Source organism: Vipera ursinii, assembly GCF_947247035.1.
Source record: "Vipera ursinii genome assembly, chromosome: 3".
Taxonomy (NCBI): Eukaryota; Metazoa; Chordata; class Lepidosauria; order Squamata; family Viperidae; genus Vipera; species Vipera ursinii.
The window spans coordinates 57,237,105-57,525,462 of NC_139516.1; the positions used below are offsets into that span (position 1 = coordinate 57,237,105).

General features: G+C 38.9%; 2 protein-coding genes across 4 annotated transcripts; one reads left to right on the top strand and one right to left on the bottom strand.

Annotated features, from left to right (window-relative positions):
* The first annotated feature begins 228 nt into the window (after positions 1-228).
* Positions 229-150,046, top strand: MAST2 (microtubule associated serine/threonine kinase 2). Of its 3 annotated transcripts, XM_083358447.1 has the most exons (31): positions 229-641; positions 14,439-14,586; positions 15,037-15,179; positions 71,283-71,314; positions 95,419-95,510; positions 100,405-100,483; positions 102,300-102,320; positions 103,827-103,905; positions 104,794-104,948; positions 106,857-106,932; positions 107,636-107,845; positions 113,073-113,174; positions 116,883-117,015; positions 118,495-118,562; positions 119,980-120,065; positions 123,592-123,800; positions 124,513-124,651; positions 126,072-126,204; positions 126,573-126,738; positions 129,572-129,673; positions 130,871-130,993; positions 132,579-132,688; positions 136,998-137,152; positions 138,657-138,958; positions 139,304-139,522; positions 141,267-141,493; positions 142,817-142,939; positions 145,971-146,107; positions 146,409-146,596; positions 147,679-148,704; positions 148,993-150,046. In XM_083358447.1, the coding sequence occupies exons 1-31, from the start codon at positions 453-455 to the stop codon at positions 149,778-149,780; spliced, it is 5,760 nt and encodes a 1,919-aa protein (XP_083214573.1). In that variant the 5' UTR covers positions 229-452; the 3' UTR covers positions 149,781-150,046. The 3 variants fall into 3 exon arrangements, with proteins under 3 accessions (XP_083214573.1, XP_083214571.1, XP_083214572.1); XM_083358445.1 differs by having other exon boundaries at positions 147,679-150,046; XM_083358446.1 differs by having other exon boundaries at positions 100,408-100,483; positions 147,679-150,046.
* Positions 150,047-241,743: 91,697 nt separating this feature from the next.
* Positions 241,744-282,841, bottom strand: LOC310637180 (phosphatidylinositol 3-kinase regulatory subunit gamma). The gene is made up of 10 exons (XM_083357508.1): positions 281,939-282,841; positions 252,521-252,632; positions 251,327-251,425; positions 248,518-248,698; positions 247,626-247,751; positions 246,472-246,614; positions 244,966-245,142; positions 244,115-244,189; positions 243,433-243,603; positions 241,744-242,568 (listed from the first exon to the last, which is right to left on the bottom strand). Exons 1-10 carry the CDS (start codon positions 282,042-282,044, stop codon positions 242,370-242,372), a joined length of 1,389 nt encoding a protein of 462 aa, XP_083213634.1. The 5' UTR covers positions 282,045-282,841; the 3' UTR covers positions 241,744-242,369.
* Between the last annotated feature and the right edge of the window lie 5,517 nt (positions 282,842-288,358).

Genomic DNA, 288,358 nt, shown 5'->3' on the forward strand with positions numbered 1-288,358 from the left:
GCGGACCCACTTAACGGCGCAATTCTCCCGCGCGCTCCCGCTCCCCGCTCCCCCCCACCCCAATCTCCCCTCTTCCCTCGGCCCCGCCTTCTCATTCCATAAGCCCCGCCTCCCTGGAGTTGGCCCCCCTCTCTCTTTCTCTCTCTCTCCCCGCCCCTCGAGTTTCCTCGCGCGTCGGCAGCCCCTCCTCTCGCGATACGTGGCCGAGGCGGCGAAGTGTGGGGGGGCTGTTTGTTGGTGGTGGTGGTCTTGTCGCAGTGTCCAGCGTGCTCGCCGCTGACCAGAGAGCGGAGAGAGAGAGAGAGAGAGAGAGAGAGAGAGAGATGCCTGCCTGGGAGGTAAACGGGGAGAGAGACGCTCCCCAAGATCGTCTCCTCTCCTCCCCGCGGCCATGGCGGGCTGTTTAGCGCGCGAGCCCCCGCGCTGAAAAGTTGCCGCTGCCACCCGCCGTCATGAGGAAGGGTCGCCCTCGGGGAGAAAAAGCCGGGCCCTCGGGGCTCTCGATCCCCCGGAACCCGGAGCAGCCCGCCCGGCTCCCCTTAGATGCTTCAAAGAGAAGAGCCTATGCGGCGGCAGGGAGCGCGAAGGAAGCGGAAGAAGCGGGTCCGGGCAGCGCCGCCTGTAGGGAGCCGCCCGAAAAGGTACTGCGGCGGCTTGGAGGGTCTTCGGGGGGTTGGCGGGTCTGCTTCCTCGGGGGACGTCGGTACGGCGCGGGATCAAGATGGTGGGGCTGGATTGTGGAGGCTTTTGAACATTCGTTTTGCGGGCGAGGTGGGGGGGGGGAGAAAGATTTCTAGGGCAGCGTTTCCCAACCTTAGGAACTTGAAGATGCGTGGACTTCAACTCCCAGAATTCCCCAGCCAGCTATGCTGGCTGGGGAATTCTGGGAGTTGAAGTCCACGCATCTTCAAGTTCCTAAGGTTGGGAAACGCTGTTCTAGGGGTACCGTGATCCTTCCGGAGCGATCTCAAAACCTTCTTTTTCGAACAAGCTGGCCTGGTCTGACGGGATGGGGTTGGGTTTTTATAAATAGTTTTAATTTTAATATGTTTTAATTTTATGGGCATAATGGTTTAATGGCTTTTTAATTTTTGTATTCTGTTTTTTATTATGTATTGCCCTGTTCACCGCCCTGAGTCCTTCGGGAGAAGGGCGGTATACAAATTAAATTATTAAATTAAATTAAATTAAATCCTGCTTGGGGTCATCCAGTGTGGACAGCCGGAGGCTCCTCCGTCACTGCAAGAGGAGAGGCTGGCTGGCTGGGTGGGTGGAAGAAGGGCCATTGTGGTGGAGATGCTGTTCCAAGGATGCCAGAGAGAAAAGGGCATTCTCTGCTGAGGGGTGTCAGAAAATTCATGGAAACTTCTGCTTGCCTCTGGTGAAGCCCAATGAGGACTAATAAGCAGGCATATACATAGAATGAAGGCTACTGCTAAGCTTGTAAGCCGCCCTGAGTCTTCGGAGAAGGGCGGGATATAAATGGAATTAAAATAAATAAGAAGAACAACCCACTCTTTTCTTTATGCTCATTGCTGTGGAGGATGTTCACGTTGGATCTCTTAGAGGTGCACATGCCTTGCAAGATGATTTCTGTAAACCTGCAAATATAGCTCTGTAGTGGTCGATCTTGTGGGTTGAGATATTTGGTCCGGATCCAAGGACATCTCAGTTAAGGGACAGGTAGGCACACATTTATGTATAGATCAGTAGTTCTTACTGTTTGGTACTCTTTATTAATAGTATAATTTGCTCCAGTAAAAATACTTACAAAGCAACCATGTGGATGATTTATCTTCTCTAAAAGCTAAAGATTAATTATACAATCGATAAATTTACACGTATTATCTAAACCTTCCTGAGGATGTTCCAGAGGATTATTTATAATTACATTATGCTTGACTGGGTGAGGGAGCTCAAGGTTGTATACTACAATAGCAACCTTCTCAGGTAGCTTGGACTGAGAAATAATGATTGGGCCAAAATTTCCTGGTGAGTTTAGTAGTTAATTAAGGACTTGAACCTAAATGGTAATTATGCTTGCAGGATAAGTACTGTAGTCTATCTGAACATGGCCTCAAGTGGGCAATAATAAACGATGTGGACTTGTGGAAGGAGCCAAAGAACCTCTCTTATAGTAGAGGATTCATTAAGAATCTTTTGAATGTATATTTTACAACATAGGTTATATTTGTACAGTATTAGCCTTGGTCCTATGCATGATACTACAGCAAGTACCATTAAATACTTAGCTGCAGCTGATGCATGAAAAATTGATTTGACAATTGGTGTTCCTAATCAGTGAGCTGCCCAGTTTATTACACATTGGCTCTGACTCAATATGAAGAAGATGGAAGTGGGATAGTCTTATCTTTCTGTGGAAGATTGCATTAGCTGAGAACTAGTCATTTTTAAGCCAGTGAACACTACTTCACATACAGGTAGACCTCGATTTACAAACATTCATTTATTGACCATTCAAAGTTACAACTGCACTAAAACCAGTGACTTATGACAGTTTTTCACACTTATGATGCAGCATTCCCATAGTCCCATGAACAAAATTCAGAGGCTTGGCTACTGGCTCTTATTTATAATGGCTGCAATGTCTGCAGTCATGTGATCCCCATTTGGGATCTTCTGACAAGCTGTGTTAACGGCTAAGTCCTATTCACTTAACTGTGTTACCAATTTAACTACAGTGATTTCTTAACTCTGGCAAGAAAAGTTGTAAAATGGAGCAAAACCTACTTAATGACTGTCTTGCTTAGCAACAAAAATTTTGGACTTGATTGTGGTTATAAGTTAGGACTATCTGTATTACAGGAGAAGATTCGTGTCCTGCATTTTAATGCCACAACCCTTATGATAACCTGCAATGTTTGAAGAAATGAATCTGTTAAAAAATGTATGCAGTTTTAGAGGAATATACTTTCAGATGGACATCCTTTGTATTTGAAACAAAAACACTCTACAAGAAATGATTACTTATTCCATTTTTTTATGTTGGGGTCATAAACATTGTCTGTTCTATACTTATTTTGAGACGATTGCTTGTAGATAATAGCCAATATAAATTGGTTAGCAAGGAATCAGATTTCCAGATAGGTCCAGATGGATTTTATAACTAAGTAGCTTGGCTACTGCTATTATTATTATTACATATCTTGCGTTGTGTGAGGATAATCTAAAAACCTATGTAAGAGCCTTGGTGGAGCAGTGGGCTAATGCCTCCTTAAGTAACACCAGCTGCCTGCAATTACTGCAGGTTTGAGTCCCACCAGGCTCAAGGTTGACTCAGCCTTCCATCCTTCCGAGGTAGGTAAAATGAGGACCCAGATTGTTGGGGGCAATTAAGCTGACTTTGTAATAATGCCGCTTGGGGTGTGTGTGAAAGCCCTAATAAGCAGGCATATACATAGAATGAAGGCTACTGCTAAGCTTGTAAGCCGCCCTGAGTCTTCGGAGAAGGGTGGGATATAAATGGAATAAAAATAAAAAAATAAATAAAAAATAATACCTGTCACACATAAATACTCAGATGGACTTAGTGCCGGTGATGACTCTTCCATCATAACAAATATTTTCTCTCTGCACAAATTTGAATCAACTTTCAAAAGTTATCTGTGAACTTTTTTTTAATATTCAGATCATGATATTTCCCCTTTAATTACAGTTTAATTAAACTGTTTAATTACATTAAACATTTGCTTAGTTTCCTAAAAAATAACAGGATTTTGCAGAAATTAATTCTTTCTTTTAACAATCTTTGAAGGATTGTGTTCAGAATGCTTGCAAAATGCTTGCTTATTTTTTGGAGAATGGGGGAAAATGGTAAAATTTTACTTTTATTCGGAAGATGATGATACATTTATGTGTATATTTACTGGAGTGTATAGGTTCATCCAGTGGTAACTCTGAGAGGAGATAATGGCTTGTGGATGAAGCTGATTACACAAATATGACCTGTGAATGAGAGTTGTATGCAGAGATGATCCTTATGGAAAGAGTTCCATCTAAAAAAAATCTTGCTGGAAAGAATTTTTATTTAGTGGGGATTTAAAACTAAATGTGGTACAAGTAATTAAGCTTAGGTAATTAAAAGGATTGGGTTTAAGCTTACCAGCAGTTTTCATTTCCAATCAGGTAATCATTTTGAATATTGCATTCTTCCTTTGAAACATTTGCTAAATAGAATTCCATTCCCCAATGTGAAGGATTTTTTTGTTGTTGTTAGAGGATGAAGATGGAACAGAAGCTAACTCAATATTTCATTGGCGATAGCCTTATGCATATCTTGATATAAATTGCAAAATTTGAAAAGGTACTTTTATAAATAGTTCAGCTTGTTTCAGCTTGTTGGTCTGCTATTGTCTCAATATGATGGCACAAATAAAATCTATACATGTAAATGTTCAAAAACATGTTATATTTATGAAATTGGGGAAGAAAATACATCAGGAAAATTTCTCAAGTTTGATAACTTTCCTAAATAAGTCAGAGTTTTAGTAAAAAAAAAGGTGTAATAAAGTATTCAGATTATCTTTTAAACAATTTGAGGTAATTCAGCATAATATAGAAAACTGACATTGTAAACTTGTTGAATTTTCATCAGCTAAGTTTGACAGTATGTGGTTAGTACACCAAACCATAAATGTCATGGATTTTTAATGAAGATTTTAGTATATAGTGCTAGTACTGAGCTATTGTTCAAAAATATGTATATATGTATCTCTCTGTGTGTATTGCAGTTTATGAATATTTTATGCAACTTTGGTTGTCTATTTGGGACATAATGTAGATCTGGCTTTGGCAGGATGGAAGGAATTTGAAACATTACCACCTGCTCGGGAGACAAACAACTTTTTCTAGTCTGCCTGTTTGGCATAGGAAATTAATCAGTCGTGATTTTTTATCTCAATTTACATCCAAGTTTTGGAAAGTCTTTTTAAAAAAATTTCCTGGATAGTCATATTCATTCCACATCTTCTCATTATCTGCAATTCAATAGATAGATGGAAAAGGTTAACACATTATTTGGACAGTATTTGCTGTAGGATGTTTTATATCAACAGGACACTTAGACTGATTTATTGCTTCTTGCAAAATTTGTTACAACTTCACATTCCTCCATAGACTTGTCTCCCACCCCATTGTCTGTTCTCCACAGCATCTGTCTCCACTATTCCCTATGATAATGTCATTTCACAATAGACATAAATCATTGCAATGGCTTATTTTCATATTAAACAGATGTTTGGGAATAACAAATAACCTTTTTCCGCATTCAGTCCATTAAAATGAGATTTCACTGATTTCAGATGGTAAGAATTTTTCTTTGACTTGCTTTAAAATGGAATGCATCAGTCCTGCTTTATTTGGGCCCACCATTGCTGGTTTCCATAAACTTCTGAGTCCCTCCCTCCCTCCCTCCCTCCCTCCCTCCCTCCCTCCCTCCCTCCCCATCTCTCTCTCTTTCTCTCTTGATAAGTTCTTCAACAAAGTACAGTGATGCTTATATAACATTAACAGAAAATTATTGACAATATTTTATTTAGATAACTCGGAGGGTTGAAAATAGAGAAGAGAAAAATATTGCATCCATATTAATTACAATGTAGGATGATAATTGGAAAAACCTTTAATTTTCTTAGAGAGAGACAGGCTGCACAGTTTCTCTTAAAAGAATTGTTTGATTTGGCCCAGGTTGCATGCAATGTGTGGCGTACATGCGTAGACAATCGGGCAATAAGATTGTGGTGATGGATTTGGTGGGGGGTTTCACTAGGTGTCTGCTTTTTTTTTGTCTGTCCAAGACCACGGATTCAAAAGTTATTGGCCCCTTATTATTATACATTATACTTATTATACATTAGCCCAATAGCCTATAGTTTATACTTGCCTGATTACATGAATATTAATATATTATACTAGTCAGTGCTTGTTTGAGAAGTTTTACCCTGTCCCTTGAATTCTGCAGCAGTTGTCCCCCCCAACCCCTCCTGCTCCTAAGTCAGGTAGATGGGGAAGACGAATCAGAGGTGGAATGTAGTCCAGATTTTAGGCGCAGGAAAGGACTATTAGAATATTGTATTTGATTCAATGGAAGGGCTATATTGTGCTAGGGAGAGAAGATTGTACCTCTATCTGCAGTTTTAACACATGAACTGCTTTCCGAACCAGCATAACAGTGAACTCCAGGATAAAGGAGACATTTTGCTTCTTGCCAATTGAAACCTCAGTTGCTATCCTTGGAAGAAGCACTTTCTAGCTCCTTCTAACATCTGACATCTCGCTCCTTCTAACATCTAAGTCAGTCATGTGTTGATATTTACAACAGGGCTTTTCAACTTTTTTACCCACTGTACCCCTTTTAGGATATGGCAACATCCGAGTACCACCAGTCGCCTAGCAAGGTGTCAAAAACTTGATGACCAAAAAAAAAAAAAGGAAAAAAATGATGAAGTACAGGTAGTCCTTGACTTACAACGGTTTGCTTGGTGACTATTTGAAGTTACAATGGCACTGAAAAAGGTGTCCCCCAAGCCACAGCCGAGCAAGACATCTGCCTGCCCGCCTGGTGGCGCTCTTCCACCTGTCCAAGGTTTTCATTGTTTAGAGCATTTCTGTTGAGGATTGGCAGTGGGGGTGGGATGGGAGGGTGTTTGCTTTTTATTTCCCCCCCCTCCGGTCTGCTGGGTGGTTGCAGCAGGTTTTGGTCACTTCACATGACCCTGGGACACTGACCGTCATAAATATGAATCAGTTGCCCAGCATCTGTAAATCACAAGACCCTGGAGATGCTGCAACATTCCAGCTGATTGGCGCTTCTTTTGGGCTCAGCAGAAGCGCCAGGATCAGCGCCGAGCTCCAGCTGGAGCCTGGCACTGATCCTGGTGCTTCCGCTGAGCCCTGACAGCCCCGAAGAAGCACCAGTCAGCTGGAAAGTGGTGCTGATCCTGGTGCTGATCCTGGTGCTTCCACTGAGCCCTGACAACCCTACAGCTCCAGCTGTCTCTCGCTCAGGTTTGTGTGGTGTTGCCACTGGTTCAGCTCATTCCCCTCCCCTCTACCACTTTTCTAGGATGGTCGTGTACCATCTGCCAGGTGCCAATGTACCACAGGTGGTACCCGTACCACTGGTTGAAAAGCCCTGCTTTACAAGCTGCTGAGCCTATCTTCAAGAGAAGAAGGAGTTGTTGTTGATAAGTTGACGCCCACTTGCAGATGTGGGAAGGCAAAATGAAAGACTGTAGAGCTGGCCTTGGGAATGGGTAAGGAATGATCAAACTGTTAAGGGAGGAGTTTGAGTAAAGATTGTCCTTCAGAAAAATGAAAATGTGAAAAGCAACAGAAAATATCCTGTCTTAATTTTGTTTGGAATAAGCTGAATTAGAGAGATGTTCTGAGAAAGTTTTGGGTTATTCTTCCCTGCAGCAATAAAGAACATTCCTGGAATCCCTTTGTCTACCTTGAAGGGTTGACATCATACACACTGAATATGTATTTATGTGTGTGTGTCTTTAAAATACATTATTTAAATGTTCAAATGATCCCTAAGATCATATCTAGGAAGCAATGGGAATTCTAAAATTTAAAAGTTTGAGGAAACAGATACATTTTTCTTGAGTTCTTAGGAAATCTAGAAAAATTTAGTTAGTGGGTGGTTTAAAGTATTTTCGAAATAAAGCTTTTTTACAGATTATATATGATGTATTTAATCATAAGCAGAAGTTCAGTGGCTCTAGAAAAAAGCATTATTGCAGACCTACCTGTATGTTTTTTTTCTGGAATAAAAGAGTCTAATATATAGGTCCCAGGTAAGGAGTGTGGGGGTCCCTCAACGTGTCCATGGGCCACTGAATCATTGGATTTTATAACAGATCTACCAAAGTAAAAAAGGGAACACGATAATCTTGGTAGTGATGGAAGCTTTAATTAAGATGGCTCACTTCATAGCCTCCTGGTTCTGCCCACAGCCAAAAACTCTGCTCAGCTAGTTTTAAATCTACCATTTACATGGTTTAGCTTGGCTTGGTTTCATATTGTGACCCACAATTCACTGCTAGGTTTTGGCAAGAGCTTTCCCAAAGTCTAGGGAATCCAGATCCACTTATCGTCCATTCATCTCCTGGAGTCAGTTATTAGATGGAACCAGAAAATGGGATTCTGGAACAATATCTTGGATGTTTTATTAACTCCTAACAAGCAGCTGTGTGGACCTCCTAGGACAAGCTGAGTTTGTTTATAATCACAGCATACCTCCAGCCAAATGATGCTATTCATGGCTAACTATGACTTCCACCCCCAATTTTTTCCACTGACCTCATCAGCTTCTTCTGTTCCAACCTCAGATCAGCTCTTGTAGGAACAACAAACAATTCATTGAGTTCTTCAAGATCACTTACAGAAGACCAAGGATGATTATAAATACCTTGCTGATCATCATTGCCCGGCAGACCCACTGATAGCCCTGGAGAACTTTGCACCTTGCTATCCGTTAAAGAAATTGGATCATGGAAGCTGTTATCAACACAGTTCCTTTATGAGTCAAGTTACCTTCTAATTTCTGTGTTCATCCTGTATTTTACCATTCCTTGCTGGTTCCTGCTGTACTTTTTAACCCTCATCACTCCTCCATACTGACCACCACCCATTGTAGTTGAAGGGAACCTACATGAAGTAGCCTACGTTCTGGACTCCTCGCTCCATTGGGGACTCCAGTATCTGATGGACTGGAAGTTTTATGGATCAAATGAGCATTCCTGGGAAGATGTCAATGATGTTCATGATCTCTGCCTCAGCTACCTGTTCCATTGATGGTACCCAGAGAAGCCAAGGCCTCAATCTGTAAAAGAGGAAGGCTCTAAGGAGGATGATAGTGTCATGGCCAGCTCAGACTTGGAGGATGAAGAGAATCATCAGCTTAAGGGGATTCAGCTGGAAAGAGTTGTATAACAATCAGAAAAGGCAGCTATCGCTGGCCTCAGAAGACAAAAGAAGTAGAGCTAACACTCCAATGCAAGGGTTCTCAGCCAGGAGAGGAGGGCTAAACAAAGGCACTCAGCAAGATTTGGCCAAAAAGGAATTACCCCATCAAAGGAATAAATTGGAGCCCACACCATCCCTATATTAAGGGAAGCCATGTGCCTCACAGATCTTTTGGTGACTCTCCATTTACCTCACCCTCATGTTCTGCAACTCCTTAGTTGTCTTATCATATGTTCAAATTTTTGCCATTAGAGTTCTGTTGTAAAATCTTAGTAAAGATAAAAGACATCTAAAGGATAAAAGATAAAAGCCTGCATTTGTGATTTCTGTAGACCAGGATAGGACTGCTCCAGTCCCAGTAACCTTCACCACCCTGCACTCTGTGGCCCCTGCCACCCTGAGCTCCCCCACTCCAGCTCATTTTTTGCCATCTTCTTATTCCCACTATTGACAAGGTGTGTCCAGCTTGGCCAGTCGTGAGGCAGTTGCTGGCTACATGAGGCTATCTTCCCCAGGTTTTGTGAGGAAACTGCTGTGCCCAACCTAGAGAAGAATGTCTTTGTGTGGCCACAGCTGCCTTACAAATGGCAGGTCAGGTATGCCTCATCAGCAGGAGCAGGAAGAATGTGAAGGTCAGCTAGAGTGGCAGCATAAATGAACGATCATATGTTAAGGATTACCTATAACGGGAATATAAAGAGTATATCCTGGTGATGTGAGCAACATAGCTTTTAAAGTACTATATACCGCATACCTTTGGCATTGTTGCCCTATCCTTGTGTAGCTCAGTTTGCCTCTTTGCTACATAACCTCTTCCTATTGTGTTTCTTCTTGTGCTCTGCTGCATGTTAGTATATGTATATTGGTGTAAATGTCTTTGTCTCTGTATGTGTATATCAGAGTGCATCTGTGGATCTATGAATATATTTAACATTCTGTGTTATATGATTTGTTTCATTTGAAAAGCCTCACCTATTTTTACCCCACCCACGTAACATACGGCTTCAGTCACTTTGTTAATGTGCCATCTATGTACTTATTAAAAGTATGTATGTCATTTAGATCGCATTGTCTAGAAGTTACAGATGCATACCATAAGGATTAACACTAGAAGAAGTATTGTGTATGAACTTCAAGAAGCAGAATTATCAGAACAATATAAGAATTATATCAGGACATTTCAGCTTAGTTTAAATTAAATAATATGGCCAATGCAACTACTCCCATGTCTTTAATATTGTTATTCTTCTATCATATTAAAGATTACAATATGAGTTACACATGCAAGATTTTTTAGAGAATACCTTATATCTAAGGTTTTAGAGTGTTCTTTTCTGGTATATAGGAGCCAGGAATAACATATAAAAAGATTGGGAGTTAATGCATTGGCACAGAAAATGAAAGCTGTGTAGCAAATGGAAACAAAAGGTATTTCAGATGAGGAAATGACTTCTCCACACCTTTGTCATTCAATTTACTTCCTATGAATAGAGCAATTGTTTTAAAATTATTTTAAATTAATTTGCTATTATCTTGAGGAATATAGGCATTTTTATTTTTTCATCAGAGATGATATTTGAAATACATAGGACACAGGCTTGGTGAGTTGACCTTGTAAATGGATTGTTAAATTCTAGGAGTTATAAAAAATTGGTATTAGGTATTATTTGCCAACTCTATGTATTACATTTGAACTGAAAGCTAAACCTGCTGTGTAAAATTGATTTCCATAGAAAATGGCAGAGACAAACAGCTGGTGGTTTCAGATAGCTTGTCTGAATAGAGTGGATTTAAACAATTCCATGGGACTTATCAGTGTTTGTAGGTGTCTGCAAACGGTGGTATCATAAAGGCTATTTTCTATTGTATAGCATACTTTCCGTGTAATGGCTTCTGAATTTTTCCTAAAATCAGGACAGTTTTTTATATTGTACAATGACAATGGTTGCCTTTATTGTCATTCTTTTGGCTGTTTTTTTCTGACTACACTGTTTTAAACATCCTTTAGTTATGTTTGTTTACAATTAATTTGAATTAATATATGCTACCTTCTTTGAATGATACCATGTCAGGAAAGGCATGAGTTAGGGCTTTCAAGAAATGCTGAAAAGAACATGTAAGTTTTGTTTAGGTACAGAAACAAAAGGAAGTGCAAAGATTACAGTTCTATTGAGGTGAATTGGTAAAGGTGATGGCAAAAAGGCCATTTACATTCATCTTCTCTCAGAAGAAAAAGCCCCAACTGGCCAGCGTTACACTTATTTCAGTATAGATAAAGAGAAGGGATGGGAATATTTATTAAAGTTAAATAAATTAAAGCCTCCAGAGCCACCCCACCTGAAGAATCCCACTTTGGATCCAGAGATAAGCATTGTTAAATCTCCAGTGTTCTCTGGAGAAGTGGATTATCTATGGCTTGTCACCTAGTTATCTACAGGGTGTTATTCTGTGCTTTTATTACTGTGTATATCTTTTATTTATATAACTTTGTTTATTGTATATCAAGGACCAAGAGTCCTTGGGAATTATGAACAAAGATGATGATGATGGCGGCAAAGCCATTGCAGGGCAAGAATGGTTAGTAATTTAATATCAGTTACCTTTTGTGTCCCAGTCACCTTAATTCTAGATCTTGGTGGCTGGGTTGACTGAAGTTTCAGTCTCTGGTTTCTGGTAAGTGCCTGTCCTTTCCATAATAAACTACATTTGTCCAAAGCTTTGTTCTGGAAAATACTTGGATCTGAATTGTTTTACCAAAATCAGATTGGGAGAGAGGTAACTTGAAGGTAATAGGCTTTGAGTGAGCATATGTGGCAGTTACAAGGACTAATTAAGGATTTTGCTCATGTTTTTCTGCCTTGCTGCATGATAGATTCTCTTGATAGGTTCCTGGATTTATTTATTTAATTTCATTTCATTTCATTTCAATTCAATTTATTTATTTATTTATTTATTTATTCATTCATTCATTCATTCATTCATTCATTCATTCAGTTTATATACCGCCCTACTCCCGAAGGACTCAGGGCGGTTTACAAGGCAAAATTTAAAAACGGTACAATATAAAATTAAAATAAAATTAAATTAAGTCTAACCCCCCAAAATTAAAATCACAATTTAAAAACATTAAAACCTCTCAGTCCAGACCAGATAGCTCAAAGAGCCAAGTTTTTAGGTCTCGGCGAAATGAACAAAGGTCGGGGGCAGTCTGGAGTTATTGCAGATCTGGATTGAAAAAACCTGGTGTCCCTGGCTTTATGCTGGAGTACTTTTATTTTCAAGTTTTTGAGGGGGAAGGAGCCTGAGAATTCATGACCTCCATTGCAACTATGGGTTTTCTGAGGGAGTTTCAGCTTTGACTCATGCAGGTGATTTTATGCATTTGGCTGGTCTTTGTCTCAGAACAGCTGGTCCATGATCTGAAGAAGGACTATGTTGTATGAGGTCTTTGACTATGGTTGAATCACTTCCTGGTTTGCTTGAATTTAGTCATGTTTCAAAACATTTGAGTATTGAGTCGGTTCATTAAGTGCTCTGCCTCATGTTACGAATCCCACCACTTGGGAATATTCTCAATTTATTGAGTGCCTGGTGAGTTTCTGCAATTCACAAGTTGCCAAAGTACTGAGAAAATCACTCCTTTTCCTTTCTTCAGATTCATGGGCTTCCATGGTTTAGTGAAGATCTATGGGAGATAACACGGTAGAAGAGGCATTTAGAGCATTGGTAAGGGAAGAATGGATAAGAACTAGACAGAACATGTGAACCAGCTCATGTTCAAACCTATGCAGTGGTGTTCATACTCCTCCACCCTTACTGTATCAGTGGCTCTGTTTAGAGCGAAGTGCTCTCTCTCCATTAGCGAATGAGTTAGAACAAGAGCTGTCCACATGAGTTGTCTTGGCAATATTTGCTTTAGATTTGCTGCTGTCAGGACTGCATAAGTGGAATCTGAACAGTTATTAGAAATAATTTTTTTTCAGTATTATATGAAATTATTTTAATCTTGTGAATTCTGAAGATTTGCATAGTGTACTGGACAGAGTATCAATATAATATTGGGAGAGGGAGGTGATGATAGCCACCTGAAAGAGACAGTGGTTTATCTTTAGTTGAAGAGATAGTCCCTAGATCTGGCTTTACATGTAGTTCTCGCTTAAAGATGATAATTGGGACTGGTAAATCTGTTGCTAAGCAACATAGTTGTAAAGTGCAACATCACATGACCATACCAATTTGTGGTGGAAGCTGCAGCAGTCCCAGTTGCTGTCATTAGGTGAGTCCCACTGTGCAGTCACAGTGTCCCATGGTTGTGATCACCATTTGTGACCTTGTGGTGGCTTCCCCATTGACTTTGAATAATTACCCTTATGCTATATATTAGATAAAATAAAACTCTTACAAAACTATATTCATATAAGTTTCTTTCTTTTTAAATGGATTGAAGGGACCTCATCCAGTGAAAGTCAAACTTGCGGATTTGAAGATTTTTCAATCTTAGTAAATAGTAAGAAAAAAAATAAGTGAGTAAATAAATGAGATTTGACTGAAGTTTGAGTTCCCCAAAAAGGCTACATTAATGGTTCAGAGCATGATGGAATGCTGTGACTCCCAGTTGATCGTAAACAACTGTATATTTCTGCCATTGGCTCAGCTGAAGCAACTGTCTGGAGTACCTATGGGTAATCTCAAAATCTCATCTACATCTGAAGAGAATTTTCAGCAGTCTGAATCCTATATCCAGCTGCCTTTCAACTGTAATGTCTCCCATGGTCCATAGAACATCAGTTGCCAATTCCCACCAGAATTGAATCCAGAAAGGGGATTTTCCTAACCCTCTTCACTCAGGATTCAAATCAGGGTAAGGCACAGAAACTGTGCTGTTACAGGACCTAACATAGGAACCTGGGATGAAGCACATTACTGTTTGGGACTTTCCAGTGGCCTTTGATACTTTGACCATAATATCCATCTGGACTTCCTGCAGTGTGGGATAACACAAGTCTAACTTATAATCAGCTAAAATCTAATAAAAACAATTAAAATGCCAAGCAATTTAAGGGTAAAAAGCAACATATGTGAAGTGCCTAGAAAAAAAAATTGAGAACCAGTGTAAGATTATTCACCTTGAGTGTAATGAGATCCCAATATTGTGCACTAGTTAATGGCCTAATTGGCATATTTCACACCATTTGAAATTTCCAATACTTTTCATGGATGCTTATGTGCGGTATAATTCTCTTTTGCATGACAGTAAAACAGAACTTAAGAATGGCAACATTTTTCATTAGCATTGCTTGATACAATAGCTGCACTTAAAATTACTAAAATAGTTTTTTGTTAATACATTTCTTGTGTATTTCTATGAGGGAGTCCAGAGAGTGCAAGTCCTCATGAACTTTTGGAGAGTAAGCTTATTCTATTTCTCTTTGAACATTTTTTTCTAGGATGTTGTAACAGAATCCATTTCTTTGCGCTGCCGAAAATTCAGCAATCCTGACATATTTTCATCTACTGGAAAAAGTAAACTCCAGCGACAACTGAGTCAGGATGACTGCAAGCTGCGAAGAGGTAGTTTAGCCAGCTCTTTGTCAGGTAATTTAGTGCAATTATATAATAGCTTGATTTTAAACTTTGACCAGTGTAAAGTAAAGATGTAGAAACTATGAAATTAAGAACTATGACTTAAAAATTATATGCCTAAAATCTGTAAGAACAATGATAAAATTAAATTAGTTTTATTCAGCATATATCAGCTTACAAATGTAATAGTCATGCAATATTGCATGATTAAATCATTTGCAGATATACTCAATCTAGTTTCATATCTCAAATAAAGATTTGTTGATGCCTTGGCTGCATCTTTTAAAAAATATGTGATCAAGAGCTCTTTTTTGTAAAAATTCTTATCTAGGAGTCTAGGACCAATGTGATTTAAAACATTCATGTTAAAACTGTTCCTTTAAACTCATTCATTATATTCTATAATTGAACTGTGTTACAAATTAACAAATTAAGAACTAAAATTATTTTTTTTCCTTAAAGGAAAGCAGCTGCTTCCATTATCCACAAGTATGCATAGTGGAGTGGCACACACATTAGGACAGCCATCTGGAGAATCATCAAATCTGGTCCGCATGAGAAATCAATCATTAGGACAATCTGCTCCATCACTTACAGCTGGTTTGGTATGTTTCAATGCATTTTTTTACAATTTTATTAAAGTAGGTTGTGGAAAAAAAGGCCATAGCTTTTCTATTGATTTTTCTAATTATTCTGATGACTTACGCTGTTTTGATTTTGACGTTATTCTTCATATTCTTAGTATATATTTGTAAAAAAAGGGCACAAGAATAATTTGGCAGGAATAACTGTATGTTATTAGTCATGATGAGCAAGCACCCTGCCTACTTTTTCCTTAAGTATTTTTAAAAAAATACTTCTAACTTGGATGAAACTGTTTGGCAACTGAGAGTTCTAGTAGTTGATCTTTCTTATAAGGTAAAAAGATCAGGGTCTGTACTTTGGCCTTTATATGTGAATTACACCCCTTCCTGATATGTGTACACGTATGCTTATTTACCTAAGGCTTTGGAGAACTGAGTTTATCATTCATATAAGTAGCTCTCAACGTACGAGCGGTTGTTTAACCATTTGAAATTATGACAGCTTGGAAAGGGTTGCTTTATGATCAGTAAAGTGCTTCTGCTTGTTGTAGAACGTGGCAATGCCTCTGGGTCATGTGATCATGATCTGGTGTTTGGCAACTTGTTCGCCAGCACCCCATGCTCATCGATTGCTATTTGTAATTTTCTGTGCTGGCTTTCTCAGAAAGCCAGTAGGTAAGCCAGCATGGAAGATTGCAAGCTGCTGTCATCTGCCAAAGGATTTCCCCTCCCTTCCATGTCGCTGCAATGGTGAAATCCTTCACGGGCTGCAGATCTGAAGATCCGAGCTTGGTTTTGGAGTTCCCTTCCATGTGTAGGGAAGCTGCCTGCTTTCCTGCAGGTTGTCAAGTGCCCTGCAAGTTGTTAAATGTCATGCAAGTTGTTAGTGACTGTGCAGGTTGTTAAGCAGATGAAGTGAAAGAGCTGGTTTCTGAAGGAGTATAGGTAGTTTTTCTTTCTCTTCGTCAACTTAATAACCGTCACCGTCACAATAACCAGAATTGGGAGAGTTGGGGTATTAAAATTATTGTGTGATTGTCCCAATTTTAATGTATTCTGTGGGGTAGTATAATGTATTCTCTCTGGTTCAGAAAAATAAGAATTCTTCAGTTTACTGAAGAATTTCCTTATTAGTGTACTGAAAGTGTCCATCCAATTTAATAATGCACATCTCAGTGAATGCTGACGTTTTTCATGATTTTTAGTTGAATTCTTTAAGATGATGCAATTCATTTGACTAAAGCAAGATATTGAATTGCAGAATTGAAAACAGAACATGAATTTGCTTTAAGTTGGTCTGTTAATCGTAGAATCCAACTGATTTTAAAAATCCAAAATCATATTTAAATGTTTATGAATAATTGCAGCTGCGTAAAGAGCAATCCTCATTTTTTCCTGGGACTTAATGGGAGTTTCCTTATGATATGTTAAGCTAAGAGAGAGTGACTAATTTAAGTTTTCAAATTGAAGTGAAGCCCTGGACCACCAATCCAAATTTAAAACCTAAACACTGCATTTCATTGTTTTTGTGACATCTTAAACTTGTCAAATTTGTACTAGAAGAAGCCTGTATTCTGCTACTCACATACTGGATTTAAACTCTCCTAAAACAAATGGCACATCTAAGCGAATGCAGTGGAAAATTGTAAAGTGTCACGCTCATTTTGTTTTCAAAATGGCAAACGTGACGCGTATCTATTAGTTTTGTGCATGTATGCATTGCAAAATTTTAAGGTACATCTTTGAAGTATGGAGATGGCAATTCTTTTTACACATGGTATGAACTTCATGCTAGTGGTGCCATCTACTGGACAACATATACCGTTCAAAAAACCAGAAGAATTCTTACTGTAACAGAATTTTAAAAATAGGGTGATCTTATTAAGTAAGGGCTTCTTGTTATAGCTGATGTTGGAGGAAAATCACATTAGTCAATACAGGCAGTCCTTGACTTATGACAGCAATTGATCCCAACATTTCTGTTGCTAAGTGAGACATTTGTTAAGTGAGTTTTGCCCCACTATATGACCTTTCTTGCCACAGTTAAGTGAATCACTGTAGTTGTTAGCAATCAATCAATCAGAATAGAGCTGGAAGAGACTTTGGGGGTCTTCTAGTCCAGCCCACTGCTCAAGCAGGAGACCCTATACCATTTCAGACAAGTGGATGTCCAGTCTCTTCTTAAAAACCTCGAGTGATGAAGCACCTACAACATCTGAAGGCCAAGTTGTTCCACTGGTTAATTGTCCTCACTGTTAGGAAGTTTCTCCTTAATTCCAGGTTGCTTCTCTCCTTGATTAGTTTCCATTCATTGTTTCTTGTCTTGCCTTCTGGTGCTTTGGAAAATAAATTGATCCCCCCTTCCTCCTTGTGGTAGCTTTTCAAATAGTGGAATACTGCTATCATGTCCCCACTGGAACTTCTTTTCTTTAGACTGGCCATTCCCAAATCCTGCAACTGTTCTTCATATGTTTTAGGCCTTTAATCATCTTAGTTGCTCTTCTTTGCACTTTTTCCGAAGTCTCAACATCTTTTTTGTAATGTGACCAAAACTAGATGGAGTATTCCAGATGTGGCCTTACTAAGGCTTTATAAAGCGGTACTAACACTTCATGTGGTTTTGAGTCTATGCCTCTCTTTATGCAACCAAGGATTGCATTAGCTTTTTTGGCTACTGCCACACACTGCTGACTCATGTTTAGGTGATTGTCTACTACGACTCCAAGGTCCCTCTCACAGTTCTATTTTTGAGCCAGGTTTCACCTAACCTGTACTTAGAACATTTGGTTTTTCCTGCCAGGTATAAAACTTTGCTTTTCTCCACATTAAATATCATTTTGTTGAATAGGACCTATTGTTCAAGTCTGTCAAGATCTTTTTGGATTCGGAGCTTGTCTTCTGAGGTATTGGCTATTCCTGCCAGCTTAGTATCATCTGTAAATTTGATGAGATCCCCTTCTATTCCCTCATCTAAGTCATTTATAAAAATATTGAAGAGTACTGGGCCTAAGACAGAAACTTGTGGTACCCCACTGCTTATTTCTCTCCATGTAGATGTAGTACTACTCGTTGAGTACGGTTTGTCAGCCAGTTACAAACCCATCTGGTGGTGATGTTGTCTATCCCACATTTTTCTAGCTTACTAAGAAGTATGTTGCCATTGCCTTTTAGTGAATGAATGGGCCAGGTAAGTCTGATTATTGCTTTATATCAGGGGTCTTCAAACTTGGCCCTTTTATGACTTGTGGACTTCAAATCCCAGAATTCCTCAGCCAGGCACACTGGCTGAGGAATTCTGGGAGTTGAAGTCCACAAGTCATAAAAGAGCCCAGTTTGAAGACCCCTGCTTTATATGCTTACCTCTGGCAGAGCTGGCTGATCTGAAGCCATCAATTACTACCAGAGTGGAAGAATTCTGCATTGTTTGCAGAGTTAGGCATATGTTGATTCAGGGGTTTAATTATTGTTACACATTTAGGTAATTATGTCAGCTGTTTCAGGCAACTGGATGGTTTTCATTTTGATACTCATGCCAGTTGGTCCAGTTCAGTGTTATTATGTATTATGAGGTACAGCACTGTATTTGCCTTCAAAATATGTCAGAATATTAAGATAATGGTATTCTTCAACTTAATGATTCATTATTTAGTGACTGTTTGAAATTAGACCCCCACCCGAAGCTAGTTGTCATCCAATTTTGAAGTTCCAGTATCACCCCCTCCATGTCGCTTGCTAACTGGCCTGCATTTATGGCTGGTTGCAGTGCCTTATAATTACATGACCATGATTTATGATGGTTTTTCTGAAAATATTTTTCTTAACATGCCTAATTCTCTCATGTACCACAAGGGGCAGAAACATGTTTTTGTAATTAGTGATTTTTATTCTTTTGACAAACATTTCTTGTAAGACCACATATTAGCCACTATCTTTCTATCTGGCTTTGCATATTTTAACAGTTTCCTTTTATTAAAGATGCTTGTCGTTCTATCAGAGTAACAACTTTCCTTCATTTATGACTAACCTAGCAATGATTACATCTGTTTTTCTTGTTAGCCAGAACTATTATGTTCCTCAATATATTTGTTTCCATCCTGTTTCCTTATGCTATATCAGTTAGCTAACATTTGCTATAAAGTATTCCAATTCCGATCTCCTGCTTACGTATACATGCAATAATATCCTTTACGCACGCATGCCTAATATCATCACAAGCATATACGTTTATCTATAAGTGCATTAATTAGCCAAAGAAACATTGCACAAAATTATTTCTTGGTCAGTGCTGACCTATCTACTAAGGATTCTATGTATTCTCACATATGCTTTACTTTTATGTTTTATACTATATATACTTTATATTTTAAAATATATACTTTATATTTTATACTATTTTATACTAAAGCATTCATGCAAAAACATTCATGCAAAACATAACTCAGGCCCATTTATTTTATTACTTTTTTATTAACTAACATACAATAAAATTACTTTTTTACGTTCATATATTTCTCTGTGATCTGCCAAGGACCAAAAATCTGTTCTGTAGACTTTCTGCTTAACATGAGGTAACATCTTTTGTCCCGTCTCAATCAGAACGCAATCAAAAACATTCCTCCCCATGGTAAACAAACTCATTCCCCTGTAGTTTCTATTTTCACTCTTCTTTTTTTTCTTTTTGTCTAATAGAACAAAAACGACATTCTTCCTACTCCGGTAGAAGAGAATATATGTAGCTCAGGGTTGAACTGTGGAGTCCTTGGTGCTCTCTGAACTTGGTTGTTCACTTGCAGACATTTCATTGGGGGAGTGTGGAATTTGCTTCCTGTTTACATTCAGTAGCTTGCAGTTGATGGTGGTATGGTTGGTTTTGAAAGAAAAAGACCAGGACGCATCATCTCCACCAGGCAAGATCCAGATTAGTAGGGATTAACAACAGGCAACCATGCAGAGAAAAATACTTTAATCAAGGAACTACAAAGGAAAAAAAAACCCTGTACTGAGGATGTCAGCATCCTCATTTATGACTAATTTTTCATCAATATTTTTCTTGGAAATTGTCATTGATGGTATTCATTTCTAATTCACTCTTTGATGTATCACTAAATTACATTTTGACTCTCCATTTTCCCTCCTTTTAAGCTTAATGTTCATTTTCTTTTTTATTGTTATTTGCAAATATTTTCTCTGTATGTATTATATAATGTTTCCTCATTTTTTTTGTAGAAATGATTTTTAATGTATTCGTCATCCACAGTCTCTTTCGAACAAGCATCCTTTTCCCTACTTCCCATTGCTGTAGCTCCACCTATTTCTGTGTAATACAATTATTTTCAGTCTGCTCAAGTATCCTCTTATGCCCAATTCATTCTCTTGTGAGATTAATATATCTTCTAATTTTTTCAGACAGGTTTTGTATTTTCTCTTGCAATAGCTCTTCTTTCACTGTGGATTCTTTCACTTCTTCCCTTTTCTTCCATGCTCATTCATTCCCACTTTTGAACTACCCTCAAAATAGCTTATTCCACCTCTCACTGCCATACCATCTTTCACTAATCTTCCCTATGAATAATTATATCAGTCAGGTTCATATTTAAATTCTTTCCTTTGCTATATCTACATATATGTAGATTTATGTTTTAAGTCATTTTGTATTCAAAACAGAAAGATACTGGACTTCTTGGGAAGTAATGTCAGACTTTCCAGATGGTTGCCTGAGAGCAGAGCGATGGCTGTGGTAGAAAGACAGGCCAGTGAAAGGAATGGCTCCTTGGAACTTTTCTCTAGATCAAGGACAAGACTAGGATCACCTATAGGCTTGCTCCATAGAGAAGAGAGAATAAAATAATGATTTCCAGCAAGATTTGAGAGCTCTGGGAGCCAGGGGAAAATCATTCTGCCTAAGCCAGGGTTTGGTGCCTTTGGATGCTGTGTTTGCCAGCCTCCTTTTAAACTACTTTAGGAAGTTGCTTGTTATTAATTTTCTAGATCACTGCTTTTCAACCAGTGGTACGGGTACCATGTGCGGTACATTGGCACCTGGCAGGTGGTACACAACCATCCTAGAAAATTGGTAGCGGGGGAGGGGAATGAGCTGGACTGGTGGCAGCACCACACAAGCCTGAGCGAGGGATGGCTGGAGCTGCAGGGCTGAGTGGAAGCGCCAGGATCAGCACTTCTTTGGGGCTGTCAGCGCTCAGTGGAAGCACCAGGATCAGCGCCAGGCTCCAGCTGGAGCTTGACACTGATCCTGGCACTTCTGAACCCAGAAGAAGCGCCGATCAGCTGGAATGTTGCATCATCTCCAGGGTCTTGTGATTTACATTCAGATGCTTGGCAACTGATTCATATTTATGACTGTCACAGTGTCCCAGGGTCATGTAAAGTGACCAAAACCTGCTGCAACCACCCAGCAGATGGGGGAGGGAATAAAAACCAAACACCACCCCACCCCACCCCCGCTGCCAATCCTCAATAGAAATGCTCAAAACAATGAAAACTTTGGACAGGAGGAAGAGTGCCGCCGGGCGGGCAGACAGGTGTCTTGCTTGGCTGTGGCTTGTGGGGCACTTTTTTCAGTGCCATTGTAACTTCAAACGTCACTAGGCGAACTGTTGTAAGTCGAGGACTACCTGTACTTCATCACTTTTTTCCTTTTTGGGGGGGGGTCAGAAAGTTTTTGACACCTTGCTAGGTGACTGGTGGTACTTGGATGTTGCCATATCCTAAAAGTGGTGCAATGGGTGAAAAGGTTGAAAAGCCTTGTTCTAGATGTTAAGAACCTTCTGAAAGGCCAATTTCATCATGCTGGGAAAGTTTCCTTCCACATTGGAAGAAAGAAACTTCATTTATAATTAAGGATTAAAAAGAAAAACTTTATTTTTTAGGAAAAAAGTATAAGGGGAATAAAAATGTTTATTTTGGAAAGTTAAGGGGTGAACATGAAAGGGTATTTCCAGTAGACTGTTTAAAATTTTCTAAAAGAATATATGAAGATTGTGAAACTAGCTATAAGAAATCCTCCCATGGGACAGTTTTGTTGGTTGGAAAATAAACATGATAAGAGGGGACTTTGAAAGTTGATTACAGGGGACTAAAGAGATTACAGTTGAAGGAGAAGAGTCTTATTAATACAGTGGAGCAATATTATTTGTTCATAAAAGAAATTAAGGCTGTTTGGGAACAGTGTACTTAGAAATTATTTTCAAGGTTATCTGACACTATAAAATGGATTTCACAGACGATACAGAAGAAGAACAAATTTTACTGAATAAAATAGAGCTTGAGACTGATTCGAATGTGGTTTTGAAAAGGTTTTTTTTTTTAAATGTCAGACTACAACAATGATAATGAAAAAAGATGCTGTGGATCTGAAAATGGATTTAAAAATGCCAAACTGCAAGAGCAATGTGGAAAAAGATGCCACAATAGATTTACATATGAAACCAGTTGATGTCTTAGTAAGTGATGATGATAACTTTATTGTCACTTTGTCACAATCGGCATACATCAAAATGAAATTTCGTTGCATACAGCTCTCAAAGGGTCACCACCTCCGATATATACTTCTTGTTCGTGGCCCGCTCAAATTTCACATTGTCCATTTTAGTCTCTAGGGAGTGAACGATGGCAAACAGGACAGATGGAAATGGGGCTCCATGTGGATTAGCCCTCAAATTCGCTTGTATTCCGACAACCTCGCCTTCTTTCCTTTTTCTGATCCTGACTCTTCCACCTTTTCCTTAAAGAGGCCTTGCTTCTTTTCGCCCCTGGAGCACGCTGCTGCCGCCGCCACCAACTCCTCCAAAAGCCTCTCTCTCTTCCTCTGGGCCTGCCGACAGCCTCATCCAGTTCCTTCGCTCCATAAGCTCCAGGTCCTCTCCTCCTCTGCCTCCTCTGGAAACAGCCCTGATTTGCAATACAATCCATCACTAGGCCAGCAGTCAGATCTTGCTGCTGGCAGAACAAATTCAAACAGCGCCAACGACTTTTAACGGTCTCACCAACAGTTCCAAAACCACTAGAAACTCGCCAGGCCAGCAAAGATTGTCGATCGTATGTCGTATGTTACCTTAGTTCCACCATGTTGCTCAAACACATTAAAATCTTCCTGATCATGTGGCCTATAGCCCTTACTATCCCTCCCAAAACTATTCACCTTCAAGAGCCAATGCAGCCACAGCCATTCCAGGCGCCGCCATCTTAGAGTAAAGGGGGTCATACAAATAATCAGAAGAGTGATTTGGAAAGCCTTATCTTGGATTTACAGACGGGACACCTTAAACTACTGAAGCTTTTTCTGAAAGAAGGCAGAGAAAAGAGGAAATAATAAGAAATAAACTTGTGGAACATTTTTCAACAGGATTAAAGATCAAGCTTTTTAAAAGTAAACAGAAGGAATATAATTTTTTTTTATTTCACTAGGATTAAAATATTGTGCTGTCTAGTAGCCATTAATGCATTTTTTAAAAAACCAGGACTGACTGATGAGTATTTTGCTTTATTTCTTAGAGAAGGTGATGTTGGAATACAAAATGGAATTGTTTGACTAGATTATATATTTTACTATTGCTGGTAGCTTTTAATAGACTTGCTGATTAGGACTGAATGACAAGGCTTTATAATTTGCTTATTGATAAGGGATGTGATATATGAAGAAGAGAGATTTTTAAAATGGAACTACTAGAGAAGATATAAGTTATTGAAATTATATTTGACTGAAGGGAGAGGGAAGTAATTTTTTATATACTCTTCACTTTTTTCTCTTTATTTGCATTTTTTCTTTTTAAATTTTTGTAAGTTTGTATTAGACTTTATTGTTGCATTTGTAAAATTTAATAAAATTATTATTAAAAATGCCAGTAAGATACTTGCCAGTCTCCATTCTTCTTCATTCCCTCTCTTTTGGATCTTTCTTCTTTCATTCCCACCCATTCATAATTTTTCTAAATATTCTGTCTTGCATAATTCTGATTTTTTTGTTGTTTGCTTTTGTTATTTCTATTTACTATTGCAAAAGAAAAACAATTAAACCTGCAGATTTAAGAGAAACTTATTGATACAAGTTCATATATTATGGATCAAAGGAATAATACTGTTAAATAATTTTCTGTGACCAGTGTGCGTACTATGTACAATGTTCTTGTCTTAAGTATTCCAATAGCAAGATAAGTTTTGGATTCAATTTTTTCTTGAAATAAATGTATTTTCTTATCAAAATAAATGTGCATGGATTTTATATAGAGATGTACCCACCCATTCATCCATCCCCTACAAGGCAACATCCTCCCCTCTTTTTATGTGTGTGTGTTTGAGTCATTATTGACCCCTGGCAACTTCTTGGACTATTCCCTACAGTTTTCATGCAAGGTTTTTCAGAAGTGGGGTGCCATTGCCTCTTTCCTAGGTCTGAGAGGGAGTGACTGGCCCAAAGTCACCCAGCTGCCTTTGTGCCTATAAGGGGCACTAGAACTCAAAGTCTCCCAGTTTCTTTTCTGGTTCCTTAATCACTACACCAAGCATTCTCTGTGGTTTAATTAAAATAAATATTACTGATATTGGTAAGAATTAAAGGAACTGCTACCCTACAGCTGTTGTTCACTGCTGAATCTCTTTGCTGTCTTCCACACTGCAGTTTCTCTTGAAAAAGTGTCACATAGTAGTAATAAGAAATGTCGTCATCAGTTCCATAAGAGCTGCTTTATGACCTCAATAAAGAATTCCATTTGACAGTTTTGAATGGAGATAGGTTTTCAGAGAATCAGACAGAAAAACCACTGGGTCAAATTACTTATATTCACTGATGAGAATATCACTATTACGTTGTGCATTGAGATATAAGTAATTTTGTTAATCATGCTTCGTTTCATGTTCTGCCAAGAACTGCTTTTCTTTGACCTTCTAGTGCCATCTAGGATTGCATTGATATAAGGATGAACAAAATTAACATGACTTGCAGTTGAAAAAGTTGAATATTTTCCTTTTCCTAAATTAATGGATTCCGTTTACTCTGGAACCTGTCATAAGAACGGAAAATGCCCGACTTAGAGGCTTTTAAGGTAAGCTGCTTAAAAGCTTCAGTGGTTTGGCTTATACAGTACAGTAGTTGTCACAGATTGTTGAACCTAAGCTTATCTTTTTAAAAGCCTGTCTCTTCATTAATATATATAATTACTATTATTTCTCTCAAATAAGCATTTACTCTTTCTAAAGTCCAAATTTTATATCTTAGCATGCAGATGCTGAAAACCTAAAAGGATAAAGATTGTAATGTAACTTCAGTCCTCAAACACATTTCTCCGTTTTGGATTGCTAAGCTAAAAACATCCATCATAGCCATAAAATCAAATGTTGTCTTGCCTATACTCTGTCAAATACTGTAGCACAGCAAGATTCAAGAAGTTTTATTTGCAAAATAGATGGGTATAGGACTAGATTATTTGAGGGACTGCCTCTCCTTGATTTACTGCCCCACCAGTACTAGCAGAGAGGGCATGTATGTTAGAGATTCCTTTGGCTAAAGGTAAAGGTAAAGGTTCCCCCCCCACATGCGTGCTAGTCGTTTCCAACTCTAGGGGCCGGTGCTCATCTCCGTTTCAAAGCCGAAGGGCCAGCGCTTGTCCGAAAACGTCTCTGTGGTCATGTGGCCAGCATGACTAGACGCCAAAGGCACACGGAAAGCTGTTACCTTCCCACTGTAGTGGTCCCTATTTTTCTACTTGCATTTTTACGTGCTTTCGAACTGCTAGGTTGGCAGAAGCTGGGACGAGTAACAGGTGCTCACTCTGTTATGCGGCACTCAGGATTTATTTTATTTATTTTATTTATTTTTATTTTATTACATTTCTATACCGCCCTTTCCCGAAGGACTCAGGGCGGTTTACAGGGTAATTAAAAAACGGAAATACAAAAGTTAAAACAGATTTAAAAGAAAAAATTGTATGTGCCCCTGTCAAATAAAACCCCAGTTAAAATCAGATTGATCCTCAGCCTGGGCCAGAGAGCTCGAAGAGCCAGGTCTTCAGGCCCCGGCAGAATGAACGGATGTCGGGGGCAGTCCTCAGCTCCACTGGCAGCTGGTTCCAAAGGGCAGGCGCCCCCACTGAGAAGGCTCTATCCCTGGGTGTTACCCGCCGGCAATCTCTTACCGGTGGGACCCTGAGAAGACCCTGTGGGAGCGCACTGGACGAAGGGAACTTGATGCCGGCAGCAGGTGTTCCCTCAGATATCCCGGACCCAAGCCATTTAGGGCTTTATAGGTCATCACCAGCACCTTGAATCTCACCCGGAGGGCAACTGGAAGCCAATGCAGCTCGCACAGTAGAGGTGTTGACCCGCCAAACTGCCGATCTTCTGATCGACAAGCTCAGCGTCCTAACCCACTGAGCCAGTGGGCTAGTGTGGCTAGGCATCCACATTTGGCAGACTCTGTGTGGGAGGCCTTTTCTACTGCAATGGAGCACTGTGGAATAATCGTCTCCCTGAGGTGAGATTGGCTTCATCTCTTCTGAAATTCCGAAAGTCCCTTAAGACCTGCTTATGCCAGCAGGTCTGGGGCACATAGGGGGCAGGCAAACTAGTGAGGTAACTTTGTTACTATTAACATCTCTTCATTTGTGATTGCTCTGTTTTTGTTCTGTTTTTATAGTCTTTTCAATGACGTCTTAAATGTTTTTTGAATAATTAATAGTGGTAATGGTTTTTATGTATTTACTGACTGCTTAGCTTTGTTATATGCTGCCAATTGCTTATTGGCAAGATGGTTGAGTATATAAATTAACAAACAAAATATAATGTACCGTATTTTCTGGCGTATAAGATGACTTTTTAACCCATGAAAATCTTCTCAAAAGTCAGGGGTCGTCTTATACCCCGGGTGCTGAAACTTTAGGGACAGGGCTGGCTGGAAAACCTGGAGTGGATCTCCCATTTGGTCTGCGCAGGGAAAGTGGGACCAATTGGAGAAGAAGCTGCAGTCTGTGATTTTTTACAGGCTGGGGTCTGGGCGTCTTTCCTTCTAAAGTTGAAGAGCAGCTGCAGTCTATCCCAACTTGAAAGGCAGGTGGGGAATGCAGCAGCCAGAGCAGCTGCTTAGCTCTAAGGACACATTTGACTCAGGAACTGGACGGGCTGGCTGGAAAACCTGGAGCGGATCTCCCATTTGGTCTGCGCAGGGAAAGCTTTAGAGTGAATTAGGAAAAGTTTAATCCACTTGCACTGTTTTATGTTTACATGTTTGATGACAAACAGCCTTATGTTTATAAGTGACAGTTTTCCTACTAAGTACCTGCATGTCATAAGCATTTGAATTAAAATTACCATATTAAAATCAAATCTGATGTTTTTTAATTTTTATTTGGTGTGTGTTGGAAGAGGGGTAGTATTATACGGCGAGTATAGCCCAAACCCTATAATTTAACAGGAAATGTAGGGGGTTGTCTTATACGCCCAGTCGTCTTATACGCCGGAAATACGGTAAATTCCCACTAAGCCTTTAAGGGTCCTGAGATCTTTTATTAAATACACTTTTGAACATGGAGCTGTAGATTCACACAGTTATAGAGGTTGAAGGACCGTCAAGATCTCAGTGCAGGAATCCATGTTAAATCAGTTGCACAGACAAATGGTTATCTAGCTTTTTTGAACAAAGTAAAGCAGACCCCATAACTTCCTGTGGTAATTTTCCCATCATTAAGTTGCTCTTACAGCTAGGGCTCCCCCATCGCTGCAGTGTTCAAGTGATTTTTCTTCCTATAAATTAAGATCATGATTTTGTATCCTGTGCTCAGGCTTGGTAGAGAACCAGCCATGGTTGTCTTCTGTATGATTCCCAAAATTCTATACTCAAGACCCAACCTTCTGGCATCCTATGTAATAGTTGTGTGGAAGCTTCTAGTTACATTTAAGTGAATATGAATAGAAATATTCTTAGACATTCCTAATTAGCATAAGTCTTAGCATTTTAGAAGCTTGGATTGAAGTTCATGGGACAATGAAGATTGTCCTCCACTTTATCTCTGTCAGTTTTGTTCCATATAGCATCAACTTTGTGAACTCAAGTTTCCTCTTTCCCTGTGTATTCAAAATGGACAGTGATTAATATATATATATATATATATATATATATATATATATATATATATATATATATATATATATATATATGTGTGTGTGTGTGTGTGTGTGTGTGTGTGTGTGTGTGTGTGTGTGTGATATGTTAGCTCTTAGATTATCTTGCTAGGCCCCAAACATTGGGCAAATCTTTATTTCCTGTTTTCAGCCTTATCTCAAAGGCCATCGAACAGGCTGTAGTCACACCGGACAGTTCATATATTTGTGTAAATTACTAACAAAGAATTTAGGGAGGCTGATATGCATTTCGGACTAATTAGTCTTCATCAGTCAGTCATACCCTTCTGAGATTCGAACCTATATTCGAATATATATGTATATGTATATGTATATGTATATTTATTAAATTATCCAACCTACTCCGAGACTCCACATACAAACTCCTCAAGACAGATCCCACCACCTACCTGGAAAAAACCACAAAATCTAAAATAAAAGCCACCCCCATCAGTGAAGAGATCCAGAAAACAATCATTCCCAGAGAAAAATCATCCAGATGTCCTAAGCTCTATGGTCTACCCAAGATACACAAAGAAGGAACCCCACTCAGACCCATAGTCAGCTCCATAGGCTCACCTCTACAAAATCTAGCCAAATTTCTTGCCAAACAACTACAGCCTTATGCAAATTCCATCACCTCACACGTACAAAACTCATTCCAATTCATAGAGATCATAAGTAAACTAAACTTACAGCCCTGTGACCTACTTGTGAGCTTCGATGTTGTATCCCTCTTCACCCAAGTGCCAATCAAAGAAGCCTTGACAGCTATCCTAAATAAATACAACCCCCCAAAACACATCCTAGATCTGACCAACCACTGCCTATCTAACACATACTTCATTTACAATGGACAAAGATACAAACAAATGGAAGGAGCACCCATGGGATCACCCCTCTCACCTGTCATCGCAAACCTCTACATGGAACACTTTGAAACCCTCGCTCTAGAAAAATCCAACCACAAACCCAAACTCTGGCTCAGATACGTAGATGACACCTTCGTAATCTGGCCACACGGCAAAGAAAAACTGGATGACTTCCTCATACACCTCAATAGCCTACACCCCAAAATACAATTCACCATGGAAACAGAAGCTAACAATCAACTTCCCTTCCTTGATGTCTTAGTCTACAAGAAATCCAACGGCTCCCTAGGACACACTATCTACCATAAAAAAACACACACAAACCGCTATCTGAACGCACTCTCACACCACCACCCAGCACAGATCAACTCCGTAGCCAAGACACTCATCTCCAGAACAAAACACCTAGCTGACGAACATCACCTAAAAACCGAACTACACACTCTCACTAATATACTAACAGCCAATGGATTCCAAAGAAACACGATCACCAACTTAATCCGAAGAGAGACACCCACAAAAACCCAAGACAGAGAACAAGAAAATGGCAAAGCCCTCCTCCCATACTTAAAAGGGACCACAGACAGAATCAGCAAGGTCCTCCAAAAACACAACATCAAAACAGCATTCTACACAGACAGAAAAATATCCACCATCCTAAGAAACCCCAAGGACATAATTGGGTTAGAAAACCAAGGAGTATACGAAATCCCATGCACCACCTGCCCCACCACATACATCGGACAGACCAACAGAAGAATAAGTGCACGCGTTGAAGAGCACAAAAACTCACTCAGAAAGGGAGAACAAACTTCATCCCTGGTCCAACACTTTGAAGCCACGGGACATGAAATTGATTTTAAAAAAACCAAAACTATCGCCAAAATTGAACATTTTAACAACAGAATAATCAGAGAAGCCATTGAGATAGAAAAACGCCCCCACAGCATGAATAAACGAGATGATGCCTCTCGTCTACCAGCCATTTGGAAACCCGCCTTGATTGACAGACGAGGCCCAGCCACCAAGAATGATACCAGACCCAAACTCATGATAACATCACATGACATCACCACCACACAACCATTCAAAAAGCAAATCCGAACCCATAACGATAAAGACACACAACCACAAAACAGAAACCTAACTACAGCTGCAACATCAGCCACTTTAAACCCCTCCAAACCACACAATAAGCAAACTGACACCCACTATAGAAACATGGCACCACCACAAACACGAAGCCGAACAAAAGCAGCACAACTCACCAGCTCAGGTCTGGAGCTGGCAGCTGAGACCAGCCCATCCACTCAGAACACCCCCCCCCACCCAATCAGAACACACCCACCATTCAAAACACACTCCCACCCAATCAGAACACACTTGGTCCCCTACCCAATCAGAGCACACCTCCACAGAACACACCCCCTCTGGCAGTTTAAAAAAGAGGAACAAACAGCCACATGCTTCTCCCAGAAGAAGGAAGCTAAAGCCTGATGATGACGGATGGGATTCCGTCGAAACGTTGCGCCTACACCTTTAGTTCTACGCGGGGAAAAACCCGAAAAACCAAGGATCCACATACAGGCACCCGCGAAAACCTCAGAAAACAAATATGTGTGTGTATATATATATATATATATATATATATATATATATATATATATATATATATATATATATATATGTATGTATGTATGTATGTGTGTGTATGTCATATATGTGTTATGTATGTGTGTGGGTAGATATATTTTTTTCATTGATAACAGGCAACCATTTCATTTTTAATGTGGACCAGTGTGCTCATAGTAAAAAATGACAATAATATATCTTATCATCCTGAGTAAGGATAGTAAGTTATTCTGAGAATAAATAAGTGATAATACTTTGCTGGCAAATAAGTGATATTCATATTAAATACAATTATTAGTAGAAGTAATTCACTTGATTATTCTCTCTAATAGGAAATAATCCACTTAGATTATTGTACTACCTGTATCAGGCATGTCAAACATGTGGCCCACGGGCCAGATGCGGCCCGTGCAGGTCACGCCCACCCCGGTCCCCCAAAGGCAAAATAAGTCCCGATATGTCATGATATGGCCTGTGATGTGATTGGGTTTGACACCCCTGATCTAGATAGATAGGGTAGGCAGGAATGAAATTGCAAGGGACCCTGGATACTTTGGGGTAAAATTCTTAATTCCTTTGTATTCATTTAGGAATGATTACTCATTTGTGATAGAAATATTTCTGAACCAAACTTGCTAATAACAAATCTAGTATATCTAGTTCTTTGTAAAAGAAGTAGTAGTTATGAGAGAATAATTATCTTAAATATATAAAATATATAAATATATAAAAATCATTTAGTGCCTTTTAGTAGGAATATTCAAAATGAATATGCCTTCAGATATGATTCTACACAGTTATTGTGTGTTAAGTGAAGTATAGGGGAAATAATTATGTATAGTGACAGATATTGCCTAGATTGTAGCAGTAGTTAATAGTTTATTATTCTGTGTTAGCTAACAAATGGTTCTGAAAAGAACTGTAATTTACAATAAATATTCTCCTGTAAACAGATGTACTATTATGTGGACTGATGATTAAATGGTTATATTTGTAAAATTTAGGGTGACCTGCAGGACATTTAGCACAGAATTCAGATACTGTTCTATCTTGTAGAAATAATTAACTTTGTCAAATAAATTTTCTTTTAAAAAAAAACAAACTAAATTATACTGTCACTTCTATGCCACTTCAATCAAATTAGAATTTTGGCATATACAATACATATATTTATTCTGTATGTATATAGGTGCCCCCTTTATACCAGGGAGAATGCTAAGTTTAATGTCTTACAAAATGAAGTAGTGATCAATTAGCAATATAATATTTGGCTTAAGTTTAACCCAAAAATTAAGGTACAGCAAATACTCATTTAACTTTACTTAAAGTTAGATGACTATGGAGATACAAAATCTCTGAAAGACTCAAAGGACACAACAATTGTCTTTATTTACCTTAGAACGTAAAGCACTGTGCCCCAGCAAGGAAGAAAACCATTTTAAACAGAGAAGAAAAGAGAGCTACATCTGTGTTAAAATTATGATTTTACTGACAGCATATTTTATACAGGATAGTATCAGTGGGTTAGGATGCTGAGCTTATCGATCAGAAGGTCGGCAGTTTGGCGGGTCGAATTCCGAGTGCCACGTAACAGAGTGAGCACCTGTTGCTCGTCCCAGCTTCTGCCAACCTAGCAGTTCGAAAGCATGTAAAAATGCAAGTAGAAAATAGGGACCACTACGGTGGGAAGGTAACAGCGTTCCATGCGCCTTTGGCGTCTAGTCATGCCGGCCACATGACCACGGAGACGTCCTCGGACAAGCGCTGGCTCTTCGGCTTTGAAATGGAGATGAGCACCGGCCCCTAGAGTTGGAAACGACTAGCACGCATGTGCGGGGGAACCTTTACCTTTACCTATCAAGAGAACTTGCAAACCACATGTAGTGATGACTTGAAGAATAAAGTTTCCTGTAATGTAAACTATTCCGTTAGAACAAATTCGTCTTTTATTTCATTTTTCACTTAACATTTTAAAAATGTTTGTTTTCCAAGAAAAGCATACCGAGTGATTCTTTAAGAGAGCCTGCCTATCTGTCTAGTCCTGAAGAGGATTTCTGAAAGGGCTATCTGAACAATGTGTAACTTAAATGCTAGGGTGTGAGCAGTGCTTTTTTTTGTAAAAGAAAAAGGTGCCAGAACTCACACATGTCATGCGAGCCGCCTTGCCTACCCTACAAGGTTCCATCCAAAAAAGGTGCTGGAAGTCCATTCTGAGCGTTCTATGACACAAAAAAAAGCCCTGGGTGTGAGTATCCCTAGTTAACATTTGTTTGGTTCATTTCTCTGCGGTAGTGGCCCTTATCCTCTACAGTAAGAACCCAGAGAATGGTCTTGGGTAGGTGTGGGGGCAATGGGAATTGGCCCATTTTCCCCTTACTCTCCTATCCCTTCATGGTTTGATCTGGTTGGAAGAACCCCAAATTGATTTTTTAAAATGCTTTTTTGATGAGAAGACTTTGGAAAACTGTTGCCCCTTAATAGAAGAGAGCGCTGTTCAAACAGAGGAAGCTGATTAAGTCCATGTGTGGCACAAGGGAGCTACATTTGTCTTATTTATCTTCTTTTCTTACACAGAGCAATCTTTTTATTCTGTATCGGAGAACAACTTGGAACACGTTACTAATTTTCATCTGTTTGCCAGGATCATGGTAGCAGTTCCTTTTTTTTTCTTTCTTTCTTTCTTTCTAAAAAATGATATTTGATAAATTCCAGAACTTGTGATCACAATCTTATTGTTGGAATACATTTCATGGAAAGCTGCCATATAATTAGTGTTTCTGATCCAATAGAATGAATTGTGTTATGTTTTAATACTAGAGATAATTATAAAAATGAAAATGATAAAATATAAAAATATTTAGAAGATGTTTACATTCAATTTTAAAAACACAACATTTTTTTAATTCTTGCAGAATTCGGAATTTGATTAATTAATACAAAACATAGTCTGATGTGTGGAGGACATCTTGATATCTTGTAATGAGCTGTAGGCCATATTTCATTTGCATAAATTATTAACATAATTTTAGAAATTTACGCCATGCTGGGATTTGTCACAAATTTTCTCTTGCTAGTGAAATACTTAAGACAGCTGAAGTGATAAAGTTCTTGTACTACTGATTGCACATAGTTTTGTCAACTCAGTATTTATAAATCAAAATACAAACTTATATAGTTCAAGTTTTTAAAGGTATTTTAAAGTGGATGGCAGTATTTCATTTTTGCTGATAATCCTTTGCAATCTTCATCTCCCTGCTATATTTGAAAAACTCTCGATCTCCAAAGCAGCCTTTGGGGGTTATTGACAGATATAAGAGAAAGAGGAAAAATTATCACCTTCCCTTTTTCTTCAACATCTGCAGAAGCAGTTGAGCTTTGATCTGTGTTCAGACTTCAGAAGATTTGGATGCAACACATGCAGCACATGCATAGGTGCATGTGCTGCATGCACATGTGCATGCAGCACATGCACCTATGATTTACTGCTTGCTTTTTAGTAATAATTACATTATTATTTTACATGTTGAAAAGAAACAATTCTTTTATGTATTTTATGTATTTTTTGCTAGAGAGATGCTGCTTTCTAGGTCAAGAAAAAAATGAGCATTTAAATTAGAGAGGAAGAGATGTTCCACAGCATCTTTCTACAGTGCTTTGATTTAAGAATAAATAATATGTCGTGTCTTAAATTAATAATAGCCTTGATGAGTGAGCAACAAATACAAAACACACACACACACGGATACATATATACACAGACATGCATATTAAGGAGAAAGTGCTCTGTTGGGATACAAGAATACCCATTCAGACGTTGATTTGATTTTTTCCAGATCATTTGATTCAGAAAGATCAGAATGTTATGAAGCAGGATATTTGAAAGCAAGAATCTCTTCTTTTTGAGAGACCTTTGAGGTAACTAAAAAGCAGAGTGACATTACAGTAATGATAAAACAGATATGAGTCAGCTTCTTTTAGACCTATACATTGGAAAGCTTACATTGAGATTTTAGATTTTGATTACAACAACATAGCTTTGTTGATTATTCAAGTTGTATAATTTCAGGAACAAGATAATAACAATTTTTTAAAAACTAACAAAAGCAAACTAATTAAATATCTTGATTATCTCCCAGACAGGTTTGACATTTTAAAATCCACTTATTTATCCAGCATACATGCATGCAAAGGTCTTGTTTCAATAAAGTATATTTAATTTGCAATTTAATAAATCCTCCGGGTAATCTGTAATAATCTGAAAAGGTAGCAGTGTATCTATATGGCTTTTAGTAATAATGTACAGTTGCAAGAAAAAGTATGTGAACCCTTTGGGATTACGTGGAGTTTTGCATGAATTGGCCATAAAATGCGCTCTAAACGTCATGTAAGTCACAACAATAGAAAAACACAGTCTGCTTAAAATAATACTACACAAACATTAGCTGTTGTCATGTTTTAATTGAACATAAGATGGAAACATTCACAGTGCAGGGTGGAAAAAGTATGTGAACCCCTAGCCCACAGGTCTGCAACCTGCGGCTCCGGAGCCGCATGCTGCTCTTTCAGCCGTCTCCTGCAGCTCCTGGTCCTCTGCCATGTGCAGTCCCCCCCCCCAAAAAAAAAGTGGGACTAAAAAAGTTCAACCAATCAATTCAAATATACAGGGTACGTGCATTTCTCGCCTTAGCTCTACTCTTCAGTCAAATTGTTCTGCGCATGTATGCGGATGCGCACATATTTTTTGCGGCTTCCAGTTTTTCCTTTTGTGAGGGAACCGGTTCCGAGTGGCTTTTTCACTGTTTCAGGTTGCTGACCCCTGCCCTAGCCTAATGACCTCTCCTGGCTAATTGGAGCCAGGAGTGAGCCAACCTTGACTCCAACCAGTGTGATAATATTGGATGTGTTGCTGACAGCTGTCCTGCCCTTTAAAAACACACACCTGTTTTGGGTTTACTGGTCTCAAGAAGCACTGTCTGATGTGAACCATGCCTTGCAGAAAAGAGCTCTCAGAAGACCTACGATCAAGAATTGTTGACTTGCATGAAGCTGGAAAGGGTTACAAAAGTATCTCCAAAAGCCTTGATGTTCATGTGTCCACGGTAAGACAGACTGTCTACAAATGGAGAAAGTTTAGCACTGTTGCTACTCTCCCTAGGCGTGGTCGTCCTGTAAAAATGACTGCAAGAGCACAGCGCATAATGCTTAATGAGGTAAAGAAGAATCCTAGAGTGTCAGCTAAAGACCTACAGAAATCTCTGGCACATGCTAACATTTTTGTTGACACATCTACAATAAGGAAAACATTAAACAAGAATGGAGTACATGGGAGGACACCACGGAGGAAGCCATTGCTGTCCCCAGAAAATATTGCAGCACGTTTGAAGTTTGCAAAAGAGCACCTGGATGTTCCACAGCACTACTGGCAAAATATACTGTGGACAGATGAAACCAAAATTGAGTTGTCTGGGAAAAACACACAACACTATGTGTGGAGAAAAATAGGCACAGCACACCAACATCAAAACCTCATCCCCACTGTAAAACATGGCAGAGGGAGCATCATGGTTTGGGGCTACTTTGCTGCCTCAGGGCCTGGACGGATTGTTGTCATTGATGGGAAAATGAATTCCAGAGTTTATCAGGACATTTTGCAGGAAAACGTACGGCCATCTGTCCACCAACTGAAGCTCCGCAGAGGATGGGTGATGCAACAGGACAATGACCCAAAGCATACAAGTAATTCAACAAAACAATGGCTTCAACAGAACAGAATACGCCTTCTGGAGTGGCCCAGTCAGAGTCCTGACCTCAACCCGATTGAAATGCTGTGGCATGACCTTAAGAGAGCGATTCACACCAGACATCCCAAGAATATTGCTACACTGAAACAGTTTTGTGAAGAGGAGTGGTCCAAAATTACTCCAGATCGTTGTGCAGGTCTGATCTGCAACTACAGGAAACGTTTGGTTGAGGTTATTGCTGCCAAAGGAGGGTCAACCAGTTATTAAGTCCAGAGGTTCACATACTTTTTCGAGCCTGCACTGTGAATGTTTCCATCTTAAGTTCAATTAAAACATGACAACAGCTAATGTTTGTGTAGTATTATTTTAAGCAGACTGTGTTTTTCTATTGTTGTGACTTACATGATGTTTAGAGCGCATTTTCTGGCCAATTCATGCAAAACTCCACGTAATCCCAAAGGGTTCACATACTTTTTCTTGCAACTGTATGTGTGTCTATCTTACAGACTAATTACTTATACAACCAGAAACGGTCTGCAAATTTATTTATTTGAAAACTAAGGTTTAATCTGGTCACATAGGAAATTCTTCAGTTATGATGGCAATTGGAACTGGAGTTTATGTCGCTAAGTGATACGGTTGTACAGCTTGATGTCATGTGATTACATTGGTTAACCAAAGCAATGCCGGCACTCCCTGTTGCTGTTGTTAAACCAAATTCTACCAGTCCTTAGCTGAGGACCTGATCCTAGGCATTCCTAGTTTGATCTTGTCCCAGCTCCAAGCCTCTGTTTTCCCAAAGTAAGGGACTGCCTCCGCTTCATGTCCCCATCCATCTCTTCCCTTTTGGCTGCCCTGCGTCTTGCCTTATGTGTAACTCTGGAGCTCTTGCCCTGCAGCTCAGGGGCTTCACGGCATGTTGCAGCTCTGAAGTTGCATGAAGCCCCTGAGCTGCAGCTACTCCAAGAATCGGCAGCTGTCCCAGCCTGATAGTGTGGCAGGAAGTTGAAGCTGCCCCAGGAAGCTGCAAGCCACCTGGCCCAGCCCTACAACACAGTGTGGCATGAAGCCAGAACCCCGGCTAACCCAACCCAACCCAGCCCACTTTTGTTTGCCTTGCACCTTGAGGCCCTTGCTACCTTGCACTCTGCTGGCCCAGCTTATCTTTGCTGTCTTCTAGTTCCTGCTGCTGACCAAGTATGCCCAGCCTGACCCTTCTTTGGGAAGAAAGCCTCATACAGTCAGCAGCTGCAGGGCCAGGCTGGCTGTGCTTGGCCAGCAATGGAAGCAAGAAGACGGCAAAGGCAGGCTGGGGGTGGTGGAATGTAGGGGGCCATAAAGCACAGAAGGGAGTGTGGGGAGAAAGGTTGGTGGGTGGAGTTAAAGCACCCCTGCAGTTGTTAGTGTGGATGGACTGTCAAGCTCCTGAATATTGATCATATGATTTACTGGGATGTTGCAGTGGTCCTAACATCACAGGAATCCATGTACACTAAATAACTACTACAGAGCTTGATTCAAGAGCTTTTGGTTAATGATGTGTGATGATTAGTTGCAACGTTAAATCTGGTGAAACAGAACGGTAAACAATGCTTTCTCCCTCCCTCCGTACAGCTCAGTAGAATATCTTGATGGTGTTGTTTTCTTTTATTATCACATTTTTCCCCCCCTCACTCTTCCCCCCAAAATTTAAAAGATATCTGGGTAAAATATTTGCTCCCTTAATATAAGGCTGTTGTCTTCTGTTGGGGCTGCTGGCAGTATAAGACTCTACTATAAAGATTTGATTATATCTTTACAAATACACATTCCTGGATAAGGTGTCATAGAGGGCATAACCCTGGAGTATAAAATGGAACCATTCATTTCGTTCACCTGTTTGACTTCATTGAGTTCAGCTAGTGAGGCTGAATTTTTTTAAAAAACAGGTATGAATTTTAGTTTTTATATCTTGGGTCACACTTTTTTATTATGTTTTATTGGTTTTTCATTATTTCATTAACTACAAGTATCTGTCTAGTTTTAGATAGGATAGTACTCCTTTGATAATTCCCTTCCTCTGCAATAAAAATAAATTAGTCAAATAGAAATAATTCAAAAATTGGGCAATAAGATGAGTTTTCTCATAATATCTGAGACCCTATGTATTAATTTGTACCGTATTAAGAACCTTTGAGTAACAAAACAATTGTATTGGTCATATTTATGGAAGTACGGAATTATGGAATTTATTCAACTTGCCCTGATTAAAAATAAATATATTCTTCTTGCTAAATAGTCAAGGTAAGTTTCTGAAAATTTCAAAACATGGTTAAGAAAAGCCGTCACTTTTGAGGAAGATAGATTAACAATTACCTTTGGCTTGTTAGTAAGGTATTATAGTCTTATTAGATTATGTTGGTTTAGATAGCTAGGCTATTTAGATTCATTATCTCTGTACCTTACACAAACAATAGGATCTTGTCTGATCATGAAGAAGAGAAGAATTGGACTTAGGATATTACTGGGGAATCAGAATAATACAATAGAACAGTCTGAATAGTACAATAGAACAGAGGTCCCAACCTTTTGGGCACCAGGGACTGGTTCTGTGGAGAAAAGTTCTTCCACGCACCGGAGAATGTGCTGTCTGCATCCCACGGATCAGGCTTTGCTTGTTTGTGCAGACCGGTTGCTGGCATGCCATGGACCGGTACCGGTCTACGGACTAGGGGTTGGGGACCCCTGCAATAGAAGTTTAAAAAAATTGAGAAAGTGCAGAAACAATTTTCAAAACCATTTTCCTACCTTGCCAAGAAAATGATTGGGCGTATCCACGTATTCACTAGTATTTGAGCTGGCTCAAGGGAATCTTTACTTACCTCTGTTAACCGTTATAAAATGCATGCAGAAAAAAGGGGTAATTGAAGAAAGTTGCAGTTAAAGTTCTGCATAACTTGTTTGCTTGTATTATTTCATCAAAAGAGAGCTGAATAAAAGTACTAAATTCTCTATACTGTTTTTAAAAGTTTTAGACTGTGGATGTTTAAAATTGGAAATGGCCTAGCTGGGATAATACCTTAGTAACAGTATGCTCCAGCCAGAGGTTTGGCAGGATCTTTATGCCACATAAATAATTTTGTGAGATAGCATTGGAATAGAAATGTGATTTCAGCAGTATTTTTTCCATATTCTAAAAAGCTTTCTGTACCACTCAGGCCACATTCAGCAATTTCAGAACCTTGAATCCAATTTATATTAATATATGGTCAAATATTAAATTAGTTCCCTGCAGAACTTTGCTATTGTCTTTCTCTGAGGTGAATTTTTTATTTAGCATAATAAGAAAGGTGTTCTTATGGGGTAGGATAGAGAATTTAAGAGTTTACATATTTTCTATTGAGTTATTAAACTGTAATTAGTAAGAATCCTAAATTTATAGTAAATGCCTTGATACTTGACATTAATCTGTAGAAAGCATGGGATATATTCTAGTATAACCAGATTCATCTATATCTTGTAATTTTCATTAAAATAAATGAAGGGCAAAATATTGTTTGTTTAAAAAGGATGCATCATTTTATGTACATAAAACCTGAATAAAATGCATAGCAGATTATTTCTTTACTCTTTTTTGTGCTGCATTGTTTACCATCCTCCAAAATAGCCCTGAGGTGGATAAACTTTTGAGTTGGAGTAAGATGGGCAAGAGATTTCACCAGATTGATGGCAATTGAGCAGGACTCCTTAAATGAATGAACATTCCTTATGTTTGCTTATGGATTTTTTCACTCTTTACATTGATTGATTGATTGATATACTTGCAAATTTACAAACACATAAAACACACGTGCTTCTATGTATGTGTGTAGGTGGATACCCAGTCACAATATACATCCACATAAACTATTGTTCAATAATTTTAAGTTATAATGATAACCTGTTTTATGATTAGGTTCTTGTCACCAAAAGTTCAGTTTTCTTTTTGGGATTTAATGTACAAGATGCAAGGAGGTCATTTTGGGGAGGTATAAAAGAAGTTATGTTGGTTTTTATATTGGTTGCCTACTATTTATGTCTAGTATCTCTGCACAGTTTCTGATTTCTGCAGATTTCCTAGGATACAAAAATTTATACAGCAGTGGAAAATATTAAAAATTGACATTTGTGTTTTAAACAAATATAATTTTGGAAAATATTTATTTTATTTATTAATGGGACTTATATCCCGCCCTATCTCCCGAAGGACTCAGGGCGGCTAACAACAATAACATATAACAGAAATTAAGATAAAATTAAAATTAAAGTCATCTGTGCAATAAATTAAAATTTAAAATTAAAAATAAATTAAAAAATGTAAACATAATTAAAATGCCTGTCAGTCCAGGTCAGCCAGGTGGAAAAGGAGTGTTTTGAGGCCGCGGCGAAAGGACCGGAGATCTTGGGTCATCCGAAGCTCAGGGGGGAGCTGATTCCATAGGACTGGCGCTCCCACAGAGAAGGCCCTTCCCCTGGGGTTCGCCAGCCGACAAATATGATTGTGCCATTTTTGAATGAATAAAACAGTATACTGGAATGATACAATTAACGATTGACTTATTCTTCTAAAAGTATGAAATTTTATGGTTCATTCTATAGTTGCATTTTTTAAAGAAAATGGATATTTTATTGCAAGAAAAAAGATTAATAAGTGTGTTAAGCAATGGAAAGATTACGCTAACAAAGGATCTGGATCTTATGTTGCATCTTGTAAAAGTAACCATGTTGTGAGGTAGCAACGATTTAAAATAGCATTGGGTTCTGCTTCTTACACATGTCTAATGTGCTGTTACAGCATGCTGTGCACTAAATAAAAGAGTAATATATATGTGACAAAACTTACTTCACATTGCTGCTGTTGCTTTCTTTGGGAAATAAAAAGGCTGTTGCTGTTTTCGAATCGACCTGGTTGTTTTCCAGAGAGCGCACTAGTTCATCATGGTATAGTGCAATATGCAAATAAGCTGCTTCAGCTTAGATGTTCTGCTGAGTGGCTCACAAAGAATCAGTAGAGCTAATTCAGCGTTCAGTTGTTTAAAGCGGCAGATGGAAGGCTATGCTGGCGAGCTACGTGTTCATTAGATCTTTACTAAAAAGACTATAGAGTGTTTCTGTGGAAGATCAGAATACCTACCGCTAGTGAATGGAGCTAAGCTTTATTTGCTTTTGGGTCAATATAGCTGAGGCAGCTCTAAGACGCAGTGACATTGGCTTAAATATGTAAATATGTAAATATCTATTCTTTTTAAGCAGCAGCAAACTGCATCTGACAGATACTCTGATAGCAGCTGTCCTTAAAGGAAAAGGCTTTTTGTGGACATGCTAGCAATAAGACGGAAGTCTGAGATCTGGTTCCCATTATACCTTTTAAGAGGTGAAATCATGTAATGAAATCAAAGTAATGCCTTTTTTTTTTTACTATTGAAGGTGTTAGATAATCTTCTTGAATCAATCAGAAATAAGTATTTGGTTTTTTTGGTGTTGTATGATTTGATCAGAAAATAGGCTTTTGTTTTCTGGAGATCTTATTACTGTGCTGGTTTTTTAATAGGCTGTTTCATAATGTATCCTATGTGTGCACGTTTATTATTTAAGGCTATTCTGCAGAACGTAGATGGGTTAAGATCTGTATTAGTTTCTATTTTGGATATTAAGTTTTATTTTTTAAAACTTCTCTCTTCTAGTTGCTTTGTACCACCTTTTTAAAATATAATTTTCATGGGTTTGAAAATGAGAAGATATATTTGGACTATGGGTTGATGAAATATATTTTGAAAATAATGGATGTAGGGAAGGAGATCATAATTCAGGGTGAAAAAGCATCTATAGAACTATGAATACCACTCAACACTGGGGATGGGCTTCTTTAGAGTAGCTCTCTCAGCGATAAACAGCTCTGCCAATGAATGAATTCTTACGTATTCAGAAGCACAACACGTGTTGCAAGTAATTTAGAACATAAAAGGAATATTTAGCTCTCGATATAGAGCTAAGACAAAAATAATCATGCTTATTACCATCGGGGGGAAAAGAAGATGCCCGGCATATCTCAAAAAAGAGAAACAAAAGAATGCTACTGTATCTGAAGACTCCGACATCTGCTTTGTCTATACAGAGGATAAAGGAATTTTGCATGCTGAGCTAATAAAACCCCTTTATAAATGTTGGACTTTTACATTTGTTTGATTCATAAAGGGTTTTTTTTAACGTGAATTGTTCTTTTTCAGTGAAATATGTTTTGGATGTTTATCGTACATGGAAGATAAATGAAGCTGTTGTAGTTCACTGAGGCTATGTGGGAGAGCTGTGACTGAAGTAAGGAGAAAATAATGATTGCTTTTGGCAGCTTTTCACTCTTGGATTCCTAGGTGTTTAAGCTGCACACAAATGTGTGTATGAACAAAAACATTTCCGTGCTGAAATCTAGATTCTAGTTATCACAGTTATTAGCGTACAGTGACAGTGTCAATAAGAAAACAAATTACCTATAAATGTTGAGAGATACCAACTTTGATTTTTCATGTGGCGAGAAGCTATTTTTTATTTTTGTTGAAAAGAAGAAAAATCAATGAATCAAACAGTACAAATAGTAAACAAGGGAGAGTATTGGAACATTTTGATAAACTAAAGTAGGCAAGAGTTGAAAATATGGATGATTCAAGCATTCTTCGAAGGAGGGGGCTACAGGTAAGGAACAATTCTGACTAGTACTCTTTGGATGGCTTGTTTGGAATATTGTGAAAATATGCTGTTTGTTTTAACTAGAAAACCACAGTGGTGTTATGTGTAGATTTTGAGCTTATTTATTTTAAATACTGTGGATGCTCTAACTGGGGATGAATTGAAATTTCTAGTAAAATATTCAATAAATTATGTTACAGGATTTGAAAAGGGGTTCTGCTGGGTTTTTTAGTCAGCTCAATTGTGTCTAATCGAAAGATAATTAAGTTGCAAAAATGATATGAAAATGTTTGAAGTCACATTTGTATTGAGGAATATATTAATAATGTTAATAAGAAAAATAATGTAGATAATATGCCTATAATTTTTTAAAAAATTAAATGACTTTTCTAGTTTTCTAAAAAATATAATGGCCCAGAACTTCTCCATCATGTCAGTTTGAGATTTATAGAAGCAGAATTTTTTTTGAATCTTAATGAGAGAGATGGCTTACTTAATATCTGTCCAATTACAAATTCCAATTACAAAATTGCCCCCTTATTTGGTATAAAATTATGCTTTGTTTTTTTGGTGCGTAATGGGGGGGGAGTATTATTTCAGTCATATGAATTGATGTATTCCCAGTTAAAATTTCTAGATAGATTCCTATAAATAAATATATGTAGGGAAAAGTTTAGTAAATGACAGTGTAGACCACAGGTCGGCAACCTGCGGCTCCGGAGCCGCATGCGGCTCTTTGAGCTGTCTCTTGCGGCTCTTTGAGCTGTCTCTTGCGGCTCCCAGCCGCCCGGTGCGCGTGCACCTCTTCCAACGGGCAGTGGTGCGCGCGCACCTCTCCAAATGGAGAGTGGCACCGCCCGTTTGGAGAGGTGCACGCGCACCTCCCCGAATGGGCGGAGGTGCGCGCGCACCTCCCCAAACCTTTGGAGAGGTGCGCGCGTACCTCCGCGCGAATGGGCAGCGGTGCCGCTCTTTCAGGAAGCCCGCCTCGGCCCGTCTGTGAAGCTGCCGAAAGCGGCAGCTTAGCAGACGGGCCGCGGCAGCTTCCGCAAAGAGCGGCGCCCCTGCCCATTCCGAGAGGTGCGCGCGCACCTCTCCGAACGACCGGAGGTGCGCGCGCACCTCCCCAAACCTTTGGGGAGGTGCGCGCGTACCTCCGCGCGAACGGGCAGCGGTGCCGCTCTTTCAGGAAGCTGCCGCTTTCGGCAGCTTCCTGAAAGAGCGGCGCCGCTGCCCCTTCGCTTTCGGCAGCTTCCTGAAAGAGCGGCGCCGCTGCCCCTTCGCTTTCGGCAGCTTCCTGAAAGAGCGGCGCCGCTGCCCCTTCGCTTTCGGCAGCTTCCTGAAAGAGCGGCGCCGCTGCCCCTTCGCTTTCGGCAGCTTCCTGAAAGAGCGGCGCTGCTGCCCCTTCGCACGGAGGTACGCGCGCACCTCCCCAAAGGTTTGGGGAGGTGCGCGCGCAACTCCGGTCGTTCGGAGAGGTGCGCGCGCACCTCTCGGAATGGGCAGGGGCGCCGCTCTTTGCGGAAGCTGCCGCGGCCCGTTTGCTAAGCTGCCGCTTTCGGCAGCTTCACAGACGGGCCGCGGCGGGCTTCCTGAAAGAGCGGCACCGCTGCCCATTCGCGCGGAGGTACGCGCGCACCTCCGGTCGTTCGGAGAGGTGCGCGCGCACCTCTCGGAATGGGCAGGGGCGCCGCTCTTTGCGGAAGCTGCCACGGCCCGTCTGCAAAGCTGCCGAAAGCGGCAGCTTTGCAGACGGGCCGTCGCCATCGGGCAACCGGGAACCGGTTCCATCTCATTTTTTTAAAAATGGCAGCCGCGTGCGTCCGCGCATGCGCAAAAACCTTTTTGCGCATGCGCGTGCATGGACACACGCACGCGGCTCCCTCTTTTTTTAATTTGTGATGGAACCGGTTCCCAGTGGCTCTTTTTCTTTTTTAGGTTGCCGACCCCTGGTGTAGACCAACAGAATTTACTGGAAGCATCTATCAAGTATATGTATTTTTAATGTAAAACTTTTTATAAGAGGACAAGCTCATTGGAGCATAATTTGGTGTGAAATTATTCTATTCTCAGAGACTTGGGAACAAATATATTCAACTGGTTGTTTAAAATTCCCCTGGATATTATTTGTTTCTATTAATGCAATATGTCTTTGTGGTTGTTGTACAGAAAAACTCAGCAATGAAAAATTAATGTTGAATGTTCCCTCTTTTATTAGAATCATTGTTATCTTGGAATTTTGATTAATTTTAACATAACCTGAGGTATATTAACATAGTATTAAATCCAAATTTAACTGAAGAGGCCTAGGAGAACTATATAGTAATATTTTTTTGCAGGTATAGCAGAGATTTGCCATGAAGTTGAAGCTAGACCAAAAAGTGCTCTTTTAAAATGTGGAATTCATTGCTATGATATATTTGAAATAATTTGGGCCATGAGTCTGTCCTTAAGGGAGGCATAGTACAGGACAGAAACATTATGTGTAAAAACTACAGGCGTGGTCTATATAGCATGGTAATCAGTAATGTCAAAGATCTTTAATACTTGACGTGCTGCAACAATTTTTTTCTAGTGGCATTATAAAAGTTTACAGTGGATGTCAAAAATGGCATTTAATTTAGCCAACTTGGCCACTTATCAGTGGTAAGAGAGGATATGTTTGTTTTTCAGAGCAGTGCTTGAAATCACTGAAACAACTAACACGCACATTCTGTAAAACGTTTCTGTTTTCAGATAAGGAAGAAGGAAGGGAACCGATCTGGTTTATTCATTTGTATAATCTTCATAAATGTATAATTCTAGGACAAGCAGGTTAACTTTTTAAAAAAGTGACTTCCTATGGCCACTATACCCTATATCTGCTCTTACTCTGCCTTTTTTGCATGAGATAACTATGTATTATAAGGTAGACCATACTAAGAAATCAATGCTGTATAGGGCTACTTTTATTGTAACAACTATCTGTCTCTCTCCCTGCCCCCCCCCAACTTTGAGTGAACTAGAGAGGGTCCTGTTTGAGACATTTTGTGAAGATAGTTTCTTGGAATGAGCTCAAATCCTACTTGACTGACAGTTGTTGTATTGTTGCGTTGGTAGTCGCTCTTCCGCCTAGCCTTCAAAAACCCACTCGCTATGTCCTCTACATTACGTATTGGAACTGCTCATTAAATTTTAGTTGCATGGATCCCCAGAGTTCCAACAAATCACAGGACTTGATTTCTTAACTTATTATAGCTTGGTAATCATAAAGATTTAGTCAGATCATTTATTCAAATTGCACATCTGTGAGTTGCTTTACTCATCAAATTAGGGCTTATCTTTTCCTACTTTTAAATATACAGTTGCATATGCTCACAATTCTGCCTATGTTGCTCAGACTTTTAGTATGCCTGTTACCAAGCTCAACTCAGAAGCTTTTCCAGATTTGGATAATGCAGGAAACAACAGGTTGTGCATTTTCTTCTCTTACAGTTTTTCAGTTGCCTGTTTAGCCTCTGTGTGTGTGTGTGTGTGTGTGTGTGTGTGTGTGTGTGTGTGTGTGTGTCTGTGTCTGTGTCTGTGTCTGTGTGTGTGATGTAGGCAGGCAGACTTTAATGTAGCTCATGCTTTTTGAATGAGAAACCATGACTTGCAGGTGACTTTTGAGGTGAAAATAAAATATAAAAAGCTACCAGTCTGCTTTGGATTGATTTTTTTTTAAAAAAGAGAAACCATTCAAAAAGCCAGATGTATGTACTCTGTTCAGTATCAATATAATACCTAACAAATGAAATATTTTTACATTGATGTACAAGGATGAGTTATATGAATCTGAAATATTATTCATTTTAGTTACTGGGTTTTTGGAATCTACTAATTGTGTAATACAAGGTCACACACATTCTTATTAAAACCATAAATTCTAAATCTCACCAGATTATGGTTTCAGTGTATTATGGTTTCAGCTAATCATGGCGTTGAGTGTTCGATTTCTCACATTTATGTGTCAATGCAACACTTGAAAAGACAGGCAAGTTTCATGTGATAGGTACCCCTGCATTAAGAGTCCCAGGTACATGGAAGATTACATATAGAAATTTGTACATACCGGTACTTGGGATTTCCTTTGCAGATCTCACATAGATGTAGGGGGTACCAGTAATGTATGTAGTATCAGAAATAGTGATGGCAAATTTACAGTTGCAATTCTTCCTTTCTGTGTTAGTATATGCACGTGTATGATAGTCCAAATGCATAATGTGTGTCTTCCATTTATTTTTAAGTAGTTTTATATAATTCAGGCTTCCTGCATTTAGATCTTTTATTTGTTTACATCTAATCATTTAGTAATTTTCTGTTGGCAAATTAGTACAAGATTAATTTGAATAGAAAACATTTGCTTTGGGGTTTATATTTTAAATGAAATGCAATATTCTCTTTGCCGTTGATTTGTATATAATGTTTTTTTAAAAAAAACAAAAGTGTTAGTATTTTGCTGATTATGAAGAACTGATTAAATAATGTTCTTTCTTACTCTTCTGCCATTCTTAAATCTGTACTATACTGTGTCAATATGATGAGCTTTAGTAATTTTATTCACAGTGTGATGAGGATAAATAGTCAGCAGTGCCTTCTGTAGAATTTGTTCTTCCAGTCTGAGAATAATGACTTGTATTCTTCATATGATCACTCAAGACACAGGATATATCACTTCTGTTAGTATCACCCCAGATGCATCTGTATCTGTTCCAGAAACCCTCAGTTTATAGTAGAAATCAATTTTCCCTCATGGCAACATAATATAATGCCAGCATACTGCAGAGCAGACTTTTTCTAATGTGCTCTGGTATCCATCTCCAGTACATAAGAAATCTCACTTGTCACTTTAATGAGAAGGAGCGTCTCACAGCAAGGCAACATGTATTTTGCTTACTAAATCTAATGCCCAGAGGCAGGAATTGGTTATCGAATTTGATGTCATTCTTGCTTTTTTTGTAATTTTAAAAGGTCTGAAGGGATGAGGGCTGCCTTAAATTTGCTTTAAAAACGACTTTGAGTTTAATAGACATTATACAGAACCTCTACATTAAGGCATGATTTACATTTAAGACTTCTTCCTTGCGTATGAATATGTCCCAATATTGTTTTCAGAAGTGCCAATTCCTGTTGTTTTAATCTTCAGAAAGTGTAGTTTGTAAGTTGAGGTGAACCAGCGTAACAGGATCAGGGTGGCAAATCAGTTTACATTGTCCTCTGTTATCAACCATTTGTTCAGTTACTTTTGAAGTTACAACAGTGCTGAATAAATGGTACTTATGACTGGTCCTTAAATTTCTGGCCATCCCAGCACTTCCACAGTCACATGATTGCGATCTGGGCAAATGGCAGCTTTCCCACACTTATGACAGGTGCAGCATCCTATGGTCATATGATTGTGATTTGCAAGCTTCCCTGCCAACTTCCCAAGCAAGGTCAATAGGAAAGCTGGCAGGGAGGGTTGCAAGTTGCTCAGGTAATTCCCCTTTCCACGCATCCTCTCCGAGCCTGGCTACGCTCAAGCTGCACCTCCCCACCATTTGCACACCTTCACATACTCTTTCACATTCAGCAGCCACCCCAAGAACACTTCCTCCCCAATTGTCTTGACTATGAGAAAGTTGATAACTCTGGCTTCTGTAGCATCTTTTCTTGTTTTTAATTTAATTTACAAAGGTGAGGTGGGTTTTTATGCCTCAAATCAATAGTTGACATATCAGTGAAAACCATGTCTTGACAATCTTATACCACATCCTGTTATACCACGTCCTGTTCAACAGCGTGTGCAACCTGAAAACAGCAATGGCATTTTTTATTGTTCCTGGGAAAGGTAACTCCCATTCAACAATTTGAACACCCCAAGTTTAATTAGAGATAGACAAAACCTCTTTCAGGGTCTCGTTATAGTTCTAGTAACTTGACGATTGTTTTTTACTTTGATTATTTGACCAAGTATATCACTCTTCTGTGAGACCGACAGTCTTAGGAAGAGAGCTTTGAGGTAAGAGTGACTGCAGAACAGTGCTTCTATTTGTGCTATTTTGATGGGGTAGAGCAGACATGTCAAACACAAGGCCCGGGGGCCAGATCCGGCCCACAAAGTGGTTTCATGTGGCCCGCGAAGCCATCCTGGAAAGAGTGAGGGAACGGCCCCCACTGCCTTGGCCCTGGCCCAGAGACCCTCCTTCTGCCAGACCCTCTCAGATCTGTCCCACTCCTGCCCAGGCCCCCATAGGCACCCTTGATGCGAACGATGTAGAGCTGGCCATGCCCACCCAGTAGGCCATACGCACTCTAGCCACACCCACCCAGTAGGCCACACCCACCCAGTAGGCCATGCCCACCCTGGCCATACCCACCCGGCCCCTTGAGGGCAACCTCAATGCTGATGCGGCCCTCAATGAAATTGAGTTTGACACCCCTGGGGTAGAGTGATAATGGTATTTACAGGACCAGGAAACTTACTGGTCCTGTTGGTCATGAAATTATTCTTTTTTACTAACAAATTTAATTTTTAGTTTAAATTTAAATCTTAATATTGCCCTATTTATCTGTGATGAAAAGTGTCTATGAAGGGGGAGGTGATGTGATGCGATGCAGTGGGTTCCCAGGATGGAGAGGGCATATCCCAAGGAGGGAGAGCAAGACAAGTTCAGCCCAGTTGGGGCCTAGATCATGGGATGAGAAAAAGATTTAGAATAGCCATTCGCTAGAATCTCTAAGGATATATCCTTTGGGTTAGAGTAGTACAAGTTTAATCTGGCAAGGTTCTGTCTATTTGTTACAAGCCAGGGGTAGGCAACCTGGGCTCTTTTATGACTGGTGGACTTCAACTCCCAGAATTCCTGAGCCAGCATGGGAGTGGGAGTTGAAGTCCACCAGTCATAAAAGAGCCCAGGTTGCCTACCCCTGGTATAAGCAAATAAAGGATTGAATTTGGGCTGGATAGGCTAGGCCTGGCATTATTATCTTCTGACAGATCATCATATATGGCAAGTTTGATATTCCTATGAAAAGCTGAAATAAAAGATGAAAATAATCCTTGAGGAGATAGGTCTGAAGGTGGAAATATTGAAGGGTGTAGGATGAAGTTGAAAGTTACAATTTCCTAGTCCCTCCCTGTCATATCAGTGGAGAAAGATTGCTAGCACTGGGTAGGAAAAGAAGGGAAGATAAAGGATCCATCCACTGCTGCATTTTCTAATATTGTAGTGAGAGAGGAGCACTTGACTGTTGCTTATTGTATTGTAGCTTGTTTAGGGAGGCAGCACAGTTCAAAGTGTTTTTTTTTGGCCAGCTCAGGGAGAGACAACATGCACATAAATGTTATATGGTTTCTCACAGTTACCAGAATGTCATTTATTTTGATGCAAATGTAGCATTGTTTAAGCTATTTCAATTTGCCTGAATGGACTTCTAAGTGAGATTAGATAAGGATTAAGATATTGCTAATCCTAATTAGGATTTACTGTTATAAGTCCTTCTCTTTTACCTACAAGCTAATTTATTGAATAGATAGTCCCCACTTAACTATGATAATGGGGACCAGAATTTCCATTGCTAAGCATGGTGACTGTGCTGCTTAGTGCTGGAAATTCTGGCACTTATGGTTGCTATTGCTAAGTAAATCCCACAATGTTGTTAAATGCAACATCACCTGGTTTGCCATTTGTGGCCTTCTGCCAGCTTCCTCATTCATTTTGCTTGTAGGATACCAGCAAAGGACTGACCACATAATGCTGCGACTTTATAATTGCAAGCTGGGTGCTGAGAGCCCAGATCACAATTACGTGCTCACAGGAAGTCTGTGACAGTTGTAAGTAGAAGAATTGGTTGTAAGTACTATTTGTTCAGTACCATCATAATTCCAACAGTTGCTGAATGAGTGGTTGTTGTTAAGGAAGGATCACTTGTACTTACCTTCTTAGTAGCATCACATTGCTGATTCATATTTTGTGGTTTATCTTAGTAAAAGAAAAGCTTTTATCTTTTCCTTGTAACTGAATATTAAAATTTCAGAGCATTCTGCAAATGCTTGTAACAGAATTTGTGGTGTTAAATATCCTAAATTTGCAAAACTAAAATAATCATACCTAAGAACCTGTGAAGCTATATTTATTCCTGTAACTTGTTCCATTAATTTTCAAGTAATTGAAGTATAATTATCTAAATTCAGATCTAATATTCTGAAAAAAAGTGATACAAATTAATTTTTTGCTATCTGAGCTGCATTTCTTCTTTTGTTTAGTCAGTAAATTTATTTTTAAATGATTAGAGAATGTGTGTGTGTGTGTGTGTGTGTGAGTGAGAGAGAGAGAGAGAGAAATATTAGATTAGATTAGATGTGTGTAAAAGGTAACTGCTTAATTTATCTAATTTTCATCAAGCTACTCAGTGACTCATTTTACTGATTTTTTTTTTGCAATCAGATTATTGCAGTACGCCAGATGTTGCTTTTGCAGATAGACTCTTCAACATTATTTGATTTTTCAATAAGATAAAGGCTGTCTGACATATTGTTTCAGCAAAATGGAGGTGATGTAAGATAACTTGCAAATTTGCTCCAGTTTTGTTCTTGGAAAAGAAAATACATACTAAGAAGTATCCCATGAAAGCAGTATGTGAAATATTTTTAGACTAGATTTAAAAATAAACTTTTTGGATAGTATCAATATGAAAAGAAAATAAATAGCCTTGTTTCAAGACTGCATTTTCTGATAGAACTGGACATAATATCTGTAAAATTACTATGAGGAATCCTTAGTGCTGTCTGAGCTTGGTTGTTTTCTTGCAGATGTTTCATTACCTAAAGTAGATAACATCATCAGTGCTAGTAGAGAGTGGGGTTTACTCTCAGTTTGTATTCTAGTGCAGAGATCTCCAATCTTTCTCGTTTGGCGGACTGGAGGAAAAGAGGGAGGAAGCATTTTACAAGCATGTGCGTGCACCCCCCCCACAAATGGGGCCACGAGCACATGCGATACAAAGGGGGCGGTGCTAGCGCCTGTGTAACACCCATTTTCATGCTGTGCAGCGCCCGGTTTTTGCGCACTGCCTGGTTTTTGCACTGCACGCTGCCCGGTTTCCCCCCATTTTCATGCTGTATACTATCTGTTCTTCGCGCTGTGTGCCGCCAAGTTTTTCCCCTTTTTTTTACCATGTGCCACCTGGTTTTCGCACCATGCACTGCCTGTTTGCATAGTGGCGGCAGCCCATTTTTGCCTCACCGCCCCGTTTACATAGCGACAGCAGCACTAGCACAAATGGGGGGGTGAGTTCACACACACATGTGCACACTGGCTAGCCTGTTCCGTGGCCTGGTGGCTAGTAGGCTGAGCCATGGACTGCAGGTTGGGGACCCCTTTTCTAGTGCTTGCCCTGTCAGTATTGGTGGAGTGGTCTTGGAAGTTCTTTGGTTGGGTTGTTTACCATTAGCTTTTTTGGCAGTTCCTTGATAGCTCAGGGCGTGGTCTCCCTGTGCCTCCTCCCGAGGAGTCCCATAGCCTTTCTTTGTTTGTTCCTGCTCGACTGCCTCCTGCGTCGGGCGTCCTTGAACAGGGCCAGCTGTGGGTCATCATCCTCCGCACTCTCGGGCTCACGCAGCTGAGAAGAGGTCCCCGGCTGAGGACTCTGCAAAGCCTCCAAACCATCATCAGCCGGTTCGTCTCCCTCCTCCCCCTCATCTGAGTCCTCCGATACGTCGGAGCCGGCTGTCGGACCCACAGGCTGGCCCTGAGTCACAACACTATCCCGCACCGCAGGGCCCTTCCCCCGGGTCTGCCGATCCGGATGCGGTCGGGATGGGAACTGTTCGTGAAAAGCAGTCACCAACGCAGGGGCATGAACGGCGGTCACGTCTTCCCATGTGAAGTCCTCCAGCCCGTACCCTTTCCACTCGATCAGGTACTGGAAGCGACCTTTCAGCCAGCGGGAATCCCTGATGCTGGCGACCTCGTACTCGGGGGTGCTGCCTCCATCACGAGTTCCTGATGGGGGAGGTTCTGCTTGGCGAAGTGGACAGGCCGGTTGTTCGGGGACCAACAAGGACCGATGGAAGACGGGGTGCACGCGCAGGGAACGTGGCAGAGTTAAACGATAGGCGACCGGATTGATGACGGCCTCGACTGGGAACGGTCCAAGGTAACGGTGGTCCAGCTTCCTCGCCGGCCGAGTGGATGGTAGGTTCCTGGTGGACAGCCAGACCCGATCCCCCACCGATAGTGGAGGCGTATCCCTTCTCGACCGATCGGCGAACCTCTTGTAGTCGGCCTTGGCCTTCTCCAGCTGCCGTCGCACCAACCGATGGATCGCCTGTAACTCCGCCATAAATTCGTTCGCTGCCGGCTCCGATGAGTCCACGGGAGAAAGGGGGAAAAACCGGGGGTGATAACCCACGTTGGCCAAGAACGGTGTCATCTGCGTGGAGGTGTGCTGCGAGTTGTTAAAGGCAAACTCGGCTATGGCCAAATAGTCCACCCAATTGTCCTGCTGCAGGTTAACGTAGCAGCGCAGATACTGCTCTAAGATGCCGATGACCTTCTCGGTACCCCCGTCGGTTTGTGGATGATGCGCGGACGAGAGGCAAACCTTAATGTCCAACGCCCGCATCAACTCCTGCCAGAAGCGGGCTGTAAACTGGGCCCCCCTATCGGAGACGACTCTATCGGGAAGGCCGTGCAGCCGGAACACCTGTTGGATGAACATGCGACTAGTGGCGCGAGCTGACGGTAAGCCGCGACAAGGGATGAAGTGTGCCATCTTGGTCAGCATGTCCACCACCACAAACACTGTCGTGAAGCCGGAGGATGGGGGTAGATCCGTCAGAAAGTCCATGGACACAGCCCCCCAGGGTCTCTTGGGTGTTGGCAAGGGCTGCAGTAAACCAGGCGGGGCCCCTGTCGCTGACTTGGCCTGCCTGCAAGGAATGCAGGAGGTGACATAAGACTGGACATCGTGTCGGACTCGGGGCCACCAGAAAGTACGGGAGACCAAGTTCAGAGTCTTGAACAGGCCAAAATGCCCCGCAGCCGGGTTATCATGACACTGGCTGAGGACGAGTCCCCTGAGTGGCCCTCCTGGAACATAGAGCCGGTCACGATAATACAGGAGTCCATCTGCGACCGACCAAGGCGAATCTGGCCCCACCTCTTCCTTCCGCTGAGCCACCCACGCCTCCTGCTGCTGCGCCTCCCGGATCCGAGCCCGTATATCCACCGGCTCCCGCACCGCAGCAAAAGACTCGACGGGGATCACTGTCCTGGGCGGAAGCTTGTCTTCCGCTCGGGTGTATTCGGGCTTTCTGGACAGAGCATCCGCTCTCTGGTTGTGCCCGCTTGGTATGTACCGCACCCGGAAGTCAAACCTCGCAAAGAAGAGGGACCACCGAATCTGGCGTTGATTCAAATTCCGAGCGGTCTGCAGGCTTTCCAGATTCTTGTGGTCCGTCCGGACCTCGATCTGATGCCGCGCCCCCTCCAGATGATGCCTCCAAGCCTCGAACGCCGCCTTGATGGCCAGCAGCTCCTTCTCCCAGATGGTATAGTTGCGCTCCGAGGGGTTCAATTTCCGAGAGTGATACGCGCAAGGGAAAAGGGTACCGCTGGGCGTCGTCGCCTGGAGTAACACGGCCCCAATGGCAATGTCGGAGGCGTCCGCCTCCACGACAAACGGCCGTTGCGGGTCGGGATGTTTCAAGATGGGCTCCTTCATGAAGGCGTCCTTCAAAGCCTGGAACGCCTGTTGTTCGGGGGCGTTCCACTGGAACCGAGTCTTCTTCTGCAGGAGCCGGGTGAGGGGGGCTGTCAAGGCAGCAAAGCCAGGGATGAATGTCCGATAGTAGTTGGCAAATCCAAGGAGTCGCTGAACGTCCTTCATGCGACGCGGGGGTTGCCAATTCTGCAACGACTCGACTTTACTCGGCTCCATGGCGATGCCCTCAGGAGAAATGCGGTGACCCAGGAAATCGATGGTCACCTGGTAGAACTGGCACTTCTCCAACTTGGCAAACAGCCGATGTTCCCGGAGGTGCTGCAGGACCTGACGGAGATGCTGATGATGCGCTTCACGCGACGGGGAGTAAATCAGGATGTCGTCCAGGTAAATCACGACAAACTGGTCCAACAGATCCCGAAAGATATCGTTCATAAAATGCTGAAACACAGCGGGGGCGTTGGTCAAGCCAAACGGCATCACCGTGTACTCGAAATGTCCATAGCGAGTACCAAACGCCGTCTTCCACTCATCACCCGGCCGAACCCTGACGAGGTTGTAAGCTCCACGCAGGTCCAGTTTCGTGAAGATCTTAGCCTCCCGGAGTCGGTCCAAGAGCTCGGGGATGAGGGGCAGCGGGTAGCGGTTACGCACCGTGATGGCGTTGAGTTTCCGGTAGTCACAGCAAAGCCGTAACTCGCCCGACTTCTTTTTGACGAAGAGCACGGGCGCAGACACTGGCGAGGACGAGGGCCGGATGAAACCACGAGCCAAATTCTTTGTCAGAAAGTCCCGCAATGCAGCCAACTCGGGCTCCGACATGGAGTACAAACGCCCCACTGGGAGAGGCGCATCAGGGACTAGGTCAATGGAGCAGTCGTAGGGCCTGTGCGGGGGTAATTGGTCCGCCTCTGACTTGCTGAACACGTCAGCAAAGTCGGACAGTTCGGAAGGCAAGGAAACCCCTGGGGAACCCTCCACCTGGCCGGCACAGATATGGCGGGTGTGGTCCACGCACTGCAAACTTGGGAAGGTGACCAAGTTCTGAGACCAATAGATCTGTGGATCATGCGCCCGGAGCCACGCCAGTCCCAAGACCACGGGGAAGTGCAGATCCGAAGTGACGTAGAACTGAATGGCCTCCACATGGGAACTGATGGCCATACATACTGGTTGCGTGGCGGCCATAATAGGCCCGGACAGGAGCACTCGACCATCGATGGTCTCCACAAGCATGGGCGGATCCACTGGACACTGGGGAACAGCCCATTTGGCCACAAAGGCCGAATCCATAAAGTTAGTGGTAGCCCCAGAGTCAATTAAGGCATGGACCGGAATCCCCTCTGGCTTGCCAGGAAGGATCAGACGTGCCTCCAGAATCAAATGCCGTGGAGGTTCACAGGCACCGTCGGAACGGCGTAGCTCGGCGTGGTCGTTGTGGGTCGCCCGATCTTTCACACCGTCTAGATCGGGCTCGGGCCGTTTCCCGACAGCAAAGCAGGGGACTTTCTCGGGGCAGGCTTGGTCACTGACGCCCGCTGACGCTTCTTCGGGCAAGAAGCAGCCAAATGTCCAGGGTCCCCACAGTAAAAACACAACCCCCCCGATCGTCGTCTGTCCATTTCCGTCTCCGATAGACGGGACCTGGCGGCACCCAGCTCCATTGGCTCCTCCCTCTGGACTGGGGGCTCACGCACAACAGGAGCGGCAGGGGTCTGTGGGGTGGCACGGCGACTCTTTCGCTGCTGCAGCCGGGCATCGATCCGCAGACAAAGATGGATCAGCCCATTCAGGTCTGAGGGAATGTCCACGCGGGCCAGCTTATCCAACATCTCCTCCGACAAGCCATCCTGGAAGGCATCCACGAGCGCAGCCTCATTCCAGGCGGAATCCTGGCTAAGCAGCCGGAAATCGCTGATGTAGGCCTGTAGGGGGCGCTGACCCTGCCTCAAAGCTTTCAGGCGTCGGGTGGCCGTCTGCGCCTTAATTGGGTCCTCATACATGAGGCGCATATGGTCACAAAACCCCCCAAAGTTATCCAACAAAGGGCTAGGCTGTGCCAACAGAGGCGTGCCCCAACGAGCTGCATCTCCCGACAGAAGGCTCAACACGAAACCCACCTTATCTCGGTCAGTGGGGAAATCAGCTGCTCTCACGCTGATAAAAAGCTGGCATTGTCCCAGGAAGGCAGGAAACAGTTCTGGATTGCCAGCAAATTTATCCGGCATAGCTATCTGACATTTCCTCCTGGGTGGGGGTGCAGCATGTACCTGGGCTTGTAGTTGCCCCACTTGAGCTGCCAGCAAAGTGAGTTGCTGGGTGAGCTGAGCATTCTCGGCAAGAAGCTGCTCCATCGTAGTTGTAAGGGGTGGGAGGCTGAAAGCAAACTGTTCTGAACCAGCCCTTCTGGCCTTGTAGTAAGGCAAACCCCTTATCAGAAAGAAGAGACTGGAGAGCGTCCAAGGCTAAAAGGCATCTGCCAAGATTTAATTACGCAGTTAACAAAAACACTAGAGCTTGTCTTCTCAAGCGGAAAAGTTGCTTTCAGCAACCAGCCCCTCCCCAAACACTCCTTTTATAGAGAGCTCAGGGCGTGGTCTCCCTGTGCCTCCTCCCGAGGAGTCCCATAGCCTTTCTTTGTTTGTTCCTGCTCGACTGCCTCCTGCGTCGAGGCTGGCCCTGAGTCACAACAATAGTCAAGGCTATGGTCTTCCCAGTTGCAATGTATGCCTGTGAAAGCTGGACCATAAGAAAGGCTGAGCGCCAAAGAATTGAAGCCTTTGAACTATGGTGCTGGAGAAGACTCCTGTGAGTCCCTTGGACTGCAAGGCGATCAAACCGGTCAGTCCTAGAGGAGATCAACCCTGACTGCTCTTTAGAAGGGCAGATCCTTAAGCTAAAACTCAAATACTTTGGCCACCTAATAAGAAGGAAGGACTCACTGGAGAAGAACCTAATGCTGGGAAAGATTGAGGGCAAGAGAAGAAAGGGTCGACAGAGCATGAGGTGGCTGGATGGAGTCACTGAAGCAGTAGGCGTGAGCTTAAATGGACTCCAGAAGATGGTAGAGGACAGGAAGGCCTGGAGGAACATTGTCCATAGGGTCGCGATGGGTCGGACACGGCGTCGCAGCTAACAACAACAAAAATGTGTCTATTGATGGCTAATTTGTCAGAATGCCAGGCTTCTAGAAATTCTATACCTCCCCTCCCCAGGTTATCATTATTTTTTATTTAACTTATGTTAAATAAGTTAAATAAGTTGTCTAGTATTGTTCTTATTTAAAGATAGCAAACTTATTGTTTGTTTATAAGATAACATACATTCCCAAGTGCTATATAAATAAGGCAGTGTTGTGGTTTTTTGTATCTACATGTTTCAGTCTTGCACTATCTTAAAAGTATATCTTGCAGTTTTACTTTTCTGCTTACTTTGTGGCCAACCCATGTACTGATTATGAAAACTTTTATACAAATGATTTCGTGTCCTGATATAAAATGCTGTGAATTCAATCAAAAACATCATGTCCTAATTATGTAATAATTATCATATCAAAGGGTCAGAGTTTATTTAGAGCTTATTATTTGAGTAGAAGAGGCATAGGCAATTGTTAAAAGTTGAGATTTGTGTATCTGGGTATCTTTCACACCTTTTGCTGCTTATAGTATGGATCAAAGGGAAAGTAGCGCTGACTAAAAGGAATACACTTGAAAGAAGGAGAGACTTGTTTGAGTATTGAAGTGCTAGTGATAAGAAATAGCAAAGTGTTCATTATATACACAGACACTCCTGTCAATGTCCTTTCATAACCCCTAAGATTTTCTAAAAAGCCTCTTTGAAAAAAAACACACCCACATATACATAGCTGTAATTTTATGGACACAGATATACATTCTTGGTAGTTTAGTTACATTTTTAAAACTCCTCTGCTTTATATGTTTCTTAAACATAATCCAACTCTATTCCAGAAAGATTGTGACATTTTTCTTTGGGTGTACACATTGCATGTCCAGAAGCTACTTCCAAGTTTAGTTTTCTTTAAAAAAAACCCCAAACATTTATTATCTCCCTTCCTTTTTAGAATATAATGGGATTTGCATATTGTTAAATAAATAATGCTTATTCTTAGACACAGGATACCGCAACTTCCCAGGAGACGTAAACATTAAACCAATTTATCAAAATATGGTGTGTAGACCCATATAGCAAATTCATTTTATGTTTTTTTAAAATCAGTAGTACCACAGTCACATATAGGTAGTCCTCGACTTATAGCCACAGTTGAGCCCAAGGTTTTTGTTGCTAAGTGAGACAGTTAAGTGAGTTTTGTCCCATTTTATGACCACCTTCTTTGCCACAGTGAATCACTGCAGTTTTCTAAGTTAGGAAAACGGTTGTTAAGTGAATCTGGCTTCCTCATTGACTTTGCTGGTCAGAAAGTCACAAAAGGGAATCACATAACCCCGGGACACTGCAACCATCATAAGTATGAGTCAGTTGCCGAGCTTCTGAACTCTGATCACATGACCCTGGGGATGCTGCAATGGTCAAAAGTTTGAAAAATTGTCATAAGTCACTTTTTTCAGTGCCATTGTAAGTTCGAATGGTTATTAAATGATCAGTTGTAAGTTGAGGATTACTTGTACTGTGATCAGAAACCAGCCTTTACAAGATGTAGATTTTAATACATTAGGCACACTAAGCTGCTATATTTCTTTTAATTTGAGTATGCATAATTTCTCTTGTCAGCTCCAACTGACTTTTACCATCTTCTTCCTCCCATTGCTGATGAACCATGCCCAGCCTGGCTCATTGTGATGCTGCAGGTACCCCAGTCTAGCACCTAGGCCTCAGCTGCCCCAGCCTGGTCCAGCAACACACAGCCATGGTTGATCCAGTTATAGCTGCCCTGACACCCTGCACTCCACTGCCTTCATCTGCCCTTCATCAACTTTTTTCTTCCTGCTGCTGCTGCTGAGGCATACCTGGCCTGTTAATAAAGTGTACCTTGTGGTCATAAATGCAGGTGGACTTCAAAATGCCTGAATTCTGATCAGGTGATCACAAAGGCGCTCCAGCAGCTCTAACTTTAAGAACCAGGCATCAGTGCCATTTGTTCACTGCTCTCAGAACTTCAAACAGCAACTAAATGAATGGTCTGTAAACAAAGACTTATCTTTATGGGGTTTTTAGATGTATATTTCCAAAACCTCTCAGTCCTTCGACAAATCAATATTTTTTTTAAAAGAAATCTATTTTTGTTCTTTGCCACTCTTGAAGAAAAATTAGGTGATTCAAAATATGTGTTCTGTACTAGCCTGCTACCGGCCCTGCAGAAAAGGCAGGGACAACCCCTTTTACAAGAAGGCAAGAGGCTGGAATTACGCCTGCCAAATTTATTGCTACAAAAACAAATAGAACAAGACACAAACCAAGAAACAGGAGCTTTTCAAGCGGTTGCCTTCAGCAAACCAGCCCTCCCACGCATTCCCCCTTAAATACAGTTCATGGCGTGGCTTCTCTCTGCCTCCTTCTGAGGAGCCCCATTGCCTTCCTCTGTTTACTCCTGATTGACTGCCTCCTGCGTTGGGCGTCCTTGAACAGGGCCAGCTGTGGGTCATCTTCATCCACGCTGTCAGGCTCACACAGCTGGGTCTGCGTCGTGACCAGGTGGGAGGGGCCTGGCTGAGGGCTCTCATCAAGCTGTCCAACCCCCTCAGCAAGCTCTTCAACACCCCCCTCCTCCTCCTCCTCCTCTGAGTCGTCCGACCCAACTGCCGAACCCACAGGCTGACCCTGAATCACAACACTATGCTGGGCCGTAATCATTGACAATTCCCATTTCTATTGAAATGTTATTTTTGTTATGTCCTGCTTCTGAAAATAAGCAGCTGGTAGTAATTGTTCTGCCAAAAAATCATGTACTAATTATGTGTGTACAAGAGCATTCTTGGATTTACTTTGACTCTACTTAAAAACCAATAATGACTAGGATTAGTGGTACTTGAAAAGCAGGAGGGAGTGCATTTATAACAGGTTTCTGAATTTTTGATTTAAGAAATTGCTAGTATTAAATCTGCACTTGGCTATTTAATGTATTATTATACTGTAATGCTAAAGAAAGGATAAAGAATTTATGAGTTGCTTCTGATTTTCTAGCACTGTGAAATCAGGCGTAGAAATTATACAAAATGGCAGGATTTGAATAGTACAGCCTTGCCCATATTCAGTTTCTCGGTTCTGAGAATGGAAACTTTAGGAAGGTTTCTTGTTCCCACTTCTGTGGTTGCAACCATCCCACTAAAAGGACCCAAAATTTGGTCACACTCCTTCCTGTAATAGGATATAATCCTCCAAATGTTATTCAGCATTGCTAAACTGGGTCTGAATTGCCCTTTAAAATTTTGTATTTTTGTTTGTACTCTAAAGCTTTTAGTAATTTTTTAATACAAAAATAAAATCAATTGTAAACATTGCTTTTAGTGAACACATTATATTGATTTTTTAAATATATAGGTTGAAAGGAAGAGAAAACTTTATACCCATCTTCTAGGTACAAAGAAATAATACAAAGAGCAGTTGCCAACTTTGCTGAATTGATTCTCATTAAGTCATAAGTAGAGAGCATTGTGACAGATGATCAATAAGAATTCTTCAGTAATTGGATATTAGATTTATAATATTTACTGAACTTTTTAATGCTTTGAGCTTTGTTCAAATTGAATATCTTGCATTTTTCCTTTAATTTGTATTGATCATAATGCATGATTCTTACGAATGCTGACTTTTATTTTTTTGATTTTGGAATGTTGTAGCAAGTTGTAGTTAATTCTTAATACATTTTCCTTTAAGCAGCTTGTTTTAGGTGAAACATTTAATGTTAGAAATGGAAATTTAAAAACTACAGAGTTGAATTGTGCTATCAACTGTCTTTTCCAAAAAATTCTCAGATAAAAGATCTGCAGTACTTTAGAATTCCTAGATATTAACCATCCCACAGAATAACTAATGCTGTGAAAATTCCATCAACTGATGAATTAAACTTATTATTTATTTACATATGATGACCAATAGGATAAATTTAAGGGTTAACTTGGTAATTTAAGGGTAACTTTTCACTATTTAAATCAGTTCTTTTAATTGATTTATTTGCTTATAGCATTCTAAGAGGAAATGCAGCTGCAAATTAGAATCAATTTCAGGTAATTTCATGGTTGCAAAATCTGAAGCAAAATCCAGAAAAACATTCAAGCTGAAAACTCCCATCGTACTGCAGTTAATTAGTCAATAACACAAACAGTTAAATTGTATAGTAGTCTTGATTATTGTGTTAGAAAAGCTGTTTTGGATAGGTAGCCTTTTTGAAGAGAAAAGAAAAATAATTTGCACTAAAGAACAGACAAATGGCTGTTACAGAACTAATGAAAGCCAAAGATGATAGTAATAAAATAAAAAAGAATTAATTCTCCCCAGTGAATTTAACTGAATACACAAATAAAATGAAAACAAAATAAGCTCAGGAGGGAAGTGCTGTAGCAGCAACCATTGCAATCTTGCCATTACACATATCCATATGTTTCAGCTGATTAAGAAGCACTTCTCAAACGAAGCTCTCAGAGCTATTTATACCATGTGTCATCTGTCTCCTGAAAATATCAATATAGCAGCCTCAGATTTCAATCAAATTGTGTCTTTTGCAGAACATTATTTTCTGAAGTGAGTTATTTATGACAATACAATTTAGGAATGGTATTTTGGTTTCAAAATATTTTCTTCCTAAGGTTCATTCATCTAAATGACAGGTATTAATCTGTTTCGTGGCGAGAAGGGTTTTAAAGAAATCTGCATAAAGCTAGATTATATTGCTGCCTGATAATGAGATTATGTTAACGGAAGGGTTTATTCTAATGAAAATCTTCCACGAGATAGGGATACTGCTTTTCATTGAGCTGCTCCTGCCAGTCACATCCATTTTTACAATTTCTCATACTGTACTTCAAAAATGGCAACAGTAGGAAAGAAAAATAAGAAAAATAAGAGTTATATGCCCATAGGTTTAATAGATCTGAGCTGCAAATATCTGTATGATCACTAGATAGCAAAAAAAAAGTTGGTTTCTTTGGTTCTTTTGCTAACAGCTTCTATGCATTCTCCTCCTCCTCCTCTTCCTCCTCCTCCTCCTCCTCCTCCTCCTCCTCCTCCTCCTCCTCCTCCTCCTCCTCCTCCTCCTCCTCCTCCTTTACCTTCCTGTATATCGAGAGAGATACAAAGTTCTGGCTCTTGTTCTTCTGGCAGCCACAACCATTGTTAATTGATGTTGTTGTATTGTGTCTTTGATGTCTCTCCATCTTCTTCTGGGGCTGCCTTGTGTTCTTAACTGATTATATGCATTAGATTTGCTAAATAAATCTGCTCACTAATGTGTTACCTGGCTTTGTTTGAAGATCATTTAATAGTTTCATTTTCTGTGTGAAGGGGAAAATGACTTTAAAATACAGCACAACATAATGAATGAAATAAAGTGGGGATGAAAGAAGAGTTGAGATCTATCAAATATCTGGGTGATCTTTCCAAGCTTTGATATTGTTGTTGGACAGGAGAGGAGAAGCTACTGGTCAAAGGACCATTTGGCACTTGATTTGAATTGGATTTTATACTTGACTTCAACTTTTGCAGATGGAGTCAGCTGCAGATGCTTTCTAGTAAAAATGAAAGCTCTTCATAGTCCGGGAAAGTTTGAGCACGCACTGTGTGGGATTTGAATACAAATGCGATAACTGCCAGCTGCAGCTACTTTTTTCCTGGCTTCTTCTGGTTGTTTATCCACTTTTCCTAAATCAAAGAATTTTCTTTCTGGGAGAACAGAGTGGGGGAATGGAGGAAGAAGTGCATATTAATTCACTCAAGAATTCAAATTGGTTATGTAAAAGTGGATCAAAATCTAGTCAAGATATTTCAGTGATTCATGAAGAGATCTTAAGCAGGTTGAATTCTGTTGGACTGAGCAAGCATATATTCATCTATGCATATTAGAACATATTTAATAATACTGGAAACTTATCAAGAATGATGAACAGTGTTAAGGAAGAAAAAAAAAGATATTAGGCATTTAAATCGAATCCAGAATTAATAAAGGTACTTTTTACACATGTCTGCTCCACAGATAAAATAAGATGTGTGGAGGTAATAGTATGGATTGATACCAGAGAGAATATTGACAAAAGAGGCACTGTCTCTCCTTATCTCTGCATCTTAACCAAATTCATCTGTTTCCTTTAGCTAGTTGAAAGAACTAGTGAACAAAAAAGAGACCTGAATGATGAGGACATCATATCTAATTTTCCCTAAGAAAAACAAAACTGAAAAAATCAGATTTGGCAGTTGTCATTCAACTGCTACATAGTACTGTAAGATCTTCAAATAATATCTATTGAAGAGAATTTCAGAGGTTGCAATGGGTACACAATATATAACCTCCTGAACCCATTGTACTCTATTGGCTTCATGTGCTTATTAAAGCCAGAAATAAAGCAGAATAATGTTATTGTGATATTGTAATGCCTACCAAATATGGAGCTAAAATATCCTTAAAGTGATATATTTTTAATGAAATTGTAATGGGCTATAGATATTTGTAATAACTGAAATATGTAGAATCGCTCAAACTTTCATATGGACTATCTCATAATTTTAACCTTATAAAACCTCAGGTTTTCAGAGTCATTAAACTGTTTGTTTGGAAGAATACTGTACTGTAGTATTTTTAAAATGAGAAACCAGTATTGTTAGTTATATGGCGATAAGAGAGACTAAATTATAGGTAGTCCTTGACCTATGACCATAGTGGAGCCTTTACCAGTAGGCCATATCACCACTCCTGGAGACCTTATGTCCGCGGGAAACCACCGTCCCTCAGATAGTCGGGTGTGAGTCTCTCTTTTTGAGGTTTGGTTCGGGGGCGCAGTTGGGCTTGCTGCTGGTGTACGTTTCGCCTAGTCACACAGCGGCAGCCCTGCCTGAGCTACTCGATGTCCTCTCCGGTTTGGTGATTGAGTTCCCCAAACTTTTAGTTTTGGGTGACTTCAATCTACCATCCCTGGGAGGGTCATCTGAGTTGGCTCGGGAGTTCATGGCTTCCATGACGGCCATGGACCTGACGCAGGTAATTTCTGAACCAACTCATGAGGGAGGCCACACCCTGGACCTAGTTTTTTTATCTGGATGATGGTTGGATGATCTTGGTGGGGGCTCTCCATTTATCATGCCCCTGTCATGGACGGATCATCACCTCCTGCGGCTGGTCTTCCGTTTTACCACCCCCCGCCGTGGGGATACGGAACCAATTGGTACCGCCCCAGGCGCTTAATGGACCCCGATGGGTTCCAGGCAGCGCTGGGATCCCCACCTGCTTCCGTCGCTCACAACTCGGCGGACGCCTTAGTGGAAGCCTGGGAAAGGGCAGCCACTGAGGCACTGGACCGAGTTGTACCCTTGCGGCCCCTGACCCGGTGCAGATCCCAACGAGCTCCATGGTTCTCCGCGGAGCTCCGGGAGATGAAGCGTCGGAAACGGGGCCTAGAGAGCTGCTGGAGGTCCAGCCGATCCGAATCCGACCGATTGCGGTTAAGAACCTATATTAGGTCTTATCTCGCTGCGATGAGGGTGGCGAGGTGTAATTACTTCTCCACCCTCATCGCGTCCGCAGATAATCGCCCGGCTGCCCTGTTTAGGGTGACTCGCTCACTTCTTAATCAGGAGGTGAGGGGGGATCCCTTACAGGGTCGTGCCGAGGAGTTTGGTCAGCATCTGTCGGACAAAATCGCTCGGATTCGGACCAGTTTGGACTCCAGCTGGGCAGAGTCTGACGATCAGGACACGGGCGGTCTTGTCAATGTTATCTGGGAGGAGTTTGATTCTGTGACCCCTGATGAAGTGGACAGGATTATGGGGAGGCTGAGCTCCACCACATGTTTATTGGACCCGTGCCCTTCCTGGCTGGTTTATGCAGCTAGGGAGAGGACACGAGGCTGGTTCCAGGCGGTGATATCTGCTTCTTTGAGTGAGGGTAATTTCCCCACCGTCTTGAAGGAGGCGGTGGTGAGACCCCTCCTCAAGAAGCCTGCCTTGGACCCAGCTGTGTTGAACAACTTTCGTCCAGTCTCCAACCTTCGCTTTCTTGCGAAGGTTGTTGAGAGTGTGGTGGCGCATCAGCTCCCTCTGGTCCTGGATGAAGCGGATTATCTGGACCCGTACCAATCGGGTTTCAGGCCCGGGTACAGCACGGAGACGGCATTGGTCGCTCTGGTGAATGATCTCTGGAGGGCTCGGGATAGGGGATGTTCCTCTGTCCTAGTCCTATTAGACCTCTCAGCGGCTTTCGATACCATCGACCATGGTATCCTGCTGCGGCGTCTCAGGGGATTGGGAGTGGGAGGCACAGTTCTTCGGTGGTTCTCCTCCTATCTCCTGGGACGTTCGCAGTCGGTGTTGGCAGGAGGGCAGAGATCGGCCCCTAGGTCTCTCGTTTGTGGAGTTCCTCAGGGGTCGGTTCTCTCGCCTCTCCTGTTCAACATCTACATGAAACCGCTGGGTGAGATCATTCGTGGTTTTGGAGTTGGGTATCATCAATATGCTGATGATACCCAACTTTTTATTTCTACCCCAAACCACCCCAGTGATGCCCTCGCTGTGATGTCCCGTTGCCTGGAGGCGGTTCGGGTCTGGATGGGGAGGAACAGACTTCAACTCAACCCGGACAAGACTGAGTGGCTGTACATTCCGGCATCCCGGGACATTCAAAATGTTCCATCCCTTTCTATGGGGGGTGAGCTGTTACCCCCCGTGGATAGGGCTCGCAACTTGGGAGTCCTCCTAGATTCACGACTTACCTTGGAAGATCATGTAGCAGCTGTGACTAGGGGGGCTTTCGCCCAGGTTCGCCTGGTGCGCCAGTTGCGGCCCTATCTGGACCGGGATGCCCTGTGTACGGTCACTCATGCGCTCGTGACCTTTCGCCTTGACTACTGTAATGCTCTCTACATGGGGCTTCCCTTGAAGACCACTCGGAGGCTCCAACTGGTACAGAATGCGGCCGCGAGAGTTGTCTTGGGAGTTTCCCGGTACTCCCATGTTACACCTTTGCTCCGCGAGCTACATTGGTTACCAGTTGTCTTCCGGGTGAGGTTCAAGGTCTTAGTGACGGTTTTTAAGTCCCTACATGGCATGGGTCCGGAATACCTCGGGGACCACCTGCTGCCGGCGTCAACTCCCCTCCGCCCTGTGCGTTCCCACAGAGAGGGCCTCCTCAGGGTGCCTCCAGTCAGAGAATGCCGGCTGGTGGCCCCCAGGGGGAGGGCCTTCTCTGTGGGTGCCCCGGCTTTGTGGAATCAACTGCCGGTGGAGCTCCGGATGGCACCGGATCTCCGCTCCTTCCGGCGCGGGTTAAAGACCCACCTGTTTGAACAAGCTGGCCTGGCCTGATGGGGAGTTAATTTGGGTTTTAAATATTTGTATATTTTATTTTTTTATCTTGGGCATTAATTTAATTCTATTTTAACTTTTGTAGTTTTGTACTTTTATCATATGCCCTGTTCACCGCCCTGAGTCCCTTGGGAGAAGGGCGGTATAAAAATTTAATAAAACTAAACTAAACTAAAACTCCTCCATAGAATACCTTATATCCAGTTTAAATGTTCCAGGGCAATTGCAGATTTGAAGTACTGACTGATTTTGAAGGGCTGATAGGAGTATATGGCAAACAGGGAAATTGATGTGGGCAGGTTGACAAGGAATATGACTGACACGTAACAGGAAGGAAAATAGTTTTGTGTGATCCTTGAGAGGAAGAAGTTTGTTGGAATAAGTGCAGATTAGACCATAACATAGTTACATACTTGCAGACATATAGACTTAAATAATGAAGGTAGTATTCTTTCTGTTAACAGGTGAAGTGCTAAAAAAATAGATTGTACACTTGTCTCTATTGTGCCTTGATATTTGTCCCTAATTTGTGTGCCAGATTTAGGAGAGGGTACTTATTAAGCATAATTAATACATTTAATTAAAGATCTATTTTTCCTACTGAATAAAATTACTACACCAGTAAATTCTAGTTAAACAGAGTAGCCAGAATTTGACAGTGAATTTTATTAGCTTGCAAAAATCTCTAGTTCTTTTATGTATACTATGTAGCAGTCAAGAGTGAGGTTATGAATAAATTTGGACAGCAATTAATATATGCCTTTCAGGTTTCCAATAGTATGCTTCATTAGCCTGGCTGACATGTTAATTTTCCTGCTGATTCCTATTCATACATATAGTATATTTAAGAAATGTGAGAAATTAATTCTATTTTTCTTAGTCATACCACATGCTGCATTAGCATGAATAATAGTTCCTGAAGCTTTGCCTTTCCTTTTCTAAATATGCTGAGACTTCTGAATATCATTGTGCTATGGGGAAAAATTATTGGAGGTATGAGATCTTTTCAGCATTTTTTATTTTGCTGTTGCTATTTAAAGGCTAATCATCTGTAGAGACTTAGCAGCAAATATCAGCAAAAATTTCAAGACAAAAACTCTCTCACCTGCCAAATCTGAAAAGCTCTGAGCTTACGATATTATTCCAGATTCTGAATAAGAAATAAATCAATGTTCATTTAGTTCTCAAACTGAACTTAAGGGTTTATCATATTTATAGGATATAGTCAAAATATGGTGTTAAAAAGCCCTACTTCGGTTATTATTGCATTGTATTCAGCTTCTTGTTCAGCTTCTGGTCTCTTGATTAGGTTGAGCTTATTTGAAATAGTTGAAAACCACTTTCACCAAGTGTAGGAACTACATTATAGAGCAGTGCTCCTCAAACTCACAATTTTAAGACGGATGGACTTCAGCTTCCAAAATTCCCCAGTCATAATTGGGGGAATTAAAGTTGCTGAGGCTGAGAAATCACTGACACTAGTGATGATGAGTTTTTAGGGTTTCCAGAAAACTAGAAAAGTGCTTGAGCCTCTAAGTCTTTCTTCATTTATTAATGGAAATGATGATGGTTCTTAACACCACTGTTGAGTTTACGCTGTTAAACATTACGGTATTTTGCTTTATTATAATAAATATTTTAGTATACTGGTACTATTTGGTTCAGAATATTTTTTTTCTTGTTTTCCTGCTCTAAAAACTGGGTGCGTCTTATGGTCTGAAAAATACGGTACTTTATTATAACCAAAGGGCAAGAAAACCAAAATATAAAACCAAAAAAGTAAATTAATTTAAATATACATATCAAGTGACATGTTTGTAAAGATATAAATTATATAACAGGAAATAAGAATGAAATGTATAATATAAAAGTACCGTCAAAAATAATTCAGATGGATCAATCCTACATGGTTCTGAAAGTCTTTTTTTAAAATCTTACAACTGTCTTTACTGGCAGGCTGCAGCGTAGCCAAACAACATGTTTTTAATACCCTTATGCACACACAGAAAAAAATCACTTTAGATTGTTTTTCTTTCTTAAGCAGTTTTCCTTCCAAATGCAGTCTTTTGATGTTTCTTACTTATTCTGTAGAGAACAAGTTTGTTAGTCTTTTCTCTTCCTTCTAGTATGGAAAAGGAGAATATGGGAAGGCAGCCAGTTAATAGTGGGACTGGTACTAACTAGAGCAAGACTGAAGATACTGTATACAGCAAGCCCCTAGGTTAAAAATGCCCTGGTTTAAGGATAACACATAATTTAGAATCCTATTGTAGCAAAATACTAGTTAATTACACAATGGTTCAAGTTCAATATTGTTTATACAGAACTATACTGTAATACTGTTCCAGTTTACATAGAAATACATTTTTAATCTCCCTCTTGCATTACAGACAGACTTTGGGAACAAAACTCGCTCTTAAACTGGGAACTACCGTATTTTTCAGACCATAAGACGCACCCTCGTTTCCCCCCCCACTTTTGGGAAAAAAAAGTGCGTCTCATGGTCCGAAAAATACGGTACCTGCTGCACAAAGAAGATTCAAAACCGGTTTTTTTCCTTGCTTGTCTGCTCAGCTAAAGAGCTTATTGGGTGGAAATTGGTTTTGGAAGAAATATATTCTCGATGTTGTGGGTAGAAGTTGAAACTTCTTGGGTTCTGTAACAGAGTTCCTATGAAAAACACTTCTGGGCAGAGAGCACAGTATTATGGAAGGCGCAGCTTTATATACGCAGAGGAAGAGAAGCAAATTGAGTAATGCAAGAGGGAGATTGAAAATGTATGTAATGGAGCTATCATTCCACACTCAGATTTACACCATTCCCAGAAAGGAAAGAGAAAGAAATTCTTGGAAAACCCATTTAATACAGGGTCTTTCCTGGCAATCTAGGTTAGTCTTAATCCCAAAGGTTTTTTTCAAAGAAAAAAAAAAAACAAAGTCCAGTTGCCTCCTGAAAAAGCACCTTTGGGACAACCATGACAAGGATGACTGAGAATCTCCATAGACAAGTTGGTCTTAATCATTCTTGCTAGCCCAAATCCAGATTTTTAGTCATGATGGCAAAAGGGGTTCCTTGGACTTCAAAGTATAAATTATACTACAATAATCTGAGGAAAATGTTGAAGTTAACCGAAGAGAGAAAGAATCCTCAGGGATTAGGTATTAAAATGATTTTAATATATTTTTCAAAGATTAAAAAACAGTGAAATATTTCTTTCCATAGTAAACTTTTAAAACTTGAATAGATTTAGTTTTTGAACACTTGTTAATCTTTGTTTTTTTATACAGTTGCTAAAAAGAATAATCATACCATCTAGTGGTGAATTATTATATTTACATGTAAATGTAACAAAAAAATCCCTAAAACTGAATTCCCTATTCCATATTAGGGCTGTACTTGCTGTGAAAATGACTGGTAAAAACTGTGTCGGATCTTATGCAAAAATAAATGCTTCTATTTACCAAAGCAAGCATGAACCTGAAAAATGATTCAGTTGCTTTGAGAAATAAACTCATTCAAATTAGTGCCGCTTAAAAGCCTTAAGATTCATTATTATGATTTGTTTCTACCTTGCTGTACAGTTTTAAATTGTAAATCACTTTAAAAATTATACAGTTGAGAAAGAGTATATAAATACTGATAATAAAAATGAATATTTACAAGAGTTACATTTAGAGTTTGAGTAATGTAGTCACATGCTTTGAAAAAAATTAACATTTTTACAATGCTGTTAGACATATTTTCTGTTTATTATTTCAGTCACTGTAAATAGCTATGCACTCATCAAGCAACTCCAATAATCTGCTCTAAATCATCTTACTGATTTTCTGTTTTTTCTCCCACAGAAAGAACTTAGTCTCCCCAGAAGAGGAAGCTTGTGAGTATAACTTTTTCAAAATGTTTAATTTGTAATGTGGCTTTGTATTATTTTTTAGGATTAACCAAGTCTTGATCATTCCCCACCACTGTTTATAATGTTGTGGAATTGAATATGGATAAATTGGAAAAGGAAAAAAAATGCAAACTTTTGAAATTACAGTATATGATTCACAATTAAACTATTTTATAATTTATATGCACTAAAGAACATAAAGTGTACAAGACTTTCATGCAGATTTATGATTTAAGGATTATCACTGACTGTGGTTGCTTAACAGTGAAATAAAATTCTGTTTCTAATTGGGTTATATGACAGTCCTGGAATAAGCCTTAATCCTGGAATAAGAATGGCAATTGAGGATCATGATGTGAATACTGATTTTATCTTTTCTATGGGAATTTAATGGATTTCTAACAGGAAAGGATACTGGTTAAGAGCAATATTGATGCTTATAAGTATGTCAAGGCAGTTGGGTCCTAGAGTTGAGGAACAGGCTTTCCGCACTGCAGTCTCTTTATTCCTGTACATTTTTTTCCTGCGCCATTCTCTTCACATAGTATTATATTTGTTTAACTCCTGCATGTTCTCACCTACTCAGTCTTTCCTAACCATTCTATAGAATTTTGTACTTGTTAATAATTTTAATAGCATCACCTTCAATAACTTTAATAGTATTAGCTTGTTTTCTTTTTTAGGACAATTGAGTATCAAATAGATACTTAGAGATGTGGGCTGGGCTGGTAATGGATATATTATATGGTTTGGGTACAAAGATTGGAACATAATACAAACCCAGAGGTCTGAACATACTGTAAATTCTGGTAAGAAACCTTGCTAGCCGAAGAGTTAGACAAATATACAGTATGTCAGGTTACCTCTTGCATTGATATGTACTATTTCCCACCCACAGAATTACATAGTGCACACTGGCTGTTAGGTGTATCTTAAATAAACAGAGGTGATTCAGAAGTGAGTGTACATGGATAATTGTAGTGACTGCCAGTTTTTCCCTAATGGATATTGTAGTTCATTACCCATTTGCCTGTTGTTGCTTTAGTCTGAAAAGAAAAGATGTCAGATTCATATAGAACAAAATGGCAGAAATATTCACTGTGTTAGTAAAGGGCAAACATTTGCAACTCAGAGGAGAAAGGAATAGTTCCTTACCATAGAAACTCATAGTCATATTTCCGTCTATTTTCCTATCTGGAAGTTTTGCCTAAATGTTTCAGTAATTGAAGTTTAAACTCATGAGGCTTCATCATGCTTAGGGATATAATTTTAACTACTCATTTATGTTCAGATGTGAAAATGTTTCAACACTTTGTTTTCCCCCCAAAAGTCCCATTGGAATTGTGACAAAAATAAATATTTAACAGAAAAAGAACCATTCATAAACTATTCTCCAGCATGACAAATGGAGAATCCACAGATGGGTTGATCTTGCCTTTCTGCCCTAGAGACTAAGTCAATCAACCTTTGCCACACCTCTCTTCCTCTGGCTTGGAATCCCCAGTCACGACTTAGTCTTAGCCCAAGACAGACGTGGTGAAGATTGGCTCTTGTTTCTAGCAGACAAAACTGTTGGATTTTTACAGGTTGTACCTTTCTCTTCCTTTCCCTTCTCTGCACCGATATCAGAGCTTCATTTCAAACCACTGAGAGTAAGAGCAGTTTTGCAGGTTTTGGATGAAGCCTCGAACTATTTATAGCTTCCAGGCAGGGCAGAAGTGCAGTGGTTGCCATTTTGAGCGCCACTTTTACTGTTCCTAGGTGTGTGGAGGGGACTCTCCCTTCCAGCAAGGGCTGTTTAGACTCAGATAGAGTCACTTTTGGCCAAAATTCTGTCAGCACTCTTATTAGCCCGGCCTCAGAAGCAACTGTCACATTTCTTAATTCAGACATATAGACGGAGCAGGAGGTCGCTTACTAGCGGCCGTCATTTTGAAAGCCTTACAAACACTCTCAGGCTATTCCAGAAGGCCAGAATTAAGGAGAGGCATTTTGAGGGTGCTGCTTCTTCAATTCCAGGCTCCTTGGCAGCTCCTATTACTATTAGAGGAAACAACAATAACAACCTCCAGCCTTCCAGCCATTACGGAGGTCCTCAATCGGTCCAGGCAATTTCCAAAGACTTCAGGGTATGGCTGAGTGCCCGCTTTAACTGCCGCCATTTTCAGCGCCTCTAAATACCACCGATTTCGTTGCTTATAAGTGTGCTGACGTACCCCATTAAGTTGGTCTTGCCGCCACTAACTGGATCATAAGTGTGCTGGCTACCCCATTAAGTTGGTTTTGCCGCCACTACCAGGATTGTGAGTGTGCTGGCTATCCCATTAAGTTGGTTTTGCCGCCACTACCAGGATTGTGAGTGTGCTGGCTATCCCATTAAGTTGGTTGTGCCACCACTACCAGGATTGTGAGTGTGCTGGCTATCCCATTAAGTTGGTTGTGCTACCACTACCAGGATTGCGAGTGTGCTGGCTATCCCATTAAGTTGGCTGTGCCGCCACCACTTCTAGCCACAACTTGGCTCCTCGCTACTGGGATCACCTCTCTGTTGCAAACACATTGAGATTGCCATTACTGTGATATCTCTGATTTCGCAACGGCAGATAAAACTACAGAAGTTCAGTTATCTCAGGGTGCCTCCAGCAGTCCTTCCAGGCACAAGAAATCTAGATCAGCCAAGCAGGAGGCTGTTGGGAAACTCAGATCTAAAGCTATCTCTGGCCAAAGGTCTTCCAAAGCTGCTGAGAAAAAAGCAAGTAGGAGGCACCAGGCATTGGAAAAACAATTCTCCAAAGCTGCAAAGCAAAAGAAAGATGCAAAGGTAGGTCAGATTACTTCTGTTCCCATGGAGGCATGGGTTTTTGGCCCTCAACAAGCTCCTTCAACCTCTGCTGCTCCAAGTGCCTGGTCTCCAGAAGGGGAAACAGGTCAGTTCATTTTTCCCATGGCAGAACAGGTGGAGATGGTTCCCCTTTCCAGTGAGGGGCTTGGCCTTCAGATCCCTGCTCCTCTGAGTACAGCTAGACCTCTGGGCCCAGAGGGCACATTCACTCCTACAGCGGCAGGGCTTCGCCCTCCAGAGGCTCAGGAGACAGATCTATCAGAACGAATGCACTTTTTGATTTCTCAGCTATTGCCCACGGCGTAGCTTCGACCCTACACTAGAGAGGTCAACCTGAGTTGATAGCATCAGGGATCCCATCTCAAGGCAATGTATCATATCTCTCCCAGGCAGAAGCAGCTGCATACCAAAGGTCAGTTCCCCCCTCTCATTCCTCCAGGAGTAGAATGTCGTTCATAGGGGACGAGCAGAGGGAGCTGGGAATGTCAGAAGATGAGGACTTATCTCCTGATTCCCCTCCTTTCATAGGCCTGTTTAATCCGGCCCTCTTTAAATCCTTACTTCCCAAGGCCAGGAGCACTGCTGAACTTGGTCCTAAAGGTATCCCTCAGGCGGAACCTCCCACCAGCCAGGGACCTACCAGTAAGGTCTTTTCAGAACCAACGTTTACCCAACAGGACATTCCCTGTTGTCCTCTTTTCCTCAATGTAGTCCAAAGACAATGGGGAACGCCAGGTACTTTTCCATCCCGGGGGGGGGGGGGGCTGATAAAAAAGTTATTTAATATGGCTCCAGCACTGTCAGGGGTGCTAGCAGTCCCCACTGTAGATGAGCCTTTAGCACCATTGCTTTCTTCCTTCACTGTGTCTGGGGATATAGCAGAGGTTCTGAAGTCAGAGGATAAGAAAGCGGAGCTTAATTTCCACAGGACCCATCAAGCCTCAGCATGGGCGGTAAAGGCAGCTACATAAACTCCTTTTTCGCCAGAATTTCACTCCCATGGCTTCGCGAGTTACAGGCTAGGGTCCCACCAGAAGAGGTACGGATGCACCAAGATTTAAACAAATTAGTGGCTGCATCAGAATACATGGCTGACTCATCGTTGCACATGACCAGATTTTCCTCCCGGGCATTAGCATCTAACGTTACCTCCCATAGACTTCTGTGGCTCAGCCAGTGATGAGCAGATGCTAGGTCCAAGTGGCGGTTGGCCTCAGCCCCTTAAATGGGAGGCCAATTATTTGGAGAGGCACTAAACCCTTATCTGATTGAGAACAAGGATAAGCGTAAGATCATATCCCATCTTATTAGGAGAGCAGACAGGAGAGCTACCCTTTACGCCCGCAAGCAGTCCTTTCGCTCAACCGACACAGGGTCGGAATTCAATCATTACTCCCGCCCTTATCCTCCCAGAGCAGAACACCAATTTGACAGATCCGGTAACAGGGACAGACCCAGACAGCAATTTCAGGCCAAATGGGCCTTTCGAGATGCGTGAGGCCGTCCTTTCAGAAGGTTCAAGTGACAGCAAAGGTGCCTCTCCCATAGGGGGCAGGTTGGCTCTCTTTGTACACAAATGGGAGAATACCACTACAGATCTCTGGGTCCTCAACCCCCCTGAGGCATTTTGTCTCTTGCCCATCATCCAAAAATCCGGTCAAAAGAAGCCTCATGAAAGAGGCCATTCGACATCTCCTGGAGATCCAGGCATCTGAGGACCATTTCGGTACATGTCCAGTGTTATTTGGACGATATCCACATTCAATCCTCCTCAGTGCAGTTGGCTTAGTCAGATCTGGCATTTGGTTCTAAGGATGTGTCTGGTTTTATATGGATCAGCACTTCTCTGTTGATTGCTCTGGCTGTCCATGGTATATGCAGTAATTTACACCAGCACCACAGCTCAAAGGTGTCAATTCTTTGATCAGCCATTCTTAGTGTCCAACTTTCACACCCATAATAATTATAGGGAAGACTTGCTCTAGATAACCTGCTTTTTGAATTTTTATCGATATCTCTGCTTTTCCAGATCTTATTCATGTTTTAACAAAATAATAGAGTTGGAGGAGACCTTGTAGGTTATCTAGTCCAGGGGTCCCCAACCCCCGATCCATGGACTGGCACTGGGCCACAACATGCCAGAAACTGGTCTGTGCAAACAAGCAAAGACCCATGCAAACAGTACATGAAACCATGCCCCCTCCGGTCTGTGGAAAAACCTTTCTCCATGGAACCGGTTCCTGGTGCCCAAAAGGTTGGGGACCTCTGATCTAGTCCCAATCCCCTGTTCAAGCAGGAGATTCTATACCATTTTCAAACATTTGCAATGTTAATCATTGGAATGTGACCTCAGGTTATCCTGTGTTTGATTTCAGGAGTAGAACTGCCATAGTGAACAATTTTTGATCCAAGGAAGATAAATTCTCATAGTAATTCACAACATCTCATTTAAAACGTCCCATGTCCATTTGCAATTGTTGTCATTATATTTGTTTTCCTGATGCTAAGACACAGTCCTACTTTTTCACTTTCGTCCTTGATTTTCCAGATCATTTTATCCAGGCCTTCCTTATTTTCAACCAATAGCATTGTATCATCTGCATACCTCAAATTATTTATGGTTCTTCCCCCAATCTTCACTCCAACATCAGGCAGTTCCAAATCTAAGTTCTGCACAATCACTTGAGCATATGGATTAAACAAAAACAATGCCAAAATATATCCGTCTCTAACTCTCATACTGATCCTGAACCAATCCGTGTCGTTATATAGTGTTCTCACTGTTGCGTCCTGTGTACAGTGATCTGATAAGTCTGATCAGGTGGGTTGGGACTCAAGATCACCCAAAGATGCCTATAGCTTATTGTGTTCTATATAGTCAAAAGCTTTCCAGTAATCGATGAAACCCATGTATAGATCCTTTTGATATTCACATGCCATAATTGTATTTGTTTTATTGGTGGTGGTGCTGGTGGTTCTGTTGACCTAGAAAAATCTGAACCATGGGAAAGATTTATGTCCATGGGATACAAAACTGTTTATATGTATGCAAACAAATATTAACAAACAAGTAGTCATACTTTGAAAGAATGAATAGAATTGATACATCATGGATAGCAAGTCAATTTCCTATTCAGTTAAGCCTTTAAAAAAATTGTGTCCTATCTTTAGGACAATTCTTTCCCATACTTCTGGGGAAACAGTTTTTGATTCATTTTACAGAACTTGTAAGATGTAGTTTTACTGTCATATAGTCATGAAAAATTCTTTTTTAAACTTAGTTTTGGTATGATTGGGGTAGATATTTTCTAAGTAAACCTCTTTTTTTTTGCACCTAAGACGAGATGTGACTTTGAAGAGGGAACCGGAAGGAACAAAAGATTACAATTAAAGAAGAACATTTAAATTTGACTTACTAATACAGAATGTAGTAAAATATTTTAATATTGGACATATTGAAGGATATTTTTGAACACTGCATTTATAACTTAATTTTAGGATGGTCAGCATCTGTAGATTTGAAAAAAATTATAAACTAAGGACAGGTTTTTCCTGACAAGATTGGAGACCAATTTAAAGTGGATTTAAAAATGAGAACTTACAAGAACAATATGGAAAAAGGTGTTATACTGGACATATATACGAAACTGCCTGTGATTTGCAACAGACATACTGTCAGAACTGCTATCTCATGCTTGCACTCTGCAATCGCCAGTCTGCCATGAACTCTGGGCGGGGGGGGGGAACTAAATGGGAGGAGGGAATGCAGCTCCATACCAGCTCAAGCTGAAACTTGGAATGAACAGCCATTTTGAAAACATTGCCTGATTGGGTGATGGGGGCCAGTAATGGGAAGTACCTGTGAGGAGGGGATTTTGATGTACGAACTTCAGTTCTGGCTTTGCTTTACTGCAGTTCACTTGACTTCTACAAAAACTGTACCTTTTGCAACAAACGGAGCCAAGGATCATTTTTACTTAGGAGTCCAAGCTGATGCAGGTCTGACATATATAATAAACAAATAAGAAACCAAGAGAATGACCTAGATAATTTTGCTATATTGGATTTACAAAACTTGTAAAAACTTTAAAGAAATTTGTGAGAAGGGACAAAGAAAAATGAAAAGAAATCAAGTTCTAAGACATTATTTGAAGGGACTAACGATCAGAATAAAGATTGTTAAAAGTAAAACAAGGGAATATAAAGTTGGTTTATTTTAATTAAGGTCACAATAGATATGTTGTTATCCAGGGCTTTTTTTCACATAGAATGCTCAGAATGGCGTTCCGGCACCTTTTTTTGCACCCCTCCCAAAAAAGCTTTTGCACAAACTATGCTACTCCCTCCAAACTCGCGCGTCCTACTTTCCTCGCTCGCCTTCCCAAACTCCAAAGTAGGACGCACGAGTTTGGAGTTGGAGAAGGTGAGCGAGGAAAGTAGGACGCGTGAATTTGGAGTTTGGGAAAGCAGACATCTGATGGCAACTGCTACTTCGGCACTGTCAGCGAGAGAGTTTGCACGGGAGCGGGTTGGCGAGGAGCACATGGCAAGGCTATCGCTCCCTCTGCCATCAGCCAGCCCTTAGCAGGCGGTGAGCAGAGACCAGACTTGCAGCATGACAAACCCCCACTGTCTCGACAAGGCGCTGAAGATGTCTCTGCAGAGGAAGACCAAGGTTCATTTGGCAGCTGGTGTGTGTGCTGGTGTGTGTGTGTGTGATGCGCGAGTTTGGAGTTGGAGAAGGCAAGCGAGGGAAGTAGGACGCGCAAGTTTGGAGTTTGGGAAGTTTGGAGCTTGAAGGTGAGGAGATTTGGAATTTCTCTCAGGCTAGTTTACCTGTTGGAATTGATTGGAAGCTCTGCGTTTGTGTGTGTGTTTCCTTTCTGTGTTTCACAGCCTCATGGGTTTAATGAGATTTATTCCTAGATACAGACGTGCAGGACTGGCGTCTTAAAAATAGCTATCCTCTTAGTGCACACATATTTCAAATGTTGGGTAGCGTTGGATAAATTGGATTTTTCCTTGTTGCAAAGGATGGCTTCAAGTGGGAATGATGCAAGGAGCCCAATAATCTTCCCTCCTTTCTCTATTTTTGAAAGCAGAACCAGCCTTTTATATTAAGGCCCTGCTCACTTTCCCAAACTCCAAACTTGCGCGTTCTAGGGCTGCAGAGCGATTTCGCTCCCCCCCCCCTGGCCGATCTGGGCAGCAGAAGCATTTTCGAAGCTTCTGGAGCTCGCATCCATGGCCGTGGGGAAATTTTATGATGCTCCAGCCGCCCGATCCGGGTGTCGGAGGCCTACAAAATGCCTCTGCTGGCCAGATCTAGGGCTGCAGAGCGATTTTGCTCCCCCTCCACACGGCCGCTTTGGGCAGCAGAAGCATTTTGCAGGCCTCCAAAGCCTGGATCAGGCCACTGGAGCATCGTAAAGTCGCCCCACGGCCATGGATGCGAGCTCCAGAGGCTTCATAAATGCTTCTGCTGCCCAGATCGGCCATGGGGGGGGAGCGAAATTGCTCTGCAGCCATAGATCTGGGCAGCAGAAGTGGCAGAGAGAAAGGGAAATTGAGCTAGCAGGGAAGCAAAAGTGTGGGGAAAGGAAAGCATTGCAAAGTAAGCAAACTTACAAATTGGGGATGTCTCTGTCTCTCTCTCTGTCTCTCTCACACACACATTTCCCCACCCCCTTTAATATGTCTTCCCCACCCCCTTTAACATCTCTCCCCCCCTTTAATATCATGTCTTCCCCCACCCCCTTTAATATGTCTTCTGTAGAGATGGAGGTCAAGGATATGAAGGGACCGTGCGCAGAAAATTGCCTGCCTTAGTATCCTGTTATCCGCATGTCTATGAGCTCATTCCAATTAGCACTGCCAAGGACTGCCAGGAACCAGCTAGATATGAGAGATTCTGCCCTGGCTGGGATGTTCGGATGTTCTTTAAGATTGACTAGGGAGTACACCAATAAACAATGCTTTTGCTGTGCGTTATTTCCTGCTTGTTAAAATTGTATAAATACAATAAACTCTGCGTAGGCAGACAGACATTTTGGGACACCCTGCGATGACTGGTCTCTGAATCCCACAGTCTTCCCCCATCCCCTTTTAATATGTCTTCCACCCCGTTTAATATCATGTCTTCCCCCACCCCCTTTAATATCTCTCTCCCCACCCCCTTTAATATCATGTCTTCCCCCACCCCCTTTAATATCAGTGAGGCTCCTCCAGTGGACCATGACCCGGCGCTCACCCCGGTTCCATCCCCCCTCCCCTCCCCTCTCCGCCAGAGACCCTCAGATTTGCCCCAGTCCTGCCCAGCTCCACACAAGTGCCCCTGATGCAAGTGACGTTGAGCTGGCCACGCCCACACAGGCCACGCCCATGCTAGATTAACAAGATGAGACTTCCGGCACTTTTTTTTTAAAAGAAAAAAAAGCACTGTTGTTATCTTAGACTTAGGTAATCCTTAATGAATTTTTACTGATGAGGACTGAAAGATAAAGCTTTAAGGATTTGTTTGTTGATAAAAAATGGGGTACAGCCGGAATGAACACACATCCAGCTGATGTAAAATGCCACAATTTCTCCTTCCATATTCACATGACCACATTTCAGGTGCTTGGCAACTGACTTACATTTACAATTAATTGCAATATCCCACAGTCACATGACTGCAATTTGTGATATTTTTTGCCAGTTTCCAGCAAAAAGTGCCGTTCAGGAGAATGGATTTGCTTAACTGGCTCTAACCATTTGCTTAACCACCACCATAAAAACAGTTGTACAATGAGTTCTGGTCATGACTGTTACAACTTACAATTAAAATTCCATCCACCATTGCAATGGTAAGTCGAGGACTACCTTTACATTGATTTGAGTCAGCAGCCAGGACTGTTACTTAACAGCTAGGAAGAATGACTGACAAAAGAGGAAATAGATTCTTCTTTAAAAGGATTCTGTGATCTCCTCCTCCTCAAAAAATCATTAACATTTGAAGCCTTGTTTTTTTACCAGTTCATTCCTAGATTCATTTTAGGAATCATAACCGTCACTTTTTCCATCTCCTGGAAGTGTAATAAAATAGTTTAATATTTTAACTTTTGAATTGTATATTAATAAAAGAAAACAATCCAGAATAAGGAAGGAGGCATGACATTGTTCCCCGATTTAACATCCAAAAAGAGGTATCAAAAATTATCTCCAGACACGAAGAGCAGCTGCTCATAGCTTTGTTGGAAATCTGGCTCAGAGCAGTGCCCGAGTACTACTTTTACAGTGTGAGTTTTCATGTTGGCATGCAAACTTCTGCCAAATGTTTTTTTGCTCATGTGCCATTTCTCCCTCTTGGTTTCTGTTTTCCTTCTGGCTTGCTGAAGTGAACAAACATTTGTCAGTGATTTGTTGAGCTGCAATGTGATTGGTGGTAGAAGTACGCTATAGGATGGCTGTGCGGTTAAAAAAAATCCAGTCCTTATTTCAGGCTTCACGGTCTTAGTACTTCATACTGGTTGTCTGTGATTTAGCTGTTTCTAGAGGTTATAAATTAAGTTTCAGAAAATTTGTTTGAAAGCTTTTGGACAGCATCTGATAGTTATGAACACTGCATAGAATCTGTGATGATATTGGGCCTTTGCTGAAAGCTAAGTATTGGATTTAACTGGCTCTAAGATCTCTGGTTGTTGAACAAAATCTAGTGTTTCAACGCAGTGAAATGATGAAACGAAGAAGAGAGCGATTTGGAGCTCCGTCTCTACGCCTTCAGTAAGACTCGTTTTGGGAAATAGATTTCCATATCTTAACTAATCTTATTGGAATATTTGTTCCTGAAACAGTGTTTTAAATCATGTTCTCATGTTCTTTAGTAGAAAAAAAGTAGTTTATATGCTATTAGTAATGCAAGCTGTTTCCCCTAAGCGAATGCTTTCACTTTTTAAAATAAACATTCCTAATTATTGTTAATCTTTATAATTAATGGAGGGGTAATATAGAAGTAGTAAAAAAAATAACCAGTGCTTAACCTAATATTTTATAAAGAAAGACGGTGTATTTGGATTTTTGTATTCATTTGCATAAATTAAATAAACATGTTGACCCTTAGGTTTTATATGTTTTAACTCTTACAATCAATCATATGGCTAATGATTCAAATTAAATATTTTGTATAGTAAAAGAAATGGATACATCAGTATCAAGACTAAATAAACTTTATCTGCATTTTCCCCCAATTCAGATCCTTCAGATAAAGTATGTCTCTCTCTCTATCACCTTTTAGAAATAAGTGAAAGTCAACAATTTTACCCACAACTTGGCCAAATGTTAAGAAAGGTCCTGTTGCAAATGTTGTTTTTGCCCTCTGCAAGAAAATTGCTTTTGGTTTATTAACTATTTATTTGCTTAGAAAAAAGGAAATGGCATCCATTCCTTTGACAGTTCTAGGCAATTTATATGGTACAATAAAAGTGTAACTCAAATTCTATCATGATCATCATGATCAGCAACATTTTTTAACAAAATGATCACACGTAATTGTAGTAAAACTGAGATTTGATTCATTTCTACTGGCAATTTGTTGCAAACTATGGGCCCAGTTATGGAGAAAACTGAATTGGTCATAGGACCAACAAAATATATTCCATTGAAGACTCTATGGCAGGGGTGTCAAACTCGCAACGTCACGTGACGTGTCACAACGTATCGTGACTTTTTTTCCAATGGGGTGGGTGCGGTTTTGCTGTGACGCATCTGGCCCCTGGGCCGGCAGTTTGACACCTCTGCTCTATGGAGACAGGCACTTTAAAATGTCGTTGAATGCAAGTAGATTTATCATTAAATGTTAGGACAATACAGAGGACTCTTGCAGCAGTCCGTAAATTCCAATTCAGTATTGAAACCAATTTTAATAGCTCATGCTTTCATGTGATCAAGCTTTAAGACACATATGGATTAACTGACAAGCAATGGTCTTTATATATAGCTTCAGTACTTCTTGTGTATAGTCTCTAATAAGATCTCAAACCTTAAGGGATTTTGAAGATGGAGGTAGATCTGGTTAGGAGTGGATACATTATTGTCAGGAACATGATTTTGTTTTCTGAAAAGACAACAGGTGTAAGATGATTTAGAAATTGACTCTTTCTGTTGTGGTACTTTATCAGAATCTCCTCTCCTTTCCTCTCCCACTGCCGAGGAAGTGATGTCCATCAACATGTGTTCTCCCCTACATCTGCTCCAGGTCTGCAACATCTTAAAATTCCACTTAGTGCTGATTGTGCCCTTGCAACCTCTCCTCTAGTATTTTACCTCAATCCACAACCTCAGAGCAACCCTGGTAGTCCCTGCTACAGCAGTCCACTTCAGTGGAGGTAAGGAGGAACTTACACCGAGAGAGTTTGTGATTTGGGCAACCTTTTATGTGGAATATTTAAAACTTACATATTTTAGGGCACTTTTTAGCATTCAAGATAGTATTGTTTTCATACAGCTAATGATAAAGTAATGTCTAATTCATTTATACAGTTGACCCTCTTATTTGACATTTTATTTTATTTTATTTTATCATTTTATTTTATTTATTTTAAGGCACCTTGGGCCACACATATATACTAAAGGTTTTGTCGATTCACATAGTTTCGCATGTTACTTTAAAGGTATAACATTAAAGAGGTGTTTGCAGATCTGAATAACAAAAGATTAATGTAGGTATACATTGGCTTGGTCCCCTTCTTCCCAAATAGAGGTTGTTATCTTTGCTATATATGTAAAGTTTTTGAGGTTAATTCTTCTAAATGAGACAGCAGAAGTTTGTGAAAATTAATCCTAGTCTTCAGGTTTGATTCCTTCAGCTGATATGGTTTCTACCATGTGAAATGGCCAAGCAGTTTGAGACTTACTGATCTTGTACATATAGCTTATCAAATCTTTTATACAATTTTAATGAAGGCTTCCAGTATAAATGAAGTGATTTCTGAAGTTTATTAGATGCAGTTGTATTTAACAGGGATGTTTGCAGGAGCAGTCAACAAACTCAAAATAGTGGGTGTGACTGGATAATGAAGCCCCTTCATTTTTAATGTGTGTGTTGTATGTGACACATTTAAAAGGGGGTAGGCTTTCATTGCCTGGTCACACTGCCATTTTGATGATATTTACCTCTTCTGTAGATGACTTGGTATATAAGAATCGGCTCAGTTGAAAGAGAGGTGGAAATCAGAACAATTATTTCAGGAAGTTTAATGAAGAAAATAGAACTGTACAATAATTGAACCAATAATTCATTTACTTTTTTTAGGAGAGTGGTGACAAATATTAAAATTAGAAGACAAACTGTATGTGATTGACCAATAATAAAAACATGGAATTTGCTGCTGCATTTTCTTGAATGAGAAAGGCTACTTTACTCAATTACAATATTTTGGATAAGTCTTTAGATCACAAACTTTGGTATAATTTGTCATTGGAATCTTAATTTAATCTCATAGATAATGCCTAATTTGCTGGCTAGGCCCATGCCGTCATAGATGGAGCTGTACTATGATTGGGCAATGCCACTTTCCCAAAGAGGTTGGTTTTTACTTATGTCCCATATTTTTTTTATAACTGGGGATAAGTATTCAGAAAAAGGAGGAGGAACAAAGAAGGCTTGCCTATGAATATCCAAAAATCAGGTCCAGACTCTAGCTCTCTTGTGTGAAACTTGTGTTGATAGATAGTACTACATAGTTTACTTAAGTTATTTGGTCTGGACTTAATTGTTACCTTGTCTGGATATAGTTGTTACCTTCTTTGTTTTCTTTTATTCCTTTTTTCCAACGAACTGTTTTATAGGTAGAGAAGGCAACTTTCCTCTAAAGCGTTCCCCTGTGCAACATTTTTTAATCTATTTTTATTTTATTCCAAAAAAAGTTTTAAATACAAATATTTTTTAAAGAAAGAAAGAAAAAACAAAAAACAAACAAACAAGGCATTAAAAATGCATTAAAAAAGCTAACACATATACACATATTGTCCCCCCAGTTGAATATATTAATATATTATGACAATATTAGTTCCCACTCCTTGCGAAACAGGCTCAAAGAATTTTAAATACTAAACTACTAATTCTGTTTGCAAGTTATTAACCTTTCATCTATATACTATATTAATAACAAAATAGTTAACAGGAAGAACAATTATAATAAAAAAGACAAGATTAAAATTTCAAAACCCTCTGTTAACAAACTGTTATTGTAAACAAATCATAGAAAATTTATCACAGCTTCTTAACTATCCCAGATCAACTACACTGATTTCTTGAGAGTTAACAGGGTTGATACAAAGCTATTGCAGAATCTAGTTGTCCTGCTTTGGATACCACGAAGCCTCCTCCCAGAAGGTAACAAAGAAAAGCAATCATGGAGAGGATGTGTAGCATCCCAGACAATACTGTGGACCCTGATCAAGCAGTGTTTATATACTATGTCCTGGATAGAAGGAAGTGAACTTCCAATAATCCTTTCTGCCATCCTCACCACTCTTAAGAGCCTTCTTGTCCGAAACAGTAATACCTCCAAACCAAACAGCAATACAATACGACAGGATGCTTTCAATCGTACCTCTACAGAAACTGATAAGAATAGGAGAAGGAAGATGTGCTTTTCTCATAAGACTTAGAAAATGTAGGCATTGCTGTGTCTGCTTCACCAGTGTCTCACTGCTGAGCGATCGAGCTAACCTGCTTGTCAGCTGCACACCCGGAAACTTAATACTCCTAACCACCTCCACAGCTGAATTGTTAATACATGGTTGTGCCATCGTTTTCTGAAATTGACAATGATCTCTTTTGTTTTTCCTGTTTTTATTACACCAGTTCATCAAACCCTCTACCCCCTCCTAGTAATACAGGGGCCTTTGATAAAATTAAAATGACTTCCTCTGATTTAATTTAATTTAATTTAATTTATTAATATTTCTATACCGCCCTTCTCCCGAAGGACTCAGGGCGGTGTACAGGGCAAGAATAAAACACAGAGATTTACAAAAGATAAAAGATAATTAAATACATGCCCAATTAAAAATACAGTTAATACATACTAAAAACCCCCAATAAAAATAGTAAAAAACCCCACCAATCCCCCCTCAGGCCAGGCCGGCTTGCTCGAACAAGTATGTTTTCAGATTGCGGCGAAAGGAGCGAAGATCGGGCGAGAAGATTGTCTCCTTTGAATTTTAAAATGATAGTAAAATGAGATTTCATTAGAGAGTGTTAAATTTATGTGTAAGATCTTCGTCAGACTGAGCTTTGTTAAGAGAGATTTCTTAAATATAGCAGCTATAGCTGAGTTCTTGCCATCCATTTCAATTGATTCTGAACTATCTTAATTTTCCAAAGTGGAGGAATATCCCTAATAACCCCTAACTATAAGAAACTTTGTGTTTCTTAGCCTGGTTAGAAGAGTGATGCGTATGATAGTGTATCTCTTATTCCTATATTGGAAGATAGGATTATATCCAAGTAATTTGGTGTCCTAATCTTGTATTTCAGAAGAGCATGAATATATATTGGTATTATAAGTTGTGATAAAAAAGCTCGGAGAAAACATTGCAAATATGTCAACTATTCTAGCAATGTTCACACATAATCGTATTTAATAAATGGAATGTAACATTTTAAAATTGTATGTTTTATTAAATGATTTTATCTATTATCAGATTATTTGTTGGGCCATTTTCTTTGCACCACCAGCTGCCTGTTTTTATTTCTCTTGCTCTACTATAGTGATAAAAGGAAATTCATTTTTCTTTTGAATAATAGGCTGCTTGGAACAGTTGGTTGTTTCTGTCTTATATACAATATAAATTTGATAGTTGTTTTTAGACCTGCAACTGATTATATTTAAAGCAAGATTGTAATTTGGGGAATGAGCAGAATGAGCAGAGTGCACCAAACATGCTTTTCCTGTTTAAAGCATTTAAAATTATCTGTTGTGTTTTATTAGGTATACCTTTTCATTTAACAAAGTATTACTTGCCTATCTTTTATAAAATATCTTCAAAAAGTATTTAATTTCTAGAAGTGGACATTTTCACTTCCTGTTATTTACATATGTGTAAATTTATATTTATACATGTATAAATAATCTAAATTTATACAAATGACAAGATTTTCTTTAATATGTTAAAATGAAAGTTAATATATGAATAGTTCATAAATGTATTTATGTTAGGTTTCCAGAGAATCCTGTTTAAGAAACCCTAATGTAGACCCTTAGTTCATTTATAACTTTAAGGAAAACCAGTGGAACAACTTGCCTCCAGAAGTTGTGAATGCTCCAACACTGGAACATTTTAAGAAGAGATTGGACAATCATTTGTCTGCAATGGTATAGGGCAGGGGTAGGCAACCTCAGCTCTTTTATGACTCATGGACTTCAACTCCCAGAATTCTTGAGTCAGCATAGTTGACTCAGGAATTCTGGGAGTTGAAGTCCATGAGTCATAAAAGAACCAAGGTTGCCTACCCCTGGTATAGGGTTTCCTGCCTGAGCAGGGAGTTGGATTAGAAGACCTCCAAGGTCCCTTCCAACTCTGTTATTGTCTTGTCTTGTATTGTATAATACTTTAAGCACATTTTTGCTGTTTATTCCCAAATATTTCCCAAAAATGTTCTTAATATTGCACTTAAAATTTCTGTCATCAAATGTCGAAAGAAACTCACCCTGTGAATGCCATCAACCATACCATTCTGAAGATCTTTAATATTTGAATGCAGTAAAAAACTAATTCCAAAATTGATTAAAAATGAGGTTCAACTGAGCTTTGCATTCATTTAGGCTACATTATATTTGTGATCATAGATGGAATCCCTTGACTTCCAGCAATTCCATTCACTAGCTGATCACAAAAACCTTGGCTTCTGCCATCTACATTTAAGGATCAGATGTCTTGAATATATGGGGGCAATCCCATTCTCTCTTCTTGCTCAGGAAACATTTTGACAACCAGGATCCATCCTTGGCCACCGATCCTTGCTGTAATGCTGTCCCTGTTCCTTCAGGGATATCTAGCTTGCCATATCCTTACCAGAAATCTTCACTGATACTGATTTAGATTCTCTAAATCTTCTGAGTTATATCAAAAAAATCCATAGATTGTGGGGCTGGCCCTTTTAAAATGATATTTTGAGAAATGTGGAATGTTTCCACTTTTACAGAATGAGAAATGGGAATGTGCTTCTTCATACAAACAAATACACACACACACAAACACACAAAAATGGAATTCCGAAAACTGACAGAAAAAAATATTTTTGGATTTTTTTGCAGTCAAAAATGATGTCATTTTGTATCAGTGCTCTACCAGAACAGGCCAGATGAACTGTTGAAAAGAACAATTCCATAGTTAAACTACCAAAATCAAAAAGATTCTTTCTTGAATTGTCACTTTAGTAGCCTCTCTTAGATTTTTTTAGGTTGAGGTATAGTGAAGTGATCCTTCTATATTCTTGTTCCAAGCTCTGAATGACTTTAAAGGTCACTGCATCACATTTAACTGAACTTGGAAAGAAAACTAGGAGCCAGGGCAATTGGCAAAGCACATGTAACTTGATCATAATGACAATCCCATTTGACCCAGAAGTAGAATATAAATGTTTTAACAAATGTGGAGACAAACATCTTTTGACTAATAATCTCATATTATATGGTGACCTACTTTTAGAGGGATGGTAAATTATGAATACTTGCCAAAGGGATGCTACAATACATATTTTTCAGAGACCATTCATAAAGAGGGCAAAGTTTTCAAAAAGAGAATCATTTGGAAAGAAAGATGATGGATAATTTATAATTCTCACAGAAAGTTTATATATGAAACAGGCCATTACTTGAATCATGATTCTTCTCAAATTCATGGTACATTAATTCTTGCCACTAGCAAGATGATTTGCTTCTTTCAGGAGCATAAGTACTCACTAGGTCAATGTGGGGATGACAGTTCTATTTTTCTTTCCGTGACATTTTTAAAAACAAATCATTGCCATTTCTTCTTGTACACCTCAGGCAAAATGTTGGATACATTCTGGTTGCCTTCACCAGCACAAGCAAAACTAACTTCCTTCCTTCCTTCCTTCCTTCCTTCCTTCCTTCCTTCCTTCCTTCCTTCCTTCCTTCCTTCCTTCCTTCCTTCCTTCCCTCCCTCCCTCCCTCCCTCCCTCCCTCCCTCCCTCCCTCCTCATTTAAATTAATTTTAAATAAAAATATAATGGTGTCATTGAATTTCCTTAGAAAAGTAGATGTCACTACACGAACACTTCTTTAGGTAAATATAAAGGCAGACAAACCTGGATGAAATCAGTACAAAGCAAAGACATTGAAAACAAGAGCCTTCCTGCCAGCATATTTGATTCACTGACCTTAGTAGAACAGCTCATAATGATGCTTTGCTTTGGCTTTGTCATTTGATGTGTGTGTGTGTGTGTGTGTGTGTGTGTGTGTGTGTGTTTGAACTCGGCCCCCTTTATTTACTGTTTGTGATTTGATTGTACAGTGTTTCTGTTGATTATGAAGCCTCCAAAGATCATGTATGGTTACAGTTGGGCATGCTATCTAATTTGTCATTGTCAAAAATAAAAAATAAAACAAATAGAATGTTAAGGCAAGCCAAAACGTAATGATGATGATATGATGAAAAATGCTTTCTTAATCTACTATTTTCACATAATTGAGAATGCTGTGGGGATGATGAATGAGAAGTGTAATTAAATGCAGATACGTTTTAATGAAGTTTATTTAAAGTATCCAAAGCTGCTTAAGATGTTTGTCTGAAAGGGATTGAAAACATAGCTTCTTGACTTCTCTTCTATAAGAGAGTATAGCGAAGATGTACATTTGTATCAATACTTAGATTTTTTTAAAAAAAAAAAATCAGAATTGAAGTTCTTAAAAGCTGGAAAATCTTTGTTTTAAAATGATTTTTACAATAGGCCATATTGGATTTTGAATGGTTACCCTTCAGGCTACTAAAATACATAGTAGTATTTTGTAATAATAAAATCTTAAATATATCATTTCAGGGAGTGAGGTGGCTTGCTAATCAGGAGGTCCTCATAGTTTAAAAGTTTAAAAGTACAGCATAAAGAGAAAGATGAGATGTTGTATAGATATGTAGTTAGGTTGCTCGCAGTTCATGAATAAGTCAGAGTGCATACACAGTGAATAATAAACTACTGTGGGAACTAATTTAAGTTGTGCTATAATAATTTATCAAGATGTTTATACACATTAAAAATTGGTTTCTTTTTTCTTACTTTAAATAAGTCACTCCTAACATTTGATAATACTTAACATTAATGTTATTTGCCTCAATGTAAACTAGTTGGTTTATTGGTCTGTTTTCTGTTCTTTTATGAAGTGCTGCAAAACACTAAAAAAAAAATTAAGCAAAAGGAATACCACATTCAGAGCTGCTATAAAGAACACAGCCCCATTCATTTTTTAATGTTGCCAAGTCAGCATAGTGAGTAGGCAAATAGACCTTATGTTGGCATTGTCACATAATATGAGATCAGAAGTACCAAAACAGTTTCTTGTACCCTGCTTGTCTACCTCAAGTCTGTTCAGATCTACCACATGATTGTTGCAAAGTTATAAATAGTCCGAATGACCTTTTCAGGAAGTTGTAGGAAGAAAAAAGTCTTTACTAGAAGTCTTAAAACCACAATTACTCTTAAACAAAGTTATTCTTCGTTATTCTTAGCAATAGATCAAGTATTTTAATTATTTGTCTTCATGATGCAACAGAAGATACAAGTCTAAAACTGACATATTGCTGAAAAGCAACAGCTGCGCAGCCATATTAAACAGAGATATGGAAGCTATAGCTTTAATTATAGTAATTTTGAGATGGAAGCAATTTTTGCAAGCAGTGGTTCAGCTAGCAACAGGAATAATTATGTGCTTGAAAATAGATAAGAACAAGCAAGCCTTTGGTATAAATGGTTTCTATATTCAGTAACAGTTTTAAAAGTTATTTGTTTTAAAACAGATGAAATTTGTTAGTGTTCCCTGTAGTACATATGTGTTATTGTTTCAAACAAAATTGTGTCACATTCATCAGATTGATTCCACCCCACTACACACACACACACACACACACACACACACACACACACACACACACACACAGAGTTGGATGAGGTATAAAATTACTAGGAAAGTAACAAAAACCTTAATTCTATGATACCATGGAATTGTAGTTCTGCTGAATTTGGGCTTTGTTTGATCCAAGTCCATTTATTTAATGTATTGTACAATTATTTTTGAAATGTGCTCTTCTCTGTTAATTCCAATAAATAAACTGTGAATGACCCCTGCTAATCAGTCTACACTCTTATTTTCAAGAGCAAAATATATTTAGCAAAGCCACAAAGAGGACATGAAAGAATTAAATAATCAATTGCAGAATTGATATCAGAAGCACATTGCTCTTAAGATAGATAAAGATACTTAATTTAGTTAGCATACCTAAAACTGGTTGATAGGAAACTCGTTCCACAAAGCTACCGCTTCTTTAAGATAATTCAGTGGCTGTAACTTTTGATGAAATATAATATTAAGATTCTGTGCTGTCTATCTTGAAATTGTGCCAAGTTCTAATATGAAGAGAAGAATTCCTTGCTATGAATAGTTTAATTGGCATTTTGTATGCATTTTGCCTCCAAATACTATTGCAGATTGTGCAGTTTTTAATGTGGATCCGACATTTTCTCCAAAATAGAGATAATGAAAGCTCACAAGATAATACAGTGGGGACTAAGTTGTCTTGTACAAGTGTGCAAGATATTATGAGATCTTTTGTTTTTATGTAAGATGTCATGAAATTTCAACCACTGTTTTTACTGGGCATCAGGACATCTCTCATTAATTTGTGAATGCTCTGGTGCCTACAGAGCTTTATTTATCTTTCTTTTAGTTTTTTTTCCTTAAAAGTAAGGTGTTCTGGATTGGTAGCTTGATTCTGTCTTTTTCCCTCCACACCTCGTTTCCTTTGTTATTCTTAAAAATTAGATGTCCCAAACTCTGTTGAAAAAAACAACAACAATCTTTAGGGTATGTGGGGAATTGCTGGTTGAAAAGGGAAGGAACTAAAATAAAAGTCACATTGCATGGGATGCCCTTCATGGTGCTTGTGATTTTATTTGTATTTCTGAGTTTCTTGTTTGAAAGAGTGCATACACTGATCAGCATGCACTGTGTTGCATTAATCATTTCTGTTCCTGGAATCTAACCATTATTTGAAAAAAAAAAAAACACGAAACAAATTTGTAAAGCAGCTTCATGTATACTCACCAATATTATTCACTGAGAGAGACTGCTCAGTGAAGGAAAGGAAAACTGAGACTATAAGTTAAATAAATAGAAACAGTATATTCTATCTTTATAATGCCTGCCAAATAATGTAGTTGAGATACCATGCATTTCATTGAAACTGTGCAGAATGAGAATAGGAGTTGTGAAGTGTGGACATTGCATTTCTGCAAGCAGGCATTAAAGAAAAGTACTGGAATAACAAGTTTCACATATGGACAAACCCCCAGATATAGATAGATAGATAGATAGATAGATAGATAGATAGATAGATAGATAGATAGATAGATCGATCTATGCAGATACTGTAGGACTAATATGAGCCAGTAGTGTGCTGCAGCCACCAAAAAAGCCAACACAGGCTGTATTAATAGAGGGATAGAATCAAAACTGCATGAGGTGTTAGTACCGATTTATCATGCCGGTTATAAAACCACCCTTGGAATACTGCATCCAGTTTTGGTTGCTACGACATTAAAAAGATAATAGAGACTACAAAGAGTTCAGAGAAGAGCAGCAAAAATGAGTAGAGAGCTGGAGGCTAAAACATATGAAGAACAGTTGCAGGAATTGGATATGTCTAGCTTAATGAAAAGAAGGACTAGGGGTGAAATGATAGCAGTGTTCAAATATTTAAGGGGCTGCCACAAAGAAGAGGGGGTCAAGCTATTCTCCAGAGCATCAGAAGGCAGGACAAGAAGCAATGGATGGAAACTAATCAAGGAGAGAACCAACCTAGAAATAAGGAGTAATTTCCTGAGAGAATAATTAATCAGTGGAAGGACTTGCCTCCAGAAGTTGTGGGTGCTCCATCACTGGAGGTATTTAAGAAGAGATTGGACAGCCATTTGCCTGAAATGATATATGGTCTTCTACTTAAGCAGGGGGTTGGACTAGAAGACCTCCAAGGTCCCTTCCATTTGACACCTTTGACAACTCTCTTTGCCATCTGCATTGCCTCTGCACCTCACCACTCCAGCCACAGAACAGCTGATTGCTGAGCTAGGTGTCAAAGTTCACCTCTGTTGTCAACCGTTTTGTAAATTTAAAAGCAAGAACAAGAATCCATTTCTTTACTGTGTGCACAATGCATCTCCTTTACTATCTGTGATCTGATTGTGCTTATATTTGGATATACCAGTAGGTCTATTTCATCCTGATTTAGTAACAGGATTGTCTGATATGGATTGGTTACCACAGATACAAAGAAAACTGGAAGTCCTTCTTTTGCTTTTGGAGGAAATTGGTTCATTTGCAGGCAGTTAATCTATATTAAAAATGAATTTTACCGTGAAATTTTATATCTTGAATTGCTAGTTCAAGGTTAGTCATAAATCAGGCGCTGCTGATCAGGTGTTTTTTTTGAGTTAGCAGTACATATGGGCTCAGTTTTATTAAAGCTTTGTTGAGAAGACAGATAATTTTCTCATGTTAAAATTTGTTTTGAATAGCCTTTTTAAAATCACTAGCATCCACATACCTGAATAGCTATGTAGAAAATCTCTACCAACTCTATACTAGCTGCTAGCTATACTACTACCAACTCTTTATAGCTGCTAGCTAGCTTGCTACTACCGTGTTTCCCTGGAAATAAGACCCATCCCAAAAATAAGCTATAGCTTCATTTTTATGTGTGCGCCTAATATAAACCCTTACCCAAAATAAGCCCTAGTTAAGACCCCACCCACTCTGTCCTACTGTCTGGTTGTACAAGGTGGGCCAAGGCACACATGTAAAAATCAAGATAAGGCAGGGGTGGGGGGTGGAGCTACCCCATGATGCCCGCACCCGCTTACCTCAGGACCGCCACAGTCAGTCCTCCCATGCCCTGACACCTGTCACACCACCACCTGACTTCTGTGGCCGCTCGCGGCCCCTTGTGGCAGACACCATACGGTGTCCTGCTGTAAGTGGCAGCACCAGCACCAAGCCCCACGCTGGTGTTGCCACTTGTGGCAGGATACCATGTGGCGCATTGTGTCAGTGCTGCTGCTTGCGCGCGTCATGGCACAATGTGCCTCATGGCGTCCTGCAAGCGGCGACACCAGTGCAACACCTCACATGGCCTTCTGCCCCTAGTGGCTGTAGAAGAAATTGGGCAGTGACGTAACAGGTGTCGGGGCGTGGGAGGCCTGGCTGCGGTGGTCCTGAGGTAAGCGGGTAAGACCTAGTGTCTCTTTTGGAGGCAAAAAGAAAAAAAAAAGACTGGGTGTTATTTTGGGGGAAATACGGTAGCTAGGTTTGTTCAAAAGCTCTGTTTAAGTAGGGACATCCACTTTATTTCTGGTGAGTCTCAGCTTGCAGTCTGTCTGGGGAAAATAGGGGTGGGAGAGGAAATGCTTGGGGTGGGAAGGTTGGATGCCTGCAAAGGAATTTCCTCCTGTTGTTGAGCTTCCCTATTCTCTTTGAACTTTTACAGAAACTTATTCTTGTCTGCAGTGGTCTCATTTCATTTGAAAAGAAAATTTGTTTCTTAATCACTTCACATACTAATGACGTCTATGATGAATAATATCTTTTGTAGGGTTTTTTTTCCATTTTCTTTCAATTTAGTGAAAATGTATTGACTCAAAGAGGCATCCGATCCTTTTTGTAAATGTTACAATTTCATTGTCTATTCCAATTCAGACATGGTGGGTTATTTATGACAAAAAGTCTCATGTATAACTTGTATAGTCATTATATAATAGCATTATTCAAGTATTACTACAATCTGTAATTAAAGAGAGCTTAACACATTTAGAAAGTCATATTAATGTCCATCTTTATCTGACTAAAACTATTTTATTCAACTTTTGTATTCAATTTAGCATATAGGTTTTGGGAATCCTAAATCAGTACAACCATGCTTTGGATGCCATAGGGCAGCTCTGTCTTTTACTTAAAGATGTATGTTTTTATTTCAGTTGTCGAACTAGTAATAGAAAAAGCTTGATTGTAACCTCTAGCACATCTCCAACTCTTCCACGGCCACATTCTCCACTTCATGGACATGCAGGTAATATAAAATAAGTATATTATTTGTAAATAATTTAATTTGTTAAATTAATTTCTCTTCTTTTGGAATTTAATATAATAAATAGACATGATCCCTGACTCTCAGGGATTCATTTAAATAAAGATAGATGAGCAAGATTTCTTTGTTGTCTATAAATTGGGTATCATTCAATTAAGTACCAGTTTGGAAGCAGATCTTGTTAACTGTGCAAAATGTTATGAAGTAAAGGTTAAACATTTTTATCTGATAATATTTCTTGTAATTTTCAGTTCTCTGTGTTATATTCACATAGAAATATCTTACTTTTTAAATATGCTTATATTGTTTACCAGTACATTTCTATAAAACATATTATGCCTACAATATATGATGATGATTATGATGGTGGTGGTTGGTCATGCAGCCTGATGTTTAGACTGAATTTGACATTTTTGTTTACCTTCGAGTCCTTCGCAAGGACCTACGATATGTAAATTTTGTTGTATATTAAAGGTATGATCCCGGGATGTAAGCTGTTCCAAGTAACTTCCCCTTGAGCTCCGGATGGCCCCTTGATCTCTGGTCCTTTCGCCGCGGCCTTAAAACACTTCTTTTCCATCAGGCTGACCTGGACTGACGACAGGGATTTTAAAATGTTTTTTAATTTTTAAGTCCAATTTTAATTTATTCTATTGGGGCTGTTAATTTAATTCTTTTTAACTTTTGTATTGTTGTATTTTATTGTTGTTAGCCACCCTGAGTCCTTCGGGAGATAGGGCGGCATGTAAGTCCCAATAATAAATAAATAAATAAAATAAGTAAACCTTCTTTTGTAATTTCCCGATGGAGATTTTATCAAAGCTGACAGTCTTCATGTGGTCCTCCAGATGATTTCGAATTGCATCCAGAGTGGCTATTGGTACTCATCTAGACTCTTGATGTTATTTCCATAGGCTATCTTGATTCCTTCAGTTTTCACTATTTTCCCCCTGTTGATGGTAAGGGTGGTACTTTTGTCCTCTCTAAATTCCATTGCAATATCTTAGTTGTATATTCAAACAGTATTCAACAGCGATTCCATTTCAGATGGTCTTTCAGATTGTCTGTGTGAAGCTGGTGGTGTATAGCCTGGCAGATGGTCCCCACTGCAACACTGAATCAGAAGTACTGTCAGTTCAAGAGATTAAATGCATATAATGTACAGACTAGTTATGTATATGGTTATTCCTTTTGAAAACAACTGCCTTCTATCTGAAAATTTGGATCAAATTCAGATTTACATACAGTTTATAGTTGAAGCAGACCGGAAATTACAGTGTTTGTATGCAGTAGAAAACAATATTTTGCTGCGAAACACTGATAAAAGAGTGATGGAAACTGATGGAGATAGGAAGACCATAATCTTTCTCCTAAATATTTTAAACTGGCATCCTGAGTGTATGTCAGTAAAGTTTTCATAAAATAAACTGAGATAAAACCGGCTTTCAGTTACTTTTGTGACATGTTGGCAAAAAAGTGCTGCCTGCAGTATGAATATGATTGAAACTGCTAGCCACGTCTACACTTTATCTTCCTAAAATATATTATGTGAATGTCTTAGTTGATGAAAGTCAGGATGGCTGATGGTGATCAAGATTTGTGACAAGTGTGGTATATGGGGGAATTTGTAGCTTGTACTGTAAGAAGAGCAAATGATAAGGAGCATGAATAAATCAATGAGAAAAAAAATAAAAAGAGCAAGCAAGCAAGCAAGGATATAATAGATTTGAATGAAAGTGACCTACTTTTGTGGAGTAGGGTTTAGAATTCAGGGAAGTAAAATGCAGAGATAAAAATGTATGTCAGGAAGTATTAATTGTTAGCATGTGAGTCAGAATCATATCAGGACATGAAACCAAGCTTTTCTCAACCTCCCAGATACTGGAAACTTGTCCAGTGTTTGGCTGAAAAATCTGAAACTTGAAAAACTAGAATGGAACCTTTGCTGTAGAAAAAAATTGATCCCTGTATACAATATGTTATTTGCCCTGGCAAACAAGTCCAAGCCTTTATGCTTTAATATTTGCTTTGATATTTAAGACCTATCCTTTTTCTTCGCATTTTACTGAATAAACAAATATGTGGCATTTTTAATGGTCTTTGGAAGCAGCTGAATTATGTTTATGTAATGGTTCTTTCTACTCTGAGAATCATTAATTAATAGCTGATCAGAATTGTCCCTTACAGTGATATTTGAATGGTGATAATGGAAGAATCAGATATGGGGAAAATGTACAATGTTATGAATGAAGGTGATGGAGGTGGAAAAAAAATGTAGCATAAGTAAGTTTGGGGAGGGTAGAATGGAAGAAGAGACTACAGAAAAAGTGCTTTTGCCAGAGACCCAAGTAGAAATGAGAAAGGTGACTTAACAGCAAACAGAGAAGAGGTCTGTTTAAATCTGTAATACAGGTAGTTCTTGCTTAATGCCCATTGTTCAACAACCATTGGGAAGTGTTGGTGGCCCTGGAAAAAATGGACTTGTGATCCATCCTTGAACTAATGCCACTTGGGGTGTGTGTGAAAGCCCTAACAAGCAGGCATATACATAGAATGAAGGCTACTGCTAAGCTTGTAAGCTGCCCTGAGTCTTCGGAGAAGGGCGGGATATAAATGTAATTAAAAAAAACTTATGACTGTTCCAACGTTGAACTTATGACTGTTTGTGACTTTTCAGCTTATACTGAGAAATATTTTGCATGAGATACAATTAAAAGTTTGAAGTCATTAAAAAGATACTTCTCACCTGTCACAGCGTAGCACCTGTCTACCAATTTGTGTGATACATATGTTAGAGCTAGATTTATTAGAAAATGAATACTGCTTAAAATACAATTCTTCTATTACAGGTTATTGCATAAACAAATATTGTATGTACCGTATATTTACATAAGGAATTTGGAGCAAGAATGATATGGGGAAAGGATCTAGGTTCTGTGAATACAGGACTCAGCCATGGATACCCAGAGATAGAATAAAGCTATGATATTAGGGCAAGGCTAAACTCAAGAAACAATGGTCGAAAACCAAAGAGAGAAGCAACCTGGAATTAAGGAGAAACTTCCTAACAGTGAGAACAATTTACCAGTGGAACAGCTTGCCTTCAGAAATCGTGGGTGCTCCATCACTGGAGATTTTTAAGAAGAGTGCTAGACAGTCACTTGTCTGAAATGGTATAGGTTCTCCTGCTCAAGCGGGGAGCCGCCAAACTCCTGTTCTGTTCTATTCTATTCTATTCTATTCTATTCTATTCTATTCTATTCTATTCTATTCTATTCTATTCTATTCTATTCCATTCCAGTCCAGTCCAGTCCAGTCCAGTCCAGTCCATTCCATTCCATTCCATTCCATTCCATTCCATTCCATTCCATTCCATTCCATTCCATTCCATTCCATTCCATTCCATTCTATTCTATTCTATTCTATTCTATTCTATTCTATTCTATTCTATTCTATTCTATTCTATTCTATTCTATTCTTCCATTCCATTCCATTCCATTCCATTCCATTCCATTCCATTCCATTCCATTCCATTCCATTCCATTCCACAAGATGGCACAGGTAATATAGAACATTCTTGCTGTCTAGTTGCCATCTGGATTTTTTCAGGCCATATGTGATAGCCCTAGGATAGAGAGTGGGGATTAAAAGCATACACACATAGAAATTGTTAGAAGGCAAGGAGCAAAATACATGAGGGATTCAATTAGAAGCACAGGCCCACAGAAGGGAAATAAGGCACACTCACCATTCTATTTCTATGAAATAGCCTTTTGTTCTCTTGGCTTCCGGTTTAAACTTTTTGGTGAGGAAGATGTATTCCATCCTGGATGTCTTATCTTCTGCTGAGTTTCTGTCAAGAAGCAGAAAAGAAGTGTGGGACATTATTGTTTACTTGTTAATATTTTTTTCTGGACTAGATTACTAGGGAAATCTCAGTAAGGAAAGATACATAGAATTGAGAGACATATTTGGTGGGGATCTATAGGAGCAAGAAGGTTAGGCTGATTAGAATTTTGCTCTGTTCCAGTGTGGTTTACATTTTTACATTATGCAGATGTTTAATTTAAAGCTGATTTATTACAAAGCTGCATAGTAATGTTCACATTTCAAATAATATTGTGCAGGTATAGAAGGAATTAATGTTCTGTTCCTTTTAGATTAATACAAATTAATGCATATGAAACATTATTTGTAACTTCATAGGGCATAGGCAATACCATATACTCATACAATAGAGTATTTCCAGATTGGCCTAGCAATCTAGGTCACATAGATTAGATTCTGATTAATTCATGTAATTCATAAGGTAAAGGTTCCCCCGCACGTGCATGCTAGTCGTTTCCGACTCTAGGGGCTGGTGCTCATCTCCGTTTCAAAGCCAAAGAGCCAGTGCTTGTCCGAGAACGTCTCCGTAGTCATGTGGCCGGCATGACTAGACGCCAAAGGCGCACGGAACACTGTTACCTTCCCACCGTAGTGGTCCCTATTTTTCTACTTGCATTTTTACGTGCTTTCGAACTAGGTTGGCAGAAGCTGGGACGAATAACAGGCGCTCACTCTGTTACGCGGCACTCGGGATTCGACCCGCCAAACTGCCGACCTTCTGATCAACAAGCTCAGCATCCTAACCCACTGAGCCACCGCGTCCCTTCTTAAACCATGACATTTTCCATTTGTGTTCCTCATTATTTTGTTTTTAATCATTTATTCTGCCTTATTTTTCACCAGAAAAAGTTAGAGGAAATAGGATGGAAGACCGTGATTAATAACAATAAAAACCATAATTCTGAAAACTGTATGTTAGGTTTATATTAACTATAATATAGAAATAGTTGTAAGCATGGTTCAAATACCATTTTTGTATGTTTTTAAGCAGGTGGAAGTCCATTGGATAGCCCCCGAAATTTTTCTCCAAATGCACCATCTCACTTTTCCTTTGTTCCTGCCCGTAGGTATGTATGAGTCATTTTATTCCATTTGTGTGTGTGTGTGTGTGTGTGTGTGTGTGTGTGTATGAGAGAGAGAGAGAGAGAGGGAGAGGGAGGGAGAGGGAGAGAGAGAGAGATCAGTAATTCATTAACTTTCTACCATTGTTTTAAAAATAGTTTTTTTTAATGTATATGTCGGATATAGGATTCCAGCGCTTGTACAGATATCAGAACATTTTAGATTCAGAATTCATATTGGACCTGAATTTTGGTAGAATTAGAATATTACACACGATGTATTTACCATTATTTATCTCAGTCCTTTTGAATTGCCATTAAATCAGTATCGAAGAATTTTGTTCAAGATAGTTGTGCTGGTTGAGTTTGGCTAACCTTTTCTAATCTTGAAATTTGTTCATTCTCATTCTCCAATTTATTGAGGATTTTTTTTTAAAAAAAAATCAGTTTGCCTTTAATCAGATATTCACAATTTGGGCCATGATGGCTCCTTTTAAAAGGAAGTCAAGTGTTTCAGTAAGTTTTCCCCCTCAGATAAACTCTGCTTCTATGTTCTTTATTGAGGTAGTAGCAAGTTTGTGGACTTTTGTTATTTTGCAATATAATCAGAAACAAATACATTGCAATATTTATTTATTCATTAAATTTCTATGGCTGCCCATCTCTAAAAGTGACTCGGGGTAGCAAACAATCTCCAGTCAAAAATGCAAAGTTAAAACACATAGCAGTTCAGCGGCCATTTGAAGTTATGATGGCACTGGATGAATGAATGGTGGGTACGATTTGACCTTGGTGTCTGGGTACAAATCAGCTGGCTCGCACTTATGACCAATTACAGTGCCCCACAATTGTGTGATAGACAACTGTGCAAATTTTCTTGCCAGCTTCCCCAGAAAGTCACTTGGAAGCCAGGAGGTAAAAACACGAGTCATAAGTCACTGGGATAAGTCTCACGCTGGCTCCCTTGCCAGCCACTCGCACACCCCTGCACACCTCCAAAACTTCACCGTGCCTCCCTTGCACACTCCCCAAACCTGGCTGCACTCCCTTTGCACCCTCTCCGGACCTTCGCTGTACTGTCAGTGAAAACACTGTTCTGCACTATTCCCCATCTTTTTTTCCCCAAAGAAGTTTTGGGGGATCATTTTCAGCCTAGCTATATCCTTGAAAATAAAGACAATACTTTTAGTTGCACCATACCAGCTTTCTATTTTCGTTTTGATTAAAATAATATTTTAAAAAATCAGATAGAGCAGGGAGCCAGATGCAAACAAAGGGTAGTGTCTATGGACCTATAGGTTTTGGGGATGAAATATTGGGGGTCTTCAAATATAATGATTTTTTTCACAGTTACCACTATTAACTTATGATGGGATGTTATAGCCATTTTATACCTTTTTTAAAAAAAATCTCCCTAGCAGTTTTAAAAATCCCATCAATATTGTTAGGATGTCAGGCTACTACCATTTGTTTTGCTAAGAAAATATTACTTAACAATAAATCTCAAGTTTAGTATTTTGTGAGCATACCTGAATTTGGTAATAATGTGAAAGCTGGGCTTCTACTTATATACGCAAGGTAAAGATGAATAATTGTCAAAGCTAAGTGGTGGAATTATTTCAGTGTCAGTATAAATCTGATGGTGTACAAATAGGATTATAAATCTGTCATTAAATAATATGTTTCTTTTTCTTACACTGCAAGTTCATCCATAGAATTGTTTAGGATGTTTAAAGGGATAAAAATAACTATTTGATAAATGTTTGCAAATGCTCTGTATTTTGTTCCTATTTTTATTGTTGCTACTGTTTCTTTTACATAGCCATGGACACAGGGCAGACAGGTAAATGGTACAGCTGATGTAAGTTGTATGCAGTATGAATGGAAAGCTTTTGCATGCTGCAGTCTCAGCGAGCTCATGCTTTCATAACCCATTTAGGCATGTCAGCAAGACTTCTTTTGGTACCAATTAGAATGAGTGACATCTGTTATTTTTTTAAATATGACTTCTATTGAAAACAAAATATTGCTGTTCCTCTAAATGTTATGCATCTCTAGATATACCCACTTAAAAGAGAAATAAACTTTATCAATTTAGAAGTAAACCCAGAATTAAAATACTTTGGAATAATTCTGGGAGCTGTATTATATCAATTTAAATTTAAGTCAACTGTAAAATGAAACAAATCAGTATCATGAAAATGGTCATATTGGAGCAGCGGGTTGCTATTCTGTTTTACCGCAAGTGAAAGGATTACTTTCAGTAAAAAAAAATTAGGAGAAGTTAGTGACTAAGGATTTTCGCACTTGAAAGTAAAAGTTACAAATCTAATAATTATTGTTAATAGGTGTTCTGTTTCTGCAATTGCTAAGTGAACACTGTTTGAAAATTTTCTGCCTTGGAACTGCTCCATTCAAAGAAACAGTACTCCTTACGGTTATGTATATTGGCTAGGTGATAAGTTGATCCACTAAACAAGTAGTTTTTCCATATGAAAACTACGGGTGAAACATATTCCTTTTTATTTGCTTTATATATTTCTCTGGATGATGTTTGTTTTGAAAGGGCCCTGAATGTTTGAATTGTGATTTTTAACCATAATCATGCCAAGTAATAGTTAATGTTTTGCACCATGTTTGTATATTTATAAATATAATTATTTATAGAAAATGGACCTCCCTGCAGTATCTCTTCAACATTTTTTAAAATATATACCTTGTAGACCATAAGAACACAAGAAGATTTCTGCTTGATCAGACCATAGATGTTTTATTCAGGAATCTGGATTTTTGCATATAAAATGTAACACACAGTGCCTATTTGGGGTTGCTAACTGTAGCATGCATTTTTGTAACAACATCTTAAATATTTGTGATCTTGTGCATGAAGCATGAAGACATGTTAAATGTTACGTCCCCCCCCCAAATTTAAAAGAAAAATGGACTTGAACTGTAAGTTGTGTTTCTGTATATAGAAGATTGAATGGAAAGTTTGCTCCTGACTCAGTTAATTGGGCTTTCTTTTGAAATACCTAAGAGAAAAAAGATTAACACAGCAAAAAGCTTAGAAAATATTTGTTTAGAAGACACGCGGTTGTTGACACCCTTAGTATATTTTGTGTAGATATCTGCCACGTTGTTCTGCTGTGTTTATTCTCTGGGTCAGCAACAATTTGCAAGTGGCAAATTGGATTTTTAACTACACTCTGTTGGCATTTGAAACTTAAGTAGTATAAATTACATTATCCCCTAACTCCTGCATATGAATTATTTAAATAGGTAATACCTATTATTTAAACATGTGTTTTTAATAACATTTTAAAATAATACTGTTGGTATCTTTTTCTAGGACAGATGGGCGCCGTTGGTCCTTGGCCTCCCTCCCTTCATCTGGATATGGAACTAACACTCCAAGTTCAACAGTTTCAGTAAGTACATGCTCACTGTGTTGATTGGTGAATGATTCCAGGTTCTTTTCCTCCTGATAGCTAATGGAATTTGAGATGTTTTGGATCAATATTTCTTTTTTTTTTCATATTCTGTCAGAAATGTATTAAACTTCTCAAAACACTTTTGAAGGGAATTTCACAACTGATTCAGATTCAGATTCCAGTATTCTGTATTTCCTTCATAATGAAGTCTCACTCATTCTGTTATGTTATTCATTTAAAATATATTAACAAAAAGCACTTGACCTTTTGATCACTTCATTAATCCTAGTTCAATATTAAATTGAATTGAATTTAATGTTATATAAGATACAGAGAATGAAAGTACAAGCTACACTGGCTCTCATGGCAAGTCAAGAAATCCTAAAACGTGTCTCATGTTTATAATTTCATTTAATAATTCCTAACTTTTTTATTATAAGGAATTTTCTTTGATTCCAGATTACCATAATGTACAGTACCCTTAACCTTGGCTTTTATGGAATTTATTGCAAGGGTAGCAATAATAGAGAGTTTCTGAATAAATTATTTCTACAGTAGCTGAGGCAGACAAATGATTTTCTGCTTTTCACGGATAATTTGTGTGTTTTTATGAAAAGTTTCAAAATTTTGAATCAAAGTTGCTGATTTCTGGTCGTAGATCTGTTGTGGCATACAAAAAAAAACCCCACCAAATACTTTTCAGAAATGGCTTTGAATTTTGTTCTTACGCATCAAGTCCTTTTTCCTTTACTAGAGTGATTACTCAAGAACAGATATAAGATACATGAACATTTGTATTTTTTTCTCCTAGAAACAAATCATTATGTACTTTTGTAAAATACTTGCCTGTCCTTAAGTATTCTCTTGCATACATTTTGTTCTTAGTCATCTTGCTCATCTCAGGAGAAGCTACACCAGTTGCCCTATCAACCAACAGCTGATGAACTTCACTTTCTGACAAAGCACTTCAGCACTGAGAGTATCACTGACGAGGAAGGAAGGCATTCTCCAGCAATGCGGCCTCGGTCTCGTAGCCTGAGGTAATCCTTAAACCCTTCATTCTTTTACTTAATTTTCTGCAGTATCCTTGCAAGAAAAATTACTTTTGTTTCACCCATTAATTGCTGCAGTATCATCATTCACATGATGGACTGTAAACTCTTGCTTAAAATTTTGAAGAACAGCTGCCAGACTGAGTGGGCTAGATGGACCAACATAGATCTTGCATCTACAGTATATCTAGCTATATTAGTCTCTTGGAATGTCTGGAAAGCCATTATTCATTACATTCATTATTTTTAGTAGTATAAATTTGATAAAGTTGAAATCAGTGCACAGATCACTTTTAATCCCGGAATGGGACAGCCTGCTACAGCCAGCTTCTTGTGGCCACCTCATCATGGCCAACTCTCCACAGCCAACTCACTCCGGGCCAGTTCGCCACAGCAATTCGCTGCGGGACAGCTCACTGCAGGACAATTTAACAATTCAAATCAATTATTTAAAATAAATAAAAAAAATATTTTAATTTTTGTCATTCATATTTCATTTTGTCCCTCCTTTTGCATCTGTTTTTTAATTATTCTATTCCACCATTTCTTTGATATTAGTGTAACTCTTGTCCTGCAGAGAATTATCCTGTGGCGAGGTGGCCATGTCGAGTTGTCCTATAGAGAGTTGGCTGTGGGGAGTTGGCCATGGCGAATTTTCATAGACCCCTTTAATCCACATTATTTTAAATTGACGTGACCATTGGGTAGGGAAAGGTTAAAGATTAGAAATATTTATTTTACCAAATTTATTATGGCCACCCACTCTAGTAGGTTGAGTGGCTTACAAAATCAAATAAGCAATTAAATACAGTTTGAAAAAGACATGAAACAAATGTGGCAGCCTGGAGTAAAAACAATCATACCAGTAAAAACACAATAAAATATACAATTGGGGCTCTACAAACATACTATCCCCAGGCCTAGGAAATATTAAAAAATGTCCAATGGAAACATCTTTATATTAGATCCTAAATCACTTTTTTTTGTTCTAAGGCAGACATGTCAAACACAAGGCCCGGGGGCCAGATCCGGCCCGTGAAGTGGTTTCATGTGGCCCACGAAGCCATCCTGGAAACAGTGAGGGAACGGCCCCCACTGTCTTGGCCCTGGCCCAGAGACCCTCCTTCTGCCAGAGACCCTCAGATCTGTCCCACTCCTGCCCAGGCTCCCATAGGCACCCTTGATGCGAACGATGTAGAGCTGGCCATGCTCACCCAGTAGGCCATACTCACTTTAGCCACGCCCACCCAGTAGACCACGCCCACCCTGGCCATTCCCACCCGGCCCCCTGAGGGCAACCGCAATGCTGATGCGGCCCTCAATGAAATTGAGTTTGACACCCCTGTTCTAAGGGAAAATAACCAAATATTTAAATAATGCTGAATTATTGCTGAATTCTCCATATTGACTACAATGCCTAGGAATGAAATTCAGCAACAATGGATTTTATACATTAACTGCTTTTGCCAAAATTGTATTAACTTACTATCTACTTGTGAGAGCCAATTTCCTAGGAGCAGAAAGCTCCAGATTTTGGTCTTCTTTACGCATGCAAGCTGGCTAGGTGTTTCTTGACCCCTTGGCTGGGAAGTAAAAAAATAATTGACTAATCACATTAGTACACTGTAACTTTCAATGAAGAAACTTCAACAGCAACAACTGTATGATCCAAAAAAAAAAAAAGATGTGGCTGTTTTCATGAGCCTGAGAAGAGTGCTGCATGTATTTCAAAACATGTCTTCTGAATTAAAGACAAAGTATTACGTAGTAATTATGGATACAAAATTTATGTAGCTAATTGGTTTATGAAATATCACATTAAAGTGGATGGTATGCTCAAACAGTCATACTGCCTTATAATACAATGCTTTACCCTTCAAACTTTTTGGTTTTTAGCCCTGGTCGTTCTCCAGTGTCCTTTGATAGTGAAATAGTGATGATGAACCATGTATACAAAGAAAGATTTCCAAAGGTAAGAAGGTACTCTGAGCAGTCTGAGGCTTTTTCTATATCCATTTAGTAGGAATAATAAAAATATATGCGATTAAAAATATATGATATAAAGGACCTATTCTTTATACAAAGTTAAGGCACTGCTAAAAGTTAAGAAAGCATTTTCATCAAAGAAGATGACTGGAGCTATCTAGCTTTTAAAATGTATCTGCAAAAGGTTGCCAGTTAAGAATCAATGTGTGCCAAAATATAAATTGGATTTTATCTGGTATATAAGTGGTATTAGGTGGTTCAAAAGTCTCTCTTAAAAGTCTGTTTGAAAGATAAAATATAATTCTAGATCCCATACTTTTAAAAATTCTTAAGCTTAAAATTTGAAGTCAAACTTTTTCATCCTTAGCAAGATAGGATGCTAAAATAAATGAAAGATCCACTATGAAGCTTGTAAAAATAAAAATTATATGCACTCCCATTATAGCTCTCTCACATTGGTGTTTAAACTTTTTTGAAATGGTTTTTTATCTGTAAGTTATAATTATGGAATATAATAATTTAATAGGAATGTTTACAATGATAATGGAGAACAAAGTTCATTTATTTTCTATTGGCAAAATTCTTAAATAGTCTAATAAGGCCCATTAATTAGGTTTAATATATTTAATTAAGCTCATATGTTGATTTATTTATAGCAAAATGTCACTAATCATTTGACCCATCTTTAGGCCACAGCCCAAATGGAGGAACGGTTGGCTGAATTTATTGCATCGAGTGCACCTGAAAATGTGTTGCAATTAGCAGATGGGGTCCTAAGCTTTATTCAGCATCAAATTCTTGAGTTGGCCAGAGACTGCCTGGATAAATCACGTGAAGGACTCATTACTTCTCGGTACTTTTATGAACTGCAGGAAAATCTTGAAAAATTGCTTCAGGATGTAAGTATGTCGTCAAATGATTTAACCCTTTCAGAAATGTTGGAACTTGTTAATTTAGAATTACAGAAATTAAAGTCCAGTACTTTTGGACAAGTACTTTTGGCGAGTACAGATGAACCTGTGGAAAGGGCTGTGGCTGCTACCTGCTCTTTAAGCAGGACTTCTGAATCTAGGAAGACCCCCAAATCGCACACCAACTCTGACTGAGGAAGTGTGTCTCCCTGCGCAGAGTTAAAGATGGAAAAATCTTGGTCTTGCCAAAGTGGAACCAAAGCCTGTTCTTCCGCATCCAAACTTCTAGATCCTCCAGGCGCCAGGAAAGGGGAAAAAATTGACAGCATCACCTCGTTGGGCCAGGACTGAGTGGCACAACTGGATGTCATCAGCATAGAACAATACAATAATTTCTGTGCTGATGAATGACCTCACCCAGTGGCTTCATGTAGTGTTACATAGGAGTAGTGAGAGAGTACCTCATAAAGCAGGGATCTCAGGCTCAGTCTCTTCTTTCCCCTGTGAACACTGTTTGGAACTGCCCTGGAGAAAGGAGGAGAAACACCGTAACACTGCCTATCAGACCCCTAAGTTGCTCCAAAAGGATATCATGTTTTATGATATCAAAAGCTGATGAGAGATCAAGGCGGGTCAGGATGGCTCTACTACTGTATGCTGACCTTGCCCAAAGTTACCAAGCAGCGTGATCAATGCTATCTCAATCGGACTTGAATCCTAAATGAAAGGAGTCCAGAGCATCTGCTTCTCCCAACACTTTCTGGAACAATAGACCAGGGGTCAGCAACCTGAAACAGTGAAAGAGCCACTCGGAACCGCTTCCCTCACAAAAGGAAAAACTGGGAGCCACAAAAAATGTGTGCACATGCGCGTACATACGCACATGCGCAGAACAGGATTTGACTGAAGAGTGGAGCCAAGGCAAGATATGCACCTACTCTGCATTTTTGAATTGATTGGTTGAACTTTTTTAGTCCCACTTTTTTAGTTTTTTTGGACTGCACATGGCAGAGGACTGGGAGCCGCAGGAGACGGCTGAAAGAGCCGCATGCAGCTCCGGAGCCGCGGGTTGCAAACCTGTGCAATAGACTAATAACTTGCCTTAAAAAGTGAAGTTTGAAGACTGATGAAAATTGTTCAATTTTGTTGGTGATGGCCAGTGATAGCCTCTTAAAGAAAGAGCAGACAATTGCCTCTTGTCATAGCAGGTGCAGCTATTTCCTCCTGTAGAGAAGCGTTCACCATTGAATGGACCTAGTCACCTGTCACCTGTCAGGAGACTGAATTAACCAGAAGGAAGAAGGAGCTAAAACACCAGTGGCTAAACTCAGCTCTAAGAAACCATTCCACTTCATCAGGGTGGACAAAACTCTGATTTTGCTGCTGAAATGAGACTTACCTGCCCTGGAATCTGAGCCTGAGGGTAGAAGATCTTTAAGAGTGGCATGAGATGTGTTGTCCGAGAGCTCTCCCCATTGACTTTGCTTGGTGGAAGCTAGCTGGGAAGGTTATAAATGGGGATCACGTGACCCTGTCGTAAATGCATGCCAGTTGTCAAATGGCTGGATTTTGATCTTGGGGATGCTGCAACAGTTGTAAGTGTGAAAACCGGTCATAAGTCACTTTTTTCAGTGCTCCTGTATCTTTGAATGGTCAGTTAGAATTGTTATAAGTCAAGGACTACCTGTAAATTGTTTTCTGAATTGGCATTCGCTAAGGAAAAGGAGAATAATGTATAAGTCGAAGATTACCTGCATTCCTGTTGTAATACAGATATAACATTTCCAAATCTTTGGAGGATGGGCAAGAAAAAGCAAGTATTTTGGAAACAATGAAATGTATTCAGTAATTATTTCTTTATTGATTTAAGTTTACTTTGCTGTTTCAATGCAAGTCATGCATTGAAACAAGTGATTATACCTTGATTTACACACAATTATAATGTTGGATACATATTTCTCAAGGAAATAAGGCATATTAGTTTAATTTACTTTTAAAAAGTTTTTGGCTCAATGGGTTAGGACGCTGAGCTTGTCGATCAGAAGGTCGGCAGTTTGGCGGGTCGAATCCCGAGTGCCGCGTAACAGAGTGAGCGCCTGTTACTCGTCCCAGCTTCTGCCCACCTAGCAGTTCGAAAGCACGTAAAAATGCAAGTAGAAAAATAGGGACCGCTACGGTGAGAAGGTAACAGCGTTCCGTGCGCCTTTGGCGTCTAGTCATGCCAGCCACATGAACACGGAGACGTCCTTGGATGAGCGCTGGCTCTTCGGCTTTGAAACGGAGATGAGCACCGGCCCCTAGAGTTGGAAACGACTAGCACGCATGTGCGGGGGAACCTTTACCTTTACTAAGTATTTTATACTTAAGAAATGAAGCCCTTTATTATTTTTCTTATGAAATTAGAGGACTCTGGGGAGAACTGCATCTTATTACACCCGAAAGTTGTACTGCACTATCTCTATACAGGAATTGTAGCACCATAATGTTCTAAATAAAAAGTCTTTATGTTGGTAGACAGCATGTCTGAGCACTTTAACTTATTCCATTAATTTTTAAAGAAAATATTTGACTGGAGGGTTTTTAAAACATCTTCCCAAAATGTTTCCTTAAAAAAAAGGACTTGGGAGGAAAAAATGTCTTCAGTTTCTTTGGCTTTTTTCCTCTTAGCCTTCATATGCCTAGTTTCTACTTAACTACAAATCCTAAATAGAACTGGGATTCTTAGAAAGGTTTTAACCTGGAAATATGGGTTCTTGTTTCCAGAACTCAGCTGCATTAGACTGTATCAGTGTATTAGCTCAATGAGAAAGTTGTGACTGGAATAGGGAGAAGAGCGATTGTAATTTCATGCCCCAGTGAGTACTGTTAGTGACAGATGAGTCTTTCACATAAGGGAATAACTTTATAATTTATCCATTTCTGCCTCCAGAATGTCATTGAAATTGGCAGCAGCCAGAGTCAATAATTCTTTCTCTCTCCCCCCCCCCCACTTCCAAAGTAAGTTGGGTGGGATCTGTAATATGACTTACAACCTTCAGGCAAATATATAATATTGGGAAGTACTAATTAGGTAGCACTCATCATGTTGAGAAAGCAAATGGTAGACACCTCTTTGGCATATAACCAGTAACTTCAAAATGCAGGAAAAGTAGGATATATTTTTAGTAAAATATTTGAAGAGATATCCAGACTGATTTGTGAGAAATTAAAACAAATCATAGTGATATTATTAAGTGTCCTGAAAGTGCAGCCGAGTTATTTTGGATGAATGGCAGGTTCAAGTGTGCTTCATTACTGTGTTTTTGTAGTATTCTATTATTTTTCATCCAGCTAGATATTAATGTTTTGAATAAATGGCATGGTTTTTCTTGATATTTTTTCTCAATATAAAATAGAATAATAATTTAAAAACCTTTTTAAAAATAATAATAATAAAAAAAACTGTTGATATTACTGTTTTATTACAGTGTTTAAAGTTACTTTGTTTAATAACCAGATTTTGGAGAAAAAAGGTTTACTTCTTAGAACAATCAGCCATAGAATTGACAATGAAGATATTGAAATGGCGGATAGCTTCTGCTTTGTAGGATCAGCCATCAACAGTAAGGAAACAATCTGTCAACCAAGTGGGACAAGCACTTGGTAGAGTAGCTATGAAGGCCATGAAAAAGATATTCAAATGTCATGATATGTCTATACCTACAAAGATCAGAATTGTGCTAGCCACAGGTATTCCCTGTGATGCTCTATGGAAATGAAAGTTGGATTTTAAAGAAGTAGGATAGGAAGAATATTGATGCCTCTAAACCTTGGTGCCAAAGAAGATCCCTGAGAATACAGTAGCAAACAAACAAACAAAAAATAAACCAATGGATTATTGATCAAATCAATTCAGAGTTCTCTCTTGACCAGGCTCAGATTATTATTCTTTTGACACGTTATGCAAAGACCAGAACACCAAAAAAAAATTATATTGCTGGGAAAAGTGGAAGAAAAGAGACGAAGATGAGTACCACCAAAATGGACAGGCTCAGTTATAGTGGCAACAAGTACACCATTAAGAGATTTGAAAGAACAAATTAGGGATACATCATCATAGAGAATATGTGGTCACTAGGAAATGGCACGTAATTTAACCATTGCTCTGAACAGCTTTTTCTCAGTGGTAATGTTTTTTAATGTCTACAACAATGTTTCTTTCAAATATTAATATGTTTGCTAATTGGAAAGAAAATTTAGTTATTTAAATTTCAGTTCATTTTTATGTTCCAAATGAAGATAATTCAAGTAGAATATTATTTATATCTATATCTATATATATCTATATATATCTATATATATCTATATCTATATCTATATCTATATCTATATCTATATCTATATCTATATCTATATCTATATCTATATCTATATATCTATATCTATCTATATCTATATCTATATCTATATATATCTATATATCTATATATCTATATATCTATATATATCTATATCTATATCTATCTATCTATCTATCTATCTATCTATCTATCTATCTATCTATCTATCTATCTATCTATCTATCTATCTATATTGTCTCAGATTGAAAAAACTGTATATTACACCAGCTAGGAACTCTATAAAGCTTTCCTGTGTCATATGTAAATTTTAAGAAAATTGTCTCTAGATATAAAACCAAAACCTAATAAAGCAATAAACCAAATTATGTGGTTAATGTTCTGTTAAACTGTTCTTTATTATTTTACCATTTTTCTTAGTACTATCGATTTTTATTACTGTTCTTCATTACTTTTAAATAACAAAACAATTGAGCAAGTAAACACCTTACCAAAAATATTGGTGTTTGAATCCAATTTCTTATTATTATTTAACATGACAAAGTTGTCTTTAATGTTTTAATGAAAATTGGAGTCATTTTTATGTCCTTCAGGAAGCTTTTTTAGAGTAATGACAAGGCACTGAAAAGAGTTTTATATATAATGAATTGCAAGACAAGAAACCTTTTGATGTCCAGTGAATGTTATAAAAAAAGGTTCTACAATATTGCATATGAGTTGATGTTATCTTTAAGATTCTCCCAATACACAACATGAATAATGTTAATTGTGCTTGTGTCGTGCTTTAGCTATAATTAAGCTACTGATGTTCACTTCAGAGGTAAAATATGCAGGATCCATTCTTTGTACATGTTGTAATGTGACATTCTTTTGCCTAGGCTCACGAACGGTCAGAAAGTTCTGATGTATCATTTGTTACCCAACTGGTAAAAAAGTTGATGATCATCATTGCACGTCCAGCGAGGTTGCTTGAATGTCTGGTAAGCACACAGCGTTTTTAGGGGCTTTGTAAGATAGTAAAATATCCAAAGGACCTGACATGTGCGTCCAATAGTTTAAAATTTATGTCCAGTATTGAGTGTAACAAAATATATTTCCAAAAATATTACATAAATCAGAGAACTAGTGACTGTTCTACTAAAAGACTTTACAGTTGTATGAATGATGGCCTGCTTCTTTTACATTTGGTTTTTAGTGAATAGATCTTGCCACCTCTTAATTGTCCTTTCACACAGATTATAACAGTCATTATAAATCAAGGAACACAATTATGTATTGTTTACTGCTTGATAAATAAATTTTGTACACTGGTCTCAGAGTTTATACTATGATACTGCAGCTGTCGTTCAGCTTGAAAAATAGTGTCATGTAAATTTTGGGGTTAGAGTTAGGGTCAGGGTCAATCTATGTTGATTGTGACTAATAAGGTATCTATAGAAGTAGGCAGTTGATTATAGATTTATGTGTTTTATGACATTTTGTATTATTTCATAGAATGCTTCATTATAATTTTATGTCATAAAATGTTTTATAAACTTAGTCAAATTTCGATTCCATGACAGTCATTGGTCCTGGATTCTGGACTCATTTTGTAAATTAGTCCATTTAAAGAACCTTACTTGAAAAAAAAATGGTACTATGATATACCTTTTCGCCCAGTTAAAGGTTATAGACGTGAGAGTTTAGTATTATATAAATGCAGCATCCGATAAGTTACATGGTCCAATTATGTGGCTGTCTATTTGTTCATCCATCCATCCATCCATCCATTCATCCATCCATCCATCCATCCATCTCCCAGCTTCCTTCGGAAGCTCAAGTTGCCACATACAATTCTCTCACATTTTCTACTTTGTTGTCTTGGTAACTCCATAAAGTAGGTTCAGCAGTGAAATCATGACTAGCTCAAAGTCACCCTCTGAATTTCATGGCTGAATGAGGATTTGAACCTGGGTCTTATTATTCTCAGTCCAGTCCAGTCCATCCAACTGATAAATTATTTCAATGCTATATATTCATATAGTATATTCTATGCATAAGAAGCTATAGCATTACATATCCACTTCTTCAAAAACCTTTCGGCCTTAAATTCCCTAGATAACTTCGTAATATTTGAAGTGAAAGTTATTTTATCTATTTGAAACTAATGGGACTTAGTTACCCTTCTGATGTAGATTTTTTTCCTCTCTTTGAACAGTTGATCACTAATGTATATTTCAAATCATTTTTGAAAAATCAGTTGCTGAACTATCTGTAAGATAATTTTTTTTAAAAAATCAAAAGCCTAATTACTTCATTTAATTATGTGCTGTGTTTTTACAGTATTTAAATAATAAAATAAGAATTTATCATAATTAATCTGTTTCACCTTTAACGAACTGACTTTTGATTTTACTGGAGCTTTTAAAAAAAGATATATGGTAAAGTACACATCGATGAAAGCTTCAAGAATTCTACAAAGTGTGTCTGAACATGTGTGCATATTACATGGACTCCTTCAAAAATTCTTCTTAGATGAAAGCATAATTTTGAGAGCATATTTAAATTAAAAGTAGGTCAGTGTGATATTCGGCTTATAATTATGCTTATTAAAAGCAATGTTTACTTATATCGCTCTCTTTGCATGTCTGTATAGAGTTATTCATAAAAATTGTGCTGAAACAGCTACTTTTAGTTACATGTATTTATCATTAACTGGGATGTTGAAAGATATTAATTAGCCTCAAAATTGTTTTAAAATGAAAAATGGAAACAATATGGGTTAAAATTTGAAAAGTGATAATGTGAAGCTGGTTGTGACAGTTGTCAAATGATGTGTCAGGACCGCAGAATTATAGTTAGCTATGTCAATAATGTTTGGTTTTTTTGTAGTTCATTTTCTTGTATCATGCCAAATTTATTCATTTAATCAATCATTGGCTTGCTCCTGTTATTACTGTTGATTTCGTATAATAAAAAAGAGCGTCTGGTTTCAATCATCTTATTTTTGTGTACTGCGGAAGGAGAGATGAAAATTTTAATACCCTTAACTGATTTTATAAAGGAGATCCTTCTTACAGTGTACAATGAAAAATTCAAAATGTAATTACAATTGCATATGCTTTTTTAAAAAATAAAAAAGGATTATCCTTTCCCTCTGATCATGCTTTATGTGCCAAGTGGCTGAATTAGTACTGTAGCATACTTAAGATTATTCATGTGACTTCAGGAAATGTTCTAGCTCTAGTGATATTTAATCCACTCTATGTATTCTATATAAATAATACAATACTTTTTTTTTTATTTTCTTTGTTGAATTTATTTGCCACCCATCTCAACCACAAGGTGACCCTTAAGATTTTAAAAAGAATAAAGCAATGCAATGGTATGAATATAATAAGAGTAAAACACTATAAAAATAAAAAAAATACCAACTGTAAAGCTAACAGATAGTGGGAGGGAGTAAACTGAACGGGGAAGGGGAGGTGGGATCTGTTATTAATCTATCAGCCACCTCCCATCTTTTTATATTTAAGGTGCTGGTATTTACCTTTAAAGCCCTACATGGCTTAGGCCCGGGATACTTGCAGGACCGTCTGCTACCGGGGACAACTTCCCATCGCCCAGTGCGCTCACACAGAGAGGGCCTCCTCAGGGTGCCGTCGGCCAGACAATGTCGGCTGGCGACCCCCAGGGGGAGGGCCTTCTCTGTGGGAGCACCAGCCCTTTGGAACCAACTTCCCCTTGAGCTTCGGATGGCCCCGGACCTCCGGTCCTTTCGCCACGACCTCAAAACTTTTCTCTTCCATCAGGCTGACCTGGATTGATGATGGGTTTTTAAATATGTTTTAATTTTTAACTGTAGTTAATTTATTTTGGGGCTGTTATTTAATTCTTTTTTTAATTTTTGTATTGTTGTTTTTTATTGTTGTAAGCCGCCCTGAGTCCTTCGGGAGATAGGGTGGCATATAAGTCCCAAAAATAAATAAATAAATAAAATATGCAGTTAATGGTTAGAATGCAGTTAATGGTTAGATCGGGGATTTTTTCTGATTTTCTGTAGTTTAATATTTCTTCTACTTCCCCCAAATTCTATCGAAGAAGTACTTTACAACACAAAATGGAGTATTTATTACACTGGATGTTATGTGCTGTCTTGCTTTTTATATGGCTGTTTTTTTCAATTCCCATAATGCTTTTAAATTAATCGTTGAGATTGGTTTCAGTTGTGTGCCTTTCTCGCTCAACCAAATGACTCTCCTTGACCTCTGTGAACCAGCTATTTTAGTAGGCAGCGTATGATGCTTTGGCCTATCTGTTCCATAGTTATGCAGTACAAAATCTCTCTCTGCGAAGTTGTAAGGCTAACTAAAATAAGAAAAATATTTTTCATTAAGAAATAAGAACAACGTTTTCCACAGTTCTGTTGTCCAATCTTTCATTACTCTTACAGTGCCTCAGTGAGAAGTTTCAACTAATACCATTCTGAATTATTTTTCTAAAACACGGCCATGTGCCGAGAACAATACTGAGTTGTGTCGTAAACCTTAAATCAGGTTTCAATCTGGGTTTAAAAACCTCATAGAAATTTTAAGTCAAACTGCATTTTATTTTCATCTTTCTTCAAATAAATTACACCTAGAGTGATAAGCATTTGTTTTTGAAATCAGATTAAATATTCTCTTTCTGTATGTATCCTTTTGCTTTAGGAGTTTGATCCTGAAGAGTTCTACCATCTGCTAGAGGCTGCTGAAGGCCATGCCAAAGAAGGGGGAGGAATTAAATGTGACATCCCTCGTTATATTATTTGCCAGCTGGGCCTTACCAGGGATCCCTTGGAGGGTGAGAGCATTGTATTCTTAGAACTATAATGAAGCAGAAAAGAGTAGGAGATCACAAAGCATCTTAAGTCATTCTCCTAAACATTAACTAGCACAGAAAATCTAATGAGTGCGTCAACTGTGAAGAATGTCTGTAAGTATTAGAGTGTCCCATTAAATTTATACAGTGTGCATATGCATTTTAATTATTATTTTAATGATATAGTATATAATAGTATGTATTGCACACTGTAAATTGCACATAGCAGAACTAAACAAAAAGGTGGTCCTGTGGGCTGGAAAAGATGAGTCTTCTGTTTGCAATGAATCCCTCCCAAACTGAAGGTGAAATGACAAGAAAAAGAATTAAGATCCCTATAATTTTCCTCCTAGGGGGATGGCTCCGTTGGACTTCAATTTCCTTTTCTAGGGGAATACTGTATTCCAACTTTTCTCATTCTCAATGACTTTAAGGTGAATGGCTTTGAGTTCCCAGAATTCCGGGAGTTGACATCCTTAAAGCCACTGAGATTGAGAAACACTGCTATTTTATTCTTGACTGCTGAATTCTAGAATTAGCCCACTAATTTTATGTATGAAGTGACCGTGCATATCCAATCTTTCATTGATATATACCTTCTGCATTAGACAGAAATTTATATGTTGTGGACTAATTTTTCTAAATACTGCACACAAAAACAGAGAAGAATTTAGTTTTTTATAGAAGAAACTGCTATTTACAGCAAAAAAGGAGTGAGTACAATAATTTTATATTGAAGATGACAAATAGTGTTTGGTATTTTTCATTTTTGGAATTTTGCTGAGGCTATTAATTAATTAATTAATTAATTAATTAATTAATTAGTTTTCTATACTGCCCTATTCCCGAAGGACTCAGGGCGGTTTACAGGGCAATATTTAAAAGACAATATAAATTAAGATAAAAATAGAATTAAAAAGAATTAAATTAATAATAGCCCAACAATAAAACAATGTTAAAACTTAAAAAACCCTGGAGTTGAAGTCCACAAGTCAAAAAGAGCTAGGTTTGAAGACCCCTGCTATACATTATTCAGAATAACCTTACCAACACTAAGGAGATGTATTTGCATAGTTACAAAGTAAAGTGATATGAGTTAAGTACAGTGATCATCTATGACATTTTGGTTTGGCTGAACAGTATAAAATATCTTGTGTGCTACTGTCTTCTACCCATCAGACCTCGTACAGAAAGTCACACACTCTTTATACTAGTTTCTCAGGCCAAGGAAGAAGGCAGTGGCAAACTTATTTTTGAAAATGCTGTCAAGAAAACTGTAGGGAATTGTTCAGCAATTGCCAGGTGTCAAGGCTGACTCAAAGGCACGCAGAAACACACACAGACACAAAAGCTGTGCAGGAAGGACTGGCAAATGAGCTAAGGGAGTAGGTTTATTATTCTTTGAATACCAATGATTGTATACTGTTACATCTTAAAGGCATGTTTTTCCTTTCTTTCCAGAAATGGCCCAGCTGAATAGTTGTGATAGTCCAGATACCCCAGAGACAGATGATTCTGCAGAAGGAAAGGTAGTGATTTAAAAAGCTCCATTCCATAATCTAAAAACATTTCTGTACTGATATTAGCAAAGTATAAGTTGTGCACATTTCTTCGAATGATAATTACAGTGGATATAGAACAGATATGTCAAACTCGCAACGTCACGTGACGTCGCGCAACATATCGGACCTTTTTCTCCATAGCCGACAATGGGGTGGGGGCGGTTTTGGGATGACGCATCCGGCCCGTGGGCCGGCACTTTGACACCCCGATATAGAACCTCTAAACACCCCTGTTACAATGCCAGGTTTTTGAGTGTAAAAAAATCAGGCCAAGATAGAATTTTTTCCACCTTTAATATAACATATAAGCTGTTATAACATACAAGCTAGTATAACATACACACTAGTATAACATACACAGCCACATCCCTATTTATAAGAGGGTGTGAACACTTATACAGTGACATTATTCTACCTTTCTTCTTCTTCCTCTCTAAAGATTCCACTTTGCTTTTCAATTGAATTGGACAAGGATGGAATTTTGGTGATTTTTCTTGGTCTGATTTTTTTTTTTTTTTTGCATCAAAAAAACCTGGCACATTAACGGGTATACAGACTTTCTATATCCACTGTACCTATCTGTTGAATAATATTAAGTATTATAATAGACAATATTTAGAAAATGAATAGAAAATTAAATTTGCTAGCAGCCATATTTCTGTTTCATAAATAGCAAGAGCATTTAGACATATACAACTTCATGGTGCTTTACAGCCCTCTCTAAGTGGTTTACAGAGTCAGTGTATTGCCCCCAATAATCTGGGTCCTTATTTTACCGACCTCGGAAGGATGGAAGGCTGAGTCAACCTAGAGCCGGTGAGGATCGAACTGCTGGCAATCGGCAGCATTAGCCTGCAATACTGCATTCTAACCACTGCACCACCATGGCTCATAAAAAATCATGTTAGATTGGAAACTTGAGAAATTATTCTTATTGCCATGCGCGCACACCAGCATATCTTTCTGTAGCGAGTATGACCTTATTTAACCCTAAAGTTATTACTGTTCTGGACTCTGTTGACTTCTGAATCAACAGTCATTTAATTTTGCTTAGGTTGAGTCTCAGCCTATTTCTTTTAGGAAGAGGGTTATCCGTGTCTTTTTGAAGAATGGCTGTATCAGCTCCTCCTACCAGGGATCCAGCCCACAGTAAACCAAGCACTCTGTTCGTTTACTCAGCTCCTCTGGTTCAGACTCCTTCTAAATTTTATTATGGAAATTGTCAGGTTAGCAAAAAAAGCACGTAGCTTTAGAAGCACAATGAAATCATAATATTTCTATTCATCTATACTTCCAGAGAAGAATTGGGTTGGTGGTTAATATCAGTTATGCATTTAATAGATTAAAAGTGGAACGAAAGCTACTGTATTTTTGCTGTTTTCAGAATCGGGGAGCTACTGTGCAATCCAAGAAAACACCATCAGAAGAGGAGTTTGAAACTATTAAATTGATCAGTAATGGGGCATACGGGTAAGACTAATAAGTTACACTAGCATTTGTTTTTTAAAACGGGTTTTAATTTTTTAAAAAAATAGCTTAATGATGTGCGAATGCAAATATTAGCTTGTTAATATTTTTAAATGGCTGCAGAAGAGATTGTATATGCCATTTGTTTTGTAAATTGTAGGAATAAAACTGTAGGCTTTTTTCCAACTTTAAAATGCTTCCATCCCTTGAAATTTGTGATACCTCTGCAGTAGAATAAGGCTGGTTCCTGTAGTGGTTCTGCTGAAACCTTGGAGCAGGATAACAGGATGAGAAAATTAGTGTGCCCACCCTCCTCCACACTGCTGCTTTAGAGAGAAACAAACCATTATTGGGAAGTGCCACATTAATTTTGCTCAATTATTACAAAAAAGGGTGGAAATGAGCCCTATCCTTCTAAGGCAGGGGTCAGCAACCTGAAACAGTGAAAGAGCCACTCAGAACTGATTCCCTCACAAAAGGAAAAACTGGGAGCCGCAAAAAATGTGTGCGCATGTGCGTACTTGCGCGCATGCGCAGAACAGGGTTTGACTGAAGAGTGGAGCCAAGGCGAGAAATGCACCTACCCTGCATATTTGAATTGATTGGTTGAACTTTTTTAGTACCACCTCTTTTTTTTTTGGACTACACGTAGCAGAAGACTGGGAGCCACAGGAGACGGCTGAAAGAGCCGCATGCAGCTCCAGAGCCGCGCGTTGCAGACCTGTGTTCTAGGGTCACACTTTCCTGTGTGAGCTTCTTGTATTCAGCAACAGTACTTTTAGTAATAAAACCATTATCATAAATGCAAGTTTCAACACCAATTTAATCCTCACAGTGCAGGATGGAGAGTTTATCCCTCTATTATTTCTCCCATATTTTGTAATGATTGAGCAGGGCTAAAGATTTAGATTCCTCTCTCTCCTTTACACCCAAGTGGAAGTTACAATGTTGCATATACTGTACCTGTAACAGCATTCAACTTGGTGCCAGCTGAGATGACCTGGTGCTGACCCCCTCCAAGCAGAAATCATTTTACACAGTTAACATGAGAACTGACAGAACTATAGCAGCAAAGACCTTTTCATTCCCATGTACACATACCAGTGTTCACTGAGTGTGATGTAAGAAGTGCCTATTCCAGGTCTCGGGTCCCAAATATCCAAGAGGAAGCGGAGATAAATGTTGAGGTTGCTGCTGGCCACAGTCCCAACTGCAGGGAAGGTATAATTTGCCTGCTGAAGGTGGCATATTAGGAATCAGAGCAAACAGAATTCGGCATCCTGCACCAGATTGAATTGCTTGTCACTCAAACACATTATCTGTATGATAGCATACGTCAGGGGTTCCCAACCCCTGGTCCATGAACCAGTACCGGGCCGCAGCATGCCAGCAACTGGGCCGCACAAACAAGCAAAGCCCCATCCGTGAGATGCAGGCAGCACACAAAACCACGCACCCTCCGGTCTGCGGAAAAACCTCTCTCCATAGAACCAGTCTCTGGTGCCCAAAAGGTTGGGTATTTCTGGCATATGTCATGCCTGACGCTTTTGGACCATTCTATCCTCCTGGCTAGTCCTCATCACTAGTCAACATCTTACTAGAAGCAGGCTGATTCTAATCAACTATTATGTTTTCTCCCAAAGGGCGCCACAGGGAGGAGGGGGATTTAAATATGTTACAGTATTATCATGTAGATCCCACCCTTTTGGGTAGCTGTGTCATGACAAAATGTCAACTTGTGGCAACTGCCACTTCCTCTGCAGATAAGTCCCTTGAATATCATGGCTGTAGGGTGTCCTCTTTGGTCATAGTTGGAGGTCTGCTGTCGGTTCTGGGCAGTGGTGGGATTCAAATATGTGAACAACCAAAGTCCATTCTGGGCCTGGGCAACAAAAAATTAGCCAGCGGCTCTGCCGAAGTGGTGCGAACCAGCTGAATCCCACCACTGGATCTGGGTCACCAGAGCCACCATGCAGTGTGCATTCAGAGCGCTCAAATTCAGGAGGCAACAGTAGCTCTTCCTTCTTCTGACCTTTATTTGTATTCCTATGTTCCCGACAAGAGAAATGGCTGGCTGCCAGAAATGCCAACACCAACTTCACTTCTGCTGGGGAAATGCTGCTGAGTCACCATGAGGCCATTTGTGCTAAAATCAGCCTTGCCTTGCCTTTCACAACCTTGGTTTAGTTAGTGAAGTTTTTATAAGTAAGCAATATGGTTTGGATAGTGTAAGGAGTGGACCCTAAACTGGAGATGGGTGGGAAGAGAAGCCCTGTGGGCAAACCTCTTATTAAAGTATAAAAAGAAAGGGCCTTCTTGATTGTACCATGCTCACATTCTTTGCAGGTTGCAAGGCACTCAGTACCAATCCATGGTCACAGACCTCACTGGAGGAATTCCCTCAATAAACCAACTCTCTTGATTTGGGGGAAGGGGTGTATTTAAACTCAAAAACTGGTTGAATTTCTCTTTTTCTTTTTTTACATCTGCTTAAAGCTCTTATCAGTACAATATCTTAGGACAAAATAAAACTACAAATGAAAAAATAGAAATGGAATTGGGAATCTGGAGGCTGCCTCTGAGGCAGCAGGCAACTAAATACTCGCACAACGGTTATCCCCCGATCAAGCAGATGCACCAATCCATCAATGAGTCCAATTGTCAAGCTGCGTTTTTTTTCTTCGTAACTCACTTGCCAATCTCTAATTAGTTAGCTTCAAAATGACTCTCTCCAGTTGCTGCTTCAATTCCTGCTATTTCTCCACAAAGTTTCCACCACATGTTGAGCCTAAGTCAGCAGCAGCAGGACCATATCTAGAAAATGTTTTGACTCAGGCTGACATCATCCCAAATTAAATGTTCTGTCCACAGAATTGTTTATATGCAGAGTGTTTTGCAAATCCCTAATAAAAATGGATGGGCTTCAGATTTGAAGCAGAAAAGATTATTTGGAAGGGATCTGACTTAACACATTTGATGCACCTGCCAGTTAAAGGAGGCACTGATAGGTGCTGTAGATGCACAGAACCTTTTCTCTTTTGGATTAAATGGCTGCACATCTCTACCTGAAAATCTCTTTCAAAGAAAGGAAAGCAGCCACTTTTTCCCCAGAGGAATGCTTAGTCAAACAAAAGGATATATAAAAATCTTGATACACGGGGAATTGATAAAAATAAAAAAGAACATTTGACTATAGAAGTTATATTTGAAGTAAAAGTTATCTATGAATGAAACAGATTCAGTATTTCAAATTTTGTAATGCTAACCTGGTAAATAGTTTTATTTCTAAGAGTCTTTTATTCTTTCTTGGTTTCTATTTTCACTCATGATTACTTGAATCGCACATAAAATTCTATCTTTTACAATTAAAATTGAAGAGCCTGGAGAACAAAAGCAAATTACTTGGTGCTAGTTAATCCTGTCCATTTTGTGAGTTCTTACTTAGCTTTATGAATTGATCAGTCAGGTGAAACTTCAGATGTATTCTTTCTAATCCCTTATAAAGCATATTGTTCATGTGTTATCATAGTGCAGTGTTCTTGGTGCGCCACAGGAATACACGTCAACGTTTTGCAGTGAAGAAGATTAATAAGCAGAACCTTATTTTAAGGAACCAAATTCAGCAAGCTTTTGTGGAGAGGGATATCCTAACTTTTGCAGAAAATCCTTTTGTGGTCAGCATGTTTTGCTCCTTTGAAACCAAGCGGCATCTTTGCATGGTCATGGAGTATGTGGAAGGTATCCAGAATTTATCCAGACATTATAGTAAATGTATTAATCAAAATGGTTTTCATTAGGAAGAGAGATTAAATATGACAGTTCATTTAGGTGCTAGGATACTTTCATTATTTTCTCAATCTAGGGTTTGTTTCATATCTTTCAAAATAGAATGACTATATTGTGCAATAAAACTTGCTCTGTTCTACCATATTTCAGCAATATATATCTGTATATTTGTCCATCACTTTATTCTGAATGAAAGAGATATTGCCAACAGAGAATTTACCAACAGCAGCCAAAGCAGTACAGCTGGATCTAGAAGGAAACAGGCAGCAAATACTTCCCACTGATTTTTCCTAATTCATCACCACCAAATTATATTCCTATCTGCCTCACATTTCCCTGCTCTTCCTCCATATCAATATCTGTTTAGCGTTGTTTGGAAGAGTAGACAGAAATATCCTATTTTTTGCTCCTTTTTATATTAATGTAACATTCCTCAGTTATGAGCGCCCTTTGAGAATGAATTTATTATTCCAAAGATAATGCATTGGACTAAAATTTTGGACAAACTTTTGGTCCAATAAAATAACATTTAAAATTCCTGGTCTAGTTTTAGTTTTTCTTTTGATTGGACACAGATAAGGATATACTGTACATAACATCTTATACTGTCAGCTTTGTATAATCTGATAATGAACATAGAAATTACGTTTTTATTGTGATATAGGAGGGGATTGTGCAACTCTTTTGAAGAACATTGGAGCATTGCCTGTAGAAATGGCAAGAATGTATTTTGCAGAAACGGTACTGGCACTAGAATACCTTCACAATTATGGAATTGTCCACCGTGATCTAAAACCTGACAAGTATGCTTTTAACTTCTTGTGTTTGTACTTACAGTTGCACCTGTTCATTCTAAAAATATCTATAGCAACAACTTGTACTATTTTTTCTCCTCTGGAAGGGCAACTTTTCATTTTAATATTTATTCTTGAATTGCTTCTTGACAAATATCAGATTGTGATTATTTGTCATCTCAATAAAATTTATAGGATAACTATTCTTTCATCAATCATGTCCTAAATTTAAAGGGAGGCATTTCAACAATAGGAAGGATTTGATTGTCCTTCTACAAGGACACTGCATTTAATACCCAGTAAAATTGCAAGGTGAACAAGCCTATAATTTTTATCATTTTATACACACGTACTTGGTTCAAACTTTTAATGTGTGAGACTGTAAAGCAAAGGATAAAGATAGAATTTAAATTAGATACATCTAGTAAGAATTCAAACTTTCTGGAAGAAAGCAATGAAAAATCGTTCTGTAACACTGGCAAGAAATTTACCTACATGCAATCATCAGAAATCAATTCAAGGGCATTTTACAACAAAAGCTCATTGATTTATTTTTTAAAAAGCATTACTAAGTTTGGGTCCAATTCAGTGTCTTTATGTAAAATTACTCAATTTTTTAAAATTAGACCCTGATTTTTTTCCCCTTTAAAGTGTTATATGGTTGGAGGTGTAGCTGAATGGGAATATTTTGTGCTTTGTAGTCACTCTTACCTAAATTGTTGCCATTGTCCAATGAGAGCTTTCTAAGCTTAATTCCCATAGGAGGCAGGTAGCATAGATGACTTCATAATAACTAGCATGCAAAATGCATAGAGATCTACATTTCAAATCTTACTGAATGTTTACTGCATTGAAATAATCATTTAAGGTTTTCGGTATATTCTTATGTAAGACATTTTCTACAGTAATGAGATATTAAAGTTACAGGTAGTTCTCGACTTATAACCATTCATTTAGTGGTTTTCAACAGCAACCCCCCCCCAAAAGACCTTATGACTGGTTTTCACGCTTATGATCATTGCAGCATCCCCATGGTCATGTGATTGAAATTCAGGCACTTGGGGACTGGCATGTATTTGTGATAGTTGCACTGTCATATGATCACCATTTATAACCTTCCCAGCAGGCTTCCGACAAGCAGAGTCAGTGGGGGAAGCCAGATTCACTTAACAACTGCATGATTCACTTGACAGTTTCACTGATTCCCTTCCCAGCTCTAGCAAAAAGGTTGTAAAATGGGGCAAACCTCACCTAAAAACTGCTTTGTTTAGCAACAGAAATTTTGGGCTCAGTTGTGGTCATACGCTGAGGACTGCCTCTGTAATATTCGTTAGAATGTGTTGATACAGTAAATAATAGCAGGGTACCGTGGCATGATTAAATGTTCATAAATGGCATTATAATACTAATCTGTATTTCCCTTTTTCAGTCTGCTCATAACCTCAATGGGTCACGTCAAATTGACTGATTTTGGCCTCTCCAAAATTGGCTTAATGAGTTTGACAACTAATCTGTATGAAGGTCATATTGAGAAAGATGCCAGAGAATTCTTGGATAAGCAAGTAAGCCAAAATTACAGTTTTGAAATTACTGTGCGTATCTGCATATATTAATTTTTAAAAACTGCCTGAAGCAAATATGTTCAACATAGGTTTTATACCTTGACCCAGAAACACAGCACAGTAAAATCGAAATTTTAACTCCTTTAAGAATAGCAATGAAAAATTCTGTTCAGTTTGGACAGATTTAAATTAAATCAAATCTCAAATGTTTTTGTGCAGGTATTTAATTAAAAATATTTACTTTTTTTGTAATGAATAATGAATCTGTTTCACATTGTTTAAACATGGTTTACATATAATTTTATTCTTTGAGTTTCTTCATTAGGGATTTTCTACATCCTGTGAACATTTTTTTATTTTCTTTTCAGGTATGTGGGACTCCAGAATACATTGCGCCTGAAGTAATATTGCGACAAGGTTATGGGAAGCCTGTGGACTGGTGGGCCATGGGAATAATCTTGTATGAATTTCTAGTTGGTTGTGTTCCTTTTTTTGGAGACACCACAGAAGAGTTATTTGGGCAAGTTATCAGTGGTAGGTATCCAACTTTTATAAGTACTAAAGGTCTTCTTGAAATTGATAAATGGCTTAAAAATCATTTAATTAAACAAGAACAATATTAGCAATTTAGTATCATTATTTAGTTAGCTTATCTGATTTTGGAAAAAGGCTATAGCCTCCTTCAGGCCAAGGTACGGTAATTTCTCCTGCAATACATAAAATAAACATTAGGAAGCAAATGCCATACATCAATTCAATTGTTACAAGAAAAGCAAGAGATGCATAAATTTCATTTGGAAATTATACGTTTTGCTTCTGTTCTTCATTTGTCAACTATCTAACTTGAAATTTGCAGAGTCATCCATGAAATTAAAGAAGTAGAGCCAAATACACTCGGAACTTAGCCAACAATATGATTTGACTAATTCACCCATGTTGACAGTAATAAAACAGAATATGGGTACTTTGGGAATGTAGCAAAGACCTGCCTCATTGATGTAGCCAACCAAATATATAAGTATTGTATGTTTTTAAATGGCACAAATAACAGTTTCACTGTATTCCCAACTTTTTACTAGTTTCTGCTATTGACTTATAGATTATATTTTATGGTTTTTGAATTCTTCCCAAGTTTAGCAACATTTGGAAGGGAGAAGCAGGAAACCCCTGTACTGTGAGTGGAACTACATTCAGAGAGAGTAGGATTCAAGATGCTAAATGTTATAGAAGAAATTAGAATAATTTTAATATATACGCAGTGTGGCTGGTAAACATTTAAATTCATTTACTTCCATATATATTGGCATATAATTTAATATTTAAATGTGTTTGATACTACAGCCTTAAATATGTTATTTTGGATGATAGAACCTCCATAGATAGAGATTATATTCATATCTATCTATGGAGATTCTCAGTCATCCAGGTCATGGTTGTCCCAAAGATACTTTTTCAAGAGACAACTGGACTTTCTTGTTTTTCTTTGAAGACATTTCACTTCTCATCCAAGAAGCTTCTTCAGCTTTGATTGGATGGTGGGGAATGGAAGGATTTATATTCTTTGCAGACAGCTGGTCATTGTATTCTTTTAGAGAGTCGTTGAGGCCACTTGGAGGTTTATCTGTGTGCTCAAGATCATCTGAGTGGTGCAAATGGGTGTGGAGCCTTCTTGGAACTGCTGAAAGGACTGTGTTGTAGACTGGAGATAAATGATGTTGTATCCTTCCTCCTCTATTGATAAGAGGGCTGTTCAGTTTTGACACAGATAGGCCCCTCTTTCAAACCCCTCTTTCAAACCAGCAGTCCTCTCTGTCAAAATCTGGATTTGCTGTCTTCAAAAGAGTGGCCTTTGTCTTTTAAATGCAGATAGACTGCCGAATCTTGTCCTGATGGTTTGTTCTACATTGTGCCATGCGTTTATGAAGTGGTTGTTTTGTTTCCTCAATGTGCAGATCTGCACATGCCTCACTGCATTGTACCGCATATACCACGTTGCTTAGTTTGTGTCTGAGTGTTTCATCTTTGGGGTAGAGAAGCTTCTGACTTACTGTATTCTTCGGTTTAATGTGTGCACATATGTGGGGCTTATGTGTTGGCTGAAGATCCTCCTGAGCTATATACCATTAAGATATATACAATCATATTACAAAAAATTAGTAACCCAGTTGATAGCTAAATATCCATATCACCTGCAGTATATTCAGTAGCACTGTGCCTACTGTACTTCAGAAATGATTCAGAAGTGCTTCAGACCTCCTCCGAGGGCAGTGTATTTAGCTATTGATTAAAGCACTCGAATATCTTTTTTCGGATTTCCATATGAGCCTGAAAAATGCTACTACTGCTTTATGGAATTTCAGATTTAAACTTAACACAATTCTTAAAAGTAGTAATGAAAAGCAGTTTGGTGTAGTGATCACATCACCAGTCTAGAAACTTGGAAACCATGAGTCTTAGGCACAAAGACAGCTGAATGATCTTGCATTAGTTCCTCCCTTCCCCTCCACCTGCCCTCTCCCTCCCTCTCCCTCTTTTTCCCCTCTCCCCCCCTCCCGCACCAAAGGGGGGAGGTTCCCCTTATGTCCAGGCAGTCACCAAGTCAACATTGACTTGAAGGCACAAAATAAAATAAAGCCGCAGTGCTTTTTCCCCCTTTTTTGTCCCAGGGAGAGGATCTAAACCAGCGGTGTCAAACTGCCGCCCTGTGGGCCGGATGCGTCAAGCCAAAACCACGCCCACCACATTGCTGGCAATGGAAAAAAAGTTGCAATACGTTGCGACACTTCACATGACGTTGCGAGTTTGACACCCCTGATCTAAACTGTTTTTTTCAGGCATGCCCTTTCCAAGTATTGACTGTCTTTGAACCAACTATTTAAACTATATGTCTATATATGCAATATATTTAATATTATAGAATGCATTTAATCCAGCAGTGGTTGAAAGAATAGACAATTATATTATCTGTACCTGGAGAATGCCTTTCATAATATGAGTTTAATTTGCTTCTGCATATCATCTGGTACACCTCTCATCAAGAGATTCTCCTGACATTGAAGGCAGAGTTGTCAGTAGGACAGGAGATGAGAGCAGTAATGGGCTGTTGCAGTATAAGCTCTGCTCTTTTTTTATACGTGTCATGACATTTTGCAAACATATGAAAGGGATGAAAGGACAACCTGGCTTTCATCATTTTGACCCAATGATCAGATCCCTCGGACACTTTTAAATGAAGATTGCTGCTGCTGCTGGTGGTGGTGGGGCTTATATCTGAGGGAGGAGAAGTTGAGAGGCATGAGACATGAAAATACTATTCTATGCATAGAATCCTGTGCAGAGTGTAATTCTGTCAATCTGATTTCTGCAGATGAAATTGTCTGGCCAGAAGGAGATGAAGCTTTACCACTAGATGCCCAGGACTTGATTGGTAAACTCCTACGACAAAACCCTTTGGAAAGACTGGGAACAGGTGCTTCACATTTATAAAAATGATTTTAGAATGACATGTACATTTTTATTTTTTCATCCTTACTAATATTAGGTTAGATGCTATTTTGGATATCCATATATGGCACTTCTATGCCATTTTGTCCATTTAGAGCAGGAGTGTCAAACTGCTGGCCTGCAGGCCGGATACATCATAGCGAAACTGCGCCCTCCCCATTGCCGGCAATGGCAAAAAAAGTTGTGATACTTTGCTACACGTCATGTGATATTCTGAGTTTAACACCCCTGATTTAGAGTAAAATAGCCAAAAAAGTGTAAATTAGTTCCATAATACAAAAATATAATTGTATATGTAATCTTAGTGCTTGTTGCTTGCAGTTTTCTAACTTAGTACAGTTATTGTATTGGTGGGTCTTGTAATAAAGTTTATTTTGTTTTAGTAGAGATTAATATTGGCCAATATTTAAACATTCCTTTAAAAAATGCATCTGCTGACAAATAACTAGACAGGGTCCAGTATTTCTATCCAGTGTTCCACTTACTTCCATCAGCAACAGTATTAAAATATTTTGCATTCTGCTTTGATAGTTGGTCAGAATTTATGAGATTGAACATAGATTCTTATTCCTCATAATAAAAAAGTATAAAAAACTAACTTACAATTTAAAAATGCATATAAAGGTAAAGGTTTCTCCGCACATGTGTGCTAGTCGTTTCCAACTCTAGGGGCTGGTGCTCATCTCCGTTTCAGAGCTGAAGAGCCAGCGCTTGTCCAAGGACGTCTCCGTGGTCATTTGGCCGGCATGACTAGATGCCAAAGGCACACGGAACGCTGTTACCTTCCCACCGTAGTGGTCCCTATTTTTCTACTTGCATTTTTACGTGCTTTCGAACTGCTAGGTTGGCAGAAGCTGGGATGAGTAAAAGGCGCTCACTCTGTTACACGGCACTCGGGATTCGACCCGCCAAACTGCCAACCATCTGATGGACAAGCTCAGTGTCCTAACCCACTGAGCCACCGCGTCCCTTGTGTGCAATCCCCTTATTCAGACGTATTTGAATTTATGTTATTACAACATCACCAATTTATCTCTTGTCATTATTTTGGAGAAGAAAGTGAGTGTAACATGTCTCTACTGAGTTCTGATTTTTGTTCAGATTTTAGATGAACTATACTTGCTACTATATTAAGAACTCCTCATAATTGTTGTCATTACAGGTAGTGCTTTTGAAGTAAAACAACACAGTTTCTTCAAAGACTTAGATTGGAATGGATTACTACGGCAAAAAGCAGAATTTATTCCACAATTAGAGTCAGAAGATGATACTAGTTATTTTGACAGTAAGGAAAAATGATCAGAGATTATAATTATTTTAGCATTGTGCTTATGTTTTCATACATATAAGAAAGCCTATTTTTGAAAATGGACCTAAAACAGATTTGAATTTCACAGTGTCCATTTAGCCATATATAATTCTAATTGTTCCTTTAGATATCCCATGTTAAAAGATTAATTGTGTCTTGGAACTAAATGTCAATATGGGGCTAATTTTTTTAAGTAGAGAACTTGCTCTGTGCAGATAGATTTTCTACATATGCTTGAATCCTGTGCAAAGAAGATGATATATTCTCTTTTTCTTTCTCTTTCCCTCTTTCTCGTTCTCTCTCCCACTCCCACCCTTCAATATTGTTTTCTATAAGAGATGGGCGGCTAGGTTTAAGTCAAGCATGGACAACTTACAGTCCAGATTTTGCTAAAGAACATTTCCTACTGGCTGTAGTCAATATCGATAGTGTTGAAGGATGATAAAACTTGCAGTCCAGTATACAGCCTCCATTTAGAGGGCTCTATACATTGTTCTCCTTTTCCTTAGCTAATGCAAATTTAGAAAACAATTTACAGGTAGTCCTTGATATGCAACAGTTAGTGACCGTTCAAAGTTACAATGGCACTGAAAAAAGTGACTTATGATCATTTTTCATACTTAACAACCATTGCAGAATCCTCGTGATCATGTGATCAAAATTCAGTTGCTTGGCAATTGGTTCATATTTAGGACTGTTGCAATGTCCCAGGGTCATGTGATCAACTTTTTTTGACCTGACAAGCAAAGTCAATGGGGAAGCCAGAATCACTTAAGAACCGGGACACTAACTTAAAAACAACTGCAGTGATTGACTTATCAACTGTGACAAGAAAAGTATAAAAGGGGCAAAATTCACATAACAAATGTCTCATTTAGCAACATAAATTTTGGGCTCAATTGTGCTCGTAAATTGAGGACTGTCTATATTCTGTTTGGCTTGATTTGCTTTATTCAGCAGATCATACTGAGTTAAACAATCCCATGAAGCTTTTATAGCTAATCAGGTAGTCTTTGGTTAATAATGACTTGTTCAGCAACTGTTAAAAAGTTACGACAGCACTGAACGAGTGGTACTTACAACTAGTCCTTGAAGTTCTGGCATTACGTGATCTGAAGTTATGTGATCACGATCGGGGTGCTTTGTAATTGGCTTGCACTTAACAAGGTTTGCAGCATCCTGTGGTTGCACGATCACCATTTGAAACCTTCCCTGTCAGCTTCCCACAAGCACGTTAAGGGGGAAGCTGGCAGGGAAAGTTTCAAGTAATTCCTGTAACTTGCTCCCACACCTGCTGCTTTTTCTCCTGAGGATCTTGTACTTCTCCCCAGGATCTTGTACTCTGTAGTGTGTGCCTGCTTGCACCCACTGCTCATGCCTGTGTGCCTGTGCATCCTCCCACTCTCCATAGCAGCCACACCCTGGCATGATCATGCCATACTACGGCAGCCACCTATGCACCTTCCTGCACTACATTTGCTTCTAAGTACCGAAAATACTAATACGGTAGTCTTTCTCCTTGTGCAAATACTTGAGCTCAAATCTGTTTTCTTGTTTGCAGCTCGTACTGAGCGATATCAACACTTAGATTCTGAGGAGGAGGAAGACACAAATGATGATGATCATATGAAAATTAGACAGTTTTCCTCATGTTCACCTAGATTTAGCAAGGTATGAGGTGTTCCTGAATAAATGGTTTTTTGAAAATTCTGATGAAAACAGTTTGAAAAACTCTCTATAGCACGCTGGAAGGTCAACTTTTCAAAAGTAGGTCACCAATATGTACAGTAGTGGGCTCTTTATGGAAAGGACTTGTGTCAAAAGCTAGTTTGATATATACCACAGTTCTCAAACTGTTCCCAAACAATTGTGTTCTGGAGCACTACATCAAATTCAGAGCGAGTGGGAGGACTCACTGTGGCCAGGTGGGTGTGACCGAGTAGGCGTGGCCATCTGACTGCCACCAGGTGGGCGTGGGTGAGTGGGCATGACTGGATCGACCCGAAGGATTAGATGCAGCCCATTTGAGGCGGATGACTGGGTGGATGACTTGGGGAGGGTAAGTGGGTGAGGCCAAGTGGAGGAAATCACATTGCTGTGGCTGGCTAGGGGGTGCTGGGTAGGCATGGCCAAGTAGGCGCAGAACAAGTCATCACGGGCAACTGGAGGTGGAGCCAACATGGCACCCCACCAAAACAAAAATCACCCGGGGATGTGCTGGGGATGTGCTGGCAAACAGGAAGCAGGGAAGCAGAAAAATTTGACAGGCAAATTTCCCTTTAGAGAAATGCTCCTTTTTTCTTGCTGCTTCCTGAGCAGAGATTGAATCTATCTCTGGCAGGGAAGGGAGGGGCTGTTTCCCCCCTCAATTTTGGTGAAACGGAGCATTTTTGCTCTGCTATCCCTAGCAGGGAATGGAGGGGCTGAATTCCCCCCCACATACACAATTTGGTGAAACGGAGCATTTTTTTCTTGCTGCTTTCTGAGCAGAGATTTCTCTCTATGTTTGGGGGGCTGGTTCACTACATGCAGCATGTGAGGATGATCAGCGCTGGATGTGACTTCTACATTTCTTTAGAGTTATAAATCCAGATATCTCACTGAAGCAAGAAAGGGATTCATCATTCTCTATTTAGTCAAATCCACAGAAATGGGGAAGGGGAGGGTGGAAATGGAGAAAAAGGAGATAAACAAAAGGAGGGGGGAATAACAGAGCCAAAATGCTCCGTTTCACCAAATTGCGTGGGGGGGGGATCCAACTCCTCCCTCCCCTGCCAGAGATAGCAATCTCTGCTCAGGAAGCAGCAAGAAAAAAGGAGCATTTCTTTAAAGGGGGAGGGGGAGATCCACCTTTTGCCTTTCAAATTTGCTGCTTCCCGACTTGGCCACGCCCACCCACCTGTCCCGAGTCATCCGCCCTGAATGGGCTGCACCTAATCCTTCGCGCCGACCCAGCCATGCCCACTCACCCACGCCCACCTGGCAGCACTTAGATGGCCAAGCCTACCCAGTCACGCCCACCTGGCTGCAGTGAGTCGTCATAGACCCAAATTCACAAGGGTGCCATGGGATATTTTGAATTTTTATGATGTCATATCTTTGCAGAGTTGGGTTTTCAGCAATCTTAAAATAGAAAATGAACACTGATATCAGGATATCATGAAAGATTCTAAATATGTATTTGATGACACAGAAGGCACATAAGTGACTTGTTCATGGAACACAAATTTTGAAATTCAGTTTACTAAGTATTCCTTGCATTCAGTAATTTAAGTGGCATATTCTCTTTGATCACAATTAGAAACTGCAGATGCAACTGAAATGATTTATTTACACACACAAACACAAACTGGCTATTTTTCTTTTGTTTATATGTATGTGTTAGCAGGTACTTTACAGACTTAAAGAATATTGTGAGAAAATTAAGGTTGATATACACTGGAAAAGCGTTTTGTGAGGAAGCAGAGAGAATAAAGTGGAAACTAAACCACTATCTTTAGGGGATGTGATGTTGGCATGCTTATATTTTACACTTTGAAGAATAATACTGTATTCAAAGTGGGTGGCATGGAAGGCTCATTTGAAAGTCTTGTCTGACAATTGGGCCAGATAATTTATTAATAACTACTCTGTGATGCTGTGAATTTTTTATAATGATATTTTCATCAGTTTGATATGCAAATCAGATTCTCAGTTGAGTTCAGTCCTAGAAACATGAATTTCTTTTCTCCTTCCAATTAACACTTCGGTGATTTAAAATCTCAGTGTAAAACCACTGAGGCATGATTAAAAACGCACAGTGGTCAGTTGGGGGTATAGTTTCTCTTTGAAATACCTCTTTGGGTTAGGCTTACTACTGTGGGATTTTGGGGGGAAGTAGATTAACTGTGGATCTTTAAATGTTACCAGCTGACTTATTTTCAGCCTTAAATAGATAAAGTATTGCTTTCCAAAATGTCTGTTTCAAATGTTGTTTGAGCTGTTTTTAAAAAGGATTCTAGGGAGCACAGTACAAGAAAATATATTTTTAATCCAATTAATTATTACATATTTAATTATGTATGTGTGTGGTATATGTGTGTGTATGTATGTAGAAATAAATATAAATAAAATATATTAGTACTGTTCACTCTGAGAAGGTTTTGGGTTCCATTATCTTTTTATTCTTTTTCATGCCTATATGGGTTAAGAGCTCCATTCTGAATTTCTTAAAGCATACACTATTGTTAATAAAAGCTCTGCTCCTGAAAGGTCCATCAAATTCCTAATTTTGTTTTTTATAGTGTTAGCACATTCATCCCTGAGGTTTTGCTTAGTAGAAATGATTTTTCTTCCTAGTTCAATTTATTTTATTTATTCTTCTGTTGATTCTTCTTCAAGATTCCCAACAGTTCTCAGGTCATCAGTGTCCTCTTGTTGTAGGCATCTGACTGTCAATCAGAAGGACTCCATTTTGCGTGTTTCCCCCTGGATGGGTATAAACTATGCCCTATTTGCCTTGGTGAAGGTTACACTGCAGACATTTGTAAATATTACATTTATTAAATACACACATAATAGTTCTTTTAGTTTGCAGTTCTCTGCCTGGGAGCATGCTTGTTCCCCCAAAGTTTCTACTGTATTCCAAATAGCATCTGGGAACCATGTTATCTCTTTGGGAGACTGATTGAATTTTCTGTTGCCCATGAGGAAACCCTATCAGGGGTACCTCTTCATCTTGCCAACAACTTTTGTGGAAGTAGATATCTCCATTTCTGTTTCACATATCAGAGAAGGTCAGAACATTCCTAGGCTAGTAGAGGCTAACTTGATAGGCTCTTGTCAACGCAAGAGCAAGAATGCAGATGGTGATGATGATTTAAATTTGTACACTGCCTGACTCTCAACAATTCTGTAAATCTAAATAGCATCCATTATCAGTGGAAGCTGTGAAGGTAAGATATAAGAGGAAATTAGATTTCCTTTTCTGAGGAGGTGTTGCTTCAAGAGAGTACAAATAGTTTGAAAGTTGTCGGGGTATAACTTTTGAATTATCATGTCCACTAACAGTTCTCTCTGTGTTAACGTCAAAATCTTTTGAGCCAAGGATACCATTTTGAATGCATTGTCTCCCGTTGAAAATAACATTTCTAACAGCGGTGTTGTTGGTCTTTAGAGGTTCCTTACAACGAGATCCTGCTTTTCTTATTTTTCATAGGGTCAAGGTAATCATTTGCCCAGATATTTCCTTCCTTCTGAAGTCAGTCTTAACCCTTTTCTTGGATCAAGGCATTGTTTTGCCTCCACCCCTCCCCCAATAAACACCATCACTTCATTCTTTGGAAGCTGGTTGTGTTTTCTCTCTTTACTTGCACTATTAAACATCATTCTTCCAGGACCAATGTTTATTCCTAATCTTCCAAGGTCCATTTAAAGAATGTGGTTTTATTTGTAATGGTGGTTCTTTGAATGGTCATCTGTTCCCCATCCTGTTGTCCTTGGTCTCAAGTAACTCACTGTTCCTTCAGAATCTCCCTGTTGGTCTTTGGAATTGAACGGATAAGGTGTCATCTGTGCCTAATTTTACTATACATGGGGGGTGGTATTGGTTGCTGTGCTTTAAACAATTCTGTAAACTTTAGAATCGTTTGAATAGCACTCTTCACAGGCATACAGTTTTATGTGTCTTAAGTTCTCAGATTTCTTGAATTCCGGAGAATGCAATTACAGATAAGTAACAGTAGCTAATCAAAAGACATAGCCAAATTCAGTCCCAAAGGTGCTTTTTCAAGAGGCAACTGGACTTTTTTTTTCCTTGAAGACATCTCGCTTCTTGGATGAGAAGTGAAACGTCTTCAGAGAAAAACAAGAAAGTCCAGTTGCCTCTTAAAAAAGCACCTTTGCGACAACCACAACCTTGGATGACTGAGCATCTCCAAATTCAGTATTTTAAGTTCTGAATAATTTAGTTTGCTGATTAACAGTTACATTGTACCTGTAGGTATATAGCAGCATGGAACGTCTTTCCATCCATGAAGAGAGAAAAACGCCACCACCCACCAAACGGAGCTTCAGTGAAGAAAAGGATGACAGACACGATAGCTTTGTGGACTTGAAGAGTCGAGACCGCAGCTGGGTGATTGGATCCCCTGAAATGTGAGTTTGTGTGAATATGTTTTAACTGTTTTACTTATCTTTTTGGGGGAAAGGGATACTTTTTGGAGGGAGAAAAAAGCCATGTATGAAGAGATGCATTTAGCAATATGTTTTAATTCACATGCTACAAAGCAGTCCATAATTTATATCACAGCAAACAAAATAGTATCTTCTGCTATTAAAATTTACCTTCATTAAAATCTTTACAAAAATCTAAAATCGTGGGTCATAGTGCAGCATCTGCTGGTTTCATTGGATGACTTCATTCCACTTGCTTAGCCTGGTGGACTCAAAAATGATTCTAAGTCCAAGATAGTTGGTCAACCTTGGTACAGCACAAATACAGCCATTTTTAAGGCACAGTGCAGCAGAATTTAGAAAGGTGAAATGTCAGCAGTCTATTATTTGTTATGTTGAACAGGCTTCCTTTAATAGAGTTCAGAATATCAGTAGTTTAACAATATTTCAAGCTACAATTCTCTGTATTGTTTGCAGAAAGAATCTTAAAAGTGTTTAAGGCATTTAGACTCATTTTTCCATCCAGAGCCAGTAAGCCATTGGTCATAGTCAAGGGAATTACAGGTTTCTTAAATCCCAGTGAAATCAGAATTCAGTATGCAATTTTAGTAAAACATTTAATTTGGCTTTATGGTAAAAGAGGGAGACAGGGATGAGATTAATTCATAGAATTAGAATGTCTATTTTCTCAGTTATGGACTTACAGAGACCATCTTGTTCAATATCCTGCTCAAGCAAGAGCATCTGCAACAGCCTGTGTGTTAAGCAAGGACCCAAATACTAGATTCCCCTGAGGCAAAGAGCTCATTGGGTGACTTTGGACAAATGACTCACTCTCAGTATAGACTATTTTATAGAGCAATTAATTAAGGAAACTCCCCCTCACAAGCTGCTTTCCTGTAAAATGGGTCCCCAACCCATGGATCATGGCCTATTTGCAATTGGGATGTGTGAGTGGCTGGCCGGAGCATGCACACGCAGCTCAACTTATGTGAGTGGTGGGTTGGTGGGCACTCATGTACATGCACAGTAGGTTTGCTAACACTTGTGCACATGTGTGGTGCACCGGTGGGTACTTGAGTGTGTGTATGTGCAGCAGACTGGTGGACAGTTGCACCGGCTACCACTCACACAAGTCGAGCTGTGTGTTTGCACGCTGGCCCACCACTCACACAAGGGCTGTGCACGCGCATGCCGGCCCACTGCTCATGCAGCCCAGTTCCCCTCTTCCCTGGCTGGGCAGCCAAGCTGCAAAGGTTGGGGACCGCTACTGTAAAAAATAGTCAAGATATAAATGTAATAAATAGTTAAATAAAATTAAAGTTCAGTCTGATTTTTTTCCTTGTCCTTACTTTACTCCTTCATTTATTAATCCAACTTAATTATGTTTGCCTGATTTCAGTATTGCCACCATTAATGAATTTAGGTTAAAACCCTGTTGTGTGCAAACTGAGTGATGGCGATGTGTTTTGTTGTTTTCTTTCAGACTGCGCAAACATATCTCAGTGTCTGAATCCTCTCATACAGAGAGTGACTCCAGCCCACCCTTAACTGTCCGTCGGCATTGTTCTGGTTTTCTTGAAATGCCTCGTTTTGCCATTTCAGCTGAGGAAGAAGGAAAAAAGAAACAGTTGGATGGGACATCTTTTCCTCTGGCACAACCTCGGGAATGTCTTCCTTATCTAATTCCAGAGCAGTCTATAAAAAGAGAAGTCCAACTGGGTGATAATGATGCATTAAAAACTCCTCCTTCAACTGTCAGTAGTATGAGCAACTCAACGTTTACAGGTATATGGGACTGGCAGCATTGTCTCTAATTCTTGGCCTGTGAGCGTAATCTGGCCTGTCAGATTAGACCAGGCTGGTGCAACTTTGTTGAGGGGAAAGGGCCTCGTTGATAAGTTAAACATCCTGGTGGGCTGCAAACACCAGAAGTGCTGTTCAGCTGTTCCACAGCTAGTGGAGTGACCAAAGTGCTGAAGTGGCGTTTAAATTTAACACTTTTTCAAAAAAAGACTGGTGGGCCATACAACACATCTACTTTTGGAGGAGAGGCAAATAGAAATTCCACATGGATCTGGCCTATTTTATTTACTTATTTATTTATTTAAATTTTTTTTGGGGGGAATGTAGGTGGGAGCACTACAGATGTCCCAGATCATTACACTCGCAGTAACAGCAGTGAAAGTCCAGACTTTATGACTCCCAAGGCTACAAGTGATTTGGCTGTGCGGCGAGCTCGACACCGGCTACTTTCAGGAGATTCCGGGGAAAAGCGGACCTCACCACGGCCTGTCAACAAAGTGATCAAGTCCGCATCAGCTACTGCCCTCTCCCTCTTGATCCCCTCAGGTAACCTATCTGTTTCATTACTTTAAAACAAAAATCAAAACAAAATAGACTACAGCTAAATGTGACGATAACCACTATTTACATCTTTTTTGGGCTTGGTCAGGAACCACAATATTCTACTTATGCAAATATAACATTTTGCCATGGATTGGTTTGTGCCGCAATGTAATAAGGAGTGGGATTTCACTGTGATTGTTTTACTGTAGCTGTGGTTAGTACACTGTAATTTTTCAATCTAACTTGTTTTGATAATCATTTCATAAATGATTTATCAAATAATTTGTGAAATCATAGATGATAAATCATAAATGATATGTCATTTATGATTTTACAAGTTATTTTATAAATCTTTTCCAAGGATCATGAAGTTCATATTAGCCACTTATGTAGTACTATGTTGACATTGCCAATAGATATGTCTTCCTGCTGGGTGTCAATAAAAGTACCAGTACTGGCTCCACTCTAGCCCCTAAGGAAAGACGATACCATCTAAGAAAGCCCTTTTATGAACACCAAAAACCTGGATTTTATTTGATGATGATGATGATGATGATGATAATAATAATAATAATAATAATAATAATAATAATAATAATAATAATAATAATAATAATAGTTGTTGTTATTGTTATTGTTGTTGTTGTTGTTGTTGTTGTTGTTATTATTATTATTATTATTATTATTATTATTATTATTATTATTATTATTATTATTATTATTCAGAATTACTTCCCCAAAAGATCTCAAGCAGGCTGGGCCGTCTGCAGAGTGGTATTCTTTTTCATTAAGCATATAAGATACTTAAAGCTATTTACGACTTCCTGTATCAAAAGCTGATGTGTTTAATTTGGCTCAACAGATAGATAACTGGTGTAGCTCATTAATGGTAGATATTTGGTTTCTCAGCCTCCTCATAGTTTCACCTTATACCAGCAACCTCCTTTGGTTAAACACAGCCCAGCAATGCATTATTCAACGCTAATTTAATTCATAGAAATTGGTCCTGGAATTAGCAGCCACAGTATTGCCTTGCTTTTAGCTTCCAGTTCACAGAATTGCCATAGCATCCAATAAAGACTGCTATCAAGAAATTGACTGGGTAAGGTGCTGGATTAGGAGCAGGAAGTCCTGAGTTCTAGTCCTGTTTTAAAATGTGTCTTGTGTATTTACTTTGTGTCAGAACAAAGATCTTTTATGTAGGTGCTAGTTTATAAAACATGGCATCGTGTCCAATCATTTATAGAACTAAACTTTGAATATTGCACTGTACCATTGCAATATTGTAATTTAGTTTGGGGTAGAAGGAGAAACCAAATATATGCCACATCACTTGTTTGCTTTTAAAAGTTAGGAAAATGTTTTATCCAATCTGCAGTTCATTTTCATTTTCTTTCCTATAACTTCTTTGTGAATTCATGTTTGTGGTTCATGACAGACTAAACCTGGTGCATTTTAATAATTACTTAAAAATTTGAATAAGCAATTCATAGTTTAAAATACTTTATTTTTGAGCACATATTTACAAGTGAATTGCACTAGGTATAATCAACTAGCAAGTTGTCATTTTCTTGGTGCTATTATTATAGCATCTTTTTCCACAATGAGGAAGAAAAATAAAATGCAGCTTTCAGAGTTCTGCAATCAAAAAGGCTTAATTCCCCCTTGATATATTAATGCGAGTTTTATTTTCCTTCGAAAACTATGTAGATTTTCTAATTTGGAAGCATTTTCTATGTTCATGTAGAACACCATACCTGTTCGCCATTGGCTAGTCCAATGTCACCTCATTCTCTCTCCTCCAACCCATCTTCAAGAGACTCATCTCCAAGCCGAGACTATTCTCCTGCTGTTATGAATCCCAAACCACCAATCATCATCCATCGAGCTGGGAAGAATTATGGTTTTTCACTTCGTGCAATTAGAGTCTACATGGGGAACAGTGATATCTATTCAGTGCATCACATAGTCTGGGTATGCTTGGACTTATTGGATTTTTATTGTCATGATATACAGTCATTTAGTAAGAGCCTACTTTGAAAATTAGAGCAATGTGCCGTACCTTTAACTTAATAAAAAAAATATTGCTTATAACTAAACAGTCTTTCCCAGAATTACCTCTAGAATGCTGACTTCCTTTGTAAAAGAAAATATATGTAGTTGATGCATAGAAATAGCAAAGTTGAAACTTATAGGTTAATTACATTTAATTCCTTTTGAGTTGTCTTGACAGTGGCTGTCTGTTTCAGATCTCTTTATCCTTAGCTGTTTTTTTACACATTTGCAACTAAATTTCATTTTTAATGTGTGCCATTGTGCCCACAGTAAAAAATGACAATAAAGGTTATCTATCTATCTATCTATCTATCTATCTATCTATCTATCTATCTATCTATCTATCTATCTATCTATCTATCTATCTATCTATCTATCTTATCTACCTACCTACCTACCTACCTACCTGTCTAAAAGTATTACTGTCTTCTCAGTTAATTGATCAGGATTTCGAGTTCAGTTCTGTGTTATAATTTATCTTGCATTGTTTATTTTCTTTATGAATATATGGTTATTTGTCTGGACTATTTCTCATAATGAATATTGTCTGTTATGCCGTGTCCACAATTGAACAGAAGCAAAATTATGTTCCAAGTTCCCTATAGACATTACTCAGGGTTTATTTAAGTAGAAAATGATCTTTGAAGCTAATTAGCAGCAATATAATCATAATAGAAAATAGAATAATAGTTCAGTAAATTGATATCTGACCGTTATTTGTTATGGCCTTGACAAACATTGCATTATGCAAAGATATGGCTGCCAATAAACATAAGCCCCATGTAACAAACCAAACTACTGTATCTTATTTGTCATTTTTATATACAATTTTCTTAAGAATTTTTTTTTATTATAATAGTAAAATCTAATATAAACAAAAGAAAATGAAAAAAAATAGAAGAGAGAGAAAAGTGAGAACGTAACACAGTTGTCAGCTTCAACTTTGCAGAGCTGTCTTCAGGTCATCATACTATATCCGAAAATCAAAACTATCTTATTTGTCATTGTTATATTTAATTGTTTATCCATGTTGATTCTGAAATTTCTATACTACTAACACAAGAGAATTCTTGAACATTGATAGGATAAACCTCACTAGCAGCAGCACACTATTTGCATGTGAAATGCCCTAAATACAACCAGAGGTGTAGTTGTTAATGTATGGAATTGGAATGTGCTTTAATATGAACAGATTATTAATGTATTGCTATTATTATTTAGCTTTGTTCTCTGTCATTACAGCATGTGGAAGAAGGTGGTCCAGCAAGTGAGGCTGGTTTAAGGGAAGGAGACTTGATAACTCATGTGAATGGAGAGCCTGTACATGGATTGGTTCATACAGAAGTGGTAGAACTGGTCGTGAAGGTAAAGATTGGAAATTGATGCCTGCTGTACAACAGGAGTGATGTGTGTCAGCTCAAATATTTAGGAAAAAAAGTTTCCAATAACTTCAAAGTATTTAAAATGGTTTTTCCATCGGAGGATCTGGCTACACAGAATACTTTTTCTTACCTGATGTTGCAGTTGCAGATTATTGCTGTGTTTTGTGACCTCCGGATAGATTAGCGTAATGTATATGTCTGCTCTTTGAAGAAGATTTAGAAATTGCAATAAAAACCCCCCCAGCTGCTAGATTGCTAACTGAAATATGATGATGTATTATTCCAAGGCTTGATGAGGGGACCACCTCTTAGCATTTCTAGATATTTAATGATTCAAAGCCATGAAAAGCTTTTTCTTCCTGAAAATCTAGAAGTGCTGGGAGCTAGTACAGCTCATCAAGCCTTGTCGTAGTATAATTATATATGACAGGGAGTTTTTTTTAATGGATCTATGAGTACCTCCACTTTCTTCTTCATAAGGATATTCTGATTATGAAATGCTGTCAGTCATCCTTGTACCTATCAAGGAAGCATTTTCAGTGTCAAGCAACGGCTTAATTTTCCAAGAGCTTTTAAATCTAGCTTTTCAGGTGGCAGCTCCAAACCAATTTTGTCTGTATCATGCAGCTAAGCAGGATCAGTGCTGATTATTACTTGCATAGATTAGAAGATCAAACCCTCAAGAAGTGCCGGGCATGGCTTCAGATTAGTCTGAAAAATTGGAAACAAAGGTCCATGAGAAAATGGCAGTGGCTGGTTAGTACATATTTTTAGCAAGGAAAATTAGAAAGATGGAGTCACTATGAGACAAGCATGACTTCAGGGCATATTTAACTCATTTATTTAAAGTTCTTGGGTGTTTTCAACATGTTACTGATTTTCCTGTATGGGATATGAAGTGTTGCAAGCCACACTTACGTTTTGTTTAAGTAGAAGGATAAAAGTATTGCTAAACAAGTAGGCTATTTAAGGGAGAGCCAGTTTAGTGTAGTAGCTAAAGCATCAGGCTAGAAATCGGGAGACTGTAAGTTCTAGTCCCACCTTAGGCACAAAGCCAGTTGGTTGACCTTGGGCCAGTTACTTTCTCTCAGCCTTAGAAAGGAGGCAATGGGGAACAATTTCCGAAATCTTATGAAGAAAATTGCAGGGACTGGTCTAGGCAGACACTAGAAATTCATAGTGACTCAAAGGCAAAACAATCTCTATGTGGTATAAAATGTAATAATAAAAGTAGTAGTATGTTAATTACAGTCAAGATACCCCATAGAAAAGAAATCAGAATATAAATATTGAAGATTTTATTACATGATAAAACTGGGAGTGGGGATGGAACGGAACTGAAGCCACAAATATCCCCACCCACCTAATTAAATAATTGCATCTTTTGCTTATCGCTGTCAAAGTTTGGCTTTTCAAAGACTTATGTTCATAAGTAGATCTGCCCAGTATCATTTTAAATATAAGCTGGATTTGATTCTGATGAGCCCCTGCATAAAAATTACAAACCATGGGAACATAACCCACTTATTCTATCTATTCGGTATTGTAAGGAAATCCATTGCAGTTATAGATTTTCTGAAATCCAATTTTAGTAGGTATGATGTTAAGATTCTAGTCTTAATAAAAAATTATCCAATGTGAAGGATTGTTTGATTATGTTAGGTTATTAATTAATTAATTAATTAATTAGATTTATATACCGCCCTTCTCCTGAGGGACTCAGGGCGGTGTACAGGGCAATTAAAATATGACATACAAAAGTTAAAAATAGATTAAATTAAATTTAGCCCCAAACAAAATAAATTAAATTATGAAATTTAAAACCCCAATCCCTCAGTCCAGGCCGGGAAGCTCGAATAACCAAGTTTTCAGGTCACGGCGAAAAGAGCGAAGATCGGGAGCCATCCGGAGCTCCACAGGCAGCTGATTCCAGAGGGCAGGCGCGCCCACAGAGAATGCTCTCCCCCTGGGGGCCGCCAGCCGGCACTCCCTGACCGACGGCATCCTGAGGAGACCCTCTCTGTGGGAGCGCACGGGGCGATAGGAAGTTGACACCGGCAGCAGGTGCTCCCGTAAATAATCCGGACCCATGCCATTTAGGGCTTTATAGGTCATCACCAGCACCTTGAATCTCACCCAGAGGACAACTGGGAGCCAATGCAGCTCACGGAGAAGAGGTGTTACATGGGACTATCGGGAGACCCCCCATTACTGTGTAGTGTACTTATGTGCAGTTATTGTTTGCTTTATTTGTAAATTACAAAAGTCCTTCAAGGAAATATTTCCAATTCAGAATTATTGTGTCATCCTAGTCTTCAAATAATATTTTCTGGGAAAATGTTTATTCATTTACATATAGTAGGAAACAATAATAGCCAATTAATAGCAGTTTAGAATATTTTCTGGAATGTATCCTGTTGAATAATGCCCATTGATAAGTAAACACACCATTTCTTTATGGGTTACATTGTTCATTTAATAAACAGAACACCTGCTCGGGAATTACTTTGAGGCAGGTGCATTTTGGCCAGTTGCCTTGTCTAGATACTTGCTTCGGAAGTAGTTGAAACAGGTATTTTGAATCTTCTTCTACGATAGTTTGTGATTTTTCAATTCTTTAGAAGAAGAATGAAATTCAAAGATGAAAACAGGAGGCTGTATTAGAGTTAGGCATGCTGCTTGATAGAATTTGTAATCTGATGCTTCTGGTGATACTTGACTATCTTTTGGGTACCTTACAAAGTTTATATTGGATTAATAACATTTTATATTCACAATCTTTTCAGCTGTCATTCAAACCATTGTTTAATCAGTGAGAAAAGTCTGAGTCAAAAAACCCCTCTAGTAGCACTTGCTAAAGACGAAATATATTTTGAAAGGAAAAGACCAGATCAAAGGAATTTAAGTCATTCAGTTACAAGCTGATACATTCCCTTGCTGTCATGTCTGGTTGTACCAAATCATACAAAGAAATGCATTTTAAAAATTAGAACCTGTGGTTTTCTTTCTACCAGAGTGGAAATAAAGTGTCCATATCCACTACGCCTTTTGAGAACACATCGATCAAATTGGGGCCAGCTCGGAAGGCCAGTTATAAATCGAAAATGGCTAGAAGAAACAAGAAAAGCAAAACAAAAGATGGGCAGGAAAGGTTAGTAAAATTGAAGTCATTTATAATAATAATTGTCAGTATGGGTAAAATGAATGTCACAATTTATTTTAATGTTGCAAAAGTTACATAATATCAAGGATGGATGATATCCAGAATTCCTCCAACTGTAGTTGAATGTTAACGTGCTTTCATTTTCTACTCAGTTTCTTATTATTTATGATGTTTTATTAAAAATAACTCTTATTTACAACTATATAAATAGCAAACTAATGTCCCCTTATGGATCTCATTTGGCTGCTTCTCTTCCTAGTGATTACCTTTATTTTTTTTATTTTTCCAGTAAGAAGAAGAGTTCATTATTCAGGAAAATTACCAAGCAGGCTTCCTTGCTTCACACAAGTAGAAGTTTATCTTCCCTCAACCGTTCCCTGTCATCTGGGGAAAGTGTTCCTGGTTCACCTACACACAATCTCTCTCCCCGTTCTCCAACACAGGGTTACCGATCTACTCCTGAGCCTGCACATTTAGGTAAAAAAAGGAACAGAGGGTGGAAGACTTGAGTCAAATACTTTCAACTTAATGTGTTTTCTAAAACTGGAAGGTAAAGGGAGAGTAAACTATCCGTTTTTTTTTATTCCATTTATATCCCGCCCTTCTCCGAAGACTCAGGGCGGCTTACAAGCTTAGCAGTAGCCTTCATTCTATGTATATGCCTGCTTATTAGGGCTTTCATACACCCCCCAAGCGGCATTATTACAAAGTCAGCTTAATTGCCCCCAACAATCTGGGTCCTCATTTTACCTACCTCGGAAGGATGGAAGGCTGAGTCAACCTTGAGCCTGGTGGGACTCGAACCTGCACTAATTGCAGGCAGCTGGTGTTACTTAAGGAGGCATTAGCCCACTGCTCCACCAAGGCTTCTCATTTCTAAGCAAGAAATGAAGAAATTTGACAGCTGCAAGCCAATTGACCGTTTGTGGTGGGATCTTTAAGATACTAGGAAAACATAGCCCAAGCAAACTAGGTGAGGCTGGTTGCCAGGTGCAGGAAGGGTGCTCCAAGGAATTTATTAGTGTGAGACATTCAAGAAGCCTAAAATGTTAGATATCATGAAATACTATTTAGGGTGATTTTTGCAACTTGTGCTTTTAATTGCTATACTGTTTTTTAAAAACTTTTTTAAATACCCTATTCACTTGTTATATAAATACTATCAATATAACTTCCTCAGTATGAGAGTGAATGCATTAACAGTTAAAATTACAATACGTACATGAATTAATAATTCTACAAATAAGCTTCCTGGAGGAAAAGTCCTTTTGTACTTGAAAGGTTAGGATATACTGTAGAGTTTATAACGAACATAAATAAGCAGGAGAGCTATAATATGCAGCTGCCAATGAGTACATTTCTCAAAGAGTATATTTAGTATGAGAAAAGAGAGAGACCTCCAAAAGACTGCCAATAAAATAATACTGAAGTACAGTGCCTTTGTGAGGGATAAAGTATGGTTGATTGCACTTTATTGTTTTGATTTCACTAGTCTTCATTTTCTAAATTCAGCCTCACAATGCTTGTGATTTACCATTCTCCTATTTTGATATTCACAGTTGGTGGAAATTCTTCTCAGAGCAGTTCGCCTGGTTCCAGTGTTCCCAATTCTCCAGCTAGTTCAGGGCATATCAGGCCCAGTTCGCTACATGGACTAGCACCAAAACTTCAACGACAATATCGATCTCCAAGACGTAAATCAGCTGGAAACATTCCTCTTTCACCACTAGCTCATACACCTTCACCCACTCCACAATCCACGTCACCTCAGCGTTCCCCTTCGCCTTTGCCAGGGCACTCATTTGGCAGTTCAAGCATCATGCAGTCTTTCCCTGTAAAGTTACATTCCTCCCCACCTCTGGCCCGGCAGATTTCACGGCCGAAGAGCGCTGAACCACCAAGATCACCACTCCTGAAAAGAGTCCAGTCAGCTGAGAAACTGACTTCTTCCCTGTCTTCCTCGGAAAAAAAGCTGCCCTCTTCACGTAAGCATAGCTTGGATATTTCCCATTCTGAATTCAAAAAGGATATGCTTCAGAGAGATCCGGGTCTCCAAAGTTGGCAGGAATCAATAAATGAAACATCTGGAGGTAAAGCTGGGCCAGCAGAAAAAGGGACACTCCAAAAACCTTCTTCCCGAAAACTTGGGGCCATTCGACAAGATAGGGTAGAAAGAAGGGAATCTCTACAGAAGCAGGATGCCATTACAGAAGTAGATTCTTCTGAAGATGAAACTGATGAAGGGTCAGAAGATAGCCAAGATGGGAAAAGATTGGACAGGCCACCTTTCATTAGAGAACACCCATTTTGTAATCCTTTTACTGAGGAGATGAAGCCTTGTTCCAGGCTAGAAAGCAAAGATAGCATGGAAGATGATTCTTTTCTTCTGGAGGAGCCAAAAATGGGCAATGTGCAGAGTGAGGTAAATCAGCCACAACAAAAAGATGTGGAAAGGGCATTGGTGACTGACATAAGTGAGTCCCTGTCTGAAATTTGTGCAATAACTTCCTTTGCAGGAAAACCTGAGGATTGTGAACCAATACAGTTAATATCAGAATGCAAGACAGCCTCAGAATCAATACAAGGTAAGAAACTTGTTGTTCAACAGGACACCTGTTTTAAAGATGCTGATGATCCCAAGGAAATACGGACGATCCAAAAAAGTATAGATGGTTCAGAGCAGATGAAGTGCCTCCCAGTAAGATTCCGACAGTTTGGTCAAGGTGACTGCTCAGAAATAGCAGGTGACAAAAATAATACAAAGGAATCCGCTTCTGAAGAAGCCACCTATCTGTTATTTCATGATAAAATGCCTTTGTTAGCACTTTCTTCCTCTTCTTCTTGCACAACTAACACAAGCTCTCTTCCATTAGTAAGCCAAATAGACTGCAAAGACACATCTCGGAATCGGGAATATCATCAGCCTTTGAAGGAGAATGCTAGTATTGACAATCCGACAAACTTTGGCAAAGCTCTTGAACAAATGTCTCCGAAAGTCGAAGAGCAAGTTGTGTCTTCTGCAGTGGGAATTTCAAAACACAAAAGTCACAAAAGTGATAAAAATCTGAGTTGTCCTACAGGCAGCACAACATTTAGACTCGATGCCTCAATTGAAAGTGGAAAAACAGCTTGTCCCGCTCATTTGACAAGTGCAAGGAGTACATTAAGTACAATGGGATTGAACATCTCCAGCTCAAGAAAAGTAGAAAAAGATAGAAAAGATAAAAGCCTGTCCAAACAAGGCTTAAAGGAGACACTACTGGAAGAATTGGGTCCAGAATCAACCAAAACTTTAAGTACAGGCGGTCTCATTAAAATTTGTGATTCTCACATTACATCAGAAACTCCACTTTCTTGGGACTCAGAATGTCGGATAATACCAAAGGAACCACAATCTGGTATGTCTGATGCTTCTGAAATTTTGGAAGAGAGATGGCAACTACCTCTACTTGAAGATCAAGCAGATGGGAATTGGAACATGAGGATTTCTTCTGGACCAGATGATAGTTTGAGTTCAAAAAAGGAGACTGCTCTAGCGCCAGGAAAAATCAGTGAGGCTGGAGGTCAGTCCCAAACAAAAGGCTTCTTGTTGTCAAAAGCTGATGCTCTGAAAAAGAATATAGCAGCAGCTCCATTCAGAAACAAAGACAACATTAGCTGAACTCAAATATAAAGCAAGAAACCATTTGTTGTAGATTTGTGTTTCATATTCTCGCTTTTTTCATTGCAATTCTATTTTTGTACACAGCATTTGCCATTTGATCCCTCTTTACAGGATATCTTTAAAGCAAAGTCATCCCTCTTTTTCCTTTTAATTTGGAGCATCCTGTGCATTAACTTTTGAATGTCTCCCCCCCCCCCAAATGTCAGTGTGTTTTATTTACCATATAAGGCTGCTTGCTCGACAAAGATACATTTTGACACTTAGCTCCAAGTGTTTGTTCTTATTTCCACACTTTAATTTCATTATGTTGACGGGGATGAAGAAATACAATTTAATGGATTCTTCTACAATTCTTAATGCCACTGCACACCCTTTTCCTTACATAGTTGTTGTCTCTCACAACTTTCTGTGGAGGAAGCTTTGTTAGATTATGCAGTGATTAATATCTTTTTTTTTTAAAAGGGCTCGCCTGAGCAATCTGTCAAAATAAATTTTGGATTTTTGGTTCTTATCCATTTTTTCATTGCCTTAAAAATAGTATGACACTCCATCATTGGGGCATTTTTAATGCTAGTTGCCTTACCGATATTACCTTGCTCAGAGCAAGCAAATATTTAATAAGAGGTACAAGGTACTTCCATTACTGTAGCTCTTAAGTTATTAGCAGCTCCCTAGTTTTAGCAGCTTCCTAGCACAGACACTGCTGGAGACTGAACATCTGAGACCATCCCACCTTAACCTGTAGTTTGTGGCTTGCTAGTGGAAGGAGTTAACCAGCAGGAAAGTTCTAATTGAATAGGAACAACTGATAGGAAGGTACTGTGTTTTTTGGTCAGGGAAAGGCAGAGATGAACCACTAAAAGCAAAGTAACCTTTATAGCTTCAGTGAGTAACTATTCAGGAAAAAAAAATCTCCAGTATCATGCTCATGAACAATATTTTAGTTGCTTGATTTCCAAAATGCCTATGCTTTCTTAGAATCCTTTTGATACTTTTTGAGATTGCAACATTGTTTGGTGCTTTTTTTAAAAAAAAAAATACAGCTAAATCCAGAGCACTGAACTGATAATACACATACAGTAAAGCAATAGAACAGGGGTAGGCAACCTCGGCTCTTTTATGACTCATGGACTTCAACTCCCAGAATTCCTGAGTCAGCTGACTCAGGAATTCTGGGAGTTGAAGTCCATGAGTCATAAAAGAGCCGAGGTTGCCTATCCCTGCAATAGAACATTTCAAGGCGATTACTTATTATCGTTTAAAGGCAAAAGTAGGTATTTCGACCCTCCCCTGCAAAATACTTGTGAATTTAACTCACAAGTAGCAGAATATATCTGTATGTGTGAACAGACAAAATATATCTGTATGTGGCAGAATATATCTGTATGTGTGAACAGACAAAATAACTACTTTTATAGTCTGAAAGCCTACATATGCTGAAGTGATCACATAGTGTGTGAAATAATTCTCAAGGGCAAACCTTGTAGTTAATTATAATATAGCTTCATTATTCTGCCATATTGCAGATACCAACTCTCTTCCTGCACCATTTCTGTTTTCCAAGACAGTATTTACTTTTTAACCGGGAACATTCTGTTTAAACTCTATTAACTTCATCATCACATTTCAGGTATCTTGTACTCCCTCACACACAAATAATATTTAGTACATAATTTTTATCCTTGATTTCATATTTGGACCAATTTCTTTTTAAGCTGGTATTGTTTTAACATTAACCGCTCTTTAAGTGCATGGTGTGTGCTTGAATGTGTGCAAAAGAAAAAAAAACGCCCTCTGTATGTGGCAGTGCTATAAAAATCCATTGATTTTTTTCATATATTAACTTGAAGCTTCTGAATTTCTCCAATAATATTACTCATAACAATCTCATGAGATACGATTATCTGGTCTATCCTGCCACTTAAGCATATAACCTTATGCACTGTCCTTCAGGCCTATTTTAATTATCCTTTGTGTTTTACAACCCTGTCACTTTTCTGCACCGCTCTCTAATAGACAAATATATTTAGAAAAAAGGGATTGTTGCTAATATGAACTGATGACTTAGCCACTTAAGAATTGAACAATGTAAGCAAACAATTTACAATTTATACTATATTAATTTGAGGCCTGGGTCAGATAATGTACTTTGTAGTATTAGTATACACAAAAACAGCCAAAGGATTTGCATCTCTAGTTTAGTCTATCTAGGCTAGCATGTGTATGTATTATCACTTAGGTATTACCTTTTGATAATGCCTTTTTTTTTACTATAACCAGAAAACCTCTTAAAGGCTGCAGAAGTCTTTTTCTTTCATCACTACTTTTCCAGCTATGGATCGATATTAATAACATTAGAGATAAAAAAGAAAGGAAGTTCCATTTAGGCCCCATAGCAGGAAGGTGGTGGTGGTGGAGGGAATTGTGACAATCACAATGCCACAGAGGGTAAAATTCAGCATCTTAAAAGCCCTTGGAAAAATCAAGCCTGCAGCAAGTGGCATCTAATGGATGAATAGAAACTATTGAGGGAAAGAGATTCTCTCTATTTGTGATCCAGTTAAACCATTTGGTGATGACCTGGTTGGCCAAATTTCCATGTTTTATTAATATGATTTTAATAATTCCATTTTAGGCATAGGATACATGAAATAGCCATCCTAATACACTGTTTGTCCAGTTCCTCTTTGGATATTTAAAGTTATTTTTTTTCCCCTCAGCCAAACTTAAAAGTTTTCATATCCAGCTGATGTATTTGACAGTACTTCACAGAATCCAAGATTATCAGAAGGATATTTAGTGTACATATTAGACTTTTAGCCTTGCTAAAAAACCACTTCTGGGGAAGGATGCCTAAGGTTTTGTGATAATGGTTATGCTACAAGAACGCTCACCATACAACAGGGTACGAGGAATGACGTGTGAGTTTTTTTCCTCATTCGCACTGAATTAAGATGTGATTTGGAATTTTTTTGTTTGTTGTTTCCTGTGGGTGGAAGATACATTCTTTCTCCAGTTCTGTCTTATGGACATGAAGGATAATGCCGTACTTCTAGTAGATGATTTTACAAATCTGTGTGTGTTTACACTGTGTGTTGATTTTGGCTGTTTTGGAGGATGTGAACACAGTTCAATGCTGAGTTATGTTTTCAAGCTTGAAGTCTGACAAGCAGAGGGTGATGTGGACTAGAACTGTTTTAGAAACTTGAATAATTGCCACATAATATAGGTGCAATAATTTTTATCCATGTTGTACCTGCATGTTGATGTTCAAATATTCTGAAATACACTTCATTTTTTACATAAACCCGTGTTCATCTCTTGACTGAACTACCTTTCTTCCAAGTATTTTCCTGTAAAATATTGCAATAACGTAACCGACAATTATCTTGTGAACACTTTGACAAAACCGATATTCACAGGCCAAGATGTTATCAACTGGTAAGTTACCATAATGTGTATAGGAGTTGTGTTTAGATGTCTCAGATTGCTTTGGCCTTAATATGCAGCCATCCATGCTAAATTTTATTTAGGGGTAACATTTCTAAGGACAACAGCTTCTGTCAACAGCTGCCAAATGCCAAAACTTTTTGCCTCTTTTTCCACATTAAAGGTAAAGGTAAAGGTTCCCCTGCACATGCGTGCTAGTCGTTTCCGACTCTAGGGGCCGGTGCTCATCTCCGTTTCAAAGCCAAAGAGCCAGCGCTTGTCTGAGGATGTCTCCGTGGTCATGTGGCCGGCATGACTAGACGCCAAAGGCGCACGGAACGCTGTTACCTTACCACCGGAGTGGTCCCTATTTTTCTACTTGCATTTTTTACGTGCTTTCGAACTGCTAGGTTGGCAGAAGCTGGGACGAGTAACAGGCACTCACTCTGTTACGCGGCACTCGGGATTCGACCCGCCAAACTGCCGACCATCTGATCGACAAGCTCAGCGTCCTAACCCACTGAGCCGCCGCGTCCCTTTTTTTCACATTATGAGGCAGATAATCCTATTCTTCAAATATTCTTAATTTAGTTAATTCTTCTCTTTTGTCAGTTCTTTACCTTACTTCTTGGTGGTGCTGCTTTTCATGTTCCATAGTCCAAACTGCCCAACTCATGATAGGATGAGAGAGAGAGCAGCTGATCATAAAGGAAAGGCAACCATTAGATGGCCGCTAAAACAAGACAGAATAACGTTCATGGTATGCTGTCATCTAGTGGTTGTGCAGACTTGTGCACCCATCTCTGGCAACTTGTGTTAAGCTATTTTGACATGTCCTTAGTTTATCAATGCTAAAGTGATGCTAGCTCATGAAATGGGCCTGTTGTTACAAGATTTTGAAAACAAAGATATGAATATTGCTTGGATCAGCTATAGCATTTCAAACAATATCGTGACCGTTGAAATCCCTGCTGAACACAATTGGGGCCGAGTGATAGGATGAAACAACAATGACAGCAGGAACGCAAGAGAAGTGCGACACATTTGTCACTTTGACATCAGTTGCTTTCCTGCTCTGATGGCTGGGATCACAAGCATGTGTTTCTCCATAGCCTAAAGGGCTGCTCTGAAGTAGCCCTTGTTTTTCCAAATAAACTAACAATGAGTACTGTTGGCACACAGTGATGTCTAAAACATTGTGCTTTCTAACCAGTCAGATTTTTCCTGGAAACTGTGAAGCAACTTGTTTCTTTTGGGTATGGAAAGGGAATACATCCATAGTACCTTTAACTATAAAAGATGTTCCCATTATCTGCTTGCAAGATCAGACACTATTTGTGCTTCTAGGATTTAAACGAACTATCACTGCCTTTTCAGAAATCATTCTGTAGAAACCGAGATCTGGACCCCTGGTTCATTCAGCTTAAGGGGTTGTTTGTTTTTGTTTGGTGTTTTTCTTTTTGCAATGGGGGGGGGGATTTTCAGGAAAACATGTTTTCTCCATTCCACTAGCATCGGAGAAAGGAGGAAAGAGGAAACAGGACATGGGGGAAAAAATCAAGAATTTGATTCACCCTGAATAAAAGTAGGTACTATAAAGAATTTTGTGTAATTCTTGTAAGAGTCTCGGCAACATTTTGCAGCAAATCCTGGCAGCTGTGTCAGAATTATGAATGTTAAAATACCTCATTGTATGTTTTCATGATAATTCTAACTTGCATGTTCTTTTGTGTTAAAATGGCTGCTATAAGTATCTCCTCCCCCTTTTTAAAAAAAATCTTGTTTCAATAAATGCTAAACCTCTTCATCAAAGATTATTCAAATTCTCCCTCCCTTTCCCATTTTTGGATATTGAGCCAAAAGCTTGAAGATATCCCAATTCTTATTTTATTTTTGTAATGCCATCAAAAACCCAATGGTTCCAAAAATTTGCCATTTTCCAGGTTATGGATTACAGGCAGGCAGAGCTACATGCAAAGCTACATGCAAAGAGGTATGCCGAATCAGGGTAAAGGTAAAGGTTCCCCCGCACATGTGTGCTAGTCGTTTCCGACTAGGGGCCGGTGCTCATCTCCGTTTCAAAGCCGAAGAGCCAGCGCTTGTCCGAGGACGTCTCCGTGGTCATGTGGCCGGCATGACTAGACGCCAAAGGCGCACTGAACACTAATATGCCACTAACCCAGCCTTAAACTGTAACACATCATCCCAAGCCTTGTGTTCCTGGTAGATGGCTTGAGATGGTGGTGGGGGAAAGGAACTTAGACCCACTAGTTCAAATGTGACATTTCTTGAAACGTGTGCATTAAATCAATTGGCAAGCTGACAGCATTTGCAAGAGGAAATGCAAGAGCAGTGATGGAAGTTGTGAACCACTGACAATTGTGTTGTAAGGTGAGCAGCCATACAGATCTTTAAAACAAACAAATTTCAACCACACTACTATAATGCACAGGGAGAAGTCTTAAGATGTTCAAATAAGGAAAACAACATGAAACTACTGCTGTTGCTGCTGAAAATCAGGTATCATTGGTTAAGGAGTACAGAAAGACCTTTGATAATAATTTTGAAGTTAGCGGACATGTATTCTTATTTAATATGAGGTTATTTCATGTATTTTTCTAGACCTCTTTGGGCTGACTTGAGGAGAACACAGGCTATGTTTATCTGCCACTTTCACATTTAGGGACTGGCTGATTTTGACTCACATTTACGCCTCATGGCCAGGAAAGACAGTAAAATGTGGGCCAGCCAGGTTTAACATGGAATATAGACAACAATAAGCAGCTTGATGCCACAGATATCGTGAACCCATCTTGGATGGTGGTCCAGCGCCATAGTCAGATATTTTATATTTATTATAATCACTCCTGCGTTTATCCAAATTATTACTGCAAGGCTTAGAAAAGCCATGAATTGACTTGAGTTTATGTTCTTAAGATGTATGAGCAATTTGAAGATTTAATTTCTAAAACATGAATTGTCCATAGATTACGAGGGAAAGGCATTAAACAGCTGCAACCAATTTCACTTTCTTGGCTGAGTAGGATAAAAATTGCAGGGTAGGGTTGGCCATTACAGGATGTCTATCCTGTCAGATTTTTAGCTGGATATCTTTAAAACCCGCACCACAATAATTTTTTTTAAAATTATTCTGTCTATGTTAACTACTTGCATAATATTGCCCAGATGTTAATTCTGGATATACAGATGTTGATACTTCATATTGCAGTAGGCCAGCTTCCCATTTAATTGTTAGAATTAAATTCTTTAAAAATGAGCAGCAGTGAGTCTTGTAGGAGCACCACATGATTTAAAAGCCTGCAGGAAACATGAGCCATTTCAATTTTTCCTAGGACCAAGTATTTTTGAGCAGCCTTTGAAATATAATACCAAAAACTGCAATCTGGGAGAAGGTATGGAGATGGCAAATACAGGTGGTCCTCAGCTTAACGTTACCATTTGTTTAACAACCATTTAAACTTAAGACACTGCTAAAAATTGTGACATATGGCTGGTCTTTGCACTTGTGATTATTGCAGCGTGTGTGATCAAAATTTGGACAGTGGGCAAACAGCTTGTAATTAAGATGGCTGCAGTGTTCTGGGTCATGTGATCATCTGTAACCTTCTTGGGGGCTTCTGACAAGCAAAATCAAAGGGGGAAGCCAGGTTTGCTTAGTGGCCATGTGATCCACTTAATGACCACGGTAGTTCATTTAATGACTGCAACAAAAAAAGTTGCTAAAATGGGATATGACCTCTTTTTTTAAAAGATACTCTTATTTTTAAAATAGTGACAGAAAGAAATGAAAAAACAGAAAAAATATCAAAAAACAAGTATTTTTTAAAAAATGATATATATATATATATATATGTGTGTGTGTGTGTGTGTGTGTGTGTGTGTGTGTGTGTGTGTTTTCCGAGGTTTTCGCGGGTGTTTGTGGATTTTTGGTCATTCGGGTTTTTCCCCATGTAGAGTTGGAGGTGTAGGAGCAACGTTTCAACGGAATCCCATATATATATATATATATATATATATATATATATATATATATATATATATATATATATATATATATATATATATGGATCCTTGGTTTTTCGGGTTTTTCCCCGCGTAGAACTAAAGGTGTAGGCGCAACGTTTCGACGGAATCCCATCCGTCATCATCAGGCTTTAGCTTCCTTCTTCTGGGAGAAGCATGTGGCTGTTTGTTCCTCTTTTTTAAACTGCCAGAGGGGGTGTGTTCTGTGGAGGTGTGCTCTGATTGGGTAGGGGACCAAGTGTGTTCTGATTGGGTGGGAGTGTGTTTTGAATGGTGAGTGTGTTCTGATTGGGTGGGGGGGTTGTTCTGAGTGGATGGGCTGGTCTCAGCTGCCAGCTCCAGACCTGAGCTGGTGAGTTGTGCTGCTTTTGTTCGGCTTCGTGTTTGTGGTGGTGCCATGTTTTTATAGTGGGTGTCAATTTGCTTATTGTGTGGTTTGGAGGGGTTTAAAGTGGCTGATGTTGCAGCTGTAGTTAGGTTTCTGTTTTGTGGTTGTGTGTCTTTATCGTTGTGGGTTCGGATTTGCTTTTTGAATGGTTGTGTGGTGGTGATGTCATGTGATGTTATCATGAGTTTGGGTCTGGTATCATTCTTGGTGGTTGGGCCTCATCTGTCAATCAAGGCGGGTTTCCAAATGGCTGGTAGACGAGAGGTATCATCTCGTTTATTCATGCTGTGGGGGCGTTTTTCTATCTCAATTGAGATAGAAAAACGCCCCCACAGCATGAATAAACGAGATGATACCTCTCGTCTACCAGCCATTTGGAAACCCGCCTTGATTGACAGACGAGGCCCAACCACCAAGAATGATACCAGACCCAAACTCATGATAACATCACATGACATCACCACCACACAACCATTCAAAAAGCAAATCCGAACCCACAACGATAAAGACACACAACCACAAAACAGAAACCTAACTACAGCTGCAACATCAGCCACTTTAAACCCCTCCAAACCACACAATAAGCAAATTGACACCCACTATAAAAACATGGCACCACCACAAACACGAAGCCGAACAAAAGCAGCACAACTCACCAGCTCAGGTCTGGAGCTGGCAGCTGAGACCAGCCCATCCACTCAGAACAACCCCCCCACCCAATCAGAACACACTCACCATTCAAAACACACTCCCACCCAATCAGAACACACTTGGTCCCCTACCCAATCAGAGCACACCTCCACAGAACACACCCCCTCTGGCAGTTTAAAAAAGAGGAACAAACAGCCACATGCTTCTCCCAGAAGAAGGAAGCTAAAGCCTGATGATGACGGATGGGATTCCGTCGAAACGTTGCGCCTACACCTTTAGTTCTACGCGGGGAAAAACCCGAAAAACCAAGGATCCACATACAGGCACCCGCGAAAACCTCAGAAAACATATATATATATATATATATATATATATATATATATATATATATATATATATATATATATATATATATATATATATATATATATATATATATATATATATAACAATTATTCAAGTACATCCTAAATTTCTAATACATTTAAATACTTCACTTTTAACATATATTTTGTATAAATCCCATGTTTCAATATATTTATCATACAAAGTCTACAGGCAATCCACCACAGCTGGGAAGCACGATGAGGTCCTCAATCCACTGAGTGAAAGGGGCATACATTTATCTTTCCAATGTGGCAGTGTCAGTCCTTTGAGCATAGGAAGGGCACAGAAAATCCATTTATGTTGTCCACTTGTCAAATTCCAAGCACTAGGTTTGTACTACAATATCCTTTACTTACTCCTTTTGGAAGAAAGTAGTGGATTATATGAACACAACAATAATATTCTTTTGAATTACATATCAGCTACTTGGAAATTGGGTATGATTCAATTAATGACCACATTGCTTAAGGATGGAAGTTGTGTTAAGTTGAGGACTACGTGTATGAAATAAGTGCACTGCGAAGGATCCTCTGATCATGTGCCTAAACTTCATGGCTAAGTTGAAGTTACAAGTATTTCTCAACCCAGTTTGGGTTTTCACAGAAGAATCCTGTTGCACAAAGTGTTCCTGGAAATGGCTTTAATGGACAGATATTTGTGTGGATGTTTTCCAGACATCAGGAATAATGCAAGCAACTAGTGTGAATCTGTAAGATCTCTGCCATCTTTGTATGCTGTTATATGTATGATTGTAATATTGAAAAAAGTAAAATAACTTAACCTGCAATTAAATCATTAATTGTAATAAAAGGAACAATTCTGTATCCTTGCAGAAGAGGGCAGTATTGTCTCATGGAAGTAAGAGTTAAGGCTAACAAGATTTAAAATCCCGCTGGGCCATTTCATTTATTAGGCCTAACCAAAATGCCACAAAACAGTGCTCAAACATAAGAGTTTTGCAGAACTTGATTGGTCCAGGAACAAAAAGCATGCATTGGTTCAGTTCTCCTAAAACAAAAAAGTTATTTTCATCTGCACCCTCTGAATTTTCAACCACCTGATGAAACACTGCCAACTCTGGAAGTCTATCCAGGAAAATCTGAGACATACAAGAGTGAATAAACTTTTTTTTAAAAGAGTAGTTTATATATGATTTACTAAATTATACTGCCACATGCAAGACTGAGATTTCTTGGAAGTGTTCTCCTTTTGCTTGGGAGATATAGAATTTCAGAAAGAAAATGAGGATAAGGGGGAAAATGTAAGAAAGATTTTAACCCCTGCCATTCTGAGCTGTGTCCTTTCCACCACTACTTTGTCATTTGGCGTGCAATGGTTCATACTTGAAGGAATGCAATATTAAGAGAGAAGAAAAGATTACCAATACCCTATTTTATGTGTAGACTAACTTAAAATATAATAGCAACATCACTTAGACGTATGTACTGCTTTTACAGTGCTTTGCAGCCCTCCCTAAAGCGGTTTACGGAGTCAGCACATTGCCCCCAACAATCTGGGACCTCGTCTTGCTGACCACAAAAGATGGAAGGCTAAGTCAAACTCCTGATGCTTGGCAGAATTAGCCTGCAATACTGCTTTCTAACCACTGTGCCAGCACGGCTCCTAATCATAAGCAGATAGCCATGCTTATTTTTTAGAAACATAATTCCACAAATAATTAAGAAATCTTGGGGTGAAAAACCCTGCTACCCGATTCTTACTCGAAACATCTTACTTTAAATTATCTGATTCTCAAATACGGATTTTGGTAAATACAGGTAGTTCTCAACTTACAACCGTTTAGTGATTGTTTGAAGTTACAATGGCAGTGAAAAAAGTGACATGACCTTTTTTCACAAGATTGTTGTAGCATCCCCATGGTCACATGATCAAAATTCAGATGCTTGGCAACTGGTTCAAAAGTATGACTGTTGCAGTCATAATGATCACCTTTTGCAACCTTCTGACAAGCAAAGTCAAAGGGGAAGCCAGATTCACTTAACAACCTTGTTACTAATTTAACAACTGCAATAATTTACTTAACAACTGTGGCAAGAAAAATCATAAAATGAGGGCAAAACTCACTAAACAAATGTCTCACATAATAACAAATTTTGGCTCAATTGTCGTAAGTCGAGTACTACCTGTATTTCAGAATGCTCTGACTTCCAATTTGAAGTCATTCTTATGCTCCATTTTGATTGGATCATATTAACTTCAGCCATATAAAAAGTACCAAAATACTATAAAGTAATTACAAGCTATTTTGTCAGAAAACTTCCTTCTTTGGTCTAGTGCAGGGGTTTTCAAACTTGACCCTTTTATGACTTGTGGACTTCAACTCCCAGAATTCCTCAGCAAGGCATGCTGGCTGAAGAGTTCTGGGAGTTGAAGTCCACAACCCAGAATTCCTCAGCTAGCATACCTGGCTGAGGAATTCTGGGAGTTTAAGTCCACAAGTCAGAAAAGGGCTATGTTTGAAGACCCCTGTTGTAGAGTTTGTCACCATGTTGTCTCCCCACCCTCAGGGTTACCTGCTGCAGTGCTGAAGCTATCATGGTTGAAATACTGGGTCCAGCCATCTTGCAGTAGAGTTTGAAGTGGCCCTTAATGGTGCAGGGGATTGGTGCTTGTACCTGAGGTATAGGGTTAGGCTCTGCCAGGACAGGATGACTAGCCCGTTTCCCCCATCTTCTCTTCACTTGCTTCTTCTGCCCCAGAAGCAAGAATGTGCCTCTTCTCCAGTCTCTCTGTGAAGCAAAAATCCTATGCAGCAACTGGCATCAGGAGATTTTCTCATTCCTTCTGTCTCCTCCCTGGCAATCTGCAGAGAGAACCCTCTTCAGTTTCATTGCCAAAGCCCTGGGGTCTACTATGACATTAGCCCCTCTGTCTGCATCCTATACTCCACTGGTTCTCCAGCAGAAGGGCTCTTGAGTGTTGCCATGTTGAAGCATCCTGGGGGGGAAAAGATTGTCACAACCCCAGCGCAGTGTGTCACACTCTTGGGTGGGGGAAGATATAGCTGGGGATGTTGCTGTGCTGTGTTTGGACCTTCGGCTTCCAAAAGTTTAGAAAAGCAATTACGGATGCAATCAGATTAATAATTAACAGGAAAATTCACTCCCACCCTTCTTCCAAACCACCAGTTGAAGCATGTTTTGGAAGCAAATGATTGAAGCAAAACAGATTTTCATTCCCAAGAGGTCAGGAAGTGTTCTACCTCCTCATTTTTCTTTTCCTAGCTGCTAGATTTAAAAATAATTTTAAAAAGTATCAGGCAAAATATTCTAAATAATTATGCATATATTGGTTCCTTGCATTGTGGAATGAAAGATTTTTGCCTTTAGGCACAGATTAATAATGAGATGGATAACACAGGGGGCAAAATCCCATGGCGCAACTTATTTTCATAACTTTCATTTATTTCTCCTGTAAGTGATTAATTTTTCAAGCAGCAGGGAAAAAAAGCAATGGTTGGGGTCTCTTAGTGATGGGCACAACCTATACTTAATTGGAAAGAGCAACAGATGTAAATGCTTCAGGGAGGGGAAGAGGAATCTGTGGGCCAAAGAGAAGCATGAACAAAGCTTAGCAATTCCTTTCTTAGAAACTGAATTTCTGCAAAGTGGAATAAATGTTGGATTCAGCAGATAAACAAGTCACACTTGCCCTTCTTATTTCCTGCCAAAAAAGTAGCTCATACATCTTGCATAGGGTTACCAGTTATCTGAACAGATAAAGGAGGATGAAGAGAACTGAAAAGGAAGACATATGGGGAGGAGAGAAGTGTAATGTGCAAATTGTTTAGTTTTCTTGGCTTCTGTGAAAAAAATTACAGCAAAAACTGCAAAAGGCCCACAGGTATATGAAAATACTTTTTTTCGGTATCGGAAAGACTGGTTTTTTCAATCAAAAGACTTTTTTCCTACAAATCTTCATTTTCAAGAACATGGTAAAAGTAAAACTTTCCCCTGTGCAGTCCTGTTTGACTCTAAGGGGTGTGTGTGTGTGTGTGTGTGTGTTCATCTCCATTAGCCAAGGGAGCCAGCATTACCTGAGACACATCCCTGGTCATGTGGCCAGCAAGACTATATGTCGAAGTGGATGGAACACTGTTACCTTTTCACTTAGGTGGTATCTATTTATCTACTTACATTTGCAGGCTTTTGAACTTCTAAGATGGCAGAGCTGGGACAAGTAATGGGAGCTCCCCCTGTTGTGTGGTGCTTGGGTCTTAAACGCGGGTGATCAGCTTTCCAGCTAACAAGCTCAGCGTCATTAATCCACTGAGCCATAGAATCAACAATGTGCTTTTCAAATTTCACCATAGAAACACACGATGAAACACGTGATCTAAAGACTACAATGTTCATAGATTTGAAGGGGCTGGCTTGAAGCTAATTGCTAGAATCGAGAAACAAATGCCGTAAATCTAAGTTGTTGTCAATGAACAAAGGAAAGAAAGCAGCAGACAATTTGCAAAATTGCAGTGAACAAAGCTTGAAGGCCTTCTGTTGTGAAAACAGTCCACAAACAAAACAAAAACCAAGATACTCAAAAAACCTGGATAATATTTGATTTTAAGCTGATACTTGCCAGATGGAGGACATGAGGATAGAAAGGAGACATGTCCTCCTTTTGCTGGATATCTGGTAACCCTAATCTGTCTTCCAACCAAATCTTTAAAATTATTTCATATCCTCTTTGAAATGTGTACAGTATTCTTGTCTTTTCTTTTCTTTGGAATGTGTACAGTTTTCACTTTCCTTCAAGCAATAACCAGATGTCCAGGAATTGGGCAACAGCATGCTATAAGCATTTGTTTTCATCTGTCTGGTATGATGGGGACTTAACTGATTACCTGTGGCAGTTTTCGGGCACCACTTCAAGCTTCTGTCACTCTGAGTTTTTTGAAGTGGCCCTGAAATGCCACAGCAGCAACTCCCTGCACCTGGCAAAAAAGACATATAATTAATTACCAGTTGGGTAATTAGGACTGATGGCAGAGTCCTCAGCTGTGGGCTCCTTTCCATTATCCTTGTGATCACAGCAGGATGGAATTCACATCATTCCAAGATTCTTGTCCTAAATGGAATGAAGGGAAACTTAAGTGATGGGTCCCAAGTGATAGCTTAGGAGGTGAGTTTCCATGAGTTCTGAATCAGAGACAGAAGGTGTGAGGACATGGGCCAAACACTGTTGACTGTCTCCAACTCCTTCCATGTTGCTCTAGAAATGTAGTCGTGCTGTACGGCTAGCATGAAATGCAGTGCAGTATTTAGTGATTAGACTGACTTTTGCAACCTGGTGTCTTGCATGGAACAGCAACCCTAGGAATTCTGGGGGTTGGAATAGAATATATTTGGAGAGCATCAGCATTATTAGATTCTTCCCATCATTATGAATTTCAACTGGCTACCAGAACTAGGGGAGGGGGAGTTTAGCAAGAAAATTTTTACACTGCTGTGAAAGAAGTAGGAGATTCATGTCTATGGACTTCTGGTTTGCCATCACAGCGCCTGTGGATGCAGGAAGGTGAGCTCCATCTTCCACGTCCAAATTCATCCCACTGAGGGACCCTGTAAAGAGTCAAAAGTCACCCTCTAGGGGTGATGAGCATGGAGGGGACCCCCACTTGATTGCAGGAGGTCAGCAGCCCTTCTGCTTGATCTGGGGCAGCCCTCCAAACCAGTGGGGGAAAGACCGGCCATAGGAATATGGCTCGTCACTGCTGACAGCTGAAGGAAAAATTACTACCAAGCACCTTTAAAGCAATGCAGATGAAACTGGATGAGATCTGATCTTCTCTTTAAGACTTTAAATATGTTTTCCTGTAAAAGTTGCCCAAAGTATTTTTCCCCCTGTGAGGAAAGAGGGAAGGGAATTTCTACCCACCCACTAAGAACAGCGGCGACTGACTATCCAGGGGAAACAAAGCAACTATAAGAACAACTTAATCTAATTGGATGCATATACTTATGAAATTTGGGGACTAAAAGTTTTCCTATTTTTACTGGAGACATTGGTTGAAAAACTATTATAAAAAACTATTATAAAAACTTTGGACTTAAAAAGTTTTAAACATCTTGTGGCAAAGTATGGTATTACAACTTGTTATTGACTAAAAAAGACTTGGTTTCCCAAACATTAGAAATCTGGGACCTGACAACTACATATCTGAAAGTTACCAAGTTTGAGAATCATAAGAATAGCCTATGTGAGCTCATTGGAATTAGTGACAAAATAAAGATTCTGCATGTGTCCAGAGACACATTTAACTTATTTTAACCATGACCGAGAACAAACATCTGGTAGTCAACTAATAATGGCATAAGGCACATTGGAGATCTGTTTCAAATTATACCCTGGGGATAATATAAGGGGGAAACATTAAAGTCAGTAGATGACACAGTATTTACTAATCCAGTATTTAATGAAAAAAAATCTTAGAGTTGACAATTGTATTTATTCATTGAATTCCCCTCCCCCCATTTTCCAAAAGGTGCCCCCTTTTAAAGTTATAATACATACAAAGATTCATTATCATTGTTTACAGCAGGGGTCCCCAACCTTTGGTCCATGGCCCAGTACTGGGACATGACCTGTTGGCCACTGGGCCCCGGGAATAGCTGGCGAGCCCCCTCAGCTCATGGTAACACCGCTGTGTGGGCACTAGCAACCCCATTTGCACATGCGTGGGGATGCGAACACTGCACCATTGTCAGGTGGGTGCCAGTGGCCGATTTGTGCATGTGTGCGGGCGCCAGCACACATTCCATGGATGTGCACGGCCTGCTTGCACATGTGCATGCACCCTAGTGCCATCACCATGCGTGCGCTAATTTGCGCATGTGATCACGGGGCTGCGCATGCACATATTTCCATGCTGCTCCCTTTCCTTCTGGGCCGCCAAACCGGAAAGGTAGGGGAGCTCTGGTTTACAGCATACATAGAATGTGTGTGTGTTTTTTTTTAAAAAAGCTCTTTACCCCAAATCGCTGGTCTTTCACCAATAAGCAGATACCGTATATTGTTTGCTTTTTAACTTAGGCGGTCTTGCTTTGCAGCTGGGTGTAACGGATTGATAAATCCCAGCACAATATACTGATCAAACAGACATGTCAAACTTGCAACGTCACGTGACATCTTGCAATGTATTGGGACGGTTTTGCCATTGCTGGCAATGGGGTGGGCGCGGCTTCCATGTGATGCATCCAGCCTGCGGGCCAGCAGTTTGACACCCCTGCAAGACAAGTCCCAGCCAGCTTCTGCTGGGAAAGGAGAAAGGTGACCTTGACCTCTTGTTGACCTTTGTTGGGTTTATTATATTCCATTTTTATTATTTTAGAGAGTATCCAACTTAAATGTGACTGCAGAAATGATATCTTCAAGATCTAAATTATCCATCCGTCAAAGAAATGGGTGACAAAAGTGTGTGTGTGTGTGTCTATGTGTGTGGGTGTGTGTGCGTGCATGTGGGTGCATTCTTTCCAAATCATAGTTTGAAAAGGAGAGAGAAAGTTGTTACAAATTGCTCAAATCGTTATTGCGGAAGAGGACATAGAACCTCTGCTGGGTGTCCACTTTCTTCTGTATCTTTAAACAAAGAAAATATTACCAAGATTGTATTCATTCAAAATACATTATTCTCAGTAATATTACCCACACTCCTGCATAAGGAAGCAGGCAGTGTGCAACAGTGTTTAGGGTCAAATTTAGATGAAGCAAAGAAAAAAACAACAACATAAGCATCAGGACCAAATCCTCCACCCACACAAAAGTACACATAGGCCAGTGATGGCGAACCTTTTAGAGACCGAGTGCCCAAAGTGCAACCCAAAACCCACTTATGTATCATCAGGTGCCAGGTGGGCATGGCCCTTTGGGCGTGGCTGCAGTGGTAATGGCAGACTGGGTGGGACTAAAAAGTTCAATCAATTCCAACTTTGCGAGATCTTTTTTTTCCCTGCGAGAAGTTGAAATTGATTGATTGATTGAACCTTTTTTTTTCTTGCACATAGCAGTGGAGGCCTAAAGCGAAAAGGTTTTATAAAACCCAGCTGAAAGCCTAGGACTGGGGCGACAGCACGCGTGCCCACAGAGAGGGCTCCGTGTGCCACCTTTGGCACCCGTGCCATAGGTTTGCCACCACAGACATATGTTGACTCAGGATGTATCACTCATTTAAGATGGTGACCAAGTAGTTATAACGGTCCTGTTGTAAAGCTTATCATTTAAATCACGAAAGAGGCCTTGGCTAAACAATACCTGGCACTGCGCCAGCTCTGAAAGGCTTTTGATTCTCAGTGTCTTTTCTTTCCATGAAGAATGTGTGGCCTCTGGAGTTCAGCCAGCTTATGCTGAACCTGCAGCAGCTGATAAACAAGATGACCAGATGTGGAACTTGTTCGAAACAATATATGATGCCTTTGTCTGTTTTCAAATCTCTGCTCCTTCTTTTATGGAACATCATTGGCCGGTGTAGTTTTCCTCTAAAACCGTCTTCTACCACAAGACAACCTACAATCTCTCAGCCAGCTTTAGCTGGGAAAGGAGGGAGGCAAGCAAAACTGTTGACCCCTCACTGACCTTCCTAGCATTTCCAGCCCATCCCTGTACTGCCATTTTTGGCAGAGAGTTGGGCAGCTCCAGTTTCCCCACATCCCACAGAAAGTGCCCACCCTTCCTTTACTTCTTTCACTTTCTATTTGCTCTACTTATTCTTGCCAAAAGTTACGGTACATGGGGGGGGGGGGAAAGAGAAAAACCCCTATGGTGGCTACTTGTATGTTTTTTGACATCCCAGGGCCGCTGAGACAGAGCTGACTGGCAGAAACCTTTGTAATACAGGAGTCATGGAAGCTCTCTCTGGATCCTTGGATCCTTTTGGTCTGAGCAGGGTGGCCTCTTTTTAGTAACTTCACATGGCAGCATTTTAGGGTACTGAAAACCTAGCTGATTTAGGAGGAAATTCATTATACAGTAAGGCAAAGAGGCTCAGTCCATAGAAAGTGTTGACACGGGCAGTTCCTTTGAAAAATGCAAGGGATGTTCCATACATTCTTTCATTGGGCTGCTATTTACACAAGAGTAAGGGACTTTCTTTTGAGCAGACACATGCACACCGTTCTGCGGCTAGTTGCCTCCATGATTCTTCTTTGGTTTTTCTTACAACTAATACCATTCAATTTTTTTTTTCAAATGTTCCCCTACCGCCCCATAAATCTACTGTAGCAGATCCTCCAGATTGATTCACAGGATTATGGGGAGACTTCCTCTGCAGAGAGCTTTTGTCTCTTTTCTCTTTTTTTGCCAGCAATTGGACAGTATAATACAGATAGATCTTGACTTACAATACTCTTTTAGCAATAGCAATAGCATTTAGACTTATATAGCGCTCCACAGTGCTTTACAGCCCTCTCTGAGTGGTTTACAGAGTCAGCTTAATTGCCCCCAACAATCTGGGTCCTCGTTTTACTGACCTCGGAAGGATGGAAGGCTGAGTCAACCTTGAGTGGGTGAAACTTGAACTACTGGCAGTCGGCAGAATCAGCCTGCAATACTGCATTCCAATCACTGCGCCACCCCGGCTCAAATGGCTTAGCAACCATTTGAAGTTACAACAGCACTGAAAAAAGTTGCTTATGACTAGACCTCACACTTACGACCATTGCATCATCCCCACAGCTACATGATCGAAATTCCAGCATTTGGCAATTGGCATGTGTTTACTGTCGCAGCATCCTGGGTGTGTGTGTGTCACATGATGACCGTTTGTAACCTTCCCAGCCAGCTTCTGACAAGCAAAATTTAATGACTGTGTGATTCAATTAACAACAGGTGATTCCTCTAACAAAAAGGTTGTTAGATTGAGTATGAGTCTCTTAACAACCACCTCGCTTAGCAATGGAAATTCTGATCGCAATTGTGATTGCAAGTCGAGGAATACCTGTACTGAATTCAAGCCATAACATTGAGTTCCAACTAAGAAGTTCTGAAATGAATCAATTCTACTTTTGAAAAAAAACTATCAGGGCATTATTGAACTTACTATTGTGTATGCAGCTACATTATTAAAGAAAGAGTTATTACCGTATGTCTCAAACTGTTCTAAACCAAACTTTTTGGTTTAAGATTGTTTCACATTTTGTGACTGTTGGATGGGATTTTTTTGTGCATGTTAAAAAGCAAGTTGTTGTAAAGAAATTTGCAAGCAGAAGTTCATTCCAGCATTTGTAAGCTCGAAGCAACATTTCTTCCATATGTGCAAAGTGCTGATGATGACATATTTGTTCTCTCTAATAGCCTGATAGCTTGATCATAGCTGACAAATATCTAGGATCACAGCTGCTAAATAGATGCAGTGCTATGACTACAGTTTCATGAAACCACTAGGTTTTTATGATTCCAAGGAAAAATGTATTATGAATAACTTTATCTTCTCCTATGATGATATCTATGTTTCTGTAACAAATGCAATGTTTCTTAGGATGACAGTAATGGAAAGACAAATCTTAACACACTGTTGCAAAGCACACATATATAGACAAATGACAGGATGGTGAGACTGCTGAAGCAAAACTAAAAAACGCTATGTTGGAAGGCAAAACTTTCCATAGGTGGTATCCAAAATCCATAAATAGACTTACAAGGCTCAAACTCCTAGATTTAATGAAGAGCTATAGCTCTCTTACATAATACACAGCCACAACATACAGTTGTAGATAATTGCTCAGTGTTTAGATTAGAATAGCAAACAATTGTCAAACTAGCTATTTCCCCCCCCTCTTCTGGGCTAATATTATGACTTTTTCTTTGCCTAATATTAAGAATCTTGCTTGGCATCTGGATTGATCTTATTTTATAAAACGTACTTAGCTATTCATGTTGACAAGGCAAATAATTCAGGGGTATTACCGTAGTATAGCTGTGATGTTTCCTTTATGCAACGCTTCATTAAAAATATTTATTAAAATGTTAAATAGTCAGACTTTGCATTTAACAATTAAATTAGGGAAGATAGGCAAACAATGTTGGACTTTGACATTATAATGAAAAAGAGAAAGTTCAGAGCTGAAGGCAATATTCTGAACACTTTACTGATGTGTTCCCATTTCTGATATGTCCAAGATCAGTCGGGTGTTTTAGCAATATTAGGCAACCTCAAGCATCCACATTTTTTCTTTTACTATTCAGCCCTTTAAGAGTTGCTTTTTGTTATTAAAATAAAATACAATACTCTCACACACAGTTCAATATTCTGTTGAAACATAAACTATAATCCACAGTATCTGGGTTTACACAAAGCATTAAAGCCAAAGAAGTTAAGTGAAATGTACCCTCTGTGATGACTATTATTTTCTTCCAGATGGGCACCCAATAATTTAGAAGCAATTCAGTTCATTTGCCATTGTAACCAAACTGGAAGCAGTGGTTCCTACAGTCAGATTATTAAATTAATGGCAAAACGTTGCTAACAGTTCAGGTGGTTTAAAACCTCTAACTTTAATTTTGTTTGAATGAAAGGGAAAAAATGAATGATATCCTTGAGTTGACTTTAGGTGGCTCCATTTTCATAGCAACATTATGGGAGTGCTTTGCCATGGCTGCCTTCTTTTGAGTGGAGTTTGACTACTTCATGGCCATATCTTTGTAGCTTTCTTTGCAATGGTGGTCTGTCATTAACTTCCCAATTAGCTTGTTAAAATCAGGAAAATTGCGTGGAATGGATTAAAATCCTAGTTTAGCACTAACAACAAACTTGAATCTATGCTACATGATCTCCTCCTTGCTGAGCTATTCGTAATTGGCAAATATGGCTTTTAGTGAAAGAGAATCCATACAAACCTCAAACGGTCTGTATTTTCTGACTGTTAGCTTTTGATTCCCTAACATATGGCAATGTTATATAACAGAATATTAAGTATATTTGATGAGGTATTACCCAACACTATGCAATATTTTAGGTGCAGTCTGATTCAGCCAGAAGAGAAAGGAACAATTACATCTCTTAATCTTGACCATATATTTCTGCTGATGTATCCTGGAATTGCTTTTTTGTTGTTGTTGCAAGTGCAAAAAAGAACTCATGTTCAGCTTTGATCTGGTAAGACATGCAGATCTTTTGTGCATGCAGTTCTGTGCATTATGGTTTTCCCCAATAACTTTGACTTTGAGGCTATCTGTAGCTCCCTTTTTTCTCAGAACATTTGAAAGAGAGAATGACAATTGTGTGTTACATGGAAATTAAAATGTCTAAGAATGTGTTGATTCAAATAGATAACCTATGGTGTGGCTTTATGCTAGATAAAAACACCTAGGCACTGAATTTAAGGGGCCCTTGACAGTCCGTGGGATCAAAAAAAATGTACTCAAACAGTCTTGGAAACATAAATAATAGATGGATTTAGCAGGAAAGAGGCGTATCCTTGGCAGGATGCAGGAGACTTTGTAGATGCAACAGCCCTGCCTTCTGTCTTCCAAGAATCTCTCAAAAAGTTCCAGTCCCTGTGGATTATAACCAATACTGAACATCTGAAGCTAATTCATTACTGAAACGAACCAATTGCTCTATTTAAACTCCTTATTGATTTATCTTTTCCTCACACTTTCAGACACATATGGCTTTCACATAATTTCAAAAAAAAGCAACCTATTGACTACTAGCAAACTTTAAACACGTCAATATTAATGTGGCCAAGACTGCATTTTCCACACTCAAACCCACCCCCCATCAATCAACAAAACAACTAACTGGCCTATAAAATAAAAATGGGGAAATTCCAATGAAAACAACCCAATTAAAACAGTAGAATGCTAACTGATTGAAGAATGTAAATTAAAAATTAAGGTTATCTAAAATTTGAAGAGGTAGTTGGTTTTAAGAAAATTTGATTGAATCAGTCCTTCTTAGCAGTCTTCAAAGTGAATCCCTGATGTAATTCACCAGGGATTAAATTAAGTCACATACCTCGGAATCACGATGAAGAGATTGAAAGACCACTGGGAGAATCAATGGCCTTACAAGTTCATTTGTGCTCTGTAGAGTCTCAAACATTAGTGTAGCTTTTGGTTCCAGGGTCAGACAAAGTTGAGGGAGAGAACTCAGTGGTAGGGTGGACTCTCTTATATATATACGGAACTGGCCAGTAAACCATGACACTTACCCAGAAAAGCAAGGGGTCAGAAGATGACTGCTTTAAAGTTTTTAAAAGATGGTAAAGCTTTAAAGTTTTTAAAAGATGGTAAAGCTTTTAAACAAAAGCACTTTTTACAGGCTTTTTGCATAGATTCTGAACAATGTGATAAATCCTTGCTAGCCTAATCTCCTCCTTCTGCTTTAAAAGACAGGGGAATATTTTTTTTTAAAAAAGCATATATTTTTCCAGTGAAATTCTTGAAGCTACCCTGCCCAAAATCTTGCTTGCTGGAGATCAGAACAGATCACGATCTAATCAAGATCAAGAATGATCAAGAGCATTCGACAGTGCAGCATGTTGTTGCAGGATCACTCTCACTTCCTAATCCCTCTTAAATCTATGACACAATAAAAAATGATTCTTGGTAGTGCTAAACTTCAGGCATGTTCCACAGATGATTGTTTCTTTCTATAAACACAACCAAGGGCTGTAAGTCTGGGCCATCAATTGCCATATTGTTACTCCAGAGGATCAAAGGATGGATGCTTAGGGCTTTGTACCTGATTGACCTGTTTGTTGCATGTCCAAGAGCTAGGCTGTGAAGCTAACCAAAAGACCAAAGCTTTCCAAATGACAGATATCTAGAATAGCAATAGTACCCTGTTTAGTGACTGCCATTACTCTTCCCCAGTAGCAATTTCACGATGTTTGAATAATTTATATTAGACCCAAAGGAGGGGGAGGAACAACGTTTTCTTGCAAAGCTGATGGATGAATTAAATACCCATTTCCTTTCTCTGAGATCCAAGTACTGCTTTCATGAATTTACACAGCAAAAAAATATATGAAAATGTTAGGCTTTCTTTAGTAATTTCAGCATTTTGAAACTGGCCAAATCTTGTCACCAAGTCTTTAATATTCTGCTGAAGTCTTTGCATCTCTGTTCCATCCTCTTTCTGCCAAGCCCTTGCATTTTTCACTGTAGAGCCAAAACCTAAACATTTATACAAGTGAGTTCCTCTCTCAACCTTGACCATTGCTATTCAATTGGAAGCTTTGTTGCCATTTTCTTAGGTGCTGCTGCCTAAAACTTAATGGAGTTAGCACATGCCATCAAAAGAGTTGATAGAGAAAGGGAAATGCTCTTAAGTCCACAGGATCTGGATGTTCCTTGAGGACCTTGGGTTAAAATTTCTTTCAAATGCTGCCAATGAATATATTTAAGAGAAAGAGAGGTCTTAAACAGTCTGCTTCTAGCTTCTTTCCTCTGCCATCTAGGGCTGGACTGCCCACATCAAGTGTTGGTTGGCTTTTGATGGAAGTTATTTGAATTTGGAAGCCTGGACTAAAAGACAGCACTTGAAACACTGATCGTAAACAGTAGAAGAAGAAGCGCTAAGCACTGGATCCATAGAAGCAAAGAAGCAAAGGTCTACCACATGAGACGGGACTCAAGGTGCGGGCTGTGCAGAGAGGGCTCAGAGACAGTCCAACACAGAGTAGCAAGATGTAAGACGCAGGCAAAAACAGCATACACTGAACTGTGCAACCAAGTAGCTGGGATTGTGTGCCAGAACATCTGTACAGAATATCGGCTAGACCAGGGGTAGGTCTTAAGTCTGGATGGGAGATCCATAAAAGGTTGTGGAAAATAAGGAAGCTAAGACTCTATAGAACTTTTAGATCCAGACAGGCGGGTCCTGGCCAATCAACTAGACAAGGAGCAGAAGATAGTGGTAGTGATGGATGTAGCAGTGCCATGTGACAGCAACTTCAGGAAGAAGGAGTATGAAAAACTGGAGGGCTGGAAGGAGGAATTGCAGAAGATGTGGAAAGTAAAGGAGCCTTGGTGGAGCAGTGGGCTAATGCCTCCTTAAGTAACACCAGCTGCCTGCAATTAGTGCAGGTTCGAGTCCCACCAGGCTCAAGGTTGACTCAGCCTTCCATCCTTCCGAGGTAGGTAAAATGAGGACCCAGATTGTTGGGGGCAATAAGTTGACTTTGTAATAATGCCGCTTGGGGGGGGGGGGCGAAAGCCCTAATAAGCAGGCATATACATAGAATGAAGGCTATTGCTAAGCACATTGATTTGTGCTTCTTAGATTGTAAGCTGCCCTGAGTCTTCGGAGAAGGGCGGGATATAAATGGGATAAAAAAAAGGCCAAAAAGCTGTTCCAGACTCTGAAGTTTGCATTTTAAGAATTGGATAAGTTTTCAGTTCTAGAAGGTAGATAATGGCAATTAAATTACATGTTTTCAGCAACTCTAATAATGTTGTGTTCAAGAGGGTTTGTACCTCTTGTGCTAATCCATAACACGATGTGCTTGGTTTTAGATTAGTATGGATATAATACTAGTCACTATTGTCTGTGTCTATCCCGCAGAAAGCACAGCTCCACAACACAGTCCTTTCAACAGTTCCAAGAAGGCTCCACACCCATTTATACTACTCAGGTCACCCTGAGGACACAGACAAACAGACAAAGTGGCATCAACGACTCCCTAAAAGAATGCAAGTGAGCAGCTTTCCGCAAGAATATAAATCCTATTCTGCACCATCCAGTCAGAGCTGAAGAAGCTTCTTGGATGGGAAGCGAAACATCTTCAAAGAAGAACAGGAAGTCCAGTTGCCTCTTGAAAAAGCACCCTTTGGGACTAGTCACTATTGCTTGTAATTCATATTCTTTGATTTAGTTTTATTTATGAATCTGATGATTATGACTTCTGGTTCCAACAAACTACAATCTTTGCAGCCTGCCAGTCAGAAAAGGAGCAGAAAAGGTCCTCGACCGGTATGGCTGTTACCAATTCAGAATGTAACCATGGAGTATCTTGATTCTCTCCTTCAGTTTGGAGGTGGGAAAATTCAATACCACACGCCTCTTTTGTCCCCCCCCCCCTTTTCAGGAAAATTAACTAATCAAATGAACAGTTCTGTAATATTGATCAAAGAGGACTACAGGGTACATACCGGTAATAGTTTTTCTTCTGCTGGAAATCAAGTAAATTTTAAAGGCAGCCTTTCTCAACCAGGATCCTCCACATAGGTTGAAATCCACCTGCCAGAAATTCTAACCAGCATTTTTAGTGGCAGGAGAAGATGCTAGATATTATGGTCCAATTTATATAAAGGATTAGTGATTGATGAAGACTAGCCTAAGGAATAAAATTGCTTGCTGGAATCCATATTGATATTTTTGTTCCTTTCTAGCACTGTGTCCTCAGTCTGTCCTGCCCCTTCCGTGTTAATTATAAAACCAAAATTTCAGCATTCAAATACTAGTTTTTGATACTGAAGAGTTCCAGGTGAACTAGTAAGGTGGCTTCATTACCATTACCATCCCTTCGTCTGTTGTTCTTAGTTGGCTTTGTAAATTTTTAAATGTTTTTAATATTTGTTACTGATAACAATCTTAGATATTTAGATAGATGTTTGTTTTGTTATACACAGGACAGTGTCGCTTGCTTATGAAATGGTATATAAATTAGACAAATAAATAAATTACCGTACTTATTCACTATTACTGTGTTTCCCTGAAAATAAGACCTATCCCCAAAATAAGCCCCAGCTTGATTTTTTGGGGGGTGGGCCTTATATAACCACTACCCCGAAAATAAGGCCTACTTATTTGCTAAGACACGAGGTGAGGCGAGGTGGAGGGTGTAGGAGGAAGCTGCCCCACGTGCCCCACACCCGCTTACCACGCAGCAGTACTCTTGTTGCTGCTGCCGTCTCAAGGCGTGTCGCATCACTGTTACTGCCACAATGAGGTGCATCCTGCTGCTGGTACTCCCGCTGCAAGGCTCATCCCGCCACCATTGCCACTGCCACAAGGCATGTCCTGGTGCTATTGCTGCCACTGCTAGATGCATCCTGCCACGCGATCCACGAAAATAAGATCTAATGCCTCTTTTGGAGGCAAAAGAAATAATGAAACTGGGTCTTACGGTACTTCAAAATTGCATTGATTAATATGAAATCAAAAATACTAATTGCATGTCATAAGGTCTAGACTCTAGAAGTAAAAATTGCCTCCAAGGTGCTCTGTCCAGCTGGACACATCTCCAAAGCATTGACTGCACTGATGGCAGCCATTAATGATCCCTCCTCCTGTTATTTTTCCTTAGGAATGCTAAAGGGCCCCAGCAGCAGAAAATGGCACTGAACAGAAAAGAGCAAAATTCACTGATGCTTTGTTTTGTAAATTGTCCGCTCTTTTTTAAAAAAAGTAAATTAAACTTTTAAAATTAAGCCAGTTGAGTGCAAACTAGGCACCAAGGATGAAGTCAGTTTATCTACTTCTGCTTCAGACAGTTCAACAAAACAACTCTGGGGAAAGACTGATATAGAGCCTTGGTGGAGCAGAGGGCTAATGCCTCCTTAAGTAACACCAGCTGCCTGCAATCAGTGCAGGTTCGAGTCCCACCAGGCTCAAGGTTGACTCAGCCTTCCATCCTTCCGAGGTAGGTAAAATGAGGACCCAGATTGTTGGGGGCAATTAAGCTGACTTTGTAATAATGCCGCTTGGGGGGGGAGCGAAAGCCCTAATAAGCAGGCATATACATAGAATGAAGGCTACTGCTAAGCTTGTAAGCCGCCCTGAGTCTTCGGAGAAGGGCGGGATATAAATGGAATTAAAAATAATAAAAATAAATAAATAAATATTGCAATCTAGTTTTGACATTGAAGCGGCTACCTTCAAACCCTTACATCAGACATGTCAAACACAAGGCCCGGGGGCCGGATGCGGCCCGCGAAGTGGTTTCATGTGGCCCGCGAATCCATCTTGGAAACAGGGAGGGAATGGCCCCCACTGCCTTGGCCCTGGCCCAGAGACCCTCCTTCTGCCAGAGACCCCCAGATCTGTCCCACTCCTGCCCAGGCCCCCATAGGCACCCTTGATGCGAACGAGGTAGAGCTGGCCACGCCCACCCAGTAGGCCATATGCACTTTAGCCACGCCCACCCAGTAGGCCACGCCCACCCTGGTCATACCCACCCGGCCCCCTGAGGGCAACCGCAATGCTGAAGCGGCCCTCAATGAAATTGAGTTTGACACCCCTGCCTTACATTATGGCCCCAATCACGTAAAATTGGGATAATTATCTCAACTATATCAGCAAAGATCTGGTCTGAGAGCTAGAAGGACATTCTTGAAACACTCAGTTATTTGCGGCTATGGTGATCTATAACAGACTCTTAGAAGAAATATAGTAAAATGAAAACTTATAAGTAGGTGGCACTTGTAGTGCAGCCAAACCTGGTGATGTGCCATCTTCTACGCTGGACCTTTCTGTTCTTTTCCAGGCAGATCTAAATGAGAGAACCTCATTGAACTAAGATTTCTATGTTATGTTTCCTCACAGCTAATTTGGTGTTGCAAAGTAAACCATGGAGATCTTCACTAAACATAAACTTTGACAGACACTCCAAAGACTATGTATTTATTAGTGTGACTGACTGTGTAACCAACCATAAATTATACCTTGTATGTTGACCAGCCCTCAGTGATTCTGAGCAGCTGACCTATTCCCTTCAGGCAATTCAAATAGAATAAATTGTGTTTTTTAAATTGTGACTTCCCTTTCAGGTTGTTTGCTATCTTCTTGGGCTTGATACTCACAGTTTGAGAAATCCCAGGCAAATGGTTTAAAAGTCACCCAACTCTATAAGATACAAACTATTTAGCATGTTGGGTTAATCTAGCTTATTTCTTGCCTTTTGACAGCTTGTAGCATTCAATAACATCAAAATAACTCCGTTTTCCATTTCAGCAAAACAGCAGACATAGTCAATGTGGAATAGACACAAACTTAGGCCACATTGTTTTTCAAACACTCAGCTTGGAAGATATTTTACACGATATAATAAGGCATATAATTATGTAGTGTCAAGAGAGCTGTCTTGTAAAGGGCATTCAGTCAATAGAACAATATTGTGAAGATTTTGTGACAAGATGCAAGAAATAAGGTTATTTGGCTAAAAGCATTTTTTTTTCTTTAGGGTTCTTTCCCAATCCACTGCTCCTGACAAATGTTAGATCTGATTTTTTGGGGGAACTGCTAATTTCTGTGATTTTATAATAGATGGAGAGGCAGAGTTTCTTTACTGTGTTACATATATTCTTTGATATGGATTTAAGAAGACAGGACATTATTGCGAATATTTTCAAATAAGGGGGTGATATGATTATTTGATGGAAGAATGGACTTCTGCATATGCTCTTAGGCAATCATTCCTGTTGCAAGCTGAGAAGCTGAATCTTAGGGCAAATAGGCAATTAATGATCCAGGGCTTTTCTGTGGTCCTAGAGGCAGTCCAGTCACAATTGCCCAAAATTAAGGAAATGGTTCCAGGCCATTTTGAGCAGGAAATATAAGAAACCTGTAAATCGGTATAGTAAGGCTTAACGTAAGAATTCCCTCTAGAATGTAGAGAGAAAACAATGCTAGTATAACGGAAAGAGGGATTTAATGTGGGATTACTAGACAATTTCAATCATGCTATAAAACTATGATTGAAGTCAGGCTCTGAGTAATATAATGTGTTCTTTGCCTTATGTAAGCTGCCTGCAATTAGTGCAGGTTCGAGTCCCACCAGGCTCAAGGTTGACTCAGCCTTCCATCCTTCTGAGGTAGGTAAAATGAGGACCCAGATTGTTGGGGGCAATAAGCTGACTTTGTAATAATGCCGCTTGGGGGGGGAGGCAAAAGCCCTAATAAGCAGGCATATACATAGAATGAAGGCTATTGCTAAGCACATTGATTTGTTCTTCTTAGATTGTAAGCCGCCCTGAGTCTTCGGAGAAGGGCGGGATATAAATGGGATTAAAAAAAAAAAAGAAGTCAGGCTCTGAGTAATATAATGCGGTCTTTGCCTTATGTAAGCTTGCTGCTAGACTGCTTAGGTTCCTAGATCCCCGTAAATTGTAATGTGGTATTTTGGGTGTGATTTAGCGGTGGGTGGGTTGTAAAGCATGGAGGAGCCAGGTATTGTTTGGTGTGATATGGAAACCTGTCCTTAGAGAGACAGGACAGTATAGCTGGTAGATGTCTCTATATTTCCATGGAACAGAGTTTTTTCTCCTTTGGTTCAACATGTTTCTAAGCAACCTAAGACTTTTATGTAGCAAATCCTTTTGGCCATAATGAACCATAGAGTCCATTATGGGACCAGGCACTCCATTCATGGAAAATTTGATTTGATTTCAGTGGCTAAGTAGATAATAGGAGTGTAGTCAAAGTTTGCAAAGTTTTGCTTCATTTCAGGTCTAAAAGAGTCTATAAACATCAGTAAGCCAAACCCCAACACTACGCTTTTGCTAGGAAACGTGTGTTTCCATTTCCATCACTCTGAAGATATGTATAACTTAAAGATATTGGTACTGTGTTTGTGAACACTGTTTGGCCTTAATAAAAATGCATGATTTTACTGACCATGCCAATAATTTACTATGCACAGTGATAAGTGGTTCACAGCAATTATATGAATACAAATAATTTTAAAAAGAAGAAAATGTATAACAGAAAACCAATCATGATTGAAATTTTTCCAGCTTCTGTTTTTTCCTTTTTTCCCTTCCCAGCCTTTGCTTGGAAACAGGTTTTCATTAATGTGCTCTCTATTAAATGAATTTATGAATTTATTCTCCATATTCAAAGCCAAAAGATGTGGAATAATAAAATAAAAGTAATCTGGATGGAAAGTCAATGTCTTATCCTCTCCTTTTTCCTTTTATTTTGAGATCCCCAGAGCACAGTTTGTGAGGCTTCTTGTGTAACCTTCTGGATCCAGAGAAAAGGCAAGTCTGCAGCAAACCAGCAAAATCTGCACATACTTTTGATTCTATCCCTTTATTTCCTCAAGGTGGCAATCTCAACTACAGTGTTTAAGATTTCAGTACAGGTAGTTCTCAATGTACAACCAATTAACAACTGTTTGAAGTTACAATGGAGCCCCCATTTTCAAAGTTTCAATGCCCAGGCACATACACCCTCATGGTCATGTGACTGCATTTTGGGTACTTAGCAACCAGCTTGCCTCTGCAGCCATTTGCAATGCACCAAAATCATGTGACCACCTTTGACAGTTTTTACTGGTTTCCAGTGTTTACTTCCAGTTTTTGACAAAAAATGGCTAATGGGTATAATGGATTTACTTAACAATTGTGGTGTTCCCTTAACTACCACAGCATTTGCTTAATGACTGTCTCATCAAATGTCATAAAGTTAGGTCCAGTCAGATGGTGACCCACTTAATGACATACAAGCATAAGACAACACTGGACAAGGGGGGCCTTCGCCCAGGTTCGCCTGGTGCGTCAGTTGCGGCCCTATCTAGACCGGGATGCCTTGCGCACAGTCACTTTATGCACTCGTGACCTCCCGTTTGGACTACTGCAATGCTCTCTACATGGGGCTGCCCTTGAGGACTACTCGGAGGCTCCAGCTGGTGCAGAATGCAGCTGCGCGAGTGGTGGTGGGGGCTTCCCGATACTCCCATGTAACACCTCTACTCCGTGAGCTGCATTGGCTTCTGGTTGCCCTCCGGGTAAGATTCAAGGTGTTGGTTACGACCTATAAAGCCCTAAATGGCATGGGTCCGGGTTACTTACGGGAGCACCTGCTGCCGGCATCAACTTCCCTTCGTCCAGTGCGCTCCCACAGAGAGGGCCTCCTTAGGTTGCCGTCGGTCAAAGAGTGTCGACTGGTGGCCCCCAGGGGGAGGGCGTTCTCTGTGGGCGCGCCAGACCTTTGGAACCGTTTACCGGTGGAGCTCCGGATGGCTCCCGACCTTCTCTCCTTCCGACGTGACCTAAAAACATATTTATTTGAACAAGCCGGCCTGGTCTGATGGGTTTAGGGGTATTTTAACGCTATTGTATTAATTTATTGAATTGGGCCGTTGTATTTAATATTTTTTAATTTTTATATATTGTATTTTATTGCATTGCCCTGTACACCGCCCTGAGTCCTTCGGGAGAAGGGCGGTATAAAAATTAAATTAAATAAATAAATTAAATAAATAAACATGTGTAATCACGAAAGAATGCATAGGAGCAGGAATAGCAGAACATGGGAGAAAAGTGAAAAGAGGGATCAGCCGAGATCCCTATATAGCCACAATCAAACTAGGTCCAATCCCCCTTGAGGGCTGTTGACCCTTATCTAACTCTAACCAGGTGGTGACTGTTAGTTGAGAAAATTTTGTTGCATAGGCTTTTAGCAATAAATCAGCTTAGCTTGAACTTTCAGGTGTGGACCTGATCTTTCACTCCTGACAGTATGCAGAGTTAGGATGGAAATTCCCTTTCTTTTTGATTTCCTACTGGAAATTGCATCTCTCAATTGCACCACTAGCTTGTGGTGGGACCAACAGATGTTCATCCCCATCTTAGGTAGTTTCACTTTTGCTGTTGTACATCCCTGGCTATTGCTACACAGCTGGGGCTTTATTCCTTTTGGTAACACTGTTTGAAAGTATGGACATTTTCCCCAAACAGGCGTCTTTCATATGTGTTGGGGTGATAGTTTGTTTAATTTTCAACCAATAGAAATGTAAGAGCATTAGCCTCCCTACTATCCTGAGGACACGAAATTGAGGAAAATTAAACTACAGTAAAAATTATTCAGTGCAAATAGGAATTAGGCTAGCTTGAAGAAAATGTAGGATTCTTTATTCACACACTCCTTTGTTATAACCATGGAGCTCAAGAATTGTTATCTTAGTGTAAAATGACAGCAGGGGTTTGCCAGGGCCTGTCAGCTAGCTGGCTATGTTTTGGTTTTAAAGAAAAGCTTTGAATTCCCCTTAATGCAATTATGTTCTTTTCTAGTGAGCTCCACTAGAGGGCATTGTGATGTCTTCAGACAAACTTTTTCAAGTTTTTTTTAAACTTTATTTCCCATTGTTAATAGTCTTGTTCCATACACAATTTCTCATGGGATTGAGAAATTTCAAGTGTATAGTTCTAATGTGTTTTTGGTTTACTTTGAAGTAGCTCAATAAAAACTCAAATCATTTTATAATATTTGGATTTGTTTATGGTTGTCTACTCTAGGCACACCAAGGGCTTTTCTTCACACACATATACAATTAAACAAACCATGAGCAAATTTAATAAAAAAAAGTAAATGAAAGGAAGGAAAAGATTTTTAAACAGGGGAGAAGAAAGAGGAGGAGGGGAGGAGGAAGATAACAGCGGTTGTAACCCTTCCTTCCTTCCTTCCTTCCTTCCTTCCTTCCTTCCTTCCTTCCTTCCTTCCTTCCTTTCTTTTTTCCTCCCTTCCCTTCCCTTCCCTTCCCTTCCCTTCTTCCTTCTTGGACTATCATGCCTGAGCAGCAAAAATAAAAACAACTTGATTACAGGCTACTATAAGAGAATTTTGCAAGCTTGATTGTGCTTTACTCTTTTCCCTCCTATAGTTTGTCTGTCTCTTCAGAATACTATCTTGTTTCCCAGGACTGAAGGAAAGTTCCATCCCTCCTTGTTTGTAAAACTTCTTGCCCATTTCCCACAAGGCCATTTTTTGAATGTCTATACATCATGCTGGCTCAGGAATTCTGGGAGTTGAAGTCCACGAGTCATAAAAGAGCCAAGGTTGCCTACCCCTAGTCTATACCTAAGTATAACAGCACTGTTGCACCAGCTCAGGCTTTTTCAAGCTATACAGCAAAAAATAGATGACTGGGAAAGCCAGGCAGGATGTCCTGTGTCTGTTCATCCTTGGAGACCTATCTCCCATCTCTTAAGTACAGCTGCATCACTGGAACTATATCCTAAGGAGATTCTGCCCCATAAAGGGACATATTACAACCTATTGGAAAACTGGTATAGATAAACTGGCATCCTAGCTGAGCTGGTATTGCCACTCCACACAAGGAGGAGTTTGCCTTCGTACACCCCACCTATATCTGGCATGGCTTTGACCCTGAGGGATATACCTAGACCAGGCCAGCTTTGCAGGCACATAGAGGACTGGGAACTGGGCTCTGTTCACAATCTAACTGGAATCCAAACTACTTACATTGCCTTCTTGTCTGGGGCAAAGGCCTGTGTTTTAACTAAACAGCAAATGGAGCTTTGGCAGAAAGTGGGACTGCCAATTAGTTCCAGATGTGCCTGGTGACGTATGGCTATGTGTCTGCCTCTCTTCTCTTGTTGCCTTTGCTCAGCATCTGTGGCCTGAGTCTGCTTCCGATCCAAAGCCAACATCCGCCTGGAGGGACTTCTGGTATCTCATTCCCTTGCTTGGTTATTCGTAGCACAGACATTCCATGGTAGTCTTACTCTCCCCTCTCCCTTTCTCTCCTCCTCCAATTGCTCACAGCTGGCATTACTGCAGGTCTCATTTCCTGCTTGCCTGAGCTGATAGTCAAAAGCAAATGGAGGGTGTGCATAGCTTTTACCGGCCAACCTTGAGAAGGCTCCCTGTCCACACCCGCAACTGGTTGGGCGGTTTTATGTATACAGGTGCACAACTTTCCCACTATCTGAGAGAGTGCCAACAGCACTGGGCAAGAACGGCAACAATTCTGCTTCTGTAAAAGAGAAGAAAGAGAGCGAGGGCCAGTGGGATGCCTTGGCTCCCATTGGGCAGATTAGGAATTCAGAGGGGGATGGAGGCAGGATTCTCCATGTTTGGCCTCAACTTGTGGATTTAAAGGGCTAGAGCTTGCTCTGTTTTGGAGAACATCTCCCAAACTTTTTCAGAACCAGATTTTGTTTTAATATGCTCATCATAGTGTTACTGCAGTAAGTTCTGTGTATATTAAAGTGATGGGAAGTTTAGAAGAGATGCTTCCTCGGGAATTTTGGAATGATTCTAAGCCAGATATTCCTTTTCTGCCTAGGAGGTAGCCAGTTGGAGGGGAGGAAGGAAGGACAAATTGGCTGTGAGTGGAAATGGCAGCAAAATTTAAAGCAACAAAAACATTTCAGTGTTATAGGTTCCAAGAAGCCAAGAATCAACCATAAGAGGCAAAGGGATTTTCCCAGGAAAAAAAATCTCATCCTTTCAGCAGAAATATTATTTTTTTTCAATTCCAATCAAATATCCTAGAGTGACTAAACTGCAAATGAAAAGCTCTATTCTTAGAATCTAAAGTAGGAATATACATTATAAAACACCCATATTTCTTCTGTTAAGCTGAGTGGGAAATGCAAAACAAAAATTTGCCAGGTTTTAGGAGAGGGAGTGCTAACCCCAACAGCCTAGTAGGTGTCTTCTCTAAAAACTGTTTAGTCAGCTACAGATGTTTAAGTGCTTGATGTGAAAAAAACACCATGTATATTTCTTCAGTAAAAAAAAGACAAATTATTTGGTTTTGTAGTATTTACAAATCATGCCACACCAACCACATCTGTAACCTGGCACCAGAATCAATGCATTATATTAAGGGTGGTGTCTCCTTGGCTTCTCACAAAAGACGTTATTCTTCTCCAAAGAAGCAGAGCTTGCTTTAGGCAGTGAAAAAATGGTCCAGAGGCACTTTCCATTTTTTAAAGTAGAACAAGGCATATCATCATGTCTTCCAATGGAGTAGCCCTACCTGTTCCAAAGGCACTTTCGGACCAGGATTATGTGCTAGGTGGCCTCTGTGATCACCTATATTGTTAGTGTTGGATAGTTGAACTGTTTTATTTTGGTCTCATCTATGGTGTAGACTTGAAGACATTTTGAAACAAATCTTTTTCAGAGATTTTGTTTATTCAATTTACAACAATGAAAATAGAGATGAAAAGTGTGTAGAATAAGAAAAAATAGGAGATGCAGAAAAGAAAAAACAGAAAAAAAGAAAAAAGAAAGAAAAAAATAAGAATTTAATAAAGAATAAAAGAAGTGACTTCTCCCTTCATCATCACAAGTATAAACAATTTTAGTACCGTATTTTCCGGCGTATAAGACGACCCGGCATATAAGATGACCCCCGACTTTTAAGAAGATTTTCAAGGTTTTTCGTCTTATACGTCGGAAAATACTTACATTCCCTGCCCTCCCTGTCCGTCGCAGAGGAGGTGAAGGCCCGACTGGCCCCGCCGGCCCTCCCGCTGCTCCCGTGCTTCTGCCGGCCCCTGAGGCGCAGCGTTTCCCGGGCGGCAGGCAGCGACGGAGGGCAGCTGCCACCCCGCCACGGCTGGCGCCCCTCCTGCTTCCCCCCCAGGCCTTGAACTTCTCCCATTGGGCGCAGGGTGGGGCAGCTCCGCCCGCAGCCTCTTTTTTAGAACTCGTGCCGCTTCCCTCTCACTGTCGGCCGAGGCGCGCTTGGCTCGGGCTCCCGGTCCCTCTTCCCAGCTGGCTTCCCGCCCTGCCCCTCATGGAGCTGGACTGGGCGTGCAGCCTCTCGGTGTGGCTGCTTTTCCTGGGCAGCCTGGTGGTGCGGCTCCTGCGCTCAGACTTGTTGCTGAGCCGGCGGCTGCTGCTGCACATGGGGCTGCTGGCCGTCCTGCAGGCGCTGGGCCAGGCCGTCCTGCCGCTGCCCCTCAGTGCCACGCTCACGGCAGCTGCCTGCTGGCTCGTCTCAGTTGCACTGATGCGCCCGAGTGGCTGCTTCTCCCGTCCTCGGCGGCTCGCACTCCTAGTTGCAGCGCATTGGAGTAAGCGCTGGCAGAGGCTGCTCTTTGGTCACCGGCTGGGAAACTTGCCAAACCGGGAGAGCGACTGCCGCGCCCATGCCCCGCCTGGGACGCCGCGCCTGCCTGCCTCTTAAAGTGCCCACCCTGCATCCCTCTGGCCAAGGCAAAGGCGGCTGATGAGGACACCGACCTCGCTCCACGGGCGGTGGGAAGAGCTGCCATGTCTGGGGACTCCTCCTCCTCCTTCCCCCCCTCCCGCCACCCTCTCGCCTCATGAAACGGCCTCTTAGTCCGGCGCGCAGCTCCGATCCCGGCCACCAGGCTGGCTCGTCTCCGACAGCACCGCCCGGCGGAAGCGCATCCCCGCGGGGGGGAGAGCGGTGCTGGTGACAGGTGAGTCCGGCGGGCGCAAGGCCCTCCCCTCGGGCCAAGAGCCAACGGGCAGCGCTGCCTTCGTGTGGGGAGAGCCGCCCGACGCTCCCGCCCAGCCGTGTCCCGGAACCGCGCCGGAGTTAGCTCAGTTGCGTTGGGCGGCCCGGCTTTGCAAGAACGGGGACGCTCGACTGATTTGTTTTTTTTTCCGGCGTATAAGACGACCCGGCGTATAAGACGACCCCCCAACTTTTGAGAAGATTTTCATGGGTTAAAAAGTCGTCTTATACGCTGAAAAATATGGTATCATAATGTTTTCTTAAAATGCAATGAATATATTCTTATGTATAAACAAATCTCTAAAACATCACCACTTCAGTCCTGATGTCAGCAAAAGTCCATTGGGTTACCATAGATAACAATATATCTATTTTAACCTTGATCAAATAAACCAGTTTTATATTTCCTTCTTTTAACCATCTTATAAGAAGCTTGGAAAACAGACAACAGAAAAAGACTTAAAAGTCCATGGAATCTTGATTTTTAGTGCCTTCTAAATAACGTCCTAGAACTTGTTTCATGTCTTGGCTTCAGTGAAGGGAGAAAATACCCACACAAATGGCATGCAAAGTGTGGACTTATGCAGGTGTTTGGGGGAAGCAGCTTGCAGAGGTGCTTTGCAGCAATGCCCACACACTGTGAAATGGGTAGAGCACTTGGGAGCAATATATTTTCAGTGAGGCTTGTAAAAACATCAGGAAGGCTTGTCTGGAAAGATCACAGCAGACAAATAGAGGGAGACAACACAGGAGGAATTGGGGAGCAAGACTGTGCATGTGCATGATAGTTTACTAGAGGCTGAGAAGTAAGTATAGTCTGAGTCAGATGGTTGATCATCAAATGGCGACTGGCAACCCCCAGGGGGAGGGTATTCTCTGTGGGCGCGCCAGACCTTTGGAACCGTTTACCGGTTGAGCTCCGGATGGCTCCCGACCTTCGCTCCTTCCGACGTGACCTAAAAACATACTTATTTGAACAAGCCGGCCTGGTCTGATGGGTTTGGGTTATTTTAATATTAATTGTATTAGGTTTTATTGGAATTGGGCTGTATTATTTAATTCTTTTTTAACTTTTGTACATTGTATTTTTATTGTATTTGCCCTGTACACCGCCCTGAGTCCTTCGGGAGAAGGGCGGTATAGAAATTAAATTATTATTATTATTATTATTATTATTATTATTATTATTATTATTATTATTATTATTATTATTATTATTATTATTATTATTATTATTATATGCCAAACAATAGCTTGAAAACTACCAAGGGATGGGTCAGGAACACTCCAAAGCCAAAATAAAACAAGAGTCAAGAGCAGGAATTTATGAAGCACAAAGCCAGATGCAAAAGTTGCTTCCAGTTATGAAAGGCAGACTCTGTGCACTTTAAATCCTCTCTCTTCCAGGCTTGCACACCTGAGGTTTTTCCCATAATGAGGAACCAGGCTTGCTTGCAGAGTCAGCATTTTACTACTTGCTCATGAGGTGCTTACTTTGCTGGAGTGCAGATTGGCAATGGGTGGAAAGGAAGTATGTGAACCCAGTATTCTTTTACATGGCCTGACTCTGCTTTAAGCAAAAAGATAAGTATTCCTCATCTCCCAGAACTCTGAATCCACTGGAGACCACCATTTTGCTGTTTCCTTTAAGGTCCAATTATCTGAAGTACTTGTGGCTGATCTCAAGTCCTTTCCTTGTCCGGAGAGGAATTATTAAAGAGCCAGTTTAACTTGCTGGCTCTGTAATCTGGGGCAGTCATCTGCTGTGCTTTTTTGAAGAGCTGTCTTCAATTGACCATTTCTTCTCCAAAATTCTTCTGGGGAATTTTGAGAGTTGAAGTACACACATCTGTATGTTGCCAGGGCTGAGAAATGCTGTTGTTATGGAAGAAACTCTTACCTTATTCCTGTACTTCAGTCCTGTAATGAAAATAATAAACTGAATATTTTAGCCTTTACACTCAAATGTCATATAAAAAGAAAAAGCCAGCATGCCAATGGTCTCACTTTCCCTTTGGTGTAGAATGAGGGTGATGGCATTCTGTACCAGCTATGGACAGGAGACTGATTTCCACTCTTTGCAGTCGAAATATTAAGTTGGCAGAGAAGAAGAAGAAAATTATGGATCATCTTAAAGTATCCCCTTCAATTATATTATCGTCTTACCATCATCACAAGCTCTCAGTGGCCTAATTTGTTTAATAAAGTTCAGCCTCCAGCTAATGTGTCAGGAATTCAACTCCCTGATTTTCAGAAAACTAGAATATCCAGAGAATTATATGGCTGAGAAGGTCATGTTCCTCATTAATATAATCATCTCCCTACTACTTGCCATTAGAGTACATTAGACTGGGCTGTCAGAATACAGGATGTTATGTTTTGTGAATTTCATTACTTTTGTTATTCTTGTTGCTCTGTAATGTTACTAAATCTTATCTACTGCAATATAGTATAACATTGTATTATAAAACCAGGTGTGGCAGATGTGGTACAGATGAATATGAACTCTGTGAATTGAGTCTCTTGAGGCTGAAAGGGGAGGGCATGGTAAGGATGAAGAGGATGAAATTTAGGAAAGCAGGCATGATGTAGTGATGGAGAGGAGAAACTATGTCAAGGAAACCTAGGCAAACACATATGCAATTTGGTGTCCATCCTTCCTTTAGCCCAGAAACTTAAACCCAGAACACAGATTGCTGGTAGCCATGGCATTAGATTGTTGCTATTAAATACCAGATCCAAGTGAAATAAGACCATGTGGTTTACAATTTGGTTGGGTATGAACGCATAAAATTGATGTGCATTGTCAGCACCAGGTTGGAGGTGAGCGACAGCATTGCTCTTTCTGAAAGCTGCCCTTTCAAATTTCAGATCATACATCAACCGTGATCCAGGTTAGCTATGATTGGGGAGGACAATCTGGTAGGTCTTACCATGGAGGTGACAAGCTACAATGATGGTTCCCTATGACATTGGGTTGTAGGGAAAAGCTAGGAATCCTGCTTATATATTGCTCAACTTTCCACATTATAAGGATCTTCTTTGTCTTCTGGAGCACATCTTGGGGCTGGGGTGGGTGTTGAAGAAAATGCTTGGAGTGCTTTTCTGGACAAGTGCAGATTGTTGTTTTCAAGGATCATCATGTAGAAGAGCAGGCTAAATTATTCAGATTTCAAAAGACAGATAAGAATAATGAGTTTAAGTTACAAGAAAATAGTTTTTGGTTTGGACATCCAAAAAATAAATAAATCATAGTATAAAATCAATTCAGGAATAGAACAGATTCCCCTGGAAGATGGTGCACTCTTCTCCACTGTGAGAGCAGAGGCTAAGCATTGTGTTTAAACACATGCTGTATGGACATCTGTTGAGGATGCTATAGGAGTGGATTCCAGCAAAGATTTGGACCAGAAAATCTCCCAAATGCTTCATGACCCTTACATTCTTTGATTCTATGTCTACAATTTGCAGTAGCTAGTTTCATACAATATACTAAGAAATTTCAATTGTCTTCATTACTGTTTAATGCAATGTTTCTCAACGATTTTGCAAATTGAAGTCTGTACGTCCTAAAGCTGCCAATGTTGAGAAACCCTTGCTTAGTGCAATATTTTAATCCCATCATTGTACTTCCATACCTCTGTAGAAAGTCAGATGCTGGTCATGTCCAACAGAGGTGGCTGTTATCCTCACTGAACAGCAGAGCTGTATGTGTGCCTTGATTTGTCCTAGGCCTTCTACATTCTAAGTTGCCTTGCTGTATTTGGCTTTGGTGAAGGATTTAACTATCAACATTCATCAAGAGTCTCTGCCAGTCCTAGTCTTGTTGGTATCTATATACAAAATGAGCACCAACTTCTTGGTTTCAATGGCAAAATTTATCTGAGGCTAGTCCGGGCTACATCAAGCCACTGTGTGCTATAGATATGGTAATCAGATGTAAAAAGATGAATAAATAGTTCTAAGGATTTCAAATTATCTTATACATGTTATAAGTGCATAATATAAATGGAGTGACCAAATGAATTTGCACAAATGAGAATTTTTACTAGACCGTCTCTTTATCTGAGTGAAAGACAATTGTTTATTAATGACAATACTGAGATTGTATTATGCAGGCCAAACATGTAGAATTTAATATTGAATTTATGAAACTGAGAATATCATCTTGTTTGCTGAGTCAACACTGGTAGAATTCTTCACAGAAACTGGCTTGGTTCAGTGCCTTAGTGCCACATTCCACTGGCAAGGAATGTTATAGGTATGAAAAGGCATACAGGAACATTATAAATAAGTATTGCAGGAAAAAGGGATAGAGAATCTGACTGATACAGTTCTTAATTTACCAACAAATAGACTTGCTTCTTGTAACAATAAAAGATTGACAGAGGGAAACATATGTAAAATGGCTAAATAATATTTTCTCAGGGACTAGCTTCATCTCTTTGTACAAAGGCCATGTCTTAGAGCAAGAGCTGGGTTATATTGCTGCTGATGTGTTTGCCCCTTAACTCTTTTTCTGTACCATAGTGAATGCCGGTTGCCATTGTGACATGACTTTATTGCAAGACAGGCTTTGAAAGCTCTCTGGTGCCATGATTCCTCTAGGAGAAATGAATCTGTGACAGCCGATTCTAATGAATAAAAGTAATAATTCCATTGGGGTCAGGGTTGGAAAAGGAATAAAATTCCACTTTTAGCAATTAATTTTTAATCTATAAGTCAAGTCAAAGGAAACAAGGACACCACGTTGCAACTTTATAAAATGAAATATTTTTATTGGAAATAAGTAATAATCAAATTTAAAACTCTTTTTTAATGAGAAGGTTGACCTTACTTAGTTTTGCTTAATATGGATTTTATTTTTGAGGTAGCCACTCTCATTCATTGTTCCACATTTAGTTTGGATCAATATTTGCTCTTAATAAGTAGCATCTCTAGAAAAGACTGACTCTTAGGATGTTGCAAATGGAATCAGAAGGCTTATAGTCCTCTCATTTAATTCTTCATACTTATTTTGCACACTGATCTAAAATTCAGGGAAAGCCAGGTTTTTTTAAGTGTCAGAAGAGACATAAAGGAATTACTCCTCCTTAGTAATACTGCTACCAGTTTTAATATCAAATAGATCAATTCTTTCTGTTTTCTGTCTTACATACTGTGCTGTATGTCTAAAAGTGAATTAAAATAACATTTTGACATTTTACTAATTCATGTGTTATTGCTTACAATCAATTGTTTTAAATTAGGAAATGTATATAAATCTATATTTACACTTTACTTTTAAAATGTAACTTTCTTAATAAACAGCTTCAACTTATCACTGAGCTATTGCCACTGTGCAGTAAGATATATATAAAAGCAGCAGTACAGCTTATCGAAATGTTAAATAGGCTAGCTATATATTCAAATTACAGTCAATGAATATGAGTGCATTTCTGTGCCTTTCTTTAGTTAAATATTAATCAAAGTTCATTCCTCAGTTAGAAAAAAAATGTTGCAACATTTCCCCAAGACAGCCAGTCAACTTCCAGTTAAGCAGAAAAAGAAATATGTTTATCCATCGCTTCACAATTCCTTGCAAATATTCCGGGTTTTGCAGGCCTAGTTTTTCTATAGTTTCCAACCCTATAAAAACATCCCAATATTGTTTGTAGACCTTCTCCAATGTTGAGTTCAAATCTTTCTAAGCAAAGCTTGCCAACTCATAAAAATATTAAATATTGGCAAATTAAAGACTGAGAAAATGGATTCATCTGTGCATTTTCCCCTGCCATTTGTCTACTCAAAGAAAGAAGGAAGGGTTAGGCTTGCATGCTGGGAAGGTGGGGAGAGAACTGAATCGCTGAGGCTTTGAGGCAGAATTGGAAAGAAGCGCGGGGAGCTTGGGCCAGGCTGAAGTAAAAGGGGAGTGATCCCTGAATTAGACCCTTTCTAGTCAAGGAACAGTGTAAAAGCTGAAACCACATTCACTGGTCACCTCTGAATAGTATCTTCTACCTCATTTGTACCATGCAAAACTCCTTACTTCCTGTCCCTCCCCCCAGCCCCGCCTGGGCTCCCTCAAGTCCCACGAGAGTGATGTCAGGCTGGCCACGCCCACCCCTTATCCCCCAAGCAACCACAATGCTAGGACTTACTTTGGGGGGGTAGGGCTTATATTAGGCCCATCCCCCAAATTCAAGCTAGGACTTATTTTCCGGGAAACACAGTAGATAGGTCTTCTTCATGAAGATGTGTCCCTTATCTTTTTTCTCAGTTTTTCCAACAGTGCACTCCTCGCCACTGTAACTGAATTTATTCACCTTGCTGCTAGCTGGCCAATCCTCTTCTTCTTCTTCCAGCATTGGAGTCTTTTCCAGAGAGCTAGGTCTTCTCAGAATGTGTCCAATGTAGTATAATTTGAGCCTGGTCCTTTGCACCTCTAGTGAAACTCTGGGCTGATATGCTGGATGATCCATTAGTTTGTTTTCTTGGCTGCTCAAGGTATTCCCAGTAATCTTCCCCAACACCAACGTTCAAAATACTCTTCCAATCCTTCTTCTTCATAGTCCACTGAATTTTATTTACAGAGCACAAACCCCCATTTATTTTGGCCACCTCAACTAATCAACCATAGCATCCTTAGCACTTTTTTGTTGCTTTATCTGTTTGAAAAGCAAATGATTGATTTCTTAGCTTTCCAATGAGTTGCTTGTTTCAATCTTCTGCTATATATTTTACTTGGCAGGACAAAGAGAAATTTAAAAGCTGTAGGGCATAGCAACAGACTCACCCAATATAGTTGTAATGTATGAATAGCGGCTAGAAGAATGTTTCTCTAGTTCAGCGTTTCCCAACCTTAGGAACTTGAAGATGCGTGGACTTCAACTCCCAGAATTCCCCAGCCAGCATAGCTGGCTGGGGAATTCTGGGAGTTGAAGTCCACGCATCTTCAAGTTCCTAAGGTTGGGAAACGCTGCTCTAGTTGAGTGAAATTTTGAGTAAATGGGCAGTTCCATATCCAACGTTATAAACAAAAAGGGAAGGCTTGGTCATACATTTAATTACTGTTATATTTTGTTCTTTAATTTCATCTCCATTTTAAAAGAAAAAGCCTTGAGGTTTCTTACCTAAACTTTGCATGATTGATTTCCAGATGTAATTTTAGTTTGCTTGGCTTCATACTCCCAGCAGCAGTTTTCCTTTAACAAATAAGACATTGAGGAAATTATTCCCCAGTAAGAAAAACACTCATGAAACCATAAGTATATAGCTTTCATCATACTTTCCTGATGGAAGCTTACTTTTATCAGCACTATGAGTACACTGGTCATTGCAATTTTTCTTTTACCCTTTCAAAAAAAACCAACCTTGCCTATTCTGTTTTTAGAGGTTAGAAATGTAAAATAATGGATACTGATGTAAAGATGCAACATCTAAAGTAATCAGTCAACAGAAAACCACTTTCCAATCTGCAGGGTGTGGTGAATTGCACATATAACCAGTTGGAGCTTTGACTGCACTACTGTGATCACCATCTTGACTTTTTTGTACACACATGCTGTACGCACAATAGCTGACTTTTCCAGATAGAGTAGCTTTGACAGTAATTCAGCTTTGGGTTGGTAAATTCCTCCCTTTTGTGATCCACACTCAATGTGCTTGCCACCTCTCTAAAGATTGTTCCCTAGAGTTTGAGATATTCAATACATCTTTTGATTCTTATAAGATGCATGCCAGTTCAATTGTACACTCCTGCTTTTAGTGTGAGGTTTTTAAAAAATATTGGGTGACCCTTGGAATTCTTCTTCTTATTTATTTAGACATTGTTCAGATTACTTGTAGGAGTGCTGGGATTAAATTTTCTTTCTTGTACTCTCCTACATGTAGAATACATTGTCAAGTACCAGGAAAATCAGGATATCCAGACAGTTCAAATGGGTATAAAGATTTGTTACAAGCTTAAGCTCTCTACAAGAATCTGAACTACTAACAGTAAAGGGAAATTAGCGGGAGGCAAGTGTAGAAGTAATTCATGGTGGGCTGGATTTAGATCTCTTGTGGGCATGAAGGGACTCGTGATTGATGATGTGTTTGACCCCTCCCTTGGACTCAGCCTGGTCATCACCTACATATATTAAGGAAAGCTTGAAAGAGAAGAGCATGGTTTTAAAATTGGAGAAAGAAACATCAATTACCTGTACTATATTGATGATATTATTTTGATAGCAGAAAATACAAATGATCTGCAATCTCTGGTAATTAAAGTCAAAGAGCATAGTGAAAAAAATGGAACTAAAATTAAATATAAAGAAGGCCAAACTAATGACAACAGTAGAATAACTGGCTGGCAAATAGCTTCTGCCTTTTAGGATCAACTAGCAATAGTAAAGAAGTAAGCAGTCAAATAGTATGCTGGAGACTAGTCTTTGGCAGAGTAGATATAAAAGTCTTGGAAAAGATATTCAAATGCTGCAGTGTCTCTATATCTACAAATATAAGAATCATGCAAGATATGGTATTCCCTGTGACATACTATGGAAGTGGGTTTATTTTTTTCACAACTATATGCATGGCTTTTTTTTGTCATAGAATGCACGGAACGGTGTTCCGGCACCTTTTTTGGAACTGAAGAACCGGTTCCTTCTAAGCTGCCAGCACGAGTCCAGGTATGTCTGCAGAGAGATTTTGTGGACCCCCAGCAGCCTGATCTGGGCTCCGGAGGCCTGGAAAAGGCTTCTGTTGCCCAGCTCTATGGCTGCAGAGAGATTTTATGCCCCACCTCATGGCTGATCCGGGCTCTGGAGGCCTTTTCCAAGCCTCCGGAGCCCAGATCCATGGCCGTGGAGCGATTTTGCAGCTCCCCAGAGGCCCAATTCGGGGCACTGGGGACCCGCAAAATTGCTCCCTAAAGTGGTTTCTCCCCCCCCCCCACTCCATAAAGGGTTTTTACCTGGAGCTGGAGCTGTGCGTGAGTTCCGGTACCTTTTTTTTTTTTACAAAAAAAGCACTGAAAATATGTATGACAAATACTATGTGGTTTTTATTGTATTTATCATCATATACAACAAAAGCATTTCATTTCATTGCCAGAGGACTACATCTTTCACAGAGCATCACTCTAAATATACCATCCTGAATTTGAAAATGTTTTCACTTTTACCAAGAAAGAATAAAAATGTTAACTCTGTTGATTTCTCCACATTATTTGTGTTCTTTCCCATGCTTTCACCATTACTTAGGCCAGTGTTTTTCAGCCTTAGCAACATAGTCACCATGCTTGGTGGGGAATTCTGGGAGTTGAAGTTCACACATCTTAAAGCTGTCAAGGTTGAAAAACACTGACTGAGGCATATGGTATACTATTGGCTAGGTCATTTGCACAGATCTCTAGTCTTGACTAATGAGCCAGCATTACAGGAAATGTGTCAATCACTAATTGGCTAATATTGTCCAGAGGTTGGATGGCTGAGTTAAGAAAACATAATTCAAAGGAAAATTGCAGGAAGGGGAGCAAAAGGAGGCTAATGGTTGGAAATTTCCATGCTGTTCCACTATGAAAAAGCCTTTCAATGAAAGGGAAAGAACAAGTGCTTTCTCCACTCAAGCTTTTTGCAACCTCTAACTGCATTTAGCAGAGGCCAAGGAGAGTTAACCATGAAAGCCTGAAAGACAGAGGCTGTTGAAACTCAACAGTCAAAATCTTAAATTGAACAACAAAACTATCAACCCAAAATTTTGTGCAATGAATCAAGACTAGTCAAAGCCTACTGAAATCCATTTCAGTTATCCTTTAATAGCAATAGCACCTAGACATATATACGCTTTTACAGGCCTCTCTAAGCGGTTTACAGAATCAGCATATTATCCTTAACAATCTGGGTCCTCTTTTTACCGACCTCGGAAGGATGGAAGGCTGAGTCAACCTTGAGCCGGTGAGAATCGAACTGCCAAACTGCAGGCAGCTGGCAGTCAGCAGAAGTAGCCTGCAGTACTGCATTCAAACCACTGCGCCACCATGGCTTAAGTTCACCAACAAACCCTGATCAGAGTTTCAACATCAAAACTTTTTTCACCTCTTCTCTTCTCTTCTCTTCTCTTCTCTTCTCTTCTCTTCTCTTCTCTTCTCTTCTCTTCTCTTCTCTTCTCTTCTCTTCTCTTCTCACATTTCTATTGGCTTTTCTAATATAAAGATTTATTGATCTCTTAAGTTTGCTCCCAGTTTTGAACATATTTGGTTGGTTACTGCCTAAGTATATGAGACAATTTGAGGGTGTGTGTGTGTATGTGTGTGTGTGTGTGTGTCTGGCTCTATCCCACCTTGACTGTCTTTTTTCCAAATTAAGCCAATCGGTTTAAGTAGTAAAATTTATTGTTGAGTCCTATCATAACGTCTTAACATTTAATACTTAGCTGACATTTTGGCTATGGATGTTTCTGCAATAGTTCTTACCCTTATTTACCCTCTTGTGATTTGCAACTTCTTTTTTAGAGGAATAATCTACAGAGTAGGATCCATCACACTACAGATCTCCTTAATAAACTTGAATCTGAACTAAACCTATAGTTTCATGAATCAATCACAATTGATGAGATCATTGTGCTAAACCACAAATAAAAGCTTTCAAAACCAATGGCTGAGTTTAGAAATTATTTAAATCAAACAAAGCTTGGTAACATTATCTGTGAAACCATTTTCCATCCTAGGCCTGATTTGAGTTCTTGTATAGCTTTAAAATGGGATGTGAAACGGCATCTGTATTTTCCTAAGATTGGAACATTGATTTTGGTGAGATTTCTTTCTTAGAAGAATTGACTGTCTGAATGGATTACAGTAAGGCCTCAACTCTTGATGATGTAGTTTATCCAGTCTCCTGGTGGAGAAGATTTGAGAGAAGATGTCTGTGTAAATGTCACCTAGAAATATTCAATTCCTTGGAAAATATATATGCGAAGACTGATGGCATGAAGTGGTCTAATCCCACATGCTCTTCAATATGTTTCTTATTCAGTTACTGTATCTTTGATGAATAGAGAAATCTTCAAAACAGCATTTGCATTCCGAGTTGGCAAAATTGTTAGCATGCAATTTCTTTTCTTCACATCGGACCTCTTTTAAATACATTTTGTGGACCATGGACCATGGCCATGGACCACCAAGGCTTAACTCAAGATTTAAATCATTACATTACATTTCTTCAAGCCTTCCTGCAACCCCTGTGGCGACATTGCACCCCCCCCCCAGATGTCCGTGGACCACAGGTTGAGAAGGACTACAATAGGCAATAGATATATACTAGTTCCATCTAGCTCAGGGGTCACCAAACCACAGGCCATGGCCCACTACTGGACTGTGGGCCCACTCAGAACAGGGCTGCACGAGGTGGGCCATCAGGGACGGCTGATCTAGCTGATGAGAAGTTGAGCAGAATAGGTGTAGTGAGAGGTAAAATAGCTGAATGCACAACATTCAGTCCAGATATCCAAGTAAAGGAATTTTTACATTTTTGCAGAACATTATGAATACTCTATAGACGTTTCAAAAGCTGTATTATGTCTATTTTTAAAATTGTTAATATGGTCAGAAGTTCAGAAACTTGAAATGTTTTATAAGTATAGGAACATATTTAACAGCTAAAGCCAGCTTTCCTTTTTGCATAAAGATAGATATACCCATATCATTAATACATCACATCAACACATATCACTAAAACTTTAATGATATAAACAAGCTTTTGAAATTGAAATTTGAAATTACAAATAACTGATTTTACAACTCACAACTTTTTTTAAAAATAAAACTAAACAGAAGCTTTGGCTTGTTCTAAACAACGAGAAGACATTAAGCTCTTCACCTGAAATAATTACAATATTTGCAGGTCAGATTTGCCCACTGTCTCCCGTTGCTTCATCGCTGCTCCAAATAATTTTGCTCATCCTGTGGAATTGGCAATGTTACCTCTTCCAGAATTTGGATTAGTAGCAGCATAAATTTGGAGGAGCTCTCTATTTGTTCAGTGGTGTGGATATAACGGGAGGCAAGACCTTAACTAGCAGAGCATTCCCCTCCCCCCCATCTGTTATCCTTCAGATCTATTAATTGATGTATACCATTTGAAACCAGAAGAACCTGATGATTAAGATTTCATTTAACAGCAAGTTATCTCAGGGATTCAGTCTGTCATATTTAATTAAGCCATGCTGGGCTTCAGATCTGCTCCCTTAAAGCAACCATGCAGTCCTGGGAGAAAGTTCCAAATCACCTTGTTATTTTTTTGCCCAATCCAGCAGAATGTTAGAAAGAATTTACAGCATTAATAATGTCATCATGGACTGTTTATATAAAAAGAGATTTATTGAGAGAAACTGGAAAACATTTAATTCATCACTACTGCTGCCAAAGACAAATGTAAGCGGCCTCTAAAGTGGGCAAGAGATGAGTTGATGGTGAGGTCATGAAGAGCGGTCCATAGTTGGGCATCTTTGGGTTTGCAGGTAGTAGGATGTGAGGACGAGCTACAGGGCAGCCCACTCCCTGCTTCTCTATAACAGGGGTCTTCAAACTTGGCCGCTTTAAGACTTGTGGACTTCAATTTCCAGAGTTCTAGGAATTGAAGTCCACAAGTCTTAAAGCGACCATGTTTGGAGACCCCTGCTCTATAAAGTTGTTGCCATCATTGGTCTCAGAATTGCTGCAGCACTAAAAGAAGGTAAAGTAAAAACAAAACAAAACATGCCAAGTTACTGGTTCTCAAAGCCTCTCGAAACAAAATGATGTCATCAAGAAAGCAGCAGAGCATGGCCACCTTGAAATATTTTGCTTCTTAAGGACAGAGCAGTAAATTGCATTTGCAGCTCAGGAAAGACACATAGGAGTAAAACCCGGCCAAGTTATCAGCCAGGTAGAAAATTGCACAAGTATCTCTGCTCTTTCCAGACAGTCAAAACACAACCATCGTGGGGTGAATAAGCTTGCTGCACTTTCATGAAAATTGGAATGTGTTGTTAGAGGTGGTTACCTTACTCTCTAAGATGATAGGGCTGGAGAGAGGTGTGGAAGCATTTCCTTCCAGATGATCAGAGCTGCTGAAGAAAAGGCCCTGCTCCAGTAAAGGTTATTCTCTTGTTCTCCAGAGACAGAATCTGGATCAGGTCTTCCTTTAGCTTTAAATGAGGAAGCATTCCCAGATGGATGGCATGGTAACACTTTTGTTTGCCAGGCCTTTCTTATAACTTAAAGAACAGAATAGTCCATAGTGTTAACAAATGTATACTAGGCAGTAATTTAGGGCTCTTCTTCACAGTAGAGTTGGCATGCTTTCCTTCTCCTTAGCTGGCACAAAAGGAGTCTGACACAAAGTGCCCTGTGTGCCAAACTCTTGTTTTTGCTTTCTGCTTCAGTGACGAGGCTGATCCGTGCTGTCCTTAAAGGCAACAATTGGTGGGTTTCCTCAACTGCATTTCCTTTCCCACCACTGCTGGCAGGAAAACAGCCACCAATTGCTTGTTTTTAAGTTGGAGTGGAGCAGGGGTGTCAAACTCAATTTCACTGAGGGCCGCATCAGCATTGTGGTTGCCCTCAAGGGGCCGGGTGGGTATGGCCAGGGTGGGCGTGGCCTATTGGGTGGCCGTGGCTAGAGTGCCTATGGCCTACTGGGTGGGCGTGGCCAGCTCTACATTGTTCGCATCAAGGGTGCCTATGGGGGCCTGGGCAGGAGTGGGACAGATCTGAGGGTCTCTGGCAGGAGGAGGGTCTCTGGGCCGGGCCAAGGTAGTGGGGGCCGTTCCCTCACTGTTTCCAGGATGGCTTCGCGGGCCGCATAAAACCACTTTGCGGGCCGGATCCAGCCCCCGGGCCTTGTGTTTGACATGTCTGGAATGGAGGGTTGGGCAATGCCATGTGGGTTCCCAGGGTCTTTAATCACCTTTCAACCTACCTGCCTGGCAGATTGGTGGGATAAAGGAGAGGTGTGGAGTGCAATGGAAGGGAGATCACTTGAGAAAGCTCCATCAGGACTCCTCTTCTGCTCCATTGACTGATCAATTGGCCTGTTTTGGAACACAGTTTAGCACTCCGAAATAGCTTGAGTGTCTAGTCATTGACACAGTGGAAGGACTGCAAACAGCATCAGCCAGCCTCATTCTCATTGCAGCCTCTGCTTTTCTGCTATGTCTGAGACCTGTCACACAGGCAATAAAGGAGAAACAGATTGGCAGGACCAGATTTCAAATGGTGGTTATTAAATTAACTTATTTTAACTTGGGTTATGGACTGGGCATGGTTGGCTAGTTTCCACTGAGGAAATAGGACTTCTAGATAGCTTACCCAAATACCTCTAATTTCACATAAATCTTAGTACAGTATGAGCAGTGGATTAAAAGAATGGGATAAAAAAGCAGCCCAGGTCTATCACTTCTTGCTTCAGTATTAAGGGTCTTCAATATACATACACTATATCTCCATGAAAGTAAATGAAGCAAGAAATTTGAGCAGTGGAAAGGCAATAAGTTCTTCAGACTGCAAGTTCTATTGAGACAAACATGAAATCCTTCAAGATTCTTCCCCCCCCCAAATGTTCAGAATCATCTCATTCCTTTCCATATCTCCAAATTAGCTGTATAGTTCTGAAAGGATTACAAACAAAATCGAACCCTTATAGACCGAGTTGGACTTGAAAAATTTATAATACATAATTCAGAACTTTTGCTGGGGTTTACTTACAAATTGCTCCTGAAATACAATTCAGAAAGTCAAGGTGTGATTAAATGGATGCAGAATAGAACAGATGGTATACAGCATGGGCATGTAGAAAAAATACTAAATTTATAATGTATATTGCAAAAATGCATGGTATATTGCTAAAATATATAATTCTAAAAATTGTTAGAAATATAATAATGAGATAGGATCATTTTTAAAAAATGCTTGATGGCAATACTGTGAATCTCAATAATTCTGGGAGATGATTTATAACAGAAGGAAACAAAACCTAAAGGTTGCCATCCTTTTTCTATCCTGCCATTTTTCTATTAAACATTACCAAATATCGTATTTCCACAAAGTATAACAAACTCACTTTGTATATATTTAGAGCTACTATGATGCTTTGCAATTCTCACTGGAAATCACATCTAGTCCCTTTTACACAAGAATATCAAATTAAGTTTTGGAAGTATGCATTCATGTTGAAAGTAGACTTATATCTGATAAGAAAAGTCTGATATGGAATTCAATTTGACCCTGAAACTTTGCCTGGATTATAGGTAGTCTTTGTTTAGTGATCACAGTTGGGACTCGCAAGTTAATTGTTAAGAAAGTGTTCATTAAATGAAATCGTGACTGCGCTTATGATCTTATTTCAGCTTTCTTTTGGTCTACAATCTTCAACTAACGACTGGCAGCTTACTGACCATTCAAAGTTATGACCTCCCTGAAAAAGGAGACTTACGACCCAGACTTCCAAGTTACAATGGTTTCTCCCCATGGCTTTACTTTGGGTGCTCAACAACACAGCTGCATTTTCAGAATTCTGAGGTCATATGATTGCATTTTACAATGGTTTTGCCAAAAATCAGCTATTTTTTGGCAAAAATGTGCCACTGTGAACAATAGGTTCACTTGACACCTTGGCATTTGCTTAATGACTGTCCAAAAAAGTATCATAAAATCACTGACCTTTTATGACCACTACAACTTATGACCACAATGGGTAGGCTCCAACATAAATAAAATAAATAATATAAATAAATAAATAAATATGGTCCTAACTCAAGAAGTATCTGTACAAACCAGTGAAGGTTACAAATGTGAGGATAGGTCATAAAGTAACTTTTCATCACCATTGTAACTGTGAACCATTGCTAAGCCAGGCAGTTAGGTTAGGGTTACCTGCATATTTCTACATACATGGTCTTATATTGTGTCTGAATGTTCAATTTCTTTTAACATAAGGTTTTGCCACTTGAGTTTATCACTTGCAAAATAAAGATAGAATTTTTAACCTAGATGTAATTTCCAATGGTTTTCTTATTTACAGTTATTTGGAAGATTTAAAGTGTATGATTGTGGACACTGAAATTATGTAGAAATGATGAACATGCTATTGCTAAAATGCTTGAACTTCTATTGACTTTTGAAAGGGAAGAAAAACTCTTGGAAATGTATGATAAAATGGGCTGAAAATGTTGGTTATATAGGTAGTCCCTGACTAACAACCACAACCAAGCTAGGCAAGACAGTTGTTTTTTACAACCTTTCTGGCCACAGTTGTTATGTGAAACCCTGCAGTTATTAAGTAAGTAACCTGGTTGCTAAGCGAATCTGGTTTCCCCACTGATTTTGCTTGTTAGAAGTTCTCAAAAGTGATGTCATGATGTCTGGGACACTGCAATTGTCACAACTACATGCCAGTTGCCAAGCTTCCGAATTTTGATCACATGGCCATCTGGGAGGCTGCAAAACAGTCATAAGTCACTTTTTTCAACGCCGTTGTAACTAAGCAAATGGTTGTAGGTCAAGGACTACCTGTAGTATTAAGATGGGAAAATATGTTGTTGGAAGGATTGAAATTTATACTGCGTGATCATGTTAAAGAGAATTTTTATGAAATTACATATTGTTGGTATAGAAATAGAATGGGAGGATTACATAGACTACGTAAATATACAATTGAAACTAGATGTTTTTCTTTTGGGACAGATGGACAAATAGTTGGGGAAAAGTTATAGAACTTTGTTTTTGCATATAAAAATGGCAGTGATATTTTTGTATGCACTAAGATAGAAAAACTTGGCAATACCTATAACAGAGGAATGCTTGGTGAAGATGACAGAACTCGCTGAGATCACCAAATTAATTTCTTTGATTAGAGAGAAGACAATAACTGTATTTATTGCTGACCGGAAACTCCTAATAGACTTTTTGTGGAAAACAGAAAAATTGAACTTATGATTTATGGTTTTGATGATTAGATAGGATAGATTATAGAAACAAGGACACATATATAACCTTAGAGGAAAAGCTAAATTTATGATTGTACTTATCATTGCTATAAACAAGGTGGGCGTTCACTTTTTAATATATTTTTCTTTTACTATTTTTTCCTATCTTGCACTTTTAGCTTTCTCTTTGATTTCTTTTTCTTTTCCTTTCCCCCCCTTTTTATTACTTTTTATCTTCTTTTGAATTTTTAAAAGTAAACTTTGTATATAAGAATGAATTGTAAATGATAGAAATTATTATACACTTACACTGATTTATACTGTTGTCATTAATTGTTCCATAGTATCTTAATTTAAGGGACGCGGTGGCTCAGTGGGTTAAGGACGCTGAGCTTGTCGATCAGAAGGTCGGCAGTTTGGTGGGTCGAATCCCGAGTGCCGCCTAACAGAGTGAGTGCCTGTTACTTGTCCCAGCTTCTGCCAACCTAGCAGTTTGAAAGCACGTAAAAATGCAAGTAGAAAAATAGGGACCGCTACGGTGGGAAGGTAACAGCGTTCCGTGCGCCTTTGGCGTGTAGTCATGCCGGCCACATGACTACGGAGATGTCCTCAGACAAGCGCTGGCTCTTTGGCTTTGAAACAGAGATGAGCACCGGCCCCTAGAGTTGGAAACGACTAGCACACATGTGCGAGGGAACCTTTACCTTTACCTTTATCTTAATTTAAATCATCAGCTGAAATTTAAAACTGACCTAAAACTGACCAGTCAGTTTGCCTGAAATGGTATAAGGTTTCCTGCCTGAGCAGGGGGTTGGACTAGATGACTTCCAAGGTCCCTTCCAACTTTATTATTATTATTATAATTTATTAGTGGGACAAAACTAATGTTATTTGGAGGTTTTTATTTAATAAGTTTATATAATCTCCTCTGTTTCAATTTTTTGTTTTTTATACACCTTTTCTGGTTTTCCCCCCTCAATTATGTCTTTAAAAATAAATACTTTAAAAAAAAATCTTGCCAATTTCACCCCAGCTCCCTGTATCCTAAATTGATAAGCATTGCCAGGGAGGTAGAGCTGGCAATTAGCATTTGGCTGCCAGCGTTTGAAGTAGCCAATGGAATATTTAAAGTGGCACTGGGAATGAAACAATGGCACATTCCAATAATAATAATAATAATAATAATAATAAAATAATAATAATAATAATAATAATAATAATAATAATAATAATAATAATAATAATAATAATAATAATAATAATAAGCCCTTATCAGCAGATGCAGTAACTGAGCTGGCAAAAACTGGCTCTCTTTCCCTTTTTAAATCAACCAGAGTCCTAATAATTTTTAAACAGGCAGGTCTATCACTCTTTCTGAAGATTGCTAAACCCATTTAAAAACAAAGTCAGGTCCTCCTCGACTTACAACTGGTGTCTTAGAGACCTTTCGAAGTTCTGACAGATCTACCTGGGGGGGGGGACACCCACGACCCCCTGGTCACATGACCACACTTCAGTCACTTGACAGCTGGGCTACATTTACAGCCATTGTCGGCATCTTGCAGTTACATGACCATATTTCATGACAGTTTTCATGAAAACCACCATTTACTCCTGGTTTTGGGCAAAGCTATGCCCATAGAAAACCATTGGTTTGCTTAATAATTGTGGTGTTCATTTAACGACTGTGGATTCACTTAATGGCCCTGGAAAAAAGACTGTAAAGTCAGAAAGGTCATGAGGCTCCATTACAGTCATAACCCAAGGACTACCTCTGCCTATGTTTACTAGGTGCCTCTGTAAATGGTGCCTCTGAAAGCTCCATATGGTACTTTCCAAAGTGCTGCTCAGGTGCTAAGCAGGCAGATGCTTCAGGGGAAGTCAAGAGTCGAGTTATTCCTGCAGCACACTTCAAATGGCCAGGAAGACAGTGCTCAGCAAATGGAGAGGGCAACTCAAGTGTCCAGTAGCAGCAGTGCAGTTCTGAGCCCCTGACGCTACCTTTAGCACCATCCTTGAGATCTTTAATGACAACTCCAGAAGAGGTAACAATGAAATTAGGCTTGCTTGGCTATGGCTTGGAGAGGAGAGGAACCCACACCGTGAGGATGTCTTTTTAAAGAAAGCTGGTGAGGCAGCTGGAGGTACGTGAGGATGAGATCTAAGAGTGTTCCTTCCACTTTCCATTCTTTGCAGCTCATTGTCCCACCACGTGTGGACAGGAATGTTCCGTTTTAAATCCAACAAAGTTAAGCAGCAAAACAAGACAAATGGGGGAAAAAATCATCTTGTGAATGGGAGGTTCCGCCATAACTGCCACATTTTGTACTAACCGTCTAGCAGCATTAATTTAGCTGCAGATTTAGAGTTATTTTGGGCAATGATGCATCGTTGAGTCTGTCACCTTTTTATCCAACATCAGAGAGAATCCTTGATGTTATTTAATTAATAATTCAGGGAAAAACTACATGTTTTTCTATTATTTGGCACTGGAATATATGAAGAAAAAAGGAAGCCGTTTCATTGCTCCTTTGACTAACTCAACCTTTACTGAAATTGGGGGAAATTGTATGATGTTAACGTACAGCTGCCGGTAGATGGCAGTGTTACTTAAAATAGAGAAAGGTAGGCAGACCGTAATACAGTAATCTAGAAGCAGACTACCGAACAGAATTGAAAGTTTGTAAAATTGCAGTAGCATTTGAATTCCTAATTGCTCATCAAGGGTAAAACTGCAGGGGCTTTCTTCTCTATTGTTAAAACGGTAATGAAGTTTATTCCACCGTTTCTGGAATGAAACTGGCGCTGCTGTTAACTTGGAAGGAGCAAGAGCGGATTGGGCACCCAATTTCTCACTTTTTGAACCAATCATACACTGAAACTTAAGAGTGTTCCATTAAGCCAAGTATTCTAGCTGCAGTGTTTGCACAAAACCTCATCAGGGCAGCAGGACAGTTTGCTTCCTTAGCGAATATTGACAAAAATGAATGGCTCAAAAAATTGAACTTGACAGTTTTTGTACAATAAAACGCAGAGAAATCAGCATTGCTAGTTTCAACTATTTCTGCTACAGTACTTTGTTTTTGTTGACCTTGATGTATGTTTACTCAGGAGTAAGCCTTATTCCCTTCATTCACTTACTGTACTATAATCCATAAACTATCATTGGCTTCCTCCAAAAACACACTAAAAAGTATGGCTTAGAAACCACAGGGTAGGGTTCATGCAAGGTGCCAGCCCCAAACCAAATAACTCTTACTATGACTTAATCTGAGTGTGAACTAGGTCCTTAAGTTCAGTTGCACTTATTTTTTTTATTAATCCCAAATACAATCTGACGGTTGACACAGCTAGGCGATGTAATAAAATAAACTACGTGTATGCCATGTTTAAGGGACGCGGTGGCTCAGTGGGTTAGGACGCTGAGCCTGTCGATCAGAAGGTCGGCAGTTTGGCGGGTCAAATCCTGAGTGCCGCGTAACAGAGTGAGCGCCTGTTACTCGTCCCAGCTTCTGCCAACCTAGCAGTTCGAAAGCACGTAAGAATGCAAGTAGAAAAATAGGGACCGCTACGGTGGGAAGGTAACAGCGTTCTGTGCGCCTTTGGTGTCTAGTCATGCCGGCCACATGACCATGGAGACGTCCTCGGACAAGCGCTGGCTCTTCGGCTTTGAAACGGAGATGAGCACCGGCCCCTAGAGTCGGAAACGACTAGCACTCATGTGCGGGGGAACCTTTACCTTTACCTTTTATGCTATGTTTGCCCAAGAAAAATATAATTATTAATATAATTTAAATATTTTTCAAAGACTGAGCCATCTACCTCGCAGCCCAAAAGATGTCTAAACTTACCCCCAAATTCTGCAGACAAAGCTGGGTGATGGCAGAATAAATCTGCAATAATTTCAAGGAAGTAGTGTATAATTGTTCTTTAAGACAAAATACTCTGGGACAAATACCATATGCGGCCTCCAAGTTAGCAAGGCCCACCAACAGTACTTAATGAGGTAACATAATCTATTGTCTTCTCAAGAAAATTGTTTTATACTACCAAATACTTTAATATTTTTCTTTTCCTGGTATTAATGTCCAATCCAGCCATAAGTGCTTGGTGGGCATTTTCCAGAGCTCAGTTTCATTTTACTACTATAAAATTTAAAGTTTGCATGAAGGTCTTTTACATTTAAAATCAAAGTTTAATATGTTTGACTGAGAACTCTTTCCAATAATTCTGGAAAAAGGCCTGCCACTAAGAAGTACATTTGAAATGCTGCTACTTTTCAGATTTCAAAAAGTGACACTGTATCACCATAATTACAGTAAAACTACAATATTGTACAACATTAAGATATCCAGGGCTTTTTTTGTCATAGAACGCTCAGAACGGAGTTCCGGCACCTTTTTTGGATGGAACCTTGTAGGGTAGGCAAGGTGGGTTGTATGACATGTGTGAGTTCCGGCACCTTTTTCTTTTACAAAAAAAGCACTGAAGATTATCAGATAACAACTCAATAATAATAAAAAGATATACATAAGCAAAGACAATTCAAGAAGCATTTTGGTCAAACATAACAGCTATTTAGTCTGGAAACAATGATGTAGGCACAGGAAAAAGCTCTTCTGTTTTACAAGCTGTATCTGTCAGCATTCACAAATGCTAGAAAATTGCTTTACTACGGTTGTTTGCTCATTTGTATCAAAATTGATGTAATTTTTCCTGTCTTATGTTGCAAAGCACAATAGCATCGAAAATTTAATCAGATAGTGAGATTTTCTCCATTTCAAGTTGGTTCTCTCGCAACATGTAAAATTTTCTTCTTTCATTCAAATAAAATTATATTATTTTAGTTTCATTAACAGCAAATTTGGTTCTTAGCTACAGGGGCATTATGTATGATTCTGGAAGATAACAGTATTAAAATATTTTGCTGTGCAACTAAATCTGTTGCAGAAGGATTTGGTTTTCTTTAACATAAGTTAATATAAAGAGAAATGCATAAGTATATTTTGGACAGAAACCAAACACACCACATTATGGCTTAAAGAGCCCGGCCCCTCAGCAACTTCTCACGAACTATATACTTTCCTAGAGGAAAAGACGCCACCCAAACCAAAAAGACATTTAAATTCTTGTGGCTTGATTCACATTTTGGAGAAATTGTATCAATCACTTCAGCTGTAGGAGGGCTGACCGTGCTGTATTTGCCCAAGAAAAATACCAATATTAACACAGAGAACAACATGTGTAACATGCTCTCTACCAGGGTATGTGGTTTGTCACTGGGCAACTGCTAGCTTGCATTTTAGAATTCCTATACCGAATGAAGTTCTCTATAAATTCACCTGAGCCAGACATCCCATATCTGAAAGCATCCAGATGTGTTGGACTTTACTTCACACCAGCTGTATAGTCCAACACACTTGGAGGACGTCTTAACTTTTGTATAAGATGATTCATATAGCCTAATAATACTGTACAGATATCAGATGTCTAGCCTTAGTGCCAGAGGGTAGCTGGATAGTGGAAAAAATTGGCCTTCTTGATCTGAGAAACTCTAGCCTCCAAGTTTTTATACGAGGGCAACTGGGACTGGAACTTACATCACTAAGTGATGTGGTTGTATAGCATGATGTCGCATGACTGCATTGCTTAATAATAGCAATCCTGAAACTCACCCCAGGTTGGTTAAGTGGGTACAGATGAGAGTTCTAGGCAATGAACATGGGGGTTGATGGGGTGTTGTGGGGTGCCATCAGGGCTTCTGGCGGGTTGGTTGGGGTCACTAGCAGGTCAATGGGGAATGCAGATACGCCCTGTGGAGTGTGAGTGGGCTGGTGGGATCACAGGTAGGTGGAGAAGTGCTCTGAGCCTATGTAGTAGTAGTAGCAGTGACCTATTGAAGTAACTTGCAATCTTCCCCACTGACTTCCCAATTGACTTTGCTTGTGGGAAGCAAAGGTAGCAAATTGTGATTACATGACTGTAGGACACTGCAGTCGTCATAAGTGCCAACCCTTGGAAAGCACCTTAATTGTGATCGCATGACTGTGAGAAAGCTCCAACACATAAAACTTGAAAGAGTAGTCATAAGTGCCATGTTAAGTTATATCACTGAATAAGTGATATAACTTAGGGATGACCTGAATATTCTAAGTTGTAATGGGGGTCTCCCGATACTCCCATGTAACACCTCTACTCCGCGAGCTGCATTGGCTTCCGGTTGCCCTCTGGGTGAAATTCAAGGTTCTGGTTATTACCTATAAAGCCCTACATGGCCTGGGTCCGGGGTATTTGAGGGAACACCTGCTGCCGGCATCAAACGCCCTTCGCCCAGTGCGCTCCCACAGGGAGGGTCTGCTCAGGGTTCCGCCGGTAAGAGATTGCCGGCGGGTGACACCCAGGGATAGGGCCTTCTCAGTGGGAGCGCCTGCCCTCTGGAACCAGCTGCCGGTGGAGCTGAGGACTGCCCCCGACCTCCGATCATTCCGCCGGGGCCTGAAGACCTGGCTCTTTGAGCTCTCGGGCCCAGGCTGAGGAGAAAATTTTTAACTGGGGTTTTTAAGAGTACAGGGTTGATTTAATATTTTTAACTTGGTTTTTAACTTTTGTATGTTTGATTTTTAACTCCCTGTAAACCGCCCTGAGTCCTCAGGGAAAGGGCGGTATATAAATGCAATAAAATAAATAAATAAATAAATGCACACAGGGCCTCTGTAGGTCTTTGTAGAACATGACCAAAGAGTTCATAATAGGAGATCATTACTCACTGAAAATCTCAAAGATGACAAAAATGTGTGAGAACAATAATTTGTTACAATTATAAAGTTTGAACAAACTGTGTCTATTTATGTCTATGTATACTGTATACGTGTGCCTATAAGTCAGTATTGACTCCTGGTGACTCCTTGGGTAAGTCCCTGCAGTTTTCTTGGCAAGATTTCAGAAGTGGTTTGCCCTTGCCTGCTTTCTAGAGCTGAGAGAATGTGACTGGCCCAAAGTGACCCATCTGTCTTTGTGTCTAGAGCAGGGGTAGGCAACCTTGGCTCTTTTATGACTCATGGACTTCAACTCCCAGAATTCCTGAGCCAGCATAGCTGAGTTTTTCTGAAGCATAGCTAGCTCAGGAATTCTGGGAGTTGAAGTCCATGAGTCATAAAAGAGCCAAGGTTGCCTACCCCTGGTTTAGAATCTGATTCCTACTATAACAAACTGTATCTGAAAAATTTATGTTTATATTTATGTTCTATGATGTTGAACATGATATATCTAAAAATCTATGTTTTATGTTTTACAGTATAGGCCATATATAATGTAATAATGCACAGTACACAATTTATCAAGTATGGCATTTTAATTGAAATAATTAGAATAGATACAATGCCAAACTTTTCACAAAGTTTGCAGATTGCTCTTCAAATTTGCTTTCCATTAAAACATTAGAAATTATTTTTTAGAAATAATGTGTTAAATGTACTACATTTTTCCCTGGTCTTCCTAAATGGCAAACATTTGTTCTCATGGATTTACTCCAAAGATCTTTAATTGCAATGCAATATACAATATATGTCTTCCCAGCAACAAACAACAAGCTTTAAAAATGGCTGCCATCAATCTCGCCATCTAAGAACCTGCCTTATCTTATCCATTCATTATAATTCCTAATTTGAAACAGATTTTATCTGCATATTTTATGGATAAAACAACTTCCCTGCCCTATAGACTTCCTCACTTCTACCTATTTGCCCTCCCTTAAAAAAAGAACTTGTTTTAAAAGTTCTGAAGAATGTGAAAGCTTGCATGATGAGGAATTTTTGGAATTTTTTTCTTTCATGACTAGAGGGTTTGGCTATGACCATTGTTTACAACAGACATGTCAAACACAAGGCCCAGGGGCCGGATCCGGCCCGCGAAGTGGTTTCACGTGGACCGTGAAGCCATCCTGGAAACAGTGAGGGAATGGCTCCCGCTGCCTTGGCCCCGGTCCAGTCTGGCCAGGAGCCAATGTACAATTTCGTGGTGGCCATCTATGCTGAAACGCATTCAGTCTTAGCTCCATAAGGCCGTCTGGAAACAGCGAGGGACCAGCCCCTGCCAGAGAATTTGAAGACTGTAGACTCAGCTGGGAAACTGAAAAACATTCTGGAAGAACACAATGGCAAATACTTCCAATGTTGCCATGATCATTGTGTCAATGTTCGCCTTGAAGATTCAAGCTTGGTTTGTAGGAGAAACTACTGTTTTAAAGATAATGGTATAGTTAATACATTGATAGTAATTAATACATTAAAGTGACTTTGTGTAGAGCTTTTAGATCAGAATATGATCCTTCTGCCTATATGAAGTTTTTTGCTTCAGCTGTTTGTGGGAATTCTCAGCTTCCAACATATGGATCCACTTTTACAATGGATTTGTAAAAGTTTAGAGAGATAGAGGTAGTTCTTGACTTACAACAGTGTGAAGACTGAAATCCTATCACAATTAACCTCTCTCTGGGCTCACAACATGGTAATACAGGTAGTCCTTGACTTACAACAGTTCATTTAGCGACTGTTAAGTTACAATGGCACTGAAAAAAGTGAGTTATGACCGTTTTTCACACTTACAAGCACTGCAGTGTCTCCATGATCATGTGATCAAAATTCAGATAGTTGGCAACTGACTCATATTTATGACCATTGCAGTGTCCCAGGGTCATGTGATCACCTTTTTCAACCTTCTGATGGGGAAGCCAGATTCACTTAATAACCATGTTACTAATTTAACAACAGCGGTGATTCACATAACAACTGTTGCAAGAAAGGTCATAAAACGGGGCAAAACTCACTTAACAAATGTCTTGCTTAGCCACAGAAATTTTGGACTCAGTTGTGGTCATAAGTCAAGGACTACCTGGACTACAGGGAATTTATAATTTTTGAGACTTGTCACACCTGGTGGAATGTTACATCCTACTGTAGAGAAATGGTTTTGACCGAGTTTGTAGTGAAATCTGAAGCAAAATCAGACAAGAGATGAATAAACTGAGTTGGCACAGGCCAAATCATCTATACTTTTTAAAGGGAGAAGTGATGTCTGTGCTACTGGCTTGTGGAAGTGGTATTTTATACATATGTAAAGAGAATTGCGAAGACCTCATGTCAAATACTATTTCATAGCATTTGGGAAGCATCATGTCAGCAATTTCTCATTGCATGGGGAAACGGTTGGGGCAATCTCAAAACACTGCCTTTCCAAAGTCATCCCTTTTAAAAAAACAGTAAACTAGAAGCCCTATTGATTACCTTTTCTTATTTTAAAGCTTCTGCCAGTTTCTCTCTTTTTCGGGAATCCCGCCCGGCAACAACGAGATTGCTCGAATCTTTCTGAAAGGCTGTTGCATCGCTTGACACCCCCCCCCTTTAAGTGAAGCCTTTAAGTAAAGCCTTGGGTTTTATTAATCTGTTTTAATCTATTTTTAATGTGTTTTAACTTATTCGTGGGCATTTGTTTAATCGTTTTTAATTTTTGTATCTTGTTTTTTAATATGTCTTGCCCTGTTCACCGCCCTGAGTCCTTCGGGAGAAGGGCGGTATACAAATAAAATTAATAATAATAATAATAATAATAATAATAATAATAATAATAATAATAATAATAATAATAATAATAGTAAAAAAGTTGGCTTGGATCAGTTCTGTTCTGAATTTCCTGCAGCTCTCTTCTTCAGTTTTGAGTTCAGCCTAAAACTTTTCTCTTTCTGAAGGCAACTTTGCACAGCTATTAATTGTATCACTACAGCCTTGGCTGGCATACAGTTAGGAGCGTGTGTGTGTGTGTGTGTGTGTGTGTGTGTGTGTGTGTGTGTGTTTCACTGTGTTGCTGCCTGACGTCCTGAGCGAGTAAATTTCAAAGCTGTCACAGCGAACGGCGGGGCCCTTCCAGGCTCTGCCTTCCCTCCCGCGTCTCGGGTTCCAGCTCTGCTGTTGCCATGGCTTTCTGGCTGGTCACGAGGACAGCCACGCAGCGCTCCCGGATTCGTTCCCACCTCCCCAGTCCCCTATAGCTTTCGTTTTCTTCCAGCCTATGGAGAGCGAGAGAAAGAGGGGACGGGGGGGCGGGAGCGAGGCAAGCCTGCCTTGTTCACACGGAAACTGTTCCAGGGCTGTCACTCAAAAGCCGCCCGCTTTCCAAGGAGGGGTGGGGGGTGGGATTAAGGTGGCGAGAGGCGGGCGTGTCTGGCACGTCGGCTGAACTGGGGAGGGGGTTTCGGGGGGGGGCGAAGGGGCTGCAACGTACGAAGCAGTCACTGGCTGGGCTGGTTGCTAAGGGCTTCAGGCAATGGGCATCAGGGATTGCGCTCAGCCATGGGCCCGTCGCCGACAGGCAGGCCGGCCGGCTAAGTTGCTAAGCAGTTTTCAGCCGGAGCTGAGAGGGGGGGCGGGAAAAAAAAAAGGTTTGGGTGCTGTGTCAGCGCTTTTTCTTCCCTTCGTGTTCCCTTTCCAGTTGTATCTTGTAGGGTTGGGGGTGGGGGAGGGGAAACGGGGAGAGAGGCTCAGTTCTCCTTTCGGTCCGGAACCTAACATTCTTGGACAGACCGCCGAGGGCCACTACGTAACGGGGAATTATAAACATTACCTGTTGTTCGGGTTGCGGGATTATCAGTCAAAAACAAACAAACAAAAAAAATCGACCCGCAGGTGTTGTTGATCTTGACCCGCAGAACTGTTTTAGAGGTCTGAATAAGGATGTGCCCATTGTGTATTGTGGGCTTTGGTAATGGAGTTAAGTTGGATCGCCTCAAAACGGTGTTTGTTTGAATGACTTGTGCGGATGGGAAATGGGGCCGCCCCAACGTCTTTGTTCTGTGCAAGCTTAAGTTGCTTTTAAACATCACGTTCCCTGCTATTTAGGGAATAAAATAGTTTTCACTTTAAATGGGCACCATCTCTTGTCTTCCATCAAATTGGTGAAACCCAACAAGTTACAACAGGACAGGTTTTTTTAAAATCCCATTTATATCCCGCCCTTCTCCAAAGACTCAGGGCGGCTTACAATCTAAGCACAAACCAATGTGCTTAGCAATAGCCTTCATTCTATGTATATGCCTGCTTATTAGGGCTTTTGCCCCCCCAAGTGGCATTTTTTACAAAGTCAGCTTATTGCCCCCAACAATTTGGGTCCTCATTTTACCTACCTCGGAAGGATGGAAGGCTGAGTCATCCTTGAGCCTGGTGGGACTCGAACCTGCACTAATTGCAGGCAGCTGGTGTTACTTAAGAAGGCATTAGCCCACTGCTCCACCAAGGCGCTCCTAAGGCTTTATGGATAAGTAGGGATAAATTTAATAGGAAACAAATGTCGGGCTGTTCCTCAATGTCAGATTAAAGTGCATTCCACCCATCCTTGAAGTTGCAGAAAACACTTATATTGATGTAATGTTTGCTGCCCCGTCTAGTGATCCAAGGCATAAGGCTGACAGATGATACCAGCCATATTTGTGATGTACAGCAGTGTTTCTCAACCTCAGCAACCTTAAGATGTGTGATCTTCAATTCCCAGAATTCCTCAGACAATGTGTGTGGATTTCTACTCCCACAATTCCCCAGTAAGCTTCTGGGATTTAAAAGTCCAAACATCTTAAAGCTGCCGAGGCTGAGAAACACTGATGCACAAGGTGTATGAGATTGCTGAATTCCGCTAGTTTTGTGCCTGCTCAGTGGGTTAGGACGCTGAGCTTGTCGACCAGATGGTCGGCAGTTTGGTGGGTGGAATCCCGAGTGCTGTGTAGCAGAGTGAGCGCGTTACTCGTCCCAGCTTCTGCCAACCTAGCAGTTCGAAAGCACGTAAAAATGCAAGTAGAAAAATAGGGACCACTACGGTGGGAAGGTAACAGCATTCCGTGCGCCTTTGGCGTCTAGTCATGCCAGCCACATGACCACGGAGACGTCCTCAGACAAGCGCTGGCTCTTCGGCTTTGAAACGGAGATGAGCACTGGCCCCTAGAGTTGGAAACGACTAGCACGCATGTGCGGGGGAACCTTTACCTTTACCTTTTACCTTTCATCCAAAGTCCAGTGCAAAAGAACTGGGCAATCCTAATGTCTGAAACAGAATGACCATCAAAGACTGCATAAGAACTGTAGAAGAAGGTGCCCATCCTAACGTAAATCAGCCAATAAGTGAGAGGATGATATTATTCCCTAATTGTCATCTGCACCATTGACAGAATATGAGTGAAGTGTGGCAAAACTCTGGCAGGATAAGGGGGAATAAGTTAACGATGACTTCCGCTGCAAACAAGGGATCAGATGTAGGCAATGTCATGAGAATATAGACAGCTGCAGTTGTCTATAGCTGCAGTTAAATGTCAGTAAGGCAAGCCTTGTTGGTAGGCTGAGCTGAGAAAGTATTAACTCCACCTTTTATCTCTGCTGAAAAAAAGAAACAAATGAGCGTAGGCAATGTTGAATTTGGATGTTTTAGGTTAAATTATGATAACCCTATTTAATCATTAGGTCTTGTTAATATAACCTAATGTCTGACTATGAAACAGTATTAACTGAATTGTAATCGATGACATATGCATAGAAGCATGCTTCCCTCTGTATCGCCTCTTTTTATCTAATGAAGTTCCTCCTGAGTCTAATGTAAATTCTGGAGAATATGTAGAAATGATCACGTTGGTTTTGTAGCAGAAATATAGAAATGCCTTGCCATTTTTTTCTTCCTGATTTTTTTTTAAATTCCAAGTGTAATCTGTATTCCTGGGATTTCTTATCCAAATAAGGAGCCCATCCCAGGTCATCTCCCATCTAAGTATAGCAATTCAAAGTGTATCTGGTTTTATTCATAATAAAATTACCTACTTAAGTTTCTCTTCCCTCCTACCATTCTATATGAAGGAAAGAGTTTTGACATTAACTGGAGAAAATATGAAAAATGAGAGGCTTTCAAGCATTGCCTTTCTGCTTCTTTCTTAGCACAATCTTATGTAAGTCCTTGACTTACTTCCATTCATTGGGTGACCCTTCAAAGTTATAACCATGCTGAAAAAAGTCCAGTCCTTGCAGTTACATTCATTGCAGTGTCCCTATGGTTACATGATCAACATTCGATTGCTTGGCAATCAGCATGTAAGGTTGGAGCGTCCTGGGGCCATTTTATGACCTTCCCTGCTGCTTTTCAACACGCAAAGTCAATGAAGAAAGCCAAATGTGCTTAATGACCATGTGATTCACTTTATGACTATAACAAAAAAGGCTGTAAAATCAGATCACTTAACCGCCTTGCTTACTGACAGAAGTTCCAGTCCCAATCATGGTTGTAAGTTGAAAGCAATTTGTCCTTCGTTTTCAGACCTCCTTACTTCCGTTAATGTCGCTCATATTCTCTCCTCTGTTTTTCTTGTTTCTGAAATTCATAAGCTGAAAACAATTTTAGGAAAAGTACTAGGCAAGAAAAAACAAATGTACAGGTACAGATTAGGTAAAAACTGGCTCAATAACAGTAACTGTGAGAGGGATCTTGGAGTCCTAGTGGATAATCATTTGAATATGAGCTAGTAGTGTATGGCAGCAGCCAAAAAAAAGCCAATGCAATCCTAGGCTGCATTGACAAAAAGATAGAATCAAGATCATGTGAAGTGAAGAGCCTTGGTGGAGCAGTGGGCTAATGCCTCCTTAAGTAACACCAGCTGCCTGCAATTAGTGCAGGTTCGAGTCCCACCAGGCTCAAGGTTGACTCAGCCTTCCATCCTTCCGAGGTAGGTAAAATGAGGACCCAGATTGTTGGGGGCAATTAAGCTGACTTTGTAATAATGCCACTTGGGAGGGGTGTGAAAGCCCTAATAAGCAGGCATATACATAGAATGAAGGCTACTGCTAAGCTTGTAAGCCGCCCTGAGTCTTCGGAGAAGGGCAGGATATAAATGGAATTTTAAAAAAAAGTATTAGTACCGCTTTATTAAAGCCTTAATAAGACCACACTTAGAATACTGCAGCCAGTTTTGGTCACCCTATTATAAAAAAGATGTTGAGACTCTGGAAAGAGTGCAGAAAAGAGCAACAAAGACGATTAGAGGGGTGGAGGCTAAAACATGAACTGTTGCAGGAATTGGGTTTGTTTTGTCTGGAAAAAAGGACGGTGACATGATTAGCAGAGTTCCAGTATTTGAGGGGCTGCCATGAAGAGGGCAGTCAACTTATTTTCCAAAGCACCAGAAGGCAAGACAAGAAATGATGGAAACTAACAGCGTTATTCTGTTAGTCTAGTAGTAATATTTCTGTGAATGTTGTGCACGTACATATACTCCCAACATTTCTGTTACAACGAAATTACCTTGTTACCAATAGCATGTTGTTAATGTTTTATCTTCTTTAACAGCAACACCGTTACTTTAGCTATTTTTACTCAAAAACAGGATTCTGTGGCGGTCAGTTCCACACGAGCAAAAGAAATACCTGCTTAATAAACAGTGTCCTATTCTCTTGCCTAGACACCTTCTCTTAATTATGGTATCTGATTTTCTCAGATGTGTGTTGTGCTTGCCTTTGATGTGTCATCCAGTCCAGCTTAGGCCCCCCCTTTCCCATTTTTGGTTTGTTCGCTGCTTATTTTAGCGGAAGAAAAGATTAATGAAAGTCAAATTGTCAGTTTAGATTTTATTTATGTATTTCATTTTCTCTAAAGATTGGCCAATCAAATAAATTGTTTCCTTCTCCTCTGTCCACAACCGCATTTTAACATTCAGTGTATTGCTTAGAAATGAACTGTTTCTAAATCAAATATTTGAATCAATCAACCTGTATATTTCATTTGACTAACATGACAACAATATTTATTAAAAGTGAAAGATTTGTTTTTCTTATCTTGAGTTTTTATAATATTATTAAGTTTGCAGTTTCTCTCACACTTCAAAGAATTTGACACAGCATGGCCAATTTTCATTTCCTTGTTTTGAAAAATTCATCCCTGTGTGGTTGTGTACATAAGTTGAAAAGTAGTCAGTGAATTGTTTGAGAAAGCCTCCTTTTGAAGCTTTTCATGCTGGTGTTTTGAGTCCACAATACCTCAACGCTAAACACAATCATTAGTGTGCAAGCCGCATTGACTTGTGGGATCTCATTTATGAGAAAGCATGAATAGAATCACACTGTTAGAAGTATGTAGCTCCAACTGATCATAATTTACCATAGAATTAATAATTGTAACTTTATGTAGAGACCAATGATTTTGGATGAAAAACTGCTTTTTTTAGATATGTAATCTAAAATCTTATAAAAAGACTAGTAAGCAGTAGAATAGGAAATGTGCAAAATTGTGTACCGTCTGTTTTTTTTAAGAATATATCACACCTATATAAATAATTAGCATCTGCAGTTCTTTTAGAATTGATAGTGGAATTTTGAGTCTTGTTTTCCTTAAAGAAATGACTGATCAGAAGTAGTAATTTAATCTGGTCTCTGGAATTGGAGGAAGGAAAGAGAAGCTGTTTGGCATAGTTTCTTGTGAATTTTTGAAAAATATTATTTATCTTTATTGCCTTTATAGTGAAAAGATACATTTGTTTCCTCCAGAGGAGGTGCAGGTAGTCTTTGACTTACGACCACAATTTATATTGCTAAGTGAGACATTTGTTAAGTGAGTTTTGCCCCAGTTTTGCCCCAGTTCTTGCCACAACTGTTAAATGAATCACTACAGTGGTTAAGTTACTAACATGGTTGTTAAGTTAATCTGGCTTCCCCATTGACTTTGCTTGTCAGAAGGACACAAAAACTGTTCACATGGCCTCATAAATATGAGTCAGTTGTCAAGCATCTGAATTTTGATCACATGGCTGGGGGGGATGCTGCAAGTCGTAAGTGTGAAAAACAGTCATAAGTGCCATTGTTTATTTTGACTGGTCAATAAACGAATTGTTGTAAGTCGAAGACTACCTGTGTTACCACAATGTAAGCCCAGGCAGAGTTTAATTTTGATAGGATTTCAGTCTTCACATTGGAATCTGGATATCCACCAATGACAGCTCCAGATGCAGGTTAGCGTTGGGAAATAAGGAGAGGACTAGTGGGCTGAATATGGACTCCAACTGACTCTGAAACATATTCTCCGGATCTCTTGGTTTACAGTTTACAGCCTGTTCTGTACCAGCCTACTACCGGCCCTGCAGAAAAGGCAGGGACAACCCCTTTCACAAAATGGCAAGAGGCTGGAACTAAGCCTGCCAAATTTATTAACATAAAACAGAGCAAAGAGAGCAAAGAGAGCAAACACGAACCATGAAACAGGAGCTATTCAAACGGTTGCCTTCAGCAAACCAGCCCTCCCACACATTCCCCTTTTAAACAGTTCAGGACGTGGCTTCTCTCTGCCTCCTTCCGAGGTGCCCCATTGCCTTCCTCTGTTTACTCCTGGTTGACTGCCTCCTGCATCGGGTGTCCTTGAACAGGGCCAGCTGTGGGTCATCTTCATCCACGCTGTCAGGCTCACACAGCTGGGTCTGCATCGTGACCAGATGGGAGGGGCTTGGCTGAGGGTTCTGCGGAGCCCCAAGGCCATCATCAGCAAGGTCTCCAACACCCCCCTCCTCCTCCTCTGAATCGTCCGACCCAACTGCCGAACCCACAGGTTGACCCTGAATCACAACACAGCCAGCATGAACAATACTTTGTTGACAAAAATTACTAGCATCTGAAGTTTTCTTTGTTTATATCTTTCAATAGCCCTTTGATCTACTTTGCTGGAATTCTCTTTGCTCCTCTTGGAATTAGTGTTTCTTTTTTAAAAATAGTAATTTGTCTGTCCTTAATGGAGTTAGTAACACTGAGCACTTCACTGTAGAGAAGAAAGGGTAATATTTAAATTTAAATGGAATGAATGGATAAATAAATAAGGACCATTTTCATGGAATGTACCATCAGCAAGTTGCCATCAGGTCTTTAAATCCCAGCTTTGAAAAGCCTGCATGTGAACTATATTGTAGGAATGACACTGAGATCACATTGTTGGGACCCCAGTCCAGTAAATTCAGTGAGATTTACTCCTAAGTATGAATTTATTGCTGTTTGCTGAGACATTTTATCCTAATGTTTAAAGCAGTTTTCTAAGACTTCCTTAGAAATATGTAAAATAAAATACAAAAGATAAAAATAATTGTATACAAGCTGTCCTCCCATCTCCACACAACCATAATAGTAAATACGGGTATAACCAATGGAAAAGAAAAATTATGGATGGGACAGCAGTAACTTGCATTTACTTTCATATCTGTTTTTTGTGAATTACATGTGAAAAGTTCAGTTTTCAGCTTTTGGAAGAATTGAATGCAGTTCCTATTCCATTCAAATGTTTCATTTTATGGGTAGTATATTCATTTAAGGTTACATTTTCTACATTTCTACGTTCACTTACTGTACTGTAGATTCTAATTCTATTTAGTGAACCATTCCTGCTGTATTTCATTGCTCCATAATCAATTGTTTTATTGGTTACAATGGAAACAAGTTTCAGTAGTTTAGCAATAGCTCGATCAAATTTTCAAGTACATGTCAATTAGAAACCTTGACTGCATTTGCAGAGTTGTATTCTGGGGTTGCTGTACAAACATAATATAGTTGTTTGCCCTTGGAAGTGGCCAGCTGGGAACACTTGAAATCTGTCATAACTCACCTGACTATCAAACTGGGGATTTTGAGCCAAATATTCTGCTTAGTTCAAATCAATATGTACATTTCAGTCTCTCCACTTACTGCTTTGCTACCCAAGGTTGTTACCTTAAAGCCTCTTCAGTTCTATATTTTTTGTTTCAGCAGCATACACGTTCTGGAAAGCTTTTGGCCTGAACTATTTTCCCCCCCCCCTAATTGGCTTTTTATTTCTTTTATTACACCGATTCTTTTCCACATCACTCATTCTTAAAAACATTAACAAGAGCTTTGTTAGACCAAATCAAATATCTACAGTGGCACTTCTAGGCCTGAGAACTCCTGAGGCAAGAGATCCCCCAGGTACCTCCTGACCCCGTTGGTTGCGCTGCCACCTGTTTCCATCTTGCTGCTTCCACTGCCAGTTAATCAGCAGTTAGTCTTCCTGAAAAGCCCACAAGCAAAACATGAGCATTATGGCACTTTGCCTCAGCAACTGACATGCTACCCCTGAGATTGAAGGTCATCTATAGCCATCAGTGTTACTTGATACTGATAACCTTAAGCTTTTTTTATTGAAAAGTTTTACAGTACATTTTTAAATACAAAACCCCTCCCCTCCCCCTCCCCCCTCCCCAAACCTCCCCTCCCCTCCCCTCCCCCCCCCCCGGCTTCCCAGAGCTAAATACAGGGTATAAAAATACAAACAAGCATAATCTAAAATATGCAAACAACAATAAAATATTAAATTCTATCGCACTTTAACTCTTTAAAAAATAACTACAAGCTAATTATACATCATATAAATCCACTATTTATTCAAATGCTAAGTGAAACTTTTTAGTCCCATATTTATTCTGGATATAATCAATCCATCTTCTCCACTCCACAATGTATCTCTGTTGCGATTGGTCTTTCAAATACGCTGAAATCTTTGCCATTTCCGCCAAGTTAAGCTTCATGGAGAATAAAAGCATGCATTCAGATTACACCCTGCTAGTTATCTTGGTAGAGTATAATCTAAGATGCCAGGTTGGTTGGTTTGCCATCTCTTAATTTCCCAACCATCAGTTAGTAATCCTGCTAGAATACTTTTGCTCTGGCAGCTACCTGAGATAAATGCTTGCATAGTAGTTCTGTGCTCTTGTATGAAGCTACTTGCCTCAAAGTGTAACCTCCGAACAAATCTTGTCTTATACCCCTACCTTTGTCTCCAGCCAGCAAAATTCTGTTTGTCACGATCCCTTTGCACAACTATATCATCTTACCAGTGTTAGAAATTGGTTGATTTGTTGTGTAGTGGGTCCGACGCAAGGAAGAGATGCCAGCCGGTGTGTGAGTTCAGCTCTTTATTGGATGGGGGGTAGCGAACTGAGGGATGAGGGTTACCTGGCCTCCTTAAATACCTAGCCAGGTAAGCAGACAGCCAATGGGGTTGGCCCTAGGTTTCTCGCCGAAATTGAGTTTCCCGCCAAAACCGTTCAGGCCAACGCCCCCTGGTGGCTGTTGCTATGCAGGTACCTTCATACATAACAGATTTATTATTATTTGATGACAAAATGAGTGAAACTAATATTCCAAGTTCCTCCTTCTATTTTATTGACTTTCTAATTCTTGGTATATTTTGGTTTATCAGCAAATGCCAGATTAAGTTGCTTCTGTTTTCAACAATCATAGTTGGTTTCCAAAGCATCAGAAAAACTCTAGAGTGCTTCTGCGTTACCCTTGAGCACCTCCTCAAGGGTAACCACACCTGCTAATGCTTCTCGTTTTGTCGTGATTAATCTTTTTCTGTAAAGCATGACAGATGAATTAATACATGGTTTATGTTTTGGGGAGTAAAGAGATTTAACAGTTTTAATTGGGTGTAAGGGATTATTTGTATTTTCTCTTTGATTGCCAGACTTGGTGATGCTGTTTGAAAGCAAAATTCTGAAATTTCTGATATTTTTGCTTGAATGTGGATGTTTTCTGTGTGGTAGGGGAAGTTGGAATGTGCAACTAAATGTTTTTTTAAAAATTTTTTTAATTGGAATGTTTTTCCAGTATATAGTTATTTGAGAGTATGCACAAATGAATTTAATGTGACTTTTATTATAACTGCTAAAATTGTCTTGTGAGTCTCTAAGGATAATTTCTGTTACTGTAGCATCCAGCATCCTAGTCTGTGATTGGTGCTGCTGCCTGCTTAAGAACATGTGGATACCTTTGGGCCTCTGCAAATACTATTGAGGGTATGAGAGGCATTTAGGGATGCTAGTAGACATCTCAATGCCACATCCCCCCCAAAAAAAAAAAGTCATATGAGCAAGCACTTAGACTTATATACCATTAATACCAATGAGATACAGAAATAAACATTCCAAAGAAAATATTTCTCCCCTGCCAATCAGTAATGAATGACACCAATGAAAGTTTAGATGGGAGAGTATAAAATACAGTCATTTGGAGCAGCCACAGCCATAAAATATATTTGCCACTCAATATCTGCAATAGAATAGAATGACATTAAGATGAAATTTCAGATCAGCAAGTTAATGATGGCAACCAGGAGGGATCAAAGTCAGACTACAGCAGATCAAATGTGAGAGATTTGGGGGGAGAGGAGTTTTTGCAGGGTTTCTGATAGGAAGGTACAACTCATACACAAAACAATGTTTAATTTTTATTTACATTTAATCAGCCTAAGTCCCCAGCGTCTCCAAATTTTTCCTGTATTCTGAGTTGCCTATTATCTTGTTTTCTCATAGTAAAAATCCAGTCCTGTACTACTGAATAACATACCAGAATGGGCAACACCTGCAAGACTTATTCTCCATTGTTTTGGGGGGACTGATGTTTTTCTGAACAGCAAGCACTTTACCTTAATCATATTTCCACTATGGATAATCTCACCTCGACTGTCACTATTTCTACTTTCCTGAATTTCAGAATCCAAGCAGATTTCTTCCCTCATGTAAAATAGACCTACTGTGAGAATTAAATTAAATTAGGCACCAGTATTTTCAGTTTGCAAATATTTCCTTCCTTTCCTGGCTGCAGCTCTTCTAGATTTCTTTTCCCCAAACATCCCAAATTCCCCCCAAAAAGGTAGAGTAATTGTAAATAGCATATATTTTTTGGCAAACATTGGACTATATTTCTTCATGCTGTAATTGGCAACTTACATGACTGAATTCTCTTTCATTCTACAAATAAATCAATGCACATATAGAAACTATTCTGTTGTGGGGAGAATATTTGAAATGATAGTTTTCTGAGGGTGGTGGTGGGCAGGTTAACATCTGAGCCTTCTCTTGAATGAAGAGGAAGGATCCAGAAGGTTTGCTACCTCAACAGAAGCATGTAATCCATTTTTTATTGATGTCCTACTCCAGTATGGGCTAGGATAGGCTTAGACTATCATTAAAAGAGGTTAACTACATACTTCAGTATGGTTGTGCACAGTTAAAAATGATTTAGAGGAAGTGCTTTGCATCACACCCAAGTGCAGACTGTTATGTATGCAGGCACCTGCATAGCAACAGCCACCAGGGGGCGTTGGCCTGAGCGGTTTTGGCGGGAAACCCAGTTTCGGCAGGAAACCTAGGGCCAACCCCATTGGCTGTCCGCTTACCTGGCTAGGTATTTAAGGAGGCCAGGTAACCCTCATCCCTCAGTTCGCTACCCCCCATCCAATAAAGAGCTGAACTCACACACCGGCTGGCATCTCTTCCTTGCGTCAGACCCACTACACAACACAGACCTTCTCTGCTTTTTATTAAAGCAGCCTGATCTTTTTCAATCATCCACACAAACATTTTCAGCTCCTAAGAAATAGTCTCTTTGATGTCATGGGTGTTTGATAAGGGAAAAAAAAAGAATTGTACAGGTGAGTTAGACTGCAAAACATCAGCCCCCCCTCCCCAAATAATGGAAAATATTAGTGGAAGATGCAACATTCTTGCTACATGTTATCTAAATTACCTAAATGCCACTTTTTTAAAGAATCCACTTGCAGTTAATGCAAATCTTTAAAAAGCTGTAGGGTTTTTTTTAAAGCTCATTTGGAGCCCTGTACAAATTTGGACTATTTTAATAAGTGAAGAAGTGCTGTGCTTGTACAAGATCTGAAACACTTCTTATGAATCATTTCAAAGCACTGATAGACCCTATTTATTACGTTAAGTCTTGTTATTGCTATCACTAGCATGGCAAATTTCAGCAGCAATTCATTCTGACACTCGGGCTTTTTTTGCCTCATGGTTATAAGTTTTTGCTCTTAGGCACTCATTGACCCTATAGTCAATTTTGACTGGGTGTTAGATTGATAGAGCAGTAACTCAGTAATTCAGTAATTCTGAAGAGGACACAAAGTCATCTTTAGAAGTCATGAATGATGACGGTAAAAGTTTCTAGTTTGTCTTCTGTGGAAGCCCAAGGGAACAGCATCCATACAGAAAGAGGATTGGGATTGATTGATTGATTGATTGATTGATTAAGTAAGTAAGTAAGTAAGTAAGTAAGTAAGTAAGTAAGTAAGTAAGTATGCTAGCTCAGTCTTGCTCATGTACTGCTTACCCAAAAGACTTAAGGTCTGACAATTTCTTATTAAACTGATTTCAATTCAGTATCGCTGAAGTAAGTTCTTAATTACTTGCGCTTTAATCTGTGCCCACTGATGGAATAGAGGTGCAAAGAGGGGACTTCATTTGCATATATTGATTAGAGTGCACCAAATCTGTATTATGTCTGCCCATCATGTTAAGGAAGTGTTCACTCAGAGACTGTTGAGGCAGCTGCCCAATTTTAATAATGAAATGCGGGTCAACCCTTTCTGTATGAGAGAGTTCTCTCTAGCTCACAGGGCATTTTTAAATAAAAAAATGAACAAATGCCATGTGCCTATACATATTGACTTTGCAATTTTGTCTTCTCTGTCTCATGCCAAAATGGCAAAGTAGTTTTTTTAATACATTCTGAGTGAAGATGTGATTTTCTTTCCTTCTGAATATGTAATTTATGTTACAGTTAGGGATGCTGGTGGAATTTATTCAGCATGAACTCCAAAGAAAATTCAGCTGAACTATACTTCTTGAAGTAATATCTGGGCTGGAAGGTAATGATTTTCTGGTAAAGTTTGACAATCATTATCATCATCATTATCTTAAAAGGGTAATAGCCAACCTAGTGCCTTGAAAATCTGGCATATATCCTCCCCCTCCCAGCTTTATAATGTTTCTTTGAGAGGGACAGTGTTTTATTATCTTTCATGGCTTCCATGGATATTTATCTACTCCTTTAAATGGAGCCAGGCTTTCTACTTGCTTGAGGTAATTCATACCTAGGAAAAATTGAAATAAAAAGGAAAATAAATATAATTTATAAAAAGGGAAGTCTTAAGTGATCTCATAAGTACTTTTTAAAATACAGGTAGTCCTTGACTTATAATCACAATTGAGTACAAAATTTCTTTTGCTAAGCAAGACAGCTGTTTTGCCCCATTTGATGACCTTTCTTGGCACAGTTGTTAAATTAGTAACACGGTTGTTAAGTGAATCTGGTTTGTTACAAGGAAAGTAATAATAGGGATGCAGTTCTTATCTGCTAAAAACAACTGGTTCTTAAGTGTTGATTATATTTAAATAGTTCTGAATAGAATAAGGCTTGCCTATCAAAATACCTTCTTGCTGATTCAAGATAAGCATTGTTGTGCAAAATGTAGAAATGGGTGAGAAAAAATTATTTCATAAGGTACAAAAAAGGTAAAACTAGTTTCTTTTTAAAAATTAATTTTCATTAAAGACATTTCTTTCAAAGTAAAAATAATTCAAATTTAAAGGAAAAAAGTAAAAGAAAAGTCATAAGTAAATAGAAAAGAAATGAAAGAAAATAGACAAAGAAAAAGAAAAAAGACAACAGAAGGAGTTTCTGATTTTCTTACTGGTAATTAGAAATATATTTATATTTTATCCTTTCTAACGTTATAGCATAATTTCTTTCCTTCGCTAATCTGCCCTTTCTAATCATCAAATTGAAAAATCACAAGTTCATTTTTTCTTTTTTTTCAACAAAGAGTCCATAAGTGGTTTCCAGTCACTAATACATGTAGTAGTTCATCTATCTCTAAGCAAACAATTTTGTCACTTCTGCTAGGTCCATCATTTTTTAGCAATCATTACTCCATTGTTGTATTTCAAAGACTTTCCATTATTTCCATCATTAATTGCAACCATTATTCTCAGTCTTTTTTACTTCCTCTTAACACATTCACTCTTCCTCCATGTGTCTGTCTACAGTTGAATTCTCTTCATTCTTTCAAGTTGATCAAACCACCTCAAAGGTCTTATTCTACTGTTCACTCATCCTTATTGGTCACTCAGTCCACTTTCATTTAGCATTCATTCTTGGTCCTGCCTCTTCTTGGTTTAATACTCAAAATAAGTAATCCATACCCACTCCATTCAGCTTACCTTTATACAGGCAGTCCTTGATTTACAACAGTTCATTTAGTGACCATTCAAAGTTACAACTTCACTGAGAAAAGCAACAAGAAGCAACGGATGGAAACTAGTCAAGGAGAGAAGCAACCTAGAACTAAGGAGAAACTTCCTGACAGTTAGAACAATTAACCAGTGGAACAACCTGCCTCCAGAAGCTGTGAATTGCTCCAACACATTTCTCCTGATATACAGTATCCAATTTTATGTGCTGAGAAAGAATTCTCTTGTACACAATCATTTTTACTTATTTCAACAAAAATTTGTACTACCCACTTTTAGTTAGATTGCATACTATTCCTTGTCTTCTTACCAATATTCATGTATATTAAACATCTCTCCATTTTTTCATCCTTACTAAGAATTCTATCAAAACATACGGCTTTGTCTACTTGCCCTAAGCTTTTCACCATTTGGTATAGCTACAAATAATTTTCTTGTCACAAGCAGCTATCTTTTATTACATTAATGTTCAAATCCATTTTCTTTGTGGCATCACACAATCTGTCTAGCATTTGCTGAAAGTCATTGGTTTCTCAGCCAATAATACAGCATGATCTGTATATAAAGGCCCATGTACAATAATATCTCCAACCAATACACTTTTAACAATACCACAAGTATTAATTATACATTTATTCATAAATACATTCAATTACCAATACACATTATTCTTTCTTCCAGCAGTGCTAAGCTATTTACTAAGCATTCTGTTTATTTTCATGCCTGCTTTATTTCTGTCACATATCACTCTTACCTCATTCAGCAACCAAGCCTCAATTTCATCTTCAAGCAAAACATCAATTCACCGAGCCTGTTCACTTTCTCATATGATTTCTTTAAATCAGCAAATGTTCAGTAAGCTTTCTCTGCATTCTGCATTACTTAGGGAGCTACTGAAAAAGCTACAATTTAATGTGCTTATTGCCTGCTTAGCATAAAGCTGTATTGTGCTTCCTAAATTTTGCTTTTGATTGCTTCTTGTACCCTTTCAATCAGAATTCTGTCAGACATCTTTTCAAGCATCAAACTAATCCCTCTGTAGTTTTTGCATGAACTCCTGCCAGTTTTTAGTTTACATAGGAGAATAATAATAGCATTCTTCCAATTGTCAGCCAGAGATATAGTTTACACATATGTTAAATAAGATGCCTGGCCATTCCATAACAAACCATGTATATATTTTTTCAGTGCTTTTTTTGTAAAAGAAAAAGGTGCCGGAACTCACATGTCATACAACCCGCCTTGCCTACCCTACAAGGTTCCATCCAAAAAAGGTGCCGGAACTCCGTTCTGAGCGTTCTATGAGAAAAAAAGCCCTGTATTTTTTGCATTTTTCCAGTTATACCATCTAGGTCTACAATTTTGTAACCTATCATCACATTTATCATTTCCTTTTCATCATTTTTTCCTTGGCATGCTAACATTAATAACATATTGTGCCAGTTAGTTTTATTTATTTATTTATTTATTTATTTTATTACATTTATATACCGCCCTTTCCCGAAGGACTCAGGGCAGTTTACAGGGTAATTAAAAACCAAAATACAAAAGTTAAAAACAAGTTTAAAAAAAATTAAATTTGTCCCTGTATACGGTAAATAAAACCCCAGTTAAAATAAGATTAATCCTCAGCCTGGGCCAGAGAGCTCGAAGAGCCAGGTCTTCAGGTCCCGGCGGAATGAATGGAGGTCGGGGGCAGTCCTAAGCTCCACCGGCAGCTGGTTCCAAAGGGCAGGCGCCCCCACTGAGAAGGCCCTATCCCTGGGTGTCGTCCGCCGGCAATCTCTTACCGGTGGCACCCTGAGAAGACCCTCCCTGTGGGAGCGCACTGGACGAAGGGAACTTGATGCCGGCAGCAGGTGTTCCCTCAGATGTTGTTATCTTCATTTATTGTTTTTGTTATGGTGTTTTTTACCTGTTTTTTATTTCTTATCTGCCCTCAGTCACATGTTTCAGATGGGTGGCCATGTGAACTGAATAAATTAATTTGTTTCTGTTCCACTCTTCAACATATCACTTTCTGTTTTCTAAAATATTCCTTCCAGAGCTCTCACTTCATCTCACTTTCATTCCAAATCCATTTACTATATTATTTTCCCCCACTCATTTTTCTGCAGGGCTCCTTGCTAACCCTTCTTTGTCTATTTCCAAAATATTTGTTTTATTTCCATCAAAACCGTTCATTTTCTCTGCATTTCTTTAATCATGGAGTCATAAAATCATAGCAAGTAAGGATTGGAAGAACCTGGTGCTTTTCTATCCAGTCGTGCCCCCCCCAATCGACTTAAATGTCAGTCTTTGCTTGCAAGCAATTGATGGGATGTGAACGGCAACATGTTTATTTGCAAAGCGGTATTTAGATTAGAGGTCCTAACTTGCATAGAATAGGGTGAGAATACTTGGAATAAAACTGTCACTGGGTTTTGTTTGTGTTTATGGCATACTGACCAAAATGTGTCCAACTGACCAATAATATCATTACTCACAAAGACTTCTTTATGTGCTATAGGCCGGTAACCTAGACTACATCTTTATTTTATTTAAAAGCATGACTAAAGCTTTGGTATAAATTAAAGTCCTTCTTGAAGCTATTCAAGGACATTGTTCCCTATAAATTTAATGTGTGGAGTTTGAAGGGAAACAAGTGGGGGACTCTTTCAAAGGAGGAACTAGTGATTGGTCTCTCTGCTTATCTTGATCTATTGCAGAACAGTAAAAAAACTTCTCTTCTTTTGCAGTGCAGTACAGCAGTTGTGTTGGGATGTAGCCAAATACAGTATGTTAGAATGGAATACAAGAGGCAAACACCAATAAACATAGTAAGTCTACTAATAAAAATAACCCTAAATCTGACCGTGTGTTTTATGAAAAAGCTCCAAATTGTTTTTGTGGTATAGCTCCCCAACTGGGTGACAGTGCCTGCATTGTTGGATTTATAGTCTTTGCTGACTATTAGGGATGGTGAATAGGATTAGGCAAAATGTCAACCAAAGGGGGAAAAAAGAAGAAAACATTTAAATATATACACACATCGTTCTCAATGTCTGTGTTCACAGAATGGCTAATGAAAGTCAGCCACACCACAAGGCAATTGGCTCATACCCAAGCAAGGCATAGACAAGATGATGCAGTCAAGAAAGAGGAGTCCCAGCCTTAAAAAAGGAAGCGGTAAGTGAATCACTTTCTGATTATTCAGAAAAATATTAAAGACAGAGCCTAGTGTGAACTGACATCTTTAAAGCCAGGGTTGGGGAGGTGGATTTATCTTATTCCATCCTTATTAATTCCATCTCGCTCTTTTCTCCCACTTGTGTGTCCCCAGTTTTACAGAACTATTCAAGTATTTTGACAGGGTTTCATAAGCAGGAAGTAAGGGGTCATGCTTAACCTGTTTAGAGGAGAGACTTGAAAAGAGGATGTAGTTTAGGTCCAAACTCCTTTTATTTCTCCCACTGGCTGGAATCAACTTTAAGTTTAAACCTTGTCTTGACCCAGTTGAGTGTGAACAAGTGTACTAAAGATTGGAGAAGCAACCTAGAACTAAGAAGAAACTTCCTGACAGTTAGAACAATTAACCAGTGGAACAACCTGCCTCCAGAAGCTGTGAATGCTCCAACACTGGAAGTTTTTAAGAAGAGACTGGACAACTATTTGTCTGAAATGGTATAGGGTTTCCTGGCTGAGCAGGGGGTTGGACTAGATGACCTCCAAGGTCCCTTCCAACTTTACTATTATGATTATGAGTGCTTAGAGCCTCTCTGTGTCATAGGTGCTGTGAATAAATGCTTATTTCAGTCCAGCAAAATTTGACGGCTTCTGGAATTATTAGCAAATTGCCACACCACACTGGCTTTTGGCTTCACTGTCTGCAGATTTAAAGTGCCTTCAACAGGGCCCTGTTGACATGCTAGTGAGTTTGGATCTTCCAGAGTTCTTTCAGATCTGAACTGACAGAGCATAAGGCAACCTGTGTTCCCTCTTCTTATATCAGACTGATATCTGTTATGACCATACAACCCTTTCCCCTTTCCTTCACATTAAGATAAGACACTAATTTTGAAATGGTCCCTCCATGCAGTCAATGCATTTCTAGACGTAATATAATTTGTCCCTTTGCAAACATTTCTTCAGGATGCTTTGGAAATTTGCAAGGGAAGATTGACTTTTGAAACTATTTGTAAATTCACTGAGAAATCTCAAAAATCTTCTAATCATTATGGTGGTATTTCTGTAAGCCCTATGAGGAAGCGTTCCATTGGGCGTATGAAATGTGTTACCCCAAGATAACCTGAGAGAGTTGGATGACAATAAACATTTTGTGTAATATACAAGCTAAATGGCATTTGAGGGCTTTAACCCCACTGGACTGAAGAAAACACTAGCTCAGAAGCAGATGCTCTGGCTGATCTCTCCATTGAGAAAACAGTTGTCACAAACAAAATATTCTTCCCAAAACTCAGGAGAAAAAGAGGGAAAATGGTTTCCTGGAGAGTTGGAGGTTTTGAATATTTGCACTGTGGCAGTGCTGATTTGTAGACTGTAGATGGCCCATGATGTGGATGTGGAGTGCACGTAGCCAGAGAAAATCTACTTGAGAATTCTGAAAAGGACTCAGATGTGAAATTGCTGACCTAGCAAAAATAATCTCTCCTTCAGATTGTGCATTATGCTAAAGGACTGGAAGGTGAATGTGGCACCAGTTTTAAAAAACGTAGAATTGGATCCAAGTAACTATAAGCTAGTTAGCTTAATGTTTGTACCAGGAAAACTGCAAGATATGACCATCAAAGAAAATCACACAGGAATACAAACCTTGCTGAAGGAAAATCTGCAAGGGTTCTGCAAACAAATTCTCCAATCTGGGAATTTTAAAGAACATGAAGAGAGGGTATGGATGAAGGTGACATTGCATTCTTGAATATTCAAAAAGCCTTTGACAAAATTATTCACCGTGGCCTTTGAGATAAGAGAATTAGGACTCTGTTGGGACTGGTGCTTTTTTTTTGTTCATAAATTATCTTGAAATAAGGGAAAACAGCAAGATGGCTACCTTTATAAATAATACCAAATTTCTCAGGATGGTAAGATAAAAAATGAGATCCAAAAGGAATGAATGGTCAATAAAACAGTAGATGTGATTAAATTTCAGTGTATAAGAGCACAGATTGGGAAAAATCCCTTAACTTCTTATGTGCACAGGAAAAACTTTAGGCCAATTACTCTCTCAATCCAATACACCTAACAGGGTTGTTGTTGTGAGGAAAATAAGAGGAAGGTGTGTTGGATATGTTCGTAATGGCAGGATATAAATAAATCAAAAATATTTTAGTATCAAAATAGATTGCTCAGTTAAAATGTGAAGCAAGTATGCAGATGCTATAAAAAAGAATTCAAATTCTATCCTAGGTTCATTAGAAAAAAGAATATAAAGAAAAATAACACCATAATGTCTTATTATAAATCTATGATACACCAGCATCTGGAGTATTGTGCAGTTCTGATTGTTGTATTGGAGAAGGACATATCAGAGCTAGGAAAAAAAATGAAACGAGCTACCAAAACAATCAGGGAGGTCAAGGATTTACATTGTAAGAAAAATCTGTAGTGTTTGGGGCCATTTTGTTTGGACAAAAGATGAGTGAAGACAGACACATTGGAGATGTATAGTCATACCTGACATGGAAAAAGCACAGAGGAATAAGTCTTTTCTCCCTCTCAAAACTTTGGGGCCAGGAGTCATTTACTGAAGTTGTCTGAAAGATTTAGAACAGATAAAATCTGGCCATATGACTGTAGTAAACTGATTTGATTTGAACAGATAAAAGAAAGTATTTGTCACACTGACCTTACTACCTAAGGTTTTCATTGCCGTAAGAGGTAGTCTTAAAACAAAGCTGGATAAATTCATGGAGGACAAACTTATCAAGGGCTGTTGGCCTTGAAGATACAGTTTTACCATACAGTTGAGGTGAGCATTTGACAGATACCAGTTCAATGAAAACAATGGCACGAGTGAGGCATATCTCTACCTCAAATTCAATATTTGGAAGTGTACTTGAATCAGAATAAATACAATTTTGTCAGCTTTCTTTTCTAAGATTCACAGTTGATTTGTCATGTGGCCAGCATGACTAGATGCCAAAGGGACATGGAACGCTGTTACCTTCCCACCGTAGTGGTCCCTATTTTTCTACTTGCATTTTTACGTGCTTTCGAACTGCAGAAGCTGGGATGAGTAACAGGCGCTCACTCTGTTACGCGGCACTCAGGATTCAACCCGCCAAACTGCCAACCATCTGATTGACAAGCTCAGTGTCCTAACCCACTGAGCCACCGCGCGTATGTGTGTGTGTGTGTTGTGTGTGTGTGTGTGTGGTGTGTGTGTGTGTGTGGTGTGTGTGTGTGTATATATATATATATATATATATATATATATATATATATATATATATATATATAAATGTATATTTTCATTGGTTAAAAAAACAAAAAACAAAAAACAAAAAACAAAGAGAAAAGAATATAGTACATACATATAAATATATTGTACAACACATCTAAATTAACTTATATTGTTAATATTTTTGCTGTTGCATAAACTAAAGTGAAAACTGAAATGGTAATTCAAAATATGGAATTATCAAATCAAATCATAGCTATATCAAAATTTAAAAATAAAAAAAAACACAGGAAAAAAGTGTTATTGTAGGCCCTTTTTAGCAGATATTGCAATTAAAAAAAGGAAAAAGTATTCAGCCTTTGTTCTCTTTTTTCTCTCTCCTGACCACTACCTCTTATTTATTTATTTTATTTATTTTATTTTAATTCCATTTATATCCCGCCCTTCTCCGAAGACTCAGGGCGGCTTACAAAGCTTAGCAGTAGCCTTCATTCTATGTATATGCCTGCTTATTAGGGCTTTCACACACACACACCCCAAGCGGCATTATTACAAAGTCAGCTTATTGCCCCCAACAATCTGGGTCCTCATTTTACCTACCTCGGAAGGATGGAAGGCTGAGTCAACCTTGAGCCTGGTGGGATGCGAACCTGCACTAATTGCAGGCAGCTGGTGTTACTTAAGGAGGCATTAGCCCACTGCTCCACCAAGGCTTTTTATAACATGTTTAAACTTCTGGGATTATTGCTTATTTTGATTTAAATCTTTTTGATGATTTTTCAACATTTTTCTTCTGAAACCACATTCTGAGTATCTTAACTTTCCTGACTCTGTGTAGTGGTTTCCAGTTTCAGTCTAATATAATGCAAACATTGTTGAGTGCAAACAGCATGACTTTAGGAAGTGAAGACCCCTCTATATATTGAATAGAAAACAAGCATTTTAGTTCCAATGTGTGTGCACTTTACTCTTTGGGAGAAATCTTATTACGTATCAAAACTTTTAAGGATGCAATTTACACTCATTAAAATCAACATTCATATTTGGCATTTAATCTTAGCATAGCACTGAACCCAGATCAGAGACTATTTAAATAATCATCTGATGGGTGCAATTTATAACAAAACCTGAAGCTTGGCAAAATTGAGAAAATAAGTCTGTTTTGTGATAGATGCTAGATAAATAGATGCTAGATAGATAAATAGATAGAATGATCTAGGAAGCACATTGCAAAGGGAATAGAACTGCAGGAATAGGACATCTTTAGAATTTGATTAGTAACAGCAAAATTGCAGTAGACTATATCTAGTAAAGATTCTCTTAACCAAAGAGAGTTCCTGTAATTAGCTTTGAAGTATGCATTAATGCTGTTAGGATAGAGGTGGCTTGATGGAGTTTTATAAATATTAGTTTTTATTATTAAAGCTGGAGGATTTTGATCAGAACACAAGGGATTAGAAACCCGATTGAACTGAACTGAATTTATTTAATTTATATGCTGCCAATTTCACTACCAAGCGACTCTGGCCAGCCCTCTTATTGTAAGATGGATCCAAGTATCCCTCTTTAAAAATATTACAGTTTTAGCATTGTCATATTGTGCTAGATTATCATAATGCTCCCTCATACTGCAAAATGCTTGAAGACAAGATGCTGGAGATGGATTTGAAATTTTGAAGCAAGAAAAAACCTTGATGTTGGTATTCTAGCTAAGGAACAAAGCAGTTTGGTAATCAGGATTTTAAATTGGTAAGACTTTTGGAGATTCCACAATATAACTACTGAAGTATCAAGATTTATAAGAATTTATCTATAAGAAATCAAATACTACATTGTCAAAAGAAAGCCAACATACTTTTACCATCACTTCATACCAACTAGGCTGTATTTCTGAATTTATTAGAAACAGCAGTCAGTACATCCTTCTAAAACATTACATTTAAATGTGCTTTATTGCAATCTTTATTGCATTTTTATTTTGAAGCAAAATAGGCCAGAATGCTTAGTGTCTGGAATTCCAAAGCTCAACCATCTATTTTTTTAAAATAAAAAACATAAGAAACATCATAGTAGACTTGGTGACACATATGATGTTGCATTACTCATTTAGAAACTACAATATGATTAACATACAACTGTTTTCTTCATGAAGCAGTTTCTTTTCAAAAGTTAAAAAACATGAATTGAGCTACATCATAAAATGACAGAACAGGTTTTACATACCAACACGAATACCAAAATTACATGCTGGAATTCATATTAAAAAGAATAAAAACAAAAACAATAGCTGTGGCTTCATGAGTAGCAAATCTTTTGATAAAGAGTATCCTTAAGAGGAAAACCAACATGTATTTCAAGAATGCAGTGCTTAAGTGTGAGTTGTATAAAGGAGTGCACATTCCTAGCATACTCCATTAAAATTAATAACCATATATTCTTAGAGAAAATATTCTATTTATATCTATAGATATAATTGTTTCCATATGTTGCAATTAATGCTACAGTATTGCTCTCCTTTGCACTTTATTTCTAGATGATGTGGCTTTCACTTTTTAAAAAATTGAGTGTTTGTAGGAAGCATTACAACTTTGCTTTATTTGAAGTGAGATAAGACTCATTTTACTTTTTGTACTGAGGGCAATCAAACAATGATCCCAGTTTCAGGCTGAATGGGTCTAGCAAGGGCAGGTGGGCAATTTGGATTCAGTTGAGCAATGTCATGGCTAATGCATATAAATGTATAGGTGGATCTATTTTCCATCTATCTATCTATATACATATAGCACACTTGCACACAAATACACAGTCAGAAAAGGTGCAGACCAATAGATCATATGGGGCTGTAAAGTGGCAAAACCCAATTAACAGACTCATGTTTCTTTATAATCAGTCGCCCCAAACTCAAAATACTCTGTACAGGTGGGCTAGCCTGGAGTAGGGGTGCAAACTGGCACAAACAGCTGTGATGAAGAGGTACGGAGAATATGGTTCTCTAAACATGCCTGGAAATAGTTTTCATACAAATCTTTATTCCCTGTCTTAAAAAAATACTAGGAGGTGTTAACTTCCACCATTGTAGGCAGATTACCAAATCATGTGGAAATCAAAACAGACTTTAAATGATCCTTTGTTTTATTTTTAGCGTTTCAGTTCTCTTCTGTTGAACTCAAAAAGTTGCTTCTGTGCTATTTGCTGTGGAGAGCTATTTAAATTATATTCCAAGTTAACAGGAGTTATTTGTATCAGGGTATGTTGCTGAAGAATAAAAAAAAATTGGCTTAAATCTATGGTGCCAGCCAAAATGACAGGACTTGAAACTTTTTTTTTATAGAAAAGTCGTATTATTGGTATTGGCTTTTTAGAGCAAACAAGATTATTTTCCTCCCACCTTACAGAACTGCCTATAGAATACCAGCTTTTTTTTAACCAACAAAGTAAATAAGTAATTGAGGTGTATACAATTAAAGGTACTTTTAAAAAAGCAAAACAAACAAACCTCAAAGTAACAATGTGAACTTGAATCACTCGATTGCAGGAATTGTGAATTTAATTCACAAGCTGGTATTTTGTCCCTGCTGAGTGCAAATACATTCAGTCACCAGATTGTTTTTTCCCCTTCCATTTTCCTCTGTAGGGCAAAAGATGCTTCAGGGCACTTGTAAATTAGCATGTAGGGGAAGGGAGGGACAAAAATTATCCCATAATTAAACATTTACCTAACATTATTATCTTAATAAACTGGATAGTGGACATATGTCTTTGTTGGGCATAAATAAGTTTAAAGGAGTTGAAGTAAAAATCATTTGTGTCATCATTAAAGTAATTCCCCTGCATATTTGTTATATATATAAATATTCAAACCCTTTCCTCTTTTCCAGACTCTTACTGCTATCTGCTAAACAATCGATTCTTTGTATTTCAATGTGGCTTTTGCTTTAGTTGGAAGTCTAACTAATATAAAACCAAGTACCTGGATTGTGATCTATCCCATTGGAACCAAAAATTCAATCCAAAAAGATTGAACGACTTCACAGGACCTTTATATATTTCTTTACATTTTCTCCAACGGATGGGTTTTATAGTAGAAATTATCACGTTAAGTCTCCTTGACATGAAGTATCATCTGTAAAATACTGTTTCCCCTAATATTCGCTGAAAATTATTTCAATTTAGTTTTGTGAGGGTGTTAATATCCCAAAGGAATAGAAGCCCCCCCGACCCCCCAGTATTTCCATAGCATTAGTTAACTGCCACTTCCATTTCACTGTTCTTTCCCCACTGTGATATAATGGAAGACTGCTAGACCAGTGATAACATAGGAGAATGGAAGGGAGGCACTGTTGGTGGTAATGAAGACATCTACCATTGGCAAAGAAATACAGCCACTGAAAGTAAGATAGGATAGAGTGCTGGCCTAAGTATAACAGCAACTTTTTCTCCACCATTTGATGACACAGAATATTTTTCTTGACTTAAGCAATGGAGAAAGAAGCAAGAGGTGAGTTGCAGGAAGTCTTGTGACATTCCTAAAGCTTCTTGGAAGGTGGAGAAAAGCCTGGGGGTTTGAAGAGAAAGACTGATGGGTCAGGTATAAAGAAAAGGCAAAGACAGCAACAGAGACTAATGGTGGCTCCTCATTCTTAATGTTGAATTTACTATCTGCCTAATCAATCCAGAAAGAACGAACCATTCTTACCCCCCCCCCCTAAATGTAGCCTTCATATTTCCACTGTAGTGTTTTAAAACAACCCTATCCTTGGAATAAGACCTTCAGTTTTTTTGTACAAGAATAGCTTTTACTATTAAAGTTACTGACAATCGAATCTACAGTTAATTTCGGCTATTCTCTTCTAAGCAAGTAGGGAGTTTCAAGAAATGGAAAGAAGAATTCTGCTTCCAACTATTAATTCTCTTTAAGGGCAAAAGAAGACTGTATGTAAATTTACTTCAGAAATATATTCAAATATCCCAAACCATAAAGCACTGATTTAAGAATTAATGTGCACAAATAAAAAAATGAAACCAATGGTTGACCATATATTAAAATGCTTGCCTATAATCACACATAACCTGTAACCTAAAAAAAAAGTTTGGCACAATACACGCTACACGTTAGCTTTTTATTCCCCATTAACTGTAAATTTAAGATACACAAAATTTAAAACAAAAACAAAACAAAAAAACACCCAACAACCATACATTTCATCAGGAAAAAAAATCAAGTACCAAAAAGGGCTTTTCCAGATTTGAAAAAGAGCAAAAAAACAAAATTGCTACATGAACACTGTATTGTCACCGTACATCTTGTCAAGACTTTCCATAGTGAGTGCCAATGTTTACCCTCCAAATCCATAACATAGCACTAAATATGTCCCTATTTCTTTAAACAAATCAGTATCTACCTGTTCCAAGACAGATTAAATGACCTGTCTCTATTCCTGAGATTATGCAAGTTGGTGTCTTGTAGAATTGATGTGGTTTCTTTTATTTTAATCCAAGTGCTACATTATATAATTTAAATACAATATGACTGGACAAATTGCATATAAATGAGTTCAGTGTAGATGGATTTGATAGACGTAGCTGGAAATTGGAGTACTGTATTCCAGCGTAAGAATTTCATGCTTTGGCCATGAATCCTACAGATGTGCAAGACGTTGTGAGTAACAGTGTTAGTCTATATGACCTTTATGAAAAACAAAAACATACAAAAGTAATTTCTGAGGCAGTGCAAAAGGGAATGGAGAAACAAACAGCTCCCGTTTGCTCATACGAGGCCTTGTATACGTTTAAAATGGGTCTCAAATTCATAAACTATTCATATGATTAAATGAACAGTTCAGGGCAGACATGTCAAACACAAGGCCCGGGGGCCGGATCCGGCCCACAAAGTGGTTTCATGTGGCCCACAAAGCCATCCTGGAAACAGTGAAGGAACTGCCCCCACTGCCTTGGCCATGGCCCAGAGACCCTCCTGCCCAGGCCCCCATAGGCACCCTTAATGCGAATGATGTAGAGCTGGCCAGGCCCACCCAGTAGGCCATATGCACTCTAGCCACACCCACCCTGGCCATACCCACCCGGTCCCTTGAGGGCAACTGCAATGCTGATGTGGCCCTCAATGAAATTGAGTTTCACACCCCTGGCTTAGGGCTAAGAGTGCAAAATAGAAGTTATACCCTAGATACTACTGCTTCTTGAAATTTCCAATTAAATATATGCATTAGTTCTTATTAAACACCACTGGCAAAGAAATTAAGTACCAGAAGTACTGGCATTTAGTTGTTTTTAACCTGACCCACTGAAATTTAGCAACTGCATAAAAGATGAACTTATGAAAAAAAAAATACTGAAAAAATTTCAATCGTAACTGTGCATATTAGACAACACTATTTCATCCACCCCATTACCATTTAACAATCCAAAAACAAAGAAATTGCTAGATCATCAACATCAGCATTTTGTTTAAAATCATACTCTTAACAACCTAAATATTTTTGTTTTCAAAAGCAGAGATCTTTGCTTTGCTTTGGATGTACATATCCATTCATTGATTAGACTTCTGGAATTTTGTTTCCTGTTCGTTTCAGCTTTGCTGTTTAATTGGTGATGCTTGCAGGGCAGCTAAGCCTAACAATCAGCCAGGAGAATTAAGAATGCTGCCACTTGAGGTCAGCTAAGTCTCACTAATGTAAAAAAAAAAATATTGCACTCAAGGACATTAAATCAAGAATGCCTGCTGAAGCTGAATGCAGATGGTAAAACATATTCCCTATATATTTCAATTAGGCTTTAAAGACTGGAAAACAATAGAGCCATATTCATAAATTGGATCACGGTGGTTCCTGAGGTGTATATGAAATAGATAATGTTTAAAGGAAGTGTACATTTCAGAATTTACTGAAATCAACAAATTCTGGTGAGTTCGAATGGGTAAACAAGGTGAAATTTATTCATAATAGTGGGAGTTGGTAGACGAAATCCATTTTATGTTTAGTTATATTTTAAACAGCAAAAATTATTACTGAAGGCCCAGAAAAGTTCCACTGATGTTGACATACGACTTTTGTCGCCTAACCAGTACTTGAAAAATGAACAAGTGCCAGATCAGACTGTATAGCCTGCCTGGCTCCCAGAGATCTCCATGCTATTTTTGAAAACTAGCAAATTCAAAATCACACTTAGCAGTAGAAGTTTTGCTGGTGAGTAAAAGGAAAGTGTGGTCTCCAGACTTTATTTCAGAGGATGGGAAAGGGTCATTCATTATCTATGCAGAAGCCTAGGGATTACACAGCTGCAGTTCTTTTCACCAAGAACTACAGTCAATCCAGTTTTTTTTTTTCTGAAGAGACTACTGCAGCTCTTGGCTTAAATGGCAGTAGAATAGTGCAAATCAGAAGTGCTGTTGGGACATATTAAGCATTTCTACTTTGGCCCCTCCAGCTGATGATTAGAACTCAAGATTTTTCAATTTCTGTTCAGCAATTTCATATTCTGCATTAATACGTATGCTTTCTGTAGTGCATTCTGCTATATGTAAACATTTGTAACAGTCTGGGGCTCAAGATGTCATGAAAGCAAGGTAAAGACAGAAGAGGTCCATGTCCCAATCCCCTGGCACGCACTTCATGCTGAATTTGCTCGTTTCCCCCTTTGTGTAATTGTTCTAGCTCAAGTATACACAGAAGATTCAAGAAAATCATTATGTGGAGTGACAAAATGACAGCATTTTTAGGAGGACAAATTCAGCACAAATTCTCATAGTCTAGTGGATCCAGTTCTCATTATTTGCTATTATTACTTGATATTACACAGAATCTAGATGGATCTGATGACAGCAGAAAACCAAGCAGAGCTGTTTATATTCTGATAAATTCTACCACTTTTATAACTTGAGCAGTCTGACAAAATTCAGTTACCCAAATATTTGCTTGATGGTAAAACAACAATGAATTATAAGGATACCTATACAATCTGTGCAATGGAATTAATGATTTAGGGTGCAAGTCAGATATATTACAAGTAAAATTATTGTAGCCAGTTTTAACAATATATAGACTGCACTCATAGGGTTTTTTTTTTTTGGTTTAGCAAGCCACTGAGAAGCAATCCATTGCACTTTTCAAGAATTTTTTTATAAAAACAAAATCAAACAATGTTTTCAAAACAGCAAAAATTATTAAGCATTTTTAAAAAAAAACATGCCAAGAGCCCGCTTCATTCTAGTATACATTCCAAAGCTTAGTATCTTTTAAAAAGAACATCTGAAATAGTTATAAGAAAAGAAAAAAAAATGTTAAAAACTAATGGGGAAAAGTGGTGCAGTTACATCAGGTCAGTTATAAAAATGACATGAGAAAGTTGTAGCTTTCATAATTTTCTCTTCAAGTTTTGGCAAGTGTGCGATTGCAAATGCAATTATCCCCATAAGTGCTCAGTCCAGCAATGAGAGACGTTTTGTTGGATAAAGTTTGCTTTTTTTAAAAAATTTGAAGATCTGTAGTGCTGTTGAAACTGAAACTTTGTTATTGTTGTTAATATATAAAGCAACATTTATTTGAGGATATTCTTTTAAGAACGAACCTGAAACTTCCCCCAAAGTTCCTTTGGTCTCCTCACCAAATACCATGCTACATCAAGATGAGCCCTCATTTGTAAGTTATTCTAATTTGCAGCAAAGTTGCTAAAATTAACAAGGAAAAGCTTCTTTAGGTGAGCCTTCCTCCTATTTTCCTGGAGTTTAAGACTGAAAGACGTTAACCAATACCTCAGGAAAGAAAAAATCCATGTAGAAATTCCATTGATGGTGCCAAGCAAAAATGTTTCCTCAATTTTGCTTCAATGGATTTTTAAACAAAGTTTGAGAGAGTTTTCTTGTTCTTTTTGGGAAAGCAAGAGGCAGTCTCCTTATGAACACAGCTGATCTTCAGGTAGCACTATGGTACCTCTCCCGAAGCTGTTGCTGCTAAGTTTCCAATTCACATTCATCGTATCACTTCTTGTGCAAAACAAGCAGTCTAAGGAGAAAGAATGCCCTCTGGGTTCTAATAAAAATTGTAGAAAAGAGATTCGAGATAACCATCACTTCACCTATACTTCATTTTCCTAAAGTTTATCTACAAAGGGAGGGCATCTGTGCGTAGACAGGATAAGCAAGACGGACATTTAGAGAGTCGTTGTGTTGGACGAGAGAGGTATGCTGGTAATGCAGGACTAATTCTTTAAGGGTGCTATATAGGTTATATGGCTCTGCAAACCCATAACCTCTTGGAGTGCTGTAGATCACACAGTGTTTAACTTCGCCTTCAGTTCTGTTAAGGAAAAGAAACAATATTTAATGTGATACGTCAGCTAGAAGAGTACAATAAAAAGATTCAGAAATTAATGGACCACATAGCTTAAGAGTATTTTTTTTCCAGCTCTGTAATCCTAGCTATTTTTAAAAAGATTTTCAGACGATTAAGACATCTATACTTTTAATAAATGTGAAGCTGCATCTAAGAGATTACATGTATACTATTTCTACCAAAATAGTTTTTTTTTAAGTAATAGAAGTTAGAGACCAACGGGAGAAGTGAAGAATGAAATATTTTGTCAAAAGCGTTTGAATGAGAATGAACAGGTTTTTTAAATTGTATCACTTATTTCATTAAAAGATTTGTATTCTGCTGCTTGCTCTAGTGATTTTCTAACTGTATAAAACACTAAGTTTCCCCCAAAGAGAAACATTAGGGCAATCGTAGCTGGGGAAGTCCATTATAAAAAGCCAAGTTAAAACATGCTAGTATGTATCACAGAGTGAGGCTATCTCACAAGAAAAACACACGGTCAAGAAAAGCCTTCTCTACGTTGTTGATTGGCCTTCCGTAAGCCATATCAGAGACACAAGCACCTCTCCTAAAGATTGGATCATTTTGCCCTGCAAAATAGTGTACCAGTTACTGTGCCTACCTCCCATCCCATCTCAGTTTAAATATTTTACTTGTACAGAATTCACAGAACAAGTCTACCTTTTAGGTTTTAAAAATGTTTTTAAGAACTAAAAGGAAAAACATCCTTAAAACTAAAAGCAGATACACGGAACCACTCCCAACTCTAAAGCAAGCTCCTATAATACAGTTATGTTTTGTAAGTGTGCCGAGAGCTTCTGGGTAATTCATAAAGCCAATACTTACACCACAGAACAAGCGTAGCAGCCTTTCTTGCTACTTTCTCGAATTAAAAATGCTCCATCAGGTTTCCCGCAAAGCAAATCTTCTGCTTGGATGCGATTGATGTCTCCCACAAACCAAGTCTTTTCATCATAATGTGGCAGATTTTCATCTTCCTCATTCATAAAATATGTGCTAGGGAAACAACAAATCCTTTCTCCTTAATGCGGGGTTACTTTTTATAATAGGATCACTTATTCTTGAATAAAACAACGTATACAAACAACGTTTACAAACATCAGCAAAACCTGGCCTTAAAAAGAGTATGCAACACTACTATCAACTTCTGTTAGAAGCATAGCACCAACTGTAGAGTAGGTATCGGCTGTCTCATGTATAAATGTCCATGCATATAATTAAAATAATGAAAGAAGAAGGTAGTGAAGCATTGGTTACATTTTTGTGTTATATTCTACCTATGATAAAATGCATTACAATAATAAAGATTATTTTTATGAAAGTATATAAAACAGAAAATATTAGTGTTATTTGATTGTTCTTATGGATTTTAGACATGACAATTTGACAAAGAAAAATATGCGTATTTATGTGGTGACAACATTATTCTAGCACAGATATGTGTGCAGATATACTAGGATTTAAAATACAATTTGATAGCAATTTAACATTAAACAATTGCACTTACTCATCAACAGTTTCATTTTTGATTCCCAGCCAGTCATTAATTCGTTTCTGCCTTACTCCTTTATGATTAAGCCAGCTGCCAAAGAGAGACAGTGCTAGTTATTAACTTTGTATAATAATTTGGATCATTCCATCAAATGCCTCTCCAAGATCACAAGAATACTAGACCTATTATTTTATCAATAGAAATGGATTTATCACAGAACTATGCCCAACAATAATGGTTTATGAGAGAAAAAGACAGTTGTGCTTCTTTTGTGTGTGTGTGTGTGTGTATATTATGTGGCATCTTCTTTCTTGGCAAAAACAGCTGATCATGGCATAGAAAATATTTGCGGTATATAAGAACATATCCTTCCTTCTTCTTTCCTCAATAATGAGAACGGCTGATTTATTCAATGAAGCTCCCAATCATCATAACACTAATGCACGAAGTCACCATACTGCAGAATGGCATAATTGAACTAATTAGTCTGTGAACATTGCATTGCCTTTCATTTCAAATTATCTGGGAATATGGAACAAGATTAGTATTGAACAAGCACTGAAAAGGCTAGCTAAATTTGTAACTTTTTGTGTGTCAAGAGACTCACTTACCTTATACTATGCTATTAGTAGAGGCAAGCAGAGGTGGGGAGGTTTACCTGGTTGGCCATGGTTTTTTGCTTGTAATTAGAATCCCAGTTTGAATCAGAAACCATGTATATTAATTAAAAACTATTCAAACATTTTTAAAATGCTTTTGTAATATCTTGTTTAGTTTTGTTACCGTTCTCTTTGAGTTAAAGTAGAGACTGGGTGTTGCAGTTAAGTAGTGAATAATGGTTAGTTGCTTAGCTTGTGCTTACTTACACAAGGTACTGATCTCTGATTTTGCGTAACTGGATAAGATCAGGTTTGATACTGTTCATTTTCTTGTCTGTTTCTCGGTTGTCCAGGGCTTGCTTCTTCAAATCTTGTTCCAGTCGCATCTTACTATCGTGAATCTCACCCAGGCGTAATTTCAATTTTTCATAATTTATCATAATCCTATAAAACAAATTCTAGTGTTTATAAAAGTTACAAATACACTTCTCAAACCAAAATATTAAGTTGCACATATTTTATTCATAGTTATATAGACCCCAAATCAATAGCAAGTACTCCACAGAGTAATTCTCGTTCGACTTGAAAACATCCTATTTCCTGTTCCTCCCTTTCTTTAAAGAAAAAAACTCTCTCAAAGTTTTATTTATATATATATATATATATATATATATATATATATATATATATATATATATATATATATATATATATATATATATATTCGTGTCAACCTCAATCAGCTAAATTACCTTCTTTATATCAGGAAAAAGGCTTATGGTATCTAGCGTGTACCTGTATCCCTACAAACTGCTTTGATGTGTCTTAGCTGATAGAAGTGATGAGACTGAAGACAGAACCCTGATCTCAAAGAGAAACACCGAGGTGTCCTCTTGCCTTTTCCCAACCTCCAATGCTGGGTCGTTGACAAGATGAAATATCTCAACCCAGGGAAGTCCTAGCCCAAATATGAAAGAGGGCTGAGAATATGTTAACTGCTAAGCCAGATGTAGAGAGCAGAGAGAATGGCTTTGAAGGACAGCGGAAGGATGCATGACCAAGCTAACGATCAGATAAGCACAGAGACTTTTTCCAAGAAACAAATTTAAGAAAACGCCTCAAACAGGGCTCTCTCTAATTCACAAGAAAGTAGAATGAGGGAGGAGCGGGGCACATTCAGACTCGCAAGATTCTTTTTACTGTAGCTGTTCTAATGGCCTTAGATTCATATGGCATTGGTTTCTTAAGTCTGGTCTAACTTCGGCAATTCACACTTGCCAGCTTTCAAACATTCCTACTGCCAAGGAGAGGCTTGTTTTCTCCTCAGTCTGACCACGATTGTGTTATTAAATTTTTCTGCTTGGTTGTATTTCTGTCTGTCCTGAAGAGTTTTTGCTGTTTTCAAACAGCATAATTAAGTTTTTTAAAATTTCAATGATCATTTTTATAATGAAGAATTATTTAAATTATTTCAAAGTACCTAAACTGTTTGTCCCTTAATTCGGAAAATGGAAATTCAAAATATATATATTTTTAAAAAAGACTCTTGTTTAAAACCATTAAGCTTTCTGAACTCAACAGAACATTCCTGTAATTCATAGCTAGAAACTGCATACTTATGTAAGGATTCCAAATTAGTTATTTAGGTACTCTTTAATATTTAATGCAGCTAGTTCGAAGCTGAGTGAGAACAATTAAACAATATGGGGCTGACAATGTAATTACCACATTGAACTAAATATTATTAGTAGGTATGGTATTTAGTAGACGTACCGTTCAATTTCTTTCTCATTCCCTTCTCTTCGAAATCGTTCGATGTATTCTTTGCTATACCGTTCTTGGGTGTGGCACTGCTCTTCAAATATTTTAATTGTTTCATTAAAAGCTTCTATTGCTGTCCTCTTCATCTGAATTTCCTGCATAAAGCAGCCCATTTAAAAGATGATAATTTACAACCAGAAGCATAAAGCTATTAGAATGACTTTTTATTACCATTATATGAAAATATTGCACTATTAATTTAGGAGGCAAAATTTACAAAATCCAAGCTTTTGAGACTTTAAATTCGCTTAAAATTGATTCAAATGGAGATTTGTTGCCTTTCCTGAAGCTTTACATGATATGTAAATAAAGAAATTAAAGTGGCCTCAACCATGAAGAACTAAGTGAACCTAGCTACCAAAATGTGAACCCTCCAGCTCTAGATCTTAATACAGAAACACAAGAGAGTTTAAGGAGGGAAGCAACTTGAAAAGCAGAAGTAATGTAAGCACGGGTCCATTTGCATGTAATCTTGATAAGATATGAGAAGGAGCTTTCACAAATGATGTGATAATTTTTCTGATATGTTTGTTTTTTTCCTGAATGTGCCAATCTAGGAGTTTATTTTAGAAATAAAGAACAGGAAATAGTTTGCAGCATTCCAGATGTGGTTGTATCTCAAAATGTCTAGCACACATCAAAATGCTTCTTGTTCCAGAAGTTTTATTGCCAAAAATAGGAACTACCCTGTAATTCTTGCATTCTGCAAGAATAGTTCCCACCTGGAACTACTGATATAATCTCAGTTTAGAAGGAATAAAAGGATGTAAAGGAATGTAAAATTCTGTAAAGAAACAACCATACATAACTACTAATATAGCAGCTTGGTTCAAGTTACAAATTCTAATTACATTTTGGCCTCTGATATATAGTAAAATGGCATGTGGAGGGTAGAAAAGAGCAAAACGATTAAAAAAACCCCCAATCACAACACAACCTTCCCATAGTTGTTTTAATGGTCAAATTGTTAAATGTGTGTTTCAGAATATAGTGAGGAAAAGTATATATTGAAAATCAAGCACCCCTTTGGTTTGCATGGGCATTTACTGTCTAATTCTATTTTTTCCATAGGTCACCACAAGAATGTAAATCAACTTGCAATATACCTGTGATGTTCTGGTATATTCTTCATATAATCTGTCATATTCTTTACTTTTCTCTTGATACTGAGTGTGGTATTCCTGAAGCTTTTTGCCCACAGCATCAATATTATCTTCTTTTACCAACTGATCCTGCATACATCAGAGCAGAAAATAGATACAATTTTCTACAAAAGAAATTCAGAGGCTGCTTTCGGTATATAACTATCTTGGGGGAAACACATCAATCTTCTTAATCCTATAGAACAAAGTCTTCTCAGTTATCAACATTTTTCCACCCAGATTTTAAATGCTGACTGTTCCAATTACTAAGGAAATATATATGTCTAAAGATGATATACTTTTTGAACTTTTTGGGAGATCAACTTTTTTTAGGATAAATGCCCAACACTAACTTCTTAATGAATTGCTTAATGTCATTACAAAGCATGGTAGGTGTTCGTCAATGAAACTGTTTGGGGCTTTAGTTTTTTTAAAAAAAGATATCAAATGCAGATTTTATTGTAAGTAGACAAAATTATAATCTGTTCATCTTAGCTTTGCACCAAGATTCATTTAGATACACTTTTTTAAAAAAAAACTTGATGTGAAATTATAGTAAACAGATCAACCATTATAGTTTAAAAATGATGCAAAATAATTGATATACATGGTGCAAAGATCAATTCTTGTTAACAAGTCTAAAAATCATCTGCATTTATTTATGTCAAAATAGTAAACTTTTATTTTTACATTAGATACTTAATGAAATGAGTCCTCTAAAATAAAAGCTCTTGAAACAATCATATTTTAGCTGTGGTAAATTAAAGTACTCAAACAGCAGTAGAAAAGATTGTTCACAGCCTATTTTTCCAGAAACATTCCATGAAATCCATCTGTATGCTCTTTCAAATCTTACCTGCTGATATTTAGATACAGGATACATCAGCTTCACATCAAGTTTAGGATTATACTGGGCAAGAGATTCATGATGATAGTGGTTAATCAATTCCACAACAGAATTAAATGTCAGTGGATCAGAAAAGCCATATTTCCCATCCAGATGATAAATTTTAATTAATTTATTGTTGCCACCCTTCCTAGAAGGTAGATAAAAATTATCATCAGGTACATAGCACAATTGCATTGGTGATGCATACAAATCATAACATAATGTATGCTAAAACAGAAAGGCAAAGAGAACAATTTCTGAATAATTATTCTGCACCATAATTTTTTTACGTTCATCTGTAACACTTCATTCATTTCTTTAATATTAGCACTTAAAAACTTATATGAAAATGCATCCTAAGTAGAGCTACACCCAAACCCCACTAATCATTAAGAACACCATGCTTAATTAAAATTTTAAATTAAAATTTGGTAGAGGAAGTTTTTTATGAATGAATAGAAAACATTATTCTTTAAGCCTGAGAAATTTTATAATGCATGATTTGGCTTCTTTGCCTAATTATATGATCAGATGTTCTACAGCAGAGGTCCCCAACCTTTTGGGCGCCAGGGACTGGTTCCGTGGAAAGAGGTTTTTCCGTAGACCGGAGGGGGCCTGGTTTCATGTACTGCCTGCATCCCACAGATGGGTTTTTTTTAGCATGATGTGGCCCAGTACTGGTCCATGGACCAGGGGTTGGGGACCCCTACTCTATAGAACTACAGGGAAAATAATTTAGCTGGCCTCAAATATACTGCAGCCATTTTGTATCTGTGTTGCTATAGGCAAATAAAACAATTCTTCTGGATTCAATCTATTAAAACTATTGGTAGGGTGAACTTGGAAAATACAGTGCTTTCCATTTCCAGATATTTTACTATAATGTACTTTTCTTGAAGAATTAGTACCTCAAAAACCACTGAGATAAATATGAGAATGTAATTCTCAATAGCTTTTAATCATGTGGTTCTTGTACACATATATGTAACAAAACTAAAGATATTAATGGCCTGTCAAGAAAATGTTTTAAGGAGAGAACAGAAGCAAGCCTTTAGCTTTTGTATTATTTTTTACAGCTAACCCCATTTACTAAAAAAAAACCCAGCTGCTATTAATTCCAAGAAAGCAAAATAAAATACTGTATTCGAGGTATTTTTTAATAATGAAAGATATAGCCACAAATAGGAATCCCTGTAATAAGGTAGATCTAATTTCTGAGGATAAAATAAGGAGAAAACTTCATTTCTCACCCCAGATTAGGAGTTAAATACAAGAGAGAAGGATACAATGCAAAGCAACACTCCTTGCCCATCTATCATCAAAATAACCTTTGATTTGAGTTTGATTTGGTTTGAGAAACAATTTGAAGTAGTGATTAAGGCGTCAGCTAGAAACTGGGAGACTGTGAATCCTAGTTCCACCTTACGCACAAAGCCAGCTAGGTGACCTTGGGCCAGTCACTGTCTCTCAGACCTCAGAAGGAGGCAATGGCAAACCACTTCTGAAAAACCTTGCCAAGAAAACTGCAGGGATTTGTTCAGGCCAACTCTGAGAATTGGTTATGAGTGAACAGAAGAATTTTATTTATTTATTTTTTAAAAAACAACAAGCTCATTTGCTTGTCCTGGCTATAGCGGTAGTATATATGAAAGATACAGATAGTCCTCGACTTACAACTGCAATTGAGCCCAAAATTTCTGTTGTTAAACAGGACAGTTGTTAAGTGAGTTTTGCCTCCACTTTAAAACCTTTCTTGCCAGAGTTGTTGAGTTGATCACTGGAACTGTTAAGTTTGTGACTCAGCTGTTAAATGCATCCGGCTTCCCCACTGACTTTACTGTCAGAAGGTCAATTGCCAAGTAAATGTCTGAATTTTGATCACCTGACCACGGGGATGCTGCAACAATCATAAGTGGGAAAACGGTCATAAGTCACTTTTTTTGGTGCCACTGTAACTTTGAACAGTCACTAAATGAATGGTTGTAAGTCGAGGACTGCCTGTAGGTAAGAGATCTCGAGACTGGAAGTATATAAAAGACTGAGAAATTTCACCTCTTCCTTTCCCCTGCGCATTTAACTCTTTGTGAAGTGAGTCTGAGCTAGTGATTCCAAGGAAAGACAAGTATTATTATTACTATTAAAGAAAATCATCATATATTATTGCTTATTTTGAGATCTTTAGTTTGCCCTCACATAACTTTCTGGGACAAAAGGAAAGGTGTGGACAACAACCAGGGCTTTTTTTCCTCATAGAACGCTCAGAACGGAGTTCCGGCACCTTTTTTGGATGGAACCTTGTAGGGTAGGCAAGGCGGGTTGTATGACACGTGTGAGTTCCGGCACCTTTTTCTTTTACAAAAAAAAGCACTGACAACAACTATAGGGAAACTGTTAAGGAGAATTATACTGTAATAACCAAGGCAATGAAAAGGAGCTCTGCAGTGTCCAAAAGCAACACAAATCCTGACAGCCCTGTTTTTAATTCAGACTTCTCACATCCTTTGAAACCACTCTGAAACCATCACCTCCAGAACCCGGTTTTATAGAGAAAGAAAAAAGTCCTAGGCTGCCAATTTCCATACAGTTTGCAAATGCTCTGGCACAGATGATGCTACTCTTTTGTATTATGCGGCACTTTTATAGCCCAGCACATACAGTACATTAAAAAAACAACATTCTAGAACAATAACGAATATTTACCATCCACATTCCCTGGTTGCAACTAACAAGCACTAAACAGAACTTTAACCTATATGATAATATCCCAGTTATTTACCGGAGCGTGAGTGTATAGTCTCCCTGTTTCTTTGTTGATGCATCGCGCACCAAGAATGTTCCATCTGGCATGTCTCGGAGTTTGTCATTTACCTCTTCTCTGGAAGTATAAGAAGTAAATAAAATACATTTGCTTTTACTGGGATTCCATCATAATAGCAGTGTTAATTACAAAAATACATAAGGTACTCTTTTTTTGTTTCCTTGTAGAACTAATATACACATTTCCTACTTAAAACTTTCAGAACACTGTTGCCTAAAGTAGTTTGCAGTCGATTTTTAGAATTTACTCATATTATCTGAAGCTTTAATTAAACTCTTTTTTTAAAAAAAAAATGAGCTAATGTTTGAACTAGTTACTTCTGATTAGTTGTAGTTACATACTAAGAAGTGCAGTAACTAAAGATTGATTCCCATCAGATTATTTCCTGTTGATACTTTTAAATCACCTGAATCCAAAAGCCATTTTACATTATTTAAATGTATACAGTGTATCAACTTTTTGTTCTGTAACTAATTGTAACATATACTTGGTTGTAGGAGATGATTAAGATGCACAGGGCTTTACCTAAATAGTAGTCAACTTTTGTATTGCTTTTATGAACCAATATAAGAAAACTGCAAAATCAGTGATTTGAAGAATGACGCTGATGTGTGGTGGTTACTGAGCAAGAGAGATTTTCTTTTATGAAATGAAATACGCAAACTCGTTATTGATAAATCACAACTTTTCTAATTTGCACAATAATGGTGGTAATGTGGCTATAATAGGAACTGTAGCTCTGCCCGTAGAAATGAAGCACTGCTATTCCCCTCCCACTCTCTAAGAGTACATTGTACATGACCTAAAGAATCACATACTCTGCGTTACCTAATCAAATACTTTTCCTCCAGATTTTTTAAAATTAGACAGCAGTATCCAATGCAAAAAAGGTTTGAGATCAAATTCACTTAAAATTAGGCTATGTTAGACTTTTGATTTTAATGTAAAAATCAGTTCTTACGAAAATTAAGCTTTAAAAAATTTAAGTGTCCGTTTCTGAAACGTGTGTTCATTAACTTACATTGATTTCATTATGGTTTAACAAGTAGGAAAATCATAATTTTAACATTCAGTAAAAAAAACACCTCTTCACTAAGCTTACTGTCTTCGCAATACTACCTAAATAATTGCATATTGTTTAATATTCTTTACCTTGAAATGTCTCCCCAGTACCATTCTGCTTCCTGCAATGGAGAACTGCAGTTCTCTTTTATCTCATTTGTATTTATAGAAGTTATTGGTTTGGAGGGCTTTGGAGGAAGAGCTGAAAGAGAAATTTGGTCTATTATTTCTGACTGCATAAGTACAATCTAAAAATATTAAAGAGAAAACTCAAGAGGGAATAAGATAACTTAAGAACACAATATTAGTAACATGAACTAAAGAACTAAAGACAAAAGTGTCCTTCCTGAGGTTCCTAAACATTTTGTTTAGCTGTTATTTGATCACATATAAAACTATTTCATCTGCAAATTTTATTCTGGAGTTAGGTGGTGCCTGAATTTAAATAAATTACATGAATATGTTTGCCATAAAACAACATACAGTTTATCTTGCATTTTGAGTTCAATCGGCTGTTACAGCTGGTCAAAATACTCTGTTGCTCTGAGTAATATGAATTGTATGTTGAAATAGAAGAAGCATGTATGATAAATGGGCTAAGACTCTGGATATAACATACTGATGGAACAGTGGGAGAATATGTGCTTAGAAGGACTGAAATTTACATTGTTGTAACTTTCAGAAAACTATATGATGTTGGTTGACTCCAGAAAAATTGTCTCAAATATATAAAGGTACTTCAAATTTATGTTAGAAATGTGGACAGTAAGAAGGGTCATTTTATCATGACTGGTAGACTTATAAAAAAGCCATAAATTTTTGGACACTAATACATATAATGATATACAGAATTTTAAAGATCAACATTCAACTGAAACCAGAACTTTTCTTGCTAGTGGTTAATGGAAAGTCAATTCAAAAAGAGCCATGGAAGATTATTTAATACACATGTGCGCACCAATAGGGATCGCAAAGGCAGTCCATTTCTCTTGCTATCCCCCCTCCTACAAAATGGCATTTCCCCTGGGATCAGGTCTGGTCTCCCTGACCTCAAAAACATACACAATTACATTTGATTAATACCCAGATAGAATAATAACAAGAAATACCAGGTATGAAAAGGCAATTGCAAATCACTTTTATATCACTGCCAAGAAAATTAACTGGGCATATCTATGAAGTCACTGGGAGCTGCGTGTGATTAAAAGGTGACACAATTTTATGAGTGATTAACCACATGTGTTTTCAATATTGGTGAAAAGAAAAACTTATGTAAACCATTAAAGATCTCATATAAAATATTTTCTAAATCCTTTCCCACAAATGTTTAGTACTATGTAATGTATTGCACAAAATAAAAGCTTTGTTTAGTTTGAGGAGTACATTTTGTAGAAAAACCTGTGAGGTCTGCATCCTAAGGAACTTGATAGTATACTGCCCAAAACACATAGTTTGGATGCATAAAGCTCCTGACGTTTCCATTTAAAATTACCCTATCCTAACTGGGCCAGGGGATTTTTTTAAACAATAAAATAGATGGCCTATGGCAGTGATGGCGAACCTTTCAGAGACCAAGGGCCCAAACTGCAACCCAAAACCCACTTATGTATTGTCACACTAATACAAATAACAACGCTAAAGCTAAACTGTATGCTAATAGTTTAAAACTTTCATGTAAATACAGCAAATTTATTCTCTGTTTACTACAGAGGGAAGAAAACAAACCAATAAACTCAAGTCATGAGAAATTAGTTTTCAACTAAGATTCAAGAGAAACTTTTTACCAGCAGTTATTCAAAAGTGGAATCAATTATCTCAAAGCTGGTGGACTTGCCTTGTTAAGATTTTGTATTTTTTGTTTAGAGATTATATATCTCTATCTCTATCTATCTATCTGTGTGTGTGTGTGTGTGTGTGTGTGTGTATTTGCAGATTCACAAGATGATGTCATTATATCTTTCAGATACATAAATAAAACATACTTGAGTATTTTGCCCCCATAAATTTAAAACAATTATTGATATGACAAATTTAGGATTCTTATTTCAATTTCTGTTCTGATCCTGGGACATTCATCAGATATCTGCTAGGGCACTGGGCTCACAAAAAGCATCATGTGATCATTAACCAGTCATAGTCTTAATCACAGTGCAAAAAACTCCAGAATTATGTATTATATTTACAAATAATAGGGCATATTCACATGAGGTCTATATGAAACCATCACTGTTTCACAGAGCAAACTGTGAATATAAATATGCAGTATTTAAGGAAAAATTGCTTCATATGCTATCAATGAAGAGAACATACTTACAAATTACAAATATAAGAGCAGGAATAGGGGTCTTAAGTAACAGGGAGGCAGATTTCTATTGAAAATTAGGAAAAATTCAACAGTAAGAGCACTTTGTGGAAATCAACAACCAATAAGAATGTGAGCTCTATTTCCCTGGATGTATTGAAACAGGCTGGACAGTTATGGGCACCTTTAACTGAATTTATGCACTGAACAAGGGCTAGACTGATTGGTTTAAATGGTCCTTTCAGTTTTATGATTTCATAAAATAAACAATAGCATGCTAGGATATAGTTACTCTGAACTATGTCCTATAACTGGAAAGGGACTGAGAGAATTAAGAACAACGTATGTTAGTTGCAATTTACTACTTGCTCTACAAAGAATAATTTGCAAATATGCAAAGTCATAATCTAAGCTGCCACACAGAGTTTGAAAACTGAGCTTGGCTCAATGGTCAGTGTAGATGCCAAAGAACTCCGAAGACCAGAGCAGAAACTTCTCTCATAATCTTTTACAGCATCTGTTACAAATCCCAATGCAATGTACTGGATTTGTTTCTTTAGAAGGATAAGAATACTTCCTGAGTTCTTTGCAGTTCATAAAGAGACAAGAGGACTTGTATGTTGCTAAAGGCAGCTTTATTGTTAGCAGGCTATTTTTAATACTCTGTGAGCTGCTCTGATGGGCTAAAAGCAGCTGACAAATTCATCTGAATATATTCATCCTTACAAAACAAACAAACAAACAAACAACCCCCCCCCCCCAGAGAATGAAAAATTGAAATTCAAAAGATAACCATCATGCATCAGGGGAAAAAAACTCCTAAGAAAACAAATGTATTTAAGAGGAAAAAAAAATTAAATACGTTATTAAACCTTGATCACATGGATGGATAATACTGGAACCAAATCAGCTATATAATATGAAAGAGAACATTCAGTCACAATATATCCAGGTAAAGATTGTGGAACATGCCACTAATTTTAGGTGCAAACTATATGGATTATATTTAGAAAATAAAAGATAAAACATGTCCCGGAAAGATTTGATCTAGAAGATACAGTACACAGTTGGAACTCACGGTCAATATAAATAATGGGTTAAATATGGTTAACAAGTGAAAGAAACTCTAAGGGCTATGTGTAGAGATATTAGAAGCAATAAAGTGAAAAAAAATAGTCCCATTTTTTTAAAGAGGAAAGAACTGAACAAGAATGCATAGTAATTGAATGATAACTTTCAGTATCAAGCAAGAGAGCAATAGGAATATATCTTAATCAAGAATGTAAAACAAGGAAAATAATAAAAATGAAAAATGTTTCCAAGGAATTAGAGGAATATTTAGGAATATTTACAATATAGCCAAAACAGAACTATTAAAGAGCAATCATAAAAATTATCTAATAGAGAACAAAAAGATTAATTTAAAAATAGCAACCCTCTTCTACAAGAAATGCAGAAATATTAATACAGTAAAGGGAATATATTCAGTAACCCACTCCACAGGAAACTTTGGTATCATAGGCAATAAACCAGCTGACCAATATAGGAAAGCATTAGGTGCCTTAAAAAAAGTACTTATTTAACTGTTAAAAGTTTAGGCAAAGAGGCACCTAAATTGCTGTTAAATCCAACAAATTTCAACAAATGTGAAATAAGATTCTAGGGCTTAGAGATGAAAAACTATCAGAATATATAGTCATCCTAAAGAAGGGAGGCAAAAAAAAATCCTTGAAATTATCAAAATGTCATAGTAATTTCTCATGCAATGAAGTTTTGCTTAAAATTTTTACAAAGTACAAAGCCATTACAGGGACATAGCAAAATGAATGGACTGGCAGTTTTCAGAAAAGATAAGACACAAGATCAGATAGCAAACATAAAATGGATAAGAGAGGAAGGAAAAGAAAAGAAAAAAAGAAAAGAAAATTACCTTTGCTTTATTTATAGCAAGGCTTTTGTGAAGATCATACAGAATGTGTCCTACATTATAACTAATCAAAGTGTCCACAGACCCAATTATTCTTCTGAGGAAGTTTTACAATGATCAAAAAAGCTACTATGGTATAAGAACCAAATTGGAGAATATTGGTAGTTGAGAATAAGGAACAGACTGAGAAAGAATGCACATTTTCCCCATATCTATTTAAATTGTACAGTAAATACATTTGAAGAATAGAACATGATGGATTGGATCAAAATTTGAGATAAAAATGCTAGCAATTTAGGATCTGCAGATGACACCACTTTGTTAGCTGAAAGTAAAGGAGCCTTAGAAGAATTCATTATGAAAATGGGAATGGAAACTGAAAAACCTGGGTTGCTGTTGAATATTAAAAAAAAAAACTTTATTGAAGTGGTAGATCAGGGGTGTCAAACTCAGTTTCATTGAGGGCCGCATCAGCATTGCGGTTGCCCTCAGGGGGCCGGGTGGGTATGGCCAGGGTGGGCGTGGCCTACTGGGTGGGTGTGGCTAGAGTGCATATGGCCTACTGGGTGGGCGTGGCCAGCTCTACATCATTCGCATCAAGGGTGCCTATGGGGGCCTGGGCAGGAGTGGGACAGATCTGAGGGTTTCTGGCAGATGGAGGGTCTCTGGGCCAAGGCCAAGGCAGTGGGGGCTGTTCCCTCACTGTTTCCAGGATGGCTTCACGGGCCACATGAAACCACTTCGCGGGCCTGATCCGGCCCCCGGGCCTTGTGTTTGACATGTCTGTGGTAGATGATGGCAAAGCTTGACAGTTTTCTTGGGATCAGGAAAAGATAGTGTGCATTGTGCTAGAAAAAGAGATTTGCTAAGGAGGAAGCAACAAAAAATCAAGATAAAATCATTTCTATAATCCCCATTCCTCAAAAGACCCAAAAAAGTGAAAATAATGTTTATTCCAGGGATAAATAGAGAAATATAAAGTCAAAACTTTGAGAAAAAGTAAGATGAAAAGACTGGCACCTTCAACTTACAGATTTAGAGATGTTTACTGAAATGGTAAAAATTATGGATGGTAAAAATTAATCAATCGGTTCTGAATGAAACAAAGACTGATGCTTCTTTAACTTGGAAAGTTTAGGAAAGTGAGAGAATGAGAAGGTAACAAAAAAGACAGATGGATAGGAACAAAAAGATTACTGGAATGCATTTGAAAGAGCTATAAATTATGGCTGGCACAGATCCTGGCATTTATCTATACAGCTGCCGGGGTTCCGGCCCAGGTTAATAGCACATAGTTAAATTACTGAGGGCAAACTGTTTATACGCATTAACAACTTACTCATATTTTTATTGTGTCATTTATAACCCACATCACCCTGAACAAAGTTTCCAAATACGGATTCAGAATGGTTTCTTTGTTAAAGTAATTGTAAAAGCTTCTTTCCAGTTCGAAAAGTCTATGAAAAATAGATTTAAATATGAAAGAACTTCCACTTGAAAGTTCTAGGCAGTTGCAATCAATGGCTTCATACAAGTAGCAGAGGCAATAAAATTAACTAAGCTCTCAATGGCTTGGGTCCGGATTATCTAAGGGAACACCTGCTGCCGGCATCAACTTCCCATCGTCCCGTGCGCTCCCACAGGGAGGGCCTTCTTAGGGTACTGCCGGTCAAGGAATGCCGGCGGGTTACCCCAGGGGAAGGGCGTTCTCTGTGGGCGCGCCGGCCCTTTGGAACCATCTTCCCACGGAGCTTAGGACTGCCCCCGATCTTCGCTCATTTCGCAGGGATTTGGAAATTTGGCTTTTTGAGCTGTCTGGCCCAGACTGAGGGGTTTTAATTATTTATTAATGGGTTTTTAATTTAAATTCAAGGACTTAATTTAATTTTAGTTTTAATCTATTTTAACTTTATATGTATGTATTTTTAATTTTTCCCTGTAAACCGCCCTGAGTCCTACGGGAATAGGGCGGTATACAAGTTTAAATAATAAATAAATAAATAAATAAATAAATAAATAATAAACTACTTTGGATTTTGTCTCTTGTTTCCCCAGGCCATTTTTAATAACCAACTTCCAATATTTTACTAACAGGGAAAAACCAATCAAATACCAGTTGCTATGTGACTATCAAGTGATGCCAAGAACCAAAAGCAAACATATCCAGATAAAGCTTGTCCAATATTATTTAATAGAGTACCGACTTTTCAAATTACACATTATTTCACTGCATTTTAAAATAATATAAATAATAAATGAGAACAAAACTTCTACATTTAATTTTAACTCTTTTAACTTTAAAGGAAAACTAAACAATATAATAAAAAGGAAAAAACTAAAAAAATGAAAGCAAAAATGAAAACAACAGTGTTTTTCTTTTACATTATACAACTCTGACTTGTGTAGTTTTAAAAACCCAAATAAAAGGGTCAAACAGGCATGGCAGAAGATTCCTAAGGAATAAGCAGAAATTGTCTTCTCCCCTGTCTGCTGAGAAGTGCGGATTCTTTTGGTTCTTTGGCCCCAGGTGTACCAGGAAAGTTACTATTTCTGGCAGAGATATGGATCTTTTGGCTCTCAAATATTTCAAAATTCAATTTACAGCCAGCATGGCCAATATGAAAAATGCTGTAATTTAGTTCAAACAAGATTTGGAGGGACACTACTTCCATTAAAGGCAATACTGGATGGAAAGTGAACATTGTAACTTTTTTTTTCCAGGAAAAAAAAAACCTTACATCTTGCTGATGGATCTAATTCAACATGGAATATTCTTTCATCAAAGGAAATGTTAAAGAAAATATTACTACAACTTTGGGCAACTTTGTATAATCCAAAACCCATCATTTTACTGCTCCAAGATTAAAAGATCAGCAGCCCTAGTTGTACTCTTAAAGTTAAAAAAAAGCATAACTTGAGTTTGAAAATCTGTATTTTTAAAATCCATATTGTTGAAAATAATTGGGAATAAAGCATTATGAACTGGCTGTAAATGATAGATTTCTGGAAGTTAACACAGTACTTACTATTCATAGAAAGCAGGAATAATCACATGAAGGGCCCTCAAGACTAAGTTCTTAAATTTGCAAGACACAGGCAACCTTAGTTATTATTTGGCCAGCTAATAAAACCTGACAGTTCTAGGTTAAATTAGCATCTGTTTGAACCAAGCAATGGATGTATAAAGTAATTTAGATTCTTTCTCCCATAAAGCATTATGAACAAACTATCTGATTTGCTGATTTAACAAATCTCCAGTCTTTGGCATACAACAATAGTAGGGCACCTGGTATCAATGCTCCAGAAGTATCACATAACAACTTTAACTGTCAAAAACTACACTGATGAAAAACAGGATTGCCACATAGTGTGTGCACTTTAAGTTAAACCTTAAAATGTAGTTTATAGTTGACAAACATAAAACAGTTTAATATAGTGGGAGGAGAGTGGGAGGATAAAAATGTAGATGGAAAAAATATTTTCCTTTGAAAATGAATTTCCTCATTTAATGCATCTCTAATGCAATAAATATAAATTATATAAAAATATGAATATAGTGGATGCATGTATAAATAACTTTTCCCTTGGGGATCACTTATACCATGGTCTCTTGATAGAATTTTAAATATTCTAGTTTTTCTTTAATATATATGCCTATTTGAAAACACAATGTTAAAAATTGTACCAATGATTTTCATTGATAGAAATGTTGTCTATCCCTGAGATGCCTTGATATTACAGTTGAACTATTCTTGCAGCCAATTTTGGTCACCATATCACAAAAAAGATGTTGAGAGTCTGGGAAAAAAGAGAAGAGGAAATAAGATGATCAAAGGCCTGGAGACTAAAACATACAAAGAATGGCTGCAGGGTTTGGGTTTGGCTAGTCTAAAGAAAAGAAGAAATAGGGCTAACATGATAGCAGTATTCCAGTATTTGAGGGGCTGCCACAAAGAAGAGGGGATCACGTTATTCACCAAAGCACCAGAGGGCAGGACAAGAAACAATGGTTGGAAACTGGTAAAAGAGAGAAGCAACCTGGAATTAAGGAGAAACTTCCTGACAGTGAGGACAATTAATAAGAGGAACAGCTTGCCTCCAGAAATCGTGGGCACTCCCATCACTGGAGATTTTCAAGAAGAGGCTAGGGGGGGTCAAACTGCTGGCCCGCGGGCTGGACCCGTCATCAGGAAACCGCGCCCACCCCATTGCCAGCAATGGAGAAAAAGCTCTGATACATCGTGCAACATCACATGATGTCACGAGTTTGACATGTCTGGGCTAGACAGTTACTTGTCTGAGATGGTGTAGGTTCTTCTGCTTGAGCAGGGGCTGGACTAGAAGACCTCCAAGGTCCTATTCTATTCTATGGAAAAAAAAATCAGTACAACTAAAGCAAGTTTGAATAACAATAGGCACCTCTAGTTTTGCATATCATGATTACAATTTGACAAATATTTATTTTTCTGTACATGGGAATCAACACAATTGATTTCAGATTTTGGGAGCTAGATAGGCACAAGCAAGCTAAGTTAGATGGTTTCCCACAATAAGAAACACAACGGACAATGTAATAGGCTCTTAAAATGTATCTGTAGCCGTACTCCCATTCTTAAAGCCAGCATTACCAACCAACCTGCCCTCATTCCAATGATTCTAACTGAACACTGGAAATCGAATTCTGAAAGAAACAGCGTTTTAGTCAAATATGAAATGTGCTTAAAATCATATGCTAGTGATGTCAGCATGTTGACTATTTGTGAGTTTCTATCAAGGAGCTTTAGCACAGCTGCTCATGCTTTGCAAATTATTTCCCTTTTCTGTACACATAATTTAGCTCAATAATTCAATTTTTGTGTGAATGTGTTTATCTACATAGAAATAATGGCCTTTTTCATTCAGCGGGCTTTCATGTATAAATATGGTTTGCACAAGACTGCAGTCTTATTACTTCAAAATATGAAACAAACTGAAGCTTTAGACAGCCAAAAGAAAGGTAGTCATACTAGTATTTTACACTACAGGTAGTACTCACTTGGCAATCACAATTATGACCATTGCTATGGTCATTATGTGAAACATCATCTGATGGCAATTTATAATTTTACTTCTGTTTTCTCTATTAACTATGATTGTCACAGGCCAGTGATGCAAATGGTGAGCACAAGACTACAGGATAGTCATGAATGCGAGGACTGGTAATAAAGCTATTTTTAAACATTGTTTAAACATTTTTAAACAATATTTTTTTATATTAACACTTATGGATCTCAGGCCACTTCATCATGTCCACGCAATGAAAAGTCCCTCTCATAGGACCTCACTCCATGCATCAGATGAAGTGGTATAAAATGTGATAAAATAAAACTGGATATAGCTCTTTAAAAAAAAAAGCGGGTTGGACTGGGACTCACAACCATCCTCAACTACATTAGTTCAGTGGGTGACTTTGGGACAGTTACTCTCTCAATTCAGCCTATCTCTTATGACTGTTTTGGTCAGGGGGGGAAAAAAAAGGATGGATTTTTCATATATACCCCATTGAGTTCCTAGAGCAGGCATGTCAAACTCGCGACGTCACGTGACATTGTGCGACGTATCGGAAGTTTTTCCCATTGCCGAAAATGGGATGGGCGCGGTTTCTCCGTGACGCTCCGGCCCGCGCGCCGGCAGTTTGACACCCCTGTCCTAGAGGAAAGATGGGATATCAATGTTACAGATGATCAGGCAATTTTTTCCAATGCTGTTCCTTAATATTATGTATACAGGAGCAATCTAAGTTCCAAAAATAGATCAAATCCATAGATTACTGCAAGTATTCATTGGGACTTCTAGCCTACCAAGAGCATTTCCATATTAGCTCTTATGCTAATTTAGACTCTGCTTCAAACTCCAGAGTTCCCATAGCATGGCCTGTATTGTGAGTGTCAAGCCACATTTTTCCTAGTTCTGTGTGGCTTATGTCACACTGAAACTAAAGCTAAGTAATTTCTTCTGCAATGCTGTTCTGCAGAAATTGAGAGTTGTTTGTTTTCCCATTGGCAGGAATTCTTGCCTCATCCTGTCACTTGATTTTTAGCTTCAGCATCCTGTTTTTGATAGCCTCTAAATACCTATTGACAAGGATCTTCCCATCCTGTTTCTGATAGCCTCTAAATGCCTATTGACAAGGATCTTCCCTTCTCTAGTTCATCACAGCAGTATGGAGTCCATGATTACAGGTGGCAGATAAAATAGCTTGTTGCCAAAATGTTGATATATTATTCTTTCATCATCATCCCTTGTAAAATGATTTTAAATGCAGGAGAAAAGGCAACTTTATAGCCAGAAAGGTTATATCATAGCAATCAGATTTCCTTTCCCTACAAATGACCAAATACATTCAATATGGATTAATATTGTGATATTAAGTGGGGGATATTAACAATTTAAATTTCCCTCTTATGTGGAGTAGGGATCAGTGGGGACTGCTGTTGCTAGTCAGCTGTAGCTTAGAAAATAGAAAACTGGTTTAATTTTTTTTGTCACCTCTTTAAGCCATGATTTTCTCAGGTTGTTTTCTGCATATTCTTATATGTGAATATGCAGAAAACAGCCTGAGAAAATCAGGGCTTAAAGAAGTGAATAGTGGTGGAGATGCTTGCTTCCCACTTGGAAATTTGAGAGTTCAGTCCTAGGTAGCAGCAGATGTTTCTCTGGTAGGGCACAAAGAAAAAAAAAATCTGCTGCGAACTCCGTGTGGCATCTGGCCAGCTCAGCTCCATCCAATCGCCCTGACTCTACTCCGACTTAAGGTTTTCCTTCATACTCTGCGATTTTCGTTTGGCAGGAAGGAAAAAAAAAGATAAATACAATATGGCATTAAATTATTTTGGAGGAATTGGAGTTAACAGTGGCAGTATGGAAATATTCTAAGTCATAAACCACAATAGACTTTAGAGAAGAAATGTTTCTGCAACTTTACATTGTAACACTAATAAAGACAAAATTAATAAAGACATAATATCTTATTATGAAAAGTATTATCATAGTTAATATTTATAATCATAATATTAAGTGGAAAGAGTTAAACAAGTAATTAAAATTATTCAGATGTTTTGTCAGCTAGTAATAAGCTGCATATAGACTGTTGCCTCAAAGTACCAGGATATTACGAAAGAAGAGTCACAGGAAAGCCTGGGCAATTCTTTTTTTCCGGTCCTACAAGGCTGTATGGGTGGTAATGCATGCCATGTATGGACATCTGTGTCATTTAACCGTGTGTTCTACATAGTAAAAAGCCCAGATGTGACTATTTCCTTTAATACTTCAATCAATTACCTCAGTATTAACTGTGGATGTGATTGTTGCACATGTTGAAAAGCTTAAAATAACTGGACATGATAAAATGCTGTTTAAAACTAAGTTGTCTTAAGATGCTTGCATGAAAATATTAAATTAATTCTACACTTATAAGAGAAGGCACCCATTTATTTTATTTTGTAGATTAATCTATGAATTGTGATGATGTTTAACCATATTGTAACATTTGTGTAATAACCAGTTCATCTTGCTGAAGAGTATGGCAGGCTTGTTACACTGTGTGACAAAATATTACGAAGCTGACTACTTTTGCTGTACTTTCATTTAGGATTTATTCTAGGTTTTTTTTAGAATTTCTTCTGTTTCAAGAATTTGAATCCTAAAATTCATCAATAGGAAACATTTTATCAGTTCATACATTGAGGCACAATTTACAGTTATTACTAAGTATCCTATAACTACCATTTTTAGGAAAACATAATTTAATGAACAAAGTAAGTGTTAGGCACAATATAGATGCAACGAACTTTAAATACTGTATCAATAGGCAAGAATAACTATTACTATGGCTGTGTGCTAAAAAAATGGTGATTTAGTTACACACTAAGTAACCAAATTATCCACCTAATTATTTCTTTGGGGTTTAATGAGTATTATTCCATTATAGCAAAATAACCAAGCCTGCTTACAAATGCAAAATGAAAGAATTATTAAGGTACACATACTTTACTGTATCCAAACAAAACGCTAATATCATATTTGTAATTCTTTAGATACCAGAAGACTATTGAATGAATTTCATATTTCTTACTTCATATATAGTATGAACTACATTCAGAAGTTAGGAGGCCAACAGTCCAGCTCTGGACATGAGCACTTCCCATCAAAAGATTAAACCAGCTGAATAATAGGATCTACATGAACAATTTAAAGAGTGGATTGGAAGTGCAGCTCTCTAAACTTAATCTAACACTTTAACGGATAGACCATACTGGCTTATGTTGCATCCTTTCATTTCAAAACTTGCTAAGCAAAACATTTAGTTCAGCTATTTTGCTTTCATGTTCTTCTGAAACAAGATAATCCTTTTTTTTGCTTTTTTTTGCAACTGAATTTTTGAAGGAGATGGCTTTACACAACGCTTGTTGTGTATTTGCTACCTTGTAACAAAATAAATCTGATTAGAGCAGTAATGGGAAAGATTAAAAAAGAATGCTTGTATTTAATGGTAGAAACATGTCAACATTAGGCTAATCAAGAATTAGAACAGCCAAAAAAATAGAATTTACTTTTCTCATTTTTGTAACTATTGTACTTTGTTTTCATATAAAGTCCTTGGAGATTAAGAAAGAACAGTTATAACAGTACCTAGAATAATATTAATTAGTCTCTTCTGCCTGTTTATCCCTAAGATAAAAGTAATCTGGATATTCAGTAGAGACTTGTATCTTTAGCTTAAACTAAAGCTATTAAGTGTGTTCTATGTTTCATGGAAAATATCTGTATCTTTACCGCATAGCAACCAAGGGAAAGAAGGGCAATTTAACTTGCAAAAGTGACATGAAAACCAGGCTATACATACATTCTTAAAATCATTTTGTGGTTTTTTTTCCAAGATCCAACAGCAAATTATAATTTGTTTTTTTTAAAAAAAATTGTATATAGATATAGATACCTTAAATACAAATTTGCTGTGACCCTGAGTCATTTTGGTGGGTGAAAGTGGCAAGAAGGTGACAAGCAACAGGGAGAAAGCAGAACTATTTAACTCATTTTTTTGCATCTGTCTTTACCCAAAGGGAAAAAACAGACCAGCCTATCAAAAATAGTGCCATAAAAAACAGAATAGAAAAGCAAGTTAAGATAGGCAAGAAAATGGTAAATGAGCACCTGTCCAGCCTAGACGAGTTCAAATCACCAGGACCAGATGGATTACACCCCAAGGTTCTCAAGGAACTGGCAGACATGATCTCAGAACCACTGAACTATATTTTTCAAAGATCCTGGAGCACTGGGGAACTACCAGAGGACTGGAAGAGAGCTGATGTAGTTCCCATCTTCAAAAAAGGGAAAAAAATAGATCCAGGAAACTACAGACCTATCAGCCTGACCTCAATACCTGGGAAGATTCTGGAAAAGATAATCAAACAACAAATCAGCGAACACCTTGATGCGAACAAAGTTATCACTAAAAGCCAACATGGGTTTGTCAAAAACAGATCATGCCAGACAAATCCTATTCCATTCTTTGACCAAGTGACAAAATTAGTGGATCAGAGGAATGCTGTGGATATAATTTACTTGGACTTCAGTAAGGCATTTGATAAAGTAGATCACAAACTACTACTTGGTAAGATAGAAAAAATGTGGGTTAGACAGCATCACCACCAGATGGATTTGTAGCTGGCTGAGTGGCCGTACTCAGCATGTGGTCCTCAATAGAACCGCATCTACACGGAAGGAAGTGTGTAGTGGGGTGCCCCAGGGCTCTGTTCTGGGCCCAGTGCTCTTCAATATCTTCATCAACGATTTGGATGAGGGGATAGATGGGGAACTCATCAAATTTGCAGATGACACCAAGCTGGCAGGAATAGCCAACACTCCAGAAGATAGGCTTAAGATACAGGAGGAGCTGGACAGACTTGAACACTGAGCGCTATCTAACAAAATGAAATTCAATGGTGAAAAAAGTAAGGTTCTACATTTTGGCAAGAAAAACCAAATGTACAGGTATAGTATAGGGGGTACCTTGCTCAACAGTAGTAATTGTGAGAGGGATCTTGGAGTCCTAGTGGACAATCACTTAAATATGAGCCAGCAGTGTGCTGCAGCTGCCAAAAAAGTCAACACAGTGCTAGGCTGCATTAACAGAGGGATAGAATCAAGATCACGTGAAGTATTAATACCACTCTGCAATGCCTTGGTAAGGCCACACTTGGAATACTGCATCCAGTTTTGGTCACCACGATGTAAAAAAGATGTTGAGACTCTGGAAAGAGTACAGAGAAGAGCAACAAAGATGATTAGAGATCTGGAAGCTAAAACATACAAGGAACGGCTGCTGGAATTGGGTATGTCTAGTTTAATGAAGAGAAGGGCGAGGGGTGACATGATAGCAGTGTTCCAATATCTCACTGGCTGCCACACAGAAGAGGGAGTCAAGCTATTCTCCAAAGCACCTGAAGGCAGGACAAGAAGCAACGGATGGAAACTAGTCAAGGAAAGAAACAACCTAGAACTAAGGAGAAACTTCCTGACAGTTAGAACAATTAACCAGTGGAACAACCTGCCTCCAGAAGCTGTGAATGCTCCAACACTGGAAGTTTTTAAGAAGAGACTGGACAGCCATTTGTCTGAAATGGTATAGGGTTTCCTGCCTGAGCAGGGGGTTGGATTAGATGACCTCCAAGGTCCCTTCCAACTTTAATATTATGATTATGATTTTCTTCAGAAATACTACCTTTTCCAGATGCAGTAAGTAACCTCCAGACCAATCAGTTTTTCTTATTCCAGATAGAGGCCAACTGTACAATGCGGATTATTCTGCCTTCTGACTATTACAAAAACATTCCATTCAATGCAATATTGAAAGGTTTTTTAAAAGTCAGTCTGTCTTAGGAACCAAATTATTTATGATTTTGTTCCTGCCTTTTAAGATATGCCCCTTCTGAAGAGGGCTTCGAAACAACTTGCAGGGCAATATAATAAAATGCAAGCTGTAAAATAAAACATTAAATAAGATGAAAATAAATGACTAAATATGCCTCAATTGGAGGAAAGTACTATTTATTTAATATCTCACACTTGAGCAGGAGAGTCTCTCATTGCAGCATACAGAACCATAAAAAGAGAGTCCTTTCCCTCAAGCTACAATCTAAAATATATTCATCCCTAGGATGAGGGGAAGGAGGGAAGCAGTATTAGTATGCACTCAAAGCAAATAGCCACATTATTATACAAAACAAAACTGGTAGAACAAGAGAAGATAGATATTACACGCATGTATTGAAACATTTGCTATTTGGAATCTTTATTATTTCATTCCAAATGAACACTTGTAAAATAAATGTGGCTGAGATGTAAGCTGAAATCCAATAATCATAAAACACATTCTGGTTGCCTTTTTTCAAAATATTCTCCAAGACGGTATTGTTTATAATAAGGAAGCCAAAGAAAGATGGTACTTTTTGCACCAAAAGGTACCCCTAGAGAACATTTTCACTGTTCTCATTAATTTGCACTTATGAAGAACTTCTCTAATTGCTTCAACTAATTCTGAAAATCATTAATGAACTATTATAGTCTTTGTTTTCGGGTTCTGTTTTTTGCTTATTTGTCTTTCCTGCCATATTATGATAGTAGTATCAAAAGAATGAGACACGCACTCCTCTGCAATTTTTTTGGGGAGCGATGGAACAGTGGGACAACACTTCTGCCGCTTCATTTTTCAGACTTTTAAGACTGACAAAAGCAATTCCTGATAGCACTGTAGCAATTTTTTCAGCTAGGTCTCCTCTATTTCTCCACAGTTTGATCATCAAAAGACAGAATGAGGGACCACAAAAGTGGTCTAGAATTAATGCTATTGTGCACTCTGCTTTTACCAGAGGAGAGGTTTTGAAAAGCAGAATACAAATAGTCCTGAAAACATGATTTCCCTCAATATGTACAGGAAAAGGAACTGGAATGCAATCTTCATTTCAATCAACTGCAAGAGAATAATGGCACATTTGCTGCCTTATGATGCCACAAAATGTAGATGCTTTTTTGTTTTACCAAACATTGTAATGACTAACACCATTTTTTCTCCTAAGGAGCCCTTACCTCCCTAGATTTAGATGCATGCAAAACCACAACTAACCAACATTCTCCTCATGTGAGCCCCAGATATAAGGAGAAGATTAGTCATGATTTTGCATTCATCTAAATCTAAGGAAGGGGCTGCAACCTGACTTCAGGAGAAAGAAGGTGCTATGTATAGTGAGCTACATTTAAAGAATAATGACTTTATCATGACGCAGGTTATCAGTTACTTAAGACTGGCATAGAAGTTGCCTAAACCAAATTTCTGAAGAATGATGGTAGGATTTGTCAGCTTTCTAAATGTGTATTTACAGTCCCTGAGATAAATAGAATTAACATTTGAGAAATTATTTATATTCTGAGTTTTAAACCACTTTTCCCTGGAAAAAGAGCTCACCATTCCTCTAATGTAGTTAATTAATTCCTATCTTCTAGAAACTCAAGACAACATATATATATATATATATATATATATATATATATATATATATATATATATATATATATATATATATATATATATATATATATATATATATATATATATATATATATATAGTGCTTTATGCTGATTAAAACAAACACGAACACAGAAAAATGCCATAGCATTTTACTAAAGAGAACTTATAGTAATTTTAATTTGGAAAAAGACCACTATTTTCTGGAAATTATTTGATCATTTAACTAATTTAACATTCTTGAAGGTAGCAATGATTAATGAAATATACTATAGTCCAGTGCGCTCCCACAGGGAGGGTCTGCTCAGGGTGCCACCGGTAAGAGATTGCCGGCGGGTAACACCCAGGGATAGGGCCTTCTCTGTGGGGGCGCCTGCCCTTTGGAACCAGCTGCCAGTGGAGCTGAGGACTGCCCCCGACCTCCGTTCGTTCCGCCGGGGCCTGAAGACCTGGCTCTTCGAGCTCTCTGGCCCAGGCTGAGGACTAATTTATTTTAATTGGGGTTTTATTTATACAGGGATAAATTTAATCTTTTTAAAATTTGGTTTTTAACTTTTGTATTTTTGGTTTTTAATTACCCTGTAAACCGCCCTGAGTCCCTCGGGAAAGGGCGGTATATAAATGTAATAAAATAAATAAATAAATGTATGTGTACAAATGAACTGTGTTTTTTTAAAAAAGTTACCTTAGTGTCTAGATAAATCTTCCTTTAGATCTCAGTCTAGATAGATCCACAAATAAAAGTTATTATCTATTACAGGTTACTCAGTTAAATATTTGGAAGGTGAAGTCAGCAGATGTTTGCAGCATAGGATTGTGTATCTCACCACAGAGTCCTGCACATGGCAAATCAATAGGCTGTCATGTCCAGCCACAGGGGTGTGAGTTTTGCCAAAACCTGCTGCTCTTGTGTTCATTTGATTACGTTACCACAAAGAAAAGATATCAAAGTCTCACTGTTTTATTAGGTCACACTGGTTATTTGTTGAAGAAAACATAATGCCAGAAATGCTGTTTAATTTCACTCAGATTAAAAAACGAGTATAGTAATTTAAGTATAGCTTGAAGTAATACATTTGACTAAAACAGACAAATTGGTCCAAATTGAAGTAATGGTTATTTTTCCAGAAAGTTATTCACTTTTAATTAACAAATACTATCATCCGGCTATTTCATTACTATGAGTAAGATAACCAAAAGTACAATTTGCCAGCATCAAACTTTGCCATTGGAATTTCAAAAATAAAAAGTTTTTTTGCTTTTATGCTGTAATATCAACTGTAATATCTCAAGTGGAAAACACTACAGCTAACTTTTAAAGGGCCTACTCAGTAAGGAGATGAACATATATTTATGCTAAATATGCAAACATGCCCTTTTATTTAAGGTAAACCCTACATTGACATGCAGTTGATGCCATTATGATTTACTACATTTTGATGTGCCATTCATTCAAAAAAAACCCAGAATGCAGCACCAAGACTGATACTGCAACTGCTTTTCTGATGTGTGCATGATTTTAAACATTATTCCAACACCTAATGCAACACAGAACAGTTCATTAAAGGGAGTTTTACCCTAACCTTCTACTTTGAATATTACAATGTGTAAGCTTTGAGGAATTAAAAAAACCTGCTGAATGAAATTATCTAATCATGCTACTAGGCAATATCTGGGGATGGGGAAAATATGTCCCAGTATGCTTTAGGTATGTTTGGCAGGCAGATGTGCAATATGAAGTTATAAGACTCAAAAGGGTGAAATCATAACATTATCAGTTGATCTAAAAGTGTACTATCACAGATTTGATTTTTCCTTCATCAAAATGGTTACTTCTTTTTTAAAAAAATGTTCTTATCTTTGCCTTGTAGTGGAGGGGGTTAAGCATCTACGTTCACTTTTGATTTTAATTCGGCGAGATCAATGAATTCTGCTGACTTCGTATCTGAAGCGTATCAGCTGAAAAGAGGCTACATGTTAAAACCTACGTTGATTAACTTTGAATCTATGAGTTTTTAACAACAAATACTTTGATAGAATCAACAGATATTTCTATCTTATGGTAGAGAAGGTCAGTAGCTCCCATGTCAAAGATATAGTCAAAATGGAATTAAAATAAATGGAATTAAAATAAATAAAATAAATAAATGGCTTCCCAATTTGTGCCCATTTTACTGGAGGCTGTATGTCAGCATTCTTCAGAATACACTCAGATAGCTGTACCTGTGCTCTGGAACTGACTGAAGAAATCAAGGTGGCAAGAGTCGCAGGCCTAATCCTAATGCCTTTTGTAGGAAAAAAAACCAACTGGCCCTCAGAAAATAAATAAATAAATAATAAAATAAAATAAAATAAAATAAAATAATAAAATAAAATAAAATAATAAAATAAATAAATAAATAAATAATAAATAAATGGAAAAGATTTCTAGAAGAAAAGGAACTGCTTAGAGGTTAAAGAAAATCACAAGCCAAGAAATGGGAAGAAACTGTATACAACTGTAGAAACGGCGGCTACGTGACTCAAATATGTAAGATCTGACTGACTAAGGATATCCCTGAACATATTAAACACTACTCTGATAAGGGAGCAAGAGGTTAAATAGCTGAAACAATGAATAATGCCTCATTAAACTATGAGAGAGGACCATAACCTTTACAAAAAAAAAAAAAAACAACGATCACTATGTGAAATGGAAGGATGCACCTAATCGGTTAGAAACTAAACATCAAATGGTGGTCACCATAGCCAAGTGTCATTAAAAGCATTTTTAGATATAGGTTGTTTCCAGTTTTATTAGAGATAGGTATTCTGTTAACAGTTTCTCCTAAGAGAAAATGTAAAGATGTTGATTCAAAGAGTCCTGACTTTATCTGTTAGTGAGTGTGCCAGCTGAGGTTGGAGAAAGGGTTTTCTTTCAGAGTGGAAGTGAATACCAAACTGCCTTATGAACACAATATCTCATTAAAGAATTTTAACGAGCCCCCACACTGATTTCTCAGTTATTCCCAAATGCGTGGCTTGTTTGATGCACTTGAAGGTCCACAGAAGTAAGTGAGAAATCTTGGAAATGCAGAAGGTACAAAGAACAGAAGAAGGGAATTGGACCACCATAGGAAAAAATTCAGTCTGACTGTTGGAGTCAAAGAAAAGATGCAGTGAGTCACCCTGGGATTGTAATTTATATATCTATGTCTATTTCTATGTCTGTCTGTCTATTTAATTCATCCATCCATCCATCCATCCATCCATCCATCCATCCATCCTAGTGCTTTTTTTGTAAAAGAAAAAGGTGCCGGAACTCACACATGTCATACAACCCGCCTTGCCTACCCTACAAGGTTCCATCCAAAAAAGGTGCCGGAACTCCGTTCTGAACGTTCTATGAGAAAAAAAGCCCTGTAGCTACTCATCTCGCAACTGCAACTGTGACTCCCTATATAGTTTATATGCTTTGGTGCCTGGGCAGATTTGTAGGTGTCAGATGATAATTGTGATAGACAACTATGATAGATAATTTCTACAATGTGGAAATAGTGCAATCTTTAGTACCACATAAAATCCTTATGACAGTTGTTGCCTTTCAGTGAAAAACTATGGACATAATGCTATCCCTATGAAAAAGTCAAAGAGGGCTCAAGTTTTATTCCTAAACTGTTTAATTATGTTATTAGCTACCAGAACTAGTCCATGCAGGCAGTCTGGAGGGCATTGTTTGAACTGTTCTTGCAAATTAGAATGTGGAAGGAGGAACTGATTACCAATTAAAAAACACCTTACTAATCAAGTTATAAAATTTCTTTATTTTGTTTGTTTGTTTGTTTTGGAAAATTTATATACCGTAGCCATCTACTCACTCATGGCGACTCTAGGCAGCTTACAGAAAAATGTTTAAAAAATTAGAGTAAAAGGAATTTGTACCATTATAAAATACACTACTGGAATCAGCTCCAACTGACACAGGTGGGATTTATTTTCATTTGCTTACTGAAAAGTACCAAAAGCATTCCTATGTATTTTTCCCTTTTGAATTATATGCATGACAGACAGCTGAGAGAAAAATCCCAAACCTATTACAAATGCTACCAAATACATTTTGAAAATGCAGGAGACCTTGGACTAAATGAGAATATGAAAGAAAGGGCAATAGAAAATGCTATATGAATAAAATACTAAGTTATGAGATGTCCACCTTGAACATAAAAGTATTTCTTTTGCTTCTTTCTAGCACAACTGACAAGGACTTAGTATAATGTAGTGCACTGGGTCCAAATTATGAAATATTCATACATGGAAGATGGTCATCAAAATAAATCTGGCATATTAATTATCTGGAAATTTCTGGGAATGGTGGTTGGTATAGACAGTTAATCCTTAAGTTCTCAGGTGAGATGTTCCTCCAACTCATAAATCAAAATCAACAAAAGTACAATGGGGCTAAGCTATGTGAAAAAGTGTTCAGAATTTGAAACTCACCTTTGCTCAAGCTTCAGTACTAAACATCCCAATTCTTCAGAGCTCTTCATATTTTAATGAAGATGCACACATTGGAAATGAGAAGACTTGAGCAGGTGCCACCCATAGGCACAGCCTAATAGCAATCAGTCAGAAGTTACTACATGAGAAATTATATACTCAATTATGAAGCACGAATACAGCTATTTAAGTAGAATAGCTAAGGTAGAATTACTATTTGGCATACCGGTAAAAGCTCTTCACCCATGAGGCTCTGAGATGGCTGCAAGCCATCAACAAATCCACGGGTCACGTGTTGGTCTTTAACACTTTAACTCTATCAATTCAACACTACGTATGACCCAAGTAATGAAATATGATGGCAGATTATTTGTCCTGAATTTAAAAAGGTGCTGCCATTTATGATAAAAACTTTATTGAAAGTAGCTAAACTTCCAAACAGACCTGCAATCCAAAGTTCAAAAGAAAGGAAACACATCTCCAAAAACCTTGTAATAAATCTAATGAAAAAATGCTCCAAGTTTCAGAAACAAGTTCAGACAATACATTCTTCTCCGATATACTAATCTTCAGTAGCTCATACCACTAGGCTAGAGGTCCCCAACCCCTGGTCCGTGGACCAGTACTGGGCCACGGCATACCAGCAACCGGTCCGCACAAACAAGCAAAGCACCATCCGTGGGATGCAGTCAGCACATAAAACCATGCCCCCTCCGATCCGCAGAAAAACCTTTCTCCACGGAACCGGTCCCTGGTGCCCAAAAGGTTGGGGATCTCTGCACTAGGCTATTTGGGAGCTAAGAAAAGGATAATGTGGTAGAGAAGAAGCACCAGCTTTCTCATCCGGATTTGAAAATAAGTTTTGACAGAATGAATCAGTTAGTCTTCTAGCTGTGCTTTATAAAAAGGATTAATGAGGGAAGGGAAACATTGTAGAAAGCAGCTCTGTCCTTGGATTAAAAGAGATAAGATTTTAAGGGCCAAATTAACAGCTAGGAACACAGGAAAGCGGAGGAGAGCTGGAAGATACTGAGAAGCTTCATGTTGTGAGAGAATAATTAACAACTTTGCAAATTAATGGCTAACAGCCAAACAAACAGACTTGCACATCTGTGAGCCTCCCTCAGAAGGTATATCTCCCTTGGAGGAGCTAGCATCTCTGCAAACTATGGACAACTGAACATCAAACAGATTGGTTTGCAGAAAACCCCAGAGGCTTAACTTCAAATGGAGCTAACTTGAACTTCTAAAAGTGAGGAAACTGATCTCTGTTTTTCATATGGACATTTTCTTTTGTTTAAAGCAATGATTTTAGATTAGCACTGAAGCTTCCGGAACCTGGTTGTTCCCTCTAGGGAGAAGGAAGGAGAAAAGATAAACCCAATTTCCTTCTTAAAGCTTAGCTGGCGCCATTGTTTACAGATCTTGCAGACTATTTGGGGAAACTCCTAATTCTACCTAACACTATCTGCATATATAGTATTTTTGATTTTTAAAAAGCTTTTAATTGAAGAAATACAAACATGCAAGATAAAATGAGGAGCTCCTAAACTCTACATTTAAGCTATAGTAGTATTTTTAATCAACAGCCAATGTCTTGATATCTTTGAAGATTTTTGTTCAAAAGTTGCAAAATAGCTAATTAAAATAAAATGTCAGTGTAAAAATTATCTATGAAGACTGTAGCAAAAAGTCCAGAACCTATATTATATTCCATCATTCTAAACAGCAGTAAATTTTTAATCAAAATACTGAAAACTGCAGCTATTAATATATGAAAAGACTTGCTGTTAATCCCTATTTTGTTAGTGTTGTAAATCAATAAAATGTGTAAAAAAAGTAAGCAAGATCTGCTATTTAATTTTTCTCACTTACAATACTAATAACCACAACCAGAATATTATGAGACCCCCTTTATTAAATATTAATGAAGCAAGATATTTGAGCAAATTGTATCACTGGGTCCATGAATTTATTCTATAGTATTTAAAAATATTTGTCCATCATTTACTTACTGTTTTAAAAAAATGACTGAAATCAGTTGATGCACACAATATTGGCACAAAGTTCAATTACAATAAAAGACAATACTGAACTTACATGAACATGTTATATGTATAGGAACCTTTCAGAAAAGATAGCTTGTACCTATTTAAATATATAATAGAATGAAAGATAAGATTATCAGAAGTTACTGGAAGCCATATTCATATTGTCTTTACTTTCAATACTAATTGTAGAGGAACATAACAAGGAAAAGGCTAGTTTGTTTATGTTAGGCTTACTACAGACATGGCTAATTTCTGTGGGATTAGAGAGCTAGTTTACTCATCCCTCTAGTTTAAAAAAACTTTTTCTTAAATTCAGTTCCTGGTGACTTCACAGCCATGTTCATACAGTTTTCCTAGCAAACAGTATAGAAGTTGTTTGCCATTGCTTTCTTCTTGGATTTTGTTTCTTTTTTACTCTGCATATAGTCTGCAGCAAAAACTAGATCCTGTAGTCTCCCATCCAAATACTAATCAGGAAAGTGAATGCTAGTGGGATAAAAATGCTGTTTACTCTAGGCTCCCGAGAAGAGTGGAGAACGGTTAGGTAATTAAAGCTATTGATACTTGATTCTTGCAATAATTGCCTCTGAGCAGATTGTATTTGTTGACAATATTTTATTTTACATTGAAGATCTCCAGAAGACAAAATGTGGTATGCCAAAAATAATGCTCATTAAAAACAAGGATTGAATACAACTGACTTAAAAGTGATCACCATCAGTTGAAGACTGAATCATTTCCTGAAGAACCTGCCCTCAAACAGCAAACAGGGACAAATTCTGTCACATCTCCTATCTTCTCTTTTAAGAGAAGCAGAGGTCATAGAGTATTGCAGGATCCCTTTCAGACACGCCTGGACATGGGATGGAAATTGCACTGGTTGCTCCTATCCTGTGTGTGATTTACGACGGGATCTGGAGAGAAAAAGCCTAATCCTTTTGATCCTCCTGAATTTCTGAACAGTCTTCAATATCACCTGTTGGGATCAGAGGGATTGGTCTGTTCTTTCTTAAGTGAGGGGCTTCAGTCGGGTGTGTGGGTACTCCAATGTGGGGTGTTCTAGGATTCAGCCTTCTCATATTGTTTAATATTGACATGATGTTGCCAGAGAGATTGTCTGCTGGCATTAATAAACTATGTATGTATGTATGTATGTATGTATGTATGTATGTATGTATGTATGTATGTATTCCATTCCATCTTTAGCTCTGGGCAGGTTTGAAGTTCCCTAAGAGGAGATTATCTGCAACAGGAATCCTTCCGAACTTGCAGCTAGCTCCTGGAAGAACCATGAGCCATTGCTAGCTTCAGTTGGTGTGCCAGCTGAGACTGTTCTTGGAATGAGAAGCACAAGTAACAGTATTTTACATCCTTGTCACCTTGCAGTTGTACTACTACAGTTCACTCTACATTGGGTTAGTTTTGAAGATCAGGAAATATACCTGGTAAAATATGTGATTGCTCATAATTAGTAGGTGAGAGCTATTATAGCCAAGTTGCATCTTTAATATGGGAGCTACACTGGCTACAATTTCCCAAGTACAATCTAATCTATTTACTACTAAAATTCTCATGTCATACCTCAAATGGTCTAACATACAGGATATGTCTGAAATCTGAGACCATGACTCCCGCAGAACTGAAATTTGACAAAGCTGAAATTGCTTCAGTGCTGCCAACCACTCAGATTCAGAAAATCAGTCTCACCCTAATTCTCTCGAGGCCAATGGGCTGGTTCCTCCTTTGGCCTCTGGAGATCACGCAGGCCAGTCCCATACTAGCTCTCAGGGGGCTGGGTGGGCTGGTCCCACCACTGGCTGCTGTAGGGCAGTAAGCTGCAGACATGTTAGCAAGAAGTCAAAAATGGCTCCCACTCCCATTGCTTTTTTTCCTCCCATTGTTTTTCTTCTTTTTCGTATTCTGTTTCTCTATTTAGATAAGGAAATATCTCTGAAAAGATGTTCTAATGGGTCATGGATTGTCTAGTGTCTTATATAGGCTTCGGTCCTGGGCTTTTTTGACACCATGTAAAATCTGCTCATTCTATTACAACAAGCAGATTTGAAATTATAATATCCTGCCATTTGGGAAAGAAGTAAGATAGGTTCCCAAAAACGATACGCCTTTGAGATGGCCTTCAGCATCTGGAACATTTTGCCTTCCATCTTTGAAATTATAATGGCTCCCTTCCAGTTAAAATTCAGGAAGTTAAAATACTGCTGTTTCATATAGTTTTTATGGAATAAGCTTTATGCTATGTTTGAATTCTAAGTGTCTTACCTGGTGAATTTTTATAACAGGTTTTGTTACTTTTTGATATTGATAATTGATCTTCTCATTCAATAATTATTAGTTTGTATTCTACTGTATTTACTTCACTGTATTGTAGGAAGCTTTTAGTGTCAGTATTTGAAAAGGCATGCCACTTTTGTAAATAAGTAAATTATGTCATCAGCAATGCAGATTGCTGTTCTGAAGTTATGCATATTTTTAGTCCACTGAAATGAGTGGAGCTTCTCTATCAGGACTAGATGCATTGATTTCTTGTACATCTCCAAAATCTTCAATTAAAATACACAACAGTTTTCACCTATTAGAAAAATCTTGGAAAAAACTACTATTGGGCCTACATTTTTCAGTCTTGCATTTGACAAAAAATTTGTACAGTGCGGTAGAAGAAACAATGAGAATTATAATAAACTTGTTTGAAAAAAAGATGAAGTTGTCTTAGCTATAAGAATTTAAATCCAATAAAGCCCCACTCAGGCATTATTTGAAGTGGAAGGCAATGATTAAGCAGAGAAATGGGGTCATTTCAAGTACTCTACCCCTAATATGGCTTTTTCTAGTTTTCATGGTTACATCATACATGCAGGTATCAGAGGAACAATTAATTAACCAAGACATCAGGAGTGAAATTACTCAGTGTATCTCTGTTCTCCACTCATGTACTGCATTAATCAGTTTAAATTGTGCTTTAAAAAGTCAATTTTAAAAGATTCAACATGTATGTTTTAAAGGATTATTAACAAACATCCTATTCTCACAAATAGCCATTATGATTACTTCCAATATTATTTTCTTTGCTCTGTGCATTTAGTTTTTATTTCTCTTTATCAGATTTATGCACCTAAAAAAACCTTTTTAAGATCTGCATCTCATTTTCCATGAACTGGCTTGTATTAACTATTCAAGCATTTTGTAAACACTCAACAAAGCCCTCTGAAATGCAGAATATCGTGTTCTTTTCTGAAGAAGTCAAATGCTAAACTTTAATAAAACTATCCTGTTATAAATCACAAACTTTTGTCTAAACAAATCAGTAAATGGAATACATGATCCTAGGGTCTGATATATACTTTATAATGAAACACTTTCTTGACAAAAGCTCCCCCTCCCACCAAAGCATCTCATATATTAAAAAAATAATAATTTAGCTCTACATTCACAAATAGAAGCATGATTAAAGCTTAAATGAAGACTTGCATTGAACAGACAAATGCTTAAATCTGAATAATTTGCACATAATGAACTTTTTGAAAAAATATTTAAATTTCTGAGAGCATATTATATATGTTCACAGAATGATTGGCATGGGGATGGGGAGTTTGTCTATTCATTAAATAGCTGTAACAGTGTTCATAATCAGCCACACAACATATATTTTACCGGAACAGAAAGAAATGAAGTTGTTCTCCACACTCCTTATTCCCCTATCCCCCAGAATGTTCTCTACCCCTCCAATTTACCTTTGTCTTTTTTTTCTGAACAGGTGAGCAAACTTCCAAAAACACTGAGCTGTATACTATCTACCATTTTTATCAGTCTTCTGAATAGCTACTGGGCCTGTGAGGAGCTCAGAAAAAGTATTCTAAACAAATATGATGCCATAGGCTGGAGCTTCACATTACAGTGTGCCAGCTTCCCATTTTTAATTAAAACAGTCTAAAAAATTCAGAGATCACAAGGAGTTGAAAGGCATTAAGAATACACCTATAGGTACAGATATACCACGCTGCCTATCAGAACTGCAGCAATCTACCTAGTTACCTAGCATAACAAGTACAGTATTGTTTCACACAGCCATAGGATTGCTGCATACAGATGGCTCTTGCAGAGAACACAATTTCTTTAAAAACCATGGAACAAGTTCCTTGTTCTCATGGATTTAAAGAAACCAGATAAATGTCTGATAAAGCATCAAAATTTGGGTGGGAATAAGGAGTACTCTAATCACTTGCTTGCTCTATTCTTAGAAGCAGCATTACCTGCTCACAGCTAAAAATATGAACTTATAACTAGTACTTTAATGCCACCCTCCATTACCAGCTGTTACATGTTGCTATCTAAACTTGTATTATCCTTAAGACATCTTAAAGTTGGAGTGAACATTGCAAAATTATCCCATGCAGAATCTGCTTCATTTGCATTTTATTTCAAAGAAATACAACTTTTTTTCTAAGTTATAAAAGCTTGTATCCTAGAAAAACTATATAAATGTAACAGTGTAGCTTTACAATGAATTTTAGTTTTGTTGGATTACTTAGATGCATTTGCAGATAGATCTGAGTTATGCATTGTGATGTGATCTCATTTAAAAAGTGAGATTTAACTGAAATGGAAAGATATATTAAAAATAAATTTAAAATAAAAAATTCTAGAGTTTTAACAATCTGAGTTACTCTAAACTTCTACGGTACCTAATTTTGTTGCCATACTGTACCACAACTCCTACCAAATTCCAAATATTAATAAAATGAAGATAATAGCCTGTAAAGTTTATGGCATGTAAGAAAACAGTGAAAAACTGAGCACTTTTGATTTAGTGATCAGCAGAATTCTTACATATGATTACTTTTAAGAAAATTCTTCTTAATTCAATGGAACTCAAACACCGAGACTACAATACTATATTAATGAAAGAACCACAGTGATAGTTTTTCAATATCTAGAAGACTACTGTAAAAAAACCCAAATTATAAGAATCAGAGGCTTAAACCTCACTGAAATATTAAAGCACTAATTTTATAAACTTTGGATTCCTGAAAATTCTCTTATGAACATGCATTCAGACAGTTACGTTTTCTTAGTAACCTAATGAATGTATGGAGGAGAAACAAGCATCATCACCATGGTTAAAGTCTAAAGTATAACGCTATTACATCTGCTTCACAACGATGACTTCAGTTATTACTTTTGCTTTACAATATGACCACCCCATCTGCACCCCCCCCAAGAGCAATAATACCAAGTAATGGCAAAAATGGTTTCTCTATTTAAAATTTTTATTTCAATATTGTTTTTTCCTAAACAAAATTGGTGTTTAAGAAAATGTATACAAATACATTTTTCATACTGAGGATTTCATCAAAACAGAAGCTTTAAGAACTGTGAAACTCTCATAATCATATTTCTAAAGACATCACCAGAGTCTCAACCAACCTCTGGCTCCTCATATATCTTACCCTATTCCTTCCTAGGCACAAAAGAAGCACTATGTGAGAGCAAAGTAAGAATAATACTTCTCAAACAATGGAAATACTCACATTAAATATTATAATGCTTTTAACCGTTTTAAGATACTTAAACTATGATGATGATGATGTGCATCCTTACTTGGTCTTAAAAGCCCACTGAACTTAGTGGGACAGATTTTTGAATAAAGAAGCACAGAGTTGGACACCAGATTCCCCCCCCCCAGGACACCCAATATAGAATTGAAAACTAGAAATAGAAAGTGTTAGAAAATAGCAGTATTAAATGTTTACAACTAAATATTTAGTTAGCTGGCACATCAACCAACCTTTTTTTAAAAAAAAAAAAAGGTTGCAGCTTAAATTACAGTGTAATGTAGGTAAATAAATCCACTAAACAGAACTTTGAAGGACAGGAAAACCGGACGTCCTAGATTTTGGAATTTTAGAGCGTTTTCCATCTTTACCAGATAAGTCTTTTGAAACGGTGACTACAATAGAATAAGAGCAAAGTTTACAGGCTTCCATTCAAACATAGGTTTCTCTCTCTCCTCTCCCCCCCCCACCCCCCTTTCAGAAAGGAAAGCTAAAGCCTGCACCACTGGGGAAAAGAGAACAATGAACTTCTGCAGATGGCTGACGCTGGGGGGTAAAAAAAAAAAGCCTATCACGACTCTAAAATCTGAACACAAACTAAAAACAGTTTGTTTTTTACCTGGAGGGTCCATTTCGATATAGAATATCAGCTCGGTGGAATACGGCATCATCACTTCCCTCCAGTCCGTATCGTCGCGATCCATATCCCAGACTGTATTGTACATTGTGACAAACGGGCAGGTGGGCGACGATCGCTCGGAGCTCTCTCGCCAGATCTTTGACTTTTTTCAACAAAATTTTAAAAAAGGCTGGCACAGCACGAAAGAAAGCCTAGCCCTCCCGAAGCACGTACCCGCGCTCGCACACACACACACACACACACAAAACCGGGAGGCGGCTAGAGAAGAAACTTTCTTTAAGAATAGCTCGACGGCTTCCCTCTTCAGGAAAACCACTCCCCTCTCAGGAAGCGAAAGAAATGCCTCCCCCTCTTTCGATTTCCCCCTCTGCTTCGAGGGAACGGAGCCGCTTATTTCAAGCTTCTTTCGCAAATCCAAAAAGACAAAAAAAAAAGATCGGGGGGTGGGGGTTTGACTAAAAAAAAAAAGAATGTTTAATGTGAAAGAGATCAAAATTGGGGAAAACGGAGCTGCTTGGAGGCAGTGAGAAGATGGAGTTGGGGGGGGGGGGGAGCCCGCGCGATTGTTCTTAAAAAGCGAAGTTTTAAGAGAAGGTGTTTTGCCGGTTAATAGCAAAGCCCTCCCGTGGCTCCCTAAAGCCAGCGAATAGCCACGGCGGGCAGCGCCGCCTCGCTTCTCTACCCCCTCAAGGCAAAGCTCGCCGCCACCGCTTCCGTCCCCCCCTCGAAGCCCCGCGCGCTCGGCGGCGCCCACTGCTGCAAGCAGCGGCTCCCGACCGGCTTCTCGCTCCACGTAAGCCCAGCCTCAGCCCCGCGCGCGCACTTTGGTGCTCGGCTACTCCCAACCCCGGCCAGTTTCATTTTAAAGAGGCACCCAGGGCCCCAACCGTCGCTAACCGCCTCTATGCCGGGATAAGCCCCGCCTCCGAGGTGGGTAAAAGGGAGAGGGCAAAGCGACAGCGAAACCACGCCCCCTCAGTTTAACTCGCTCGTGCTCGGATAAGACATTGAGCCGAAAGGCTTCCTTCCTTCTTCCCCCTCCCCCCTCTTTTTTTTTTTTTTTTTTTTTGCTTCTGGCGAAGTACCCTGGCCGTGCCAGGAAACAAAAGCTGCTAGAGAGCGGGAGAATCGGCTTCCAGTTTTATCTCTAATTGTTTTTGAGATTTCATATATATATGAATGTATATGTATATGTATATGTATATGTATATGTATATGTATATGTATATGTATATGTATATGTATATATAGTGCAAGTGGCAGTGATGCGAGGAAGCTATGCCTCCAAGCTGGAGCAGCTGGCGACAGATGCCCCTCCATCACCCGTCTGCACCAGCTGAACGTATAGCCAGCCCCGTGCTCAGCGGTAAAGTTGCCAGAATATTCAGAGATAGGAGACCCTTCTTCCCGCTCCCCCCCCCCATTTTCTTCTCAGGCAGCACATAAAAGATGCAAATCCCCCCCCCAAAAGTGTCCACTTGATTCCTGTCATGATTTGACAACGCGTAGCAAAGTAAATGGTAGGTTATCTTTCACCACCTATTTCCTGCATTTTCAGTTGGTATATAGACAATATTTGGGGTTGTGTGCCTGCACCTGGGGCTGGGACTGTTTGCAGATGATGTTGTTCTGTTGCACCAGTGACTGTATGACTCTAATATACACAACGAGCAGGGAGAACTTGGAATGTGCTTAATATTTCAGTATGGATTTATATGTGTATAGTATCGATAATATATGATAGGTCACCCTCAACAGTCCATCGTTTGAATGACATGTAAAATATGGAAACTCTAGACATGTGTACTTTATGAATAGCTTTGAATGATACACATACGGTAGTTTAGAATGTGAAAATTGTCCACTGGGTATCAAGCTAATAACTAATCATTTTAATATTCTTAAGTACTAGGTGCAAATATGACTATCAAAACTGAAGCTAGGACTCAGTGTATTTTATTCTAGTCTTGTGTAACAATTCACACAGGTATACAGTAAATCTCCATGCATAAATAGAGGGAAGCTGGCTTTTCAAAGGGAAAAACAGAGTTGGGAAAGTACACTGTAAATTGGGTTTTCATGACTAGTGATAGTAGTAGTTGAAGTTGAAAAGGCTTTGAACGGTTGGTATTTCTTTTACGTCTTACAAACTGCAAGTTCAAATGTATGTCCTGTGTACAGCAAGGTTTGATCAAGTGAAAATATTGTCATTTGTGATACAGGCTTACAAACACATGGACTCCTACCAATGTCTCAGTGTACTTCAGAATTACGATTAAAGTTAATGTGTAGCTGACAGGTGACATACAGAAATGTTGGGACTATGTAACTGCTCAGAGTGGTATTCTTATTTAAAGTAATCCTTATTGTCATCAGTTGGGTTACTCTAAAGATGTACAATGTGTCTCATTGTAATGGTGCTGTCTGCTTGGACTGTTGTCAAATTCAAGAAGTATGATTAGTTGGCAGAATATGTTACTCATTTCCCCAAATGTAAAAAGTATATGTTCACATTACACTAGTTAAAATTCTTTTCCAACATAGAATCTGACTATATAGAACGAAGCTGAAGCCACCAGCCTGAGGATGACAGATGAGATTTTGTTGAAACGTTGCCCTGATACCTCCAATTCTACATGGGAAAAAACCTGAATGACCAAAGATCATATATATATACGCGGTGGCTCAGTGGGTTAGGACGCTGAGCTTGTCGATCAGAAGGTCAGCAGTTTGGCGGGTCGAATCCTGAGTGCCGCGTAACAGACTGAGCACTGTTACTCATCCCAGCTTCTGCCAACCTAGCAGTTCGAAAGCACGTAAAATGCAAGTTAAAAAATAGGGACCACTACGGTGGGAAGGTAACAGCGTTCCGTGTGCCTTTGGCGTCTAGTCATGCCAGCCACATGACCACGGAGACGTCCTTGGACAAGTGCTGGCTCTTCGGCTTTGAAATGGAGATGAGCACTGGCCCCTAGAGTTGGAAACGACTAGCACGCATACCTTTACATATAGATAGATAGATAGATATAGATATATAGATATATAGATATATATAGATATATGTTGATGAGTTTGCTGTCCCCATTCAGATACTGAGGTTTATTAACTTTCAGTGATGCGTCCCTTAAATATTAAAATCTTATCATGTTCCTGATTTGATCGTAAGACATTGCCCAAGCATTAATATTTGGAAGAATGGTTATAAGTACTGAAGAATAATGTAGTAACATCATTTGCTTTCATCCATTATGTTTGTGGTGTATTTTTGTATATATAGAATCAGAATGTTCCCCATCTCCCATAACCACAATTCTCTTGTAGCACATATGAATTATTGAGATGATTATTCACTGTAATATTTGTGATCCATAGCCAAGCCTTGCAGGATTGTTTTGTGTGTAATAAGGATATCATATGGAAGAATTATCTGCCCAGTCACATCTGGTACATGTATATTTATTTTGCTTCATGTTTTTATAGATGATGGAAGTGTTGGCCTATCGTGCTCATTATTTACAATTGGAGAAAAGTCAATGACACCTGTAGTCATTCTAATTAGGTTTCTAATTAGAAACTGAGATTTAACATATCATCTAGTGAATATCCTCACTTTGCACTAAGGTTATGCCAAAGTCTCTTGATGAGAATCTGCTTTAACAATGACAAAGTTGTAAGAAAATTCAATTCCAGGACCAGCTTGTTGCTATCTTTGAAGATATCCACTGGTTTAGGATTAGTAAGCAAAGAGCTAAGGTATTTTAAAGTCCATGTGTCTTATTATGCTCAAGGTGGAGGGAGATTATTTGTTTAAGCAGATATTCAGATAGCTTTAGATACATTGTTAAAACTTCCAAGTTCTTTGTAACAGAAGAGGGCCTGCGTGCTTTATTATAGTGTCTATTGAAACAACATTATTTGGTAGGGACGGCTGGTTTTTTTCGGTTGAATACATATGTGCATTTCCACTTTTCCTCTCCGCTCTCCTTATTTCAAGAAAAGGCAAAGCTGCACATTCCGTTTCTGGCTCGCTTCCAGAATGGACGCCAGGTCGGCGGGGTAGTGGAGGAAAGTGAATGTCGGGAGGGGGAGGGGGAGTGCATATTAGTTAGCCCCGTTTGCGGGAGCCCCCCTCGCTCGTCTTTTGTCTGAGAGGAAGCAACGAGCGCGGGGATTCGCTAAAAGGTCTCCCAACAGAAGCAGCCAATGACAAGGCTGCGAAGCCGGCTGGCAGTCCGAGGATTGGCTGGCGCTCTCGGTTACTAAGCGGGACCAAAGAGGAGGACAAAGGGAGGGTGCGTAGAAGTCGGAACGAAAATGCCGACAGAGCCCGTCTTCCTCTTTTTCCTCGTCAGTTATTTTCTGCCCCGTTTTACTAAAAAAGTGTTTCAGCAGCAACGTGAACAATAAATAGACCGGGGGTAGGCAACCTCGGCTCTTTTATGACTCGTGGACTTCAATTCCCAGAATTCCTGAGCCAGCACAGCTGGCTCAGGAATTCTGGGAGTTGAAGTCCACGAGTCATAAAAGAGCCGAGGTTGCCTACCCCTGAAATAGACCAAGTGATACATGTCGAATACCAGCAATGAAATTTGAATATTCCTCTGGACATTTGTAGCCTTCCCGATCGGACCGTCCCATATGAGAGATAGGAAAGTAACTGAATGGTGAATGGAGGGCAGTGTTGACGGGGACTACGGTTTCAAGCTCACGTCAGATGGCTCCGTCTAAGATAGCCTCGCTTTCCACCATTCGACACTCATCCTAATAGCCCCGGTGCCCTTTACAACAGAGACGATGAAAACTATACGACTTTACAGAAAGTGACAAGTTCAGTTGTAGCGGGATAACCTTAAAAGCCACTAGAGTTTCAAATGGGACTGGAAGATTTCTTTAATGTATAAGGAAATTTTAGAAACACAGAGATTCATCATAGATACTGGGGTCTTAAATAGGCTGCTGTTGGAGGGTACAATTTCCTCAATTAAAATAACTACAGAGAGAAAAGAAGATACTCTGCCTTTTGTCCCTACAGATTTGAAATAGACTGATAGTCAGGAGATGACTAAGATAACCCTAGCCATCTTTACTCAGAAGTAAATGCCATCTGAGTTCAAAGAGACATACTTCTACGTGCAGAACTGCAGCCTCCCTGCTACAGCTATTTACATTTTGTTGTTTGTACCTCAAATCTATGCCCTAAGTATATTTATTTCAAAGTGAATTTCACTGAATTCAATAGAAACTGTATCTAAGAAAGCATATTTGGAATTGCAACTTTATGCAGCATTTATAAACTTTGCTATCTTGTTGCAGCTAATCCAAAACTAAAGGTGCCAGTTGAACATCTAATCAACCATATATGATTCATCCATGCAAGATCAAGTGCCTCTGTGCTGATTTTTTTAATCACTTGTTGATATTTTTAGATATATATTTATTGCTTATCTGGTAATATTATGTCTTTTTCACTAAAATATAATGAATAATAGGATCACTAACATAATTATTGCTTCATTGACTATGCTAAAGCCTTTGATTGTGTGGATCACAACAAATTGTGGCAAGTTCTTAAAGAGATGGGAGTACCAGACCATCTTATTTGTCTCTTGAGAAACCTATATGTGGGTCAAGAAGCAACAGTGAGAACTGGACATGGAATCACTGATTGGTTCAAAATTGGGAAAGGAGTCCGGCAAGGCTGTATACTGTCGCCCTGCCTATTTAACTTATATGCAGAGCACACATCATGAGAAAGACAGGGCTAGATGAATCAAAAGTTGGAATTAAGATTGCCGGGAGAAATATCAACAACCTAAGATATGCATATGATACCACTCTAATGGCAGAAAGTGCAGAGGAACTAATAAGCCTCTTGATGCGGGTGAAGAAGGAGAGTGCAAAAGTGGGCTTGAAACTCAACATTGAGAAAATCAAGATCATGGCATCCAGCCCTCTCAATTCCTGGCAAATAGATGGGGAAGAAATGGAGGTAGTGACAGATTTTATTTTCCTGGGCTCCAAGATCACTGCAGATGGGGACTGTAGCCAAGAAATTAAAAGACGCTCCTGGGAAGGAAAGCTATGGCAAATCTAGACAGCACGCTAAAAAGCAGAAACATCACCCTGCCAACAAAAGTGCGAATAGTCAAGGCCATGGTTTTCCCAGTTGCAATGTATGGCTGTGAAAGTTGGACCATAAGAAAGGCCGAGCGCCAAAGAATTGAGGCCTTTGAACTATGGTGCTGGAGAAGCCTCCTGCGAGTCTCTTGGACTGCAAGGTGTTTAAACTGGTCAGTCCTGACTGCTCTTTAGAAGGCCAGATCCTGAAGTTGAAACTCAAATACTTTGGCCACCTAATGAGTAGGAAGGACTCATGGAGAAGAGCCTAATGCTGGGAAA

What these genes read in the sequence shown, in the direction of transcription:
- MAST2 (XM_083358445.1), top strand. Translation starts at nt 453, where the DNA reads ATGAGGAAGGGTCGCCCTCGGGGAGAAAAAGCCGGGCCCTCGGGGCTC. An exon ending in CGTGATCTAAAACCTGACAA is followed by an intron (nt 124,652 to 126,071) that starts GTATGCTTTTAA and finishes TCCCTTTTTCAG; the next exon opens with TCTGCTCATAACCTCAATGG. An exon ending in GAGCAACTCAACGTTTACAG is followed by an intron (nt 138,959 to 139,303) that starts GTATATGGGACT and finishes GGGGGAATGTAG; the next exon opens with GTGGGAGCACTACAGATGTC.
- LOC310637180 (XM_083357508.1), bottom strand. Translation starts at nt 282,044, where the DNA reads ATGTACAATACAGTCTGGGATATGGATCGCGACGATACGGACTGGAGG. An exon ending in TACTGGGGAGACATTTCAAG is followed by an intron (nt 251,426 to 252,520) that starts GTAAAGAATATT and finishes TTATACTTCCAG; the next exon opens with AGAAGAGGTAAATGACAAAC. An exon ending in CTGTATCTAAATATCAGCAG is followed by an intron (nt 247,752 to 248,517) that starts GTAAGATTTGAA and finishes TGATGTATGCAG; the next exon opens with GATCAGTTGGTAAAAGAAGA.